The sequence below is a fragment of the Mesoplodon bidens genome (assembly GCF_964165515.1).
Source record: "Mesoplodon bidens genome assembly, chromosome: X".
NCBI classification, from domain to species: domain Eukaryota; kingdom Metazoa; phylum Chordata; class Mammalia; order Artiodactyla; family Ziphiidae; genus Mesoplodon; species Mesoplodon bidens.
Window position 1 is genome coordinate 69588678 of NC_138163.1, and position 288358 is coordinate 69877035.

General features: G+C 37.0%; 2 protein-coding genes and 1 pseudogene across 4 annotated transcripts; 1 reads left to right on the forward strand and 2 right to left on the reverse strand.

The window, feature by feature from the left end:
• Positions 1-24558: 24558 nt before the first annotated feature.
• Positions 24559-66565, reverse strand: LOC308608826 (V-type proton ATPase subunit B, brain isoform-like; annotated as a pseudogene). The gene is made up of 3 exons: positions 66414-66565; positions 28408-28530; positions 24559-25921 (listed from the first exon to the last, which is right to left on the reverse strand). The product of its transcript is annotated as a V-type proton ATPase subunit B, brain isoform-like (transcript).
• A 53031-nt stretch (positions 66566-119596) lies between these two features.
• Positions 119597-139451, forward strand: SATL1 (spermidine/spermine N1-acetyl transferase like 1; the record flags this gene model as incomplete). The annotated part of the gene is given in 7 exon segments (XM_081222157.1): positions 119597-119947; positions 130407-130458; positions 137444-137524; positions 137922-138023; positions 138026-138028; positions 138582-138616; positions 139281-139451. Coding segments are annotated over 7 exon segments (795 nt in total).
• A 5011-nt stretch (positions 139452-144462) lies between these two features.
• APOOL (apolipoprotein O like) lies at positions 144463-238067 on the reverse strand. Of its 2 annotated transcripts, XM_081222069.1 has the most exons (9): positions 238003-238067; positions 216332-216436; positions 195562-195681; positions 185218-185272; positions 183636-183734; positions 177315-177406; positions 156675-156788; positions 156351-156468; positions 144463-145020 (listed from the first exon to the last, which is right to left on the reverse strand). In XM_081222069.1, the coding sequence occupies exons 1-9, from the start codon at positions 238015-238017 to the stop codon at positions 144932-144934; spliced, it is 807 nt and encodes a 268-aa protein (XP_081078195.1). In that variant the 5' UTR covers positions 238018-238067; the 3' UTR covers positions 144463-144931. The 2 variants fall into 2 exon arrangements, with proteins under 2 accessions (XP_081078195.1, XP_081078196.1); XM_081222070.1 differs by lacking the exon at positions 195562-195681.
• Between the last annotated feature and the right edge of the window lie 50291 nt (positions 238068-288358).

The following is a 288358-nucleotide window of genomic DNA, read 5'->3' on the forward strand; positions in this document are numbered from 1 at the left end:
TAGAGGAAAAATAAAAAAATTTCCTCTGAAACTCTTAAAAATCCCAGAAGGGATGAATATTCCTTCAGAAAGCAGCATGAATAACTTTGTATACGAGGCTATAACATTGTAGCCATTTCAAGGATAGCTAAAACAAGAGCCATTTTGTATAAACCTAAAAATAATCTTTGCTAGAGACTTTCAGTTAGTAAAGTAATATTAAGTGGACTCTTTTATTCCTTAAAAGTTCAGTAAAAAATATTCTCTCCTAATTGAGGAGAACCTATTCATAGGGGTACTTACTTTCCTACACTGCTATCTGTGTTATTTTTTGTTTCTCTCTTTTAGTCATGAGGAGTAAAGGATATACAGACTTATAATCGTTTCTTGACAGTGTCAGAAAGGCAAACTAAAATCATCCTTGTCTCTAGCAGGAAGCAATTAAAAAACAAATTGCTGGGCTTCCCTGGTGGTGCAGTGGTTGAGAGTCCGCCTGCCGATGCAGGGGACACGGGTTCGTGCCCTGGTCCGGGAAGATCCCACATGTTGTGGAGCGGCTAGGTTCAGTGAGCCATGGCCACTGAGCCTGCATGTCCGGAGCCTGTGCTCCACAACGGGAGAGGCTACAACAGTGAGAGGCCCGTGTACCACAAAAACAAACAAACAAACAATCCAAAAACAAACAACAAAAAAATTGCTTGTGTCACTGAGGTAGATGTAACAGTCAACAAAACAGACCTGATTGTAATTTCATAATTAAAGTAGTTAAATCAGGCAATCCAGGTGGCATACACCAAGGGAATAGACAGAATTGGAAAGAGTAAATTTCATATACGAGTGTGTGTAAAAAGTTTGGAAAAGTCAGCTAAGGAAGGTATAATCAAGCGCATACTGAAAGCTGAAACGTGATATTTGTTCCTTAAAGTGTCAAGAGCATAGAAGATAAATCACTTGCTCAACGTCCCATATCTAATAAGTGGAGAGGCTAGGATTTTAATAGAGAGGCTGACTACAGAGTTGTCTAGGCTATTAACCACTATACTGTATTATCTCTAGTATATAAACCATGCCTTTGACTATCCTGGGTCCTTTCCTGCTCTGACTCTAGCACTTATAGTAGAAGCTTCTGACAATTTGGCAGCTCTTCAGTGCATACAAAAAAAATCTCAACTTCACAGACTATATTCTTATGCCCGCCTCATCATGAAGAGACCAATGCTCAACATCCAATATATGTTTTTGTTTAGAACTATAGGAGCCAGGTAGAATCTGCTCTTATGTGGTATTAAGCACCTAAAGGAGTACTACTACACAGGGTCTGCATCTACAGGACTTTCAGGTTGAGTAAACAACGCTTACAACAAACAACCTGAAGCCCATTGCTATTCAGGATTTATGTGGCATATCATACAAAACATTCAACCACCCAGGAACACTTTCAGGGCCAGCCTCTAAGTTAGGCTGTGGCCACATCTTCCACAGAAGAAGCATCTGAATGCCAGGGACTTATTTCTGATTAGGTTTTCAAGGTAGAGGAAACTACATGTTTGAAGGCCCTCAAAAATAAACTGAAAGTCCAGTGAGACCAGAGCAGAGAGCCAGAGGGAATGTGGTATATGAAGAAACTGGAAAGAATATAATTCAGTTGGTACAGACTTTGGAATCAGGTTGGTTATGTTTGAATCCCATCTCTGATACTAATTGTGTGACCTTGGGAAAATTACTAAACTACTTAAAGCCTCAATTTCTGTATTTTTAAAATGGGAAAAATAATATTACCTACCTCATAGGGGCTTTGTGAGGACTCCATAAGATAATGCATATAAAGTATTTTGCACTTACCTCATAATAAGTATTCTATAAATATTAAACACTAACACACACTTGATCGATATAGATGTATATATAGATAGATGGTAAGAAAGAGAGACAGAGACCATAGGTCTTAGAGTCTTTGAGGGCCTTGTAAATTATGGTAAGAAATTGAAGCTTTATTCTAGGGTAAGTGATAGATATTAAAGGCTTTTAAAAAATCTTTATTGGAGTATAATGGTTTTACAATGGTGTGCTCGTTTCTGCTTTATAACAATGTGAATCACCTATACATATATCTCCATATCTACTCCCACTTGCATGACCCTCCCACCCTCCCTGTCCCACCCTTCTAGGTGGTCACAAAGCACTGACCTGATCTCCCTGTGCTATGTGGCTGCTTCCCACTAGATACCTATTTTACATTTGGTAGTGTACATATGTCCACGCCACTCTCTCACATCGTCCAGCTTACCCATCCCCCTCTCTGTGTCCTCAAGTCCATTCTCTACGTCAGCATCTTTATGCCTGTCTTGCCCCTAGGTTCTTCAGAAGCAATTCTATTTTTTAGATTCCATATATATGCATTAGCATACGATATTTGTTTTTCTCTTTCTAACTTACTTCACTCTGTATGACAGACACTAGGTCCATCCATCTTACTACAATTAACTCAATTTCATTTCTTTTTATGGCTGAGTAATACTCCATTGTATATATGTGCCACATCTTCTTAATTCCTTCATATGTCGATGGACACTTAGGTTGCTTCCATGTCTTGACTATTGTAAATAGAGCTGCAGTGAACATTGTGGTACATGACTCTTTTGGAATTATGTTTTTTTCAGGGTATATGCCCAGTAGTGGGAGTGCAAGGTTGTATGGCAGTTCTATTTTTAGTTTTTTAAGGAAACAATACCATTCTCCATAGTGGCTGAATCAATTTACATTCCCACCAACAGTGCAAGAGGGTTCCCTTTTCTCCACACCCTCTCCAGCATGTATTGTTTGTAGATTTTTTGATAATGGCCTTTCTGACAGGTGTGAGGTGATACCTCATTGTAGTTTTGATTTGCATTTCTCTAATGATTAGTGCTCTTGAGCATTCCTTCATGTGTTTGTTGGCAATCTGTATACCTTCTTTGGAGAAATGTCTATTTACGTCTTCTACCCATTTTTGGATTGGGTTTTCTGTTTTCTTGATATTGAGCTGCATGAGCTGCTTGTAAATATTGGAGATTAATCCTTTGTCAGTTGCTTCACCCGCAAATATTTTCTCCCATTCTGAGGGTTATCTTTTCATCTTGTTTATGGTTTCCTTTGCTGTGCAAAAGCTTTTACAATTCATTAGGCCCCATTTGTTTATTTTTGTTTTTATTTCCATTTCTCTAGGAGGTGGGTCAAAGAGGATCTTCCGTGTGATGTATGTCATAGAGTGTTCTGCCTATGATTTCCTCTAAGACTTTTATACTATCTGGCCTTACACTTAGTTGTTTAATCTATTTTGAGTTCATTTTTGTGTATGGTGTTAGGGAGGGTTCTAATTTTATTCTTTTACATGTAGCCGCCCAGTTTTCCCAGCACCACTTATTGAAAAGGCTGACTTTTCTCCATTGTATATTCTTGTCTCTTTTATCAAAAATAAGGTCACCATTTGCGTGTGGGTTTATCTCTGGGTTTTCTATCCTGTTCCACTGATCTATATTTCTGTTCTTGTGCCAGTACCATACTGTCATGATGACAGTAGCTTTGTAATATAGTCTGAAGTCTGGGAGCCTGATTCCTCCAGCTTCATTTTTCTTTCTCAAGATTGCTTTGGCTCTTTGGGGTCTTTTCTGTTTCCATACAAATTGTGAAATTGTTTGTTCTAGTTTTGTGGAAAATGCCATTGATAGTTTGCTAGGGATTGCATTGAATCTGTAGATTGCTTTGGGTAGTATAGTCATTTTCACAAAATTGCTTCTTCCAATCCAAGAACATGGTATATCTCTCCATCTGTTTGTATCATCTTTAATTTCTTTCATCAGTGTCTTATAGTTTTCTACATACAGGTTTTTGTCTCCTTAGATAGGTTTATTCCTAAGTATTTTATTCCTTTTGTTTCAGTGGTAAATGGGAGTGTTTCCTTAATTTCTCTTTCAGATTTTTCATTACTGTAAAGGAAAGCAAGAAATTTCTGTGCATTATTTTTTTATCCTGCTACTTTACCAAGTTCATTGATTAGCTCTAGTAGTTTTCTGGTAGAATCTTTAGGATACTCTATGTATAGTATCATGTCTTCTGCAAACAGTGACAGCTTTACTTCTTCTTTTCTGATTTGGATTCCTTTTATTTCTTTTTCTTTTATCATTGCTGTGGCTAAAACTTCCCAAACAATGTTCAATAATAGTGGTGAGAGTGGGCAACCAAGTCTTGTTCCTGATCTCAGTGAAAACGGTTTCAGTCTTTCTCAACTGAGAATGATGTTGACTGTGTGTTTGTCATATATGGCCTTTATTATGTTGAGGTAAGTTCCCTCTATGCCTGCTTCCTGGAGGGTTTTTATCACAAATTGTGTTGAATTTTGTCAAAAGCTTTTTCTGCATCTATTGATATGATCATATGGTTTTTATCCTTCAATTTGTTAATATGGTGTATCTCATTGATTGATTTGCATATATCAAAGAATCTTTGCATTCCTGAGATAAACCCCACTTGATCATGGTATATGATCCTTTTAAGGTGTTGTTGGATTCTATTTGCTAGTATTGTGTTGAGGATTTTTGCATCTGTGTTCATCAGTGATATTGGCCTGTAGAATTCTTTCTCTGTGACATCTTTGTCTGGTTTTGGTATCAGGGTGATGGTGGCCTCATAGAATGAGTTTGGGAGTGTTCCGCCCTCTGCTATATTTAGGAAGACTTTGAGAAGGATAGGTGTTAGCTCGTCTCTAAATGCTTGATAGAATTCACCTGTGAAGCCACCTGGTCCTGGGCTTTTGTTTGTTGGAAGATTTTTAATCACAGTTTCAATTACAGTGCTATGATTGTTCTGTTCATATTTTCTATTTTTTCCTGGTTCAGTCTGAAAGGTTGTGCTTTTTTAAGAATGTGTCCATTTCTTCCAGGTTGTCCAATTTATTGGCATATATTTGTTTGTAGTAATCTCACATGATCCTTTGTACTTCTGCAGTGTCACTTGTTACTTCTCCTTTTTCATTTCTAATCCTATTGATTTGAGTCTCCTTCCTTTTTTTCTTGATGAGTCTGGCTAATGGTTTATCAGTATTTTTATCTTCTCAAAGAACCAGATTTTAGTTTTATTGATCTTTGCTATCGTTTCCTTCATTTTCTTTTCTTTTATTTCTGATCTGATATTTATGATTTCTTTCCTTCTGCTAACTTTGTTTCTTTTTTGTTCTTGTTTCTCTAATTGCTTTAGGTATAAGGTTAGGTTGTTTATTTCAGATGTTTCTTGTTTCTTGAGGTAGGATTTTATTGCAATATACTTGCCTCTTAGAAGTGCTTTTGCTGGATCCCATAGATTTTGGGTCGTCGTGTTTTCATTGTCATTTGTTTCTAGGTATTTCTTGATTTCCTCTTTGATTTCTTCAGTGATCTCTTGGGTATTTAGTAGTGTATTGTTTAGACTCCATGTGTTTGCATTTTTTACAGAATTTTTCCTGTTATTGATACTTAGTATCATAGTGTTGTGATCATAAAAGATACTTGGTACAATTTCAATTTTCTTAAATTTACCAAGGCTTGATTTGTGACCCAAGATATCATCTATCCTGGAAAATTTGCCATGAGCACTTGAGCAGAATGTGTATTCTCTTGTTTTTGAATGGAATGTCCTATCAACATCAATTAAGTTCATCTTGTTTAATGTATCATTTAAAGCTTGTGTTTCCTTGTTTATTTTCATTTTGGATTATCTGTCCATTGGTTAAAGTTGGTTGATAAACTTCCCTACTATGTTTGTGTTACTCTCGATTTCCACATTATGGCTGTTACCATTTGCCTTGTGTTTTGAGGTGCTCCTGTGTTGGCTGCATAAATATTTACAATTGTTATATCTTCTTCTTGGATTGATCCCTTGATCATTATGTAGTGTCCTTCTTTGTCTGTTGTAATAGTCTTTAAAGTCTGTTTTGTCTGATAGGAGACTTGCTACTCCAGCTTTCTTTTGATTTCCATTTGCTTGGAATATCTTTTTCCATACCCTCACTTTAAGTTTGTATGTGTCCCTAGGTCTGAAGTGGGTCTCTTGTAGACAGGATATATACGGGTCTTGTTTTTGTATCCATTCAGCCCATCTGTCTTTTGTTTGGAGCATTTAATACATTTACTTTTAAGGTAATTATCAATACGTATGTTCCTATTACCATTTTCTTAATTGTTTTGGGTTTGTTATTGTAGGTCTTTTCCTTCTCTTGTGTTTTCTGCATAGAGAAGTTCCTTTAGCACTTCTTGTAAAGCTGGTTTTGTGGTGCTGAACTCTCACAGCTTTTGCTTGTCTGTAAAGGTTTTAATTGCTCCATCAAATCTGAATGAGATCCTTGCTGGGTAGAGTAATCTTGATTGTAGGTTTTTCCCTTTCATCACTTTAAATATGTCCTTCCACTCCCTTCTGGCTTGCAGAATTTCTGCTGAAAGATCAGGTGTTAGCTTTATGGGGATTCCCTTGTATGTTATTTGTTGTTTTTCCCTTGCTGCTTTTAATATATTTTCTTTGTATTTAATTTTTGATAGTATGATTAATATGTGTCTTGGCGTGTTTCTCCTTGGATTTATCCTGTATGGGACTCTCTGGGCTTCCTGGACTTGACTGAATATTTCTTTTCCCATATTAAGGAAGTTTTCAACTATAATCTCTTCAAATATTTTCTCAGTCCCTTTTTTTTCTCTTCTTCTTCTGGAACCCCTATAATTCTCCTGTTGGTGCATTTAATGTTGTCCCAGATGTCTCTGAGACTGTCCTCAAATCTCTTCATTCTTTTTATTTATTCTTCTCTGCAGTATTTATTTCCACTCTTTTATCTTCCAGGTCACTTATCCATTCTTCTGCCTCAGTTGTTGTGCTATTGATTCCTTCTAGAGAATTTTTTATTTCATTTACTGTGTTGTGCATCATTGTTTCTTTGCTCTTTAATTCTTCTAGGCCCTTGTTAAACGTTTCTTGTATTTTCTCCATTGTATTTGCAAGATTTTGGATCATCTTTACAATCATTACTCTGAATTCTTTTTCTGGTAGACTGCCTATTTCCTCTTCATTTGTTTGGTCTGGTGGATTTTTACCTTGCTCCTTCATCTGCTGTGTTTTTCTTTGTCTTCTCATTTTGCTTAACTTACTGTGTTTGGGGTCTCCTTTTTGCAGGCTGCAGCTTCGTAGTTCCCATTGTTTTTGATGTCTGCCCCCAGTGGTTAAGGTTGGTTCAGTGGGCTGTGCAGGCTTCCTTTTGGAGGGGACTGGTGCCTGTGTTCTAGTGGATGAGGCTGGATCTTGTCTTTCTGGTTTGCAGGACTATGTCCAGTGGTGGTTTTGAGGTGTCTGTGACCTTATTATGATTTTAGGCAGCCTCTCTGCTAATGGGTGGGGTTGTTTCCCTGTTTTGCTAGCTGTTTGGTATAGAGTGTCCAGCACTGTAGCTTGCTGGGTTTTGAGTGGAGCTGAGTCTTACAGTTGGGATGGAGACATCTGGGAGAGCTTTTCCTGCTTGATATTACCTGGAGCCAGAAAGTCTATGGTGAACCAGTGTCCTGAACTCGGCTCTCCCACATCAGAGGCATAGGCCTGACACCCGACTGGAGCACCAACACATTGACAGCCACACAGCTCAGCATAAAAGGGGGAAAGAAGAAAGTAAGAAAGAAAGAAAAAAAGAAAGAAAGAAAAAAGAAAGAAAGAAAGAAAGAAGAAAGTAAAATTAAGTTATTAAAAATTAAAAAATAATTTTTAAAACTAAAAGAAAATTATAAAGTAATAAAAAAAGAAAGAAGAAAGTAACTGAACCAAAAGACAAGTCCACCAAATATCACTTGTTTAGTGATAACAAGCACTAAAAACTATACCAAAAAAAAAAGAAACAACTGACAGAACCCTAGGCCAAAAAGAAACATACATATACACACTCACAAAAAGAGAAAAAGGAAAAAATATATATATTTATCATTGCTCCCAAAATCCACTCCCTCAAGTTTGGGATGATTCATTGTCTATTCAGGTATTCCAAAGATGCAGGGTACATCAAGTTGATTGTGAGATTTAATCTGCTGCTCTTGAGGCTGCTGGGAGAGATTTCTCTTTGTCTTCTTTTTTTGCACAACTCCTAGAGTTCAGCTTTGCATTTGCCCTGGTGTCTGCATGTAGGTCACCTGAGGGCATCTGTTCTTTACTCAGACAGGACGGGATTAAAGTAGCAGCTGATTAGAGGGCTCTGGCTCACTCAGTCCTGGCAGAGGGAGGGGTGAAGAATATGGTGCCAGCCTCTGGTGACAGAGGACAGGGTGACATTGCACCAGCCTGAGGTGCTGTGTATTCTCCAGCGGAAGTTGTCCCTGGATCATGTGACCCTGACAGTGGCGGGCTGCACAGGCTCCTGGGAGGGGTGATGTGGAGAGTGACCTGTGCTTCCACACTGGCTTCTTGGTGGTTGCATCAGCAGTGTTTGCATCCCATGCCCGTCTCTGGTGTCCGTGCTGATAGCCACGTCTCACACCCATCTCTGGATCTCATTTAGGTGGTGCTCTGAATCCCTTCTCTTCGCACACCCTGAAACAATGGTCTCTTGGCTCTTAGGCAGGTCCAGTCTTTTCCTGGACTCCCTCCCAGCTAAGTATAACTCAATAGCCCACTTCAGGCTGTGTTCATGCAGCCAACTGCAGTCCTCTCCCTGGGATATGATGTCCCAAGCCCAAGCCTCAGCTCCCAGCCCCCATCCACCCTGGTAGGTGAGCACACAAGCCTCTCTGGCTGGTGAGTGCTGGTCAGCACTGATCCTCTGTTCAGGAATCTCTCTGCTTTGCCCTCTGCATCCCTGTTGCTGTGCTCCCCTCCATGGCTCTGAACCTTCCCCCACCCCACCCCCATCTCCACCAATGAAGGGGCTTCTTAGTGTGTGGAAACCTTTCCTCCTTCACAGCTCCCTCCCAGAGGTGCAGGTCCCATCCCTATCCTTTTGTCTCTGTTTTTTCTCTTTTTCTTGTGCCCTATCCTGGTACATGGGGAGTTTCTTGTCTTTTGGGAAGTGTGAGGTTTTCTGTCAGCGTTCAGTAGGTTTTTTTTCTTTTTTATGGTATGTGAGCCTCTCACTGTTGTGGCCTCTCCCGTTGCAGAGCACAGGCTCCGGACGTGCAGGCTCAGCAGCCATGGATCACGGACCCAGCTGCTCCATGGCAAGTGGGATCTTCTCGGACTGGGGCATGAACCCGTGTCCCCTGCATTGGCAGGTGGACTCTCAACCACTGAGCCACCAGGGAAGGCCCAATAGGTGTTTTGTAGGAGTTGTTCCACATGTAGATGTGTTTCTGATGTATTTGTGGGGAAGATGGTGATTTCCATGTCTTACTATTCTTCCATCTTGAAGGTCTCCTCTCTCATTTTTTTTTTTACTTGGTTTATTATCATCTAAAGGGCCTTCCTCTGCAGGAATACTGTTCTTCACTTCACTGCTTGGGAGAAGAGGGAGCAATATTGAAAGCTTTAAGAAGAGAAGTAACATTAGATTTGTATTTTTTATTGAAATATAAATGAAATAAAATATGTTGATTTCAGGTGTATTACATAATGACTTCATGTTTGCATACATCATGAAATGATCGCTATGATAAGTCTTTGTATTTGTCCCCATATAAAGTTTTTACAATATTTTTGACAATATTACTTATGCTGCATATTACAGCATAATGTGACCTATTTATTATATGACTGGAGGTTTGTACCTCTTAATCCCCTTCATCTATTTTGCCTACCTCCCATCCCCCACCCTTCTGGAACCACCCATTTGTTCTCTGTATCTATTAGTCTATTTTCACTTTGTTTTCTTTTTTAAATTCCACATATTCAGTGGATCATGAGGTATTTGTCTTTCTCTGTCTGACTTATCTCACTTAGCATAATACCCTCCAGATGCATCCACATTTTCGCAAACGGCAAGATTTCATTTTATATTTGGCTGAGTAATAATCAATTGTGCATATATATATGTATATATATACACACACACATACATACAATATCACGTTTCTTTATCCATTCCTCTTATCATTGGATACTTAGGTGGATTCCATATCTTGGCTATTGTAAATAATGCTGTAATGAATATTTGAGTTCATATGTCTTTTCAAATTATTGTTTCTGCTTGATTGTTATAAATACCCAGAAGTGAAATTGCTGGATCATGCGGCAGTTCTATTTTTATTTTTTTGAGGAAACGCCATACTGTTTTCCATAATGGCTGCACAAATTTTCAATCTCACCAACAGTGCATAAGGGTTCCCTTTTTCCACAGCCTCACCAACACTTGTTTATTTTTTAAGAAATTTAATCAGTTATACATATACATATGTTCCCATATCCCCTGCCTTTTGCGTCTCCCTCCCACCCTCCCTATCCCACCCCTCCAGGCGGTCACAAAGCACCGAGCTGATCTCCCTGTGCTATGCGGCTGCTTCCCACTAGCTATCTACCTTATGTTTGGTAGTGTATATATGTCCATGCTGCTCTTTCGCTTTGTCACAGCTTACCCTTCCCCCCCCATATCCTCAAGTCCATTCTCTAATAGGTCTGTGTCTTTATTCCTGTCTTACTCCTATGTTCTTCATGACATTGTTTTTCTTAAATTCCATATATATGTGTCAGCATACAGTATTTGTCTTTCTCTTTCTGACTTACTTCACTCTGTATGACAGACTCTAGGTCCATCCACCTCATTACAAATAGCTCAATTTCATTTCTTTTTATGGCTGAGTAATATTCCATTGTATATATGTGCCACCTCTTCTTTATCCATTCATCTGATGATGGACACTTAGGTTGTTTCCATCTCCGGGCTATTGTAAATAGGGCTGCTATGAACATTTTGGTACATGACTCTTTTTGAATTATGGTTTTCTCAGGGTATATGCCCAGTAGTGGGATTGCTGGGTCATATGGTAGTTCTATTTTTAGTTTTTTAAGGAACCTCCATACCGTTCTCCATAGTGGCTGTACCAATTCACATTCCCACCAGCAGTGCAAGAGTGTTACCTTTTTTCCACACCCTCTCCAGCATTTATTGTTTCTAGATTTTTTGATGATGGCCATTCTGACTGGTGTGAGATGATATCTCATTGTAGTTTTGATTTGCATTTCTCTAATGAGTAAAGATGTTGAGCATCCTTTCATGTGTTTGTTGGCAGTCTGTATATCTTCTGTGGAGAAATGTCTATTTAGGTCTTCTGCCCATTTTTGGATTAGGTTGTTTGTTTTTTTGTTATTGAGCTGCATGAGCTGCTTATAAATTTTGGAGATTAATCCTTTGTCAGTTGCTTCATTTGCAAATATTTTCTCCCATTCTGAGGGTTGTCTTTTGGTCTTGTTTATGCTTTCCTTTGCTGTGCAAAAGCTTTTAAGTTTCATTAGGTTCCATTTGTTTATTTTTGTTTTTATTTCCATTTTTCTAGGAGGTGGGTCAAAAAGGATCTTGCTGTGATTTATGTCATAGAGTGTTCTGCCTATGTTTTCCTCTAAGAGTTTGATAGTGTCTGGCCTTACATTTAGGTCTTTAATCCATTTTGAGCTTATTTTTGTGTATGGTGTTAGGGAATGATCTAATCTCATACTTTTACATGTCCCTGTCCAGTTTTCCCAGCACCACTTATTGAAGAGACTGTCCTTTCTCCACTGTACATTCCTGCCTCCTTTATCAAAGATAAGGTGACCATATGTGCGTGGGTTTATCTCTGGGCTTTCTATCCTGTTCCATTGACCTATATTTCTGTTTTTGTGCCAGTACCATACTGTCTTGATTTCTGTAGCTTTGTAGTATAGTCTGAAGTCAGGGGGCCTGATTCCTCCCGCTCCATTTTTCATTCTCAAGATTGCTTTGGCTATTCGGGGTCTTTTGTGTTTCCATAAAAATTGTGAATTTTTTTGTTCTAGTTCTGTGAAAAATGCCAGTGGTAGTTTGATAGGGATTGCATTGAATCTGTAGATTGCTTTGGGTAGTAGAGTCATTTTCACAATGTTGATTCTTCCAATCCAAGAACATGGTACATCTCTCCATCTATTTGTATCATCTTTAATTTCTTTCATCAGTGTCTTATAATTTTCTGCATACAACACTTGTTATTTGTTGTCTTTTGGATGATAGGCATTCTGAAAGATGTGAGGTGTTATTTCATTGTAGTTTTGATTTGCATTTCTCTAATATCAAGTTCTCTTTCTGATAGCTCATTGTTAGTGTATAGAAATGCAACAAATTTTTTTACATTAATTTTGTATCCTGTAACTTTACTGTATTCATTTAGTTCTAATAGTTTTCTCATGGTATTTTTAGGATTTTCTATATATGGTATTATGTCATCTGCAGAGTGACAGTTTTCCTTCTTCCTTTCCAGTTTGAATTATTTTTATTTCTTTTTTCTTGTCTGGTTGCTGTGGCTAGGATTACCAATGCAATGTTGAATAAAAGTGGCAAGAGTGGGCATCCTTGCCCTGTTCCTGATGTTAGAGGAAATGCTTTCAGCTTTTTACCCTTGAGTATGTTAGCTATGGGATTGTCATATATGGTCTTTTTTATATTGAGGTATGTGCCCCTTATAACCACTTTGTTGAGAGGTGTTTTTTTTGTTTTGTTTTGTTTTTTTGTTCTTTACCATATATGGATGTTAAATCTTGTGAGATGCTTTTTTCTGCATCTATTGAGATGATCATATTATTTTTTAACATCTTTATTGGAGTATAATTGCTTTACAATGGTGTCTTAGTTTCTTTATAACAAAGTGAATCAGTTATACATATACATATGTTCCCATATTTCTTCTCTCTTGCATCTCCCTCCCTCCCACCCTCCCTATCCCACCCCTCTACGTGGTCACAAAGAACCGAGTTGATATCCCTGTGCTATGCGGCTGCTTCCCACTAGCTATCTAGTTTACATTTGGTAGTGTATATATGTCCATGCCACTCTTTCACTTCATCCCAGCTTACCATTCCCCCTCTCCGTATCCTCAAGTCCATTCTCTAGTAGGTCTGCATCTTTATTCCTGTCTTGCCCTTAGGTTCTTCATGAAGATCATATGATTTTTATTCTTCAATTTGTTGATGTGGTCTATCACACTGTTTTATTTGCAGATATTGAACTATCCTTGCATCCCTGGGATAAATCCCACTTAATCATGGTGTGTGATCTTTTTAATATATTGTTGAATTTGGTTTGCTAATATTTTATTGAAAATTTTTGCATCTATGTTCATCCATGATATTGGACTATAATTTTCTTCTTTTGTAGTTTCTTTGTGATGTATCTTAAATTCGGGGGTGGGGGACAATTGCTCTCTTACCATAATATTAGTTTTAGTGGAGAAATTGATTTTAGGTACTCTAAACAAGAACTAGCCTCACTGTAACTTAGACTAGAAGACCTCTACATTCTCTTCCTCCCACTGCATCCACAGGCTCTGAACAGCTTCTACATTCAACACTAGAGATCGTGGAATTTACAAAACTTTCCCAACTTTGGAACAATCATATGAATCCCTTCTCTCCAGTTGTTCGATAACAATTTAGCTGGAGAAACAGCTAAGCCAATCCCCCATCAACCCATCTCCATCTGCCTTTCTGTGAGGGAAAAATGGTGCTGCGTGGGTTAGATTTATATTGGAGGAATGTGACAGACACTTCTGGATGCCATTCCAATACCCATTTTCTCCTTTCCTCTTGCCACAAAACCTTTATTGTGATCAAAGTCTTGAATGATACAATAGTAAGAATAATGCCCTTCCCCCAAAGATGTCCATGTCATAATCCATAGAACTTGTGAATGTTACCTTAAATGGTAAAGGGGAATTTAAGTTGTAGATGTAACAAAGGTTGCTAATCATCTAATGTCAAGATAGAGAGATTACCCTGGATTTATCTGGGTGGATCCAATGTAATTCTTAAAAGTGGAAGAGGAAGGCAGAAGAGGTATTTGGAGTGATGCAATGTGAGAAGGACTCAACCCACCATTGCTAACTTTGATGGGGACGATAAGCAAAGAGATGTGAGCAGTTTAGAAGCTGATAAAGGCAAGGGAACAGATTCTACCCTAGAGCAGGAGCAATACAGCCATGTCGATACCTTAATTTTAGCCCAGTGAGAGTCATGTTCAGACTTTGACCTACAGAATTGTAAGACAGTAAATTAGTGTTATAAAGCAACTAAGTTCTCGGTGATTTGTTACAGTGGCCATAGGGAACTAATATGAGCAACTAGATGGATTAACTCACTTTTAGAAATATTGAGTTTTCAATGCTTTTGAGATATCCAAGTTCACAATGACATTAATCTGCTGCTATCCTCCCAGCTCTTTCATTCTCTTACCCCTCACCCAGTCTGCTCATTGACCTGTTGATCTGTTAACAACCTACCTCATTGAATAGTCCCAACATCCTTTCAATCATAATAGCTTCTTCCTCCAATCCATGACATCTCATGAGACTCCATGTCCTGTCAGTTTACTAAGAATTTGCTTCAATCTGCCTTTCTTCTCAATCTTTTTCTCTCACTGCTACAGTGATAGGATTCCTTATCTCTACCTTTTAACTGGTCGCTCTGCCTCTCATCTTGTCTCCTTTATTTAAAAAAAAATATTTATTTATTTGGCTGTGCCGGGTCTTAGTTGTGGCATGCAGGATCTTCATTTCGGCATGCAGGATATTTAGTTGCGTCATGTGGGATCTAGTTCCCTAACCAAGGATCAAACCTGGGCCCCCTGCATTGGGAACACGGAGTCTTAACCACTGGACCACCAGGGAAGTCCCTCATCTCCTTTAAATCCATCGTCCATATAGCCATCAAAGTGATCAATCTAAACATAAAATCTGATTATGATTATTTAAAACCCTTCAAAGCATTCCCATAACCAATAAAATTTAGTCTAAACTCCTTAACAAGACATATGAGACCCTCCATGACCTAGTTTTTGGCTACCGCCTCAGCCTCATCCTTTATCTTACACCCTTGCTCACTTTCACAAGCCAGCAGTACTTGAAGTTCCCTGTATACTCCATGTTGTTTTTCATTTCTCCACTTTTTGCTTTCCCTCTGTCTCAAAAACTCTCTCCCAACCTCACTTCATAAAGCTAACTCTCACTCACCTTTAATGACAGCTTAGGCATCACCTTCTTTTATGGCCTTCTTCTTCCTTCACAATTATCATCACGCTTCTCCCTAGGCTTGGTTAATTGTTCTTTGAGCTCCTACTTCGTTGTATACATTTTTATCATTGTATTGATAACATTGGATAATAATAAGTGGTTTTTGTTTCTGTCTTTTCTACCAGTCTGAGCTCCAGGAACTATCTCAGATTCATCTTTGTACCTTTGCAACTAACCAGTGCTTGGCACATAGTTGGTGTGAAATAAATGCCTTTTAAAGAAAGGAGGGATGAAGGAAGAGAAGTAGGAATAAGGGAAGAAAGGAAAAGGGGAAGGAGCAAGCCAGATCGTGTGATCATTCCACAACACCACTCAGTTACAGAAGTCATTTAGCAATTCTTAGTTTAAGGAATTAATTTATAATGAAATCACACATTTCAAATAAAATTCATTACTTATATGCTGATGCTTTGGTGCAATTCCATAGATTTATCCAGTAACTAAAAAGTATTCAATATTCTCTATAAGCAATTTGCAACCAACCTTCTATGCATTTCACTGAGTACTTCATAAAGATACATGTCATAAATCAGTAAGCAAGTGTTATGCTGAATTTTGGAGATAACGAGTATTTGCCATCCCTGCTGGTTAAAGAAGTTGGATATTGGAAGTGAAAGTTTCACTCTGTGGTCATAGAAGGAAGGGTTGGGGGAAGGAAAAGTTAAAAATATAAAGAGATAACAATTGATGGCATTAATACAGAAAGAAATGTAAAGTATAATTTATAGCATAGGTAACTCCTACTCATAGTTTTCTAAAAATATTCCAAGTATGTTTTGAAAATGATCAAATTATATATATATATATATATATATATATATATATATATATATGCACAGATTTTTTTCTGCCGGAAACGTTTATTAGTTGCGTTTTGCCTGCACATATCCTATCTTATAAGGGATTTCTGGCTCTTCAGAACTTGGGTATCCAATTTGTTGTTTCTCTCTTTGAGTGTAGCTTGACTTTGGAACTCTTGGTGTGGCCAAACTCTGCAAGGAAGTTAAAAATATCAAACATAATTAAATGATATTTAATAAAATTTATATTCTTGTTTAGATATGTTGTGTATTAGAAAATTGTGCATATAATATCTGAATCATTTAAGAAATTTGTTTAATCACCATTATACATTTTAGTTATTTAAAAAAACACACACAGAATTTTTTTTTTAGCAACTGAATTGTTGGCTGCTTTTAAATAACCATTAAAAACTCTACTCATAGTACAGTTTCCCTAGACAAGTTTAGATATTGTCCAATCCAGAATCTCTGTACTAAAGTAAGAACCTAACATTACAGGAGCAAATTTATGGAAGAAAAACAGATACCTCTTTTTTCTGAAATTACAGTACCAAAGTCCACACTAATCTTGAAGTAATGAATGTTAGTACTATATAACTGCACAATTAAATCTGTTGCTTTTATGAAGTATCTCACTTTTCTTTTGTTGTATGATCTTATTCACAAATATTAAACTATATTACTAGTGTTTCCACATCATAGGTTATTATAACAACATTGTTTATGTCATAGTAACCCAGACTTTTGTTACCACTATAAAATTGTTTTATGATAGGGGTTCATGCTAAAACCTCATTTTCTCAGCATAACATGTTACTTTTTGACAATTAATCTCTACTCACAAATGCACTTTTCTATTGCAAAGACCCTCAGAAACATGTTCATGAGCATTTAAAACTACCATTTTAAAACAGATCTGAGAAAGGAACGAAGGCCTTTATTTTGAGAATTCTCTATTTTTATTGGAAAACATTGCACTGATCACTTTCCTCAGTTGTAAGAGAATGGTTCAAAGATAAACACACATATGTGCACATATACACATATGTTGACCACCACTCTGTGGCAGGCATTGTACTTGGCACTAAGGATACAATAATGAATAAGTGAGGGTTCCTGATCTGGATGAATTAAAAATCAAGTGGAAGACACATACCAATAGTCAGCTAGATAAATAATTATAATATAATATCTTAGTATAAGAATGAAGACAATAATAGTGCTGCTGGGAGGACAGAGGATAGAGCACTACCTCTGATTAAAGGTTTGGGAAAGGCTTCATGAATGTGATATTCAAAGTACATATTAGGATGACTAGGAGTTTTCCAGGGATGGAACCATAAATGCTTCAGAACCATATACTTGAGAAACCATACATGTGGTATGTATGGCTGGAACATAGAGTGCAAACCTAAGATCAGCCAGAGATGAAGCTGTAGAGCTGGAGAGATGAGGGGAGCTAAAATCCTTCACATTATGCTTATTTGAGGAATTTTGACTTTGACTTATTGTTAATAAGGATCAAGTATAGTCTTTAAAGCTAGATAACAATAAGATCATATTTGGTTTTAAGATGATAATTTTGGCAGCTGTGTGACAGTTAAGCCTGAAATAGAGACATAGGTGACAGAGGAATTAGTTGGTAATAATTTAGAAGGGACATGCTGAAGACATGAATTTAGTCCGTGGCAGAGGGATTGAGTTTTCCCAGAACTGAGGGGGTTCCTGGAATGTGGGACTTTCACTTTTAAAACCAAGACTGTCCCAAGCAAATTGTGGTGAGATGGTCACCCTAGATTTAAGGGAAAAAATTAACAACACATGACTTTGTGCACGATTAGATTTAGAGAGAGCAGTAAAGGAGAGAAAAGAGCCTCCTAGTGTTCACAGACTTCAGTTTTAGATGATTGGGTAGATGGCACCCTTCACTGTAATACAAAATACAGGAGAGGAGCAGGGTGGAGTGAAGAGATAATGACTTAGGTTTTTAAGGGGCCTGCTAGACATACAAATGTACAGATATCCTGTAGACTACTAGAATCACTGGTCTAGATCTGGAGAAACTTCTATGAGTTGAAATTAGATTTGAAATTCACAAACAAGATGGAACCCTGAAAAAACAGCACCATTTAAGTTGTGGACAGAGTTGGAAGTGTTTCAGGAGGAGTTTGAGGAATAATAATCAGAGAAGTGTGCAGACAGCCAGGGCAGTGGTACCCTGGCTGTCAAATGAAGAGTCAGGAAGCAGTGAGTGTCAAATGCCAACAGAGACGTCAAGTAAGGTAAAGTCTTAAAATAAGCCTTTAGGTTTGCTTATCAGGGGCTTACAGGTATATGTAATGAGAGCAACCTTAATAATACCGTTTAATAAAATTCTGAGCTTGGTCTGTTGTGTCCTTTAAATCATAGTACAATGAAAGATTTCTTGAGAAAAAGATAAGTTGAAGTTGTTAAAAGAAACTCAGATGAAAAATTCCCTAGGTATTATGTAAGGAGCTCTTGGCATATTGTTTTCTTGTTTGGTGCACTATCTTCTACCCTTATCAATATCAATTTCACTTCAACTTTTTCTCTTACTTTGTCTCCTCCACTTCCAACCCTGCCCCTACTTAGAAATTGCTACTACTTTTTGACTGAGGTAGCCACAAAAGGGAGCTACGGCCCACTTCTTCCCTTTTAAGTCTCTTGTCCAACTCTTGTATATTACTGCTTTTCTTTTAGTGACTGTAATTAAGGGTAAAACTGATATGCACACTGCATTGAAAGTGACTGCACCAACTTTGTTATTTTCTCTCACTACCCTCTGAGCTATTTCCTCATAGCACTTATCACAATTAGTAATTCTATATGTGTTTATTTGCTTAATATATTTCCCCCACTATATTACAGCTCCATGGAGCAGGAACTTTTCTTTCATCATTCTTTAACTACCACAATAGTGATTGGCATGTAATGGGCAACAAATTAGTTGAATGAATGAAAAATGTCATGTTACTCTGTTAACTTCACTCAGTTTTAAAAGATTAATCTATCTGTCCCAAGATTTCTATAACTCTATAATCTTTAAGGGTCACTATTTTTTCCTGTTCACCTAGTCTTCCAGTAAAATGCTGTTTTAGTACGATTTTAGTCCACTTTAAGTGGTAACCTGCTATTTATCAGGACACACCCTAAAGAATGACCCTCCAGTGAGTCATGTCCCCTGTGTAACCCCCTACCCTTGAGTGTAAGCAGAAGCTGTGACTCACTTTTAGCCAATAGAATATGAAGAGAATAATAGGAAATATCAATGGAATAGTTATTCCCTTGAATAGATTTTCTTATATGATTCCATCTTAGGAGAATGGAGCTGAAGCTTCTTCTGCTGGCCTTGAAGAAAGATGTAATGTTGTCAGAGAATCTGTCAGAAGGCCAAGTGTCAACTGTAGGTAGCCTCTATGGACCAACAGTGACCCCCTAGTTGACAGTCAGCAAGGAAAGATATGGGGCAGGGTGGGCAGAATCACCTAAGTGATACCTAAGGAACTGGATTCTACCAACAACCATGTGAACTTGGAAGGGAACCCAAACTCCAGATGAGAATGCAGCCTGCCTGACACCTTGATTTCAGCTTGGCACAACCCTGAGCAGAGCACCCAGAAAAGTCATATCCAGGCTCCGGACACACGTAAATTGTGACACAATAAATGCATAATGCTTTAAACTGCAGAGTCTATGGTAATTTGGTATGCAGCAACAGAGAACTAATACATAGATCAAAACTAATCATGATGTCACCTGCATTCAAACCCAGACAGTTTACCTGCTATATTCTCAATATTAGTCTTTCTTCTTTCATTATTTACATTGTATTTTCTCTTGGATTTCCACGTATATTGACCCACAATGAGTTCAGTACCATTCTCTATTTCCTTCTCTTTCTGATTTAATATGTCACTTAAAAATTCCCAGTTTCTTCCCAGTTGTATCTTCCAGAATCACTGGTCCACATACATGGTACCATTTATCTAATGTGTGAAAAATCAGTTTTTATTCCATCAGACATCCAGCATTTTGTCTTTCTCTTGTACATCACTAAAACTCCACATTTGTATTTCCTTTCTTTACCTCTCTGAGGTCACTCATCAATTCACAGTATTTTTCCCCCAATTTTAATGAGAAATAATTAACATGCATCACTGTATAAGATTAAGGGGTACAGCACGATGGTTTGATTTACATATATCATGAAATAATTACAACAGGTTTAGTTAATATCCATCATCTCATATAGCTACAATAAGAGGGAAAATTTTTTTTCCTTGTGATGAAAATTCTTAGGATCTACTCGCTTAACAACTTTCCTATGTATCATACATCAGTATTAACTATAGTTACCATGTGGTACATTACATCCCTAGTAGTTATTTATCTTATAATTGGAAGTTTATACCTTTTGACCACCTTCCTCCAATTCCCCTCCCTCCACCTCCACTTCTGGTAACCAAAAATCTGATTTCTTTTTCTATGAGTTTGGTGTTTTTTCATTTGTTTGTTTTACATTCCACTTCAAGGACCATCCATGTTGTTGCAAATGGTAGAATTTCCTCGTTTTAATCTTGCTGAATAATATTCCATTGTGTGTGGTATATATATATATATATATATATATATATATATACACCACACACACATACCACAACTTCTTCATCCATTCATCCATTGATGGACGTTTGTGTTGTTACCATGTCTTGGCCATTGTACATAATGCTGCTATGGGCATGAGGGTGCAGATCTCTTTTTGAATTAATGTTTTCATTTCCTTTGGATATATTCCCAGAAATGAAATTGCTGGATCATATGGTAGCTCTGTTTTTAAGGTTTTGAAAAATCTTGTACCAATTTACAGTCCCACCAACAGTGCACCAGGGTTCCCTTTTCTCCACATTCACATCAGCATTTGTTATCACTAGTCTTTTTTTTAAGTTTTTTTTATTAGTTTCTGTTTTACAACAAAGTGAATCAGTCATACATATACATCTGTTCCCACATCCCTTCCCTCATGCATCTCCCTCCCTCCCACCCTCCCCATCCCACCCCTCCAGGCGGTCACAAAGCACCGAGCTGATCTCCCTGTGCTCTGCGGCTGCTTCCCACTATCTATCTACCTTACATTTGGTAGTGTATATATGTCCATGCCTCTCTTTCGCTTTGTCACAGCTTACCCTTCCCCCTCCCCATATCCTCAAGTCCATTCTCAAGTAGGTCTGTGTCTGTATTCCCGTTTTACCCCTAGGTTCTTCATGACATATTTTTTAAAAATTCCATATATATGTGTTAGCATACGGTATTTGTCTTTCTCTTTCTGACTTACTTCACTCTGTATGACAGACTCTAGGTCTATCCACCTCATTACAAATAGCTCCGTTTCGTTTCTTTCTATGGCTGAGTAATATTCCATTGTATATATGTGCCACATCTTCTTTATCCATTCATCCGATGATGGACACTTAGGTTGTTTCCATCTCTGGGCTATTGTGTTATCACTAGTCTTTTTAATGATGGCTATTCTAACAGGTGTGAGGCAATATCTTATTGTGGTTTTAATTTGCTTTTCCCTAATGAATAGTGATGTTGAGCATTATTTTCATGTAACCATTGGCCATTCATATATCTTCCTTGGAAAAATGTCTATTCAGGTCCTTTGACCATTTTAAATTTAATTATTATTATTATTTTCCTGTTAAGTTGGATTAGTTCTTTATATATTTTGGATATTAACCCCTTATCAGATGTATGGTTTGCAAATATTTTCCCAGTTCTGTAGGTTGTCTTTTTGCCCTGTTTATGGTTTCTTTTGCTGTACAGAAGCTTTTTAGTTCGATGTTATCCCACTTGTTTAATTTTTATTTTGTTGTTTGTGCTTTAGGTGTGAGTTTCCAAAAAAATAATGACTGAGACTTTTGTCAGGAAGCTTTGTTCCTATGCTTTCTTTTAGAATTTTCATGGTTTCAGGTCTTACATTTAAGTTTTTAACATATTTTGAGTTAATTTTTGTAAGTGGTGTAAGAGAGGGGTCAAGTTTCATTCTATTACATGTGAATATCCAATTTTCCCAGCACCATTTATTGAAAAGACTGTCTTTTCTCCATTGAGTATTCTTAGATCTTTCACTTCATTGGTTAAATTTATTCCTAAGTAGTTTACTGTTTTTGATACTATTGTAAATAGCTCAGTTAGTTTTTCTTTTTCTATTACTTAAGCCATAGAGTTAGGTTGTTTATTTGGGATCTTTCTTGCTTCATAATGTAGTCATTTATTGCTATGAAATTCCCTCTTAGAACTGCTTTTGCTGCATCCCATAAGTTCTCATATGTTGTGTTTCCATTTTCGTTTGTCTGAAGAAATTTTTAATTTCTCTTTTAATGTATTTTTTGATCCAGTGGTTGTTCAGAAGAGTGTTGTTTAATTTCTACGTGTCTGTGAATTTTCCAATTTTCTCTTGTTATTGATTTCTAGTTTCATGCCACTGTGGTCAGAAAAGGTAGTTGGTATGATTTCAGTCTTCTTCAAGTCACTAAGACTTGTTTTGTGGCCTAATGTATGGTCTATTCTAGAAAATGTTCCATGTGCAATTGAGAAGAATGTATATTCTGATGTTGTTTGATAGAATGTTCTGTAAGGTCAATTGGACTATAGCGTTGTTCAAATCCAAATTCACTGTTTCTTTATTAATTCTATGGCTGATCTATCAATTGTTGAGAATAGGGTATTAAAGTCCCCAAATGTTGTTGTATTACTGTTTATTTCTCCTTTTAGTGTGTTATTGTTTGTTTTATATATTTAGGTGCTCCAATTTTGGGTGCATAAATATTTGCAATTGTTATATCTTCTTGATGGATTGACTACTTTATCATTATATTATGACCTTCTTTGTCTCTTTTTACCAATTTTAGTTTAAAGTCAATTTTTTCTCATATAAGTATAGCTACCTCTGCTTTTGTTTTTGGTCACCATTTGTTTGAAATGTATTTTTCTATCCCTTCACTCTCAGTCTATTCATCTAAGGCTAAAGTAAGTCTCTTGTAGGCAACCTATCGTTGGATCTTGTTTTCTTTTTTTTAAATCCATTCATCTATTTCATGTCTTTTGATTGGAGAATTCATTTCAGTTTAAGGTAATTATTGATAAATAAAGACTTACTATTACCAATTTTGTTCATTTTTTTCTAGTTGTTTTGTAGATCCATTGTTTCTTGTTTCTTATCCTGCTCTCTTTTTTTGTGTGTTTTGATGCTTTTGATATCAGTAAGCTTTGACATCTTTATCCTATTCTTTTGTGTAATTGCAGCAGATTTTTTCCCTTATGGTTATCATGAGGCTTACATAAAATATATATAACAGCTTAACTTCAATGAAATTCCTAAACTTTACACTTTCCCTTCTCTTCCCTCTTACATTTTATGTTACTGCTGTTATAATTTACATATATTATGTTGTGTAACTAATAACAGATTATTGTAGTTATGGTTATCTTTACCACGTTCATTTTCTTAAACATTTAAACTAGAGTTGTAAGTGAATTATGCACCACCATTACCATATTATAGAATCTAACTTTGAGTATATATTTACCATTAAAAGTGAGTTTTTGCTACCTTTTTAATGTTTTATGATGTTAATTAATGTGCTTTTGCTTCCACACAGAGAACTCTCTTTAGCATTTCTTGTAAGGTAGGTCACATGGTAATAAACTCCTTTAGCTTTTTTATTTTTTCAGGAAAGTCATTATCCCTCGTTCAGTTCTGAAGGACAGCTTCACTGGGTATAAAATTCTTTGTTGACAGGTTTTTTTCTTTCAATATTTTGAATGTCATCCCATTCTCTCCTGGCCTGAAAAGTTTCTATTGAGAAATCTGCTGATAATCTCATGGGGGTTCCCTTTTATGTAACTTCTCTCTTTAGTCTTGCTGCTTTTAAAATTCTTCATTGCCTTTGACTTTTGACAGTTTAAATAATGTCTCATGTAGCCCTACTTGGGTTCAACCTATTTGGGGTCCTTTGGACCTCATGAATCTGGATGTCAATTTCTCTCCCCAGTTCAGGAAGTTTTCAGCCATTATTGCCATAAATATACTTTCTGTCCCTTTCTCTTTCTTTTCTCCTTCTGGAATTCCAATCATGCAAATATTGTTTATTTTCATTGTGTCCCATAAGTCCCATAGTCTTTCTTCACCCTTTTGCATTATTCTTTCTTTTGCTTCTCTGACTGGATAAGCTTAAATGTCCAGTCCTCCAGGTTGCTGATTGTTTCTTCTGCATGGTCGAGTCTGCTTTTGAAACTTTATTGGATTCTTCAGTTCAGTTTTCAACTCTAGGATTTCTGGTTGTGTTGTTCTGATGGTTTCTATTTCTTTGCTGAACTTGTCATTTTGTTCATGCACTGTTTTTCTAATTTCAGTTTTTTGTTATCTATTCCTTGTTTTTAATTACAGGGTAACACAGTAAACTCCAACACAAAGGTAGGGATGGGGGAGTGCAAAAGGAATAAAGAAAACAGAACCAGTATTTCACAAAAGCATCAAGACAGTGATGAAGTAGCAGTTAATGCTTTGCAGAGTCTTGAGGGTAGAATTTGCTCAGGGTGCTCTGAGGGATTCTCTTCAGCATTTCTTTGGAGAAGATTTGGAGCAGCTGTCAGCCAATGTTCAAAGTCTCATAGACAGTGTGAGTTTCACAAGGACTCTGAGCAATAAAGTTCTTCTCAAACTTCTGCAGAAATTCCAAGTAAAGAAGATCATCTGAGGTAAGGGCTTCATCTCCAACTACAGCTTTCATGGCTTGTGCATCCTTACCAATAGCATAGCATGCATACAACTGGTTAGATACATTGGCATGATCCTTTCTCATCATAGCTTCTTGAATAGTAGACTTCATTAACTGTAATAATGAGGGAAGCACATTAATAGGTGGGGAAATCTGTCCATTGTGTAGATCCCTCTGTAATACATCCAGTCAAGTTAGGGATTCAGTGAGTGATATCATTGTTATGCATGGTGAGAATAGGAATTTGAGTAATAGAGTCATTTCTACCTTCCACTCGACCAGCACATTCATATATTGTGGGTAAATCTGTATACATATAATTTGGGAAGCCTCATTGACCAGGAACCTCCTTCCTGACTGCTGAAACCTCTCAAAGTGCTTTAGCATAAGAACTCATGTCTGTTAGGGTAACCAATACATGTTTTTCATTCTGATCTTCACTACTAAGCTGTGGTTAGACCCAAGTGAGAAGTGATAATTTGCTCAATAGTTGGATCTTTAGCCAAGTTAAAAAAAGAGGCAGGCATTGTCCCTTGAGCCGTTTTCTTCAAAATCAGATTTGCAGAACTGGGCAGTTTCCATGTTTACACCCATAGCAGCAAATACAATCACAAAATTTTCCTCATTGTAGTCCACTACATCTTTGGATTTTGTTTCTACCAAACCAGGCTGGCAATAGATTAGAGCTGCAATCTAATTGTGTGGTAAGCCAGCTGCAGAGAAGACAGGAATTTCCATGCCATCTATGGGCAAAATACCAGTCTGAATCATCTCCTCTGAATAGCTTTGACCCTGAGGATTGATTGCCTGGTCCATGATGTCAATGAAGTGTTCAGCCAGTACAACAGGACCTCTGTTGATTGTTTTTTCTAATCCATTGAATACCCCACCATGCACCTCATTAGACACTGGTGTTTGGAGAATATCCTCAGTAAACTCACAGGACGTTTTCTTGGCATCTATACCTGAAGTCCCTTCAAATACCTGAACCACTGCTTTGGAACCACTGACCTCTAGAACTTGCCCACTCTGCTTCATGCCATCAGGTAATGTCAAGTGCACAATCTCAGCGTATCTGGGAAACTTAACATGAACTAAGATCACTAGTGGACCATTGACTCCTGATACTGTCTTGTATGCCCTAAAACAATTTCTTCATTGTTCTCATTTTAAAAGCATCCAAACATTGTTTTTCAATGACTTTCTAGAATCAACTGTCTGGCTCATCACTTGTTCTTTAACTCTGTGCTGCTGCTCAAATTCTAAAACTGAACTGTTCAGTTTTTTGTGGTCTGGGACACTCTTGTATCATTACTGAGAAACAACCTTTCTCCAATGGAGTGTAGCCACTGGAGAAGTTCTTCGGTCACTGGCTAAGCACACACAGAATGTTGAGAAATCATACTCATCTCCCTTAAGGGTTTACAACCTTAATCATGGAATACTCTTTAAACTATGTTTTTGTTTAAGTTGATACTCTCTGAATTGAGATTCAGTGAATAATTATATGGAAAAGTGACAGCTGCCCCTTATAATCTTTTCCTAGAAGCTGCCCCTTCTAGGGGCAAAACGTATAAATGAAATTCATAAAAGGTTATTTGTAATTGTTAGGTATAAATTTATTGTCATAAGAATGCAACATCTCTCAGTTACTTGACACATTTACTTCAGCTCACATAAACTCCCAAAAAGCATTCTCTAATGTAAATAATTCCCATTATAAAAAGCACATCTGGGAGAGGAAGGATAAATTAGGAGTTTGGGATTAAAATATACATACTACTGTTTGTAAAATAGATCACCAACAGGGACCTAGTGTATAGCGCAGGGAACTATACTCAATATCTTGTAATAACCTATAAGGGAAAATAATCTTAAAAAGAGTATATATACTGAATCACTTTGCTGTACACCTGAAACTAACACAATATTCTAAATCAACTATATTTCAATATATATATTTTTTTATAAAAGCACATCTCCTCAAACCATAGAATCAAGTCTTTTCCTTCTTCCTTAAACTACAGTGCTGTCACATGACCCAGTGACTGATCAGGACAGGATTAGTCAGGCAGGAGAGCGCCCAGACTGAAACCCTTCATCTGAAATTCTTTTTAACCAATGAACCACAAACAGGCACTCTGGCAATTAACCAGTGCAAGCATAGTCTTACAACCTGGGGAAACATCAGGTGCTTTCCTAAGTTTTAAAGAGTCTACTTCCAGGGCTCATCCCCAGTTCCTAAGGAAGCTATGAAGAGGTCTGATGCTACACAATTGTATTGTTTAGTAATCAAGAACCATTTCTTTCAGAACTGCTGAGCAGCCAACTTAAGCCTGGTTTATTAAGGTCTTTTTACAATCAAAACACTTAAACATATCAGTGCATATGCTTTGGATATATGCTATATAATATGGGCAAAGCTGCTTGTCTTCCCCAAAGAGAGCCTTCAGCTCACAAAAGTTAATGGTAGAAAAAGGTCAAACAAGACTTAAGAAACCTAGAATTTTCCTTCTCTGTCAATAATCAGGTGTCTAAATCCTGACAAGCCCTGTCCCTCCCAGAACCTTACGCTTCTCACTGTAAAATGAGAGGGTTAGACTAGATGACCTGCAGGGTACTTTTCAGCTCTAGCCTTCTCTGATATCTAGGTGTCCTCCTGCGGAGCAGCCTCTCCATTGAACGACGCCTCTCTCTGGCTGCGGGCCTGACCTCTATCCATGAAAGCAGATTTCCTAATTTCATTTAGTCCTTTGTGTGTGTGTTCTTGTATTTTGCTAGATTTCCTTAAGAGAATTATTCTGAATTCTTTGTCTGACAGTTCATAGATCTCCGTTTTGTTAGCATCAGTTCTTGGAGCTTTATTAGTTTCCTATGTTGGTGTCATATTTTCTTGGTTTTTTGTTATCCTTGATTCCTTACATTGGTATCTGTGCATTTGTGTAATTGGGGTCCTCTTACAGACTTTACAGGTTTGCTTTTGCAGAGACGGATCTTCACCAGTCAGCTCAGTTTGGGTCTCTAGGCATATTTGTTGGTAATATCCTTAGGCAAGTGGGGCCTACTGTTATGATGGGGGTGGAGGGAGGCAACTGTTCAAGCACTGAGGTTGGGGATGGGAAGGTGTGCCACTGGCTGAGAACAGTTGGATAGGACTGCTGGCTTGGTTCCCTACCCAAGTAAGGCTGTTAGATGGTGCTGTACTTTCCTGGATTCTCTGGTCAGGCTTACTAGATGGTTGGAACTGGGTACTATAGTCAGTAGTAGATGGGGTTATGAATTAGCTTCACTCCCAGGTAGGGTAGCAAGGACCTGTATGGCCTTATTGCTTGGGAACCCAGATCAGGCAACAGTGTGCACTGAATTTCCTGACCAGGTGAAACCACCAGTTTTTTTCTGCAAATGGGGAAAGACATGGCTTGTGCTCTCTCTTCAAGTGCCACTCTAATCTGGGCTGTTGGATGGGCTATGTAGCTTCCTGTGTGCTCTGATTAGGTTCCCTGATTAGGCAAGCTAGAGGCTGTATTCAGCAATGAGCAGGGCTATGAATTAATTTTCCTGCCTGGGTGCAGTGAGAGAAGCAACATAAAGCCAGTAAAGCTCTTTGTTGTCTTAACTCAAGCCAACCTGCACTCCAAGTTCTCTGGCCGAACAGGTTCATTGGCTTTGCTCTGTAAACTATCAGCTCTGCCTGCCTGCCTCTTGTCTTGAGTGCTGCTAGGCTGCACAGCTTCCAGAATTTTTGCCAGCCTTTTGGATCAAATGGGGTGAGAGATACTGTCCACAGTGAGTGGGGACATGTCTCAGTTCCCTTGCCTGGGCAGGGCCGCCTCTTGGCTCAAGCATTGCTGGTTACACAGCTTCTAGGGGTTCTTGCCAGCTCTTCTGGTCAGATGGAGCTCTGGAGCCACAATGGGTGGGACTGTATTTCAGGTCACTTCCTTGAGTGGGACAGTGAAGAGTCACTCCAGGCAACTCCCATTTTTCTCCAAGCAGGCTTTCTGGTCTGGAGGGCTTGGGAGCTACCCTCAGCCTTGGCTGTGAGTTAATTCCCCTGCCTGGGCTTAGCAAGAGAACCCTCCATGCCCAGTACTGGCTTTACTCTGCATATCTCTCAGCTGGAGTGTTGCTAGGCTACACAACTTCCCGGTGCTCTCACTAGCTACTCATCAGATGGGGCTGGGAGACACTCTTCCCAGTGGATGGATCTATGACTCAGCTCCTTGCCTCAGACTCCTTGGTCCAGGATCTGCGGCCAGAAAAAACTCCTCATTTGAGTACCCAAATCAGGCAGGTCTGCACCCTAATGGGTTCCCTAGTCAAAGTGCAACACTGACTTGGTTCTGCATATGGGCAAAGCCATTAGTTAGGATTACTACTTGGGCACTGCAGGTATGAACTTGGTCTGCCAAGATCTTTGTTGCAAGCCCCTTCTCTCTTCTTCATAACAGTCAGATTCCCAGTGGTTGTGCCCTATAGATTTCCCTGCAGTCTCCATGTAGCGAGATCAGAGTAGGGGCTCCCACATGAGTAGGGGCTCCAAGAAACTTAGGAGGTTTGTTGTCCCCCTGGCCTCTCCTTTCCCACTGGAGGAACCAGAGACTCAGGGAAGACCTCTCTGTGTGTTGCTACACTGGCAATGGGAGGGTCAGTGTAGTCATTGTGTAGCAGCTTATCTTATCCTTCTGAAGCAGTATATTTTGGTCTCTGTGGTGCAGGGGGTGCTTTAGTCTCACCCTTATTTCCAGAATTATTTCAGTAGTGCCATGTTCTTGAATAGATATTAGTTATTCTGAGGGGGAGTGAAGTCAGGAACGACATATGTTGCCATCTTGGTGATATCACTCTCCCCACTGTGGGTTTTTTGGGGAAGGTTATTTTGTCAGTGGTCACTCAACTAAAAATGACCCTTCCCCTCAAAAAAACACAAAAGTTCAATATGTCAAGAAACATAAAGTATTCATTTTTGGTGAATTAGTTTCATTTTTCTATAATTCATTGCATTTGTCAAGAACATTCATAAAGATAACTTTTTGGGTGATAATCCATTTCACTTTTTTTTCTGATTTCTGGTTTTAAACATTTATACAGAGAAACACAGTTTGCACTTCATGATAATTGTTAATATGTCTTGTAATTAGAGATCAGCACTTAGCCAGTATTCAGCATTAGCTTGAGCAATGTACTATTTAATGTATTAAGTACACTAAAACACAAAATAGCAGTTACCTTGTTAAATTATGATAATTTAATGATTATCATAAGGCCAGTCTCGCGGAATTCAACCAGTCTTCCTTTGATCTCAAATCTCCTTTCTAAAGATTGCAAATTTAAGTTACATACATAGTATACTTATGCATATGAAGTATTATATATACTATACCTTTGACTCATATTTCCTAATCCCATTTTACAAAATGAAATAGTAGTGATAGTGAGTCTTATAAGCTAAACTTTCCATATCTTTATCTCAATTGATTCTGTCATATCATTTTGCTATAGCAAAGTCTTAGTATTCATTATATTACCTTTACTAGAACTACGGTGATGATAACTATATATAGAAATGGAAATGCATGATACATACGAAAAGTGGCTTCATATGCATGGCTGAAGAATACTTGTCCCCATAATTTGCTTCAGGTCTAGCTGTTCCCAGAGAGCCATTCCAATTAAAAGATGGATGGATGTAAGGATTGTCCTCTTTGGGCTGATGAGTCATAATGCTATTTTAAATGAAAAAAAAAAAACAAACATGAAATATTTTAGGATATTGTAAAAATATCAAACACACTTAGATTCTTATCACTATATTCTCTAGGAAGCAAATAAGGGAAACCATCCAGAAGGCACATTAGATCGATATAGTAGATATACTAAAATAATGGCATCTTCATAAAATGAAGAAACTTATTCTGCTTTTTTTCTATTCCTCACTAAAACTAGGGATTTTGTTAGGGAATATTTCCTATGGTCTAAGAATGTCTGAGAAATTACTATGATACTTAGATAAATGAAGGAAATACAATTTAAAAAATCTTACAGATTAATCTAGGTCAGTGCTTTTTTCTGCAGGAAATATGTTATCTTCTGGCATAAACACAATTATGTATATATTCATAGTTAGAAACACTGTTATCTCTGACTATACCTCTCCTTCTCTGCAACCTCACCTCCTACTGAAAAATAAATACATAAAGCTTTCTGCTAAAATTCTTCCCAAATAAGATGCTGCTTTCTTTCTTTTTCAGTATTTACAAGCTTTAATTTTCCCTTTAAGGGATTGCTTACTTGTAATTTCTTCCAGAGAACTGTTGTGGTGGAGATACAGGACTTCTAGGAAGCATGCTCTGAAAGGATGAACTCCAGGGATTCTGCACGTAGATTTTTTTTTTAAGGGAGAGAGGAAAGGTTTAGTCATGATTTTAAGGAAATTTGAAATAAAATGGCTCATATTGATACCACATGCTAAATATCTAAATGTCAAGATATCTCCAGGTCTGTTCCTAAAAAATGACAAATAAGCAAAGGTATTATTAAAAGGCAAATGTTTACATGTTATAGTGGTAACTTAGCAGGTCTTTGTCTATTTCTATCTATTATCTATTTATATTTATCTATCTTTCTCTCTATGATGTAGAATGGCTTAGTGAAGGGGAAATGCAAATGGAAGATTCATTTCAGCTGGTACTCTAAGCAATACGTGAAGCTTCCAGTCAAAAGAATTAAATATAAATCCCCCTTCCTATTGTCATAGTGTGAAAAACGCTAATCCCCAGACAAAAGAGAGTTGACAAAAAGTAACTTAGACAGAGAATACTGAAGCTGAATATAGAGAGCTGCAACATTAAACAGTTACAGCATACAGCAGAGTTTTGGAGGGAAACTTATACAAATCAATTGATAAAGAGTTGGTTCTTAAAGACCATACTTTAAGTACATAAACAAAGAGTAAATTGTAGCAATATGGACTATGAAATAAGAAATTGGCATTTTAACACAGACATGAGGCACATAAGTGGATCCAGACCAGATCTACACAGAGCCTATTCTTACAGTCATATTGGTTATGAGTGGGTACATAACATTGTGACATAGCCATTTTGATGGAGCCATATTGAAATCAAGGATATTTTTATATAGGTACTTTGATAGAGATATTTTGACATGGGAAAATTTGATGCAGACTATAAAATAATCCATTGCAGTTTCTGATTAAAATAAGATTAAGTTGGATGTGAAATATATACCATGACTCATCCCTAAGTTTCAGTTCATGTCCATCCACAGCAACCCCTGGAGGAGGGGGTGGTGAGGAACCTTGGATTGATAATAATGTTGGAGATGAGATAAAGGATAGGTATCATCTGGAAAAAAAAACTGATACAAACAGGAAGAATGAGACAGATCCAGTATTTTTCCTCTATTGCTTAAATATTTGTCTTTGGCCTTTTCTTTTCTGCTTTGTTTTTGCAATCTTCTTTAAAATAAAATTTAAAAAAACCCCCACAAAACTAAAAAAGAAAACCATGACTCTTGAAAATGTGATTTCAGAGAAGCTTGGCAAGAAAGCTTCACTTGTGTCTATAGCCAGTCCCTCTTATCTTGGCTCCCTGATGTCATAGTAGACAGAATCACGGGTTCCTGAGCATTCTGTACATCAGTTCTTAAAGGGGCTACCTTTGTTTCCATGGACTTAATTTCATTGGTCCAGGCCTTTTTCTCTAGCAGGCAAGAGAGAATAGCATATCTAATGCAATGAAAAGAGAGCTATCGAAAATTTGGATTTGGGGACCACAAATCAGATTTTCTAGCTGAAGAAGTACGGATATATTTGGGGAGAAGGATCTCATAGGAAGTAGTAGGTGAGTATCGGCTACTATATAGAGGGATGCTGCATACTTCCCACTTGCCCATTTTGGGCCTAATTTAAACTCATTAAGCCAGACCTGGGCCTTGATACAGCTAGATAGATGTAGAAAAGTGTTTCAGGCAGAATCTAAGGAGTATAAACTTAGAGAATAGAAGGCAGGGTCAGATTGACATGGTGATTTTTTTTTTTTTTTGAGATCAGGTCCTAGGGGTGGTGGTGATGGTCATGTAATCACAGTGTGACACCTTACTATTTTTTTAACATCTTTATTGAAGTGCAATTGCTTTAAAATGGTGTGTTAGTTTCTGCTTTATAACAAAGTGAATCAGTTATACATATACATATGTCCTCATATCTCTTCCCTCTTGCATCTCCCTCCCTCTGACCTGCCCTATCCCACCCCTCTAGATGGTAAAAAAGCACCGAGGTGATCTCCATGTGCCATGCGGCTGCTTTCCACTAGCAATCTATTTTACGTTTGGTAGTGTATATATGTCCATGACACTCTCTCACTTTGTCACAGCTTACCTTACCTCATCCCCGTCTCCTCAAGTCCATTCTCTAGTAGGTCTGTGTCTTTACTTCTGCCTTGCCCCTCAGTTCTTTTTTTCTTAAATTAATTAATTATTTTGTTTATATATTTTATTAGTTTCTGCTTTATAACAAAGTGAATCAGTTATACATATACATCTGTTCCCATATCCCTTCCCTCATGCATCTCCCTCCCTCACACCCTCCCTATCCCACCCCTCCAGGCAGTCACAAAGCAGCGAGCTGATCTCACTGTGCTATGCGGCTGCTTCCCACTATCTATCTACCTTACGTTTGGTAGTGTATATATGTCCATGCCTCTCTCTCGCTTTGTCACAGCTTACCCTTCCCCCTCCCCATATCCTCAAATCCACTCTCAAGTAGGTCTGTGTCTTTATTCCTATTTTATCCCTAGGTTCTTCATGACATTTTTTTTTCTTAAATTCCGTATATATGTGTTAGCATACGGTATTTGTCTTTCTCTTTCTGACTTACGTCACTCTGTATGACAGACTCTAGGTCTATCCACCTCATTACAAATAGCTCAGTTTCGTGTCTTTCTATGGCTGAGTAATATTCCATTGTATATATGTGACACATCTTCTTTATCCATTCATCCGATGATGGACACTTAGGTTGTTTCCATCTCCAGGGTATTGTGAATAGAGCTGCTCTGAACATTTTGGTACATGTCTCTTTTTGAATTATGGTTTTCTCAGGGTATATGCCTAGTAGTGGGATTGCTGGGTCATATGGTAGTTCTATTTGTAGTTTTTTAAGGAACCTCCATACTGCTCTCCATAGTAGCTGCACCAATTCACATTCCCACCAGCAGTGCAAGAGTGTTCCCTTTTCTCCACACCCTCTCCAGCATTTATTGTTTCTAGATGATGGATGATGCCCATTCTGACTGGTTGGAGATGATATCTCATTGTAGTATTAATTTGCATTTCTCTAATGATTAATGATATTGAGCATTCTTTCATGTGTTTGTTGGCAGTCTGTATATCTTCTTTGGAGAAATGTCTATTTAGGTCTTCTGTCCATTTTTGGATTGGGTTGATTGTTTTTTTGCTATTGACCTGCATGGGCTGCTTATACATTTTGGAGATTAATCCTTTGTCCATTGCTTCATCTGTGAAGATTTTCTCCCATTCTGAGGGTTGTCTTTTGGTCTTGTTTATGGTTTCCTTTGCTGTGCAAAAGCTTTTAAGTTTCATTAGGTCCCATTTCTTTACTTTTGTTTTTATTTCCATTTCTGTAGGAGGTGGGTCCAAAAGGATCTTGCTGTGATTTATGTCATAGAGTGTTCTGCCTATGTTTTCGTCTAAGAGTTTGATACTTTCTTGCCTTACATTTAGGCCTTTAATCCATTTTGAGCTTATTTTTGTGTATGGTGTTAGGGAATGATCTAATCTCATAGTTTTACATGTCCCTGTCCAGTTTTCCCAGCATAACTTATTGACGAAGCTGTCCATTCTCCACTGTACATTCCTGCCTCCTTTATCAAAGAAAAGGTGACCATATGTGCGTGGGTTTACCTCTGGGTTTTCTATCCTGTTCCATTGATCTATCTTTCTGTTTTTGTGCCAGTACCATACTATCTTGATTACTGTAGCTTTGTAGTATAGTCTGAAATCAGGGAGCCTGATTACTCCAGCTCCGTTTTTCATACTCAAGATTACTTTTGCTATTTGGGGTCTTTTGTTTTTCCAAACAAATTTTGAAATTTTTTGTTCTAGTTCTGTGAAAAATGCCAGTGGTAGTTTGATAGGGATTGCATTGAATCTGTAGATTGCTTTGGGTACAAGAGTCATTTTTACAACGTTGGTTCTTCCAATCCAGGAACATGGTATATCTCTCCATCTATTTGTATCATCTTTAGTTTCTTTCATCAGTGTCTTATAATTTTCTGCACACAGGACTTTTTTCTCCTTAGGTAGGTTTATTCCTAGATATTTTATTCTTTTTGTTGCAATGGTAAATGGGAGTGTTTTCTTGATTTCACTTTCAGATTTTTCAACTTTATTGTACAGGAATGACGGAGATTTCTGTGCATTAATTTTGTATCATGTTACTTTACCAAATTCATTGATTAGCTCTAGTAGTTTTCTGGTAGCATCTTTCGGATTCTCTATGTATAGTATCATGTCATCTGCAAACAGAGATAGATTTACTTCTTCTTATCGAATTTGGTTCCTCTTATTTCCTTTTCTTCTCTGATTGTTGTGGCTAAAACTTCAAAAACTATGTTGAATAAGAGTTGTGAGAGTGGGCACCCTTGTCTTGTTCCTGATCTTCGTGGAAATGGTTTCAGGTTTTCATCATTGAGGACGATGTTGGCTGTGGGTTTGTTGTATATGGCCTTTATTATGTTGAGCAAATTTCCCTCTATACCTACTTTCTGCAGGGTTTTTATCATAAATGGGTGTTGAATTTTGTTGAGAGCTTTCTCTGCATCTATTGAGATGATCATATGGTTTTTCTCCTTCAATTTGTTAATATGGTGTATGACGTTGATTGATTTGAGTATATTGAAGAATCCTTGCATTCCTGGAATAAACCCCACTTGATCATGGTGTATGATCCTTTTAATGTGCTGTTGGATGCTGTTTGCTAGTATTTTGTTGAGGATTTTCTCCATCTATGTTCATCAGTGATATTGGCCTGTAGTTTTCTTTCTATGTGACATCCTTGTCTGGTTTTGGTATCAAGGTGATGGTGGCCTCATAGAATGAGTTTCGGAGTGTTTCTCCATCTGCTATATTTTGGAAGAATTTGAGAAGGATAGGTGTTAGCTCTTCTCTAAATATTTGATAGAATTCACCTGTGAAGCCATCTGTTCCTGGGCTTTTGATTGTTGGAAATTTTTAATCATAGTTTCAATTTCAGTGCTTGTGGTATATCTATTCATATTTTCTATTTCTTCCTGATTCAGTCTTGGCAGGTTGTGCACTTCTAAGAATTTGTCCATTTCTTCCAGGTTGTCCATTTCATTGGCATAGAGTTGCTTGTAGTAATCTCTCATGATCTTTTGTATTTCTGCAGTGTCAGTTGTTACTTCTCCTTTTTCATTTCTAATTCTATTGATTTGAGTCTTCTCCCTTTTTTTCTTGATGAAGTCTGGCTAATGGTTTATCAATTTTGTTTATCTTCTAAAAGAACCAGCTTTTAGTTTTATTGATGTTTGCTATTGTTTCCTTCATTTATTTTTCATTTATTTCTGATCTGATCTTTATGATTTCTTTCCTTCTGCTAACTTTGGGGGATTTTTATTCTCCTTTCTCTAATTGCTTTAAGTGAAGGGTCAGGTTGTTTACTCGAGATGTTTCCTGTTTCTTAAGGTGGGATTTTATTGCTATAATCTTCCCTCTTAGAACTGCTTTTGCTGCATCCCATAGGGTTTGTGTCATCGTGTCTCCATTGTCATTTTTTTCTAGGTATTTTTTTATTTCCTCTTTGATTTCTTCAGTGATCACTTCGCTATTAAGCAGTGTATTGCTTAGCCTCCATGAGTTTGTATTTTTTACAGATCATTTCCAGTAATTGATACCTAGTCTCATAGCATTGTTTTCAGAAAAGATACTTGACACATCTTCAATTTTCTTAAATTTACCATGGCTTGACTTGTGACCCAAGATACGATCTATCCTGGAGAATGTTCCATGAGCACTTGAGAAAAGTGTGTATTCTGTTGTTTTGGGATTGAATGTCCTATAAATGTCAATTAAGTCTTTCTTGTTTAATGTATCATTTAAAGCTTGTGTTTTCTTATTTATTTTCATTTTGCATGATCTGTCCATTAGTGAAAGTGGGTGTGTTGAAGTCCCCTACTATGAGTGTGTTACTGTTTATTTCCCCTTTTATGGCTGTTAGTATTTGCCTTATGTATTGAGTTGCTCCTATATTGGGTGCATAAATATTTACAATTGTTATATCTTCTTCTTGGATCGATCCCTTTATCATTATGTAGTGTCCTTCTTTGTCTCTTCTAATAGTCTTTATTTTAAAGTCTATTTTGTCTGATATGAGAATTGCTACTCCAGCTTTCTTTTGATTTCCATTTGCATGGAATATCTTTTTCCTTCCCCTTACTTTTAGTCTGTATGTGTCTCTAGGTCTGGAGTGGGTCTCTTGTAGACAGCATATATATGGGTCTTGTTTTGTATCCATTCTGCGTATCTGTGTTTTGGTGGGAGCATTTAGTCCATTTACGTTTAAGGTAATTATTGATATGTATGTTCCTATTCCCATTTTCTTAATTGTTTTGGGTTTGTTATTGTATTTGTTTTCCTTCTGTTGTGTTTCTTGCCTAGAGAAGTTCCTTTAACATTTGTTGTAAAGCTAGTTTGGTGGTGCTGAACTGTCTCAGGATTTACTTGTCTGTAAAGGTTTTAATTTCTCCATCAAATCTGAAGGAGATCCTTGCTGGGTAGAGTAATCTTGGTTGCAGGATTTTCTCCTTCATCACTTTAAATATGTCCTGCCACTCCCTTCTGGCTTGTAGAGTTTCTGCTGAGAGATCAGCTGTTAACCTGATGGGGATTCCCTTGTGTGTTATTTGTCATTTTTCCCTTGCTGCTTTTAATATGTTTTCTTTGTGTTTAATTTTTGACAGTTTGATTAATATGTGGCTTAGCGTGTTTCTCCTTGGATTTATTCTGTATGGGACTCTCTGTGCCTCCTGGACTTGATTAACTATTTCCTTTCCCATATTAGCGAAGTTTTCAACTATAATCTCTTCAAATATTTTCTCAGTCCCTTTCTTTTTCTCTTCGTCTCTGGAACCCCTATAATTCAAATGTTGTTGCATTTAATGTTGTCCCAGAGGTCTCTGAGACTGTCCTCTGTTCTTTTCATTCTTTTTTCTTTATTCTGCTCTGCTGCAGTTATTTCCACTATTTTATCTTTCATGTCACTTATCTTTTTTTCTGCCTCAGTTATTCTGCTATTGATCCCATCTAGAGTATTTTTAATTTCATGTATTGTGTTTCTAATCATTGCTTGATTGGTCTTTAGTTCTTCTAGGTCCTTGTTAACTGTTTCTTGCATTTTGTCTCTTCTATTTCCAAGATATTAGATCATCTTTACTATCATTATTCTGAATTCTTTCTCAGGTAGACTGCCTATTTCCTCTTCATTTGTTAGGTCTCTTGGGTTTTTATCTTGCTCCTTCACCTGCTGTGTGTTTTTCTGTCTTCTCATTTTGCTTATCTTACTGTGTTTGGGGTCTTCTTTTTGCAGGCTGCAGGTTTGTAGTTCCCATTGATTTGATGTCTGTCCACAGTGGCTAAGTTCGGTTCAGTGTGTTGTGTAGGCTTCCTGGTGGAGGGGACTGGTGCCTGTGTTCTGGTGGATGAGGCTCGATCTTTTCTTTCTGGTAGCCCCTCAGTTCTTCATGAACTTTTTTTCTCTTATATTCCATATATATATATATATATATATATATATATATATATATATATATATATGTTAGCATACAGTATTTGTTTTTCTCTTTCTGATTTACTTCACTCTGTATGACAGACTCTAGGTCCATGCATCTCACTATAAATAACTCAATTACGTTACTTTTTATGGCTGAGTAATATTCTTTTGTAAATATGTGCCACATCTTCTTTATCCATTCATCTTTTGATGGACACTTAGGTTGCTTCCATGTCCTGGCTATTGTAAATAGAGCTTCAATGAATATTTTCGTACATGACTCTTTTTGAATTATGGTTTTCTCAGTTTATATGCCCAGTAGTGGGATTGCTGGGTCCTATGGGAGTTCTATTTTTAGTTTTTTAAGGAACCTCCATAGTGTTCTCCATAGTGTCTGTATCAATTTACATTCCCACCAACCGTTCAAGAGCGTTCCCTTTTCTCCACACCCTCTCCAGCATTTATTGTTTGTAGATTTTTTGATGATGGCCATTCTGACCGGTGTGAGATGATATCTCTTGTAATTTGGATTTACATTTCTCTAATGATTAATGATGCTGAGCATTCTTTCATGTGTTTGTTGGCAATCTGTAGATCTTCTTTGGAGAAATGTCTATTTAGGTCTTCTGTCCATTTTTGGATTCGGTTGTTTGTGTGTTTTTTTGATATTGAGCTGCATGAGCTGCTGGTAAACTGATAAATAATCCTTTGTCAGTTGCTTCATTTGTAAATATTTTCTGCCATTCTGAGAGTTGTCTTTTGGTCTTGTTTATGGTTTCTTTTGTTGTGCAAAACTTTTAAGTGTCATTAGGTCATATTTTTTTATTTTTTTTTTATTTCCGTTTCTCTATGAGGTAGGTCAAAAAGGCTCTTGCTGTGATTTATGTCATCAAGTGTTCTGCCTATGTTTTCCTCTAAGAGTTTGGTAGTGACATCCTACACTTATTAGCCCATAGGGTTTCAGAAAGTATAGCAGCTATCTATGAAGACATTTTTCTCCACAATCAGTATCAGTCTCTTTAGGTAGAATGGCTATATAATTTATTGCCCAAACCTGAACACTTATGAAAGTGACAGGGGTAACTGTTTATGTTTACGTTGGAACAACCAACAGAAAGTGGGGCTATCCTGATCACCGTACATTGAAATCATTGTTGTTGTACCCAAAAGCTGAGCCTCCACCTGTTTTTCAGAAATACAGTCAATATGGCCTCCACTTTCTCCATCAAAAGAAAATTCTCTTCTATATCTTACTTCAGAAAACCTTGAAATACCTTATTTGGTATTACATAGGCACAATCATTAATTCCATTGTTCAGCACCCACAAGTAGGTTGACCCTTTGACTGTGTGAGACAGATGTGTTCACTAAAGCATTAAGCCATGGTCCACCTTGAGAATTTCAAAGGACAGTGAAAAAACCATGTGGAGGGAACCATTAGGATATGATAAGTGTGGAAAAGTCAGCAGATTCTGATTTAAATCTATGATGAAAGAGCAAAACATCGTGTGAGGGTTGGGAAAATTAAAGAAATCAAGAGAAGTCTCTGGAACTCTGTGATGACATTCCAAAGAGCAAAATTTTTATGTAGGAAGAAACACAGGTCAATCTAATCTATCTGGGACAGCCTAACTAGGTGCCCCATGTATTGAGAGTCAGAGGCAAAGTACTTGTCCTATTCATTCTCTTCTCCAATGCCAGTGAAGTTTTTCCAATTGTTATAGGTCAAGGCTCATTCTAGGGCAGCAATACCTGGAACCAGGTGTAGACTGTGCCAATGGAGGGCTGGATTTTAGCTTCTCAGATGAATTTCAGATTTTAAAATATATGATTAAAAATCTCCAAAGGGCCAAGCAGCACTACCTAGCAATCCTACAATTTCCTAATTTATTTTCCTATTCTCTGAGACAGCTATTTCACCATTCTGTCTCTCCACAAATCTTCAGCTTCTCCTCTGTATTCTTTATACCCAGTTAATGACCTCACATCTTACTTCACTAAGAAGATAGGAACAGTCAGAAGAGAACTATTTCATTTTCCAACCAGCAAATTTACCAACCGACCTGAATCTGTATCCACATACTCTATTATGGATAAAGTGTCTCTTCTTGTATCAAAGACAAACTCTTCCAAATGTTCTCAGGATCCCTCTTCTTGCCCTCCCATGGCTTTTTTTTCATGCAATTATTAGCATTCTATCCCATAGTGTCACATTTTCTCCTCTCAACTGGATCATTCCTATTAATATGTAGATTTGCATTACACAAAACTCTCTTAACTCCACATAATTTCCCAGCTGCTGCCTCATTTTTCTGCTTCTTACGTTAAAACTTCATAAAAAAGGTTGTTACCCTCATTGTAACCATTTCCTCACCTCTCTTTCACTTTTCAGTCCATGTCAGTCTTGCTTCTGTCTCCACTACTCTGCTGAAACAGCTCTTGTGAAGGTTACCACCCATCTCATTTTACCAAATCTAATGTTATTTCTCAGTCTTCACCTGAATTTATCTCTCAGTATCATTTAATATAGTGGATCATTCCCTAATTCTTGAAATACTTTCTTTTCTCTCTTTGCTTCCTTGAGACTACAGTCTCCTGGTTTTTCTCCTATTGCTCTATATGATCTATCCCAGATCTTTTTCTGGCTCAGCTTCTCCTTTGTTACATGATCTCTAAATGTTGGAACACCTGAGGGCTTGTTACCAACTTCTCTTTTCCTCTATATTTATACTCTGTCTATAAGTCCAGTAACATGACTTTAATTAGCACTCATATCCTGATGACAATCAAATTTATATCTCTAGTTTGTACTTGTCCCCTGATATCTAAATTCATATATCCAACTGCCGACTCAAGACCTCCACGTGGAAGTCTAATAGACATATCCAACTAACCATGAAAAAACCAAAAAAAAATTGACCCCTCTTCCATCTAAAAATCACTCTGCCTTTCCCCCAGTGTTCCTCATCCACCCAGTTGCTGAAATGAAAATCCTTGAAGTCATCCTTTGTTCCTCTCTTTCCCCCATGCTCCATATACAAACTGTCAGTAAGTTTTCAGCATTCAGAATCATTCCCATGGAGAAAGTCTTCCAGTGTGACTTTCCTCTGAACTAATAACAAAATCAAATCCTACCTACCTTACCATATCCTACAAAACCTAGTATAATCTGCTTACCTCATCAGCAATTCAGCCATGTTGAATTTATTGTTTTGAACACATCAAGCCTGGTTTTTCCTTAGGGTTTTTGTATTCTTTCTGCTTAGAAAGTTCTGTCCCTGACTTTTTGTATGGAAGTGTTTTTTTACAACATTCAGTCTCAATTTAAATATCACATTTTCAAAAAGTCATCTCTAACTTTCCCATCTAACGTTTCCCCACTCCAAGTCACTATTATATCACTGTTTATTGTACTTATAGAATTTATCACAATCTGAAATTATCTTATTTACTTGCTTATTTGTTTATTGTCTGCCTCCTCTCCCTTCTCTAATGTAAGATCAATGAGGACACAAATTAATCTCAAATACCACTGTATCCTCAGAGTATAGAAAAGTTCCAAGAACATAGTAAGCATTTGGTAAATTTTTTGTTCAATGGATAAATGAACAATGATATCCAATGAACACAACTGAGTGCATTTTTATGTTAAGAACCAAAGTGAAACATTGGTTCCTTCTTGTTTGGAGTCTGCAATCCCTTTGCTGTGACCTTCTACTTTAATGGCCTCATAATATACCTATCTTGAAAGAACATCAAGCACAGATGAAGAATAATCTGAACAATAATAATGCATAGTGGGCTCTCAATCAGAACTAGTGTACTGATTATCTAGGATCTTTTACTTCTCTATCCTTCTTACTGCCTGCCTGTTGGTACCTTTTTGCCCTCCTAAGGTGAATAAGAATGAAAAAATAAAATTTGATACTCAAACTCATCAATTTGGTTTCCATTAGCAGCTTTAATCAAAAGTTGGTACAAGGGGGCTGCAGAGCTGAGGGAGCACACTCTTTGTTTCCTGGTGCGCAAGGAGAGGGGATTAAGAGCACTCCTTAAAGGAGCTCCAGAGACGGGCGCGAGCCGCGGCTAAAAGCGCGGACTCCAGAGGCAGGCGTGGGCTGCTGGGGCTGCTGCTGCTGCCGCCAAGAAGCCTGTGTGTGAGCGCAGGTCACTGTCCACGACCCCTTTCCGGGAAGCCTGTGCAGCCCGCCACTGCCGGGGTCCCGGGAAACAGGGATGGCTTCCCTGGGGGAGTGCACGGTGCGCCTCGGGCTGGTGCGATGTCACGCCAGCTTCTGCCACCACAGGCTCGCACCGCACACCGTACCCTTCCCTCCCCCTGGCCTGAGTGAGTCAGGGTCCCCGAAGCAGCTGTTCCTTTAACCCTGTTCTGTCTGAGGGAAGAACAGATGCCCTCTGGTGACCTAAAGGCAGAGGCGGGGCAAAAGCCAAAGCTGAGGCCCGGGAGCTGTGAGAATAAAGAAGAGAAAGGGAAATCTCTCCCAACAGTCTCAGAAGCAACGGATTAAAGATCCACAATCAACTTGATGTACCCTGCATCTGTGGAATACATGAATAGACAACGAATCATCCCAAATTGAGGAGGTGGACTTTGAGAACAAGATTTATGATCTTTTTCCCCTTTTCCTCTTTTTACAATGAATTATCCCAAATTGAGGAGGTGGAGTTTGAGAGCAATATTTACAACTTTTTCCCCTTTTCCTCTTTTTGTGAATGAGTATGTGTATGCTTATGAGTGAGATTTTGTCTGTATAGCTTTGCTTTGACCATTTGTCCCAGGGTTCTATCCGTCCATTTTTTAAAAAAAAAATTTTTAATAATTATTTTTGATTTTAATAATGCTATTATGTATTATCATACTTTATTCTATTTTACTTTATCTTCTCTCTTTATCTTTTTCCTACCTTCACTCCTTCCTCCCTCCCTCCCTCCATTCTTTCTTTCCTACTTTCTTTCTTTCTTTCTACTTGTACTAATTTCTTCTTTCTACATTTTCTCACTTTTATTCTGAGCCAGGTGGATGAAAGGCTCTTGATGCTGCAACCAGGAGTCAGTGCTGTGCCTCTGAGGTGGGAGAGCCAAATTCAGGACACTGGTCCACAAGAGACCTCCCAGCTCCACATAATATCAAATGGTGACAATCTCCCAGACGTCTCCATCTCAACACAAGCACCCAGCTTCATTCAGTGACCAGCAAGCTACAGTGCTGGACACCCTATGCCAAGCAACTAGCAAGAGAGGAACACAACCCCACCCATTAGCAGAGAGGCTACCTAAAAACATAATAAGGTCACAGACACCCCAAAACACACCACCAGATGTGGACCTGCCCACCAGAAAGACAAGATCCAGCCTCCTCCACTAGAACATAGGCACTAGTCCCCTCCACCAGGAAGCCTACACAACTCACTGAACCAACTTTAGCCACTGAGGACAGACACCAAAAACAACGGTAACTACGAACCAGCAGCCTGCAAAAAGGAGACCCCAAACACAGTAAGATAAGCAAAATGAGAAGACAGAAAAACACACAGCAGGTGAAGGAGCAAGATAAAAACCCAAGAGACCTAACAAATGAAGAGGAAATAGGCAGTCTACCTGAGAAAGATTTCAGAATAATGATAGTAAAGATGATCTAATATCATGGAAATAGAAGAGACAAAATGCAAGAAACAGTTAACAAGGACCTAGAAGAACTAAAGACCAATCAAGCAATGATTAGAAACACAATACATGAAATTAAAAATACTCTAGATGGGATCAATAACAGAATAACTGAGGCAGAAGAACGGATAAGTGACGTGGAAGATAAAATAGTGGAAATAACTGCAGCAGAGCAGAATAAAGAAAAAAGAATGAAAAGAACAGAGGACAGTCTCAGAGACCTCTGGGACAACATTAAATGCAACAACATTTGAATTATAGAGGTTCCAGAAGGAGAAGAGAAAAAGAAAGGGACTGAGAAAATATTTAAAGAGATTATAGTTGAAAACTTCCCTAATATGGGAAAGGAAATAGTTAATGAAGTCCAGGAAGCACAGAGATTCCTATACAGGATAAATCCAAGGAGAAACACGCCAAGCCACATATTAATCAAACTATCAAAAATTAAATACAAAGAACAAATATTAAAAGCAGCAAGGGAAAAGAAATAAATAACAAACAAGGGAATCCACATCAGGTTAACAGCTGATCTTTCAGCAGAAACTCTACAAGCCAGAAGGGAGTGGCAGGACATATTTAAAGTGATGAAGGAGAAAAACCTAAAACCAAGATTACTCTACCCAGCAAACATCTCATTCAGATTTGATGGAGAAATTAAAATTTTTACAGACAAGCAAAAGCTGAGAGAGTTCAGCACCACCAAAACAGCTTTACAACAAATGCAAAAGGAACTTCTCTAGGCAAGAAACACAACAGAAGGAAAAGACCTACAATAACGCACCCAAAACAATTAAGAAAACAGAAAAAGGAACATACATATCGATAATTACCATAAACGTAAATGGACTAAATGCTCCCACCAAAAGACACAGATTCGCTGAATGGATACAAAAACAAAAACCATATATATGCTGTCTACAAGAACCCACATCAGACCTAGAGACACATACAGATTGAAAGCAAGGACACGGAAAAAGATATTCCATGCAAATGGAAATCAAAAGAAAGCTGGAGTAGCAATTCTCATATCAGACAAAATAGACTTTAAAATAAAGACTATGAGAAGAGACAAAGAAGGACACTACATAATGATCAAGTGTTTGACACAAGAAGAAGATTTAACAATTGTAAATATTTATGCACCCAATATAGGAGCACCTCAATACATAAGGCAAGTAGTAACAGCCATAAAACGTGAAATCAACAGTAACACACTCATAGTAGGGGACTTCAAAACCCAACTTTCACCAATGGACAGATCACCCAAAATGAAAATAAATAAGCAAACACAAGCTTTAAATGATACATTAAACAAGATGGACTTAATTGATATTTATAGTCCTATAAATATCCATACAAAAACAACAGAATACACATTTTTCTCAAGTGCTCATGGAACATTCTCAAGGATAGATCATATCTTGGGTCACCAATCAAGCCTTGGTAAATTTAAGAAAATCGAAATTGTATCAAGTATCTTTTCTGACAGCAATGCTATGAGACTAGATAACAATTACCAGAAAAGATCTGTAAAAAATTCAAACACAGGGAGGCTAAACAATACACTACTTAATAACGAAGTGATCACTGAAGAAATCAAAGAGGAAATTTAAAAATACCTAGAAACAAATTACAATGGAGACACGATGAACCAAATCCTATGGGATGCAGCAATAGCAGATGTAAGGGGGAATTTTATAGCAATACAATCCCACCTTAAGAAACAGGAAGTATCTCGAGTAAACAACCTGAACCTGCACCTAAAGCAATTAGAGAAAGAAGAACAAAAGTCCCCCAAAGTTAGCAGAAGGAAAGAAATCATAAAGATCAGATCAGAAATAAATGAAAAAGAAATGAAGGAAACGATAGCATAGATCAATAAAGCTAAAAGCTGGTTCTTTGAGAAGGTAAACAAAATTGATAAACCATTAGCCAGACTCATCAAGAAAAAAAGGGAGAAGACTCAAATCAATAGAATTAGACATGAAAAAGGAGAAGTAACAACTGACACTGCAGAAATACAAAAGATCATGAGAGATTACTACAAGCAAATCTATGCTAATAAAATGGACAACTTGAAAGAAATGAACAAATTCTAAAAATGCACAACCTAACAAGACTGAATCAGGAAGAAAGAGAAAATATGAACAGACCAATCACAAGCACTGAAATTGAAACTGTGATAAAAAATCTTCCAACAAACAAAAGCCCAGGACCAGATGGCTTCACAGGCGAATTCTATCAAACATTTAGAGAAGAGCTAACACCTATCCTTCTCAAAATCTTCCAATATATAGCAGAGGGAGGAACACTCCCAAACTCATTCTACGAGGCCACCATCACCTTGATTCCAAAACCAGGCAAGGATTTCACAAAGAAAGAAAACTACAGGCCAATATCACTGATGAACATAGATGGAGAAAATCCTCAACAAAATACTAGCAAACAGAATCCAACAACACATTAAAAGTATCATACACCATGATCAGGTGGGGTTTATTCCAGGAATGCAAAGATTCTTCAATATATGCAAATCAAACACCGTGATACACCATATTAACAAATTGAAGGAGAAATACCATATGATCATCTCAATAGATGCAGAGAAAGCTTTTGACAAAATTCAACACACATTTATGATAAAAACCCTGCAGAAAGCAGACTTAGAGGGAACTTTCCTCAACATAATAAAGGCCATATATGGCAAACCCACAGCCAACATCCTCCTCAATGGTGAAAAACTGAAACCATTCCCACTGAGATCAGGAACAAGACAAGGGTGCCCACTCTCACCACTCTTATTCAACATAGTTTTGGAAGTTTTAGCCACAGCCATCAGAGAAGAAAAGGAAATAAATGGAATCCAAATTGGAAAAGAAGAATTAAAGCTGTCACTGTTTGCAGATGACATGATACTATACATAGAGAATCCGAAAGATGCTACCAGAAAACTACTAGAGCTAATCAATGAATTTGGTAAAGTAACATGATACAAAATTAATGCACAGAAATCTCCGTCATTCCTGTACAATAAAGTTGAAAAATCTGAAAGTGAAATCAAGAAAACACTCCCATTTACCATTGCAACAAAAAGAATAAAATATCTAGGAATAAACCTACCTAAGGAGACAAAAGACCTGTATGCAGAAAATTATAAGACACTGATGAAAGAAATTAAAGATGGTACAAATAGATGGAGAGATATACCATGCTCCTGGATTGGAAGAATCAATATTGTGAAAATGACTCTACTACCCAAAGCAATCTACAGATTCAATGCAATCCCTATCCAACTTCCACTGGCATTTTTCACAGAACTAGAACAAAAAATTTCAAAATTTGTTTGGAAAAACAAAAGACCCCAAATAGTCAAAGCAATCTTGAGAACAAAAAACGGAGCTGGAGGAATCAGGCTCCCTGATTTTAGACTATTCTACAAAGCTACAGTAATCTAGACAGTGTGGTACTGGCACAAAAACAGAAAGACAGATCAATGGAACAGCACAGAAAGCCCAGAGATAAACTCACGCACATATGGTCACCTTATCTTTGATAAAGGAGGCAGGAATGTACAGTGGAGAAAGGACAGCCTGTTCAATAAGTTATGTTGGGAAAACTGGACAGGGACATGTAAAAGTATGAGATTAGATCACTCCCTAACACCATATACAAAAATAAACTCAAAGTGGATTAAAGACCTAAATGTAAGGCAAGAAACTATCAAACTCTTAGAGGAAAACATAGGGAGAACACTCTATGACATAAATCACAGCAAGATCCTTTTGGACCCACCTCCTAGAGAAATGGAAATAAAAACAAAAATAAACAAATGGAACCTAATGAAACTTAAAAGCTCTTGCACAGCAAAGGAAACCATAAACAAGACCAAAAGACAACCCTCAGAATGGGAGAAAATATTTGCAAATGAAGCAACGGACAAAGGATTAATCTCAAAAATTTATAAGCAGCTCATGCAGCTCAATAGCAAAAAATAAACAACCCAATCCATAAATGGGCAGAAGACCTAAATAGACATTTCTCCACAGAAGATATACAGACTGCCAACAAACACATGAAAGAATGCTCAACATCATTAATCATTAGAGAAACGCAAATCAGAACAAAAATGAGATATCATCTCACACCAGTCAGAATGGTCATCATCAAAAAATCTAGAAACAATAAATGTTGGAGAGGGTGTGGAGAAAAGGGAACACTCTTGCACTGCTGGTGGGAATGTGAATTGGCACAGCCACTATGGAGAACAGTATGGAGGTTCCTTAAAAAACTAAAAATAGAACTACCATATGACCCAGCAATCCCACTACTAGGCATATACCCTGAGAAAACCATAATTCAAAAAAAAAAACATGTACCAAAATGTTCATTGCAGCTGTATTCACAATAGCCTGGAGATGGAAACAACCTAAGTGTCCATCATCGGATGAATGGATAAAGAAGATGTGGCACATATATACAATGGAATATTACTCAGCCATAGAAAGAAACGAAATTGAGCTATTTGTAATGAGGTGGATAGACCTAGAGTCTGTCATACAGAGTGAAGTAAGTCAGATAGAGAGAGACAAATACCGTATGCTAACACATTTATATGGTATTTAAGAAAAAAAAGTCATGAAGTTCCTAGGGGTAAAACAGGAATAAAGACAGAGACCTACTTGAGAATGGATTTGAGGATATGGGGAGGGGGAAGGGTAAGCTGTGACAAAGCGAGAGAGAGGCATGTACTATATTCACTACCAAATGTAAGTTAGATAGCTAGTGGGAAGCAGCCGCAGAGCACAGGGAGATCAGCTCTGTGCTTTGTGACCGCCTGGAGGGGTGGGATGGGGAGGGTGGGAGGGAGGGAGATGCATGAGGTAAGAGATGTGGGAACAGATGTATATGTATGACTGATTCACTTTGTTATAAAGCAGAAACTAATAAAAAAATAAAAAAATAAATAATAATAGTCTTGTCCACCAAAAACAGTGACTCTAGGCCCTGCTAGAGTTCTTTTGGATCAGTTGTGAATGAGTTTTTAACTTGCTAGACTGGCCTGTGAAACTCAGAAAAGTTTCATACCCATGACAAAAAACCCCCCCAAAAAACCAAAAACAAAACAAAAAAACACATCCCTAAATATATATAAGTTATGTATAAACGAAGTTAAAACAACTCATTGAGATTACAACTTAAAAAAGATCAAGTCCATATTAACACATCATACAGTCTTTAAAATGGGCCTTGAAACTAGCATAATAGGGCCTTAATCTCATTTAAAAATTCATGTTAAATAGCAACATCCTAGGTTGTGTTTAAATTCTCTCTAGCCAGAAGCACCGAAGTCTAATGAAATTAAGTATTTTAAAGTTTTGAGTAAAATTTTTCTTACTTTTGATCTAAGAAACACATACACATACATGCACACACAAACAAACACACATTTATATGAGTGTGTTGGAAGCTACATTAAAATGCAGTCACCTCTTTGGTTTCTATTTAGTACCACAAAACAGTATCCTGAGGTATTGTAGACCAGAAAGAGTGAATGCATTTGCCAAAGGTATACATTTTACAATGGTTGTAATTTAAATCCTGAGACAGTATGACTCATGTTACTCACAGTTTTCTCCATTAGCACTACACCTAATAGAGCGACTATATGTCTTACCTTTTTATAGGGACAACACTGAGTTCGTGTAACTTTTTTTCAATAATGGAAATTTGCTAAATGTATTATAATACCAGGGACTTCCCTGGTGGTACAGTGGTTAAGAATCCACCTGCCAATGCAGGGGACACAGGTTCCGTCCCTGGTCTGGTAAGATCCTACATGCCATGGAGCAACTAAGCCTGTGCACCACAACTACTGAGCCTGCACACCACAACTACTGAAGCCTGATCGCCTAGAGTCTGTGCTCTGCACCAAGAGAAGCCACCGCAATGAGAAGCCTGCAAACCACAACAAAGAGTAGCCCCCGCTCGCCGCAACTAGAAGAAGCCCACGCACAGCAACAAAGACCCAACGCAACCAAAAATAAATAAAATTAATTAAAAAATAAGCACGATGCCATACCTCTGCAAGAACTAGCATTGACATATATACACTACCAAAAGTAAAATAGATAGCTAGTGGGAAGCAGCTGCATCACACGGGGTGATCAGCTCGGTGCTTTGTGACCACCTAGAGGCGTGGGATAGGGCGGGTGGGAGGGAGACGCAAGAGGAAGGGGATATGGGGATATATGTGTACATATAGCTGATTCACTTTGTTATACAGCAGAAAATAACACAACACATTGTAAAGCAATTATACTCCAATAAAGATGTTAAAAATAAATATTAGATGAGGTGACTATTTACCTCCCAATAAAAGAAATATACATTGCAAATAAAAATAAATAAATAAATACACAGGGTAAACAAAGAATGTTGCCTGCCCTTCCAGTTCTACCAGGATTAAGTTGCAGCCCACTGCAGTGTGGCCTGAGGGGAATTCAGGATGGAAAAACAGGAAGCATTCTGTGTTTTGGATATGCGGGGCCCCTCAATAGTTAAGATGCACATGTAAGGAAGAATTTCACTGACCGTAGATTCTTGCATCTTCCCATACATAGAAAAGCACTAAAATCATTAACTTCAGATTTTTTCTTTAGCTTATGAGAACTGGCTTCATTATTTTATAGTCGAATTTTGAACTTGTGTCTCTTTTGAAAGAATGACAGGGTCTAGTGATAAGACAATAAAATACGACTGCTAACTGAATAAGTTCCATTTCTTTATTAATTGTATTAAATAGCAGAGTATTTGTTCTAACATCTAGTATATCTTTTAGTGGGTATTACCTAAGATATTCTGTCATTAATGTTGGTAGTTCTCTTATAGCACATTTCCTAGTGATTAGCCTTAACCCAGTTATCATGCCTATTAGGAGAATAATGCAAACTGGATTGAGTTCCTTGAAAAATAAGACCATCATCTTTATCCAGCCAGGTTATACACCAACATGTGTGGATGAACCATCTGTAGATAATCATGAGTTTTTAGTATTATTACTATTATTAATTTATTTTTATATCAGATGACTATATCTTATTCAAACAGGACAGATACTATTGGATATGGACATTGGTTTTAGAATAGAATTTTCCTGGTGAGAGAAAAAATCCTTTATTTTTGTTATTTCTAAATTTTATTTCTGCTATTTCTAATTTTATGTATCTATCTTACAGGCTAGAGTATTTTGTCCTTAGCTCATGATGACAAATAGAAGCACACTATTGGCGAAGTGTAGCTGTTTTATAACCATAATTTCAGAATAAATATGTTTCAAAATAATTGTATTAAGACCATTCTGCAATAACTGTAAAGACTGCAACTGGACATTATATTTATTTGTAATTCAATAAAAGAACATTTTTAAGCATTAATACATAAATGCTCATATTTTTAAGTTTTTACATTTCTAAAAAAGAGTTTGACAATCATACTTTTCAGTTCAGTAATAGATTGGTATGGGAATAAATCAGCAAGGAAATGATTAAAAAGAGATAAGAGGTTACTTTCTGTGAGCATTCACTTATTGAATGCCGCTATTAACTATTCTGACCATGCTGTATAGTTAGCGGCTGTCTGGCTCCAACTGTGCAACATCCATATTAGAGCACTACATGCCAATTGAATATTAAATCTTGCCAAGTAGCATTCATAGTCTCATGTTACAGATATCTTGCTGTGCCTGATGTCTGAAAACTCCATGTATGATCCAAGTGGTCATTAGCATTAATTTCATGGAGAACTTTTATCTGAGATTTTGAAGCAATAGTTACACAAAGTGGCTCCCTTTTTGGGTGCTATGCAGCTATCAGGAAATCTGTGATTACATTTAAGCCTTGGACTGTGGGGAAGCCAAAAACTGTTCCACACATATTCAGAGTTCAGCAAGTTTCAGTGCTGAAACCTGGATGAAGACCTTTTGATACAACAAAATGTCACATCAAAATTTTGTTTGCTTCCATGAAGGACCCCCTTAGCAGGAAGTTTTCTGAGATATCATGCCCATAGAACCAGAGATAGAAACTTTCAAAGACAGAACATTTTAGCACAGCTAACAGAAATGAAGCTTCACAGTTTCTGTGTTTGGCCGATATGACTAAAATCCCTGGAGCTTGAAATAATTTGGTATGGTTATTTTGATCAGCCTAATGGTTAAATTATATTGCTGCTTGGGTGAGCTAATTAACTGCATGATCAACAATTTGTTCTATACTCTGAAATAAAAAATCCAAAAATATTGTGACCAATTTGGCAAACATTGATATAAATAATGCTTTGCTTTAATATGTATGAGAGTTAGAAGTGAGAAGTAAAAGGTGGCACTGTTTACTAAATATCTGTTCTTCATCATCATTAAATAAAATTAATTGAGCATTCATGTGGTACATAACACTCATTATAAGCATACAGGAATATCAAGATGAATTTTGTCACATCCTAGTTATTAAGAAATTTGCAATCCAAGTGTAAAAGTAATGAAGATATTTCCTCCCAATATTTTATAATATCTCGATTTTGAAATATACTATTTTGCATGTACAAACACGTTTGAGAAACCTATCTCTGCATGAAAAGGCTGTGGCTAATTTATATTAACAATTATTTTCATTTAGACATTCCCTTTTATAATTGTAACTATTTTTATTTCTTACAATAAAAGACACACACACACACATACACACTTCTTCCCAAACGTCTCCTTAAATCTTTCCATTTCCCCACATGTCACCCAACTCATAGACATGTAAAACTATCTTCAAACCCACACTAGCCTGAAAATTTTAAATTTAATTATTTTATGGAAAGTATGAAAAAGAGAGCACCATATACCCACTGGATCAAAGCATATTTATTTTGCATTTTCACGTGTGTGTTATGGCCAAATATCTTCTTACTTATTTTTTAACATCATTATTGGAATATAATTGTTTTACATTATTGTGTTAGATGCTGCTGCATAAAAAAGTGAATCAGGTATACATAAACATATATCACCATATCTCCTCCCTCTTCCATATCTCTGCCACCCTCCATATCCCACCCCTCTAGGTGGACACAAAGCACCAATCTGATCTCCCTGTGCTATGTGGTTGCTTCCCACTAGCTATCTATTTTACATTTGGTAGTGTATGTATGTCTATGCCACTCTCTCACTTCGCCTCAGCTTACCCTTCCCATACCCCGTGTCCTCAGGTCCATTCTCTACATCTTTTTCTTTATTTCTGCCCTGCCCTTAGGTTCTTCAGAAACTTTGATTTTTTTTTTTTTTAGATTCCATATATATGTGTTAGCATACAGTACTTGGTTTCTCTTTCTGACTTACTTAAATCTATATGACAGCCTCTAGGTCCATCCACCCCACTGCAAATAACTCAATTTCGTTTCTTTTTATGTGTGCTACATCTTCTTTATCCATTCTTCTGTCGATGGACACTTAGGTTGCTTCCATGTCCTGTCTATTGTAAATAGAGCTGCAATAAACATTGTGATACATGACTCTTTTTGAATTATGGTTTTCTCAGGTTATACGCCCAGTAGTGGGATGGCTGGGTGGTATGATAGTTCAATTTTTAGTTTTTTAAGAAACCTCCATACTGTTAGCCATAGTGGCTGTATCAGTTTACATTCCCACCAGCAGTGCAAGAGGGTTCGTTTTTCTCCACACCCTCTCCAGCATTTATTGTTTCTAGATTTTTTGATGATGGCCATTCTGACCGGTGTGAGGTGATATCTCATTGTGCTTTTGATTTGCATTTCTCTAATGATTAGTGATGTTGAGAATCCTTTCATGTGTTTGTTGGCAATCTGTATATCTTCTTTGGAGAAATGTCTATTTAGGTCTCTTGCCCATTTTTGGATTGGGTTTTTTGTTTTTTTTATTTTGAGCTGTATGAGCTGCCTGTATACTTTGGAGATTAATCCATTGTCAGTTGCTGCACTTGCAAATATTTTCTCCCATTCTGAGGGTTGTCTTTTGGTATTGTTTATGGTTTCCTTTGCTGTGCACAAGGCTTTAAGTTTCATTAGGTCCCCTCCCTGGAGGGGAGGTATGGATAGTGACCTGTGCTTGTACACAGGTTTCTTGGTGGCTGCAGCAGCAGCCTTAGCATCTCATGCCCATCTCTGGTGTCTGTGCTGATAGCCGCAGCTCGTGCCCATCTCTGGAGCTCATTTAGGCAGTGCTCTGAATCTCCTCTCCTCGTGCACCCCAAAACAATGGTCTCTTGCCTCTTAGGCTGGTCCAGACTTTTACCCAGACGCCCTCCTGGCTAACTGTGGCACACTAGCCCCCTTCAGGCTGTGCCTCACGCATCCATCCCCAGTCCTCTGCCTGGGATCTGACCTCTGAAGCCCAAGCCTCAGCTCCCAGCCACCACCTGCCCCGGTGGGTGAGCAGACAAACCTCTCAGGCTGGTGAGAGCTGGTCGACACTGATCCTTTGTGCGGGAATCTCTCCACTTTGCCCTGTACACCCCTGTTGCTGTGCTCTCCACCGTGGCCCCAAAGCTTCCCCTCCACCCACCCACCATCTTTACCAGTGAAGGGGCTTCCTAGTGTGTGGAAGCTTGTCCTCCGTCACAGCTCCCTCCCAGAGTTGCAGGTCCTGTCCCTATTCTTTTGTCTCTGTTTTTTCTTTTTTTCTTTTGCCCTACGCAGGTACGTGGGGAATTTCTTGCCTTTTCGAAGTCTGAGGTCTTCTGCCTGCGTTCAGTAGCCGTTCTGTAGGAGTTGTTCCACATGTGGATGTATTTTATATTTTTTTATTTTTTATTAGTTTCTGCTTTATAACAAAGTGAATCAGTCATACATATACATCTGTTCCCACATCCCTTCCCTCATGCATCTCCCTCCCTCCCACCCTCCCCATCCCACCCCTCCAGGCGGTCACAAAGCACCGAGCTGATCTCCCCGTGCTCTGCGGCTGCTTCCCACTATCTATCTACCTTACGTTTGGTAGTGTATATATGTCCATGCCTCTCTTTCGCTTTGTCACAGCTTACCCTTCCCCCTCCCCATATCCTCAAGTCCATTCTCAAGTAGGTCTGTGTCTTTATTCCCGTTTTACCCCTAGGTTCTTCATGACATTTTTGATGTATTTGTGGGGAGGAAGGTGATCTCCATGTCTTACTCCTCCGCCATCTTGAAACTCTGCCCCAAATATCTTTTTACATACTACATTTTTTACATTCAAGAAAGGTAAAAAAATATTTCCAAAGAGATATTAAATGGTAGAATATGCTTAAAACATACCAGAGACCATTCACAGAGTCAGTATTTTTTAGATAAACAAATTAGAAACTATTAGAATTCTGTGGTAGTCTGTTTTCTCTTTACAATTATAGAGTAAGGGTTATAAATTTCCAGAAAATTTAAAAGGTCTAGAGCTTTAAAAAAAATGAAGCCTTGTTTTATTTTGAGAGGTATGCATTTTAAATGTACCGAAAAACCCAGAAAAAATGTACAGTCAATTAACCTATCTTATTGCTGATTTCCTCATTATTAAAAATAGGGGTGGGGCTTCCCTGGTGGCGCAGTGGTTGAGAGTCCGCCTGCCAATGCAGGGGACATGGGTTCGTGCCCCGGTCCGGGAAGATCCCACATGCCGCGGAGTGGCTGGGCCCGTGAGCCATGGCCGCTGAGCCTGCGCATCCGGAGCCTGTGCTCCGCAACGGGAGAAGCCACAACAGTGAGAGGCCCGCGTACCACAAAAAAAAAAAAAAAAAAAAATGCCTTGTGTATGGGAAGTGTTCAATAAATGCTAGTTCTTTTCTACTCCATTACCTTACTTATATCCCAGAGTACCTTAATCACAGTAAAGTCTTAATGATACTGAATGGATAGTTGATTGGGAAAAAAAAATCTTTTGAACTGCTTGATTACCATTATTCAACAGATTCAGATTGTATAAATTCTATATGTAAAAAGATCACAGAACTATTTATCAGGCTCTGATCATATGATTCCAAGCTCAGGTATTTTTACACCATAACCCAAAGAGGGAAATGAGAGAACAGACAAAAAAGCTAGTTTTAGAATTAACAGTAAGATTAGAGAAGACACTACATGAATTATTTTCATTGGATTTTATTGAGGAAAATTAAGAATAAAGCTTTCCTGAAAGTGTTTAGTAAATCAAAGGGGACTTCCCTGCTGGTCCAGTCGTTAAGAATCTGCCTTCCAGTGCAGGGGACACGAGTTTGATCCCCGGTCGGGGAACTAAGATCCCACATTCCACAGGGCAACTAAGCCCATGTGCTGCAACTACTGAGCCCGTGTGCTCTGGAGTCCACATGCCACAACTAGAGAGAAGCTGGCACGCTGCAACAAAGAGCCCACTCACCGCAACTAAGGCCCAATGCAGCCAAATAAATATATTAATAAAATGTAGATTAAAAAGAATCAAAGGTGTCAGAGAAAAGTTATTTTAAATGTGTATGGTGGTCTATACCTGTTCTATCCAATATGGTAGCCACTAGTCAGATTTGGTTATCTAAATTTAAATCAATTAAAATAAAATAAACCTACTATTTAGTCTTACTAGTCGAATTTCAAGTCCACTATAGCCACATGTGACTAGTTGCTGACACATTGGACAGCACTAATCTATAGAAAAGTTTTGTCATTGCAGAAAGATTTATTCAGAATCACTTGTCAAGTCTTAGTCAATATACTAGGTGCAGGAGAATCATAAGGGCTGGAGAGCATCTCTTGAACAGTTTGAAGAAACTCAAAATTGAAATTGTGGAACAGATGACCACAAAGTATTACATTTTGTTATAAATGGCCACTATGCTGACTCCAATCCATAAGAATCCTGAGAACTATAGACCAATAATTATTATTCTTACATTGTGGGTGAGGTGGAAAATTAACAGCAATATCATCAGATGCTTAAGAAAACATAACTTATTATGTAAAAGCAATCATGATTTCTATAAAGGAAAATTATGACTGACAAAATCAACTAGGGTTTTTTGAGCATTTCGAGTAAGGGGGTTGAAATGGTTATAACTTATTTAAACTTTCAAAAAACTTTTACAAGTTTCCACACCAAAGGCCTTTAAAGTGTCTGTCATTGAATAGATGGTCTCTAAAATTTCTTCCATACTAACATCTGATGCTGACCTTCCTGAAAATGAACTGCCAAGCTGACAAGGATAATCTGTGTGGAGATCTCGCAAGACTGGGTGAGTGGGTAGAACTCAGCAGATAAGCTTCAATGAGCTAAGTATTACTTATTAGAAAATGGGCTTCAAACAATAACCTTGGCATTTAACATACTGAAAACACAGAGTTGAAGGATAGCAATAAACAAAAGCTCCTTTGATTCTTCAAATATGAAGGACAGTGAAGCAAATTTAAAGTATGATATGCCAGAAAGGATACAGAATTTTAGCAGTGACTATCATAGAATCTTATCTGTTATCTAGTCTACTTTTCTACCTGAAGATGTCACTCCTGTCTCATCCTACCCTCTTTGGAATATTTCCAGTTTTGAGAAGTGCACCCCTCACTGGACCAATCTGTTTAGTTATTTGATTGCTCCAACTGTTAGAAAATAGATATATTACATTGAATTGAAGTTTGTCTACCATAATCTCTACCATTGGTTTTGGTTCTGAATTTCAGAACTAGGCAAAAGAAAAATAATCTTTCTTCCACTTACATTCCCTGCACATGCTTTAAGACACATATCATGAACAATATGTACATACATTTTCCTTCTATTAAAAAAAATATTTAAAAAATATCACCCAAATCAGAATATAGTTGCAAAATAAGATATGTTACTAAGGGAGAAACATCTTCCGGCAAGAGGGTATAGCATGGTTTCCCTGGTGGTGCAGTGGTTAAGAATCTGCCTGCCAATGCAGGGGACATGGGTTTGAACCCTGGTCTGGGAAGATCCCACATGCTGCAGAGCAACTAAGCCTGTGTGCCACAACTACTGAGCCTGCACTCTATAGCTCGCAAGCCACAACTACTGAGCCCAGGTGCCACAACTACTGAAGCCCGCACACCTAGAGCCCGTGCTCCTCAACAAGATAAGCCACTGCCATGAGAAGCCCGAGCACCGCAATGAAGAGTAACCCCCGTTCACCGCAACTAGAGAAAGCCCGCGTGCAGCAACGAAGACCCAATGCAGCCAAAAATAAATAAATAACATAAATAAATTTATTAAAATAAATAAAAAGAGGGTATAGCAAAGGAACCTGACCTAGACTTGTCCATTGTTTCATGGATCTTTATCATATCCCTGGATACCAGACATAATGATGTCCATCTGTCTTTCTACACATTCCAGCAGGACTTTGGACCAAAGAGACTTTCAACCAATGTCTATTTTTACAAACTTTTTAGTTTGAAATGATTTTAGACTTACAGACATGTTGCAAAAATTGCACAGTGAGTTCCTATATTACCTTGACTCAGCTTCCTCTAATGTTTATATTTTATATAACTATAGTACATTATCAAAATCAGGAAAATAATAATGGCACAATATTACTAACAGTTGTAACTAATTAACATAACTAACTAAGGTTTTATTTTTTCCATTATTAAAACAAAATACTTTGAAAATTTTTGAATGAGTAATAATTTAAACAATGAATTTCTTTTTCTCACCCCTGAACTCCAACAATTCAGTCTCCACCCCCAACCCCCTAAGCAGTAATCATTTTTATAGTTGCTTGTGTATTAATCCAAAGGTTTTTTTTATATAAATATAAGCAACATGAATATATATCCTTACTTCTTCCTCTTTCTTATACAAAAGGAAGCACACCATACACACTTTTTTGCACCTTTTTTTTTTCACTATACCTTCCTTGGAGATCTTTTCATATCAGTACAGAGATAACCCACTTGGTCTTTTGTAAAGTCCCATAGCGTTCCATTGTATGGATGTAGTATAGATTATTTAACTAGCCTCTCTTGATAGGCATTTGTGTGGTTTCCAATCCATTCCTACTGTAATCCATGCGGCAATAAAAATCTTATAAACATATCTGTCTGCACTTATGGAAATATATCTGCAGGATATTCACTCCCCCAAGTGATATTGCTAGGTCAAATGATATATGCATTTGTAATTGCCAAACTGCCTTTCCACCAGCCATTTTCTTCAGAGAAAGAATTTCTAATAGAATATATTGTCAAACTTTTGGATCTTTACTAAAATGATAGGCAAAAAATGGTATTTCAGTATAATTATAGTCATGTTTCTCTCATAATAATGAAGGAAGGTTAACATATTTTTATATGTTTAAGAGCTATTCGAATTTCCTTTTCAATGAACTGTCAGTTCATCTAATTTGTCCATTCTTTTATTGAATTGTTGATCTTTTACTTCACGGTTATGAACAATTTTTATATATTAAGGAAAATTAACCTATAGTTTCCCACCTAAAGAAAAGTATTGTTAATATTTTGGCATACGTATTTCCATCATATATGTATACTTTAGAAAAAGGATAGTTGTGATCCTTCAGCATTACAGTTTTCTATTTTCCACTTGATTGATGCTTGCTTTACAATGCTGTTAGTGTGACACAAATCAGTTAAGATTTTATCAGAATCGCCATAATTTGATACTGATGGTAAGTCCTCTCAATGATTTGGTCCTGAGTGCTTAACTACAGGTTTTCTGCTTTTGAATTTTTACAGAGGAGGCTCTTCCTCAGCAAACCAGAACGGCCTAGGAAGATACACTTAATGGTTAATCACTGCCATCTGTTGGTAAATATGGAGAATTTCATCCAGTGACTTTCCCCTGTGGCGTGGATATTTTATTGTTTTTGAAAACATATTTTTAAAAATTCCAGAAAATTTGGGTGCATGATAATCTTAAATAAAATGACAAAAATAGGAACAAAGATTAAGGAATCTTAGGAGTTTAGTCAGAACATATTTTTCTTTGAAACACTGATTCAAAAAGGTGCATACACCTCAATGTTCATAGCAGCATTATTTACAATAACCAAAACATGGAAACAACCGAAGTGTCTATCAACAGATGAATGGATGAAGAAGATGTGGTATAGATATACAATGGAATACTACTCAGACATAAAAAAGAATGATTTTTTGCCATTTGCAGCAGCATGGATGCATTTGGAGGGTATTATGCTTAGTGAAATAAGTCAGGGAAAGATAAATACTGTATGATATCACTTATATGTGGAATCTAAAAAGTACAACAAACTAGTGAATATAACATAAAAGAAGCAAACTCACAGATATAGAGAATACAACTAGTGGTTACCAGTGAGGGGAGAGAGAGGTGGAAGGGCAATATAGGGGCAGGGGAGTGGGAGGAATAAACTGTTGGGTGTCAGATAGGCTCAAGGATGTATTGTACAACACGAGGAATATAGCCAATATTTTGCAATAACTGTAAATGGAAAGTAACCTTTAAAAATTGTATAAAAATAAAAAGTAAAAAAATAAAATAAAATAAAGGTTAAAAAAGCTGCAAAATAATATTCCCCTTCCAATTACTAAGATTCCTTTAGTGTTTCTAACCAATTAATATTATTTTCCTAAGCAGAATACTGGACTGTTGAAAAAAACTAATCTCAGTAAAAGATATTATTTCTACCTTGCTGATTTCCAGTTCACTTTACATAACTAGTTGTCGTGGACAAATTAATTTCATGAATTGGATAAGTGACACAACATAAGGTTTTAACTGTGCAAATATTCATAAAACTATGACTAATTGTTTACTGATAAGGTAGAATAATGTACATATCCAAGGATAATGCAGACTGAAAATGTAGCAACGGTCTGGAGATTATCACAATTTGCACAGTGCTATCTGTAGTGGAGTGTTTGATAACATTTAACTGTTTGAAGATGATATTAACAACTTCTAGTGAGAAATTACTTAAATAATATAATATTCTCAGGTATCAGTAAAGAATACTTTAATTATTGGATATTATTTTCATTTATTATCTAGGAAGAATAAACTCCTGGATTTGGTAAATTGATAATTTAAAGCTTAGCTCATTATTTCCTCCTGCTTTCAATTCATTCTATTTGAAAACACAATAAATCCATCAATTTGTTAAGTTTGTGATTATAATGACAAATTTAGAAGATCTTAATTTTAGTCAAAGTATTCTTCCTTTTCAGTGAGCACATCTCAATATTTGTTGCCTCCACTATATGGTTTATTATATGCTCTTTAAGTCATACCAGTAATTATTTCTTTGCTCTTCAGACTATGCCAGTTTCCTGGGTCTCTATCAAATGTAGGGGTGTTTTTTCCCCCCCTCTGGACATAGTTGTCGTATATTTTCACCAGGTGAAAGTAGCTAAAACATGTTATATCCTGTGGCTGAATGTGGCCGAATCATGCCAGGTAACCTTGGTTTTAAAGGCAGATAAACTTAAAAAAAAACATATTTATGATCAGAACAACTAAAAATAAACAACAATAGCAATGGTGAATTCTCACAGGGCTAAACTATGCAGCTCACCTTCCTGCCAGAGATTCACAGAATATATTGGGACTTCTAATTATATGCTCATGCTAGGATTGTAACAGCTTTGAAAGCCACAAGCTATTCTGTGCTAAAAGTAAAAGTGGGTGGAGCTGAAGAAGAGGTAGCAAATACGTAGTCTTACCTCCACCCACTCAAATCTAATTGTTAAGTCAATTAGAAAAGATTAATGTTGACAATTCATGAATGAACTCAGGCTCTGCTTATTAATTCCTGGTTCTCTGCGTGTGAGTTAGCTGAATAAAGAAAATAGTGATGAATTTGCATGAAAAAGCGTTATTCACTTCTGTGGAAACCTGATCTGGGCCTTAGCTTCTGAAAAGTCATCACACGCCAAAGTCAATATTTTAAATGTACACTCAGAGCACAGTGCATCTGGACATCCTTCAAAAAAGTTTAATTCAGTTGGAAAGTTTCCTAGTCCTCTATTAAATTGTTAACCTGAAGTCCACTTCTACTTCCTAATGCCCTAGACTCTGGGAAACCCTCAAGAAGAGAAGGATATGGTAGATTGAGACCAGGCATGTTGGTTCACTTGTGCCGTCCCCAGTAAAGGGAAATTTAGGAAATGTTCACAGCAATGAAGAGAAAGTGTCTACAGTGGAAGTATTCGGATAGATGTAACAGGAACAAAGCAGGTATTTAGCCATAGGAAGACTGAGACCAGGAAAAGGGAGAGTAACATTTATTGAATATAGCCTAAACGATGTGCATTATATTTGACCCTCCTCCTGAATTTTATCCACTATTACAGCTTGTATAGTATTAAGTTAAAAAGGTATGATGAAAGGAGAGAAGGAGATGTGGAAAATAGGTGGGTAGCCAAAGTAACTACAGAGGCTAAGAATAAGTGAATACTTAGAAGAGGAAAAACACCACCTCCCTGCTTGCTTTTCTAACTCATAGGATTCATCTACAAAATAATTGGTCACTTCAGGAGAACAATTGACAACTAAAACAATTTGACAGCCCTAGAGTTAGCCTTTCATAACATCAACATTACTCACCATAGTATATTCATCCACAGTACCTTAAACTTCGTTTTTGAAAAATGTTTTAGATAGATAGACACAGATATATTCAGAAACACATAAATCTTATCCTTCATCCTCTAAGTCCCAATATTTAACTGTTCTGACTTATAATAGAAATTATATGACCACTGTCATTCATTCATCCACCATTTATCAACTTTTTATTTTTATTCTTTTCTTGTGGTACTCGGGCCTCTCACTGTTGTGGCCTCTCCCGTTGTGGAGCACAGGCTCCGGACGCGCAGGCTCAGCGGCCATGGCTCACGGGCGTAGCTGCTCCACGGCATGTGGGATCTTCCCGGACCGGGGCACGAACCCCTGTCCCCTGCATCGGCAGGCGGAATCTCAACCACTGCACCACCAGGGAAGCCCTATCAACTTTTTATCTTAACCTTTTCATGAGTTTTAATTTTAACTGGCCTTGACACTATTGAGAAGGTACCATATCAGGAATATATGTAGAATTATACAGAGGCTTGTGTTCTTTAGTCTCAAAGTAGGTCTTCCTTAAAATATAGAGATCATAATTGGACATATTCTAGGACTAATATACCATAACAAAAAGATGATGCTGCAGTGTCAAACAAATACTAGCGATTTGTTTGATTTGAAACAATAAAAGCATTGCTGCTGCTTCTGATACTTGTGGCTTGGTATGACACCCAGACCTCTTACTTCAGAGCTATTCCTAAGGTACACTGAATTGAAGAGATCCACACAAGTCTTCTGTTTCAGAGGATCTGTGCTACTGAGAACATATTGTTAGATAAGAAGAGATTTTCAGCTAGTTCAAAAAAAAAAAAAACACATAGCTCTAATTCGTGTCCTGTTACCCATATCTTTCTAGCCCTCTTTTAGTGGCTTCCTTTTCCCCTTTGATATGTGTTTTAACTTTCCCCAAGGATGCCTTTGATATATGTTTTAACTTGATTTTACCTGGAAACAAATGCTGGAGAAAAGAAGGAGAGAGCACTCCCAGTGTAATTTGCCCCAGGGCTGGCCTGTACTCTACTGATAAATAACTTGTCATCAACAATCCCATATTTGTACAATTTGATCTTCTGATCACACTTCATTTTGTTGTCTCTGACTACTTCTTTAATCTCCCAAAGTTCTTTTTGTTTCTCTAAGGCATTTGTCTCTTTGGTGTCTTCTGTAAACTTAGTTTAACTTACTAATGAATTTCAGTGTTTACCTGGCCTTGATCAGGTTGAGAAGGTCTCATAGCAGTATCAAAAGCATGTGCAGAATTATGCTGAGGTTGGAGTCCTGATAAACTCCTCTGTTCTCTGGCACAGTAAATTAAAAAAAAAAAAAATATATATATATATATATATATATATATATATATATATATATAGTTAGGATAGAGAAGTAGCTTAATTGGTTATAAATCACTTTTTAAAATAAACTCATTTTTGACAGCACAGAATGAATATTCCCATCTTAAGACTCCATTATTATATGTACCCGAGAGAATGCAATAATATTGGCTACAATTTGTTGAGTATTTTCCATGCTCAAAGTGTTTTACTTTACATTATCTGGTTTTTCCCAACATTTTATTAGGAAAATTTTCAAACACACACCAAAATTGAATTTTATAGTGAATGCCCATGTATCTACCACCTTGACTTAATCATTAACACTTTACTATACTTGCTTTTGCATATATCTATCCATTTACTCATTCTTCTATCCACCCATTAATCCATTATATTTTTAATGCAATTGAAAGTAAATTTCACACATCATTTTATTTCACAAAAATTACATTATCTTACTTGAGTAAGGCTTGCAAGATAAGTATTATTAACTCCATTTTACAGATGAGAAACCTGAGGCTGAGAAATTTTAAGGAAATTCCCCAAGGCCGCACAGTCAATGATTTATAGGGCAGGAATTTGAATCCCAGTCTGTCCTGCTCTATGTCCATACATTTTCCACTACACTAAGGAATCTTCCAGAGTATATATAGAAACACTCTGTCAATTCACAATTGAGGGAATGGCAGAAGGGAAAAAAAGGAGCTCAAACTAAATTATATTTTAACTGAAGAAAAATAAGGCAGATTAATTCTTTACCCAAAAAACCTATAAATAAGTCTAAATGCTAATAAACACTACTACTATTCTAATCTATAATCAAGCTTTTTGTTTTGCTTTTGCTTCTCAATGCAATTTTCCATTAATTATTTCATTTGATTCTCACAGCTATGGAGAAGTAGGATATGTATACCCAACCTCTTCATTTATAAAGGAGGAAACAGGGGCTAAGTGATCCTCTCAAAGTCATAGACAATTAGTAGAAGAGAGAGGATTGGAATATAAATCCAGTGTTCTAGAAAGCTTTGGAGTAGGAAAATTATGGAGAATACTTAAAAGGTGACTTGTTTATGGATATGATTTCTAATTAAAATGATTCTTTTAAATCTCAGGAGGTTTCCAACCTAATTCTGTTCTTAGAAGTGTGAGGCTGACAGTGCAAGCCACTTCCAATTTTAAAGTAATATTTCAAACTATCCTCATACTGCATAGAGGGTAACATTTTCTTGTCACTGGAGAATGATACTTCAAAGTAGATTCTAATTTGAATTAACTGATATAAAATTGGTGAGATTTTACCCTACTGGTATTTACCTTTCATATTTTTATCATTTAGAGGCAGTACAAAATATAAAGGGTACTATTTGTTTTAAGCAAAAAAAAAACAAAAGGAATGCAACAGGGCTTTACAGCTTTCAGAGAACTGTTTTACCTCATTAGAGTCCATTAGTGTAGCATGGGGATTAAGAGTTTAAGCCTGGGAGTCAGATTGCCTGGGTATGGACTTAGCCCTGTAACCTCAGCCAAGTTATTTGATCTCTCTGTGCCTTAGTAATCTCATCTGTACTTTATAGGGTTCTTATGAGGATTACATGAGTCGATAGGTATGAAACATTTATAATTCAGCCTGATACATAGAATAAGCTGTCTGTAAATGATTGTTGTTTTCAGTATCAATCTCACCATCTCTGTGAGATGTGTAGGTCAGATTATAGCAATCTCTATAGCTGAGAAAATTGAAGCCCAGTGAAGTGACGAGATTTGCCCAAGACAGAGTCAGATTACAGTCAAGCCTATTGGATGCTGGGGGTTGGGGTAAATAGGAGGTACTGGTACAGCTGTCCCCCTTCCCCTGCCTCAACTCTTAGGACAGTATGTGTGGTGCATACAAATAGCACCTTGGTGGAAGGAAGGCACTGAAGTAGGACAATTCTTTAGTGAATTACACTTGACTCACTTGGTTTTTATCTGAGGAAGGGGCTTTCCAGTTTTTGTTGTATCCAAATCCTGAACAAAATGTATTTAGTTATCCTGACTTTTGTTCTAATTTAATTAAATGTTGATGAATATGGAAGAGAATATATCAGCTGTATGCATGATAAATGATATCCATTATTTCTTGAATCATTTACTGATCTCACAAGAGATTTCCCATCATTCTCAGAGGTATTTAGAAATTTCTTACCGGTGATCATTTGTATTCTTCTTTGACTTCTTTTTACAGTAGTGGATAGTCTGGATTGTTACACCAACTAGTAAAGCCAGTCCTATTCCAGGCAATGCTGCTACTAAAATCAGGTCCAGAGTATTCCAGAGCTGGTCACATTTGGTCCCCATGTACCAATAATTTCCCCACCGACCTCTGAAATTTGGACATCTTGATAGAGATAATAAAAATAGAAAAATCTCACAAATTAGAGAAATAAAAACAAATTGTTTTCCCTGAAATAATCCAAACTTTCATTGTTACTAAACCATAAGGTTTCCCTTTAAGGCCCTCAGGAGATTTCTATTGTCCTATTTTTACACTTGAGCAAACATGCTAAAATGTACAGGTTTGAACACATTGAGTTAGCATGCAGAAGGTGGTCAGGATTTCCCAACCATTGGCTAATGAAGATGTGGTACTTAGAAGTGAAAAAAAAAGGTCTTACCCAAAATGACTGTCTCAACACTGCTTTTAAACTATCCACATTTTGCCCATTGCTCATGCCTCTATTCACTCTGGCTACTTCAGTTCTGTGACTGTTATGAAAAGAGTTTGAAGTGGCCTAATCTACTAGTTCTGGTACTGCAGCTGGGTGTTCCCTTGACCAACTCCTACAGTGATGAATGCAGGTTAACAGCCTGACTATGCCACTTGACAGCAAATACAAGAAGAAACATGAGAAGGTGAGAATAGGCTGTCTGCCAGCAAAATCTGCCTGTTTCCATCCTTCCCATGACTCCAGATCTTCCTCCTCTATTTTAAAGAAATAAATGATTCATATATAAACTTCTTGTGTTTTTATAAAGCCTGACACTTTGCCAGATAACCTGAGTGTGGTTCTCTGGTGCCTAGATTGAACTGACATAGCACACACCCACATAGAAATGTCTATGGGTTTGTGGAGAGGAAAAATGTGACTTCTCACCATCCTCAATTAGAGTGACTAATGGTGAGGTTAGTTCATATAGTGTCTTTAGAAATTACTTCATTATCTTCTGTAGAATTGATAAAGGATTACCCAGTTGAACAGTGAATATCAGATCCTAAGTAAACTAAACCTTGTTTGTATTGTTCCAATACACTGAGTACTGTCATGGATGACATAAAGGGATTGATTAGATAATTACTATAATCTTTTATAGCTCTGATAGTCTAGGCTTCTATAATAAAGTGCAGCTACCAGCTTCAAATAGGTAGTAATCTACTCAATGGGACATGACTTCTAATATGTAATATAATGTAATTCAATTAAGGAAGTTAAAATATATTTGAAAAATATGTCTTATAAACTCTCACAGATTTCTTCCTAGAAAAAAAAAAGACTTTTTCAAGAGTGTATTTCTTGTTTAGTTTAGGACTGAATCACAAAATGAATTATATATAAAACAGTAACAGTTCATTCATTTATTCAACAACATTTATTGGGTTCCAACCATGTACTAAGTACTGTGCCAGGCATTTGAGATAGACCAGTAAAAAAACAAAGATCCATGTCCTCAAGCATCTTAAAATGTAGGAAAGGAAGACAGACAACAAAAATAAGCATTATTAGTAAATTATCTAGAATGTTTAAAGGTGATAAGTGCTAAGGAATAAAGAAAAAGTGGAGCAAAGTAAGGGGGATTAGCAATTTTTCTTGGGGTGGCAGGATAGTGGGACAGGTTTCAGTGATATAATAGGTTAGCAAAGGGCAGGCCTTATTGAGAAGATAATATTTGGAAAAAAACTGAAGGAGGTGAGGGTGTTAGACACAGGTTTATTTGGGGAGAAGAGCATTCCAAGAAGCAGGAACAGCAAGTACAAAGGTTCTAAAGCAGGATGGAATGTGCCTACATGTCTGAGGATCACAGGAAAATCAGTGTGGCTGGAGCAGGGTAAGGGAGTAGGGTAGAAGGTAAGGCCAAAGAAAGAAGGAGACCAGATCACAAAAGTCCTTATAGGTCATTGTAAGGACTTAAACTTTTATGCTGAGTGAAATGAGGAATAGTTACAGGATTTTGAGGAGTGACATGATCTAGTTTGTTTTACAAGGATCACTCTGTTTTCTACAGTATTGAAAAATAAACTATAGGGGACAAAGGTAGAAGCAGAGAGAAAGGTCACAAAGCTGTTCAGTAATCTAGGTAAGAGATGACCAGAGTAGTTTAGACCAGAATGATAACAGTGGGGGTGAGGATAAAAGATGGCTGATTTCTGCTTATCTTTTTAAAGGTAGAGCCAGCAGGATTTCCTGATAGACAAGAAGGAGAGTGTGCAAGAAAAGGAGGACTGAAGGATGACTATAAGTTTTTTGGCTTAAGCAAATGAAAGGATGGAGTTGCCATCAATTGAGATGGGAAAGACTGTGTAGAAAGAACATTTTGGAGTGGGGGTGATGGGAGTTGGGGAGTTCAGTTTTGTACTTGCTGATTTTGAAAGGAGTATTAGATATCCAAGTAGATATGTTGAGTAGGCAGTTATACCTCTAAGTCTGGAGGTATGAATTTTCCCAGTTGGATGGTATTTAAAGACATGAGACTGGATGAGATCACCAAGGGAGGAGGTACAGATAAAGAAGATGAAGGACTAAATCCTCGGACACTCCAACATTAAGTAGGTGGGGAGAAGAGAAGAGATTAGCAACAGTAATTCAGAAGTGGGCAACGAAGCAGAAGAAAAAAAATAAAAACAGGAGAGAGGGATATCCTGGAAGCTAAGTGAAAATTCAAGGAAGAGAGATTTATCAACTGTGTTAATTGCTGCTGTTGGATAAAGTAAGATGAAGACTGAGAATTGACCATTGGGCTTAACATCATAGTGGCTAGGGAGAAGAAATGAACTGATTTGCAGGAGCACATTTCTGAACCAGTTAATTTATGAGGAACGTTAAGTATTTTATCTTAATTCTCATAGCAATCCTGGGAGATATGTAATTTTTTTCTATCATAAATGGAAAATAAAGCCACTATATAAAAATACACTTAAATATAGTTTAGATTTTTTTCCTCAGAAACCAGTAAGTATGTGAGAAATGTGAACATTGGTTGAGAGATACATTAACTATTCCAAGTAAAAATAGTCAAACTCATAGAAGCAGAGAATAGAATAGTGGTTTCAGGGGCTGGGTGGGAGGGGGAAATAGGGAATTATTTCTCAATGGGTATGAAGTTTCAGTTGTGCATGATGAGTAAGTTCTAGAGTCTGTTGTACAACATAGTATGTATAGTTTACAATACGGAATTGTGCACTTTAAAATATATTAAGAGGATAGGGAATTGGAGACAAGGTGGTGGAGAAGAAGAACCTTGAGCTCACCTCCTCTCACAAACACACCAAAATCACAACTAACTGCTGAACAACCATCGATTAAAAAGATTGGAACCTACCAAAAAAGATATTCTGTTAATACATCCAAAGACATAAAGAAGACCACAACAAGATAGTAGGAAGGGTGCACTTGGGATATAATCAAATCCCATACAACCTGGGTGGGCAACTCACAAACTGGAGAATAATGATATTGCAGAAGTTCTTCCACATGAGTGAGAGCTCTGAGCACCACATCAGGCTCCCCAGCTTAGGAGTCCAGCATCAGGAGGAAGAGCCTCCAGAGCATTTAGCTTTGAAGGTCAGCGGGGCTTCATTGCAGGAGCTCCACAGGACTGGGGGAAACAAAGACTCCACTCTTAGAGGGTGCACACAAGGTCTGTCACACACTGAGACCCAGGCAAAAGCACTGACTTCATAGGAGCCTTGGCCTGACCTACCTGCTGGTCTTGGAGGATGTCCTGCGGAGGTTAGGGGCAGCGGTAGCTCTCTCTGGGGTCATAAGAACTGGTGGACATATCGGGGACTGTTCATCTATATGAACTCCTGCTGGAGGTTGACAGCAAGACCCTTGCTCGAGTCATTAGCAACAAGACCTGGCTGCACCTAACAGCTTGTAGGCTCCAGCTGGGACACCTCAGGCCAAACAATGAACAGGGTTGGAACAAAGCCCCGCTTGTCAGTAGAGAGGCAGCCCAAAGATTTCCTCACCCCACAACTAACTCTAGACACTTCCCTTGACACAGCCTTGCCCACCAGAGTGTCAAGACCCAGATCCACCCACCAGGGGGCAGACACCAGAAACAAGAAAACTGTCATATCAGAACCTGTGGAACTGAGTCTGCAAACATGGGTCAGAACTTATCCTGGGACCAGCTGGTCCCTGACCCTTGGGTGACAAGACGAGAGTGTACTGCTTAGACACATAGGACATCCTCTACAGAGGGCCAATTCTCCAACGTTGAGAAACATAACTAACTTACTACATACATACAAACACAAATAGAATTTATAAAAAATGAGACAGCAAAGGAATATGTTCCAGATGAAGGAATAAGATAAAACCCCAGAAGAACAACTAAGTGACATGGAGATAGGCAATGTACCCAAGAAAGAGTTCAGAGTAATGATTGTAAAGATGATCCAAGAACTCAGGAAAAGAATGGATACACAGAGCGAGAAGTTACAAGATGTTTTTAAGAAAGAGTTAAAATATTTTAAGAGGATAGATCTCATGTTGTGTTCTTATTTTTTTTAAAGAGTACTCAACAAGTAAATTTTATTTTATTTTTTATTTTTTTAATTAATTAATTTATTTTTTATTAGTTTCTGCTTTATAACAAAGTGAATCAGTCATACATATACATCTGTTCCCACATCCCTTCCCTCATGCATCTCCCTCCCTCCCACCCTCCCCATCCCACCCCTCCAGGCAGTCAAAAAGCACTGAGCTGATCTCCCTGTGCTATGCGGCTGCTTCCCACTATCTATCTACCTTACATTTGGTAGTGTATATATGTCCATGCCTCTCTTTCGCTTTGTCACAGCTTACCCTTCCCCCTCCCCATATCCTCAAGTCCATTCTCTAGTAGGTCTGTGTCTTTATTCCCATTTTACCCCTAGGTTCTTCATGACATTTTTTTTAATTCCATATATATGTGTTAGCATACAGTATTTGTCTTTCTCTTTCTGACTTACTTCACTCTGTATGACAGACTCTAGGTCTATCCACCTCATTACAAATAGCTCAGTTTCATTTATTTTTATGGCTGAGTAATATTCCATTGTATATATGTGCCACATCTTCTTTATCCTTTCATCCGATGATGGACACTTAGGTAGTTTCCAGCTCTGGGCTATTGTGAATAGAGCTGCAGTGAACATTTTGGTACATGTCTCTTTTTGAATTATGGTTTTCTCAGGGTATATGACTAGTAGTGGGATTGCTGGGTCATATGGCAGTTCTATTTTTAGTTTTTTAAGGAACCTCCATACTGTTCTCCATAGTGGCTGTACCAATTCACATTCCCACCAGCAGTGCAAGAGTGTTCCCTCTTCTCCACAACCTCTCCAGCATTTATTGTTTCTAGATTTCTTGATGATGGCCATTCTGACTGGTGTGAGATGATATCTCATTGTAGTTTTGATTTGCATTTCTCTAATGATTAATGATGTTGAGCATTCTTTCATGTGTTTGTTGGCAGTCTGTATATCTTCTTTGGAGAAATGCCTATTTAATTCTTCTGCCCATTTTTGGATTGGGTTGTTTGTTTTTTTTGCTATTGAGCTGCATGAGCTGTTTATAAGTTTTGGAGATTAATCCTTTGTCAGTTGCTTCATTTGCAAATATTTTCTCCCATTCTGAGGGTTGTCTTTTGGTCTTGTTTATGGTTTCCTTTGATGTGCAAAAGCTTTGAAGTTTCATTAGGTCCCATTTGTTTATCTTTGTTTTTATTTCCATTTCTCTAGGAGGTGGGTCCAAAAGGATCTTGCTGTGATTTATGTCATGGAGTGTTCTGCCTATGTTTTCCTCTAAGAGTTTGATAGTTTCCGGCCTTACATTTAGGTCTTTAATCCATTTTGAGCTTATTTTTTGTGTATGGTGTTAGGGAATGATCTAATCTCATACTTTTACATGTCCCTGTCCAGTTTTCTCAGCACCACTTATTGAAGAGGCTGTCCTTTCTCCACTGTACATTCCTGCCTCCTTTATCAAAGATAAGTTGACCATATGTGCGTGGGTTTATCTCTGGGCTTTCTATCCTATTCCATTGATCTGTCTTTCTGTTTTTATGCCAGTACTACACTGTCTTGATTACTGTAGCTTTGTAGTATAGTCTGAAGTCAGGGACCCTGATTCTTCCAGCTCCATTTTTCGTTCTCAAGATTGCTTTGGCTATTCGGGGTCTTTTGTTTTTCCAAACAAATTTTGAAATTTTTTGTTCTAGTTCTGTGAAAAATGCCAGTGGAAGTTGGATAGGGATTGCATTGAATCTGTAGATTGCTTTGGGTAGTAGAGTCATTTTCACAATATTGATTCTTCCAATCCAGGAGCATGGTATATCTCTCCATCTATTTGTACCATCTTTAATTTCTTTCATCAGTGTCTTATAATTTTCTGCATACAGGTCTTTTGTCTCCTTAGGTAGGTTTATTCCTAGATATTTTATTCTTTTTGTTGCAATGGTAAATGGGAGTGTTTTCTTGATTTCATTTTCAGATTTTTCATCATTAGTGTACAGGAATGCCAGAGATTTCTGTGCATTAATTTTGTATCCTGCTACGTTACCGAATTCAATGATTAGCTCTAGTAGTTTTCTGGTAGCATCTTTAGGATTCACTATGTATAGCATCATGTCCTCTGCAAACAGTGACAGCTTTACTTCTTCTTTTCCAATTTGGATTCTTTTTATTTCCTTTTCTTCTCTGATTGCTGTGGCTAAAACTTCCAAAACTAGGTTGAATAAGAGTGGTGAGAGTGGGCAGCCTTGTCTTGTTCCTGATCTTAGTGGAAATGGTTTCAGTTTTTCACCATTGTGGACAATTTTGGCTGTGGGTTTGTCATATATGGCCTTTATTATGTTGAGGAAAGTTCCCTCTACGCCTACTTTCTGCAGGGTTTTTATCATAAATGGGTGTTGAATTTTGTCGAAAGCTTTCTCTGCATCTATTGAGATGATCATATGGTTTTTCTCCTTCAACTTGTTAATATGGTGTATCACATTGATTGATTTGCATATATTGAAGAATCCTTGCATTCCTGGAATAAACCCCACTTGATCATGGTGTATGATCCTTTTAATGTGCTGTTGGATTCTGTTTGCTAGTATTTTGTTGAGGATTTTTGCATCTATGTTCATCAGTGATATTGGCCTGTAGTTTTCTTTCTTTGTGACATCCTTGACTGGCTTTGGTATCAAGGTGATGGTGGCCTCGTAGAATGAGTTTGGGAGTGTTCCTTCCTCTGATATTGTTTGGAAGAGTTTGAGTAGGATGGGTGTTAGCTCTTCTCTAAATGTTTGATAGAATTCGCCTGTGAAGCCATCTGGTCCTGGGCTTTTGTTTGTTGGAAGATTTTTAATCACAGTTTCAATTTCAGTGCTTGTGATTGGTCTATTCATATTTTCTATTTCTTCCTGATTCAGTCTTGGCAGGTTGTGCACTTCTAAGAATTTGTCCATTTCTTCCAGGTTGTCCATTTCATTGGCATAGAGTTGCTTGTAGTAATCTCTCATGATCTTTTGTATTTCTGCAGTGTCAGTTGTTACTTCTCCTTTTTCATTTCTAATTCTATTGATTTGAGTCTTCTCCCTTCTTTTCTTGATGACTCTGGCTAATGGTTTGTCAATTTTGTTTATCTTCTCAAAGAACCAGGTTTTAGTTTGGTTGATCTTTGTTATCGTTTCTTTCATTTCTTTTTCATTTATTTCTGATCTGATCTTTATGATTTCTTTCCTTCTGCTAATTTTGGGGGTTTTTTGTTCTCCTTTCTCTAATTACTTTAGGTGCAGGGTCAGGTTGTTTACTGGAGACTTTTCCTGTTCCTTAAGGTGGGATTGTATTGCTATAAACTTCCCCCTTAGAACTGCTTTTGCTGCGTCCCATAGGTTTTGGGTCGTCGTGTCTCCATTGTCATTTGTTTCTAGGTATTTTTTAATTTCCTCTTTGATTTCTTCAGTGATCACTTCGTTATTGAGTAGTGTATTGTTTAGCCTCCATGTGTTTGTATTTTTTACAGATCTTTTCCTATAATTGATGTCTAGTCTCATAGCATTGTGGTCGGTAAAGATACTTGATACAATTTCAATTTTCTTAAATTTACCAAGGCTTGATTTGTGACCCAAGATATGATCTATCCTGGAGAATGTTCCATGAGCACTTGAGAAAAATGTGTATTCTGTTGTTTTTGGATGGAATGTCCTATAAATATCAATTAAGTCCATCTTCTTTAATGTATCATTTAAAGCTTGTGTTTCCTTATTTATTTTCATTTTGGATGATCTGTCCATTGGTGAAAGTGGGGTGTTAAAGTCCCCTACTATGATTGTGTTACTGTCGATTTCCCCTTTTATGGCTGTTAGTATTTGCCTTATGTATTGAGGTGCTCCTATGTTGGGTGCATAAATATTTACAATTTGTATATCTTCTTCTTGGATCGATCCCTTTATCGTTATGTAGTGTCCTTCTTTGTCTCTTGTAATAGTCTTTATTTTAAAGTCTATTTTGTCTGATATAAGAATTGCTACTCCAGCTTTCTTTTGATTTCCATTTGCAAGGAATATCTTTTTCCATCCCCTTACTTTCAATCTGTATGTGTCTCTAGGTTTGAAGTGGGTCTCTTGTACACAGTATATATATGGGTCTTGTTTTTGTATCCATTCAGCCACTCTGAGTCTTTTGGTGGGAGCATTTAGTCCATTTACATTTAAGGTAATTATTGATATGTATGTTCCTATTCCCATTTCCTTAATTGCTTTGGGTTCGTTATTGTAGTTATATTCGTTCTGTTGTGTTTCTTGCCTAGAGAAGTTCCTTTAGCATTTGTTGTAAAGCTGGTTTGGTGGTGCTGAACTCTCTCAGCTTTCCCTTGTCTGTAGAGGTTTTAATTTCTCCATCAAATCTGAATGAGATCCTTGCTGGGTAGAGTAATCTTGGTTGCAGGTTTCTCTCCTTCATCACTTTAAATATGTCCTGCCACTCCCTTCTGGCTTGTAGAGTTTCTGCTGAGAGATCAGCTGTTAACCTGATGGGGATTCCCTTGTGTGTTATTTGTTGTTTTTCCCTTGCTGCTTTTAATATGATTTCTTTGTGTTTAATTTTTGACAGTTTGATTAATATGTGTCTTGGCGTATTTCTCCTTGCATTTATTCTGTATGGGACTCTCTGTGCCTCCTGGACTTGATTAACTATTTCCTTTCCCATATTAGGGAAGTTTTCAACTATAATCTCTTCAAATATTTTCTCAGTCCCTTTCTTTTTCTCTTCTTCTTCTGGAACCCCTATAATTCGAATGTTGGTGCGTTTAATGTTGTCCCAGAGGTCTATGAGACTGTCCTCTGTTCTTTTCATTCTTTTTTCTTTATTTTGCTCTGCAGCAGTTATTTCCACTATTTTATCTTCCACCTCACTTATCCATTCTTCTGCCTCAGTTATTCTGCTCTTGATCCTATCTAGAGTATTTTTCATTTCATTTATTGTGTTTTTAATCGATGCTTGATTCATCTTTAGTTCTTCTAGGTCCTTGTTAACTGTTTCTTGCATTTTGTCTATTCTATTTCCAAGATTTTGGATCTTGGAAATAGAATCTTGGATCAGGTTTACTATCATTATTCTGAATTCTTTTTCAGGTAGACTGCCTATTACCTCTTCATTTGTTAGGTCTGTTAGGTTTTTATCTTGCTCCTTCTCCTGATGTGTGTTCTTCTGTCTTCTCATTTTGTTTATGTTACTGTGTTTGGGGTCTCCTTTTTGCAGGCTGCAGATTCGTAGTTCCCGTTGTTTTTGGTGTCTGACCCCAGTGGCTAAGGTTGTTTCAGTAGGTTGTGTAGACTTCCTGGTGGGGGGGACTAATGCTTGTGTTCTGGTGATTGAGGCTCGATGTTGTCTTTCTGGTGGACAGGTCCACGTCTGGTGGTGTGTTTTGGGGTGCCTGTGGCCTTATTATGTTTTTAGGTAGCCTCTCTGCTAATGGGTGGGGTTGTGTTCCTGCCTTGCTAGTTGCTTGGCATAGGGTGACCAGCACTGTAGCTTGCTGGTCGTTGAGTGAAGCTGGGTGCTGGTGTTGAGATGGAGATCTCTGGGAGATTTTTGCTGCTTGATGTTATGTGGAGCTGGGAGGTCTCTTGTGGACACGTGTGCTGAAGTTGGTTCTCCCACTTCAGAGGCACAGCACTGACTCCTGGCTGCAGCACCAAGAGCCTTTCATCCACCCGGCTCAGAATAACAGGGAGAAAATGTAGAAAGAAAGAATTAGTAGAAGAAAGAAAGAGAGAGGGAAAGAAAGGAAGAAGGGAAGAAAGGAAGGAAGGAAGAAAGAAAGAAAGGAGGGAATGAGGGAGGAAGGATGGAAAGAAAGAGAGAAAGGAGGGAGGGAGGGAGGAATGAAAGCAAAAGGAAGAGTGAATGGAAGAAGGGAGGGAGGGAGGGAGGAAGGAAAGAAAGAAAGAAAGACAGGAGGGATGGAGGGAGGAAGGAAAAAAAAGAAAGTGGAAAGAAGAAGGGTGGGAGGGAGGGAGGGAGGGAGGAAAGAAAAAGAAAGAAGGAAAGCAGGAGCGGAGGGAGGGAGGGAGGAAGGGAAGGTAGGAAAAAAAGAAAGAGCAGGTAAAGTAAAATAGAATAAAGTACGAAATATAGTAGCGTTATTAAAATTAGAAAGTAATTATTGAAAAAAAAAACGGACCGATAGAACCCTGGGACATATGGTGGAAGCAAAGCTATACAGAGAGAATCTTACACAGAAGATTACACATACACATTCACAAAACGAAAGCAGGGGGGAAAATCAAAAATCTTGCTCTCCAAGTCTACCTCCTCAATTTGGGATAATTCGTTGTAAAAAGAGGGAAAGGGGGGAAAGTCTTAAATCTTGTCCTCAAAGTCCACTTCCTCAATTTGGGATGATTCGCTGTCCATTTATGCACTCCACAGACGCAGGGCACATCAAATGGACCGTGGAGCTTTAATCCACTGCCTCCAAGGCTGCACAGAGAGATTTCCCTGTCTCTTCTCTGCTCTCACAGCTCCCGGGTCTCAGCCTTGGACCTGGTCCCACCTCTGCGCGTAGGTCGCCGGAGGGCGTCCGTTCTTCGCTCAGACAGGACGGGTTTAAAGGAGCCGCTGATTCGGGGGCTCTGGCTCACTCAGGCAGAGGGGAGGGAGGGGCGCGCAGTGTGGGGCGGGCCTGCGGCGGCAGAGGCCGGTGTGACGTTGCAGCAGCCCGAGGCGCTCCGTGCGCTTTCCCGGAAAAGCCGTCCCCGGGTCCCGGGACCCCGGCAGTGGCGGGGTGCACAGGCCCCCCGGAAGGCGAGGCGGACAGTGACCCGTGCTCGCACACAGGCCCCGCGGCGGCGGCGGCGGCGGCAGCAGCCCCAGCGTCCCACGCCCGTCTCCGAAGTCCGCGCCTTTAGCCGCGGCTTGCACCTGGCGCCTGTCTCCGGCGCTTCCCCAAGCAGCCCTCCTAATGCCCTCTCCTCGCGCACCAGGAAACAAAAGGGAAAAAAGTCTCTTGCCTCTTCGTCAGCTCCAGACCCTTTCCCCGGACTCCCTCCCGGCTAGCCGTGGTGCACTAACCCATTCAGGCTCTCTTCCTGCCGCCAGCCCGAGTCCTCTCCCTGCGCTCCGACTGAAAGCCGATACCCGTGCCTCAGCTCCCAGCCCCGCCTGTCCCGGCGACCAAGCAGACAAGCCTCTCGGGCTGGTGTGTGCCTGAGGGCACCAATCCTCTGTGCCGGAATCTCTCTGCTTTGCCCTCCACACCCCTGTTGCTGTGCTCTCCTCCGCTTCTCCGAAGCTTTCCCCCTCCGCCACCTGCAGTCTCCGCCCGCAAAGGGGCTTGTAGTGTGTGGAAACCTTTCCTCCTTCACGGCTCCCTCCCACTGGTGCAGGTCCCGTCCCTATCCTATTGTCTCTGTTTATTCTTTTTTTCTTTTGCCCTACCCAGGTATGTGGGGAGTTTCTTGCCTTTTGGGGGGTCTGAGGTCTTCTGTCAGCGTTCAGTAGGTGTTCTGTAGGAGTTGTTCCACGTGTAGATGAATTTCTGATGTATCTGTGGGGAGGAAGGTGATCTCCGCATCTTACTCTTCCGCCATCTTCCTCCGGGGCTGTGTTCTTATTAAAAAAGGAAGAAAAAAAAAAGATGGGGGGGAAGCAAGCAAGGAAGAAAGGAAAGATACCACAAAAGAACACAAGAAAATTTTTGGAGGTAATGGATATGTTTAGTGCCTTGATTGTGGTGATGGTATCACTGGTGTATGCATATGTTCAAACTCATGCAGATGTAAACATTAAATGTGTATAATTTGTGTATAGCAATTATACCTCAGTAAAACAGCAATACCAAAAAAAATTGCATCCTGTTTAAATGTACTGAGGTACTGATTCTCATTTTGATGAGTGATGGCCATAGGGGGCCAGAGTTAACTGAATTTTTAAAAAATCTAAAATTATCTTAAATAAGCTTTATTCTATTTATATCAATGTAAAATATAGTTCTTTTAAATAAAACATGACTGAAAAATTTAAAAAGTGTATATCATGCATGTGTTCTTAGTTTGGCCAATTTTTTAAAATTGTTTATCTTTAAACATATTTTAAATTTTGCTTTTGTTCATTCATTATTTGAATGAAATATTTGCAACATCTGTGCATGTACGTGTGTGTGTGATAGAGATCTGCCTGGAGGGGTGTAGGTGGTGGTGATGGTATACATATCCTGACAATTTCAGCAATGCCATTAAAATGTTTTAAGAACTTAAAAATAATGATCATACCATTTAATTTGATATGTTCAATTATAATTTGTTAGTGCATAACTCTGATTAACAATGTCAAAATAACTGACTCAAACTGTGTGGTGCTAATATATTTAGTAATAAAAATGATCCCTTGTCATTAGGTAGATATTCAAAGAACCTGACAGATACATATATGCACAGGCACACCAAGTCCAGAGCAGTTATGTTCCACATTGAGATCTACCAGTAAAATAAGTTGAAGTAATTTGTTTGAATCAAGTAGGTAGAGAAAAACTTTAAAATAGGCATAATGTCAATGTGATGTGGCAATTAACAATTGTAAAGACTTGTAAAAGAAATGAGGTACATAATGATAATAAGGATTAGGAAGACAGGTAAAAGGTAATTAGCTTTTAGCCAAAATTTTGGTTACATGCCTCCAGAATTCCTCCAACTAAGAGTTTACAAATAACATCAAAACTGTCAGATGACTTATATATGTTTCTTCATTGCCGTATTACATTTACTTCCCACTCCTTGGATGGAATTTTGCAATCTGGTTTGTATTCTCATCTCATTCTTGGAATATTCTCAAAGACTATAACCAACATCTCCTGAATGCTAAATCCAATGGATTTTTAAAATCACTTTTTATCTTTTCCAATATTTTGCACCATTGAATGACTGATTCATTCAACAAACCCTTGCAGAACGTCTTCTATATGACAGGCATTGTGCTAGGTGCTAGAGATAAATAAAACTAAATATTTGTTCTTGTGGTGCTTTCAAAAAGGAAACATATACCCTACACTCATAGGCAAAACACTCTATAACAAAAGGATAACAGCAAGATCCTTTTTGACCCACCTCCTAGAGAAATGGAAATAAAAACAAAAATAAACAAATGAGACCTAATGAAACTTAAAAGCTTTTGCACAGCAAAGGAAACCATAAACAAGATGAAAAGACAACCCTCATAATGGGAGAAAATATTTTCAAGTGAAGCAACTGACAAAGGATTAATCTCCAAAATATACAAGCAGCTCATGCAGCTAAATATCAAAAAACAATCCAAAAATGGGCAGAAGACTTAAATAGATATTTCTCCAAAGAAGATATACAGATTTCCAACAAACACATGGATGCTCAACATCACTTATCATTAGAGAAATGCAAATCAAAAGCACAATGAGGTTTCACCTCACACCGGTCAGAATGACCATCATCAAAAAATCTACAAACAATAAATGCTGGAGAGGGTGTGGAGAAAAGGGAACCCTCTTACACTGTTGGTGGGAATGTAAATTGGTACAGCCACTATGGAGAACAGTATGGAGGTTGCTTAAAAAACTGAAAATAGAACTACCATACGACCCAGCAATCCCACTACTGGGCATAGACCCTGAGAAAACCATAACTCAAAAAGAGTCATGTACCCCCATGTTCGTTGCAACACTATTTACAGTAGCCAGGACATGGAAAAAACCTAAGTGTCCATCGACAGATGAATGGGTAAAGAATATGTGGCATATATATATATATAATGGAATATTACTCAGCCATAAAAAGGAATGATATTGAGTTATTTGTAAGGAGGTGGATGGACTTAGAGTCTGTCATACAGAGTGAAGTAAGTCAGAAAGAGAAAAAAAATACCATATGCTAACATATATATATGGAATCTTAAAAAAAAAAGGTTCTGATGAACCTACAGGCAGGACAGGAGTAAAGACACAGATGTAGAGAATGGACTTAAGGACACGGGAAGGGGGAAGGGTAAGCTGGGACAAAGCGAGAGAGTGGCATGGACATATATACACTACCAAATGTAAAATAGATAGCTAGTGGGAAGCAGCTACATAGCACAGGGAGGTCAGTTGGGTGCTTTGTGATGACCTAGAGGGGTGGGATAGGGAGGATGGGAGGGAGGCACAAGAGGGAGGGGATATGGGGATATATGTATACATATAGCTGATTCACTTTGTTATACAGCAGAAACTAACACAACAATGTAAAGTAATTATCCACCAATAAAGATGTTTTAAAAAAATAAAATAAAATTGAGAGGAAAGAAACCCAGAAATTTCAGTAGAGTAGTTTAAGTGCTATGTTAGAAATATGATGGAGCTTACTCTTGAAGGTTAAGTAGGAATTCACCAGGGGAAGAAGAGCTGTGATGGGAGGAGGGAGGGTGAATGAACAGTAATAGGGAGAAGTTGTAGTATATGTCAACATCCAAAGGTGAGAGAAATAGTGCACTTGAAGAACTGCAAATACTGTTATTCAGTATATCAAGAACATGGTGTGCAAACTAGTCACATTTCTCCAAACGCAAAATTCTCTCAAACCTCAGGTCCCTTTGCCTACTCCTGGTTTTCTTACTATCAGTTTAAGAGGCAGGGGCCTAGGAAAACCTTTCATTATTGCCCCATCCCCACTTATCCTCTCTTTCTCTCACTTATGAATGCTTTCTTATTCTTGTGTTATGTTTTTTCCTAGGTCTCCTTCTATTTTTTGCTCAAATACTCTCATTTTTTTGATTAGAGAAAAGTAGAAAGTCTGCCTAAATTCATATCAAAGAATACACACTTTTATAAAAAGCAAACCTGGAAACAAAGAGGGGGAACCACAGTGCATTTAAAATATTTCTTGATTTACAAAAAAACTTTATTTACACATAACATGTCAGGATTATTGCTATTGCATAACATGAGGCACACCTTAAGTTCTTCTTCTTTAGAACAGCAAAATAATTTATTCATGAGTATATATAACTAATCTATTAAAAGTCTGTCTGAGGAAAGCTCTTTTGAATGATGCTAATCTCTTAAAGTTAATACAAGTGTCTCAGTTAATCTTTTAAATTTTATAATATTGTTTTTAGAACAATAGATTAAACTGTTTTAGGGAATCTATAATAACTGTGCTATATGTGTAGGGGTTATTTCTGATTAAAATATTATTTTAAAAGAAGTGTTGCATTGTTGAATATAACAAACAAAAACAAAATGCATTATTACTTACAGTATATTGTACTTTGCTTTTACAGTATACATAACCACTTACTTGCAAAAAGGCTCTCCATCTTTGCATGCACAAACACTATTCTCTGGACAGAAATGTGTTATATTCCCTGGACAATCATCAAAGTCAGTCACGGATGTACAATTGGTTGTAAATAACAACATTCAAAAATCCCTCAACAATATAGAACAAATGTTTCAAACTTAGCTAATACACATGTGAAAAGTTCTACATGTTAGAAAAACTATATGTTAAAGAATCTTAAAACATAAAAATGAAAATAACTTTGTTGTACTTTGAAAATGTTCAAATATCATATTTTCAAGTACCAGTCTCCAAAAATCAAGATGAGCAACACAAGTGATTTCATTCTGTTATTTTGTACCTGATGGATTTTTACAACATGGCTTTAAAAACACTCACTACATGGCATTATAGCTCAAAGGCTATCTAACATTTGAAATAAAGTTCTTTTGTACTAAATTTGAGAATCATCTCTGGCTAAGGGAAGATAAAACAATATATACAAAGATAGGATCAACATACATCCTGGTTTGCAAGAACAGTTTCAGTGTATGCCTTTTGCCCTGGAATAAATATTAATACTGCGCTCTTCACTTTCAAAGTGTCTGGTTGAGACAGGTAGATTAGTTACCCTACTAGTAGGCCACTGAGGGTGGCAGACACCTCAGCCCCAATCCTTGATGATTTTCTGATATTTCTAAGGTTACCCTGGAGAGTCATTCTGTCAGTGATATAGCTGCAGTACCCCTTCCAGAAATCTAGACTGAGAAAAGGTTTTCTAGAGTCTGAAAATCAGTGAGTAGGAAAATTTATCTGGAGTCACAGGACCTATAAACATGCACAGAAACTGTAATTTCAAGAAAGGGAAAACTATTTTGACCCTCCACCAGCCTAAACACAAAGAAGAGATTCTATAAGCGTGAGAATTCAGATTGCCCAAGTCCCAAGGTTAGAGATGACAAGCAAGAAGAGAAAACAGCTCCAATAAGATCAGGCCTATAGAATCCAAAAGAAAACTGTTTGCCCTTTGGAGAACATATTTTTTCCTAATGTAAAATATGACACATTGATTTTGCTACATAAACATATTTTTTTAAATAAATGAAAGGGTGACATCAGAAAAAATACAGTACTTTAAAACAGTTTCTTTGAATCTGGAAATCATTTCAGTTGACCAAAATGCACCACTGACCATCTAAGTACCAACTAACATTGCAAAACTCCCTCACCAGAATTAGTGGGTCAAATGGTACTGCTTGGAGAAATTTCAACAGGCAATATTTTGAAAAAGAATTGTACTTCTGGTCTCGGCAAAGATGTTAGGCCATTTTACAGACCAATATGATTATATAATTTATTTCTTTGGATATCTCTTTCCTTTTATAGGGATTCACATGTTTTATATTATGTCAAGTAAGTACCTGTCTGTATTGGACATGTTAACAGAGCGAAATTTTTCTGAAAAATAAAGTATAAACTTATATATTATAAGAAACAAAGTGTTAAATATAAATAGCCTAAAACAATCACTAATATTGATGCAAGTAAACATTTTAGTTGGTAGTCCATAGAATTTTTCATATTTATCTTAGATATCAGAGACAAACATGTCAGCTTCAAAATAAAACAATTATTTATCTCTTCTAAGAATAAACATCTTTTAAAAGAACCAGATACTTTCAGGTTTGTGAATTTTTAACAATAGAACCTTTGCTTAGAGTTCTATTTAGTCCCTTAGGCTACCTACTGCAGCCTTGATTCCTTCTCTGATTAATATCTAATGAATTCTTTACATCTTCAACCTATGGAAATAAAGCAATTAAAAAATTTCTTACGTTGTGCACAATGTACAGTCAGAAAACAGCAGGAGATGAACAAAATTCGAGTCAATATAAACGTGCAATCCACCATCGTGAGAGTAAGACAGAAATACAAATAGTCCTCACAGCAGCACTTAAAGACTACTGAAATTATGAGAGAAGGTCAGCGAACAGAGACTGTGAGTGGTTAATATAGGAGATAAATTAGCATGGATTTTGAACTTTCTCCTCCAGCCTGCATAAATGACTAGATAACTTTTTCGTTGTACAGCTTGTTGGTTCCTCACATCTATAGTTCCTATATATAGAACATACATGACTTGTTTGTGAGTTGTATACTGCTTGTGTTTAGTCACAGGCATTTGTTACTTGTAAAAACTATTTGTTCATCTTTGTACTAGGTTTCATCATGTTTTATTATTTGCCAAAATATCCCCCATATCTTATGCATGAAATATACTGCTATGAATGCAGTTTTCAACCCTGTGCAAATCAGAGATCTCTGACCTTATAGCCACCAGGACTGCTAAACAATATTCTGAGGATATCATTGAGTATCATTGGCAAGGAGAAGAGATGAAGAAAAAGTAAGAACAAAGCAAGTGGAAAAAGACAGAAAGAGTGAAACAGAGGTAAGGAGAGTTGCCGGGAAGAGAAAATAGGGAGGAGACAGGGAAGGAAGTATTGGCAGGGCAACAGACACAGATGTAATCCAGCTGGGACACCAGGCTTTCGTTAAGATTCATTCTCTCGCTCTCTCTCCCTCTGTTTTTCTTTCTCTCTCACTCAAGTCTACATTTGCCAGCATGTCACTTCACATTCTGTTAATATTCCCTACCATATATTTTCCATTTATATCACTCTGATAAGTTGTTAACCTTCTACCCACTGTGTATCTCAAATTCTACTACTTCCCTTACTTACTGGCAAATATATTTTATGTACTATTTCCTGCTTGAAATGTATGCATTTTGTACTTTATTCTCCACTCCTTCTTTCTGGAAACCAATAAAATGGAAGTTTCATGAGAATGAGAATTCCAGGGTGATTCATGCCACCTGTTAATGCAAATAATTTTTTATCTACCTGGCCACCTTGTCCTACTATAATTTATTTGTTTCCAATAATTATATCTCATTTGAAAAATAATCTTGTTTTAGAATACTTACAGCAGTAAAATAGGTACTTCATGGTATTAGTAAAATATTATGAGAATATATATTCCCATCTTTGAAAAATGGGAATTTTTAATTTATTTCTATAATCATGAGACCCAAGTCCTTATTTGAGTGTTTAGTAAGAAATAAGATACAAAAGGTTATGAAACACAGAGAGTAGTAGAACCTAACTCTATGTAACCTCTGTCAGAATTCCCTTCAAAAAATTACACTGGAATTTGAGATGAATCTCAGCTTCTCGTGGTTCAGAATTTATAGATTACTACTGTCCCCAAAGTGCTCTGCTTAAACATTCTGGTGACAGGTAACTCAGACCCTCTGGAAGCAGGCAGCTCTGTCAGAAGTATTAGTCCTTCTATTAAACCAAAGTCTACACTCCTGAAATTTCCAGTCAATATGGAGCAAATTCACCATGAACCACTGAAAGACCTGCCACATGCTGAGACTTCAGAAGCACAGTGGCAGACAAGTTGTGGGAAGGGAATATTTCAGCTAAATTATCTAATTTACTATGGGTGTAGTTAATGTCCCCCTTCTTCATCTCTATCCTTTCTAAGACATTAAGGTGTTTTTGTACTGAAAGGAATAATGAGTGACAGTAACATTTTTTTGACAATAACGTTTTTAATGATAATGAAAACAACTCATACGTTGGTTCCCAACTTCTCTTGCCTACTTAAGGACTCTGCTCAGCAATGTCTCCCCCTCTCTTCTGCATTTGAATTTTTGGTTACCCATTGGATCATCCCCATCAATAAACATGCTCTCATGCCAAGCATCTCAAAAACAAACAAAAATCCCTTGACCATACATCTTCCCCCAGGTATGTTCCTTTACTCCCATTAACAGCAACATTCCACAAAGGAGATGTCTAGATTTGTTATCTCCAATTTTTCTTCCACTTTGTCTTGAACCCACTTCAGTCAAACTTTCTTCTCACTATTCCACTAAAACTGCTCCTAGCATGCTCATCAATGATTACCATAATGCTAAATACAATGGCCAATTCTCAATTCTCAACTTACATGACTTATTTTGGTGACCATGTGCTCCAGTTTGCCCAGGACAGTCATGGTTTTAGCCGGTTCTACCCACATGATTATATATATATATAATTATATATATATAATTATATATATATAATTATATATATATATATATATATATAATTTTACATCTTTATTGGAGTATAATTGATTTACAATGGTGTGTTAGTTTCTGCTTTATAACAAAGTGAATCAGTTATACATATACATATGTTCCAATATCCCTTCCCTCTTGCATCTCCCTCCTTCCCACCCTCCCAATCCCACCCATCCAGGCAGTCACAAAGCACCGAGCTGATCACCCTGTGCTACGTGGCTGCTTCTCACTAGCTATCTACCTTACGTTTGGTAGTGTATACATGTAAATGCCTCTCTCTCGCTTTGTCACAGCTTACCCTTCCCTCTCTCCATATACTCAAGTCCATTCTCTAGTAGGTCTGTGTCTTTATTCCTGTCTTATCCATAGGTTCTTCATGACATTTTTATTTCTTAAATTCCATATATATGTGTTAGCATACAGTGTTTGTCTTTCTCTTTCTGACATACTTCACTCTGTATGACAGACTCTAGGTCTATCCACCTCATTACAAATAGCTCAATTTCATTTCTTTTTATGGCTGAGTAATATTCCATTGTATATATGTGCCACACCTTCTTTATCCATTTATCTGATGATGGACACTTAGGTTGTTTCCATCTCCGGGCTATTGTGAATAGAGCTGCAATGAACATTTTGGTACATGTTTCTTTTTGAATTATGGTTTTCTCAGGGTATATGCCCAGTAGTGGGATTGCCGGGTCATATGGTAGTTTTATTTGTAGTTTTTTTAAGGAACCTCCATACTGTTCTCCATAGTGGCTGTACCAATTCACATTCCCACCAGCGGTGCAAGAGTGTTCCCTTTTCTCCAATATGATCCAGCATTTATTGTTTCTAGATTTTTTGATGATGGCCATTCTGACAGGTGTGAGATGATATTTCACTGTAGTTTTGATTTGCATTTCTCTAATGATAAATGATGTTGAGCATTCTTTCATGTGTTTGTTGGCAGTCTGTATATCTCCCTTGGAGAAATGTCTATTTAGGTCTTCTGCCCATTTTTGGATTGGGTTGTTTGCTTTTTGTTATTGAGCCGCATGAGCTGCTTATAAATTTTGGAGATTAATCCTTTGTTAGTTGCTTCATTTTCAAATATTTTCTCCCATTCTGAGGGTTGTCTTTTCATCTTCTTTATGGTCTCCTTTGCTGTGCAAAAGCTTTGAAGTTTCATTAGGTCCCATTTGTTTATTTTTGTTTTTATTTCCATTTCTGTAGGACGTGGGTCAAAAAGGATCTTCCTGTGATTTATGTCATAGAGTGTTCTGCCTATGTTTTCCTCTAAGAGTTTGATAGTTTCTGGCCTTACGTTTAGGTCTTTAATCCATTTTTAGCTTATTTTTGTGTATGGTGTTAGGGAGTGATCTAATCTCATACTTTCATATGTCCCTGTCCAGTTTTCCCAACACCACTTATTGAACAGGCTGTCCTTTCTGCACTGTACACTCCTGTCTCCTTTATGAAATATAAGGTGATCATATGTGTGTGGGTTAATCTCTGGGCTTTCTATCCTGTTCCATTGATCTATCTTTCTGTTTTTGTGCCAGTAGCATACTGTCTAGATTACTGTAGCTTTGAAGTATAGTCTGAAATCAGGGAACCTGATTCCTCCAGCTCCGTTTTCCATTCTCAAGATTGCTTTGGCTATTCAGGGTGTTTTGTGTTTCCATACAAATTGTGAATATTTTTGTTCTAGTTCTGTGAAAAATGCCAGTGATTGTTTGATAGGCATTGCATTGAATCTGTAGATTGCTTTCTGTAGAATAGTCATTTTCACAACATTGATTCTTCCAATCCAAGAGCATGGTATATCTCTCCATCTATTTGTAACATCTTTAATTTCTTTCATCAGGGTCTTATAAATTTCTGCATACAGGTCTTTTGTCTCCTTAGGTAGGTTTATTCCTAGATATTTTATTATTTTTGTTGCAATCACAAATGGAAGTGTTATCTTGATTTCACTTTCTGACTTTTCATCATAAGTGTATAGGAATGCCAGTGATTTCTGTGCATTAATTTTGTATCCTGAAACTTTACCAAATTCATTGATTAGTTCTAGTAGTTTTCAGGGAGCATCTTTAGGTTTCTCTATGTATAGTATTATGTCATCTGAAAACAGTGACAGCTTTATTTCTTTTCCGATTTGTATTCCTTTTATTTCCTTTACTTCTCTGATCGTGCTGGCTAAAGTTTCCAAAACTATGTTGAATAAGAGTGGTGAGAGTGGGCAACCTTGTCTTGTTCTTCATCTTATTGGAAATGCTTTCAGTTTTTAACCATTGAGGATGATGTTGGCTTGGGTTTGCCATATATGGCCTTTATTATGTTGAGGTAAGTTCCCTCTATGCCTATTTTTTGCAAGGTTTTTTATCATAAATGTGTGTTGAATTTTGTCAAAAGTTTTGTCTGCATCTATTGAGATGATCAAATGGTTTTTCTCCTTCAATTTGTTAATATGGTGTATTATGTTGATTGATTTGTGTATGTTGAAGAATCTTTGCATTCCTGGAATAAACCCCACTTAATCATTTTGTATGATCCTTTTAATGTGCTGTTGGATTCTGTTTGCTAGTATATTGTTGAGGATTTTTGCATCTATGTTCATCAGTGATATTGGCCTGTAGTTTTCTTTCGTTGTGACATCCTTGTCTGGTTTTGGTATCAAGGTGATGGTGGCCTTGTAGATTGAGTTTGGGAGTATTCCGTCCTCTGCTATGTTTTGGAAGATTTTGAGGATAGGTGTTACCTCTTCTCTAAATGTTTGATAGAATTCGCCTGTGAAGCCATCTGGTCCTGGGCTTTTGTTTGGTGGAAGATTTTTAATCACAGTTTCAATTTCAGTGCTTGTGATTGGTCTGTTCATATTTTCTATTTCTTCCTGATTCAGTCTTGGCAGGTTGTGCATTTCCAAGAATTTGTCCATTTCTTCCAGGTTGTCCATTTTATTGGCATAGAGTTGCTTGTAGTAATCTCTCATGATCTTTTGTATTTCTGCAGTGTCAGTTGTTACTTTTCCTTTTTCATTTCTAATTCTATTAATTTGAGTCTTCTCCCTCCTTTTCTTGATGAATCTGGCTAATGGTTTACCAAATTTGTTTACCTTCTCAAAGAACCAGCTTTTAGTTTTATTGATCTTTGCTATCCTTTCCTTCATTTCTTTTTCATTAATTTATTTCTTATCTGATTTTTATCATTTATTTCCTTCTGCTAATTTGGTGGGGGTATTTTTTGTTGGTATTGTTTTGTTTTTCTTTCTCTAATTGCTTTAGGTGCAAGTTTAGGTTGTTTATTTGAGATGTTTCCTGTTTTTTAATGTGGGATTGTATTGCTATAAACTTCCCTCTTAAAATTGATTTTGCTACATCCCATAGGTTCTGGGTCATCATGTCTCCATTGTCATTTGTTTCTAGGTATTTTTTTAATTTCCTCTTTGCTTTCTTCAGTGATCACTTCGGTATTAAGTAGTGTATTGTTTAGCCTCCATGTGTTTGTATTTTTTACAGATCTTTCCTGTAATTGATATCTAATCTCAGAGCAATGGGTTTGGAAAGGATACTTGATACAATTTCAATTTTCTTAAATTTACCAAGGCTTTATTTGTGACCCAAAATATGATCTGTCCTGGAGAATGTTCCATGAGCACTTGAGAAAAATGTGTATTCTGTTGTTTTTGGATGGAATGACCTATAAATATCAATCAAGTCCATCTTCTTTAATGTGTCATTTAAAGCTTGTGTTTCCTTATTTATTTTCATTTTGGATGATATGTCCATTGGTGAAAGTGGGGAGTTAAAGTCCCCTACTATGAATGTGTTATTGTTGATTTCCCCTTTTATGGCTGTTAGTATTTGCCTTGTGTATTGAGGTGCTCCTATGTTGGGTGCATAAATATTTACAATTGTTATATCTTCTTCTTGGATGGATCCCTTGATCATTATGTAGTGTCCTTCTTTGTCTCTTCTAATATTCTTGATTTTAAAGTCTATTTCGTGTGATATGAGAATTGCTACTACAGCTTTCTTTTGATTTCCATTTGCATGGAATATCTTTTTCCATTCCCTTACTTTCAGTCTTTATGTGTCTCTAGGTCTGAAGTGGGTCTCTTGTAGACAGCATATATATGCGTCTTGTTTTTGTATCCATTAGGCCAATCTGTGTCTTTTGGTGGGAGCACTTTGTCCATTTACATTTAAGGTAATTATCAATATGTATGTTTCTATTCCCATTTTCTTAATTGGTTTGGTTTCATTATTGTAGATCTTTTCCTTCTCTTGTGTTTCTTGCCTAGAGAAGTTCCTTTAGCATTTGTCATTAAGCTGGTTTGGTGGTGCTGAACTCTCTCAGCTTTTGCCTGTCTGTTAAGGTTTTAATTTCTCCATCAAATCTGAATGAGACCCTTGCTGGATAGAGTTATCTTGGTTGCAGTTTTTTCTCCTTCATCACTTTAAATATGCTCTGCTAAAAATGCCAGTGCCTTCTGGCTTGCAGAGTTTCTGCTGAATGATCAGCGGTTAACCTTATGGGGATCCCCTTGTGTGTTATTTGTTGTTTTTCCCTTCCTGCTTTTAAAATATTTTCTTTGTATTTAATTTTTGACAGTTTGATTAATATGTGTCTTGGCATATTTCTCCTTGGATTTATCCTGTATGGGACTCTCTGTGCTTCCTGGACTTGATTAACTATTTCCTTTCCCATATTAGGGAAGTTTTCAACTATAATCTCTTCAAATATTTTCTCAGTCCCTTTGTTTTTCTCTTCTTCTTCTGGAACCCCTATAATTTGAATGTTGGTGTGTTTAATGTTGTCCCAGAGGTCTCTGAGACTGTCCTCAGTTGTTTTCTTTCTTTTTCTTTATTCTGCTCTGCAGCAGTTATTTCCACTGCTTTGTCTTCCAGGTCACTTATCCGTTCTTCTGCCTCAGTTGTTCTGCTATTGATCCCATTAATTTTATTTATTGTGTTGTTCATCATTGCTTGTTTCATCTTTAGTTCTTCTAGGTCCTTGTTAAAAGTTTCTTGCATTTTGTCTATTCTATTTCCAAAATTTTGAATCATCTTTACTATCATTATTCTGTGTTCTTTTTCAGGTAGACTGCCTATTTCCTCTTCATTTGTTAGGTCTGATGGGTTTTTCTCTTTCTCCTTCAACTGCTGTGTGTTTTTCTGTCTTCTCATTTTGCTTATCTTACTGTGTTTAGGGTCTCCTTTTTGCAGGCTGCAGGTTTGTAGATCCCGTTGATTTTGTTGTCTGTCCCCAGTGGCTAAGGTTGGTTCAGTTGGTTGTGTAGGCTTCCTGGTGGAGGGTACTAGTGTCTGTGTTCTGGTGTATGAAGCTGGATCTTGTCTTTCTGGTGGGCAGGTCCACGTCTGGTGATGTGTTTTGGGTTGTTTACGAACTTATTATGATTTTAGGCAGCCTCTCTGCCCAATCTGTTGTGTTGTGCTCCTCTCTTGCTTGTTGCTTGGCATAGGGTGTCCAGCACTGTAGCTTGCTGGTCACTGAATGAAGCTGCATGCTTGTGTTGAGATGGAGATCTCTGGGAGATTTTCACCATTTGATATTATGTGGAGCTGGGAGGTCTCTTGTGGACCAGTGTCCTGAAGTTGGCTCTCCCACCTCAGAGGCACAGCACTGACTCCTGGCTGAAGCACCTTTCATCCACATGGCTCAGAATAAAAGGGAGAAAAAAGTAGAAAGAAAGAATTAGTAGAAGTAGAAAGTAAGAAAAAAGAAAGAAAGAAAGAAAGAAGAAAGAAAGAAAGAAAGAAAATATAGTGGGAGGGAGGGTATAAGGGATGGAGGGAGGAAGGATGGAAGGAGGGAAGGAAGGAAAAAAGAAAGAAAGAAAGAAGATAAGGTAAAATAAAATAAAGTAAGATAAGATAAATAATATTATTAAAATAAAAAATAATTATTAAGAAAAAATTTTTTAAAAAACCGGACAGATAGAATCCTAGGACAAATGGTGGAAGCAAAACTATACAGACAAAATCTCACACTGAAGCATATACATACACACTCACAAAAAGAGGAAAAGGGGAAGAAATCATAAATCTTGCTCTCAAAGTCCACCTCCTCAATTTGGGATTATTCTTTGTCTAAAGGAGGGAAGGAAGGAAAGAAAGAAAGAAAGAAGATAAAGTAAAATAAAGCAAAGTAAGATAAAATAAAGTTATTAAAATAAAAAATAAGTATTAAGAAAAAAATTAAAACAAAAAACAAAACAAAACAAACAAACAAACAAAAAAACCCGGACCGTTAGAACCCTAGGACAAATGGTGGTAGCAAAGCTATACAGACAAAATCTCACACAGAAGCACACACATACACACTCACAAAAAAGAGAAAATGGGGAAAAAATCATAACTCTTGCTCTCAAAGTCCTCCTCCTCAATTTGGGATGATTCGTTGTCTATTCACGTATTCCAAAGATGCAGGGTACATCAAATTTATTGTGGAGCTTTAATCCGCTGCTTCTGAGGCTACTGGGAGAGATTTCCCTTTCTCTTCTTTGTTCTCACAGCTCCTGGGTCTCAGCTTTGGCTTTGGCCCCACCTCTGCCTGTAGGTCGCCGGAGGGCGTCTGTTCTTCGCTCAGACAGGACGGGGTTAAAGGAGCAGCTGCTTCGGGGATTCTGGCTCACTCAGCCGGGGGGGAGGGAGTGGTACGGAGTGCGGGGCTAACTTGCGGTGTCAGAGGCCTGCGTGGCGTTGCACCAGCCTGAGGTGCGCTGAGCTTTCTCCCGGGGAAGTTGTCCCTGGATCCCGGGACCCTGGCAGTGGCGGGCTGCAAAGGCTCCCCGGAAGGGGGGTGTGGATAGTGACCTGTGCTCGCACACATGCTTCTTGGTGGCGGCAGCAGCATCCTTAGCATCTTATGCCCGTCTCTGTGGTCTGCGCTGTTAGCCGTGGCTCACGCCTGTCCCTGGACCTCCTTTACGCAGAGCTCTTAATCCCCTCTCCTCGCGCACCAGGAAACAAAGAGGGAAGAAAAAGTCTCTTGCCTCTTCGGCAGCTCCAGACTTTTCCCTGGACTCCCTCCCGGCTAGCCGTGGTGCACTAACCCCCTGCAGGCTGTGTTCACGCTGCCAACCCCAGTCCTCTCCCTGCGCTCCGACTGAAGTCCGAGCCTCAGCTCCCAGCCCTGCACGCCCCGGCGGTTGAGCAGACAAGCCTCTCGGGCTGGTGAGTGCCGGTTAGCACTGATCCTCTGTGCGGGAATCTCTCTGCTTTGCCCTCCGCACCCCTGTTGCTGTGCTCTCCACCGCGGCTCCGAAGCTTCCCCCCTCTGCCACCCACAGTCTCCACCCACAAAGTGGCTTCCTAGTGTGTGGAAACCTTTCCTCCTTCACAGCTCCCTCCCACTGGTGCAGGTCCCGTCCCTATCCCTTTGTCTCTGTTTATTCTTTTTTTCTTTTGCCCTACCCGGGTACGTGGGTGAGTTTCTTGCCTTTTGGGAGGTCTGAGGTCTTCTGCCAGTGTTCAGTAGGTGTTCTGTAGGAGTTGTTCCACGTGTAGATGTATTTCTGGTTTATCTGTGGTGAGGAAGGTGATCTCTGCGTCTTACTATTCCGCCATCTTCCCAGACTCTCAGGGAATACGTTTTTAATAGTTAAATATTAACTAATCCCAAACTGACAAAATCAAAATACCATATAATATAACAAGAACCAAAACCAAAAAACAAGAACCAAAAGTGTCTTCACTTTTAGGCACTTTGTTCAAAGTGCTCCGTTTTCAAGGGTCTCAGAGACATACTGAGAGCAGAATCATGAAGCTCAGGAGATGGTCTGTGTCCTGACTTCTTGTGTCCTTATCTTTGAACTTCAACCTTTCCCAATCTTTGTTTTAGTCCCATAGCAGGGTGGAATTGTGCTGTCTCAGAATCTCGTCTCTGACCGGAAATGTCAAATTAGTTTCCAATCGATATTAAAAATTGCTGCCTGGGTTGCTCAGTTAAGACTGATTGTCCCACATGATTGTTAATACTGTTATCTGTCACTCTCTTAAGTGTCCCATTTTGATCATCCCACCATACATATTTGACACAGTTGCTTACTCTTTATTTCTTGGAAAACTTTCTTTACTTGGGTTCCAGGACATACCTCTCTTTTGCTTTTCTTCTTAGTTTTCTGGCCATTCCTTTGGAGTTGTCTCTGTTGCCTTGTTAATTTCTTAACCCAGGTCTATAGCTAAATCTCTTCTCTTTTTTATCTCACTTCATAGGAGATATCATCTCACCCCAGGCAAATGACTCCTGCATTTTTATCTCTACTCCAAACCACTCAGAAGTCCAGACTCAAATATCCAACAACCTACCTGACATTTCCACTTTGTTGTGTAATAGGTGTCTCAAACTTATTTCCAAAAGCCCCTTCTGATCTTTCCCCTTAAACCAACCCCTCAAAGTCTTACAATAGACTAAGATTGTACATACTCTAACCATATATCCTTCTAATTGCTTCCTTGTTTACTGAGCTTCAAACCATTACACTGGCCTCCTTACTGTTATTCCAAAATGTGAGGCACTCTCCTTCTCTGGGACTATGTACTTGTTGTTCCCTCAGCCTGGAATGCTCCAACTCCAAATATCCAAAAGTTTCACTCTTTCATTCTTTCAAGTTTCTGCTAAATGTTAACTTTTAAGTGAGGCCTTCCCTGGCCACCCTAATTTAATTTTGCATCACCTCCACAACACCAGCTCTTCCAAATTTCCTTCCTTGTTTTACGTTTTTTCATAACAGTTATAACCATCTGACATTCTATACAGTTTGTTAGCTGATTATTTCTCTCTCCCTCAATTAAAAGGTAAGATTCATGAAGGCAAGGATGATATTTAAGCAGAGACTTAAATGAATTAATGGAGGAGTCACGTGGTTTTCTACCTGAAGGGCATTCTGGGCAAAGGGAACAGGATGACATCATGTTACCGAACCAAACTTGGGTTCACTTGCTTGCATGCAGCAAAGCCAATCTACTGACATCGGGTTGTGGTGAAGGAAAGTGCAGTATTTATTGCAGGGTGCCAAGCAAAGAGTCTAGGGCAGCTAATGCTTAAAAGACCCGAACTTCCTGAAGGCTTGTAGGGAAAGGTTTATAAAGACAGAGTGAGGGAGTGGGGTTGTGGGGTGTGTGATGGGCTCATGGACAGTCTTCTGATAGGTTGGTGGTGAGGTAATCAGTAATCAACATCATCAACCTTCTGGTTCCAACCGGTCTGGGGCAGCATACAGTTAACTTCTTCTACCTGGTGGGGCTTTCAGTATCTGCAAAACAGCTCAAAAGACATGGCTCAGAATATTATCTATAGTAGGGGTCCCCAACCACTAGGCCACGGCCTGTTAGGAACCAGGCCACACAGCAGGAGGTGAGCAGTGGGTGAGCGAGCAAAGTTTTATCTGCTGCTTCCCATCTCTCCCCATCGCTCTCATTACCGCTTGAACCATATCCTCTATCCCAATCTGTGGAAAAACTGTTTTCCATGGAACTGGTCCCTGGTGCCTAAAAGGTTGGGGACCACTGATCTACAGCCCTTGAGGAGGAACTAAATGTCCTTGACTTTGTTTAATGGCTAAACTATTATTATTTTGTCTTGCTTGACTGTTTTCCTTTCTTTCTGCATTTTCTCACTTCTCTGATTAAATGTACTCTTTGGAACTCGAGGAAGCTTAGGAGGCTACAGTTTTTCTATAGACAAGAGGCAGCTGGAGAACATGGAGGGGTACTGTTCTGAGAAGGCTCCATCGGGTCCTGCTCGGTTACAATTATATGACTTTTAAGTTTTTAAAAGCATCACATTGGCTACTGAGAAAATACTTCAAGGGTAAAGGGTAGAAACAGGGAGACAGTAGAAAGCTATCATGGCCTTCTGGTTTCAGCTCCCATACGTGAAGAGCTTGTAAGTCATCACTCCCATCCTTACAGCAAGGAAAAGGCTGAACAAACTGAAGATCAGTGATTTTCTTAGAGTCATCAGAGAATTGAGGTCACAGGCCAAGTCACTGCCCCCAAAACTAGAGTGACAGGTGAACATAGAAAATAGAAGTCCAGATTGTCTTATCTGGAATAGAAGCCACTAGAGCCAGTAACTGGCAGAAACACTTAAATGCTAATTGAAGAATTGCTGGAGGCTGAACATTGACCAGCTGGAGAGTTAAAAAACTCCTGGGGCCCAGTCTAGGGGGTGGACACGCTTTCATTAATTTTAATTCCAGGACCCCCAGCACATTCTCATGGTGAAGATCAGAGGAAAATTTCTCATACTTCGGGCAGGTGGAGGGGAAAAGTAACCATATTGAAATATGACCAGAGGAAAATAACCACTTTGAAATGTCCATAGAGTTCTTTTCTCTGTAACAAAGGCCTGCCCTCAAGGGAAACTACTTTACCAGAGCCTTATCTGACTTAAGGGAAGGGCATTTAGGCAATCCCAGCCCACTATAGTTTTCCTTTTTCAGATACAAGAGGTGAAAAAAAACTAAGAAATACTTCTGAAAGTCACAGCCCAAGGACTCAGGCCCACTAACAAAATGAGATCTAATCACAAGATTGTAGAATGCTTCCCCTCCCCAATACCTTACTGCCACATCAACAGGGTTGCAGTATAATAGCAGTGGATTACAACTGAGAGAGCTACAAGTCACAGACTTTATTTAAGGAGTCTCTAGGAAAATCCAAAGACAATAGGAGGCAAAAACAAGGCCACTAGAGGACATTTTAGCCACTGACACCACAACTATAGCAACAGTAAGTACAACCTAACTCCATCTAAACATAATATCTCACACTAAATGTCTACCTACATTAGCTCCTTCTACCTCATACATTATATCCAGTTTTCAAAAAAAAATTAGCATGCTAAAAAACATGCTAAAAAACAGGGGAAGAAAGTCTGAAAAGCAAACCAAACCAAGTATCAGAACCAGACTCAGATATGGCAGAGATTTCAGAAGTATCAAATTGGAAATTTAAAATTATCGTGATTCATATGTTAAACCTTCTAATGGAAAAAGTGGACAGCATGGAGGAATAGATGGGTAAGGTAAGCAGAAAAATAGATGCTCTAAGACAGTGTCAAATGAAATGCTGCAAAGCAAAACACTGTAACAGAAATGAAGGACACGTTTAATGGGCTTATTTTTAGACTGGACATGGCTGAGGAAAGAATCTGAGCTAGAAAATATGTCAATAGAGAAAGAGAGAGAGGGAGAGACCTCCATCAAGCTCATTGCCCCTTCAGTTATCACTATTTCTTTCTTCATAGCACACCTAGTTGGAAGAGTAACACTCATTTATTGCTTCTACTCCTTCACTTCTTATCCATTCCTCAGCCTATTGAAGTTTGATTCCACTTCCTTCATTTTACTGACATCGAAACTGTACTCAATAAGTTTATATACAACCTAATTGTTGCTAAATCCAGTTGGTACTTTACAATCTTTATCTCCTGTGAACATTTACAGCATCTGACACTGGTGACCACTCCCTTCTGGAAACTCCCTGCTCCCTTGGCCTCTGTGACGTCACTATCTTTCTGACTTTCCCCATACCTTTATGGCAATTATTTTCAATCTTCTTCAGGTGCTTCTCTTCTTCCATTTAGTCTATATACATTGGTACTCCTTAGGACTCTATCATTGGGGTTTTAATCTTCTCACCTTCTATACTGTTTATTGAGTAACCTCACTGTGATTGTGTCCTCAAATACCATGTCTTTGAAAGTAGGTCTAAATCTATCTCCAGCCCAGATGTCGAACTGCTAACTGAATATCTTTGCTTGGCAATTTCAAAGATACCTCAAGGTTGATTATGATTGAACCCATAATTTTGCTTCCTTGCCTGCTCTTTTCCCTTCCCATTTGCCATGTTTCATTAAACTGTACTCTTATCCATCTACTCACTAAAGCCCCAAACCTAGGGATCTTCCTATGACCTACCATCTCCGTCATCCTCACATGTGGTCAGTCACCAAGTCTACTCACTTCTACCTTCTAAAGAATTCTTGAATGTGTCCCTTTCCCCCTTATCTCCACAGCTTTACTTCAGAACCTCATTTTTTCTTTAAATCTAGATTAAAGTAACAAACTCTCAGCTGGTTTTGGCTCTTTCCTTTTTTCATTAGATTTATCTCTAAAACACAAAACTTGTCACTGTTTTGCTTAAGTTCCTTTGATGGCTTTCAGTCACTTCTGGATAAAGCGAAACTCCTTAGCAAAGTCATACCAACTTCTTTTAAGATCTGGCTCCCCCTGATCTCTTCAACTTCATGTATTGTTACTCCTCCTTCCCTCACACTCTAAGCATTGAACAAGTTGCAGATTTCTGGAATCCTTCTTGCTTTTTGTTTTCTCCAGAGTTTCATAAAGGCTTCTTTTATTACCTGGAATACACACCATCTCCTTTAATATGAATAACCCTTATTTCTCAACTGTAACTTAGCTCAGAATGTCATTTCCTCCAAAAAGCCTTACTTGACCCTTCAGTTTGAAACAGATGTTCTTTTTGTCTGCTCCTTTGGCAGCCTCTGCATATCTCTAGCACAGCACTTACACTGAGTTTTTTATCTATCTATCTATTTATCTATCTATCATCTATCTATCTCTCCAATAATACTGAAAACTTTGAGAGCAGGGATTTATCTTATTCATCTTTGTCTCCTCAGAGCCTAATGTAATACCTGTCTGACATATAGTAGAGGATCAACAAAATTTTATGAATAGATGCTTAACTGAATGAATGATTTTCCCTTTATTCAATCTAATCTCCAAATTTCTACATTCTCCTTCACTCATTTCTTCCCTTTCTTATGAGCCAAACATTTCTCTTTTTGGATTTAATGTCTTAAAGACTTCTGTCTTGAAGTTTTCCACTGAGAGAAAGCTTTGTGTGTTTGTGTGTGTGTGTGTGTATACATATACACACACATATATTCAAAGAACTTTTATGTTGTTATTACTGAAATAGAATACTCATTCATTAGAGTTCATATACTTTTTGAGTTTTAATTCTGAGCAGAGAAGAAATATTTGCTTCTGGTACAAGCTTATTTTATTTACTTCAAGAGCTCCCTAAAATATCTATTTTTTTCAGTTTATTTTTGTGTAATGCAAAGAGATTAATTTACACTTTTCCATATAAAGTAATATACATACAGCATTTGCTTCACCATCATTTATAATTATAGAAAACAGGAGGAATTAAAATAATTTATTTATGCAAAAGAGTTATGTAATTACTAAATGGCAATGCAAGACAATGATATAAAATGACATGGGTTGAAAAAATTCAGTAACAATTCAGTGTTTTTGTTTGTTTGTTTTTTAGTATCAGTTTTTCTGTTATTTGCCAACAGGATATGGAGGAAATTAAGATCATTAGATCACAAAATGTTAAAATTGTAAGCTGCTTTGTTTTACAAATGGTGAGAATGAGGTTCAGGGAAGTTAATGCCTTCAATCAAATCGCACAGTTTAGATTAGGGGCTAATGTGAACTAACATTTCTGTTTTCAGACCAGATAATATGAATAATAATGATAAAACCTACATTTGTATAGTGCTTTAAAGTTTTTTTTTGTTTTTTTTTTTTGCGGTACGCGGGCCTCTCAGGCCTCTCCCGTTGCAGAGCACAGGCTCCGGATGCACAGGCTCAGCGACCATGGCTCACGGGCCCAGCCGCTCCGCAGCATGTGGGATCTTCCCGGACCAGGGCATGAACCCATGTCCCCTGCATCGGCAGGCGGACTCTCAACCACTGCGCCACCAGGGAAGCCCTCCTTTAAAGTTTAAAAAGTACCTTCAGACACATTATCCTCTTTGATCCTCAAAACTATCTTTGAGGTAAGGCAAATATTATCCCCAATTTATAGATGAGAAAGCAGGTGGTGGTGGAGGAAGGGCTTAAAGAGATTAAATAACCTCTCAAATTTATATAACTAGTAAAGATGTAGAGCTGGGACTAGAATTCAAGTCTTTTGGCTCTAAATCACAATAAACTAAATAGGAATCTGAATCAGCAAGTTAGTTACAAAAATTAATTTGCTTTTTAATATAATTTTATCTTCTCCTTTTGATAAAATACCTCACTAAAGAATTATAAAATGTCAGACTTTGAGGAAGTTGAGTTGATAAATTAAAATACTCCCTGAGTCCGTTTTCCAATGTTTCAAAATAATTTTGAACCTTGATTCATGAGTCATTTTAACTATGGTGAAAAATTTCCTATAATGGTATATGTCAGCTTAAAATAATCAGCAGGGTGAAATTTGTAATGAGAGGAATAAAGGTCATCATTGGATATTTCAACTTCTGGAGGTTTGCTCAAGTCTTAGACAACTTATTAGGTACCTAGACCTGTACTAGGCCCTGAAGAGATTTTTTAGACCAGGAGCAACACAGGATTACAATGAGTGAAGCATACTTAAATCGCTTAAACTACATCATGGGTCAAGCAATTCTTTCCCTTCAGAGTTCACTAAGAACCTTGAGCAGGCAGTTCACAATTTTTGAAAAAAAATCACACATACAAATTTAAGACATTGCTTAGCAATGGATCACATATTCGGTGAGATCTTCAATGGAATAGTTAAAGAATGAATTGACTGGAATGTGGAAGACAGTTTTAGTATTGCAAGTTTCATGGCATTGATACATTGCAAAGAAAACTTACAGTTTGCTAGTAAAAAGATTTGAAAAGTACTTGAGCATTCAAACACAGTTTTGGGTTTTTTTTTCTACAAGATATATATATATATATATATATATATAGATAGATAGATAGATAGATATAGATATAGATAGATATAGATATAGATATATACACATATATATAGATATAGATATATAGATATACATATGGTTTTTCATCTGAAATCTGTACATTGCATGTTATGTTACTGTAGATGTTTGGTTAAGCAAATTCCTATGGGCTCATTACAGATTGACTTTGAGATAAGTCCTCAAGTGTGCAGAGTTCAGAAATGTTATCTACCATTTACATAAGCCAGTGGGCAATTCTCCGTTCTTTTTTCTCTCCCTACACGCACACACACAAACTTTCTTGTTTTTCTACCTTCAAATGGAAGGAAGAAAAATAATGTTTCAGATTAAAGAAATACAGGGCTCTTTTTGCTTTTGCCTTCATTTTTGCCTGGCCAACTCCTAATCAGTTTCTTCCCAAGGAAGATACCTACTTTTCCACATTAAAAGAAAACCCAACAAATTATTGGGTTATCCTGTGCTGCTCTCTCATAGCACCCTTTGATCCTTCTTCACAGTACGTATCACACCTTTTTCTCTAGGCAGACAGATATAATTTAATGTCTGTGTCCCCCAGGGACCATGCTGGCTTTATGCACCAGTGTATTCCCAGTGCATAAAGTGATGTCTGTCACATAGGTGCTCAGTATATATTTGTTTAATGAACAAAGTGGAGAAAAAAGATGACATTTATTGAACACCTGGTCCTATGCTAGACACTTTCACATAACTCACATTTATTCTTTATAACCGTTTTGTGAGGAAGGTACTATTAGCACATTTATAAGAGGATGAAAGTCAGAGAGACTAAACAATTTTTCTAATGTCACAGCATTATTAACTGGCAGTGTCAGGATTCAAACTGAGGATCCTCTGACTTCAAAGCTAGTGCTCTCACTCTACCATATTGCTTCTTCTTTTATTTTAAATTGAGATACAATTGACATAAAACATTTTGTAAGTTATATATCACAACATGTTCACTACAGGAGTGTTAGCTAACACCTCTATCATGTCACATAATTATCCTTCCATTTTTTTGTTGAGAACAGTTAAGATCTAATCTCTTAGCAACTTTAAAATTTATAATATAATTTTATTGTCTATAATCACTATGCTGTGCATTAGATTTCCAGAACTTATTTACCTATTAGTTGCAAGTTTTTACCCTTAAACAACATCTCCCCAGGTCCCCCATCTCCAAGCCCTTTACTACATTGCTTCAGTATCTGTCTAGTGTGACTTCTCTATTGACTCAGTGATGTAAAGGATGTACTAACAAGCCATATTTAAAATAAATAGAAGGAAGGAATAAGGCAAATATTTGAAGCTAAATACTTTCACTTCATTCCCAAATATCTAAATATCACAGAGAAAGTTGGATTACAAACAACTATCCAAATACATTTTTGTAGAGTAGCATATTGATAAATCATGGCATCAGTAGCACAGCCCTGAACTTTTAAAAACATATTTTATTTTGGTTGTTTTCTAAATTTGAAAGGTAATATGTCTACAAATAAGAGATGCTGTAGAGTGTGTGGAGAAAAGGGAACCCTCCTATACTGTTGGTGGGAATGTAAATTGGTGCAGCCACTATGGAGAACAGTATGGAGGTTCCTTTAAAAACTAAAAATAGAGCTACCATATGATCCAGCAATCCCACTTGTGGGCATACATTCAGAGAAAAACATAATTCGAAAAGATACATGCAACACAATATTCATAGCAGTGCAATTTACTATAGCCAAGACATGGAAGCAACCTAAGTTTCCATCAACAGATGAATGGATAAAGATGTGGTACATATATACAATAGAATATTACTCAGCCATAAAAAGTAACGAAATAGTGTCATTTGCAGCAACACAGATGGACCTAGAGATTATCATACTAAGTGAAGTAAATCAGACAAAGAAGGACAAATATTATATGCTATTGCTTATATGTGGAATCTAAAAAATATAACTGAACTTATTACAAAACAGAAAGAGATTCACAGACATAGAAAACAAACTTATGGTTACAAAAGGGGATGGGGATAAATTAGGAGTATGGGGTTAACAGATATATACTACTGTATATAAAACAGATAAACAACAGGATTTACTGCATAGCACAGGGAACTGTATTCAATAATTTGTAATAACCTATAATGGAAAAAATATGAAAAACAATATGTATATATATGTATAACTGAATCACTTTGCTGTACACCTGAAACTAATGCAACATTGCAAGTCAACTACACTCCAATAAAAAGGTAATATATGCTCCTTATTTTAAAAAGTCAAACAATACAGAAGTGTATAAAGTAAAACCTAAAATCCCTTACCTTCTCTCCCAATCCTACTTTCGGGCAGTAACCAGATTTGACAGTTTGATGTGTTGTGAACATGCCTTTTTTGTTTCTGAAAAATCATCTACACTTTCCATTAAAAAACTGCTATGAAACTCATAATTGACAGTTATTACGACAGTGAGTCCAGATGTTGGTAAATGTTTTGCATTTAGTGTGCTTGTTCTTAGAGCACATCTTCTTTGTAATAATTGAGATGCAGGGTTCAAAGGGCCATGCAAAGTTCATATAGTTCTTCCTACTTTAGGAAACCTGTTCTTTCACCTTCTTTTCTTTCTTTCATATAGTCATTCATTTATTTATTTACTCCAATATGTATTGAGTGCCTACTATATGTCTGGCACTGGAAATACAATCGTGAGCAAGATAGACATAGTCCCTGCTCTTTTTACAGTAGAGGGAAGAGACAAATATACTATTTTAACTCAGGGTGATGAATAGTATGAGAGAATGTGCTTCTTAAACTTTAGTGCACAGCAGAATCACTTGGGATTCTGGCTAAATTGTAGGCTGGTCCTACACCAGACCCACTGAATCTGGAGGGTGGATATTAGAAGTTTGCATTTTAATAAGCTCCCAGGTGGTTCCAATGGGAGTGTTTTCTTTCTGCGACATATAGAGGAAGAAGGAGTGCAATAGCGAGTGACTTGGGGGCAAGTTTGTTTAAAAGGAGTCAGGGAAGACTTCTGCAAACAGTATGTCTAAATTGAGACTTGAACAGTGAGTCAGAATTAACTAGGCAATTGGAAGTTGGGGGTTGGGAAGTGGGTAAGTGCATAAGAAGAGAGACTTGCCTGAATCTTAGAGGGAGAGGGCCTACACTCAGGAAATGAAAGAAGTTCAATATGGCTAAAGAATACAGTTTGAGGTGGGTAGGTAAATGGCAGGTGGGTAGCTGAGTAAGAACCCTCATGGAAAGGGTAGCTTGAGGTGATTACCAAGGTTGGTACCACAGGGATTGTTAACATTTAGAGGAAGTGTGGAGGAGGAAGAGGTCAAGAAGACTAACAAGGGCCATTCAATTATTTTCTGTCATATCCTTGGTCAATTAACTATCTCTTTTTTTTTCCATTTATACACATATCATTTTCTCTCTAAATATAAAAATAATCCCTTACATTTGTACTTTCTTATATATTTTTTCTTTTGAGTGGACCCTCACGACAAATCTGTGAGGTAGTTTGGGCAAGAGTTATTATTTCCATTCTACATATGATAAAACTATGCCTCATAGAAGTTAAATTTCTTAAGGCCTCAAAGTTGCTAAGAAACACAGAATTGATTCTTGAACTAGGATTTTTTATGTTCGTTATGATTTGTTTTGGGGTTTGTTGATGCCAAGTTCAATGCTCTTGTGCTCTCTATTTCCATATTTGAGGGTATTATGAATTCTGACTTCACCTTCCAAAATTCTATACATTCCAGCCAACTGAAAGTCATTACAAAGTTGAGCATATCATCACCAAACTAGTGATGATGGCACAGGGCCCAGGGCCAACTTAAGCAGGACCTATTCTTTATCACCCCTCTCTGTGATGGATAACTCTAATTTTTTTTGTAACAGATAGGCTTGTAGAAGAAAAAGAGTGTGTCTTAGAGTATATGTTGCAAAATCAACAGCATCTTTTAAGTACTTATTAACTAAGCACAATATTCATGGTAATAACGTTTTCTATAACAGCCCAGTACATTACAGAAGATAGTTTACTGCTATGATTTTCTGTTTCAAAGTTCAAATGAAGCAGAACTCTCTTATCAAACACCATTGACATAAACTCAGTTTCTGGAAATGTGCTTCCTTTAACTTTGCTTCCTTCTATTTTGCATATTTCCTAATAACTCCAAAGAGAACTGAATTATCAATTTCATCAACTTTCTTATCCTTCTTGGTCTGCTTTCACCCCAGAATTATGTTCTTCTTAAGAGCTTCTAATTTTACTTTTCATTTTCTCCAAGAATATTACTTCTACACTAGAGGTGGAGAAAGACTGTCATTATTCCTGTTTTAGAGTTGGGATTTCCTTTTAAACTGGGGACATTTCAGAAAGACAATAACTAAGTGGTTAAAGGTTAGTAAGATTAGTAGGTACAATTAAGGGGAAGAGAAAATAAAATTTCTTTGGGGCCATAGCTACAGTATCAGTCCCCTGCCTCCACCATACTCTGGAGGGAGAGACTTCCCCAGAGAACTAGTTCAGGAGCAGGGATATTTGAAGAGACTAGAAAAGCAAGATTATAATAATATTTAATTGGTTTACTAGGCAGTTTAAAAGGAGGAGTCTTTGAAGGGGAAAAAGCAGGATTTAAATTACATTAAATTTCTTAATAAGAATTAAAGCAAGGATAAGTTATTTCATAAATATTTCTTGAATTATTTTATTCTAGTACTTGAATTTTTTTCTTTTTAGTTTTTTTTCATTGAAGTATAGTGGTTCAGTTTTATACATACATACATACATATATATATATATATATATATATATATATATATATATATATACACACTTTTTCAGATTCTTTTCCATTATGGGTTATTACAAGATATTGAATATAGTTCCCTGTACTATATAGTATGTCCTTGTTGTTTATCTATTTTATATATGGTACTGTGTATCTGTTAATCCCAAGCTCTTATATTATCCCTCCCCTGCTTTCCCTTTTGGTAACCATAAATTTGTTTTCTATGTCTGTGAGTCACTTTCTGTTTTGTAAATAAGTTCATTTGTATCATTTGTAAAGATTCCACATATAAATGATATCAAATGATATTTTTATTTGTCTGACTTACTTCATTTAGCATGATCATCTCTTGGTCCATCCATGTTGCTGCAAATGGTATTATTTCATTCTTTTTATGGCTGAGTAGTATAACATTGTGTATATATACCACATCTTCTTTATCCATTCATTTGTTGATGGCATTTAGGTTGCTTCCATGTCTTAACTATTGTAAATAATGAGGCTATGAATATTGGGGTGCATGTATGTTTTCTAATTAGAGTTTTTGTCTTTTCCTGATATATGCCCAGAAGTAGGATTGCAGGATCATATGGCGGCTCTACTTTTAGTTTTTAAAGGAAACACCATACTATTTTCCATAGTGGCTGCACCAGTTTACTTGGATTTTTCCTTTTAGTCTTTTTAAAACTTGAAGTATAGTTGAGTTACAATATTGTATTAGATTCAAGTGTACAGAATAGTGATGCAATATTTTTGCAGATTATACTCCATTATAAGTTATTACAAGATCCTTTCACTTTTTTATTCATTTAATTTAAAAATAAATTTATCCTAATTTTACTCTGTTATTAAAATAAAATGGAAAAACCCAGAAATTTTAAATATCATTAATTGCTACTAATGGTATCAAAAAACTCTTTTTAAAGATAGCTTTACTCCACCAATTTTCTCTGATTCTTCTTAAGATATTTGAGGGTTAGAATTTAAAAAAAAAATTTACCTTGAAAAGAAAGTTCTAAATTGACACTCCCTGGATATTTGCTGAAACGTGTATACTGAGGAAGATCACTTGCCTAAGAGTCCTATATATCTAATGCCAGGTATTTAAGCTCTTAAACAGAGCTTTTGTCTGGGCTTCATCTACTGCTATTTTTCCAAAAAAATTCTGGGTTTTTCCGGAATTTTTTTTTTTTTTTTGGGTATGCGGGCCTCTCACTGTTGTGGCTTCTCCCGTTGCGGAGCACAGGCTCAGCGGCCATGGCTCAGGGGCCCAGGCGCTCCACGGCATGTGGGATCTTCCAGGACTGAGGCATGAACCCATGTCCCCTGCATCGGCAGGTGGACTCTCAACCACTGCGCCACCAGGGAAGCCCTTTCCAGAATATTTAAAGTGATATTTATTTAAAAATTTATTGCACAAATATGTTCACTGGAAAGTTGTTTGATACCACAAAACTGGAAACAATTAAAATGCACATCAAATATGAGGTTGATTAAATAAAAGAAAGCATATACATGAAGAGTGAAGTGACTCTGGATCTGGTTCAGAGCAGTGGGCTCAGGAGGTCACACTAGTCCTGAGTTTGAATCTTGACTCAACCATTTCCAAGTTGTGCGATATCAGACAGGTTAACTTATCTAAGCCTCAGTTTCCTTCTCTATGAAACTGGGATCACTGTGCCTACCTCACTGTGAGGATTAAATGGGATTATGTATATAAAACATGTGCCATAGTACCTGACACTTGATAAATGCAGGCCTCAAACAATTTGGCGCATGGTTGGTGTTTAATAAAGATTTGTTGAATGATAGCAAATTAAAAAAATGTTATATGTTATGCTATAGCAGCTGGGGAAGACTAATAATACATTGTTAAGTAAAGAAAGACAGTTACTATGATGTCAATTTTATTTTTAAAATTATATATATATATATATATATATATATATAGAGAGAGAGAGAGAGAGAGAGAGAGAGAGAAATATATATAGAGAGAGACAAAAGACAGTTTTGAATAGTTGAAATGTAAAAGAATGGTTAGATACGGATAGGACTCTGAGAGATTATTATTTTTTCTTTTTTTCTTTTTTTTTATTAGTTTGTGCTTTATAACAAAGTGAATCAGTCATACATATACATCTGTTCCCACATCCCTTCCCTCATGCATCTCCCTCCCTCGCACCCTCCCCATCCCACCCCTCCAGGTGGTCACAAAGCACCGAGCTGATCTCCCTGGGCTCTGCGGCTGCTTCCCACTAGCTATCTACCTTACGTTTGGTAGTGTATATATGTCCATGTCTCTCTCTCGCTTTGGCACAGCTTACCCTTCCCCCTCCCCATATCCTCAAGTCCATTCTCAAGTAGGTCTGTGTCTTTATTCCCGTTTTACCCCTAGGTTCTTCATGACATTTTTTTTTTAATTCCATATATATGCATTAGCATACAGTGTTTGTCTTTCTCTTTCTGACTTACTTCACTGTGTATGACAGACTCTAGGTCTATCCACCTCATTACAAATAGCTCAGTTTCATTTCTTTTTATGGCTGAGTAATATTCCATTGTATATATGTGCCACATCTTCTTTATCCATTCATCCGATGATGGACACTTAGGTTGTTTCCAGCTCTGGGCTATTGTGAATAGAGCTGCAATGAACATTTTGGTACATGTCTCTTTTTGAATTATGGTTTTCTCAGGGTATATGCCCAGTAGTGGGATTGCTGGGTCATATGGTAGTTCTATTTGTAGTTTTTTAAGGAACCTCCATACCGTTCTCCATAGTGGCTGTACCAATTCACATTCCCACCAGCAGTGCAAGAGTGTTCCCTTTTCTCCACACCCTCTCCAGCATTTATTGTTTCTAGATTTCTTGATGATGGCCATTCTGACTGGTGTGAGATGATATCTCATTGTAGTTTTGATTTGCATTTCTCTAATGATTAATGATGTTGAGCATTCTTGCATGTGTTTGTTGGCAGTCTGTATATCTTCTTTGGAGAAATGCCTATTTAAGTCTTCTGCCCATTTTTGGATTGGGTTGTCTGTTTTTTTGCTATTAAGCTGCATGGGCTGTTTATAAATTTTGGAGATTAATCCTTTGTCAGTTGCTTCATTTGCAAATATTTTCTCCCATTCTGAGGGTTGTCTTTTGGTCTTGTTTATGGTTTCCTTTGCTGTGCAAAAGCTTTGAAGTTTCATTAGGTCCCATTTGTTTATCTTTGTTTTTATTTCCATTTCTCTAGGAGGTGGGTCCAAAAGGATCTTGCTGTGATTTATGTCATAGATGTTCTACCTATGTTTTCCTCTAAGAGTTTGATAGTTTCTGGCCTTACATTTAAGTCTTTAATCCATTTTGAGCTTATTTTTGTGTATGGTGCTAGGGAATGATCTAATCTCAAACTTTTACATGTCCCTGTCCAGTTTTCCCAGCACCACTTATTGAAGAGGCTGTCCTTTCTCCACTGTACATTCCTGGCTCCTTTATCAAAGATAAGTTGGCCATATGTGCGTGGATTTATCTCTGGGCTTTCTATCCTGATCCACTGATCTATCTTTCTGTTTTTATGCCAGTACCAGACTGTCTTAATTACTGTAGCTTTGTACTATAGTCTGAAGTCAGGGAGCCTGATTCCTCCAGCTCCGTTTTTCGTTCTCAAGATTGCTTTAGCTATTCGGGGCCTTTTGTTTTTCCAAACAAATTTTGAAATTTTTTGTTCTAGTTCTGTGAAAATTGCCATTGGTAGTTTGATAGGGATTGCATTGAATCTGTAGATTGCTTTGGGTAGTAGAGTCATTTTCACAATATTGATTCTTCCAATCCAGGAGCATGGTATATCTCTCCATCTATTTGTATCATCTTTAATTTCTTTCATCAGTGTCTTATAGTTTTCTGCATACAGGTCTTTTGTCTCCTTAGGTAGGTTTATTCCTAGATATTTTATTCTTTTTGTTGCGATGGTAAATGGGAGTGTTTTCTTGATTTCATTTTCAGATTTTTCATCATTAGTGTACAGGAATGCCAGACATTTCTGTACATTAATTTTATATCCTGCTACTTTACCAAATTCATTGATTAGCTCTAGTAGTTTTTTGGTAGCATCTTTAGGATTCTCTATGTATAGTATCATGTCATCTGCAAACAGTGACAGCTTTACTTCTTCTTTTCCAATTTGGATTCCTTTTATTTCCATTTCTTCTCTGATTGCTGTGGCTAAAACTTCCAAAACTATGTTGAATAAGAGAGGTGAGAGTGGGCAGCCTTGTCTTGTTCCTGATCTTAGTGGAAATGGTTTCAGTTTTTCACCATTGAGGACAATGTTGGCTGTGGGTTTGTCATATATGGCCTTTATTATGTTGAGGAAAGATCCCTCTATACCTACTTTCTGCAGGGTTTTTATCATAAATGGGTGTTGAATTTTGTCGAAAGCTTTCTCTGCATCTATTGAGATGATCATATGGTTTTTCTCCTTCAACTTGTTAATATGGTGTATTACATTGATTGATTTGCGTATATTGAAGAATCCTTGCATTCCTGGGATAAACCCCACTTGATCATGGTGTATGATCCTTTTAATGTGCTGTTGGATTCTGTTTGCTAGTATTTTGTTGAGGATTTTTGCATCTATGTTCATCAGTGATATTGGCCTGTAGTTTTCTTTCTTTGTGACATCCTTGCCTGGTTTTGGTATCAAGGTGATGTCGGCCTCGTAGAATGAGTTTGGGAGTGTTCCTCCCTCTGCTATATTTTGGAAGAGTTTGAGAATGATAGGTGTTAGCTCTTCTCTAAATGTTTGATAGAATTCACCTGTGAAGCCATCTGGTCCTGGGCTTTTGTTTGATGGAAGATTTTTAATCACAGTTTCAATTTCAGTGCTTGTGATTGGTCTATTCATATTTTCTATTTCTTCCTGAGTCAGTCTTGGCAGGTTGTGCATTTCTAAGAATGTGTCCATTTCTTCCAGGTTGTCCATTTTATTGGAATAGAGTTGCTTATAGTAATCTCTCATAATCTTTTGTGTTTCTGCAGTGTCATTTGTTACTTCTCCTTTTTCATTTCTAATTCTATTGATTTGAGTCTTCTCCCTTTTTTTCTTGATGAGTCTGGCTAATGGTTTGTCAATTTTGTTTATCTTCTCAAAGAACCAGCTTTTAGTTTGGTTGATCTTTGCTATCGTTTCCTTCATTTCTTTTTCATTTATTTCTGATCTGATCTTTATGATTTCTTTCCTTCTGCTAGCTTTGGGGTATTTTTGTTCTTCTTTCTCTAATTGCTTTAGGTGCAGGGTCAGGTTGTTTACTCGAAATGCTTCCTGTTTCTTAAGGTGGGATTGTATTGCTATAAACTTCCCCCTTAGAACTGCTTTTGCTGCGTCCCATAGGTTTTGGGTCGTCGTGTCTCCATTGTCATTTGTTTCTAGGTATTTTTTAATTTCCTCTTTGATTTCTTCAGTGATCACTTCGTTATTGAGTAGTGTATTGTTTAGCCTCCATGTGTTTGTATTTTTTACACATCTTTTCCTGTAATTGATGTCTAGTCTCATAGCATTGTGGTCGGAGAAGATACTTGATACAATTTCAATTTTCTTAAATTTACCAAGGCTTGATTTGTGACCCAAGATATGATCTATCCTGGAGAATGTTCCATGAGCACTTGAGAAAAATGTGTATTCTGTTGTTTTTGGATGGAATGTCCTATAAATATCAACTAAGTCCATCTCGTTTAATGTATCATTTAAAGCTTGTGTTTCCTTATTTATTTTCATTTTGGATGATCTGTCCATTGGTGAAAGTGGGGTGTTAAAGTCCCCTACTATGATTGTGTTACTGTCGATTTCCCCTTTTATGGCTGTTAGTATTTGCCTTATGTATTGAGGTGCTCCTATGTTGGGTGCATAAATATTTACAATTGTTATATCTTCTTCTTGGATCGATCCCTTTATCGTTATGTAGTGTCCTTCCTTGTCTCTTCTAATAGTCTTTATTTTAAAGTCTATTTTGTCTGATATAAGAATTGCTACTCCAGCTTTCTTTTGATTTCCATTTGCATGGAATATCTTTTTCCCTCCCTTTACTTTCAATCTGTATGTGTCTCTAGGTCTGAAGTGTGTCTCTTGTAGACAGCATATATATGGGTCTTATTTTTGTATCCATTCAGCCAATCTGTGTCTTTTGGTGGGAGCATTTAGTCCATTTACATTTAAGGTAATTATTGATATGTATGTTCCTATTCCCATTTCCTTAATTGCTTTGGGTTCGTTATTGTAGGTATATTCCTTCTGTTGTGTTTCTTGCCGAGAGAAGTTCCTTTAGCATTTGTTGTAAAGCTGGTTTGGTGGTGCTGAACTCTCTCAGCTTTTGCTTGTCTGTAAAGGTTTTAATTTCTCCATCAAATCTGAATGAGATCCTTGCTGGGTAGAGTAATCTTGGTTGCAGGTTTCTCTCCTTCATCACTTTAATTATGTCCTGCCAATCCCTTCTGGCTTGTAGGGTTTCTGCTGAGAGATCAGCTGTTAACCTGATGGGGATTCCCTTGTGTGTTATTTGTTGTTTTTGCCTTGCTGCTTTTAATATAATTTCTTTGTGTTTAATTTTTGACAGTTTGATTAATATGTGTCTTGGTGTATTTCTCCTTGGATTTATTCTGTATGGGACTCTCTGTGCCTCCTGGACTTGATTAACTATTTCCTTTCCCATATTGGGCAAGTTTTCAACTATAATCTCTTCAAATATTTTCTCAGTCCCTTTCTTTTTCTCTTCTTCTTCTGGAACCCCTATAATTCGAATGTTGGTGCGTTTAATGTTGTCCCAGAGGTCTCTGAGACTGTCCTCTGTTCTTTTCATTCTTTTTTCTTTATTTTGCTCTGCATCAGTTATTTCCACTATTTTATCTTCCACCTCACTTATCCATTCTTCTGCCTCAGTTATTCTGCTATTGATCCCATCTAGAGTATTTTTCATTTCATTTATTGTGTTTTTAATCGATGCTTGATTCATCTTTAGTTCTTCTAGGTCCTTGTTAACTGTTTCTTGCATGTTGTCTATTCTATTTCCAAGATTATGGATCTTGGAAATAGAATCTTGGATCAGCTTTACTATCATTATTCTGAATTCTTTTTCAGGTAGACTGCCTATTACCTCTTCATTTGTTAGGTCTGGTAGGTGTTTATCTTGCTCCTTCACCTGCTGTGTGTTTTTCTGCCTTCTCATTTTGCTTATGTTACTGTGTTTGGGGTCTCCTTTTTGCCGGCTGCAGATTCGTAGTTCCCGTTGTTTTTGGTGTCTGACCCCAGTGGCTAAGGTTGTTTCAGTAGGTTGTGTAGGCTTCCTAGTGGTGGGGACTAGTGCCTGTGTTTTGGTGGTTGAGGCTCGATCTTGTCTTTCTGGTGGACAGGTCCACGTCTGGTGGTGTGTTTTGGGGTGCCTGTGGCCTTATTATGTTTTTAGGCAGCCTCTCTGCTAATGGGTGGGGTTGTGTTCCTGTCTTGCTAGTTGCTTGGCATAGGGTGACCAGCACTGTAGCTTGCTGGTCGTTGACTGAAGCTGGGTGCTGGTGTTGAGATGGAGATCTCTGGGAGATTTTTGCTGCTTGATATTATGTGGAGCTGGGAGGTCTCTTGTGGAGCCGTGTGCTGAAGTTTGTTCTCCCACTTCAGAGGCACAGCACTGACTCCTGGCTGCAGCACCAAGAACGTTTTATCTACCCGGCTCAGGAGAAAAGGTAGAAAAAGTAGAAAGAAAGAATTAGTAGAAGAAAGAAAGAGAGAGAGAAAGAAAGGAAGAAGGAAAGAAAGGAAGGAAGGACGGAAGAAGGAACGAAAGGAGGGAGGGAGGGAGGAAGGACGGAAAGAAAGAAAGGAGGGAGGGAGGGAGGAAGGGAAGAAAAATAAAGAGTGAAAGGAAGAAGGGAGGGAGGAAGGAAAGAAAGAAAGACAGGAGGGAGGGAGGAATGAAAGAATGAAGGAAAGAAAGACAGTGGCGGAGGGAGTCAGGGTGGCTGGGAAGGTAGGAAGAAAAGAAAGAGAAGATAAAGTAAAATAGAATAAAGTATAAAATATATTAGCATTATTAAAAATAAAAAAAATAATTATTAAAAAAAATGGACGGATAGAACCCTGGGACCTATGGTGGAAGCAAAGCTATACAGAGAAAATCTCACACAGAAGCATACACATACACATTCACAAAAAGAGAACAGGGGGGAAAAATCGAAAATCTTGCTCTCAAAGTTCACCTCCTCAATTTGCAAAAATTCATTGTAAAATGAGGAAAAGGGGAAAAAGTCTGAAATCTTGCTCTCAAAGTCCACCTCCTTAATTTGGGATAATTCGTTGTAAAAAGAGGAAAAGGGGAAAAAATCTTAAATTTTGTCCTCAAAGTCCACCTCCTCAATTTGGGATGATTCGCTGTCCATTCATGGACTCCACAGACGCAGGGCACATCAAGCGGACCGTGGAGCTTTAATCCGCTGCCTCAGAGGCTGCACAGAGAGATTTCCCTGTCTCTTCTCTGCTCTCACAGCTCCCGGGTCTCAGCCTTGGACCTGGCCCCGCCTCTTTGTGTAGGTCGCCGGAGGGCGTCCATTCTCCTCTCAGACAGGATGGGTTTAAAGGAGCCGCTTATTCGGCGGCTCTGGCTCACTCAGGCCGAGGGGAAGGAGGGGCACGCAGTGCGGGGCGGACCTGCAGCGGCAGAGGCCAGCGTGACGTTGCTCTAGCCCGAGGCGCTCCGTGCGCTTTCCTGGGGAAGCCGTCCCTGCGTCCCGGGACCCCGGCAGTGGCGGGCTGCACAGGCTCCCCGGAAGGGTGGGTGGACAGTGACCTGCGCTCGCACACAGGCCTTGTGGCAGTGGCAGCAGCAGCCCCAGCATCCCACGCCCATCTCCGGGGTCCGCGCCTTTAGCCGCGGCTTGCGCCCGTCTCTGGAGCTCCTTTAAGCAGCGCTCTTAATGCCCTCTCCTCGTGCACCAGGAAACAAAAGGGAAGAAAAAGTCTCTTGCCTCTTCAGCAGCTCCGGACTTTTTCCCCGGACTCCCTCCATGCCAGCCGTGGTGCACTAGACCCTTCAGTCTGTGTTCATGCCGCCAACCCCAGTCCTCTCTCCCTGCGCTCCGACCGAAGCCGGAGTCTCAGCTCCCAGCCCCGCCTGCCCCGGCGGCCAAGCAGACAAGCCTCTCGGGCTGGTGTGTGCCTGAGGGCACCGATCCTCTGTGCGGGAATCTCTCCGCCTTGCCCTCTGCACCCCTGTTGCTGTGCTCTCTTCGGTACTCAGAATCTTTCCCCCTCCACCACCCGCAGTCTCCGCCCGCGAAGGGGCTTCTAGTGTGTGGAAACCTTTCCTCCTTCATGGCTCCCTCCCACTGCTGCAGGTCCCGTCCCTATCCTTTTGTCTCTGTTTATTCTTTTTTCTTTTGCCCTACCCAGGTATGTGGGGAGTTTCTTGCTTTTTGGGGGGTCTGAGGTCTTCTGTCAGCGTTCAGTAGGTGTTCTGTAGGAGTTGCTCCACGTGTAGATGAATTTCTGATGTATTGCAATGCAGAACACCCGATCCTTACTGGAGCTCCCAGCCCGCGGTACTTCCGGTGAAAGACGCAGTTGCACTTTCCCAAAGAGAGTGCCACTGATATCTTAAAGAGAACATTTACTGGCTATCTTGTGCCCTAGACCTTAGCCTACCACCACTTGGCCAGGTACTGCTCCTCAAGCCAAGAATTCTTCCTTTCCATTTAATCTCTCTTTTCCTAGTTCCTGAAACACCCAGCCTCTTTCTCCAGATTGCTTCCTGGAAAAAAAATCCAAGTTCTTCTTTTTATATGCAAAGAAATCTAATTCTCAGTCCTCATCCCATACTAGACTCTGGCTGGACCCATCTTGCCTTTCACATAAGGTTACTGTTGGGGAACTTTTCTAAACAAAAAAGCCATGCACCCCTGATCTACACCCTCAGTTAAGCAAAGAGACAGCATAAGAAATGTCATGATTTTCCCTTAATTGGAAATTTGTTGATAATATCTGGAAAGGAAGAAAATTCATATTCTTTGATGTGCTCAATTTTAACCAGTGCAAAATCTAGAGGTAATTTTTTGTCTGTCTGTTACAGATATTTTCCAAATGTTTTACAATGAGCATGTATTTTTAATAAAATAAAATATAGCAAATATTATAAAAATATTAATCTGTTAATTGATGAATGTCTTAAGTTTTCATTTCAGAAAATATCCCCACATGTTAGTTCTGTTCTCCTTGCCTTAAGTGCTTCCTCACCCCGCTACCCACATCCTGCCTTTTCTTTTTCTTTCTTTTTGCTTGTTTGCATTTTACAGGGGTAAAAATAAAAAGCTTGTGAACTTAAAAGGGGCAGGGAAAAGATGGGCTCTGAGGTATAGGGAGATTCCAACAAATTTTTCTGCTTGCTATAGATGAAATTATATAAATGTCTTTCTCAATTGTCAATATTCATTTAGATGAAAACAAGCTGGGGTCAGAATTCCAAATGCTGTATTAGTGTATTGTAGTAATTGGAGTTTAAGTGCATAAACATATCCATGTTTTTAGACCTATGGGAGGTGTCTTATACATTATACTAAATTAAAAACATTTTGGTAGATCAGACCATGAACACACATTTTGAATTCTTAGAATTTGGTAGGTATTGGCTTACAAAATTTACCACCTAGACTAGATCTCTAATAAAAGATCTGTATGATAAGACTAAAATTATATTTTAGAAAATTTCTGATAATATCTGGAAATGATAAAAACCTGAAATTTAAATAATATGTACACTTTTATTAAATATAAACAAGGTTGCAATATTTATCATTTAGACTTTTTTCTTAAACTGGATTATATTTCTACCTTGTGGCAAAGAGTTATTATTGATGATTTTGTTTAAATATTGCAAAAACTAGTTTTTCCCTGATAATATACCAGTTATAGTGTGAAGATAATTTGCATGGCTGATGGAGACAGTCTTATTATGTTTCTAAGATGGAACAAGTTGTGTTAATAAGTAACTGTGAGCAAGAATATGCATTTTCGTGTGTCCCCTTAAAATCACCATTGTATAATGTTAAAAAACATTAAAAACAAACTAACACCTAAATCACCTTCAAGTGATGGAAAGTTCATGAGCCAAAGTACAAAAGAAACTTGTTAACAATTCTTGATCACTAAACTATAATTTCTAACTTTACCCCTTTATGGCATCAGCCAGAAATCTAACACATCTCCTCCTCGTATAAAGCAAAAAAGCAACGTAATTCATCCCCACAATAAATTATGAAAGTGATTTGATTTTGTAAAGCAAACAGCAAAATTCCTTCACCTCTTTTCTGGCATTTCAGAAAAGCCAAAATGAGAACTGGGTTTTCCTTATTTTGTCTGGAGTTTCAGTTGTGTGACAAATCAAGTTACCTAACTTCTCTGAATCTCAGTTCCTTTACTTGAAAAATGAGCATAATAATATAATCTACCTCACTGGATTATTGTGAGCATTAAGTGAGCTAATATAAGTAAATTGTTCCTTAGAACCATGCCTAACACCACATTAAGCATTCATAAAATTTTAGCTCTCATTGTTATTACAGGTTGATCAAGATCAGGAATGTATCTACATCTAATTTTTGTTGGGTTTGGCATAGTTCTGTGATGTGACTTGATTTGTCTGTCATGTAAAGAAGGTGAGCTCTCTAGTTTTCATTTATAGCTAGTATAGGCAAAATGGTGATTGTACTCTTTAGTTCTATTGAACCTTCCATCTATGGGATGGGCCTTGGACTCTCCCCATTCTGGCATGTATTAGATTTTGGAAAATTAATCTTTCTAAGTTCCAGTTTCTTTATTGATAAAAATGGGGAACAAAAGGGCTTCCCTGGTGGCGCAGTGGGTGAGAGTCCGCCTGCCAATGCAGGGGAAAAGGGTTCGTTCCCTGGTCCGGGAAGATCCCACACGCTGCAGAGCGACTGGGCCCATGAGCCATGGCTGCTGAGCCTGCACGTTCGGAGCCTGTGCTCCGCAACGGGAGAGGCCACAACAGTGAGAGGCCTGTGTACTGCAAAAAAAAAAAAAAAAAATGGGGAACAAGAGTATATATCTCACAGGGTTGCTTTGATGATTAAATAAGTTATGCATACCTAAAGACCTTTTCACAAAGTGTGAGAATTCACAGCTTCAACCAGTGTTTTCTGGTATGCTTAGAAAATAAAAGACACTCCGTCTACAACAATATTAGCACCAGTTATGTAATATACATTGTTGAGGAAGTGAGCCAACAGATAAAAAGATGGGAGGAGGAATTCTGTGAGGGGAGATGGGGTGACTGGACAATATACCTGATCTTACAGATATGGGGGGTGGAGAATAAGCATAGCATGTGTAATGGGCAGGATAGTGTGATGGTAAAAACCCTAGAATTGGAATCAGATAGACGTGGGTCTGAATTCAGGCTCTTTGCCAACTGTTCAGGTCTTGGTTAGGTTGCCAAATATTATGAATCAGTTTCCTTAGAATTGGGGATAATAGGGTTGCTGTGGGATTGAATGACAAAATGCAAAGTGCCTCCCACTGAACCTAGGTCATAAAATAACTCAATAAATAGTAGCCATAGTTATTCTTAATTATTTGTTAAGAAATATTTTCTTCATTAGGGACTTGAGCACCTCAGTAGGAGAACCCTTTTAAGCATTCTACTTTCTATGGTGTGGGGAAAAGGTAATAAGTGGAAGTCAGAATAGAAATAGGAAGTGAATTATTTCAGGGCTGGGTCATGGGGAAAACAGAATGGGTTAGGGCAAATATTCTTACATTTGTTGGTTAAAACAGTGGACACTCTTCGGGTGAGTGTCAAGCATATCCTCTGAGATTCCTCCCAGTTTTTTGCTTCAGCCTCTTAAGCTCTTGGGAGGAGGAAATAAAGCTCTTGGGCGGAGGAAATAAAGTGGTGTAGTGGCCCCTGCCTCGCCCCTCCCCCACCACGTGGGGGAGCACTTACACACATAAGTAAGGGCACTGTGACTTCATCACTGTGACACAGTGATGGTGCAAAGTGGTGAAGCAGTAATACTCTCCTAGGGTCATTTTCTTCTTCCCCTCACTACCAGCTTGTTGGCAGGGAAAGGCCAGATGACAACCTGAAACCCAGCCAAGCCTACAGCTTTGATAGCTGGTGAGGTCAACTCCAGCAAATTGGAGGCATCAATAATCTTCTTTAGGTAGCACTCCTTTATTTTTCCCATTCTCATCTTGATAGAAGGGTATCTCAAAAAATGAATCAAGTTGAGAAAAAATAGAAACATCCTACAGCCTCCCATCACAGAACTGTAGTTAAGGGCTCCTGTTACATGAAGGCACATAGTCATTGGCCAACCCATCATCTGCCAACCCATCATCCACCAACTGGTTCTAAACCAAATAGCCCTCAGCCAACCAGACACGAATCAACTGGGTATGAATCAATCAAGCTTACCAGACATGAACAAGCCAGGCACGATCTTACTTGGTATGAACCAACTGGACATGAACCAACCAAGTGCAAGCCAACCTGACACTAACCAACTGGGTCAACCAGGCACGAGGCAACTAGGGCTGTGCCAAATAAGCATGAGGCAACCTGGCACATGCATGCAGGCCTGAGTCAACTAGGCATGAGGCAAACAGTCGTGAGCCAATCAAGCACGACCCAATCAGGCACAAGTCAGCCAGGCCTGAGCCAATCAGGCATGAGTCAACTGCAACCAGACCCAAGCCAATCCAGTATGAGTGAACCAGGTATGAGGCAACCATGCCCAAGCCAATCCAGCACGAATCAACAAGGCATGAGGCAACCACGCCCGAGCCAATCAATCATGAGTCAGCCAGGCATGAGGCAACCATGCTTGAGCCAATCCAGCACAAATCAACCAGGCCTGAGCCAATCAGGCACAAGCCAAACAGGCGTGAGCCAAACAGGCAGGAGACAATCAAGCATGAGGCAACCAAGCCAAAATTCTTTCCAAGTAAGACCTGCGGAGGCTTGAGACTGCCTATGTTTTCCCCTAAGAGTTTTATAGTGTCTGGCCTTTAATCCATTTTGAGTTTATTTTTATGTATGGTGTTAGGGAGTGTTCTAATTTCATTCTTTTACATGTACCTGTTCAATTTTCACAGCACCACTTATAGAAGAGGCTGTCTTTTCTCCACTGTATATTTTTGCCTTCTTTGTCATAGATTAGGTGACCATAGGTACGTGGGTTTATCTCTGGGCTTTCTGTCCTGTTCCATTGATCTATATTTCTGTTTTAGTGCCAGTACCATACTGTCTTGATTCCTGTAGCTTTGTAGTATAGTCTGAAGTCAGGGAGCCTGATTCCTCCAGCTCCGTTTTTCTTTCTCAAGATGGCTTTGGTTATTCGGGGTCTTTTGTGTTTCCATACAAATTTTAAAATGTTTTGTTCTGGTTCTGTGAAAAATGCCTTTGGTAATTTGATAGGGATTGCATTGAATCTATAGATTGCTTTGGGTAGTATAATCATTTTCACAAAATTGATTCTTCCAATCCAAGAACATGGTATATTTCTCCATCTGTTTGTGTCATCTTTGATTTCTTTCATCAGTATCATAATTTTCTGAGTATAGGTCTTTTGCCTCCTTAGGTAGCCCTAGGTATTTTATTCTTTTTGTTGCAATGGTAAATTAGAATGTTTCCTTAATTTCTCTTTCCAATCTTTCATTGTTAGTGTATAGGAATGCAAGAGATTTCTGTATATTAATTTTGCATCCTGTGACTTTACTGAATTCATTGATTAGCTCTAGTAGTTTTCTAGTAGCATCTTTAGAATTTTCTATGTATAGTATCATGTCATTTGCAAAAAGTGACAGTTTTAGTTCTTCTTTTCCAATTTGGATTCATTGTATTTCTTTTTCTTCTCTGATTGCCGTGACTAGGACTTCCTAAACTGTGTTGAATAATAGTGGTGAGAGTGGACATCCTTGTCTTGTTCCTGATCTTAGAGGAAATGCTTTCAGTTTTTCATCATTGAGAATGATGTTTGCTGTGGGTTTGCCGTATACCATATATGGGCTTTATTACTTTGAGGTAGGTTCCATCTATGCCCACTTTCTGGAGAGTTTTTTTTTTTTTTTTTAATAAATGGGTGTTGAATTTTGTCAAAAGCTTTTTCTGCATCTATTGAGATGATCATATGTTTTTATTCTTCAATTTTTTAATATGGCATATCACATCGATTGATTTGCATATATTGAAGAATCCTTGCATCCCTGGGATAAATCCCACTTGTTCAAGGTGTATGATCCCATTAATGTGTTGCTGGATTCTGATTACTAGTATTTTGTCGAGGATTTTTGTGTCTATGTTCATCAGTGATATTGGCCTCTAATTTTCTTTCTTTGTGACATCTTTGTCTGGTTTTGGTATCAGGGTGATGGTGGCCTTGTAGAATGATTTTGGGAGTGTTCCTCCCTCTGTTAAATTTTAGAAGTGTTTGAGAAGGATGAGTATTAGCGATTCTCTTAATGTTTGATAGAATTTGCCTGTGAAGCCATCTGGTCCTGGACTTTTGTTTGCTGGAAGATATTTAATCACAATTTCAATTTCAGTATTTGTGATTAGTCTGTTCATCATATTTTCTGTTCCTTCCTGGTTCAGTCTTGGAAGGTTGTACTTTTCTAAGAATTTGTCCATTTCTTCCAGGTTGTCCATTTTATTGGCATATAGTTGCTTGTAGTAGTCTCTTATGATCCTTTTTATTTCTGTGGTGTCCATTGTAAATTCTTCTTTTTCATTTCTAATTTCATTGATTGGAGTCCTTTCCCTTTTTTCTTGATGAATCTGGCTAAAGGTTTATCAATTTTGTTTATCCTCTCAGAGAACCAGCTTTTAGTTTTATTGATCTTTGCTATTGTTTTCTTCACTTCTATTTCATTTATTTCTACTGTGATCTTTATGATTTCTTTCCTTCTACTAACTTCAAATATTTTTGTTGTTGTTGTTGTTTTTATTCTTCCTCTAGTTGCTTTAGGTGTAATATTCAGTTGTTTATTTGAGATTTTTCTTTTTTCTTGAGGTAGGATTGTATTTCAATAAACTTCCTTCTTAGAACTGCTTTTGCTGCATCCCATAGGTTTTGGGCCATCGTGTGTTTTTATCCTTTTTTTTTTCTGGGTATGTTTTGATTTCTTCTTTGATTTCTTCAGTGATCTCTTGGTTTTTTAGTAGCGTATTGTTTAGCCTCCATATATTTGTATTTTTTACAGTTTTTGTTTTTCCTGTAATTGATTTCTAATCTCATAACATTGTGGTCAGATAAAATTCTTGAAACGATTTCAATTTTCTTAAATTTACAGAGGTTTGATTGCTGACCCTAGATGTGATCTATCCTGGAGAATGTTCCATGAGCACTTGAGAAGAAAGTGTATTCTGCCACTTTTGGGTGGAATGTCTTAAAATTATCAATTAAGTCTATTTGGTGTATTGTGTCATTTAAAGCTTGTGTTTCCTTTTTTATTTTCTGTCCGGATGATCTGTTAATCGGTGTAAGTGGGGTGTTAATGTCTCCCACTATTATTGTGTTACTGTCGATTTCCTGTTTTATGGCTGTTAGCATTTGCTTTATGTATTGCGGTGCTCCTATGTTGGTTGCATAAATATTTACAATTATCTTCCTCTTGAGTTGATCCCTTGATCATTATGTAGTGCCCTTCCTTGTCTCTTGTAATAGTCTTTATTTTAAAGTCTATTTTGTCTGATATGAGTATTGCTACTCCAGCTTTCTTTTGATTCCCATTTGCTTGGATTATCTTATTCCATCCCCTCACTTTCAGTCTGTGTGTCCCTAGGTCTGAAGTTGGTCTCTTGGAGACAGCATATATATGGGTATTGTTTTTGGATCCATTCAGCAAGTCTGTGTCTTTTGGTTGGAGTATTTAATCCATTTACATTTAAGGTAATTATCGATATGTATGTTCCTATTACCATTTTCTTAATTGTCGTGGGTTTTTTCTTGTAGGCCTTTTCATTCTCTTGTGTTTCCTGTCTAGAGAAGTTCCTTTAGCATTTGTTGTAAAGCTGGATTGGTGGTGCTCAATTGTCTTAGGTTTTGCTTGTCCGTAAAGCTTTTGATTTCTCCTTCAAATCTGAATGAGAGTGTTGCTGGGAAGAGTATTCTTGGTTTTAGGTCTTTCCCTTTTGTCAATTTGAATATATCATGTCACTCCTTTCTGGCCTGCAGAGTTTCTGCTGAGAAATCACCTGATGACCGTATTAGAGTTTTTCTGTACATTACTTGTTGCTATTCCCTTGTTGCTTTCAATATTTTTTCTTTATCTTTAATTTTTGTCAATTTGATTACTATGTGTCTCGGTGTGTTCCTCCTTAGGTTTATCCTGCCTGGGACTCTCTGCCCTTCCTGGACTTGGGTGACTGTTTCCTTTCCCATGTTAGGGAAGTTTTCAGCTATTATCTCTTCAAGTACTTTCTCAGGTTCTTTCTCTTCTCCCTCTGTTACCCCTATAATGCGAATGTTGGTTGTTTAATGTTGTCCCAGAGGTCTCTTAGACTGTACTCATTACCTTTCATTATTTTTTCTTTATTCTGCTCCTCAGCAGTTATTTCCACCATTCTATCTTCCAGCTTACTTATTGGTTCTTCTGCCTTAGTTATTCTGCTGTTGATTACTTCTAGTGTATTTTTCATTTCAGTTATTGTGTTGTTCATCACTCATTGTTTGTTCTTTAGTTCTTCTAGGTCCTTGTTAAACATTTCTTGTGTCTTCTTGATCCATGCTTCCATTCTATTTCTGAGATCTTGGAACATCTTTACTGTCATTATTCTGAATTATTTTTCAGGTAGATTGCCCATTTCCTCTTTGTTTATTTGGCCTTGTGGGATTTACCTTGCTCCTTTGTCTGCAACATATTTCTCTGTTATTTAATTTTGTCTAACCTATTGTGTTTATGGTCTCCTTCTGCAGGCTGTAGGGTCATAGTTCCTCTTGCTTCTGTTGTCTGCCCCCTGGTGAGTGAGGTTGCTCCAGGGGCGTGTGTAGGCTTCCTGGTGAGAGGGACTGTTACCTGCACTCTGGTGGGTGGAGCTGAGTCTTTTCCCTCTGAAGGACAGGGCCGTGTCAGGTGGTGTGTTTTGGAGAGTCTGTGAGCTTAGTATGACTTTAGACAGCCTGTCTGCTGATGGCTGGGGCTGTGTTCCTGTCTTGCTGGTTGTTTGGCATGAGTTGTCTTGTGCTGGAACCTGCAGGCAGTTGTGTGGGGTTGGGTCTTGATGTTAATATGGACTTCTCCAGGAGCCTGCATGCTGAATAATATTCCCTGGGGCCAGGAATTCTCTGGTAGTCCAGTGTCCTGGACTTGGCTCTCCACTCCAGAGGCTCAGACCCAACCACTGACCAAGGAACCAAGAGCCTGCAAGCTGCACAGTGTGGCCAGAGAAAAAGGAAAGAAAAGAAAAGAAAACCAACCGACAAACAAAACCCAAGACAAATAGCAAAAACAACGGTAAACAAACAGAAGCAATAACAATGCTACACACACACACACGCACACACACACGCACAGAAAAAAATAAAATAAAATAAAATAAAACCCCTAAGAGAACAAACATACAAAAGAATTAAAAAATGAGAATAGTCAATAAGGACTAAATGAACAAGAACAAAAAATGAAAAAGAAAACAAAAACAGAAAGCAAGCTAAAAAAAAATGCAAACACAGGAGCTTCCCTGGTGGCACAGTGGTTGAGAGTCCGCCTACTGATGCAGGGGACATGGGTTTGTGCCCCGGTCTGGGAAGATCTCACATGTTGCGGAGCAGCTGGGCCCATGAGCCATGGCCGCTGAGCCTGTGCATCTGGAGCCTGTGCTCCACAATGGGAGAGGCCACAACAGTGAGAGGCCTACGCACTGCAAAAAAAAAATAATAATAATAATAAATAAAAAACACAAAACAAATACATAAAAATGATCCAAATATATAAAAAGCAAAGAAAAAAATGAAAAATAAACACAAAACAACAGAAAAGTAAAGTAAAAATAGAAAAATAAAAAATATATTAAAATTTTTATAGAATAAATAATAAAAAATAATAAATAATAAAACCACAACTGAATAAAATGAAAGAAACAAATAAAAGAAGAATAATAATATTTTCCTAGGCTCTCTGCTGTCAGTGTTCTTACTCCCACAGTGAGCTAGAGCCAACCCCTGCCTCCCCAGGAGGCCCTCCAGTACCTCTATTTAGTTCTCTGGACCTACTGTGGGCACTGTGGGGGCAGCTCAGACTCTGGGCTGGCCCAACTCCTGTGTGTACTTTCCCCCAAAGTCCACTGCTGCTAAAGCTAGAACAGACTCAGTTGTGAGAGCACTTTTTGTCCATTCACATACTCCACAGATGCAGGGTTTACCAAGCTGATCTCGGGGATTTATTCCTCCGCTCTTGCAGCTGCATGGAGAGATTTCCATTCCTCTCCCTTAGTCGCACCATCCCTGGTTTTGGCCCCACTTCTTTGGTTTTGGCCCCACCTCTGCGTGTGCACCACCCTCAGGTGCCTGTTTCTTCCCCCGGTAAGAGGGAGTGAAAGCAGCGGCTGATTGGGGGCACACTTACTCACTTAGGCTGGGGAAGGGCATGGCGGCAACAACTGGGGTATGCGTGAATTGCCTGCAGATTCACAGACAGTTGCAACAGACTGGGGTGTGCTCGCTCTTGTGGAAGTGCCTCCCAGTGTCTGCTGAGGCAGGGGCTGGCATGTGGAGGCAGTGGTGGCCTTAACCCCTTGCACGCCACTCAACAATAGAGGCTTGTTTCCTAGGTAGACCATGCTTCCTCTAGGGGCATTCCACCTGTGGAGCCCCTCATTCCCATCCCCTTTGTTATATATGCACAGCCAACATTGGTCCTGTCCCTGGATCTGCTTTCTTAACCCCATGCTTTAGCACTCAGCTCTCATCAGCTTTGGTGGATTCCCATTTCAGGCAGGGGTGCCCAGGGCTGATTCCCAAGGAGGCTTTGGGATGGGTGGTGCTCAGGTCCCCAGAGGCTATGTGGGTGGAGGAGGCCTTGGCTTGAGGGGCGGGCAAGGCTGCTCAGATGGGTGACCCTCCCAGTGGCTGTGGAGGCTGAAAAAGCCAGCAGGTGGGAAAAAGGGTTGTAATTGTGGCTCCGCCCCTTGCACACTACTCAGCAATGATGCCTTCCTTCTATGGTGTCCCAGGCTTTATCTGCAGACTTTCCTGGCTGTGGAGCTCCTTACTCCTATCCATTCAGGCTGTCTTTTCACAGCCAACAGCTGTCCCGTCCCTGAGTCCACACTCCAAACCTCACTTTCCAACACCCAGCCCCCCTTCGCAACAGGTGACTTATGACTCAGGCTGGAATGTGAAGAGCTGCTGTGTAGGCCATGTGTGCAGTTCTTACTTTGTCCTGCCTTCCACAGACCATCCACTACACTCTCCTTTCATTCCCTGAATGTCCTTTTCTGACCCACCTGCTTTCCCCACCGTGAGGGAGTTTATCTGAGTGTGGGGACCTCCCCTCACTTTCAGCTTCCCACCAGGGTTGCCGGTCCCTGTTTTGATTCCTCTTTCCTTTTTTTCTTCTTTCTTTCACCCTACCCTGTTTTGAGGGGATTTTCTTGTCCTTTTAGGTGTCCAAAGTCTTCTGCTAATGTTCAGCAGGTGCTCTATGAGAACTGCTCCATTTGTAGATGTATTCTTGATGTACTAGTGAGGAACAATGAATTTCATGTCCTCCTATTGTGCCATCTTGACTTCTCCTCAGTTTTAACTTTAAAAGAGGATCTTTGCTAACAGGAATGCTTAACTCAAATGAATGACCTGTCAGTGATAGAATTTCAGGTATTAATGGCTAAGATTTTAGGGTAGGGCCTCTTGTTTTGAAGACCACACCTACATGTAGAAGCTAATGACTGACTGCCCAGAAAACAATATTTATCCACAACAAATTTTCTGTATAATTTCAGACTGTTCTTTGACTACTGAAGCCCATCCACAGATAGCCTACCAGAAGTCCAAGGAGCAGGGTTAAAAATTTCTGATTTAAAATTCATTTTAATGATTTTCCTGGAAATCATCCCAGTGCAGTAAAGGTGACAAACTATTAGACATACTTCAGCTACTGTGCTGAAGTTCTGTGGCACTCAAGGCAATCATGTATGTAATGCACAACCTAAACAATTCCATATAAAAGCAGTAGCATAGATTTTTTAAGAGTAAATATGTGGCTGGAACAAGGCACAGGTTATAGGTAAGGAAAACTTGTAAAAGAGTTTTGTAATGGAACTGTTTCCATATATATATATATATATATATATATATATATATATATATATATATATATATAATTTAAATTAGGCCAAGTTTCTGTTCCCTTTGATCGGAGCATGTATTTTTTTTTTTTTCTGTGGTACGCAGGCCTCTCACTATTGTGGCCTCTCCTGTTGTGGAGCACAGGTTCCAGACACGCAGGCTCAGCAGCCATGGCTCACGGGCCCAGCCACTCCATGGCATGTGGGATTCTCCTGGACTGGGCATGAACCCGTGTCCCCTGCATCAGCAGGCGGATTCTCAACCACTGTGCCACCAGGGAAGCCCCCAGAGCATGTATTTTAATGGACAAAATAAAATACCAGAAGTTTTCTAGTGAAATCTATCTGGTGAAATGATGCTAGGCCTGGTTACAGATCTGTAAGAACTGGGTTATCTATCTTCCCATGCCTTCCATTCTATTCTATCCCCAGAAGTTCCCACATCATTTCTCTAACTGGCATTAATCCGCACGACTAGGTCATCCATCAAAATACTATGCTGAACATGTTAATTATTCTAGAAGCACATTTTTCCAGGTAGAAAATAATTTTAAAGGTTTATTTTTTCTTAGCTTAGTATCTGACACCCAGTTGGCAATTAATAAATTTATTATTGAACGACAGTGAATCTTTCTATCCAGAAAACTTAACTTCCTTATCTTTCCAAACAGTGCCCATTTTTATCACCAAGGGAAAAATACATCACTAGATTCTCCAACTTCAGTGAACCTGTATCTGTGAAGTTCCTAACCACATTTACTTTTGAATTTGCCTCATGTACCTGAATATACACTAGATGTTTCTTGGAAACAATTCTAATGAACATTCAGTGTAGAAAAATAATAAAAAAGCTAAATTACTCTGCATCACAGACATGAATATAATGATTAATCAGCTTTGGGATGTTATTCTCTGATACATACATGTCCATTCACCCTAACTCCTGTTCATTGATAAGTTTTCAAAGCATTCTCTCTTTTCTTTGCAAGGGATTTACTAGAGTTTGCCATCTACAAACTGTTTCCATCTACATATATATGTATAATATATATATATATATACATATATATACATATATATATATATTACACATGTATATATATATATATATATATATATAACTCATATATATAAATACTCATTCCTTAACTGAGTATTTGCAGGTTTTACTTACTGTCCTGCCACTAAAATTCTTCCAACCATCCTTTGTATGAATCTGTTTTATCCTATTCTTAATCACCACACCACAGCATTATTTGGGGATCTAGTCACTTTATGGCTAGGCAGCTATAACTTTTTGCTTACCAGACTTTCCATTTAAAGCCTTTTATTATGGTGGTTCTCAAACTGTGGCTTTTGGACCATTGGTGATCCATAAGAAGGACTGTGTACTATTAATATCTGATTTTTGTTCTTTATGCAAACATTGAGTGCATACTAAGGGAAGGCCATGTGCTAAGTACTATAAAGGATATCAGATTATTAAATTATAGTCCCTGCCCTCAAAGAGCTTACAGTGTCTTAGGGAAGGTGCTCAAAACAGCAGCCAAGATGCTCAAATTCCACTTGGCTCTGGTTGTACTGAGAATAAAATCCAAATTTCTTAGCAACGCTGTACATTATTTGGCCCTTGCTGTCTTCCTTATATATTTTATATATTTTTTCCATTATAAATTTAATGCAATTCCAGTCAAAATCTCCAAATTTTCACGTGGAAGAATAAACATGTGACTGTTTCTAGAAAAATTCCAAAAAGAAGAGTGATGAGGGGAGATGATCCCTATCAGATATTATAAAACTGTAAGTAATTAAAATACTATGGTAATCTATTACCATAGACGCAGAGATAGATCATTGGAACAGAATGAAGAGTCCAGAAATTCTGTTAAGTATATATGAGAGTGTAGTACATGATAAAATGGACACTTCAAGTCAGTTAATAAAAGATGGGTTATTAAATAAACAGTGTTGGAATAACTGGGAGAAAAAGATAAAGGTGAAATTCCACCTTCTTACATACACACACACAAAAAAAACCAAATTAATCAAGTTAATATAAGGAATTTAAAACAGATTGGTGGTTGTTAGAGGGTTGTTAGAGGTAGGGGTGGGTGAAATGGGTGAAGGTAGTTAACAGGTAAAGGTTTCCAGGTATAAGATCAATAAGTTCTGGGGATGTCATGTACAGTATGGTGACTATAGTTAACAAAACCATAGTGTATATTTGAAAGTTATTAAGAGAGTAGATCTTAAAAGTTCTCATCACAAGAAATAAATTGCAACTATGTGAGATCATTGATGTTAAGTAACCTTATCGTAGTAATCATTTCACAATATATACATACATCAAATCATTACATTGCCCACCTTGGACTAATACAATGTTATATGTCAGTTATATCTTAATAAAACTGGAAAAAAATTAAGAAGGGAACAAAAGTGACTATTTTTATAATCCCAAAGTGGGGATTGCCCTTCCAAGCTTGAGATACAAACTATGAAGAATTCACTTGAATGTGTAGAATTATTTTAAAAAGCCAAATAAACAAAGTCTAAAGTTAAATTGGGAAGAACACCTCACAAGCAAACACAACAGACTTCTCTATAAAGTCTATGAGCTTTTTAATACATAGACTTTGTGATATCTACCTTGAATGCTCAGAAAAACTTGGCTTTACTTCCTGATTTCTGGTTGTATTCAAGGCTAGTTACCTAGACAGCTGACCTTCACAGGAATGATGTATCGACATAGTTAATCTTCTCTCTATATATTCCCTTGTTGCATATGTTGTTTTGGTTTTTAAGTTTCTATATGACTGGAGTTAAGTCTGACTCACTTTTAATACTACCCAGGACATTGTATGCTAATAAATACTCTATAGAAGCTTCATGCTTATCATCTTTAGAATTTGTTACTAGGAATTCTCTGGCGGTCCACTGGTTAGGACTTGGCACTTTCACTGCCGTGGCCCAGGTTCAGTCTCTGGTCAGGGAACTAAGATCTCACAAGGCGCTCAGTACAGCCAAAAAAAAATAATAATAAAATAATAATAATAATTTAAAAAGTAATTTAAAAAATATGTTACTAAACCAAAATCTGAAAGTTTTCTCTACTTTGACAGGAATTGGCTGCCTGTGAAAACATGCTAGGTGCAATGAAGTTAACAGCAAAGGGTAAGATGTTTTATGGTATTTTCAGAGCTAGAAAAAGAAGCATGGCATAATGTATGCACAAAGCACTACTTGTACCTAGATATGTGGACACTGCTGTCCTTGGTAAACAAAGAAGTTGTCATTAATAGTATTTAGATATACAGGGCAAAAGTTTGTATAAAAAGCTATTGTTTAATAGCTTTGTCAGTGCACCACTGTTTTATATTTTCCTCATTTTTAAAGTATGAAATTGAAGACAGTGTGGTACTGGCACAAAAACAGAAAGATAGATCAATGGAACAGGATAGAAAGCCCAGAGATAAGCCCATGCACATATGGTCAACTTATCTTTGATAAAGGAGGCAGGAATGTACAGTGGAGAAAGGATAGCCTCTTCAATAAGTGGTGCTGGGAAAACTGGACAGGGACATGTAAAAGTATGAGATTAGATCATTCCCTAACACCATACACAAAAATAAGCTCAAAATGGATTAAAGGCCTAAATGTAAGGCCAGACACTATCAAACTCTTAGAGGAAAACATAGGCAGAACACTCTATGACATAAATCACAGCAAGATCCTTTTGGACCCACCTCCTAGAGAAATGGAAATAAAAACAAAGATAAACAAATGGGACCTAATGAAACTTCAAAGCTTTTGCACAGCAAAGGACACCATAAACAAGACCAAAAGACAACCCTCAGAATGGGAGAAAATATTTGCAAATGAAGCAACTGACAAAGGATTAATCTCCAAAATTTATAAGCAGCTCATGCAGCTCAACAGCAAAAAAAAAACAAACAACCCAATCCAAAAATGGGCAGAAGACTTAAATAGGCATTTCTCCAAAGAAGATATACAGACTGCCAACAAACACATGAAAGAATGCTCAACATCATTAATCATTAGAGAAATGCTAATCAAAACTACAATGAGATATCATCTCACACCAGTCAGAATGGCCATCATCAAGAAATCTAGAAACAATAAATGCTGGAGAGGGTGTGGAGAAAAGGGAACACTCTTGCACTGCTGGTGGGAATGTTAATTGGTACAGCCACTATGGAGAACAGTATGGAGGTTCCTTAAGAAACTAAAAATAGAACTGCCATATGACCCAGCAATCACACTACTAGGCATATACCCTGAGAAAACCATAATTCAAAAAGAGACATGTACCAAAATGTTCATTGCAGCTCTATTCACAATAGCTCGGAGCTGGAAACAACCTAAGTGTCCATCATTGGATGAATGGATAAAGAAGATGTGGCACATATATACAATGGAATATTACTCAGCCATAAAAAGAAATGAAACTGAGCTATTTGTAATGAGGTGGATAGACCTAGAGTCTGTCATACAGAGTGAAGTAAGTCAGAAAGAGAAAGACAAATATTGTATGCTAACACATATATATGGAATTAAAAAAATGTCGTGAAGAACCTAGGGGTAAAACAGGAATAAAGACACAGACCTACTTGAGAATGGATTTGAGGATATGGGGAGGGGGAAGGGTAAACTGTGACAAAGCGAAAGAGAGGCATGAACATATATACACTACCAAATGTAAGGTAGATAGATAGTGGGAAGCAGCCGCAGAGCACAGGGAGATCAGCTCGGTGCTTTGTGACTGCCTGGAGGGGTGGGATGGGGAGGGTGGGAGGGAGGGAGATGCATGAGGGAAGGGATGTGGGAACAGATGTATATGTATGACTGATTCACTTTGTTATAAAGCAGAAACTAATAAAAAAAAGAAAAGATCAAACATACTCATAAAAAAAATAAAGTATGAAATTGATAGTTAAGAGCTTTTACATCTTTTCAGTGTCAATAAATTTCAACTAATTTTGGAAATGTAAAATGAGAAGTGTAGTTGGTCAAAGACAATATAATTTAATGCCCAATGTTAGTAGTAGGATGAAATGGATAAAAGCAAAATGACTTAAAAGTATTTTCAAGATATTTACTACATTTTGAGAGCTAGCAGTATTAATAGCCAATGCTAGTGTTTTATGATGAATTGCAACATTTTAGGCAGGAAATGTGAACACTGAGAGAAGAGATGATTAAAGTGTACAGACAATCCCTGACTTACTTATGGTATGAATTTGAACAATTTTTCAACTTTATAAAGCAATACGCATTCAGTAGAAACTGTACCTCAAATTTTGAATTTTGTCCTTTCCCTGGGCTAGCTATATGCAATCAGATACTCTCTTATGATGCTGGGAAGCAGCAGTGAGCCACAGCTCCTAGTCAGCCATGTGATCATGAGGGTAAATAACTGATACACTTACAAACTTTCTGTACCCATACAACCATTCTGTTTTCACTTAGTATTCAATAAATTACATGAGATATTTGACACTTTATTATAAAATAGGCTTTGTGTTAGATGATTTTGCCCAACTCTAGGCTAATGCAAGTGCTCTGAGCAGGTTTAAGGTAGGTCATGCTAAGCTATGATGTTTGATAGGTTAGGTGTATTAAATGCATTTTTGACTTTTATGACGTTTTCACCTTATGATGGGTTTATCAGGATGTAACCCTATTGTAGGTCAAGGAAAGTCAGTATAAAATTATACACTTGGAATTCTAAATGAATTTGAGGATCAGCTTTACCACTCCTGTAAAAAAGGATGTTAGAATTTTGATAGGGACGACATTGAATCTTTAGATCACTTTGGGTACTATTGACATCTTAACAATGTTAAGTCTTATCTATGAACACGGGATATCTTTTAATTTATTTAGGTCTTTAACTTCTTTCAGCAATGTTTTATAGTTTTTAGTATGCAAGTATTTCACCTCCTTGCATAGATTCTTTCCTAGGTATTTAATTATTTTAGAGGCGATTGTAAATGGAATTGCTTTTTAAATTTACTTTTTGATTTGTGCTTTGCTGGTGTATAGAAATAAAACTGATTTTTTTGTTGTTGATCTTGTAGCCTGCAACTTTAATGAATTGATTTATTAGTGTTAGTAGCTTTATTTTGGATTCTTTGGGATTGTCAATCAGTAGGATCATGTCATCTGCAAATAGAGATAATTTTACCTCTTCCTTTCTAATTTGGATGGCTTTTATTTCTTTTTCTTGTCTAATAGCTCTATCTATAACTTCCAGTACAATGTTGAATAGCAGTGGTGAGAGTGGGCATCCTTGTCTTGTTCCTAATCTTAGGGGGAATGCTTTCAGCCACTCACCATTAAAGTTAACTTTTTAAAAAAATACATACCCATTATCATGTTGAGGAATTTCCCTCTATTTCTAGTTTTCTAAGGGCTTTCATCATAAAATGGTGTTGGATTTTGTCAATTGCCTTTTCTGCACCAATTGAGATGGTCATGTGTTTTTTTCCCCCATTTGATTGATTTCCTTATGTTGAACCATACTTTCGTTCCTAGGATGAATCACATGGTCATAGTGAATGATCCTTTTAATATGCTGTTGAGTTCAATTTGCTATTTTGTTGAGTATTTTTGCATCTGTATTGATAAGAGATATTTATTTGCCTTTTTTCTGCTAGCTTTGAGCTTAGCTTACTCCTTTTTCTAGTTTTTAATGTGTAAGGTTAGGTCACAGCTTGAGATCTTTCTTCCTTCCTCCCTCCCTTCCTTCTCTTTCTTCCCTTCTTTCTTTCTTTCCTTCCTTCCTTCCTTTTTCTTTCTTTCTTTCCTTTATTTCTCCCTTTCATTTCCTTTCCTTCCTTCCTTTCCTCCCTCCCTCCCTTTTCCTTCCTTTCTTCCTTCTTTCTTTCCTTTCGGTCTTTCTTTCCTTCCCTCCCTCCCTTCCTTTTTTAATGTTGGAATTTACAACCATAAGTTCCCTTCTGAGCACTTCTTTCACTGCATCCCATAAGTTTTATATATTGCTTTCATTCTCATTTATCTCTAATAAACGAGTTTTCTAATTTCTCTTGTTATTTCTACTTTGAGCCAAAGTTGTTTGAGTGCATTGTTTCATTTCCACGTATTTGTGAATTTCCTAGTTTCCTTCTATCAGTTTCTAGCTTCAATCCATTGTGATTAGAGAAGGTACTTTGTATGGTTTCAATCTTTCAAAATGTATTAAGACTTGCTTTTTGGCCTAACATATGGTCTATCCTAGAGAAAGTTCAAGAAAAATGTGTATTATGTTGTTGGGTGGGATGCACTGTATATTTCTGTTAGGTCCAATTGATCTATAGTTTCATTCAAATAATCTATTAACATATTTATCATTGGTCTGTTTGTTCAGTACATTATTGAAATTGATGTAATGAAGTTTCCTAATATTATTTTAGAACTGTCTCTTTCTAGCTTCAATTCTGTCAATATTTGCTTCATATATTTTGGAGCTCTGATGTTTGGTGCATAAATGTTTATAAATGTTATATCTTCTTGGTAAACTGAACCTTCTATCACTATATAATATCCTTCTCTCCGATAAGAGTTTTTTACTTAAAGTCTATTTTGTCTTATATTAGTACAGTCATCCCAGCTTTCTTTTTTTTTCTTTTTTTTTTTTTTTTTCGGTACATGGGCCTCTCACTGTTGTGGCCTCTCATGTTGCAAAGCACAGACTCCAAACGCGCAGGCTCAGTGGCCATGGCTCACGGGCCTAGCCACTCCGTGGCATGTGGGATCTGCATCGGCAGGCGGACTCTCAACCACTGCACCATGAGGGAAGCCCCCAGCTTTCTTTTGATTACTATTTTCATGAAATGTTTTTTTCCATCATTTCACTATCAACCTTCTTGTTTTGTTTTTTTTAAATCTAAAGTAAGTCTCTTACAGACAGCATATAGTTGGATCATTTTTAAAAGTTCATTCTGCTAATCTCTCTTTTGATTAGAGCATTTAATCTATTTATATTTCAAGTAATTACTGATAAGGAGGAACTTCTGACATTTTCCTGTTTGTTTTCTATATAGTTTTTTGTCCTTCATTTCCAACATTGCTACCTTCTTTTGTATTTAGTTGATTTTTGTAGTAAAATGTTTTGATTCCCTTCTCATTTCCTTATGTGTATATTCTATAGACATTTTATTTGTTGTTATCGTGGGGATTAAATTTAACATCTTAAAGTTATAACAAAAAATTTGAATTTATACTAGCTTGATTTCAATAGCATACAAAAACTCTTCTCTTGTACATGTCAATTCCCTTTTCATGTTATTGATTTCACAGATTACATCTTTATACATTGTGTGCCCAAGAACACACATTAATGACTAATTTTATGCACTTGTCTTTTAAATCATGTAGAAAATAAAAAGGACTACAAATTTAAAATAACACTAGTTCTTTATAATTGCCTATGTATTTACCTTTAACTAGGCACCATTACCTTTATCTTTATTTCTTCATATGGTTTTGAGTTACTACCTATTTTCCTTCCATTTTAACCTGAAGGACTCCTTTTAGCATTTTATGCAGGGCAGGTCTAGAGATAACAAACTTCTTCAGGTTCTTTGTTTGGGGGGGGCATGAGTCTGGGGATATCTTAATTTCTCCTTCATTTTTGAAGGACAGTTTTGGTGGATACAGAATTCTTGGTTGACAAGTTTCTGCACTTCTCCCCTTCTTCCCTGTCCCCAGTATTTTGAGTATATCAATCCACTGCCTTCTGGCTTCCAAGGTTTCTGATGAGAAATCAGATGATAATCCTATTGAAGATCGATTGTATGTGACAAGTTACTTCTGCCTTGCTGCTTTCAAGATTTTCTCTTTGTCTTTCAACAGTTTGATTACGTGTCTTTGTGTTGACTTTTTGTGGTTTATACCACTTGGAGTTTGTTGAACTTGGATTTGTAGATGTCTTGCATCAAATCTGGGAAGTTTTCAGTTGTTATTCAAATATTATTTTTTCCTTTCTCTCTCCTCTTCTGAGAGTCCCATAATTTGTATCTTGGTCCATTTGATGGTGTTCCACAGATACCTTAGGCTCTTTGTTTTTCTTCATCTTTTTTATTCCTCAGACTTGATAATTTCAATTGTCCTATCTTCAAGTTAACTCATTCGTTCTTCTTCTTGCTTAGAAATTCTGATTTTGAACCCCTAGAGTGCACTTCTCATTTATTATACTTTTCAGCTTCAGAGTTTTTTGATGGGGATTCATTTTTTTTATAATTTCTATTTATTGGTATTCCTATTTTGTTTATACATCTTTTTCTTGTCTTTGTGCATGTCAATCTTTAGCTCTTTTAACACCTTTAAGACAGTTGTTTTAAGTCTTTGTTTAGTAAGTCTGACATCTGGGGCTCCTCAGGTATGTTTTCTGTTAATTTACTTGGTTCCTTTGAATGGGCTATACTTACCAGTTTCTTTGTATGCACTGTGATTTTTTGTTGTTGAAAACTGGACATTTTAATCTTATAATGTGTTAACTCTTGAAATCAAATTCTCTTGCTTCCTCAGGGTTGGCTGTTTTTTAATTGTTATAGGATGCCTGTGTCAGAGATCAATCTGAGTTAAATGTTTAAAGGTATTTTAAGGTCTTTTCTAAGTCTTTGTCTTTCCCTGATCATGCATGGTGGCTTTCTGGATTCTCCTGTATACATGGTTGTTTTTGAATGTCTAACAAAACTGGTGTGGCTCCTTTAAATCTCCTGGAAGCTGTTTTAGTTGGTGGAGGTTAGAAAAATGGCGGCCAACCTCTAAGTCCTCACCTCAGCATTGAGAGTAGCAATCCACTCCAGCAACTCAGGAGTCTCAGCAGTCTCTACAGTTGCCTGCCGTGAGATGAGGAAGGACATGATGGAGTGAGGGGTGTGTGCTTGGAAGCCACCACTGGGCTGATGGCTGAATTTTGCCAAAATTAACTGCAGTTTACCAGCCAAGCTGTCCTCTGGAAGCTGTAAGTATTCAAAGAAACTTTAGTGTTCCAAAATATTAACTTCAGGCAGTTTATGCCAGTACAGTTGTTGTATAGGCGAAGAAAGGAACTCTGGTGCTGCCAACTTCATCATCTTCCTTTTCCCTACTGTAAATTTTCTAACATATTTTATGTGAATTGATATTTCAGATGTACTCAGGGGTGGCTTTGGGGACAATCCCCTTTTCTACTGCTTGATTGCAGAAGTACACAATCATCAAAAAACATCAGGTAAAATAAACCTTCCTTTTTCAATTTAATCTAGAGTATATTTTCACTATCCTGAAAACAAAGTACAGTTTGATAGCATATAATTACTACTAAGCAGAGGAGAAGAGTGTAAGTACATAAACTGAGTCTTGTTTTTAAGAGAAAATGTATGGTAGGTACTTATGTTTGTAAATGCATTGAAAAAAAATTTAGGAAGAATATACTCCACACTGTTAAAAGATGGGTTATCTCTTAAAGGTTGTATTATAAAGGACTTAAACCTTCTACATTATACATTTCTGTATTGCTTGAAGTTTTGTCCAGCAAGCTTTTATTACTTTAATAGTTATTTTGGAGGAAAGAACATTACAAGATTCAAAGCATTAACCTCTTTATACCCTCTCTTTCCTCTTCCTAGGCAAAGTGACTGTTGGATTTGCCATGTACCACTTTACATACGACCCATGGATTGGCAAGTTACTTTACCTAGAGGACTTTTTTGTCATACAAGCTTACCAAGGTCAAGTAACACTTATAGTATTACTTATACTTTAAAAATTAAAATGGTATATTTTAATTTAAGGAGAGTTAGTATAAATGTGTTTAAGCTAGTTTATGTAACTCATTTCTATTTCATGAGCCTGATCACTATCCTAGTTATCCTTGCATATGGTGAAGACTCAATCACAGATTAGAAAAGGATTCATTAGTTCCCATCAAGGCTTGAATAAGCCAAGTTATCAAAGCTATACTTTCACGTTTAAAATGTGCTTTTACATTTTGTGTTGGTTTGTCTAAAATGAATAAGAAATGTATTCTGTGATAAGATGATAGTGATAGGGACACATTTCCTCTTCACTGATCTTTAAAGTAAATCAAAAATCTTTTCCATTACCTTTGGAACCACATGTCAATTAGGAAAAAGATATGAAAAACATTCACGAGTTGAATTTCAACACAAGCTATTACAAATATATAACAACCAGATACAGGGTTTAAAGTAAAGCAAATAACTTGTTAAATGGTGTTTTTCAACTTATGTTTTTTTCATTTTGCATTATCTATTTTAAAAGTCTAGGTATTGGAGCTGAAATGCTGAAGAGGCTAGGTCAGGTTTATATTACAGTTAGTATTCTTATTCTATATGCTATCCTTATCTTCATCAAATGTTATTATTAAACATGGCATAAGTTAGATAATTTATCTTAACTTCTGAACATAATCTCAAAATATGCTTAATTTTTTATTCTAATTACACTGGATCTTCAAATCAGATATTTATACAGGTCATAATTGAGTTATGTTTAATTAAGAGTTGTGTTCTATATAACACACAACCACATTATATACCTTTGTGCTACAAAGCAGAAGTAAGCAAAAGGGAGATTAGAAGGCAATTCTACCCATAAAATAGGTCTACAGTATGAATAGGAGAACAGTATAAAAATATTCTTTTATATTTTGGAAATACACATGAGAATTTTAGGTAAACTTTTTCTATAGAATAAAGAAAAAAATAGTGAAGTAGATTTATAGAAAACCAATAAGTAGACTTTGCAAATGTGTTTTGGACTTCTAAAGAAAGTGTTTTAAAACTTGACAGGACTTTTTTTCTTTTTACAGATTTAGAGAAGTCCAAGAGATAACTATTGTATTATTTTTTGGGAGTATTTTACACACACACACACAGTGCCTTGCATACAGACCTTTAATAAAATAAATGTACTAATGAAGATTTTACTTTCAATAACAGTAATATCCATTTGTTTTTAAACAGATAGCCATCAGAAGCCAATGTAACTGCATGAACTTTCTGGTTGTCATTTGGAACCAGGCTTCTACTGACTACTACACTTGTCGAGGGGCTTTAGACCTTTCCTCTGAGGAGGGCAGGCATCAGTTCAGGTTTAACAGAGAAGAACTCATGGACATGGCAGGGGAAGAGTGAGAGATGACTCATCACAAATTGTCCCAATACAGGCTCCAAAATTTAAATGTCACCTGAGTCCAACAGCAGTTTGATTTTGAGTGTTGTACAATACAACAAGTGAACAAACTCTCGTTTCAGCAGATCTTTTACTCTGAAACAGATTTTACCAGTCAACTTTCCATTATCCAAACTAATATACTAATGGCTAGTAGCAGAGCTGATGATACAAAATAGCAGATAATTCAAAAGTAACTTACACTTGGCTTTAAGATATTTATTTTTTATCCACCATATCTTATTATATTTCAAATGCTTATATTTTTACACTGTAACACACCTGAAATTGGGAAAGTATTATCATCAACTGGCAGAACACTTTTTTTTTTTTTTTTTGCGGTATGCGGGACTCTCACCGCTGTGGCCTCTCCCATTGCAGAGCACAGGCTCTGGGAGCACAGGCTCAGTGGCCATGGCTCATGGGCCCAGCTGCTCCGTGGCATGAGGGATCCTCCCAGACTGGGGCATGAACCCGTGTCCCCTGCATTGGCAGGCAGACTCTCAACCACTGCACCACCAGGGAAGCCCCTGGCAGCACTTTTTATTTTTTAACATCTTTATTGGAGTATAATTGCTTTACAATGGTGTGTTAGTTTCTGCTTTATAACAAAGTGAATCAGTTATACATATACATATGTTCCCATATCTCTTCCCTCTTGCATCACCCTCCCTCCCACCCTCCCTATCCCACCCCTCTAGGTGGTCACAAAGCACCAAGCTGATCTCCCTGTTCTATGAAGCTGCTTCCCACTAGCTACCTATTTTACGTTTGGTAGTGTATATATGTCCATGCAACTCTCTCACTTTGTCACAGCTTACCCTTCTTCCTCCCCATATCCTCAAGTCCATTCTCTAGTAGGTCTGTGTCTTTATTCCCATCTTGCCCCTAGGTTCTTCATGACTTTTTTTTTCTTAGATTCCATATATATGTGTTAGCATACGGTATTTGTTTTTCTCTTTCTGACTTACTTCACTCTGTATGACAGACTCTAGGTCCATCCACCTCACTACAAATAACTCAATTTCATTTCTTTTTATGGCTGAGGAATATTCCATTGTATATATATGCCACATCTTCTTTATCCATTCATCTGTTGATGGACACTTAGGTTGCTTCCATGTCCTGGCTATTGTAAATAGAGCTGCAATGAACATTTTGGTACATGATCTTTTTGAATTATGGTTTTCTCAGGGTATGTGCCCAGTAGTGGGATTGCTGGGTCATATGGTAGTTTTATTTTTAGTTTCTTAAGGAACATTCATACTGTTCTCCATAGTGTCTGTATCAATTTACATTCCCACCAACAGTGCAAGAGGGTTCCCTTTTCTCCACACCCTCTCCAGCAATTGTTTCTAGATTTTTTGATGATGGCCATTCTGACCAGTGTGAGATGATTTCTCATTGTAGTTTTGATTAGCATTTCTCTAATGATTAATGATGTTGAGCATTCTTTCATGTGTTTATTGGCAATCTGTATATCTTCTTTGGAGAAATGTCTATTTAGGTCTTCTGCCCATGTTTGGATTGGGTTGTTTGTTTTTTTGATATTGAGCTGCATGAGTTGCTTGTATGTTTTGGAGATTAATCCTTTGTCAGTTGCTTCATTTGCAAATATTTTCTCCCATTTTGAGGGTTGTCTTTTGGTCTTGTTTATGGTTTCCTTTGCTGTGCAAAAGCTTTTAAGTTTCATTAGGTTCCATTTGTTTATTTTTGTTTTTATTTCCATTTCTCTAGGAGGTGGGTCAGAAAGGGCTTCACTGGTGGCACAGTGGGTGAGAGTCCGCCTGCCGATGCAGGGGACATGGGTTCGTGCTCCAGTCCGGGAAGATCCCACATGTCGTGGAGCGGCTAGGCCTGTGAGCCATGGCCACTAAGCCTGCACGCCCGGAGCCTGTGCTCTGCAACGGGACAGGCCACAACAGTGAGAGGCCCGTGTACCAAAAAAAAAAAAAAGGATCTTGCTGTGATTTATGTCACAGAGTGTTCTGCCTGTTTTCCTCTAAGAGTTTGATAGTGTCTAGCCTTACATTTAGATCTGTAATCCATTTTGAGTTTATTTTTGTGTATGGTGTCAGGGAGTGTTCTAATTTCATACTTTTACGTGTACCTGTCCAGTTTTCCCAGCACCACTTATTGAAGAGGCTGTCTTTTCTCCACTGTATATTCTTGCCTCCTTTATCAAAGATAAGGTGACCTGGCAGCACTTTTTTCTTGAATTTGATGAAATATCAGTGCATTTGATCATAAACAGATCTGAGGTAAAAAAAAATATTTAAAATACTGAAGCTAAATTTTGAAAAGCTTACCTACAAAAAACTAGCAAGTGAACTGCTTCCCCACCTTGAGCAGATCAAGGACCACTTCCTCCTTAACTTCATCTCAGAACTACATTCCATCTCTGAGCATCCACAGTTCTTTTGTAGTACCTATCTTAGGGAAGTTACTACATAGAACACTGTATTTGTGTATGTTTCTATCCTTTCTAGTAGCATGTAAGCCTTTTGATAGGGTGTAAAAATAATTATAATTCTATGTTACAACTATCATGGTAGAACATGTGAGTTTCTACTACATACCAGGTATTCATGTGCATAAAAGCTACACAAGTATGATTCAGTCATACTCACAAGGGGCCTTGTAAGTGAAAAAATACTAACCTAGTTTTAGTTTTATAATAAATTGTATGGGCTATCACAGCTATAAATACCAAATGTAAGGAAATGTACAGGAGAAAGCATCTGGATCCTACCTTGGAGAACTGAGAAAGGATGGATTTGAAGGATGAGTCTGAAGTTGGAATGAAGCAGGATGTGACAGAAAAAAATCCTAAGAGGAAACACCAACATAGGCAGAGAAAAAGAGACATAAAATAGCAAAGCACATTCAAGAACCAAGTGGTAAGTTATAGATAAAATATAACATACATTGGCAATAGGGTGGGTGGGGAGAGGGAAGGAAGGTTTAAAGTTTAGTTGGGATCATATATGAAGGGCTTTGTATGTCATACTAAGGGGTCTTGATTTGATTCTGTAGGCAATGATTAGCCACTGAAGACTTCAGGAAGACAACTACCCATAACAGTTGTTAGGAAGATAACTATGTCATAATAATATGACAGATGGGTTAGAAGAACAAGGTGGCAGACACTGTGTATTAGCTTAAACTCAACACCCATTCCAAATCCCTTACCCCTTGCCTTTCTCTCCATAGACAAAAATGTGATTTGCCAATCTTCCTTGAGCTAAGTGTGGCTTACATGACAAATTCTGGTCAAGATATAGACATAAGTCTTTTGAGAAGGGTTTTGAGAAAGCACTTACTTCTCTGATAAAAGGGGGTCAGAAGCATCTGGTACAGTTTCTGTAACTCTTCTTCCTACTCTGAATGTATGTGTTCCCCAGAGGTATAGGAGCCATTTTGTGACCATGAGGCAACAAATCAATATGCTAAAGAGCAGAGTGGAAAGAGAAAATGTCTAGATCCTTGATGATACCAATGAGCCACTATACCAACCCTGTACTGACCAATTCTCAGAATTTAAGTAGACTCTCACTTATTTAAGCTACAGTTAACTGGTTTACTGTTACTTATAAGCAGAATGCATTGTTAAGTGACAAAAAGCAAGATTGATAGCAGGCAGATTAACCAGAGGCTACTATAATAATCCAGGAAAGTGATGAAGAAGACTTGAATGAGAGCAAGGATTAGAGAAGGTAGAAAATATTTGAGAAACACAGAAATGAGAGAGATGTAGAGACAATTTAGTTTTAAGTCTATTGACATTGAGGATATCTATGGGATATAAGGTGGATATGACTAACAAATAATTAGAAAGATAGGTATACACTTCTGGAGAAATACAGGAGCTGTAAATATAAATAATAAGGACATATAAATGGTGGCTGAAGTCAGTAAAGTATGTTGAATGGAAATGAGAGAGCACAGAATGAAAAAAGACTAGAAATGCAACCTGAGGAGCCTCAGCATTTAAGGGATTCAGAGCAAGAGAAGAATGAAGAATAACAAGAGGAGCAGCGATGACACCAATGGGAGGACTGAATTTCAGGAGGGAGTGGTCAACAGTCAAACATTACAGAATATTCAAGTAGGTATAGAGGCCAAGGTGTCACAAGTTAGAGAGGAATTGAAAGTGAGGAAGAAAGTGACATTAATTACTGTTTTATGAAGTCTGAAAATCATAGGAAAGAGAAATAAAAGATAGCTCAAGAGGAAGAGGCAGAGTTGGGGAAAGGTTTTTGTTACTGTTGTCTTTGGATAAAGATGATCTGAAGCTATTTAGAGATTGAGGAAACAAGATGAATGAAAAGAGAAACCAAGGACTGAAGATTAAACGGGATGGAATATGGTACTGGAAAAGATAGGAAAGGAGGAGATCAGGAACACAAGTAGAAGCATTAGCTTTAGAAAAGGGGGATGCTTGGCTGAAAAGAGGTAAGTCTTTTTTTTCTTTTTTTTTTCAGTACACGGGCTTCTCACTGTTGTGGCCTCTCCCGTTGCAGAGCACAGGCTCTGGACACGCAGGCTCAGTGGCCATGGCTCACGGGCCCAGCTGCTCCACAGCATGTGGGAACCTCCCAGACCGGGGCACGAACCCATGTCCCCTGCATCGGGAGGCAGACTCTCAACCACTGCGCCACCAGGGAATCCCAAGAGGTAAGTCTTGAAGGTAGACGGGAAGAAGTTGGGAAAAACTATGTGTAGTAACTTATTTTTTTCTCTATGTCATAGGAGACACAGTCATCGTTGGCAGGTATAGGAGGCTTGAGAATAAAAGGTCTGTAATGCCTCTTCCGGAAAACAGAATAGGAAACCACCCAGGAACCAGTAGAAGGAATGCTAAGCAGCATTGGGGGTCCCATGTAGCATATGTTCCTCTCAAATAGTTAGAGGTATTTTGGGACATTTAAGAGGAGTTAACATAAATAAAACAGAGACAAAGCCAAGCCCAAGTGTCATAAAATATGGATATTTTATTCCAGCTCTGGGAAATGAAAAACAGAGGGGGAGGGAACACATCCTTCCACACACAATTCTAATTTAGCTGACATTAATTCATAAAAGCTAAAGCAAATATACATGTGCATATGTATATATAATTATATACACACACATATTTTTTCAGATTTGAGCCTCATCAGTGTTCACATATTTATTTTTATTTTTTTATAAATACACTTAAAAATCACCAAATGCATCCTAATACTTCTACCTCTGCCTCCTCATCGATCATTTAGTATTGTTCGGATTGTATTCAATTTGAGTTTTAATCACTTATGTGATTTGTCTAGCTGTACATTAGAAGATATAAGGGAAAAACTTGGTTTAAATTATACTCCATGCATCACAGTTACCCATTACATGATTTTTTTCATCGTTATTCGCAACTTCACACATCTTGTAGTTCTCTATGCAGACTATTTCAGCTTCTAGTGCTGTACATATCTACATCTTCTGGATGGGACTGACCGTGATCCATGAGCTTGGGGTCAGGCATAAACTGTGTAGCACCTGATAAAGTATTAAAATGAAAAATATTAGTCATTCATTTAACAAATTTCCTGTTGATACGGGGCACACATCAGTGAACAAAACAGATAAAAATGGCTCTCAACATGGACCTAAATTCAAGTTGGGTGAGAGGGACAATAAACTAAATGACATCTCAGCAGGTGTAAGTGCTATGCAAAAAAAAAAAAAAAATCAGGAAGGAGGGGCATATGGAGTGCTTGGGTGATTTTCAGTTTTAAATAGGGTGGCCAGGGAAAGCCTTCTATATTTGAGCAAAGAACTGAAGGAGGTGAAGGTGTGAGCCCTGTAGATATCTGAGGGAAATGCCTTACAGGAAGAGCAGGCAGCAAGTGTAATAGAACTTAGGCATGTCTGAGGAGCCATAAAGTGGCCAATATGGCTAGAAGAGAATCAGCAAGATATGCTGATGGTGGGTGCAATGAGAGTGGTAGGAGGCATGATCAGAAAACAATGGAAGGTCAGGCCACATAGGGCCATGGCAAAGTTTTTCTCCTTATTCTAAGAGATGAGAAGTCTCTGGACAGTTTTGAGCAGAGGAGTGACAAGATGTTATGTTTTTTAAAAGATTACTCTTGGCTATGGGGAGAAGAGAGTATAGGGAAACAAGCATGGAAGTAGGGAGAGCAGTTAGGAAGCTATTGCAGTACCCCAGGAGGGAGATGCTGATGGCTTTTATTAGGGCAGTAGCAGTGGAGGTGGTGAAAAGGTATTGGATTCTGGATAACTTCTTAAGGTAGAATGGACAAGATTTCCTAAATGGACTCAATATGTTGTGTGAGTGAGACTCTAACTTGAGAAACTAGAAGAGTGGAGTTGACATTTACTGAGATAGGGGAAAGTGTAGAACCATGTTTGGGAGAAGGCAAATGAAGTGTTAAGTTTTGGATGTGCTACATTTGAATTGCTAACTAGACATCTGAATACAAATATTGAGTAAGCAGTTAGAAATGTGAATGTAGAGTTCAGCACAGGAGTAGCCTGTGCTGGCTTATTAATTTTACGTTCCTAGCCTATATATGGCATTTACAACTATGAGACCATATGAAGTCTTCCAGAATATCAGAAAAGAGGTCCAAGAAATGAGCCCTTTGGATACTCCAACTTTTTGATGTTAAGAACATTAGGAGAGGAGATTCAAGATGGTGGTGGAGTAGGTGGACGTGGAGTTCATCTCTCTCCACGGGTGCAGCAGGACTACATCTATAGATGCAACAATTCACACAGAACACCAGCTGAAAACTAGCAGAAGACCTTGGACGAAAGGACTATAAAGATCCCTTCCTAACTGGGTAGGATGGAAAAAGAAGGGAGGCGGAGAGAGGAGGCGGGATGGGACCAGCACCCTGGGGTTGGGGAGCTGAAGCAGAGAGATTCCTGAATTTGGGGAAACCCCCTCTCTGACAGGGAAATCAATTGGGACAGAGGGGACGCATTTGAGGCTGTCGGAAGAGGGTGACACAGCCAATCTGTGGCAGACAGGACAGAGTAAGAAATACAGATGGTCCATACCATGGCCCTACATACCCCAGACTAGGACATGTGCTCACAGGTGTGCAAGGGGGCTGGGAATTGGTGCGTGGGGATTGGAGAACAGGCCCAGAGCGAGAACTGCTGTTGGCTGTGCAGAGACGGACTGAGGAGACAGGAGGGAGGAAATCCACAGCAGGGAATGCCTATGCAGGAAGACCAGACTACCATGGAAGCAGGGCACTACTGCTGAGTCACACGCAAGGGGAGGAGCCACTATTGTAGCCTCTCTCTCCCCACATGCCAGTGCCTGACAATGACAATAAAAGAAGCCTGCTCAGGGATGGCTCCTGTGCACTGGCTGCTGAGCAAAAAAAAAAAAAAAAAAAAAAAAAGCCCCCTTAGAGCTGGCCCTCACGCACTGGCTGCAGAGTAATTAAAAAAAAGGCCCTCTCAGGGCTGGCCCTCACACACCTGCTGCCGGGTGCCAGAAAAACCCTGGCCAGGGCTGGCCCTCATACATCTTATGCTGGGTGCCAGAAAAGGCCCTCACTAGGGCCATCTTTTTTGCCTGTAGCCACTGGCTTCCCTGTGCACCTGGCGCCACCAGGGCTCCTGTGATCCAAGCAGTCATACCACCTCTGTGCCTGGTCCTCCCGGGGCTGACCCAAGAGCTCCAAGGCAGCCTCAGGACAAGACATCTGTGGGTGGACCACACATAGAGGTGGGGATAAAACCAAAGCTGAAACTCAGGGATGGGGTGATTAAGGAAGAAGACTGAAAATCTTTCCATTAGCTGTACAAACTGCAGATTAAATCCTTGCAATCAGCTAGGTAGACCCTGCATCTATGGAATATCTGAGTAGACAGTGAGTGTTCCCACAACTGAAAATGGTCTAGCTCTGGCAGCTGTGGAATTTGGGGGCAAGTGCACACAGGAATTGGGCCAGATCAGAGTCAGAGTGGTACCCACAGGGCCCACAGCAGGTCCAGAGACCAGCCCAAAGGCAGAGGAGAGGCTCTTGGGCTGTGGTTCACACCGTGTGCAAGGACAATTACTGTGGAGACCCCAGGGAAACATAATTATTACTATTAATTTTTATTATGTTTTGATTCCTTCTGTTGTTGGTTCTAGATTTTTTTTTTGTTTCTTTTTCTGTTTTTGTTTGTTGTTTCTTTTTTTTTAGTCTTTTGGGATCTCTGTGATTTATAACATTTTTATTTTTTAATATATTTCTATTTATACTTTGCTTTTCTGTTGTGTTATTTTCCCTTCTTTTCCTCTTTTTCTTTAATGTGTTTTTCTTTTTAAAATATATTTCGATTTCTACTTTGCTTTTGTTGTCCTATTTTTCCCTTTCTATTTTATTATTATTATTTATTATTATTATTTTCTTTTTTGCGGTACACGAGCCTCTCACTGTTGTAGCCTCTCCTGTTGCAGAGCACAGGCTCCAGACGCACAGGCTCAGCGGCCATGGCTCACGGGCCCAGCCGCATGTGGGATCCTCCTGGACCAGGGCACGAACCCGTGTCCCCTGCATTGGCAGGCAGACTCTCAACAACTGCGCCACCAGGGAAGTCCTTATTATTATTTTTTAAAATCATTTTTATCGGTTTGTTCTGTTTCCTTGCTGTATTCTTCAGTTGGCTGGCACACTGCTTTGGTTTTGTTTTTAGGTTATGTGTTTTTGTTAGTTTTAATCTTAATTGTTTGATTTCATTGTTGAGTTCTTCTATTTGTCTGGTTGTTCTCTTGCTTTTTGTTGTATTTGGCTCTGTTTTTGTTTCTTTTATGTGTATGTGTTTCCTTGTTTCTGTTTTTGTTTGATTTTGGTTTTACCATTTCTCTGGGGTTTTGTTTGTCCCTTTTTTTTACTTTAATATATTTCCCATTTTATTATTTTTTATAGTTCTGTTTCTACATTGCTTTTCTGTTGTTCTGCCTTCTTTCCCCTTTATCTTTTTTAAATATCATTTTTGTCAGTTTGTTTTGTTTCTCTGCTTCATCCTTCAGTTGCCACTCTGCTTTGGTTTTGTTTTTTGGTTTTGAGTTTTTGTCAGCTTTCTTCTTAATTCTTTGATTTTGTTCTTGGGTTCTTTGGTTTGTCTGGTCTCTTGCTATGTGATTTATCTGGCTCTGTTTTTGTTTCTTGTGTGTGTGTGTGTGTGTGTGTGTGTGTTTGTGTGTTTCCTTGTTTCTGTTTCTGTTTGTTTGATTTTACTCTTTACCATTTGTCAGGGGTTTTGTTAGTGTTTTTCTTTTTTGTTGTTTTTGAATCCCCTTTATCGCAGGGACGAGCAACTTGTGGGGTCTTGGTCCCTCGACCAGAAGTCAGTCCTGAGGCTCTGGAGTGGGAGCACTGAGTCGAGGATGCTGGACCACTAGAGAATTCCCAGTCTCAGGGAAGATTAATCACCTAGAGCTCTCATGGAGGCCTCTATCTGAATCTAAGGGCCAGCTCCACCCAACTGCCAGCAGCTCCCAGTGCTGGATGCCTCACACCAAACAACAAACAAGATAGGAACACAAACCCACCCGTCAGCACACAGACTACCTAAAGTCATACTAAGCTCACAGACACACCAAAACACACCATCTGACACGGCCCTGCTCATCAGAGGGAAAAGACCCAGCTCCACCACCAGAATGCAGGCACCAGTCCCTCCCATCGGGAAGCCTACACAAGACACTGGACCAACCCCACCACCAGTGGCAGAGAAGAGAATCAAGAGGAACTACAACCCTGCAGCCTAGTGAAAGGAGACTTCAAATACTGTAAATTAGACAAAATGCGAAGACAGAGAAATATCTTACAGGCAAAAGAGCAAAATAAAAACCCACAAGACCAAATAAATGAAGAGGAAATAGGCAAACTACCTGAAAAAGAACTCAGATGATGATAGTAAAGATGATCCAAAATCTTGGAAATAGAATAAAGACAAGAATGTTTAACAAGGACCTAGAAGAACTAAACAACAAACAAACAGTGATGAACAACACAATAACTGTAATTAAAAATACTCTAGAAGGAATCAATAGCAGAATAACTGAGGCAGAAGAACGGATAAGTGAGTTGGAAGATAGAATGGTGGAAATAACTGCTGAGTATCAGAATAAAGAAAAAAGAATGAAAAGAATGGAGGCCAGTCTCAGAGACCTCTGGGACAACATTAAGCACACCAACATTCGAATTATAGGCATCCCAGAAGAAGAAGGAGAAAAGAAAAGTTCTGAGAAAATATCTGAAGAGATTATAGTTGAAAGCTTCCCCAACATGGGAAGGGAAATAGTCAATCAAGTCAGGGAGTGCAAAGAGTCCCATACAGGATAAACCCAAGGAGAAACACACCAAGACACATATTAATCAAACTAGCAAAAATTAAGCACAAAGAAAAAATATTAAAAGCAGGAATGGAAAAGCAACAAATAACATACAAGGGAATCCCCATAAGGTTAACAGCTGATCTTTCAGCAGAAACTCTACAGGCCAGAAGGCAGTGGCAGGACATATTTAAAGTGATGAAAGGGAAGAAGCTACAACCAAGATTACTCTACTCAGCAAGGATCTCGTTCAGATTTGATGGAGAAATCAAAAGAGAATTCAGCACCACCAAACCAGCTTTACAAAAAATGCTAAAGGAACTTCTCTAGGCTGGAAACACAAGAGAAGGAAAAGACCTATAATAACAAACCCAAAACAATTAAGAAAATGGGAATAGGAACATACATATCAATAATTACCTTAAATGTAAATGGATTAAATGCTCCAACCAAAAGATACAGACTGGCTGAATGGATACAAAAACAAGACCCATATATATGCTGTCTACAAGAGACCCACTTCAGACTTAGGGACACACACCGACTGAAAGTGAGGGGATGGCAAAAGATATTCCATGCAAAGGGAAATCAAAAGAAAGCTGGAGTAGCAATTCTCATATCAGACAAAATAGACTTTAAAATAAAGACTATTAGAATAGACAAAGAAGGACACTACATAATGATCAAAGGATCAATCCAAAAATAAGATATAACAATTGTAAATATCTATGCACCCAACATAGGAGGACCTCAATACACAAGGCAAATGATAACAGCCATAAAAGGGGAAATAAACAGTAACACAATAATAGTAGGCAACTTTAACACCCGACTTACACCAATGGACAGACATCATTCAAACCCAAAATAAATAAGGAAACACAAGCTTTAAATGACACAACAGACCAGATGGACCTAACTGATATTTATAGGACATTCCATCCAAAAACAACAGAATACACTTTCTTCTCAAGTGAACATGGAACATTCTCCAGGATAGATTACATCTTTGGTCACAAATCAAACCTTGGTAAATTTAAGAAAATTGAAATTTTATCAAGCATCTTTTCTAACCACAACACTATAAGACTAGATATCAATTACAGGAAAAAATCTGTAAAAAATACAAATGGAGGGTAAACAATATGCTACTAAACAACCAAGAGATCACTGAAGAAATTAAAAAGGAAATTAAAAAATTACCTAGAAATAAATGACAATGAAAACATGACGACTCAAAACCTACGGGATGCAGCAAAAGCTCTTCTAAGGGGGAAGTTTATAACAATACAATCCTACCTCAAGAAACAAGAAAAATCTGAAATAAACACAACCCTAGCTCTTCCGTAAAATGGGGTTTAGAGCAGTAACAATGTTAATTATTTATTTTTAGTATTCAACATAATGCACACAAAGTGGTACATACAATACCCGGTTCATGGTAAGTAGGTAAGAACAATTTTTATATTTACTTTGTGACATAAGACTAAAAATATTTTTTCACAAACTTGTTTTTATTTTAAATGTTTTTCAAACTCTGATTCATTTTGAAATGATTTTTTTTTACATTTGGAAGACACACCTTTTTTCCATAGAGGAATTTAATTTCCAGTTTTATGATGAAAATGAAGGGGAAAAATTTACATAGCTATTTATTTTACACCTACCTTTTCAGAAACAGTTTCTGCTTTATAAACTGGGATAGACCTATATGTAATTTCACCACTAAGTATATTTTTAAAACAGCCAGATCTTAAATAATCACTATCTATGACATTAATACAGTTCTCCACAGACAGATTTTTAACCTGGGATCCCTTTGGGGGAGGGAGGTCTGTGGATAGAATTCATGTGATCTACGAAGTTGAATGGGGGAAATTTGTCTTTATTTTCATTAACCTTTGACTGAAGATGAACGTTTTCTTCGATAATGAATGCAGGCAACAAACCACAATACTACTGACGTACTTAGACTTTGTCACTAATAGAAATCACAGATAATCACACTGCAGTTGCAGATATCTTGAAATATTTATACTTACTACTACTTCAAAATTATAGCCTTAATCAGATATGTTGTTCGATATTGTTGATTAACACAATTAAGGAAGCTCATACATTACTATGTATTTTAGTTTATGCATTTAAAACATTCTGAGAAGGGGTCTGTAGCACACAGAAAAGGTTAAGCTTAGTGGTTCTGTCTGCTTCTTTCCCAAATGCATCTTTACTGCCACCTGGTGGAAGCCTTTGCTCAGTACAAGTGAAAAGTATACTACGAAATAGTTTAATCAATGTTTTTTTTAATCAAACAGACAAATAATTATTTTATGTAACTCTGAATGTGTCTAATTTTCTTAACAATGTCCACCAATTGACTAAGTTCTCTAACACTTCTACTCACTACCTTAATTTATATTCTTGTCCAAAATCTGGTCAAAGGGTCAGATCACCTAAATTTGAAAGGCTCCTTTGCCTTTAGAGCTCCACCTCTCAAAATTTGTTGAAAGGCTTCAAATTTTTAGTTTATCTATAGCTTATGTCAGATATTATTAACTAGAGGAATATGCATAGAGAATTCCCTGTGGAGCTTTTCCTACAATCCACCTGCTTGGAGGCCTCACCTCTGGAGATTCTGATTTATAATTCTTGTTAGAATTTTAGGAAAAAAAAAACTCAAGAAATTGTGACGTGGATCCCTCTAGTTTAGAGCTATTCAACCTAGGTCATTTGATTTCTGCTTTTTTTTGTTTTTAAAGGGTCATCTCATGCTTTTCTGAATAATTAAGGATTATATCTTTCCTCTTAGAAATTTCTTCATCCCTTTTGATCCAGGGCTCTCTGTCCTCCTAAAGAATTACCAATCATAAAAACTCTTCTTGAATCTCAATCCCCTAATCGTTGTAATGATTTTCTTTATACTTTATAATAAAAACAATAATAAATTATTTATTTAATAATAAATAAAAAACAATTTATGCTTAGTTCTTTTTTTAGTAGACTTCAAAAAAAGCTGGTGTTATACAAACAGGAAAGGAATAAAGATATTTAAAGTTATAAAACAGTAATGAATTATTATCTCAAATAGCCATTAGGTGTTATCGGTTCACTGATAATTTGGTTCACACCTTATCTCATTTATATTTTAAGCAAGTTAGGTACAAAAAAAATAGGACAGATCACTAATAAATTGCTGAGTGAAGTTATGAATGTTAGAGATTCTATTTTTGTTTCTTTTGTATAAAATTGGGATGATAGTTCAGCTTTTCAGTAACTGAAACACTAAAAGATATTAGTCACTGCAAAGTAATTTCACATGCTGTTCTATTCTTTCCATTCTTTTTTCTCTCTGTACTTCAGTTTGGCTATTTTTTTTTATTGTCCTGTATTTGAGTTCATTATTTCTGTCCTCTTTTTGTAAACGATCTGCTATTGAACCCATCCAATGAGTTCATAATTTCATGTACTGTATTTTTCACATCTAGAATATCCACTTGATTTTTTAATAGATTTCAACTTTCTGTGAAATTCTCCATCTTTTTATCCATTTTGTTCATCACGTTTTCCATTTGACATATTAGTCATAGTTAAAGTGCTTTTTTGCTAACTTCAATATTTAGATCACCTGTGGGTCTGCTGTTATATTTTTTCTCTTTTGTTAGTCACATCTTCCTGCCTCTTTGCATGACTAGTATTTTATTTGTATGGTGGACACTGTGTAAAAAAGAACTGAAGAAGCTCCAGATGATATCATCGGCCAGAGGGGGGACCCTTTTCCTCCTTTAGGAAGGGTGAAGTACTTATCATCTCACTCCAATCAGGCACTGAGCTGAGCTGCAGTTATAGTAAGAGACAGTCAACCTCTGGTTCCTCCCTCCTCCTCAGGTATGATACTCTCTAGCTTCTGATTGACAGCCTGAGTTTCTGTCTCCCTCACACTGAAAGACTGTAGGAAATTTGGTTTTGCCCTTCAGGGTTTTGAGTTCGACTATTTAGTGTTATGACCCATAAAATAATCTGGGAAATATCAAGAGGGGAAGATGAGTCATGTATGTATGGCACACATCATCCCTCTAAAACAGAAATCAGCAAACTTCGTTTGCACAGGGCCAAAGTAAATATTTTCAACTTTGTAAACCATAAGGTCTCCATCAAAACCACTCAACTCTGCCATTTTAGGGTGAAAGCAGCCACAGACAAGACAATACACAATGAGTGGGGCTGTGTTCCAATAAGACTTCATTTATTTATGGACACTGGAATTTGAATTTCATACAATTTTAACTTGTCATAAAATATTTCTATTGATTTTTAAACTATTTTAATCACATAGGAACCATTTGTGGAATGTACAAAAATAGTCCATGAGCCAGATTTGCCACAGGGTCCATAGTTTGCCAACCTCTGAGAGGGACATTAATCTTGTGAGACTGTGAGAGATTTCATTCTGCTTTCATCAGATTTTGAAGAGGTCCATGTCACCAAATTTCTGAATTTGTGATTCCCAACATAAGTTATTGGAATAAATGTATATGGATGATAGAGAACAACCAAACTCATATTAAGAGCCATGATATATAGTTGGACAGTACACCCAATCTATTCTGTATGGTGAGAAGTGGTGGCCATGGCTAGGTTCCCTAGCTAAGTAATGTGCTTCCAAAGTGTGCTCAATGACAATAAATTTGTTTTTGGGCAAAATGGCTAATTACTCTAGGCCAATGATAATGATATCTTCTAACACTTACTGAGAACTTAGTATGTGCTTGACATTGTACTTTTTGCTTTACGTGCAATATCTCATTTAATCCTCACAACAAGCATGTCAGAAAAACACTATTATTGTCCTCCTTTTACAGATGAGGAGACCAAGGCTTGAGGTATTAGATAACTTGCCCCAGGCAATAAAACTAGTAAATGTTGGATTTAGGATTCAGATCCAGGTTCTATTCTAAAACCTGTACTCATAATCACTACTGTTTTCTGTGTCTTGGACCTTTGGGATTGCATGTGAAATGTGGAAATAGTCTCAAGGGTCTCAAGTATAACCAACTCTGAATACTATATGATAAGGATGAATAGTACTGGGTATCTCTCTCCTCTAAATGTCTCCTTAGAATGCTTTTCATATACCACATTACCCATGATAGGCAGGCAAAATGTTCCAGAATCCAGATGTGTGAAGAAAAGACATTGGCTGGGGATGGTTTGGTCCCATTGTGAAGCTGGAACATCTCCACAAAGATCTCTGGAGTTGACAGACATTTAGAGAAATGACCAGATATATTATATGCCTGTGGGAATACGATCAACTGGGGATTACTCAGAGAGAGTCTAAAAACTGTATAACTTATCTTGATTAGAAAGGAGACGTGACAGGAAATAGTAAAACTCAAATCAGGTTTGTTACTCAGTGACAGCTTTTATAAAGATTAAGTAAGAGAGGAGGAGGCTGAAATTAGAGACTAAACTCTGGCTCTAAATTAGATAATCTATATGCAATGGAAAGAGCTGGGACTTTGGTGTCAGTAATATCTAGACTATAAACACAACTCTATTCATAAACCATAATTTTGGGCAAGTTACTTAAGCTCCCTGAGTCTCAGTCTCTTTATCATAAAACAATTATAATTACATCTATACCAGAGTTTTTTTTTGTTTTGTTTTGCTTTTTGGGAGAGGATTTAATAACATAACATACTAACAGCTCTTTGCACCACAGTAGTTGCTCAGTAAAAGGGAGATATTTTCATTATTCCCTAATTCTCTACCTCTGAGTTGGTCCTATTTCCTTTGTAATAAGACAACTTAATGCATAGTACCATTTACTTGGTACAGATAAACAAACCTACATAAACAAGTGACTGGTGAGTTATGCGAATACACTACTGAAATGGTATTAAACACTCTGTTACTTTCTTTTTGATCACAGTAAAACCATGGTAGTATTTGCCTAGGAAGTATAATTGTCACTATTTGGTCCCACAAAGTATTAATTGCCTGTATCTAATACTAGCAAAGATATTAGTATTATATAACTTGTGTTATTTTTACTATTTGATGCTGAAAGTTCTCCTAGTATCTAAACTAAATAAAACTGATGGTAGAAGAGAAGACTGATACAGGTAGAGAGCACAAGAAATGGAAACCTGATATTTCTTCTATGTAGATGTGACTCGTTATAGCCTGTAAACTGGTAGAATCCAGAAAGACACATTTTCCTCCACCTGATTAAAAATCTCACATCTATAAATTGATTAAATGATTCACTCACCCAACCAGCCAGTGCTATTCTCTACTCCCATATGCCAAGAACTATGTTATGAGCTATGTGGCAATTAGAAAAAGTTCCACATACTTGAGTACCTCATAACCTAAAAAGATACACAGACTAGAGATATGAGAAAGACAAAACATTTATGAGGAAAACACATAAATAAGTTCAAACTACTAATTATAATATTATACAATTATTTAAGAAAAGAATGAAAACAAAATTGAATTATTCCAAACAAACCTGAGGTGGATTCTGATTTGGTCTTTGTTTCAGAGCTGAGTTCTGTTGACAAAGGCACTGAATGTTTCAGGTTGTGAGTTGTTTTTGCAGGTATTTCTATTTCATCAGAGCTTCCTAGCTGTTTACCAAAAAGGATTTTTCCTTGATAAGTAAATCATTTTACTAAAAGAATAAAATATCTTAAAAAATTATAGCATGCAAAGGCAGTATATTCCTTCATCTCTTTTCAATCCATCCTTGACTTCTGTCTAGGACTCTCATTACAAGGTAAAACCCACCCAAACAAAACTCAAAATCTACCTTTTTGGTCCATTTAAACTCTACCTTAGTTTTTTCTTTAGGTTCAGGAAGTGACTCTTTTTTGTTGTTTTTTGTCCACAATGATTTAACTGCTTCATAAATTTGCTGGCTTGCAGCATATGCCTTTTTCCCAGTTACCTAATTAAAACAAAAAGTGAGTCAAATAATATACACTTTTAAAAGTTAAAATAACAAATACTAAAAAATTTACATCTGGTATTTTATATGAACACCCAGGTCAGAATCAATAATAAAGATCTAAATCTCTAGATCATGATAACACAAAGCCTCATTTTCTATATCTTATATGAAAAATTATTTGCCTCATGTAAAAGGCTAAAATATATATAGTTAGTAAAACACCAAGAGTGAATCCTAACGTAAACTATGAACTTTGGGTGATAATAATGTGTCAGTGTAGGCTCATCAATTGTAAAAAATTAGGAGACTCATTAGCACAGTAGGTAGTGCACAGCCTCATAATTGTAAACAATGTATCCCTCTGGTGAGGATGCTGATAATGGAGGAGGCTATGCATGTGTGGGTGCAGGGGGTGTACCAGAAATCTCTGTACTTTCTCCTTAATTTTGTCATGAATCTAAAAGTACTCTAAAAAATAATAAAGTCTTAAAAATGTATAGTTTGCATTCACACTGTAATGTGAATTTAAAACTCTGTCTGTTTAATAGGAGTTTGGGAAAGACAGTTTGAGATAACAAACAGCTGACTGAGAAAAAGATTTTAAGATGCTACAAAGTTAATGCTTTTGCTTAAATTTTTATGTTGTTTTCTCCAATCATAAAGAAAAATAATTAATGTATTTCTCTACAGAATAATACTTTTTTGGTAGAAACGTGAAATAAACAATGAACTACAAACACACTAAAGCAGAGGCTAGGATGCTGACTGAATTCCTGAAGCTGCTATTATTTTCATTCATATTTCTTCCCCTCTGGAAAAAATCTCTGATTCCTCCTTTCTATTCTTTCCCCACCTTTTTTTTTATTATCATTAAAGTAATGTTAATAGCTATTGATTTCTCAAACTTTAAAGAGGTTTTGAGATGCTTTCTAGTTTTACACTTTCTATAAACATAAATTTTTAAAAACTATGTTTTTCTTCCTTAAATAGAAATATTTTTATTATTTTTGCTAAGTATATATCTATACCTAAGAAAAATCAGTCAATCCACTAGTAATGGAAGTCCTCTTCCTCCTCTCAGTGTAAACTTTGTTAACAACTGTATGGATATTCTTCTTGAATTTTTACTCTTTTATGTTCATTATATATGCACACACATAGCATTTTAAAACAAACAGAATGTTGATACTTATACATCTACCAAAGGGATGACGTGGATCTATATGCACCGACATGGATAGAAATCCATGATAAACCACTGAATTGCAAAAAAGAGAAGAAAGAATAGATTATAAACTACAATCTCAATTATGTTTTAAATTAACATTTAAAATAAACTGCCCACACATACACTTTTTTTTCCTTTTTAAACACAAATGGAATCAGGTGATACATATTATTTTGAGGTGTGATTTTTTAAAAGCTTAACAATATGTCACAGAGATGTTTCCAAATCAGTTTATATGCCAGTAGATCTGCTTTTAACAGCCACACAGATAGTATTCTATATGGATACATCACAATTTGTTTAACAAATCCCCTATTGATGGGCATATGGGCATTATGATTTGTTTAACAAATCCCTTGTTGATGGGCATATGGAATACTTCCCTTTTTATCCTGGCAATTATAAGCCTGCCGCAATTAGCACCATTACACAAATAACTGGGACCATATACTGTTGTGGTATTTCCTTGGAAACATTTCTAGATGTGAAATATCTGGATTAAAGATTATATACATTTTAATTTTTGATAATATTGCCACATTGTCTCTAGAAAGTCAGCGCTATACTGTAGCAATTTACACTCCCACCAAGAGTATATATGTTTTCCAACCCCATTTACCAGCAGAACTGTTATGATTTTTTAAAAATCTTTGTCAAATGGAAAGGCAAAAAAGCAGTATCTAAATGATTAATTAAATATTCATTTATTTGATTGCTGATGAAGTTAGGCATCTTTCATATATTAGGTCATTTATGTTTCTTATTTTGTGGATTGCTTGTTCATATACTTTATTTTCTTAGAGAGCATTCATCCTTTTCATATCAAGTTATAGAAGCTTTTAATATACGGAAGGATATTATTAAATCATTTGTTAATATGTTGCAAATAGTTCTTCCAGTTTTTCATTTACCCATTAACTTCGTATATGGTGTACTGTAGTCAAAAGAAATGTATCACTTTGATGTAGTAAAATATATTCATTTTTTTTCTTCGATGACTTCTGGATTGTGTTTTGCTTAAGAAAGCCTTTCCTATCTCAAGATTACACAAAAATTCCTCATTTCTCTTCTAACATTTTATAGCATTATATTTTACCATTAGACCTTTATTCCACCTGCAATTTATTTTTGCATGATATTTAGGAAAGGCCTAAGTATTTTTCCAAAAAGCCAATTATTCCAACACATTTCTTGAAGAGTCCATCTTTTCTTTCTTTTTTTTTTTCTTATTCCCAGTTTACTATCCTTTTTTTTTTTTAACATCTTTAGTGGAGTATAATTGCTTTACAATGGTGTGTTAGTTTTTGCTTTATAACAAAGTGAATCAGTTATACATACACATATGTTCCCATATCTCTTCCCTCTTGCGTCTCCCTCCCTCCCACCCACCTTATCCCACCCCTCTAGGTGGTCACAAACCACCGAGCTGATCTCCCTGTGCTATGCAGCTGCTTCCCACTAGCAGTCTATTTTACGTTTGGTAGTGTATATATGTCCATTCCATTCTCTCACTTTGTCACAGCTTACCCTTCCCCCTCCACATATACTCAAGTCCATTCTCTAGTAAGTCTGTGTATTTATTCCCATCTTACCCCTAGGTTCTTCATGACCTTTTTTTTTTCTTTCTTAGATACCATATATATGTGTTAGCATACGGTATTTGTTCTTCTCTTTCTGACTTACTTCACTCTGTATGACAGTCTCTAGGTCCATCCACATCACTACAAATAACTCAGTTTCATTCCTTTTTACGGCTGAGTAATATTCCATTGTAAATATGTGCCACATCTTCTTTATCCATTTATCTGTTGATGGACACTTAGGTTGCTTCCATATCCTGGCTATTGTAAATAGAGTTGCAATGAACATTTTGGTACATGACTCTTTTTGAATTATGGTTTTCACAGGGCATATGACCAGTAGTGGGACTGTTGAGTCATATCGTAGTTCAATTTTTAGTTGATTAAGGAACCTCCATACTGTTAGCCATAGGGGCTGTATCAATTTACATTCCCACCAACAGTGGAAGAGGGTCCCATTTTCTCCACACCCTCTCCAGAATTTATTTTTCTAGATTTTTTTTTTTTTTTTTTTTTTTTTTTTTTTTGCTGTATGCGGGCCTCTCACTGTTGTGGCCTCTCCCGTTGCGGAGCACAGGCTCTGGACGCACAGGCCCAACGGCCATGGCTCACGGGCCCAACCGCTCCGCGGCATGTGGGATCTTCCCAGACCGGGGCGCGAACCCGTGTCCCCTGCATCGGCAGGCGGACTCTCAACCACTGCGCCACCAGGGAAGCCCTCTAGATTTTTTGATGATGGCCATTCTGACCGCTGTGAGATGATATCTCATTGTAGTTTTGATTTGCATTTCTATAACGGTTAATGATGTTGAGCATTCTTTCATGTGTTTGTTTGCAGTCTGTATATCTTCTTTGGAGAAATGTCTATTTAGGTCTTCTGCCCTTTTCTGGACTGGGTTGTTTGTTTTTTTGTTATTGAGCCGCATGAGCTGCTTGTAAATTTTGGAGATTAATCCTTTGTCAATTGCTTCATTTGCAAATATTTTCTCCCATTCTGAGGGTTGTCTTTTGGTCTTGTTTACGGTTTCCTTTGCTGTGTAAAAGCTTTTAAGTTTAATTACGTCCCATTTGTTTATTTTTGTTTTTATTTCCATTTCTCTAGGAGATGGGTCAAGAAGGATCTTGCTGTGATTTATGTCATAGAATGCTCTGCATATGTTTTCCTCTAAGAGTTTGATAGTGTCTGGCCTTATATTTAGGTCTTTAACCCATTGTGAGTTTACTTCTTTGTATGTTGTTAGGGAATGCTCTAATTTCATACATTGTTTTTCTTTTTTTTTTTTTTTTTGCGGTACACGGGCCTCTTACTGTTGTGGCCTCTCCTATTTTGGAGCACAGGCTCCATACGCGCAGGCTCAGCGGCCATGGCTCACGGGCCCAGCCGCTCCATGGCATGTGGGATCTTCCTGGACTGGGACACGAACCCGAGTCCCCTGCATCGGCAGGCAGACACTCAACCAATGTGCCACGAGGGAAGCCCTAATTTCATACTTTTACATGTACCTTTCCAGTTTTCCCAGCACCACTTATTGAAGATGATGTCTTTTCTCCACTGTATAATCTTGCCTCCTTTAGCAAAGATAAGGTGACCATATGAGCGTGGGTTTATCTCTGGGCTTTCTATCCTGTTTCACTGATCTATATTCTTGTTTTTTGGCCAGTAACATACTGTCTTGATTACTGCAGCTTTGTAGTACAGTCTGAAGTCAGGGAGCCTGATTCTTCCAGCTCTGTTTTTTGTTCTCAAGATGCTTTGGCTATTCGGGGTCGTTTTTGTTCCATACAAATTATGAAACTCCTTGTTCTAGTTCTGTGAAAAATGCCAGTGGTAGTTTGATAGGGATTACATTGAATATGTAGATTGCTTTGGGTAGTAGAGTCATTTTCACAATGTTGATTCTACCAGTCCAAGAACATGGTACATCTCTCCATCTGTTTGTATCATCTTTATTTTCTTTCATTAGTGTCTTATAATTTTGTGCATACATGTCTTTTGTCTCGGTAAGTAGGTTTATTCCTAGATACTTTATTCTTTTTGTTGCAATGTTAAATGGGAGTGTTTTCTTAATCTCACTTTCAGATTTTTCATCATTAGTGTATAGGAATGCCAAGGATTTCTGTGCATTAATTTTGTATCCTGCTAATTCACCAAATTCATTGATTAGTTCTAGTAGTTTTCTGGTAGCATCTTTAGGATTCTCTATGTATAGTATCATGCCATCTGCAAACAGTGACAGGTTTACTTCTTCTTTTCCTATTTGGATTCCTTTTATTTCTTTTTCTTCTCTGATTGCTGTGGCTAAAACTTCCAAAACTATGTTGAATAAGAGTGGTGAGAGTGGGAGACCTTTTCTTGTTCCTGATCTTAGTGGAAATGGTTTCAGTTTTTCACCATTGAGGACGATGTTCCCTGTGGGTTTGTCATAGATGGCCTTTATTATGTTGAGGAAAGTTCCCTCTATGCCTACTTTATGAAAGTTGTTTATTATAAATGGGTGTTGAATTTTGTCAAAAGCTTTCTCTGCACCTATTGAGATGATCATATGGTTTTTCTCCTTCAATTTGTTAATTTGGTGCATCACGTTCACTGATTTGCATATATTGAAGAATCCTTGCATTCCTGGGATAAACCCCAATTGATCATAGATATGATCCTTTTAATGTGCTATTGGATTCTGTTTGCTAGTATTTTGTTGAGGTGTTTTGAATCTTTGTTCATCAGTGATATTGGCCTGTAGTTATCTTTCTTTGTGACATCTTTGTCTGGTTTTGGTGTCAGAGTGATGGTGGCCTCATACAATGAGTTTAAGAGTGTTCCTCCCTCAGCTATATTTTGGAAGAGTTTGAGAAGGATAGGTGTTAGCTCTTCTCTAAATGTTTGATAGAATTCGCCTGTGAAGCCACCTGGTCCTGGGCTTTTGTTTGTTGGAAGACTTTAAATCACAGTTTCAATTTCAGTGTTTGTGACTGGTCTGCTCAAATTTACTATTTCTTCCTGGTTCAGTTGTGACAGGTTGTGCATTTCTAAGAATTTGTCCATTTCTTCCAGGTTGTTCCTTTTATTGGCATAGAGTGGCTTGTAATAATCTCTCATGATCCTTTGTGTTTCTGCAGTGTCAGTTGTTACTTATCCTTTTTTATTTCCAATTCTATTGATCTGAGTCTTCTCCCTTTTTTCTTGATGAGTCTGGCTAATGGTTTATCAATGTTGTTTATCTTCTCAAAGAACCAGTTTTTAGTTTTATTGATCTTTGCTATCGTTTCCTTCATTTCTTTTTCATTTATTTCTGATCTTTATGATTTCTTTTCTTCTGCTAAATTCGGGTTTTTTGTTGTTGTTGTTCTTTTTTCTCTAATCCTTTAAGTGCAAGGTTAGGTAGTTTGAGATATTTCCTGTTTCTTTAGGTAGCATTGTATTGTTATAAACTTCCCTCTTAGAACTGCTTTTGCTGCATCCCATAGGTTTTGGGTCATTGTGTCTCCAGTGTTATTTGTTTTCTAGGTATTTTTTGATTTCCTCTTTGATTTCTTCAGTGATGACCTCGTTATTAAGTAATGTACTGTTTAGCCTCCATGTGTTTGTATTTTTAACAGAACTCTTCTTGTAATTGATATCTAGTCTCATAGTGTTGTGGTCGGAAAAGATACTTGATATGATTTCAATGTTCTTATATTTACCAAGGCTTGATTTGTGACCCAAGATATGACATATCCTGGAGAATGTTCCATGAGCACTTGAGAAAAATGTGTATTCTGCTGTTTTTAGATGGAATGTCCTATAAATATCAATTAAGTCCATCTTCTTTAATGTATCATTTAAAGCTTGTGTTTCCTTATTTGTTTTCATTTTGGATGATATGTCCATTGGTGAAAGTGGAGTGTTAAGTTCCCGTACTATGATTGTGTTACTGTGGATTTCCCCTTTTATGGCTGTTAGTATTTGCCTTATGTATCGAGGTGCTCCTATGTTGGGTGCATAAATATTTACAATTGTTATATTTTCTTCTTCGATCGATCCCTTGATCATTATGTAGTGGCCTTCTCTGTCTGTTCTAGTAGTTTTTATTTTAAAGTCTATTTTTTCTGATATCAGAAGTGCTACTCCTGCTTTCTTTTGATTTCCATTTGCATGGAATATCCTTTTCCATCCCCTCACTTTCAGCCTGTAGGTGTCCATAGGTCTGAAGTGGTTCTCTTGTAGACAGCAAATATACGGGTCTTGTTTTTCTATCCGTTCAGCCAGTCTGTGTCTTTTGGTGGGAGCATTTAATCCATTTTCATTTAAGGTAATTATTGATATGTATGTTCCTATTCCCATTTTCTTAATTGTTTGGGGTTTGTTATTGTAGGTCTTTTCCTTCTCTTGTGTTTCCTGCCTAGAGAAGTTCCTATAGCATTTGTTGTAAAGCTGGTTTGGTGGTGCTGAAGTCTCTCAGCTTTTGCTTGTGTGTAAAGGTTTTAATTTCTCCATCAAATCTGAATGAAATACTTGCTGTGTACAGTAACCTTGATTGTAGGTTTTTCTCCTTCATTTTTTAAAATATGCTCTGCCACTCCCTTCAGGCTTGCAGAGTTTCTGCCAAAAGATTAGCTGTTAACCTTACAGAGACTCCCTTGTGTGCTATTTGTTGTTTTTCCCTTGCTGCTTTTAATATGTTTTCTTTGTGTTTAATTTTTGATAGTTTGATTAATATGTATCTTGGTGTGTTTGTCTTTGGATTTATCCTGTATGGGACTCTCTGTGCCTCCTGGACTTGATTAACTATTTCCTGTCCCATATTAGGAAAGTTTTCATCTATAATCTCTTCAAATATTTTCTCAGTCCCTTTCTTTTTCTCTTCTTCTTCTGGATCCCCTATAATTCGAATGTTGGTGCATTTATTCTTGTCCCAGAGGTCTCTGAGACTGTTCTCAGTTCTTTTCATTCTTTTTTCTATATAATGCTCTGCAGTAGTTATTTCCACTATTTTATCTTCCAGGTCCCTTATCCGTTCTTCTGCCGCAGTTATTCTGCTATTGATCCCTTCTAGAGTATGTTTAATTTCACTTATTGTATTGTTCATCATTGCTTGTTTCCTCTTTAGTTCTTCTAGGTCCTTGTTAAACGTTTCTTGTATTTTCTCTATTTACAAGATTTTGGATCATCTTTACTATCATTATTCTGAATTCTTTTTCAGGTAGACTGCCTATTTCCTCTTCATTTGTTAGGTCTGGTTGGTTTTTACCTTGTTCCTTCATCTGCTGTGTTTTTCTGTTTTCTCATTTTGCTTATCATACTGTGTTTGGGGTCTCCTTTTCGCAGGCGGCAGGTTCGTAGTTTCCGTTGTTTTTGGTGTCTGTTCCCAGTGGTTAAGGTTGTTTCAGTGGGTTTTCTAGCCTTCCTGGCGGAGGGGACTAGTGCCTGTGTTCTGGTGGATGAGGCTTTATCTTGTCTTTCTGGTGGGCAGGTCCATGTCCGGTTGTGTGTTTTGGGGTGTTTGTGGCTGTATTATAATTTTAGGCAGCCTCTCTGCTAATGGATGGGGCAGTGTTCCTGTCTTGCTAGTTGTTTGGCATATGGTGTCCAGCACTGTAGCTTGCTGGCCGTTGAGTGAAGCTGGGTCATAGTGTTGAGATGGAGATCTCTGGGAGATTTTTGTCATTTGATATTATGAGGAGCTGGGAGGTCTCTGGTGGAGTAGTGTCCTGAAGTTGGCTCTCCCACCTCAGAAGCACAGCACTGACTCCTGGCTGGAGCACCAAGAGGCTTTCATCCACACGGCTCAGAATAAAAGGGGGATAAAATATAAAGAAAGAAAGATAAAATAAAATAAAGATAAAATAAAATAAAGTTATTAAAATCAAAAATAATTCTTAAGAAAATAATTTTTAAAAGTAAAAAAAAAAAAAAGAAAAAAAGAACGGACGGATAGAGCCCTAGGACAAATGGGGAAAGCAAAGCTATACAGACAAAATCTCCCACAGAAGCATACATATATACACTCACAAAAAGAGGAAAAGTGGAAAAAATAATATATCTTGCTCCCAAAGTCCACCTCCTCAATTTGGGATGATTCGTTGTCTATTCAGGTATTCCACAGATGCAGGTTACATCAAGTTGATTGTGGAGCTTTAATCCACTGCTTTTGAGGCTGCTGGGAGAAATTTCCCTTTCTCTTCTTTGTTCACAGAGCTCCCATGGTCCAGGTTTGAATTTGGCCCCGCCTCTGCGTGTAGGTCGCCTGAGGGCGTCTGTTCTTTGCTCAAACAAGATGGAGTTAAAGGAGCAGCTGATTTGATGGCTTTGGCTTACTCAGGTCAGGGGGGAGGGAGGGTTACAGTGTGCAGGGAAAGCCTGTGGCGGCAGAGGCTGTCATGACGTTGCACCAGCCTTATGTGAGCTGTGTGTTCTCCTTGGAAAGTTGTCCCTGGATCATGGGACCCTGGCAGTGGTGGGCTGCACAGGCTCCCAGGAGGGGAGGTGTGGAGAGTGACCTGTGCTTGCACACAGGCTGCAGAAGCGGCCTTAGCATCCCAGGCCCATCTGTGGGGTCCGCGCTGCTAGTCGCGGCTCACGCCTGTCTCTGGAGCTCCTTTAAGCAGCGCTCTTAATCCCCTCTCCTCGTGCACCATGAAAAAAAGAGGGAGGAAAAGGTCTCTTGCCTCTTCGGTAGGTCTAGACTTTTTCCCGGAAACCCTTCCAGCTAGCTGTGGTGCACTAGCCCCCTTCAGTCTGTGTTCACACCACCAACCTCTGTCCTCTCCCTGTGATCCGAACAAAGCCTGAGCCTCAGTTCCCAGCCCCCGCCTGCCCCGGCGGGTGAGCAGACAAGCCTCTTGGGCTGGTGAGTGCTGGTCGGCACTGATCCTCTGTGTGGGAGTCTGTCCTCTTTGCCCTCTGAACCCCTGTTGCTGCGCTCTCCTCCGCGGCTCTGAAGCTTCCCCCTCCACCACCCGCAGTCTCTGCATGCGAAGGGGTTTCCTAGTATGTGGAAACCTTTCCTCCTTCACAGCTCCCTCCCACTGGTGCAAGTCCCGCCCCTATTCTTTTGTCTCTGTTATTTCTTTTTCTTTTGCCCTACCCAGGTATGTGGGGAGTTTCTTGCCTTTTGGGAGGTCTGAGGTCTTCTTACAGCGTTCAGTGGGTGTTCTATAGGAGCAGTTCCACGTGTAGATGTATTTCTGATATATCTGTGGGGAGTAAGGTGATCTCCAAGTCTTATTCTTCTGCCATCTTCCTCTGCTTCCGTCCATCTTTTCTTTACACACTGATCTGAAATGACACTTCTACCATACCCTCCCCCTCCCTCCACCACGTATATGAAGACATACTCCACATATTTGTTTTTGGACATTATCTTTTGTTCTCTTGGTATATTTTATTATGTATGCTATAGTTTAGTATCAATCCCAATACATGGTACATGGACATCAAACTCTGGTTGAATGAATGTCACATTTCCTCCAAATCCAGGAATTTTGTAAGAACCGAATTAAATATATAAATTTGAGAACATCTGCCATATTCCAATATTAAGTCCTTTCATCCAGAAAGTAAGACATATCACTAAACCTATTGAATTAAAAAAAATGCCCTTCAGTAAAGTTTAACAGTTTTTTAAAAATATGTTTTAAAACATTATTTGATAAGCTTATTCCTAGATATTTTATAGTTTTCAAATACAGATTTTTTGTTACTCTTTACATAAGTCAATAATGAAAATATTGTGAGAAAAAAATATAAAAAACAAAGAGTAATTCCACTTTGAAGTGTATTTCCAAAATAGTAAATAATGGAGTGTGACTTTTATTTTTCAAAGAACCTTCCGGACTATCATTTTGTAACCATTTTTACATCATAGACTCCTTTGGACAATCTCTTGAAATGTACGAGCCATTTCCTTCTGAAAAATACACATATACCTGACACTGTTTTAAGAGACATGTCTGATTAACTAAAGCTGTTTTAAAAATGTATAATAGGAGCTTCAAGATGGCAGAAGAGTAAGATGTGGAGATCACCTTCCTCTCCACAAAATACAACAGAAATACATCTACATGTGGAATAACTCCTACAGAACACCTACGGAATGCCAGCAGAAGACCTCAGACCTCCCAAAAGGCAAGAAACTCCCCACGTACCTGGGTAGGGTAAAAGAAAAAAGAAAAAACAGACACAAAGAATAGGGACGGGACCTGCACCAGTGGAAGTGAGTCATGAAGGAGGAAAGGTTTCCACACACTAGAAGCCCCATCGTGGGTGGAGACTACGGGTGGGGGAGGGGGGAAGCTTTGGAACCATGGAGGAGAGTGTAGGAACGGGGTGCAGAGGGCAAAGTGGAGAGATTTCCGCACAGAGGATCGGTGCTGACCAGCACTCATCAGCCCGAGAGGCTTGTCTGCTCAACCACCGGAGCAGGCGGGCACTGAGAGCTGAGGCTTGGGCTTCAGAGGTCGGACCACAGGGAGAGGACTGGGGTTGGCTGCGTGAACACAGCCTGAAGGGGGCTAGTGAGCCATAGCTAGCTGGGAGGGAGTCCAGAAAGAACTCTGGAGCTGCCAAAGAGGCAAGAGACCTCATGTTGCCTCTTTGTTTTCTGGTGCGTGAGCAGAGGGGATTAAGAGCGCTGCTTAAAGGAGCTCCAGAGATGGGCATGAGCTGCGGCTATCAGCGTGGACCCCAGACAGGGGCAGGAGACACTAAACCTGCTTCTGCCGCCACCAAGAAGCCTGTGTGCAAGCACAGGTCACTCTCCACACCTCCCCTCCTGGGAGCCTGTGCAGGCCGCCACTGCCAGGGTCCTGTGATTCAGGGACAACTTCCCTGGGAGAACATATGGCAAGCCTCAGGCTGGTGCAATGTTATGCTGGCCTCTGCTGCTGCAGGCTCGCCCGGCATCTGTACGCCTCCCTCCCCAGAGCCTGAGTGAGCCAGAGCCCCCGAATCAGCTGCTCCTTTAACCCCATCTTGTCTGAGTGAAGAACAGATGCCCACAGGCGACCTACATGCAGGGGCAGGTCCAAATCCAAAGCTGAACCCCAGGAGCTGTGGGAACAAAGAAGAGAAAGGGAAATCTCTCCCAGCAGCCTCAGGAGCAGTGGATAAAATCTCCACAATCAACTTGATGTACCCTGAATCTCTTGAATACCTGAATAGACAAGGAATCATCCCAAATTGAGGAGGTGGACTTTGGGAGCAACGAAATATATATATATATATATATATATATATATATATATATAATTTCTTTTCCCTTTTTCTCTTTTTGTGAGTGTGTATGTGTATGCTTCTGTGGGTGACTTTGTCTGTATAGCTATGCTTTTACCATTTGTCCTAGGGTTCTGTCTGTCCGTTTTTTTTTCTTTTTAACTTAGAAAAATTTGTTTTTCTTAATAATTATTTTTTTTATTTTTTAATAACTTTATTTTATTTTAATTTATCTTCTTTCTTTCTTTCTAGTTTTTCTTCCTTTTATCTGAGCTGTGTGGAGGACAGGCTCTTGGTGCTCCAACCAGGCATCAGGCTGCGCCACTGAGGTGGGAGAGCCAAGTTCAGGACAGTGGTCCACAAGAGACCTCGAAGCTCTATGTAATATCAAAAGGTGAAAATCTCCCAGAGATCTCCATCTCAATGCCAAGAACCCGCTCCACTCTACGACCAGCAAGCTACAGTGCTGGACACCCTATGCCAAACTACAGGCAAGACAGGAACATAACCCCATCCATTAGCAGAGAGGCTGCCTAAAATCATAATAAGGTCACAGACACCCCAAAACACATGATCAGACTTGGACCTGCACACCAGAAGGACACAATCCAGCCTCATCAACAAGAACACAGGTACTAGTCCCCGCCACCTCGAAGCCTACACAACACACTGAACAAACCATGGCCACTGGGGACAGACACCAAAAACAATGGGAAGTATGAACTTGCAGCCTGAAGAAAGGATACCCCAAACACAGAAAGTTAAGCAAAATGAGAAGACAGAGAAACACACAGCAGGTGAAGGAGCAAGGCAAAAACCCACAAGAGCAAACAAATGAAGAGGAAATAGCCAGTCTACCTGAAAAAGAATTCAGAATAATGATAGTAAAGATGATCCAAAACCTTGGAAATAGAATAGAGAAAATACAAGAAACGTTTAACAAGGACCCAGAAGAAGTAAAGAACAAATAAACACTGATGGACAAGAAAATAAATGAAATTAAAAATTCTCTAGAAGGAATCAATAGCAGAATAACTGAGGCAGAAGAACGAATAAGTGACCTGGAAGATAAAATAGTGGAAATAACTACTGCAGAACACAATAAAGAAAAAAGAAGGACAAGAATTGAGGACAGTCTCAGAGACCTCTGGGAGAATATTAAATGCACAAACATTTGAATTATAGGGGTCTCAGAAGAAGAAGAGAAAAATAAAGGGACTGACAAAATATCTGAAGAGATTTTAGATGAAAACTTCCATAATATGGGAAAGGGAAGAGTTAATGAAGTCCAGGAAGTACAGAGAATCCCATACAGGATAAATCCAAGTAGAAACACACCAAGACACATATTACTCAAACTATCAAAAACTAAATGCAAAGAACAAATATTAAAAGCACCAAGGGATAAACAACAAATAACAGATAAGAGTATCCCCATAAGGTTAACAGCTGATCTTTCAGCAGAAACTCTGAAAGCCAGATGGGAGTGGCAGGACATATTTAAAGTGATGAAGGAGAAAAACCTACAACCAAGATTACTCTACCCAGTAAGGATCTCATTCAGAATTGATGGAGAAATTAAAAGCTTTACAGATAAGCAAAAGCTAAGAGAATTCAGCACCAACAAACCAGGTTTACAACAAATGTTAAGGAACTTCTCTAGGCAGGAAACACAAGAGAAGGAAAAGACCTACAATAATAAACACAAACCAATTAAGAAAATGGTAACAGGAACATACATATTGATAATTAAGTTAAATATAAATGGATTAAATACTCGAACCAAAAGACGTAGACTCGCTGAATGGATACAAAAACAAGACCTGTATATATGCTGTCTACAAGAGACCCACTTCAGACCTAGGGACACATACAGATTGAAAGTGAAGGGATGGAAAAAGATATTCCATGCAAATGGAAATCAAAAGAAAGCTGGAGCAGCAATTCTCAAGGATAAAATAGAGTTTAAAACAAAGACTATTACAAGAGACAAAGATGGACACTACATAATGATCAAGGGATCAATCCAAGAAGAAGATATAAAAATTGTAAATACTTATGCACCCAACATAAGATCACGTCAATACATAAGGCAAATACTAACAGCCATAGATGGGGACATCAACAGTAACACAGTAATAGTAGGGGACTTTAACACCCCACTTTCACCCATGGACAGATCATCCAAAATGAAAATAAATAAGGAAACACAAGCTTTAATGATACATTAAACATGATGGACTTAATTGATAGTTATAGGACATTCCATCCAAAAGCAACAGAATACACATTTTTCTCAAGGGCTCATGGAACATTCTCCAGGATAGATCATATCTTTGGTCACAAATCAAACCTTGGTAAATTTAAGAAAATTGAAATCATTTGAAGTACCTTTTCCGACCACAATACTATTAGACAAGATATCAATTACACGAAAAAATCTGTAAGAAATACAAACACATGGAGGCTAAACAACACACTACTTAATAACGAAGAGATCAATGTAGAAATCAAAGAGGAAATCAAAAAATACCTAGAAACAAATGATAATGAAAACACAACGACCCAAAACCTATGTGATGCAGCAAGAGCAGTTCTAAGAGGGAAGTTTATAGCTATACAAGCCTACCTTAAAAATCAAGAAACATCTCAAATAAACAACCTAACTTTACACCAAAAGCAATTAGAGAAAGAAGAACAAAAAAAAAAGCCAAAGTTAGCAGAAGGAAAGAAATCATAAAATCAGACCAGAAATAAATGAAAAAAAATGAAGGAAACAATAGCAAAGATCAATAAAACTAAAAGTTGGTTCTTTGAGAAGATAAACAAAATTGACAAACCATTAGCCAGATTCATCAAGAAAAAAAGGGAGAAGACTCAGATCAACAGAATTAGAAATGAAAAAGGAGAAGTAACAAATGACACTGCAGAAATACAAAGGATCATGAGAGATTACTACAAGCCACTCTATGACAATAAAATGGACAACCTGGAAGAAATGGACAAATTCTTAGAAATACACAACCTTCCGAGACTGAACCAGGAAGAAATAGAAAATGGGAACAGACCAATCACAAGCACTGAGATTGAAACTGTGATTAAAACTCTTCCAACAAACAAAAGCCCAGGACCAGATAGCTTCACAGGCGAATTCTATCACACATTTAGAGGACAGCTAACACCTATCCTTCTCAAACTCTTCCAAAATATAGCAGAGGGAGCAACACTCCCAAACTCTTTCTATGAGGCCACCATCACTCTGATAGCAAAACCAGACAAAGATGTCACAAAGAAAGAAAACTACAGGCCAATATCACTGATGAACAAAGATACAAAAATCCTCAACAAAATACTAGCAAACAGAATCCAACAGCACATTAAAAGGATCATACACCATGATCAAGTGGGGTTTATCCCAGGAATGCAAGGATTGTTCAGTATATGCAAATTACTCAATGTGATAAAGCATATTAATAAATTGAAGGAGAAAAACCATAGGATCATCTCAATAGGTGCAGAGAAATCTTTTGACAAAATTCAACACCCATTTATGATAAAAACCCTCCAGAAGGTAGGCATAGAGGGAACTTTCCTCAACATAATAAAGGCGATATAGGACAAACCAATGTCCAACATCGTCCTAAATGGTGAAAACGGAAACCATTTCCACTAAGATCGGGAACAAGACAAGGTTGCCCACTCTCAACAGTATTATTCGACTTAGTTTTGCAAGTGTTAGCCACAGCAACCAGAGAAGAAGAAGAAATAAAAGGTATCCACATTGGAAAAGAAGAAGTAAAGCTGTCACTCTTTGCAGATTACATGATAGTATACATAGAGAATCCTAAAGACGCTACAAGACAACTAGTAGAGCTAATCAATGAATTTGGTAAAGTAGCAGGATACAAAATTAATGCACAGAAATCTCTGGCATTCCTATACACTAACGATGAAAAATCTGAAAGTGAAACTAAGAAAACACTCCCATTTACCATGGCCACAAAAAGAATAAAATATCTAGGAATAAACCTACCTAAGGAGACAAAAGACCTGTATGCAGAAAATTATGACTCTGATGAAAGAAATTAAAGATGATACAAATAGATGGGGAGATATACCATGTTCTTGGATCGGAAGAATCAACGTTGTGAAAATGACTATTCTACAGAAAGCAATCTACAGATTCAATGCAATGCCTATCAAACAATCACTGGCATTTTTTCACAGAAGTAGAACAAAAAATTTCACAATTTTTATGAAAACACAAAAGACCCCGAATAACCAAAGCAATCTTGAGAAAGAAAAACGGAGCTGAGGAATCAGGCTCCCTGACTTCAGACTATACTACAAAGCTACAGTCATCAAGACAGTATGGTACTGGCACAAAAACAGAAATATAGATCAATGGAACAGGATAGAAAGCCCAGAGATAAACCCACGCGCATATGCTCACCTTACCTTTGCTAAAGGAGGCAAGAATATACAGTGGAGAAAAGACAGCCTCTTCAGTAAGTGGTGCTTGGCAAACTGGATAGCTACATGTAAAAGAATGAAATTAGAACACTCTCTAGCACCATACACAAAAATAAACTCAAAATGGATTAAAGACCAAAATGTAAGGCCAGAAACTATCAAACTGTTAGAGGAAAACATAGGCAGAACACTGTATGACATAAATCACAGCAAGATCCTTTTTGACCCACCTCCTAGAGAAATGGAAATAAAAACAAAAATAAACAAATGGAACCTAATGAAACTTCAAAGCTTTTGCACAGCAAAGGAAACCATAAACAAGACAAAAAGACAACCCTCAGAATGGGAGACAATATTTGAAAATGAAGCAACTGACAAAGGATTAATCTCCAAAACATGCAAGCAACATATGCAGCTCAGTACGAAAAAAGCAATCCACCCAATCCAAAAATGGGCAGAAGACCTAAACAGAGATTTTCTCAAAGAAGATATACAGATTGCCAACAGACATATGAAAGAATACTCAACATCATTAATCATTAGAGAAATGCAAATGAAAACTACAATGAGATATCATCTCACACCAGTCAGAATGGCCATCATGAAAAAATCTAGAAACAATAAATGCTGGAGAGGGTGTGGAGAAAATGGAACCCTCTTGCACTGTTGGTGGGAATGTAAATTGATACAGGCATTATGGGGAACAGTATGGAGGTTCCTTAAAGAAACTAAAAATTGAACTGCCATATGACCCAGCAATCCCACTACTGGGTATATATCCTGAGAAAACCATAATTCAAAAAGAGTCATGTACCAAAATATTCATTGCAGCTCTATTTATAATAGCCAGGACATGGAAGCAACCTAAGTGTCCATCAATATATGAATTGATAAAGAAGATGTGGCACATATATACAATGGAATATTTCTCAGCCCTATACAATGGAATGAAAGTGAGTTATTTGTAGTGAGGTGGATGGACCTAGACACTGTCATACAGAGTGAAGTATGTCAGGAAGAGGAAAACAAGTACCGTATGCTAACACATATATATGGAATCTAAAAAAAGAAAGAAAAAAGAGTTCAGAAGAACCTAGGGGCAAGATCGGAATACAGATGCAGACCTACTTGAGAATGGACTTGAGGATACGGGGAGGGAGACGGTAAGCTGGGACAAAGTGAGAGAGTGGTATGGACATATATACACTACCAAGCATAAAATAGATAGGTAGAGGGGGGCAGCCACATGGCACAGGGTGATCAGCTCGTTGCTTTGTGACCACCTGGAGGGTGGGAGGGAGGGAGATGCAAGAGGGTAGAGATATGGGGACATGTGTGTATGTGTAACTGATTGACTTTGTTGTAGAGCAGAAACTGACACACCAGTGTTAAGCAGGTATACTCTTAACAAAGATGTTAAAAAATGTTATAATAAGTGATGGTCATAGAATGCTGAATATTCATCATTAGTAGGTACTCTACAATATACGCAACTACTGTCTTTCACAAGTGATTTGTAGGCTTATCAAGAATAAGTTGTATTTGTTTCCAGATCTCTAATCAGCTTTACTATAATTAAACAGTTTAAATGTAACATAACAGGATGAAATATAAGTGTAAAGAGAATTGTTCTGTTCACAAAAATTAAGTATTTTATAAAGACTCAAAAGTGAATTACTAAAAAAAAAAACTACTGTCAAATTAGAAGTGCTCAAGATAACTGTAAAAGGCGAGCAGAAATAAAAAATTAAACAAGATTCTGCACTCATATTATTTAAAAATGTTTTTAAGTGTTGATTTGATGTTTGTGACTTCCCTGGTGGTCCAGTGGTTAAGACTCCTTGCTTCCACTGCAGGGGGTGCAGGTTAGATCCCTGGTCAGTGCAACTAAAATCCCGTGTGCTGTGTGGGTGTAGCTCCCCGGCCAAAAAATAGTGTTCATTAGATTTTAAAGAAACCTCTAAACTGAAAACAGTAGAAGACATATTACAGATATGGATAATTATAAGAAAGATGTTATGGACCTTTAACTAGGAGACTCATACTCATAGAAAAGTCCTACTTCTAAAGACAGAAAAATGAACACACATTATGTTTTAAATTGAAATAAAATATTTAAGGTACATATTTATGATTTTTAAAAAACTTCTTGCTTTAACATTTTCAATTAATTGTTAACTACTGGTCCTGATAATATCAAATTAGAAGGCTCCTATTGTATACCTACAAGTTTTCATATAGTTTTGGGCAGGGAAGTCACAGATTCTCTTAAGTCTATCATGGATCTCAGGATAAGAACCCTTGTTTTCTCTCTCTCTCCCTCTCTCTCTCTCTCTCTCTTTCTCTGTGTGTGTATGTGTATATATATATATATATATATATATATATATATATATATATATATATATATATATACACATTAGAATTCACCGAATATTACATGTGATGCTGTTATATGACAGTCAAAGAAAAGCAAAGGTCTCAACTCTAGGAATTTAAGTAACAATCATTATTTAACTATAGAAGAACTTTTAGGAAATCACATTAATTTTTTTTTACCATAGAAATTTTTATTTGAAGTCCTGCAATTCTTTTGTTTTTATTTTCCTTCTGTTAAAGTAAAATTAAACTTCATACTTTATTTTTAAAATTAAAAATAAGATGCATACTATACTATGATCCTGTTCTTACGAAACTGTATCTATTCATCCATCTACGTTTCTATGTCTATGTATGCAAGAAGAAATGTCTAGAATAACATTCTATCAAATTTTAACACATGTTTTTCTGGATGGAAAAATTTCAGGTGGTTAGTTGTTTTTTTTCTTATACTGTTTTGTAATGCTTATATTATTTAAGAATAAATAGGTACCAATTTTATTAAAAGAAACACAAAGTCATTATTCTAAACAAACAAAAACAATCAGTGGCAGCATCATGCACTGGGAAGAGAAATGGACAGGGAAGCAAGATGTCTGAAGCTGAATAGAACCCTGGACAATCAGTCACTGAAACTTCTCTGGGCCACAGTTTCCAAATTGGCAAATGAGAAAATGAGGAAGTTGAACGTAATGAGCTCAAAGGTTTCTTTTAGTACTAACATTATATGAACTTAAGTGGCTAACTGCTATGTAAATTCTTAGAAAATATTTTTTAAAATATGTTTATCATTTTATCCATCAGTTACCTCAAGTTTAACTAGATTTAATGAATAATGCTCTCTTCCTTTGCTGTAAGCTTTTATAGCTTGATCATAATAGAAACTACATAGGGCACTATATCCTTGAAATTCTCAAAATACTAAATAGGCAGCTTTATCTACATCAATAATTAAAGAGATGAAGTAATGAGAATACAAGTACAGAAAGTCCTGGTAACACCACACAATACTTCAAGTGTGAGGGTGAAATGTTAAATGTTGGTAATTAAAGGAAGAAGGAATGGAAGAAAAAAACTATACCCCAAAGCTCTCCTTCTCAATCCAAATATGTATTAAAAAATAAAATAAAAATACTGACACAAACTCTTCAAATCATTAGGAGAATCTTTGGATTTGTAGGGTAAACTCACAAGAAAATGACAAAACAACTATAATATGGATTTCAAAATTGAGTGTGCATAAGTGTGTGTATTTTTTAATCCTCAGAAGCCTCTGTTTTCTATCAGTTGGTTATTTCTTGCATTATGTTAATCTGCTGAACTGACAACTGCCAGCAGGTATAATTTTCTGTTAATTAAAAACTGAATTTTACACAGCTCAACAATGGAGCAGTATTTCTCCCCATAAATTCTAATTCATTTTCTCTGAACTTAATCCTCAAATCAGCATTCACTTCCTTGAATTATATTTAAACAAATTCATCCTATTTATTTGTGATAATCATGTAATCAACCATGGCATTTACCACACTGCGATGCTAATGTGATTTTGCCAAGAATACCAACTATATTTCTCTGAAAATTAAATGTTGTAGGTGCTGTATGACATTTAAACATTGTCACACTGAGAGTTTAAACAAGTACTGAAATGAAGCTATTGCTTAAAAAGAACTTACCTTTGCAATTATTACTGATTGAACAGGGTAGCAAACGGTTGCTCCTAAAGTGGCCAGTCCCAGTGGATAAGCAATTCTCTTAAACTTAGAACCTATGACATTCAAACAAACTATTAAACTCCAAACAGATGCTACCAGAAACTTGATTCTTTTATAACTCTCATGCTTTCTTTGTTCCCCTTTAAGCCATCACCCTATGTTACATTTTCTTTAGGTAATAATACCAATCAAGATGATAGGTAAAATGTCCTTAAGTATTACAGTTCAATTAATACCCCTTAGTTGTCATGTCCAATTTAAGAAAAGTATTCTCAATCTAACATTGATAATTACCTACACAAAGGGGGTTGGCGATTTTCTTCTTTTTAAAAACTAGGTATTTTTTCATGTCCTAAGAAACCCAAAGTTGTAACCACATTTTTTCAAGTATCTAATAAAGCATGATAATATAGAGAATTAATCAACTACCATGTTTGTGACACCATGTTAAACTGAAATGGACTCTTCAGAGATCCTTTTTTGATTAAGTCCTTAGATAGCTAAAGGATCCAACTAACTAATCAGCTAAGGATTTTAAAAGGGACGTAACTCCTTCGTGTCACTGATTTCGAATACTAAAGTAATAATTTAATAGAGAAGGAGAAATAGCATATGATGTCATTTATATGCAGAATCTAAAAAAAATGACACAAATGAGCTTATTTACAAAACAGAAACAGACTCACAGACTTGGAGAACAAACTTATGGTTACCAGGGTGGATGGGTAGTGGGGAGAGATAGGGAGTTTGGGATTGACTTGTACACATCACTACTATATTTAAAATGGATAACCAACAAGGACTTACTGTATAGCAGAAGGAACTCTGCTCAATATTCTGTAACAACCTAATTGAGAAAAGAAATTGAAAAAGAATAGATACATGTATATGTAAAACTGAATCACTTTGTTGTACACCTGAAACTAACACAACATTGTTAATCAACTGTACTCCAATATAAAACAAAAAGTTAAAAAATTTGCAAGTAACTTGCAATAATTCATTCATTTCCAAAAGTGCCTTAACTAAGCATCTGAGTCATTTTCAAACTTTTTTTTTAAATAGCAAAATCCTTTAAAAAAGTCTTTAAAATAGAATCTCACCTGGAACTTCATATATAAAACCTATACACTTGAAGCTACTCTGGTTAGCCTGAGGGAGTGAAGCTCATTACCAAGCCCTACCTACACCGCTTTTCCCTTATCCCTATACAACCCCTAAACACTTCCATGGAACCCTAGGTTCTATAGAATAGTGTGAAACCCACCACTCTAAGCCATAGCTTAGTTCCAACAGACTGTTGGTTGAAAACATTATGTATTTTAAATGCTTGTCTGGGTACCCTGGACTGTAAATGTGATCTGGACAATTAGATGATGGGATTTCTAATTAGGGTAAGTACTTTTATTTTCTGGAACAGATCTTACAACCCTTAATTTAAAAATGAGACACCCTATCTGGTATATCAGTAAAGACTATGGTGAAAAATACCTGGCAATGTTTGCAGGCAACTTTACAGTTTAGGGTAGGTAAAAACAAGATGTATTTCTCTGTCTGGTTTAACTATTAGTAAGGAGGCCTTCTACAGTCATGTCTACAACAGACTGAGCATTGAGGGAGGTGGGTAGGTAGGCTGCTTCAACCTTTACTGTAGCTTTCCTTTAGATACTGACAGGTTTTTGTGATACTGGCAAAGAGGGTCTAGCTGTATTAAAATATGTCTTGCTCACTATTATTCTAGTATCTGTAGTTTGGTTCTTGATTTTACTGACCTAGCATCCCTTAATGTAGGTTTCCTTGACTCAGCCAAATTCCCCTAATTGTGCTACTCCTAAACTTGGAAGGTGGCAGTTTTTCCTTGATGTGTCATCTTATTTTATTTTTTATTTACTTTTTTTGTAGTTGCTATACTTTTTTGAACCATTTTAACACATTTTTGACCAGAGGTGTATTATGGCCACAGGCATCAGTTTCTGCAAAAATCCCCCAGTCAATAATGTGTTAAAATTGAAGTACAGTTAATTTACAATGCTGTGTTAGTTTCAGGTGTACAGCAAAATGATTCAGTTATATGTATTCTCTTTCAGATTCTTTTCCATTATAGGTTATTACAAGATATTGAATATAGTTCTCTGTGTTATATAGTAGGTCCTTATTGTTTATTTTACATATAGTAGTATGTACCTGTTAATCCCAAACTCCTAATTTACCTCCCCTATCCCCCCACCTCTGCTATCCCCTTTGTCAACCGTAAGTTTGTTTTCTATGTCTGTAAGTCTATTTCTGTTTTGTAAATAAGTTCATTTACATAATTTTTTTAGATTCCACATATAAATGATATCATATGATATTTGTCTTTCTCTGTCTGACTTACTTCACTTAGTATGATAATCTCTAGGTCCATCCATGTTGCTGCAAATGGCATTATTTCATTCCTTTTTATGGCTGAGTAATATTCCATTGCATACATACACACACACACACACACACACAAAGGGATATTTCTCACATGCACCACGTCTTTGTTATTATTTTCAATATTAAAAAGACTTACATTCATCCTCTCTTTATTTGATATGAAAGGCCAGTTTACAAGAAAATAAATTTCATTTGGGTTCAATAGCCCTACTCCCATAAGTAGAAAGGGACTCTAGACACAGACCCTAACTCATTGAATGATTTCCTTTCTCTGGACCTCTGGCTGTAGCATTATAGGATTAGACTAAACCAACATCTTTCATACATTTTTGTTTGTTTGTTTTGCAGTACGCAGGCCTCTCACTGTTGTGGCCTCTCCCATTGTGGAGCACAGGCTCCGGATGCACAGGCTCAGCAGCCATGGCTCACGGGCCCAGCCGCTCTGTGGCATGTGGGATCTTCCTGGACCGGGGCACGATCCCGTGTCCCCTGCATCGGCAGGCGGACTCTAAACCACTGAGCCACCAGGGAAGCCCTCTTTCATACATTTTTGACCATGACTCATACTAAAGAACAAATTTTACATTATGACCTCTCTCTCTCTCTGTTTCTGTCTCTGTCTCTTTCTCTCTTTCACACACACACATACACACTCCATTGAAACAGAAGTTTCACAATATTTATCCATACTGAGTACAAAACACTCCGATATTTGCTATTGTCCTCTATTTTATTTTTTTATAAAATGCTTCCTGAGAGTCACCATATTTATTTCACTACCTACTTATAAACTGAGCTCTGTAATTTGAAAAATACTGGGTTAGATTATTCTAGCTCTGACACTTGGAGTCATTGTGAATGACCTAAGAAACATTTTCTCTTACAAGTGGATTATGAGTTTCTCACTGAGAACTGAGTAATATGCTTTGGCTGGTTTCGTTCAAAATTTAATTCTTTCTCTTATTGTTACATGTGGTTATCCTGATTTTCAATGTCTTTCCTAATGAATAATTTATAACATGTATTCAATTAGAAGTTGCATATAGTGTTAGAATAAAAAATATGATACAAGCTATGATTAATACTAGCTGTAGGGAAGATCTATTGGGATAAGATATATGGGCTAGAGTTAGAATGCTGGAATGTTCTTATAATTCAGAGGTTTTGTATTTGATTAGGTGTACTTGAGTTAAGGCTACTTTAAGGACTAAAGCTGGGCAAACCAACCATAACATATCTGATGTCAGATTCCAGGTTGGTTCAGAGCTGTGACTTGCAACAACATGTAATTTAATTTGGGGACAATGACTGGCACTGGGGACAGAGGATGAATGGAAGTTACCCCAGATGGCTACTGACCAGAGAACTGCACCAGCTTAGTAAGGGCTTAGGTGAGGAGGAGAAGCAGTAATCCTACTGAGAGAGATTTCTATACCCAGAGATAGAATATGGGCAAATACAAAATTCACCATGTGCTTATGAAAGAGTTATTTAGTGATGTGCAGAAAAGAGTTAACATATGCCCAAGACTGCCACTGTTAGAAAAGCATGCTTACAGGACTGGCCATTGGCTGGCATCTGGGAACCTGACTGGTAAGCAGTTCACTACACTAATAGAAAATGTTCCCTGAATCAGAATAGTGGTACAGTAAGTCCCCTACATACAAACGAGTTCCATTCCGAGAGTGTGTTCATAAGTCCAATTTGTTTGTAAGTCCAACAAAGTTATCCTAGGTACCCAACTAACACAATCAGCTATATAGTACCGTACTGTAATAGGTTTAAAATACTTTTCACACAAATAATACATACAAAATAAAAAACAAACACAAAAAATAAAGAAAACACTTTTAATCTTACAGTACAGTACCTCGAGAAGTACAGCAATACAGTACAACAGCTGGCATACAGGGGCTGCCATCAAGTGAACAAGCAAGAAAAGTCACTGACTGGAGGAGGGGGAGGAAATGGGAGATGTAGAGCTGAAGGATCATCAGCAACAGGAGATGGAGGGCAAGCTGCAATTTCACTCATGCCTGACGTTGATGGCATAGGTTCTGGTTCCTTGCTGGATTCATTTCTATCTGCCCTCTAAAATAAACGATCCAGTGATGTCTGGGTAGTAGCTCTTTTTTTCTCATCACAGATGACACTGTAGTACTGGATTGCATTTTGAACGGCTGCTGCAACCTTTGTGTACCATTCTACGTTAGGGTCCTGTGCCTCAAAAACTAAGAAAATCCCCTTGCCATTTCCTGCATCGTGAATCTCTTCAGTTCTTCAGTTACTTCTTCCTCTTGTCTCTCTTTATCCTTTCTCTGGGCCTACAATTCCATCAGGTCTTCATTACTAAGCTCCTCATGTTGCACAGAAAGGAGTTCAATGAAGTCGTCCTCTTGCAGATCTAGCTCCAGCTTCTCGCTGAGGGTCACTAAGTTGCTGAAGACCTCTTTGGACTCCTCATCCACCTTCTCAAATCCACAAAAATTGTGAACAAACTGTGGGCAAAGGTTCTTCCAAACCCCATTCATGGTGATGGCTGTAACATCACGCCAAGCAAAGTCAATTGTTTTTTATGGTCTTGTAGATGTTATAGTCCTTCCAAAATTGTCGCAAGGTTGTTCCTGATTTGTCACTTGCCTTTACTGACGAAAAGTGTGACGTAAATAATATTTCTTGAAAGTCGCTATAACTCCCTAGTCCATAGGTTGGATGAGCGATGTAGTATTCGGTGGCAGATGCACTACTGTGACATTGGGATGAAAGTCGTCCATGAATGGGGGGTGGCCTGGAGCACTGTCGAGCAGCAAAAGAATGTTGAATGGGACGTCCTTCTCCAAGCAATATTTCCCTACCTCCAGAATAAAGTGGTGGAAAAAGCAGTCCTGGAAAATGGCCTCTGTAACCCAGGCTTTGGGGTTACTCTTCCACACAGTAGGAAGAGAGCCCTTGGCTATTTAAAAGGGCTCTTGGGTTCTCTGAATGATAAACTAAGAGAGGCTCCAGTTTCATCTTGTCGGAAGCACTGCCATCAAGCAACAGAGTTAGCCTATCCTTTGCTGCTTTATTGCCTGGCATCAACTTTTCTTCCTTGCTGATATAACTTCGGTCTGGCATCCTCTTCCAGTCCTGCCTCATCCACATTAAAAACCTGCTCGTGTAAATACACGCCTTCATCAAAAAATTCCTGAAGCATTTTAGGAAATTCCCAGGCAGCTACCATATCTGCACTCATGGCCTCGCCACTTACTTTTACATTGTAAATGTTGGCTCTAGCCTTGAACTGATGAAGCCAGCCATGCCTGGCATTAAAAGATGGGCCCTCTGATTCTTCGCTGTGTTTCTTCTTCAAGTCTTTATAAAGGCTTTTACCTTCCCCTTGAACCAGCATTAAGCTGAGTGGGACTTAACGCTGATGCTGATCCTGCATCCAAACACTGAGAAGTTTCACCATGTCCTCCATCACTTTTCCATGCTTCTTTGATATTATTGTCCATGTCACTGGCACAGTAGACTTCACATGTTCCAAGATCTTGTTCTTGTTCTTTAGAATCTTGCCAAAGGTTGAATGATTCATGTTATAAGAACGAGTGATGTCTACCATCTTTTCGCCTCACTCCACTCTCTCAAATATTTTCACTTTTGTTTCCATCATTATCACTTGGTGCTTCTTAGCAACGCCAGAAATGTGAACTAACTGACATGATTGGACATGCGAATGCACGTTAGCATCTCTGGAAGTTTGCAACTTGAAGTTTCATATGTAGGGGACTTACTGTACACTGTGCTTAAACTGTTTATACAAATAAATTCGGAAATTAATATAACGACATTAAAAGACAGAATATATATTTTTAACCCTACCTTTTCTCGCTGAAATGAAGCCTGCCAATCCTGAAACTGTAATCACTCCAATTTTCGGAAGGAAATCTCGAGGTGGATTCTTCAAATAGACATATGCATCTCAAGAAATCATTTAAAAAATAATATAAATAACTTACTATAATTGACATTCTATATAGGTATGATGAAGAAAAGTTAGAGATTTGCTAATAGCAGATGGTTTAAACATTCTTCAAAAGAACTACACAAAATAATGATTTGAGCAGCAAATTAAAAAGCCAGTTGTTAATAGTTACTTGTTACAAAATAAAATCTTCCTTCCACAGCTGATTTAATGGTATTTGTTTTCTTAATAAAGGTTATTATTACACTTTAATGAAATATAATGCTAGAGCACACACTAGCATTATATGGATTAAGATGGATTACTATAAAGCAAATTCCTCATTGTGTATGTATTATATTCTTATAATGGAAATGCTTCTGGCCTTATCTGTTCAAACATTAGTAGGATCTAGCAAGAATTGAAATAGATACTTTAGCAGGAAACTTTGAATAACAGTCTAGTGAAACATGCAGCTATCACTCTGCTTGCCACTACTCCCCAGTAAACTCAGAGAAGCCGTTGCTCTTGGTTAAAACCAATGATCAGAATGAGAAATGAGTCTAGACAAAAAATAGATGGAAAGGGGGCAGAGGTCCAAATTTCTTGGCTTTTTATATATTTAAATGATTTCCGGTTCCATGCAATCCAAAAAACACACTCTTCTATCATAATTATTTATTTAATTATTAATTATTTATTTAATGGAATTTAATCATATTCCTCAAGGTTCATGAGGAATATAACTTGGTATTAATTGGAATTAATTCCTACACACATTAAATAATAATACATACAGATCATCAACATCACAGAGGCATTTAAAATTTTAGGTGTCCTTTCTGTCCCCCAATACACATTTATTTTGAAAACTGGCTTAGGCTAAAAAATGTTAGGGAGCTATACCTGCTGCCAAACAACATTATCAAACTAACGAATCAAATACAGCTGTTTTCCAACATTAGCTCAAATATTCTAGGGTGACTAATTGATATAGTGTTTCCTAGCAATCAATAGCAAAATACTATGTATTTTAACAGCAAATAGTACTTATTTAAACTAATTAATAACAATCGAGATATACGTTTAATTTATGCTGTATGAGTATACAATATGAGTTTCATACCTAAAACAGCCAGTTTGAGTCCAGGTGTTGCCACTTACTAGCTATGTGACCTTGGTAATCTACTTAACCCTTCTAAACCCCAGTTTCCTCATCTGTAGAATGGGAGTCATTATAATACCAACATCCAGAAATTTGTTACAAAATAAAATTAGGTAAATTATGTAACATGCTCAACATAATGCCTCAACATATAATTGCTAAATAAATGATGGATACTACTGCTTTGTTATTATTATAAACTGCTATACAGAGTATCTTCTGAGTTGGTAAAACATGATAATGGATAACATACCAAGTTTATTTTTCCCAGTTAAACCTTGCAAGTTAAAAAGACAATAGAACATTTCTAATTATAGACAGTTCACTCATCCTACCTTTTCCAAATTGTACTGTATCCATTATCCCATATTTCACGAAGACATAAACACCCTAAGTAAAAAGGGGGAAAAAAGGACATCTGCATTTTTGAAGATGTTGACAACTAGGTCAAATAGCCCACATCTTTGAGATTATATGAAATTGCACCAAAATCTAAATCTAGTTGTCCTGTTTATTCTCTATATGGACACTTGTTGAACTTAGCTTCTCTTCACTTCTTGCTTTTCATTCTATTTAACATGAATACTTGTTTGCTATATTCCTCATATAAATGGGTAAAGTAATGCCAATAAAATAATCTGAGCAGCTCACAGAAAAGTTATTGCAAAAGTACAAAGATTTATCATCTTATTTTATGATACCATAGAAAAATGAATGGAATTTTTTAGAAGCATGAAGAGAGGTATATTTCAGCTTAGAAGCAACATCTGATTAATAAAGATGTGGCAGCAACAACATAATGACGTGTGGAGAAAACAACAAAAAGGCTGAAGAAAAGTGCTTCATCTTCTCCTTTTTTCTTAGTGTTCATTAACATGAGAAAAATAAATATAAATAAGACATTTTTATCTTAGAATAGAAATCATCCGGGAGAACGAGGGGAAGATGGTGGAAGAGTAAGTCGCAGAGATCACCTTCCTCCCCAAAGATACACCAGAAATACACCTACACGTGGAAAATTTCCTACAGAACACCTACTGAACGCTGGCAGAAGACCTCAGACCTCCCAAAAGGCAAGAAAGTCCCCACGTACCTGGGTAGGGCAAAAGAAAAAAGAATAAACAGAGACAAAAGGATAGGGACAGGACCTGCACCAGTGGGAGGGAGCTGTGAAGGAGGAAAGGTTTCCACACACTAGGAAGCCGCTTCATGAGCGGAGACAGTGGGTGGTGGAGGGGGAAAGCTTTGGAGCTGCGGTGGAGAGCAAAGAAACAGGGGTGCAGAAGGCAAAGTGGAGAGATTCCCGCACAGAGGATCAGTGCTAACCGGCACTCACCAGCCAGAGAGGCTTGTCTGCTCACTCGCCAGGGTGGGAGGAGCTGGGAGCTGAGGCTCCGGCTTCGGTCGGAGCCCAGGAAGAGAACTGGGGTTGGCGGTGTGAACACAGCCTGAAGGGGTTAGTGCACCATGGCTAGCCGGACGGGAGTCCGGGAAAAAGTCTGGACCTGCTGAAGAGGCAAGAGACTTTTTCTTCCCTCTTTGTTTCCTGATGCGCGAGGAGAGGGGATTAAGAGCGCTGCTTAAAGGAGCTCTAGAGACAGGCGCGAGCCACGGCTAACAGTGCGGACCCCAGAGACGGGCATGAGATGCTAAGGCTGCTGCTGCCGCCACCAAGAAACCTATGTGAGAGCACAGGTCACTATCCGCACCTCCCCTCATGGAGCCTGTGCAGTCCACCACTGCCAGGGTCCCGGGATCCAGGGACAACTTCCCCGGGAGAATGCACTGCGTGCCTCAGGCTGGTGCAACGTCACGCCAGCCTCTGCCACCACAGGCTCGCCCCGCACTCTGTACCCCTCCCTCCCCCTGGCGTGAGTGAGCCAGAGTCAACGAAGCAGCAGCTCCTTTAACCCTGTCCTGTCTGAGTGAAGAACAGATGCCCTCTGGCGACCTACATGAAGATTCAGAGCCAAATCCAAAGCTGAGCCCTGGGAGCTGTGAGAACAAAGAAGAGGAAGGGAAATCTCTCCCAGCAGCCTCAGAAGCAGAGGATTAAAGCTCCACAATCAACTTGATGTACTCTGCATCTCTGGAATACATGAATAGACAACGAAACATCCCAAATTGAGGAGGTGGACTTTGAGAGCAGGATTTATTATTTTTTCCCCTTTTCCTCTTTTTGTGAGTGTATATGTGTATGCTTCTGTGTGAGATTTTGTATGTATAGCTTTGCTTTCACCATTTGTACTAGGGTTGTATCCGTCAGTTTTTTTTTCTTTTTCTTTAAAACTTTTTTTCTTATTAATTATTTTTTATTTTAATGACTATTTTATTTTATATTAAACTATTTTATTTTATTTTATCTTATTTCTTTCTTTCCTTCCCTCCTTCCTCCCTCCCTCCCTCCTTTCATTCACTCTTTCTTTCACTCTTTCTTTCTTTCTTTCTTTCTTTCTTTTTCTTCCTTTCTTTTTCTCCCTTTTATTCTGAGCTGTGTGGATGAAAGGTTATTGGAGCTGCAGCCAGGAGTCAGTGCTGTGCCTCTGAGGTGGGAGACCCAACTTCAGGACACTGGTCCACAATAGACCTCCCAGCTTCACATAATATTAAATGGTGAAAATCTCCCAGAGATATCCATCTCAACACCAGCACCGAGCTTCACTCAACGACCAGCAACCTACAGTGCTGGACACCATATGCCAAATAAGTAGCAAGATAGGAACACAACAACACCCATTAGCAGAGAGGCTGCCTAAAATCATAATAAGTCCACAGACACCCAAAAACACACCACCAGACGTGCCCACCAGAAAGACAAGATCCAGCCTCATACACCAGAGCACAGGCATTAGTCCCCTACACCAGAAAGCCTACACAACCCACTGAACCAACTTTAGCCACTGGGGACAAACACCAAAAATAACAGGAACTACAAACCTGCAGCCTGAAAAAGGAGACCCCAAACACAGTAAGATAAGCTAAATGAGAAGACAGAATAACACACAGCAGATGAAGGAGCAAGATAAAAACCACCAGACCTAACAAATGAAGAGGAAATAGGCAGTCTACCTGAAAAATAATTCAGAATGATAGTAAAGATGATCCAAAATCTTGGAAACAGAAGAGAGAAAATGCAAGAAACATTTAACAAGGACCTAGAAGAACTAAACATGAAACAAGCAATGATGAACAACACAATAAATGAAATTAAAAATACTCTAGATGGGATCAATAGCAGAATAACTGAGGCAGAAGAACAGATAAGTGATGTGGAAGATAAAATAGTGGAAATAACTACCGCACAGCAGAATAAAGAAAAAAGAATGAAAAGAACTGAGGACAGTCTCAGAGACGTCTGGGACAACATTAAACACACCAACATTTGAATTATAGGGGTTCCAGAAGAAGAAGAGAAAAAGAAAGGGACTGAGAAAATATTTAAAGAGATTATATGTGAAAACTTCCCTAATATGGGAAAGGAAATAATTAATCAAGCCCAGGAAGCACAGAGAGTCCCATACAGGATAAATCCAAGGAGAAATACGCCAAGACACATATTAATCAAACTGTCAAAAATTAAGTACAAAGAAAACATATTAAAAGCAGCAAGGGAAAAACAACAAATAACACACAAGGGAATCCCCATATGGTTAACAGCTGATCTTTCAGCAGAAATTCTGCAAGCCAGAAGGGACTGGCAGGACATATTTAAAGTGATGAAGGAGAGAAACCTGCAACCAATATTACTCTAACCAGCAAGGATCTCATTCAGATTTGATGGAGAAATTAAAACCTGCACACATGCACAAGCTGAGAGAGTTCAGCACCACCAAACCAGCGTTACGACAAATGCTACTGGAACTTCTCTAGGGAAGAAACACAAGAGAAGGAAAAGACCTACAATAAGGAACCCAAACAATTAAGAAAATGGGAATAGAAACATACATATTGATAATTACCTTAAATGTAAATGTACTAAATGCTCCCACCAAAAGACACAGCCTGGCTGAATGGATACAAAAACAAGACCCATATATATGCTGTCTACAAGAGACCCACTTCAGACCTAGAGACACATACAGACTGAAAGTAAGGGGATGGAAAAAGATATTCCATGCAAATGGAACCAAAGGAAAGCTGGAGTAGCAATTCTCATATCAGAAAAAATAGACTTTAAAATAAAGACTCTTACAAGGGACAAAGAAGGACACTACATAACGATAAAGGGATCGATCCAAGAAGAAGATATAACAATTGTAAATATTTATGCACCCAACATAGGAGCACCTCAATACATAAGGCAAATACTAACAGCCAGGAAAGGGGAAATCGACAGTAACACATTCATAGTAGGGGACTTTAACACCCGAGTTTCACCAATGGACAGATCATCCAAAATGAAAATAAATAAGGAAACACAAGCTTTAAATGCTACATTAAACAAGATGCACTTAATTGATATTTATAGGACATTCCATCCAAAAACAACAGAATACACATTTTTCTCAAGTGCTCATGGAACATTCTCCAGGATAGATCATATCTTGGGTCACAAATCAAGCCTTGGTAAATTTAAGAAAATTGAAATTGTATCAAGTATCTTTTCCAAACACAACACTATGAGAATGGATATCAATTACAGGAAAAGATCTGTAAAAAATACAAACACATGGAGGCTAAACAATACACTATGTAATAATGAAGTGATCACTGAAGAAATCAAAGAGGAAATAAAAAAATACCTAGAAACAAATGACAATGGAGACACAACGACCCAAAACCTATAGGATGCAGTAAAAGCAGTTCTAAGAGGGAAGTTTATAGCAATACAATCCGACTGTAAGAAATGCGAAACATCTCAAATAAACAACATAACCTTGCACCTGAAGCAATTAGAAAAAGAAGAACAAAAAAACCCCCAAAGTTAGCAGAAGGATAGAAAAAATAAAAATCAGACCAGAAATAAATGAAAAAGAAATGAAGGAAACGATAGCAAAGATCAACCAAACTAAAAGCTGGTTCTTTGAGAAGATAAACAAAATTGACAAACCATTAGCCAGACTCATCAAGAAAAAAAGGGAGAAGACTGAAATCAATAGAATTAGAAATGAAAAAGGAGAAGTAACAACTGACACTGCAGAAATACAAAAGATCATGAGAGATTACTAAAAGCAACTCTATGACAATAAAATGGACAACGTGGAAGAAATGGACACATTCTTAGAAATGCACAACCTGCCAAGACTGAATCAAGAAGAAATAGAAAATGTGAACAGACCAATCACAAGCAATGAAATTGAAACTCTGATTAAAAATCGTCCAACAAACAAAAGCCCAAGACCAGACGGCTTCGCAGGTGAATTCTATCAAACATTTAGAGGAGAGCTAACACCTATCCTTCTCAAACTCTTCCAAAATATAACAGAGGGAAGAACACTCCCAAACTCATTCTACAAGACCACCATCACCCTGATACCAAAACCAGACAAGGATGTTACAAAGAAAGAAAACTACAGGACATTATCACTGATGAATATAAATGCAAAAATCCTCAATAAAATACTAGCAAACAGAATCCAACAGCACATTAAAAGGATCATACACCATGATCAAGTGGGGTTTATTCCTGGAATGCAAGGATTCTTCAATATACGAAAATCAATCAACGTGATACACCATGTTAACAAATTGAAGGAGAAAAACCATATGATCATCTCAATAGATGCAGAGAAAGCTTTTGACAACACTCAACACCCATTTATGATAAAAACCCTGCAGAAAGTAGGCTTAGAGGGAACTTTCCTCAACATAATAAAAGCCATATATGACAAACCTGAAGCCAACATCGTCCTCAATGCTGAAAAACTGAAAGCATTTCCACTAAGATCAGGAACAAGACAAGGTTGTCCATTCTCACCACTCTTATTCAACATAGTTTTGGAAGTTTTAGCCACAGCAATCAGAGAAGAAAAGGAAATAAAAGGATCGGAAAAGAAGAAATAAAGCTGTCTCTGTTTGCAGATGTCATGAAACTCTACATAGATAATCCTAAAGATGCTACCAGAAAACTACTAGAGCTAATCAATGAATTTGGGAAAGTAGCAGGATACAAAATTAATGCACAGAAATCACTGGCATTCCTATACACTAGTACTGAAAAATCTGAAAGTGAAATTAAGAAAACACTCACATTTACCATTGCAACAAAAAGAATAAAATATCTAGGAATAAACTTACTTAAGGAGACAAAAGACCTGTATGCAGAAATTTATAAGACACTGATGAAAGAAATTAAAGATGATACAAATAGATGGAGAGATATACCATGTTCTTGGATTTTAAGAATGAACATTGTAAAAATGACTCTACTACCCAAAGCAATCTACAGATTCAATGCAATCCCTATCAAATTACCACAGGCATTTTTCACAGAATTAGAACAAAAAATTTCACAATTTGTATGGAAACATAAAAGACCCCGAATAGCCAAAGCAATCTTGAGAATGAAAAATGGAGCTGGAGGAAGCAGGCTCTAAGCTACAGTAATCAAGACAGTATGGTAGGGCTTCCTTGGTGGCGCAGTGGTTGTGAGTCCGCCTGCTGAAGCAGGCGACCTGGGCTCGTGTCCGGGTCCGGGAGGATCACACATGCCGTGGAGAAACTAGGCCCGTGAGCCATGGCTGCTGAGCCTGCGTGTCCAGAGTCTGTGCTCCACAACGGGATAGGCCACAACAGTGAGAGGCCTGCGTACCGCAAAAAAAAAAAAAAAAAAAAAAAGACTGTATGGTACTGGCACAAAAACAGAAAGATAGATCAATGGAACAGGATAGAAAGCCCAGAGATAAACCCACGCATATACAGTCACCTTACCTTTGATAAAGGGGGCAGGAATGTACAGTGGAGAAAGGACAGCCTCTTCAATAAGTGGTGCTGGGAAAACTGGACAGGGACATGTAGAAGTATGAGATTAGATCACTCCCTAACACCATACAGAAACAATAGCTCAAAATGGATTAAAGACGTAAATTTAAGGCCAGACACTATCGAACTCTTAGAGGAAAACATAGGCAGAACACTGTATGACATAAATCACAGCAAGATCCTTTTTGACCCACCTCCTAGAGAAATGTAAATAAAAACAAAAATAAACAAATGGGACCTAATGAAACTTCAAAGCTCTTGCACAGCAAAGGAAACCATAAACAAGATCAAAAGACAACCCTCAGAATGGGAGAAAATATTTGCAAATGAAGCAACTGACAAAGGATTAATCTCCAAAATTTATAAGCAGGTCGTGCAGCTCAATAACAAAAAACAAACAACCGAATCCAAAAGTGGGCAGAAGACCTAAATAGACATTTCTCCAAAGAAGATATACACACTGCCAACAAACACATGAAAGAATGCTCAACATCATTAATCATTAGAGAAATGCAAATCAAAACTACAATGAGATATCATCTCACACCAGTCAGAATGGCCATCATCAAAACCTCTAGAAACAATAAATGCTGGAGAGGGTGTGGAGAAAAGGGAACACTCTTGCACTTCTGTTGGGAATGTGAATTGGTTCAGCCACGATGGAGAACAGTATAGAGGTTCCTTAAAGAACTACAAATAGAACTACCATATGACCCAGCAATCCCACTACTGGGCATACACCCTGAGAAAACCATAATTCAAAAAGAGTCATGTACCAAAATGTTCTTTGCAGCTCTATTTACAACAGCCCGGAGATGGAAACAACCTAAGTGTCCATCCTCGGATGAATCGATAAGGAAGATGTGGCCCATATATACAATGGAATATTACTCAGCCATAAAAAGAAACGATATTGAGCTATTTGCAGTGAGGTAGATGGACCTAGAGTCTGTCATACAGAGTGAAGTAAGTCAGAAAGAGAAAGACAAATACCATATGCTAACACATATATATGGAATTTAAGGAAAAAATGTTATGAAGAACCTAGGGGTAAGACAGCAATAAAGACACAGACCTACTAGAGAATGGACTTGAGGATGTGGGGAGGGGGAAGTGTAAGCTGTGACAAAGTGAGAGAGCAGCATGGACATATATACACTACTGAACGTAAAATAGGTAGCTAGTGGGAAGCAGCCGCATAGCACAGGGAGATCACCTCGGTGCTTTGTGACCACCTAGAGGGGTGGGATACGGAGGGTGGGAGGGAGGGAGACGCAAGAGGGAAGAGATATGGGAACATATGTATATGTATAACTGATTCACTTTGTTGTAAAGCAGAAACTAACACACCATTGTAAAGCAATTATACTCCAATAAAGATGTAAAAAAATAAAGAAATCATCCTACACAGACTAGTGTCCATCTTGTTTTCAACAGGAACATAAATTATCTGCAAATCAAGATTATATTAGCCCCCTGAAGCGATTAAAACTTTAAATCAAATGATTCTTTTTACCTGTTTCTAACTATTTATTTTAATGCAAGAAATATTGTTACACACATTTTTTGATATGTACTATCTCAAGTACATCAGAAGAAAAATGAAAGCATGGAATAATTTACCCATAGTAATTGCCCATAGTCATGCTGTACTCTATTGATAAAACTAGAAAACACAGTCTAAGTATGTGTTGTCCATCTCTGAACTAGCTGCTATGAAACCATGGGATAAAAACAACAAAAGAGATTTTCAAAGCAAAGACAATAGAAATGATTATATTAGATAGGAAAGAATTAAATTATTGCTATTGATATATCTTGGTATTAGTAACTTTGTCTCAGACAGATACTTTCATGATGATCAGATGCAGAATTTCATCCTGTTTATCATGGTTTAAAGCTGTACAACCAACACAGACCCTAACCACCACTGAGCTACTTCTCCTTGGGGACTGTCTCTTGAGAAAATTTCACCTCAAAGTTATAATGCTTACTGATCAGTTGATTGGGAATAATGTAACTGTTGAGGAAGAAAACTTTGGGGAAATTTTCCTTAGCTGTGTTTAGGAATCCACTTTTACCACTGGAGGTCGCTGCTACCTTAATTTCGAAACACTAAGGAGTAGGAATAGAAATTGAATTTGCCCTACATGATTCTAAGTTTAATGCAGAATGTAATTTGAGCCGGAGGTAATTTTTAAAGAATAGATTACATTTTAAGGAGAACATTAGAGAGGAAATGTTTACATTGAAGTTGAAATGCATTTGAAAGCGCCCTTCTTCAATCTATTCATTCAGCATATTAACAGAGTAAAAAGCCCTTTTAGTCTTAAATTGGGTGATAGTAACAATAGCAATTTAAAGATCTCACAGGAACAATTAACCTCACTGAAAACAACTTTGAGAACACTATGGGAAATTAGGTGTCAATAGACTTCAGTCTGAATCATCCAGCTGTTGGCATACAGCCTCAGGTGCATGACTCAGACCCTAATTAGTTAAGCTATTTCCTGCTGAGACCAAACTATTAATAGTGTGTAGTACAACTAGTCAAACTATTAAAAGTGTTATTATTAGAATTATAAAAGTCTATTAGAATTGTTTTACAGGCACAGATTTTTAAAAAATAACACCATGTATTCATCAGATGTTTGAAATATCGGAAATGACCAGCGTTCACAGATTTGATATTTCATAAGACCATTAGAATTTTCTTTTTAAAAAGAATGGATTAGAAACAAAAAAAGCACAATGGTTCACAATTGGATAGGTTAGATTTGAGGAAAAGTTGTGTGGTTATTAGGTCAGAATGATGAAAACAATGGTACCACCATTATGAAACTGACACTGGAGATGATGTTAGCACACATCTATGTTGATGCGATGATTATGAAACAGCAGTATTGTACTAGCTTACTCCACCCCTCTGCTGCTGGATAATGCTGATTGAAGGCTAAGTATTAAAATAAGGTGAATTCTATTTTGCCCAATAGCTGACTATATCAAAACGGTCTTATGAACTAAACCTAACAAGTGAATATTTTACTCAGCCAAATAACTAACAATGCAGAAGTAATCTCAGAACTTCATATAAAAGGTCAAGCAATGTTTTGTACATGCCACGTGACATAAATGCTTGCTGAACTACTTTAATCTATGCAGTAGTGGTAGAGTAGATTAAATATGGCCACAAATTATTTGCTGCTACTCATATTGAGAGATGGTATCTAATTCCCCTCCCATAAAAACTGGGCTGGGCTTAATGACTTGATTTAACAACAGAATGCTGTAGAAGTAACCTTCCTGGACACCTGAAGACAGGTAAGAAGCTTGGCAAATTCTGACTAAGGCCTCTTGCAACATTTTCTCCAGGAACCCTGAACTGTCCATGTAAGTTAACTGACTACCTGAGGCCAGGTGTAGATGCTTCAGTCAACATTCCCAGCTGAGCCCAGCCTTCTAGCCATCTGTGACAAGGTGCCAGCGAAGAGAATGAAGCTGTCTTGGACCCTCTAAATCAGCCCATTCTCCTGATGAATACCACTGGGTGGCCTCTGTCAACACCACATGCAAGAGAAGAATCAGCTGTCTGAAGTCTGATTATATTTCTGACTCACAAAATCATGAGATAGAACAGTTGTTGTTTTAAACCACTAAGTTTTGGGGTAGTTTGTTACACATCAATGAATAACTGGAACAATTGTTATGTAATAAAATGAGAACCCTCTGATATGAAACCATTATCAGAATTCACTTACCTTGCACCAGCCAATATAACGACCAGTTGTAGTGCGAATGGACGCAAAGCCCATTTGTAAATGACCAGGCTGCTCATCAACATATTTAGACTGGAGAGGTGGTGCAGTATATATGGGGAGCTAGAAGGAAACAAATTCATGTCAAAAATATAAAATAGCTGAATGTCCTTTTCCGGCAGTATGGCAGAATAAGAATCCTCATCAACATTCCTACTGAAAACAACTAAAAATGCTGATAAAGTATATTTTAAATCCGCTTTTACCTTGATGTCATTTGCTGTAAAACAGATGGTTCATGGAGTATGGGATCAGGAAACAAAACCCAGAATGAGCTTGAGGTGGGCAATCTTACTGGAGAGCCTATAAAATTGGCATCTCAAGGTGCTGCATGCTCAATTTAAGGTTGAACTAGAAATAAACAGTTCACTCCAAGGAACTGTTAGGAAAACTGATTGTCTCAAAGATTGGGCACTGAGTAGAGAGGAAAGAAATATTTCCTAAGAATTGGCAATCACAAGTGAGAACTCATAATGTGCAGCATAAAACTATCTTGATAATCTAACAAATCTCAAATTAAGTATACATTTAAGGTGCTCCCAGGCTGGTATCCCCAACAGATGCTTGGCAGAAGCAAATGAACAGCTCCTCTCTGGAGGAAGCTACCCAGACTTCAAAGATTTACAACAGATAAAGGCCCAAGAAATATGAGACCACAATTTCAAAAAATTAAAAACACAAAGAAGCAAAATCAGAAAACACAAGGAAGCATCTGGACGAGAGCTAGCAGAAACAACAAAGAGCAGAATCAGAGCCACAAAAAATGTATATACTAGATCATACAGTATCAAATACATATATTTTTATTTTTAGATAAATAAAAGGGGAAATTTGAGTTAAGAGCAAGAGACTACAAAAATTACCAAAGCTAATGAAAATAAAGAGAAAGAGAATTTCTAGAACTGGAAATTAAAACAAATAAAGAACTCAATTAATAAGTTTTAATAGATTGGATACAGTTTACAGTTGCTGAGAGATTTTGTGAATTAGTAGACCTAAAGAATTTTTTATGCAAAGAAATGAAAAAAATATGAAAGAGATACATATGATAGAGTGAGAAATATTAATATATGTCTAATCAGAGTTCCAGAGGAAAGGAGAAAGATGGGGCAGAAGTAATATTTGAAGAGAATAGTCAAGATTTTTCTAGAACTTATGAACACTTGACAGGTTCAGAAATCTAACATATCCCAAACAGGATAAATAAAAAGTAATCCACAATTAGACAAGTCATAGTAAAACCCTATAACACCAAGGACAAAGAGGTGACATTAAAAAAAAAAAAAAGGCCAGAGAGAAAAGACAGATTACCTTCAAAGGAATAAAAATTAGATAAACTTTGACTTCTCAAAAACAACACTGGAAGGCACAATATAATATCTTTAATGAACTAAAAAGAGCAACTCAATTGAGAATTATATACTCAATAGAATATCTTTTTTTCAAAAATGAGGGGAGAAGGACACAGACAGACAAAACCCAAGATAGTGTGTAACCAAATGACCCTCAGTGGGAAATTTTAAAAAAATGTACTTAGGGCAGAAGAAAAATATTCCCATTGAGAAGGTCTGTGATGGAAGAAGGAATGATTAGCAAAGAAAGTGGTAAATACGTGGGTAAAACTAAAACAATGAATATATAAAATAATAATTTTTATGCATGTGTTTAAAAAATAGAACTACATCCCTGAGTGTCAATATAGTATAAGTTAGGAAGGGATGTCAGAAATTAAAATGTTCTCAGTCCCTAATATGGTTTGGACAGAGGGTAAATATACTGATGAGACTTGAAATGAATGCAGGTTAAAATTTCTAGGGTGACCAATAAAAGAAAATAAAAAGAAGGCAGAATTAATAAACTGTTATAGAAAAAAAAGAGCAAAAATAAAGCAAAGAAAGGAAATAACAGAAGAGGTAAGAAAAACAAAAAAACTTGGTAGAAATGATTCCAAAGATTTTAAAAATTATAATAGATGGAAATGGATAAAATGATCTAGTTGAAAGCCAAAGATGATGAGATTGCATTTACAAAATACAGCCACCATTTTGTTTATGAGACATTGTTAAAACAATTATTTAGAAAGGTTAGGGGGAAAAAAGGAATAAAAAATACATATTGGGCAAATAGCCACCAAAAGAAAGCTAATATAAGCTATATTAATATTAGACAAAACAGACTTTGAGACAAAAATCATTACTAGAGATCAAGTGCCTATATTAAGACAAAAAGTTTAAATAATGAGAGAGTACATTCTTAAACTTGTATGCATCTATTAATATATTCTCAAAATACATGAAACAAGGGGAAATAGACAAATTCACCATCATAGAGGAAGTTTAACTTATTCTCCATTATGGTTGATCAAAAAGCAGATTAAAAATAAAAACTAATAGTAACGAGCAGAAGTGGGCAAACTATAGCCATGGACTAGTCACCAGTTTATGTAAATCAAGTTTTATTGGGCCACCAGCTATACTCATTCATTAACATATTGTCTATGGCTGCTTTTGTGCTACAACAGCAGTTGAGACGATGTGACAGAGTTGCATGTTTAAAATATTTACTATAGGGCTTTTAAAGAAAAACTCTATTGACTCCTGGTACAGAAAAATATAATCAACAATCTCACGGACATATATAGCACAGTGCATTGAACAACTGCAAAATACATAATATTTTCAAGCACAAATGGAAATGTATAAAAAACTGACTGCACCCTGGACCATTTCAGGAACTGAAAGACTTAGGAAATCTCAAAGGACTAATATACAGAATATGTTCTCTTAACACAAAACTCCCACAGCTAAGTCATACTTACTAGTAACAGAATGAATGTTTTCTCCTTTACATCAGAAACATACAAAATGCCACTCTCACCACTTCTATTCAACATTTTACTGGAGGTTCTAGTCAGTGCATTCAGAAAAGAAAAAGAAATAGAAGACACTAAATTGGAAAGGAATAAATAAAACTATCTCTATTCACAGATGACATGATCTTGTATATAGAAAATCCTAAGGAACCCCCATAACCCCTACTACAACAAATAAACACATTCTGTAAGGTTGCAGGGTAAAAGATCAATATACAAAAATCAATTGTATTTTTATACACTAGCAATAAGTGATCTAAAAATGAAATTAAGAAAGCAATTCCATCTAAAATAGCATCAAAAAATAAAATACTTAGGAATAAATTCAACAAAGAAGTGTAAGACTTGTACACTGAAAACTACAAAAATGTTGAAAGAAAGAGAGAAGATGTAAATAAATGGAAAGACATCACAGACATCCCATGTTCTTGGATTAGAAGGCTAAATATTACTAGAATGGCAATATTTCCCAAATTGATCCACGGATTTGAAGGAAGCACTATGAAAATCCTGCTTGCCTTCCCCCCCCATAAAATGAAAATTTGATGCTAAAATTCATACAGATGTGAAAGGGAAACAGAATAGCCAAAACAATCTTGAAAAAGAAGAACAAAATTGGAGGACACATACTCCTCAATTTCAAAACTTGTTACAAAATAATAGTATGGTATTGTTATAAGGATAGATATATAGATAAATGGAATAGAATTTTGAGTCTAGAAATGAACCCATGCATTTATGGTCAACTGATTTTCAACAAGGTAATGAAGAAAATTCAATGGAGAAAGAATAGTATTTTCAACAAACAGTACATGGACAACTGGATATTCACATACCAAAGAAAGAAGTTGGACCCCTACCTCATGCCACATACAAAATATTAACTCAAAATGGATCTCAGAACTAAATATAAGAGCTAAAATTATACAACTCTTAGAAGAAAACATAAAGGTAAATCTTCATGACTTTGGGTTAAGCAATGATTTCTTATATACAACATCAGAAGCACTAGCAACAAAAGCAAAAAATAAATAAATAAATTGGACTTAATCAAAATTAAAAACTTGTGCTGCAAATGATACCATCAATATAGTAAAAGGACAACCCATGGACAATACTTACAAATCATGTATCTCATAAAGAACTTGTATCTGGAATATATAAAGAACACTTGCAATTCAACAATAAAAAGATGAATTACCCAATTTAAAAAAATGACAAAGAATTTGAATAGACATTTCTCCAAAGATGTACAAATTACCAGTAAGCACATGAAAAAATGTTTGATATAATTACTTATTAGGGAAATGCAAATCAAAACTCCAATGAAGTATCATTTCACACCCACTAGGATTGCTATAACCAAAAAAGAGAGACAATAAGGGTTGGTAAAGATGTAGAGAAACTGGAACCTTCATACACTGCTGATGAGACTGTAAATGGTGTAGTTGCTTTGGAAAACAGCTTGGCAGTTCCTCAAAAGGTTAAAGATACAGTTGCCATATGGACCAGAAGTTCCACTCCTAGGTCTATACCCAAGAGAAATGAAAACATATGTTGACACAAAACTTACACAACAAAGTTCATAGAAGTATCAGCCATAATAGCCCCAAAGTGGAAATAATGTCCATCAATTGATACACGGATAAACACCTGCTGTATTTACAGAATAAACTATTATTAAGCAATAAAAGGAAATGTCATACAAATACATTCTATAACATGGATAAAACTTGAAAACATTTTGGTAATTGAAAGAAGTCAGTCACAAAAGGCCACGTATTATATGATTCTATTTATATGCAATGTCTAGCATAGGCATATCCACAGAGAAAGTAAGCAGATTAGTGGTTACCAGGGCCTTAGGAGAGACTGAAATCGAAGTGATGATAATGGGTATTGGCTTTCTTTCTTTCTTTCTTTTTTCTCTTGGAGGGGCTTTCTTTTTGTAGTGATGAATTTTTTTCTAAAATTAGCAGTAATGGGCTTTCCAAGATGGCAGAAGAGTAAGAGGACGTGAAGTTCATCTCTACCCACAAACACATCAAGAATACATCTACAGATGGAACAATTTTCACAGAGCACCTGCTGAACACTAGCAGAGGACCTCGGACATATAAAAGGAGAAGATCCCATGTAACCAGCTAGGACGAAAGAAAGAAGAAAGGAAAAGGAAGAGGAGAGGAAGCAGGTTGTGACCTGTACCCCTGGCGGGGAGCTGAATATGAGAAGACATTCTTGTGTCTGTGGAAGCCCCCTCATGAGCGAGGAGATCAGCTGGGACAGAAGGGGAGCTTCGGGAGCTTGGAGGGGAGCCCAGCAACTGGTTGTGGCAGACAAGACAGTGAGACCTACACAGAGGGTCTGTGCCAGAGCACTGCACACCCCAGCCTGAGACAGATGTCTGCTGGTGCACACAGGGGCTGCGTGCTGGAACATGGGATTTGGAGAGCAGACCACGGGAGGGGGCTCCTGCTGCCTGTGAGGAGACAGCCTTAGGGGACAGGAGTGAGGAGCTCCGCAATCAGGAATGCTCATGGAGGAAGCCAGGACCACCACAGAAGCAATGTGCCTGTGTTGAGTGATGTACCGTGGGTGGGGCCCCCATTGCAGCCTTTCTCCTCAAGTTCCAGCCCATGCCTCTATGAGCACTTGGGAGGGCTCCCACCGGAGCTGGCACATGTGCCCCTGCAATCGTCTCCCCTGCCCCCCCACCTCCCTGCCTGGGCAACCTGCTTGCCCCAGTCACTGCCTGATGGGCTCATGCGTTCCAATTGCTACCCAGAGCCCTGCCACCAGGGTGGCTTGCTCGCCCCAATTGATGCCTTGGCTCCTTCCTGCCTGATGGGCTCGTGTACTCTAGCAACCTCTGGAGCAGACACCAGTGGGAGGAACACATGCAGAGGTGGGGCTGAAACCATAGCTGAGCCCCAGGGGTCGTGGGACTAAGGAAGAAGAGCTGAAATCTCTCCTTGCACTGTGTCAACCACGGAGTTACACCTCCACCGACGGCCTCCTAAATTCAGTGCCTGCAAAACATCCAAAAGGACAACAAGTGCTCCTGTAGCTGGGACAGGTCTGGCTTTAGCAGCTGTGGGCTATGTGGGCACGTACACATGGGGATTGGGCCAGGTCAGAGTCTGATCTGCCTCCATAGCTCCCACAGCAGGTCCAGGTGCACGACTACTGCAGTCCTGGGACCTGACCTCAGTGGATCTGTGCGAGTGACCAGGTGAAAACAATGCTTGAGAGTCACTACGGCCAAGTGCTCGCATACCCACAGTTAAGGTGGGACCAACAGCAGTGCCAACAACAGTGTACTTTGTGAGCCCACACAATGGACGAAAGGGGACACAACAGAGCACATTCACAGGTGAACAGCTCCAGAGAAGGAATACACATTGGCTTCTCTCCCAGTGGGAGTGCTCCAATCCCACCCACTTTGCACCGCAGATGAGAAACACAGCTAAGATCTGGAGACATCTACTCCAACAATTAGGGAGCAGACCCTGCCCCTGACAGGGCAGTGACAACCACAGAACAAAGGGGAGGCCTTCTCAATATCCAGGGCAGGCTCCGGTCACCACACCACCAGTCAAATCACCTATCAAGGGGATAAAAGCACAAGCCTCAGGACCAAGCTCACCCACTAGGGGGCAGACAATAGAAGCAACAGGAATTACAATCCTGCAGCCTGCAGAAAGGAGACCACAACACAGTAAGTTTGACAAATGAGATGACAAATATGCTGCAGATAAAGGAGCAAGATAAAAACCTACAAGAACAACTAAATGGAGAGGTGATAGGCAATCTATCTAAAAAGGAATTCAGAGTAATGATACTAAAGATGATCCAAGATCTCAGAAAAAGAATGAAGGCACAGATTAAGAAGATACAAAAAATGTTTAAGAAAGACATAGAAGAACTAAAGAACAAACAAACAGAAATGAAAAATACAATTACTGAAATGAAAAATACAGTAGAAGGAATCAATAGCAGAATAACTGAGGCAAAAGAAGGGAAAGGGCGCTGGAAGGCACAATGGTGGAAATCACTGCCACAGAACAGAATAAAGAAAAAAGAACAAAAGGAAATGAGGACAGTCTTAGAGACCTCTGGGACAACATTAAATGCACCAACGTTTGAATTATAGGGGCCCCAGAAGAATAAAAAGGGCCAGAGAAAATATTTGAAGAGATTATAGTCAAAAACTTCCCTAACATGGGAAAGGAAATAGTCATCCAAGTCCAGGAAGTGCAGAGTCCCATACCGGATAAACCCAAGGAGGACCATAACGAGGCACATATTACTCAAAATAACAAAAATTAAATACAAAGAAAAATATTAAAAGCAGCAAGGAAAAAGCAAAAAATAACACACAAGGGAATCCCCACAAGGTTATCAGCTGATGTTTCAGCAGAAACTCTGTAGGCCAGAAGAGAGGGGCAGGATATATTTCAAATGATGAAAGGGAAAAACCTACAACCAAGAATATTCTACCCAGCAAGGCTCTTGGTCAGTTTTGAAGGAGAAATCAAAAGCTTTACAGACAAGCAAAAGCTAAGAGGGTTCAGTACCACCAAACCAGCTATACAACAAATGCAAAAGTAACTTCTCTAGGCAGAGGGAAAAAAAAAGAGGCCACAACTAGAAACAGGGATTACAAATGGGAAAGCTCACTGGTAAAGGCAAACATACAGTAAAAGGAAGAAATCATCCTTACACAAATATGATATCAAAATGAGCAACTGTGAGAAGAGAATACAAATGCAGGAAATGGGAATTGTATTTGAAATTAAGAGACCACCAACTTAAAACAACCTTCTCTATATAGGTTGTGTTATCAAAACCTCATGGGAAATGTAAACCAAAAAACTACAATAGATATACACACAAAAAAGATAAGTAACCCAAACACAACACTAAAGATGGTCATCAAACCACAAGAGAAGAGAACAAAAGAGAAAGGGAAGAAAAAAGACCAAAAAAACCCAAACCCAAAACAATTAAAAAAATGGCAGTAGGAACATACATATTCATAATTACCTTAAATGTAAATGGATTAAAACCTTCAACCCAAAGACACAGACTGGATGAATGGATACATAAACAATCCCCGTATATAGGCTGTCTACAAGACACCCACTTCAAACCTAGGGACACATATAGACTGAAAGTGAGTGGATGGGAAAAGATATTCCATGCAAATGGAAATCAAAAGAAAGCTAGGGTAGCAATACTCGTATCAGACAATACAGACTTTAAAACAAAGACTATTACAAGGGACAAGGAAGGACACTACATAATGATCAAGGGATCAATCCAAGAAGAAGATATAACAATTGTAAATATATATGCACCCAACATAGGAGCACCTCAATATATAGGGCAAAGGATAACAGCCATAAAAGGGGAAATCGACAGTAAAACAATAATAGTGGGGGACTTTAGCACCCCACTTACATGAATGGACAGATCATCCAGACAGAAACTAAATAAGGAAACACAAGCCTTAAATGACACATTAGACCAGATAGACTTAACTGATATTTATAAGACATTCCATTCAAAAGCAGCAGAATACACTTTCTTCCCAAGTGCACAGGAACGTTCTCCAGGATAGATCACATCATGGGTCACAAATTGAGCCTTGGTAAATTTAAGAAAACTGAAATCATATCAAGCATCTTTTCTGACCACAACACTATGAGATTAGAAATCAATTACAGGAAAAACTGTAAAAAATGCAAACACGTGGAGGCTAAAGAATATGTTACTAAATAACCAATGGATGACTGAAGAAAGCAAAGAGGAAATAAAAAAATACCTAGAAAAAAAATGACAATGAAAACATGAGGACCCAAAACCTATGGGATGCAGCAAAAGCAGTTCTAAGAGGGAAGTTTATAGCAATACAATCTTATCTCAAGAAACAAGATAAACAAAAATCTCAAATAAACAATCTGTCCTTACACCTAAAGCAACTAAAGGAAGGAGAAGTAACAAAACCTGAAGTTAGTAGAAGGAAAGAAATAATAAAGATCAGAGGAGAAATAAATGAAATAGAGATGAAGAAAACAAAGATCAATGAAACTAAAGGCTTGTTCTTTGAGGAGATACACAAAATTGATAAAGCTTTAGCAAGACTAATCAAGAAAAAAAGAGAGAGGACTCAAATCAAAAAAATTAGAAATGAAAAGGAGAAGTTACAAGTGACAGCATGGAAACACAAAGGACCATGAGACTACTACAAGCAACTATATGCCAATAAAATGGACAACTTAGAAGAAATGGACAAATTCTTAGAAAGGTACAATCTTCCAAGACTGAACAAGGAAGAAATTGAAAATATGAAAAGACCAATCCCAAGTACTGAAATTGAAACTGTGATTAAGTATCTTCCAACAAACAAATGTCCAGGACCTGATGGCTTCACAGGTGAATTCTATCAAACATCTAGAGAAGACTTAACACCCACTCCTCTGAAACTCTTCCAAAAAATTGGAGGAAGGAACATACCCAAGCTCATTCTACAAGGCCACCACCACCCTGATACCAAAACCAACAACGGTAACACAAAAAAAGAAAATTACAGGCCAATATCACTGATGAACATAGATGCAAAAATCCTCAAGAAAATACTACCAAACCAAAACCAACCACACATTAAAAAGATTATACACCATGACCAAGTGGGATTTATCCCAGGGATGCAAGGATTCTTCAACACACGCAAATCAATCAATGTGATGCACCCTATTAACAAATTGAAGAAGAAAATACATATGATCAACTCAATAGATGCAGAAAAAGCTTTTGACAAAATTTAACACCCATTTATGATAAAAACTCTCCAGAAAGTGGGCATAGAGGGAACCTACCTCAATATAATAAAGGTCATACATGACAAACCCACAGCAAACATCATTCTCAATGGTGAAAAACTGAAAGCATTTCCTCTAAGATCAGGAACAAGAGAGGATGTGCACTCTCGCTTTCATTCAACATAGTTTTGGAAGTCCTAGCCATGGCAATCAGAGAAGAAAAAGAAATAAAAAGAATCTGAATTGGAAAAGAAGAAGTAAAACTACTTCTGGAGATGATAGGATTTTGTACATAGAAAACCCTAAAGATGCTACCAGAAAACTACTAGAGTTCATCAGTGAATGTGGTAAAGTTGCAGGATACAAAATTAATATACAGAAATCTCTTGCATTCTTACACACTAACAATGAAAGTTCAGAAAGAGAAATTAAGGAAACAATCACATTTACCATTGCATCAGAAAAAATAAAATACCTAGGAATATGGGCTTCCCTGGTGGCACAGTGGTTGAGAGTCTGACTGCCGATGCAGGCGACATGGGTTCATGCCCTGGTCCAGGAGGATCCCACGTGCCATGGAGCGGGTGGGCCCATGAGCCATGGCCGCTGGGCCTGCGCATCCGGAGCCTGTGCTCCGTAATGGGAGAGGCCACAACAGTGCGAGGCCCGCATACCACACACACAAAAAAATATCTAGGAATAAACCTACCTAAGGAGGCAAAAGACCTGTACTTAGAAAACTATAAGATACTGGTGAAAGAAATAAAAGATAACACAAACTGATGGAGAGGTAGACCATGTTCCTGGAATGGAAGAATCAATATTGGGAAATGACTATACTACCCAAAGCAATGTACAGATTCAATGCAATCCCGATCAAATTACCAAGGGCATTTTTCATGGAACTAGAGCAAAAAAATTTACAATTTGTATGGAAACGAAAAAGACCCTGAATAGCCAAAGCAATCCTGAGGAAAACAGACATAGCTGGAGGAATCAGGTTCCCTGACTTCAGACTATACTACAAAGCTACAGTAATCAAGGCAGTATGGTACTGGCATAAAAACAGAAGTATAGATCAGTGGAACAGGATAGAAAGCTGCGAGATAAACCCATGCACCTATCATCACCTAATCTATGACAAAGGAGGCAAGAATACACAATGGAGGAAAGACAGCCTCTTCAATAAGTGGTGCTGGGAAGACTGGACAGCTACATGTAAACAAATGAAATTAGAATGCTCCCTAATACCATACACAAAAATAAACTCAAAATGTATTAAAGACCTAAATGTAAGGCCAGATACTATAAAACTCCTAGAGAAAAATATAGGCAGAACACTCTGACATAAATCGCAGCAGTATCATTTTGGTTCCACCTCCTAGAGTAATGAAAATAAAAACAAAAGTGAACAAATGGGACCTAATTAAACTTAAAACCTTTTGCATAGCAAAGGAAAGCATAAACAAAACAAAAAAGCAACCCTCAGAATGGGAGAAAATATTTGCAAATGAAGCAACCAACAAGGGATTAATCTCCAAAATGTACAAACAGTTCATGGAGCTCAATATCAAAAAGACAAACACCCTATCAAAAAATGGGTGGAAGATATAAATTGATATCTTTCCAAAGAAGAGATACATATGGCTAAAATGCACATGAAAAAATGTTCAACATCACTAATTATTAGAGAAATGGAAATGAAAACTACAATGAGGTATCACCTCACAGTGGTTAGAATGGCCATCATCATAAAACCTACAAACAATAAATGCTGGAGAGGGTGTGGAGTAAAGGGAACCATCCTACACCTATTGGTGGGAATGTAAATTGGTATAGACACTCTGGGGAACAGTAGGGAGGCTCTTTAAAAAACTAAAATAGAGCTACCATATGATCCAGTGACCTCACTCCTGGGCGTATATCTGAAGAAAAACATAATTTGAAACGATACCTGCACCCCAATGTTCATTGCAGCACTATTTACAATAGCCAGAACATGGAAGCAACCTAAATGTCAATCAACAGAGGAATGGATAAAGAAGATGTGGTACATATATACAATGGAATATTAGTCAGCCATTAAAAAGAACGAAATTTGCAACCACATTTGCAACAACATGGATGGACCTGGAGATTTCGTACTGAGAGAAGTAAGTCAGACAAAGAAAGACAAGTATCATATGATATCACATATATGTGGAATCTAAAAAAAGGTATAAATGAACTTATCTACAAAACAGAAATAGAGTTACAGATGTAGAAAACAATTTTATGGTTACCAGTGGGCAAGGGGTGGGGGAGGGATAAATTGGGAGATTGGGATTGACATATACACGCTACTGTATGTAAAGTAGGTAACCAATAAGGACCTACTGCACAGCACAGAGAACTCTACTCAATAGTCTGTAATGGCCTATATGGGAAAGGAATCTAAAAAAGAGTGGATATATGTATATGTATAATTGATTCACTTTGCTGTACACTTGAAATTAACACAACATGGTAAATCAATCATACTCCAATAAAATTAAAAAAAAATAAAATTAGCAGTAATGATTGCACAGCTCTAAATATACTAAAACCCAACTAATTGTAAGAAAAGAAAAACAACTAAAACATGAATAAATGCTTGTGACTTTTTGTTAGGCAAAAATGTCTTAGACATGACAGCAAAATAATAATCCATAAATTCAAAAATGGATAAATTTGAATTTATAAAATTAAAATTTTCTGTTCCTCAAAAGACACTTTTAAAAGGAGGTAATGTGTGCAGAACAATGATTCCCCACCCAAAGACATTTATGTCTTAATCTATGGAAGCCATGAATATGTTATGTTACAATGGCAAAGTGGAGTTAAGGTTTCATATGTAATTAACATTAATCAGGTGACCTTAAGATAGGAAGATTTTCTTGGATTATCTGGGTGGGTTCAAAGTAATCATAAGACATTAAAAGTAGAAGAGGGAGGTGGAATGGTAATGCCAGGAGAAGATGTGACTACAGAAGCATAGTCAGAGTGATGTGACACGAGAATGACTTACACTACTTTTCCTGGCTTTGAAAATGGAGGAATTGGACCACAAACCAAGGAAAGTGGGCCAGTCTCTACAAGATGATAAAATGAAGGAAATGGATTTTCTCAACAGCCTTCAGAAAGAAATGCAACCCTGCCAACATCTTGACTTTAGCCCAGTGTACATATGTTAGAATTCTAACTTAACAGAAACTATAATAAAATTTTGCTGTTTAAAATCACTAATTTCATGGTAGTTTGTTACAGAAGCAATGAAAAAGTAAGACAGAAGGAAGAGATAAGCCACAGTTTGGGAGAAAATATTTGCAAGACACATACCTGATATAGGGCTGAAAATCCAGAATATATAAAAAACTTTCAAAGCTCAATAATAACAAAACAAACAACCTAATAAAAATGGGCCAAACATTTTAACAGACTCTTCACCAAAGAAGAATAGCAAATAAACACATGAAAAGATGCTCAACATAATTAGTCATTAGAAAAATACAAGTTAAATGTACAATGCTATACCTATACATAACCACTAAAATGACTAATATATAAAATGATGTTCAACTTCATTAATAACATGGAAATGCAAATGAAAACCACAACGAGATAACATTTCAACTTCAACTGTTTGGCAAATTAAAGTCTGACAATATCAAGTGCTGGCAAGAATGCGGAGCAACCTCAACATCTATATACTGCTTATGGGAATGTAAATTGGTACATATACTTTGAAAAACAATTTGGCATACTATAGCAAATATGAAAATGATAAATATTGTATGACTCAGTGGTTCCACTCCTAGGTATATTTAGAGAAACGATTGTAATTGTGTACCTAGAGATATGTACAATAATGTTCACAGCAACTTTTTAATTGCAAAAATCTGGAAACACCTCAAATGTCTGTCAGCAGTAGAATGGATAATTAAACTGGGATATATCCACAAAATGAAATACTATAAATTAGGGGACATATATAAATCACAGCTACATGGAAAAATCTGGATGGATTTCAGGAATTTGAGCATAAAAAGTATTTGTAGATCAAAAAAGGTAAAATGTAGAAAATTATATGCAGGTATATTTCTATCAATATATAGCTCAAAAACTTACAAAACCAAAAACATTGTTTAGTAATACAGACATATAAGGTGAAGTTAAAAAATTAAGAAAGGGAACAATAATCAAAATTCAGGGTAGGGTAGTGGTTATCTCTGAATGGATAGGGAATGGGATGAGAACCAGGGGATTTTATTTTGTTTTTCCTTTAAACTGGGTGGTAGGTAGGTATATGGTTGTTCATCATGTTATTATTTTTATACCTTTCATAAACTGATTAAACGGTCTTTTGGTTCTAATCCATATTTAATAAATACAAATATAAAACATAAAAGAATTATGAAAAATTTAATGAGGTAAGGACTTATTTCATTCATTTTTTTTTCTTACTTTATGTTCAGGGTATAGTACCTTTCTATAATGTTTGGTAAAGACATATTTGGGGAGAATCAAGTTTACAAATCAACAGCAAGGGAACTAGATTATTAATAGCTTCAGATTTGATCTTCTACCAGCAACAAACATGAAACAGTGTAGGTTTGGTAAAACTTTAACAGTAATGGGTCACAAAAGTCTTGTTTTTACCATTAGATAAATGACCCTTTGCTACCTGTACCAGGATTAAAGTGTTTATCTTTCCAGACTAATACTTGAAGTTTAAATTCACCACACTGGCAACTATGTGTAGTTAGAAGGTCAGAGGTTCAATTTTATATTAAAGGTGCACTACATGCATAAAAAGCAGGCACACAGCAAGTAAGGAAGTTCCCCAACTCCTCAAGGAAGAATGCATGTGGATGCATGGGTGTTAAAGTAGATAACATTTGTCCATTATGTCCCCATCCTCTCTATTCTTTATGCTCCTCAATTCCAAACTTTATGAGTCATTTAGTGTTCTTGTTCTCTCTTCTATCCTAATCAAAACCTACTGATTCTTCATTTATACCCTAGTATAAATTAGATTAACAGTTTAAAGAACAGGTTTGTTATTTGTGGTCTACTGTAAGCAAAATTTTGGATATGTACTTTTCTAGGAAGAGCATCCGAAGTTTTCGTCAGATTCTCAAAGGGGTCAAAATGGTTAAGAACCAGTGCTTTAAAGTATTTTCCTTCTTAGATATGGGCATTCAAGCACACTTGAAAGGTTTATGATAAAAGTATTTATTAAAATGGTAAACAAAATTGACAATCTCTTATACAGACTAATTAAAAAAAGAATAGATTCAAATAAATAAAATTAGAAATGAAAGATAAGACATTACAGTGGATGCCTCAGAAACAAAAAGGATAATAAAGGATTATTATGAATAAGTATATGCCAACGATTGGATAACTTAGAAGAAATTGGTAACTTCCTAGAAACTAACAACTTACCAAGACTGAATCAAGAAGAAATAGAAAGCCTGAACAGACCAATAACCAATAAGGAGATTGAATCAGTAATCAAAAACCCCTCAACAAAGAAGAACCCAAGGTCAGATGGCTTCATGGGTGAATTAAACATTCGAAGAATACCAGTTCTTCTTAAACTCTCCCAAGAAATAGAAGAGGGAACACTTCCAAATTCATTTGATGGTGTCACTCTGATATTAAAGCGAGACAAAGGCACTACAGGAAAAGAAAACTACAAGCCAATATCCCTAATGAACACAGATGCAAAAGTCCTCAATAAAGTAATAGCAAACTAAATTCAACAGCATATTAACAGGGTTATACAACAGGAACAAGTGGACTGTATCCCTCAGATGCAAGGATGATTCACCATATGTGTATCAATGTGACACACCACATTAACAGAATAAAAGATGAAAACCACATTTGTGATCACCTCAATAGATACAGAAAAAAGTATTTTACAAAATTAAAAATCCATTCATGAGAAAAAGCTCTCAACAAAATAGGTATAGAAGGAACCTAACTCAATAAACATCATATATGAAAAGCCCAGAGCTAACATCAAAATCAATTGGGAAAAACTGAAAACGTATTCTCTAAATCCAGTACAAGTCAAGGGTGTCCACATCTGAAACTTCCATTTAACATAGTATTGGAAGTCCTAGCCAGAGCAACTAGACAAGAAAAAGAAGTATAAGGAATTCAAATCAGAAAGGAAGAAGTTAAATATCTGCAGAAGACACAATCATATATGTAGAAAACTCTAACGACAACCACAAACTATTAGAATTAATAAACAAATTCACTAAAGCTGCAAGATATAAAATCGACATACAACAAATCAGTTGTGTTTCTATACACTAACAATGAACTATTCGAAAAAAATTAAGAAAACAATTCCATTTCCAATAGCAATAAAAAGAATGAAACAGTTAAGAATAAACTCAACCAGAGGTGGAAGACTTGTACACTGAAAATTATTAAAAACTGATGAAGGAAGTTAAAGACACAAAAATGGGAAGACACCCCATGTTCATGGATTGGAAGAATTAATATTATTAAAATGTCCATGCTACTCAAAGTGATCTACACGTTAAATGCAATTCCTATTAAACTCCCAATAGCATTCTTTACAGAAAAAGAAGAAAAATCCTAAATTTTATATGGAAACAAAAAAGACCCTGAATAGCCAAAGCAAGTCTTCAGCAAGAACAAAGCTGGAGGTATCACACATCCTGATTTCAAAATATATTACAAAGTTACAGTAAGCCAAACAGTATTGTATTGGCATAAAAACACACATAGACCAATGTAACAGAACAGATTACAGAGAAATAAACCCATGCGTTTATGGCCAACTGATCTTTGACAAGGGTGCCAAGAACACAGTAGGGAAAGGATAGTCATTTCAATAAATGGTGCTGGGAGAACTGGGTATCTAGATGCAGAAGAATGAAATTGGATCCTAATTTTGCATCTCACACCATATAAAATATCAACTCAATATAGATTAAAGACTTAAATGTAAAAACTGAAATGTAAAACTACTAAAAGAAAGCACAGTGTAAAAACTTCTTGACATTGGTCTTAGCGATGACCCCAAAAGCACAGACAACAAAAGCAAAAATAAACAAGGGGGACAACATCAAACTAAAAAGCTTCTGTACAGCAAAAAAAAACAATTAACAGAGGCAACCTAAAGAATGGTAGAAAATATTTGCAAACCATGTATCTGATAAGGGTTAACATCCAAAACATATAAGGAACTCATACAACTCAACAGCAAAAAAAAAAAATAACTGACTAAAAAGTTGGCAAAGAAAAGTAATAGACATTTCTCAAAAGAAGACATAAAAATGGCCAACAGGTATATGAAAAGGTGCTCAGCATCACTAATTATCAGGGAAGTGCAAATCAAAACCATAATGATATATCACCTCATAACTGTTGGATGGCAAAAAGTCAAGAGATAACAAGTGTTGGCAAGGATGTGGAGAAAAGAGAACCCTTAAACACTGTTGGTAGGAATGTAAATTGGTATAGCTATTATGGAAAACAGTATGGAGGTTCCTCAAAAACTCAAAAATAGAACTACCATATGATCCAGTAATCCCACTTCTGGGACTATATCCAAAGAAAATGAAATCTGGATCTTGAAGAGATACTTGCACCTCCCATGTTCATTGCAGCATTATTCAAATAGCCAAGATATGGAAACAACCTAAATGTCCATCAACAGATGAATGGATAAAGAAAATATTATGTGTGTATGTATGTGTTTATATGTGTGTGTGCGTGTTAATACTGAATACTGCAAATTTCATGGTTTAAAAATGTATATACATATATGTGTGCATGTGTGTGTATACACACACATGCATACACATACATACAATAGAATAAAAAGGATATCCTCCCATTTTTGACAACATGGCTGAACCTGGAGGACGTTATACTAAGTGAAATAAGGCAGACTCAGAAGAGAAATACTGTATGATCTCACTTATATGTATAATCTAAAATAGACTCAAAAGCAGAGAGAAGAATACTGGTTACCGGTGTGGGGTAAGGTAGAGGGGAAAATGGGGAGGTGTTGGCCAAAGAGTACAAAGCTTCAGTTATGCAAGAAGAATAAGTTCCAGAGATCTAATGTATATCATGGTGACTATGGTTAATAATGTTGTATTGTATACTTAAGCTTTTCTAAGAGGGTGGATCTTAAGTGTTCTCACCACATACACACACATACACAATAAAATGGTAATTATATGAGGTGACAGATATGTTAATTAGCTTGATTGTGGTGATCATTTCACAATGTATACGTATGTCAAAACATCAAGCTGTATACTTTAAATGAACATTCTCATCCTGGATTGGAGGCCCTGGGCTTAAATGCCATTTATTGTATTGTATAAAGACAACTTGTTTGTATTCAATTAGAAATTAAGATTAGATTTAGTAAACTATAAAACAACAGTTAAATTAAATTGAATGAAAGTAACTAGAACTCTCAAATCAATATTTCTTCTCTGTTATTTTTTGCCGAAAACAAGCAAATGACAAGAAAATAAGTCAAACTCACATTATAGAAATACTTTAAAAAGAAACATCTGGTAATGTCTATGGCTGACTGTATACACACTGCCCAACCTCCAGTCATTTTACAGTCTGAATACTGAGAATTTTATGGTTTAAGAAAAGGGTCACCCCACAGCTCTGCAGAGTTTTCTAATAGAGAGATTTAATTACATTCATTACATCATAATTAATAAGGCAGGAGTATATTGATACAGTTGAAAAAGATGTTTAACAAGAGAGTTTAACTGAAAAAGGATCTTCTCATTAGCCACAAGTTTACCAGAAGAGTCAATTAACCAGAACACCTCATTCATAAAGCATTTTGGCTTAGTACAGACTTATTGTAAATAGATTTAAACAAAGGCATAACTCACTTTACACAATAAAAGTACCTGGGAATAGTTCGTGCAAATCACATTTTCATTCCTTCAGCAATTCTAAGTTTCTCAAGGATTGAATCCTGATTATAGGAATAGTCCCTAGCACTCAGCTGGCAACTTTATTTAATAAGTAATTCAATTGAATTCTATTTAAAATGTACTGGGTAATACAATAAATACCAAGAAATCCTGTTTATTCCATAATATAGTAAAGAGCAAAAATTTATTTTAAAATTCAGAAATATGTAAATTCAGCTATTAGGGACAAATGCTAGTTACTTATTATCCAATCTAGATTTTGAGCTTTCCAAAGATAGGAGTGTCAAGGTAGGCTTAAAAACATCATCTCTCTAAGATTAATAAAAAGGAGAAAAAATACTGAGAGTCAGCAAGTATATAGGAGAGTGAATCTATTCTAGACTGCTAATGAAAATTAATAAAACTTTACCCAGTGCTTCGTATATGACTCAAACATATATAAGAGAAGCTCAGGAAATATTTTTTTGTTTAATAAATGAATAAATACCACCTTTATGTATGGCAGTTTGGCACTACATTGATATTTTTCATGCCTTCTGACTTACAATTCCATTTCTAGAAATTTATTCTAAGGAAACAGTTATAGATGTACATAAAGATTTACGTACAAGGTGTTTTGACAAAGCATTGATTACATTAGCAAAATAATTGGACATATGTTAAATTTCCAAAAATTTATGAAAATTGTACATTTGAAAATGGTATATTCATACACAGAATATTTATGCCACTGTTAAGAATTCTGTCCAATGCCATCCAACTACTCAGTGGTGGGGTCAGGATTCAGTTTCAGGCCTGTTTGACTCGAGTATATATTTCTAAGCATGTAGATAAATTCAAGAATAACTTGAGGCTAGAAAAGATGAAAAGTACAATGGTGAATAGAATCAGTTACTAAAATGAGATACCAATACATTGGCATGATAGATTAGATCAACAAGATAAAAGTTAAAAAGACATAAATGTACCTGTAACTAAGTCCAAAAAGTCTATATGCCTAAGTATAGACATAGCTTACCAGTGGCCCATGTAAAAAAGTTTAATGAATTTTAGAGAACTGCACAATCACTATATCATGCTCAAAGGCTGATTATAAGCAAGGTTGATTGTGATGACTCAAAACAAAAATAAATATAAAAACAAATGTGATCTTAGGCAGCTTTAACAGAAATATATTATCTAGAACAAGAGAAGTCAGAGTCTGACTCTATCCTGCAGTAGTCAAAATACATACACCCGAAGAAAACAGTAACCATCCTGAACATGTTTGGCAGAGAATGATCATGAAAGTGAAGGAACTCAAAGCTATGGCATATGAGGAATGGTTAAACTACTAATACACTTATCCAGGAAGCAAAACTACTTAAAGTGTAACTGACATCTGAAGAGCTGTTTTGTGGAAGAGAGATGAGAATTGTTCTGTATGGCACCAATGTGAGATACAGGGCCAATGGGTAGAACTTATAATTATGAGACAGGTTTGTGTTTGACGTAAGAAAGGACCTTAAATTGAATGAGAGCTGCCAGAAAATGGAATGGACTGCCTTAGGTTCCTTTATCCAGAGTTTTATTCATGTAGAAGAAAACAGCCAGTTAGCGTACCTATTGTAGAGGGGACTACGGTACCACAGTGAAGACTGAACTAGAAAACATCTAAGATTACTTTCAAAACTGAGATCTTAATGAATTTCTTAAACTCAGGCTTCCAAATATCAGGTGTACCTGTATAAACTTTTTAAGAAAGAAAAGTCAGACTGCTTGGAAGAACTAAAACCCTGTACTACTCATCGATTATTCGTGAAGAAAAATCACCAATTGTTTTTCATTGGGGTTATGATTTTAGATGTTTGGGTTAAATATAATAGTGTTTACTTCGAGACACCTTGTAACTATTTCTCACAACTTAAAAAACGTGCCTAACAAATACTTCAAAGACATTTTTGATGAATAGAGCTAACAAACAAACCAACCTCACAGCTTTTACATCATATTTCTGTTATACAAAATTCAAACTTTTGTAGGCAAGTTACCTGCTCTGGTTTCACTAGATGTTTTCTGGACTCCTCTTCTTTGGCCGCATACACACTTATAGATGCACATATTAGAGCTGCTGGCATGGTTGTCAGCTTTCCCATCTGAGAAAGATATATCAAAAAAGTATTTTTAATTGAAAGCTTCCCACTCTCTATTTCCTGATAAAGTTTGGGGGGCATCTGAGGAACACTACTGGGTTCATTTAAATTTATTAAAAACTCAAGCACTCCAAATTATTCATACATTTTTAGGATATAATTCCTAAAATTATTTTCTCATGGTAGATGGTAGAGTATTATTTTTACCAATTTGTTAACTATCTACTTCATATGGAATATAGCAATAATTACCAGTTAGAAGTGAATATAAGTTTTGAGGGATGAAGTGAGATATAGATTATGATATTCACTCAGTCCACAAATATTTATTGAGCAATTACTATATGCCAGACCCATCAGGGAACAAAACAAAGATCCTTGCTCTCATGGAGCTGACATTCTAGTGGAGAAGAGGCAGGAGATAAACACAATACATATATTATATGGTATATTACAATCGATAAATGCTATGGAGAAAGTAAAGGATAAGGGTGATCTGGAGTACTGGGTAATTCAGGCTGTATCTTGAAATAAAATTTATAATTACATTATTTATAAAAATAACTTCCTACCATTACAAATCTTAGGCCCCTAACTAACATGTTCCTTTTTACCTATTTCATGCTTGATGTAAAGCCAAAAGTGACCTTAGTTTTAGATATAACTTGAGGAAATGAATGCAGGAAAATTACTGGCTCTAAGAACAAAGTGTTCCAGTGTTTATCCAGGTACCAGAACAATTCCTAAAGATTATTCATTCAACAAGGCCAAATGAAAAGCTTTCCAGGGAATGACTATTTTAAGAGCTTGATTCTTTAGACTCAGAAGGAGGCCTACTGAAATTGACCAAAGACATCCAGAGGGAAGAGGTCTCTCTGGCTTACACATAAGTGGAATTGTTCAAGAACTAGAAGAAACATTGGCCAAAGGATTCCAAATGTTATTGAATAACAGTGATCATGTCTGCACTTCATTTCTGACATATTTTTCAATATTTTCTGGACAGAATATGGGAAGCTGCATGCACTAGTTAAGCAATTTCCTGTTAAACTAGGCATGATTCTGATTTAGATCGAGACTCCAGAAATATAGGGTAAAAGGAAGACTCAACACTAATAAAAGAAATTGTGTTCACTGTGTTTCCCCCTTCAAGCCTCCGTCTAGTACATAAGTCAGCATCACAGAACAATTTATCTAGGCCTGCCTTCCAAAAGGCATCACTTCTGATTTCTTACACACAGTTGGTATTCACTAATGAAATAAGATTTCCACTCAGTATCTAATGTCGGGTATCAATAAAAAACATATTAAAATGGATGCCAGCAATGGATGTTCTCCCGTGTACCTGAAAAAAATTTTCAATAAAGCTCTGAAGTGATTATTTGAAGCATGTCGATTCTTACAATATTTAAAACCTATTTTAAAAATACCGGATTAGACCTCACTCCCTATCCAAAAGATAGAACTTTTGAAGTATGCTAATATCTGAAAAAATTTCAATACCCTATGTTCTTAGTACAGTCATTTTATTTCACATAATGGAAAAATAATAGCATGTAGACTATAAAATAAATTTATAGGTATTACTTAATAATTATGATCGACTGCTCCAGAGTGTGGACTGACTAACTGAACTAGTGGCCTAAGAAGTTAATACAGTATACCTTGAAAAATGCTTAAGTATCTTTGCTACATTTTCTATTCTGTAGGGCAGGGTCCATCCACCTTGACTTTTATTAATAAGGCAGTGTGGCATAATGGTAAAAACATAACCTTAGGAGTTGCACAGACCTGGTTTTGAACCCAAGTTGTGGAACTTACTATCTAAATCTTGCCAAGTTACTTAAGCTCTTAATAATTATGCTGCCCAATATGGTAATTACTAGATGCATATGGCTATTTAAATTTAAATTTATTAAAAATAAATAAAATTTAAAATTTAGTTCCTTAGTCACATTAGCCCCACTTCAAGTGCTCAACAGCATAATGTAGGGCACAGATATACAATATTTCCATCACTGAAGAAATTTCTACTGGACAGCGCTATCTTAAGAGTCTCAGGTTATATATCTGAAAAGAAATGGGAATGCCTTCCTCTTTATGATTATCTTGAGGGTTAAAGAATTACATAAAAATGGCTTGCACTTGGTAAATGGGCAATTAATTCTAGCTCCCCATTCTTTCTGATTGCTGAATAAAGATGTTAAGTGGTGGTGCTCACTCCCCATTTTTCTTCTCACATGTATTTGATGTTAATCAGGCTCTAGTGAGGGCCATAATAACAATAAAAAAAAACATAGCATACTCATTTCCTCTAAACAAAAAAGGCCAAGACTTCGATCAAAAGAAAAGAGGCAGATTGGCACACTCAGGCCTTTTCAAAACACAGGTTATACTGATGAAAAAGGCATCACTATCCAGAGAGACAGCTGATTATATACCACACTGAAAAAATTAGAATATGGATTGGTAAACTACAGATCTGGGCTAAATCTGGTCGGACTCTGAGCTAAAAATGTTTTTTTAAACATATTTAAAATTTTATAAAAACAAAATAAACAACAGAAAACAAAGAAGAATATGTGACCTTTTGTGTCCTACAAGTCTAACATATTTACTATCTTCTCCTTTATAGAAAAAAACAATTGCCAATGCCTAATTTAGAAAATCAAATAAGGTATTTAAAGAACATCAGAGCTTGGGGGTATTATAAAATTTACAGGCTCATAAGGCTGTTAGTTAAACAGTATTAAAATTGGGCAGAGGCAATCCTAGTTTTCACAAGGTAAGACCTTGAGTTAAAATTATTTGTAACTTCAAAATAATGACTTGTCAATTCAAAATTATGTGTCTTGTTTAAAATCAATTGTCATCCTATTAAAGATAACAAACAGGCCCTAGAACAGAATTCTATCATATAGAGATTTACAAATAGCAAGACTGAAGATGAGCATCAGTTAACTCCCCCATGAAACTCAACCCTTCCAAGTACTTCTGTAATCAAAATATAATTGATTCACATTATTTGCAGTAGTTATATTCCATAAAGTAGCCATGAACACTGATTTAGGGAATAATGAACACTACCCCTAGGGAAAATACAGGGTTAATTTCTTGTGAACCTCTGGTTACATTTTCATCAATTGATCAGTACATAACCTTGTTTTATATGTGTTTCTGTTTAAAGACACCTTGTTCACTATATATTGTTGATTTAGTAACACTGAACTCACAGCCAACAGCACTATAACTCATGCCACGATGAAGTTTATCCAACATACATATTTTCTCCCTAAGGCGTATCACAGCTTTCTTGCACTTAAGAACACTAGATAGCACTTCTGCACTATGCATGGAGCCATTTCAAATAGCAGCATTTCAAAAAAAAAAAAAAAGTGAAAACACTTAGCACTGTTTACCACAAAAGGGACACTTGTTCACAGTATGAGAGCTGGAAAAATAAGGCAGAGAATTAACTGGTCCAACTTTACTTGGGAGTATAAACATATCTGTTTTCTCTTCTTTACTAACAGAACTGAAATTTAAAGTTCTCTTCTATAAGAATTTTTGTTACTTATTTTGTAAGAAAGAGCATATAATTATTATAGGCTAATCTAAAATCAGTCCTAATCATTCATTCTGCTTTAGATATATATTATCATGTAGTAAATGTTATTTTATTAAATCAAGAGTCCTGTGATAAGTATAAAACAAAACTGAAATTTAGAAAGGTAAGCCCTAAAAACTAAAAGGAAAATGAAATAATGTTGAGGCAATGATCACACAGACAGGAACAATTCAAAACGAACTTACAACCAGTAATTGGGCTATACCCAAAGGACAAAGAGAACATCAACAAACAAACAAACAAACAAACCTTAAAACTTAATAATCATATTGTTAGTGGCAGCTTTGGTATTTTATTATGAACCTGCTCTGTGTATGTTATACAAGGAGACATTTAAATATGCTGGCATTTTAAAGACTGGGATTTTCAGTGTGGGAGAAAAATGTAAGATTAATGAAGTTAAAGCAAGATCCTGTAGTTCTGAATTGGAATAAGATTTATCAGTTGATTATCTTATATTATCATGATACAGGAAATACAGAAGATGGAGAAATACACTAAGACACCATGGTGTACTGGAATATAGCTATGCAACAAAGTACCCCACGCAAACAGCCAGACAGACCTTCGAGTTGAGATTTGTAAGAAAATTCAATTGTGCTTGCAATATTGCAAGTGTAAACTGCTTTAAAATATTTGGCTCAAGAACTTGGTGAGTCTATTTCCAGCACCCAATGAGTTGTGACAAGTTGACATTAGTCATCAAAGTTCAGTACAGACATTAGCAGCTTAACAGAACTTTGTATGCTGTAGTGCCTTTTTTTTTTGCGGTACATGGGCCTCTCACTGTTGTGGCCTCTCCCGTTGCGGAGCACAGGCTCCGGACACGCAGGCCCAGCGGCCATGACTCATGGGCCCAGCTGCTTCACGGCATGTGGGATATTCCCGGACCGGGGCACGAACCCGTGTCCACTGCATCAGCAGGCAGACTCTCAACCACTGCGCCACCAGGGAAGCCCTGTAGTGCCTTTTGAGTTGTTTACTTGTGAAGATCTGAGAGGAAGTAGTGATACGGTGGAAAGAACACCAGGCTGTGAATTGGAAAAGCTGTGTTCTAGTCTGCACTCTGCTAATAATTCACTATGTCACCTTTCACAAGTTAAGTCCCCCTCACTGTGTGTCAGATTGCCCATTTGTGAAAGGAAGCTGCACTACAAAATGTCTACACTTCCTTCTAATTTTGACAATGCATGATTCTAAAGTTCAGTGATAATTTTCAAGTATATAATTTACTACAGATAAGATATTGCCATTTTGTTTCTCTAAATACCAGAAGGAAAGTCACCAACAAATAATTACCTTATATTAAAATAATACTCTAGATTATATAATCAGAATCACACTCTTACTCACATCGAACATCTTAAATGTGAAGACCACAGAGGGAATTTCAAGAATTTAAAAGTCATTTAAAAACATACACAACTAAAAATTACCTCTTACTTAAATAAATGAATTTAGAAACTTCTTCCTAAAAAAATAGGGCTTCCCTGGTGGTGCAGTGGTTGAGAGCCTGCCTGCTGATGCAGGGCACACGGGTTCGTGCCCTGGTCCGGAAGGATCCCACGTGCTGCGGAGCGGCTGGGCCCATGAGCCATGGCCACTGAGCCTGCGTGTCCGGAGCCTGTGCTCCGCAACGGGGGAGGCCACAGCAGTGAGAGGCCCGTGTACCGCAAAAATAAATAAATAAATAAATAAATAAATAAATAAATAAATGAAAACTTCTTCCTAAAGACAGCATTTTTTTTTCTTAACATCTTTATTGGAGTATAATTGCTTTGCAATGGTGTGTTAGTTTCTGCTTTATAACAAAGTGAATCAGTTATACATATACATATGTCCCCATATCTCTTCCCTCTTGCATCTCCCTCCCTCCCACCCTCCCTATCCCACCCCTCTAGGTGGTCACAAAGCACCAAGCTGAAAAAGACACCATTTTTTTAAATGGAGATAATGTAAGTGTGTGTGAAGGACAGGAAGCAGTAGAAAGGATAGGGAAAATGGGTAATTATTACTAAACACAATAAATGGAATAAAAGTAATAATTCCTATTTGATTAGCAACTTAAAATTTCAAAGTGATCTAGTAATACCACTGACTTGGCCATCAAGACACCTGTGTTTAGTCCCAGCTCTGTTCTTGAACAACTATGTAATCTCTAGTTAGTCATGTCATCTCTCTGGGCCAAAGCATCTTTATTTGTAAAATGAAAGACCTTGAGCAGATAATCTCTTAGGGTCTTAGAATTGCACTATCCAATAAGGCAGACAATATCCACATGTGTTATTTAAATTTATGTTTCAATTAATGAAAATTTAAAAACTAAAAATTCAGTTTTTCCAAAAAAAATGTGAAAACACTTAGCACTATTTACCACAAAAGGGACACTTGTTCACAGTATGAGAGCTGGAAAAATAAGGCCACTTCATTCCCTTAGCCACATTTCAAGGCCTCAGTAGATACATGTGACTCCAGTGGGTACCATACTGGACGGCACAGAAATAGAACATTTTCACCACTGAAGAAAGTTTTATTGGACAGCACTGCCTTAGAGCTCCAACCTTTAGGATTTTCTTATGATTCTATCAAAAAGAAGAGATTAAGATTTTGATGAGGGGACTTCCCTTGTGGTCCAGTGGTACAGAATCTGCCTTCCAATGCAGGGGATGTGGGTTCGATCCCTGGTCGGGGAACTAAGATCCCACATGCCACAGGGCAACTAAGACCACAGGCCACAACTACTGAACTCACGGACCTCAACTAGACAGCCCACGTGCCGCAAACTACAGAGCCCACATGCCACAACTAGAGAGAGAAAACCCGCACGACACAACTAGAGAGCAGCCCACACGCCACAACAAAGATCTCCCATGCCTCAAAGAAGATCCTGCATGCTGCAATGAAGACCCAATGCAGCCAAAAATAAAAATAATAATTAATTAATAAAAAAAGATTTTGATGAGATATATACACTCTTATGTTTATCACAGCATTATTCACAACAGCCAAGATACGGAAACAATCCAAAAACCCACCAATGGATGAATGGATAAAAAAGATGTGGTACACGTACAAAAGGGAATATTATTCATACATGAGACAGGAGGATATCATACCATTCGCAACAACATAGATGGACTTTGAGCACATTATACTAAGCCAGATAAGTAAGAGAAGCAAAAGTACTGGATGATGTCACTTATATGTGAAATCTAAAAAAGTCAAACCTGTAAAAACCAGAGAGTAAAATGATGGTTACTAAGGGAAGTGGGGGAGGGGAATAAGATTGATGGGGTTTAAGGGTACAAACTTATAAGTAGTAAATAAGCCACAGAGATCTAATGCACAATATAGACAATATTGTACTGTAATTATGTAATTGGATAAATATTATTATAACAGCAATCATATTATAACATATACATGCATAAAAGTAACACGCTGTACACCTTAAACTTACACATTACATGTCAAATTTATTCAATAAGAAAATAAAATGATTTATATGATTTTTGCTTTCAAACATACCAGTTTTAACTCTATATCCATCCATTCAGGGCATATATGCTAACCTGAAAACAGCGGAAGAAAGAACTGGACACTGTTTATACCACTGTAGAAGAATATAATGGCATTACACTTTCAAGAAAGTAAAAGGAAAATAGGAAAATGAGAAATTTTATCCTTTTATAGGAATGGTTCTAAAAGATGGTCTAAATCTATAAATCAGAAAATAGTCTCATAAAATCATGAAAACAAACCTATAATACTGTGTCTCCTGTACTACTTCCAAGGGCATTTTCCTTAAAGACAAGGACTAAATCTTAGCAGTGTTGTAGCTACTTTACTCCAGTCTTGTATCAAGTACATGTTTTAGTATAAATTAATGATAGCAAATCATCAGGTCAAAGTAACCTATCCTTGGACAAGTGTAAGATGTAAGGTTTAAAATATGAAGTAATCATATCATCTTTATCCATTCTTTGGATTTTCATTTGGCCTACAGATCATTACCACTTTCCTGAAATGTTAGAGCTGGGGATAATAATTAGTATATCCAAGATAACCTCTCTGAAAGGGAACCCTTGTACACTGTTGGTGGAAATGTAAAGTGGTGCAGCCACTGTGAAAATCAGTACGGAGGCTTCTCAAAGAAACTAAAAACAGAAGTACTATATGACCCAACAATTCCACTCCTGGGTATATATCTGAAAAAACCCACTAATTTGAAAATATAGATGCACCCCAATGTTCATACAGCATCATTATTTACAATTGCCAAGATATGGGAGCAACCTAAGTGTCCATCAACAGATAGATGGATAAAGAAGATGTGGTATGTATACACACACACACACACACACACACACACACACAATGGAATATTACTCAGCCATAAAAAAATGAAAATTTGCCATTTGCAGCAACATAGGCTTGGAGGACATTATGCTAAGTGAAATAAGTCAGAGAGAGAAAGACAAATATCACTTACATGTGGAATCTAAAAAATATAACAAACTAGTGAATATAACAAAAAAGAAGCAGACTTATGGATATAGAGAACAAACCAGTGGTTACCAGTGGGGAGAGGGAGGGGAAGTGACTGTACCGGGGTAGGGGATTAAGAGGTACAAACTAGTAGGTATAAAATAAGCAACAAGGATATATTGTACAACACAGGGAATATAGCATTTTATAACTATAAATGGGACATGACCTTTAAAAGTTGTGAATCACTATACTGTTCACCTGTAATTTATATAATATTATACATCAACTATAAACTATACTTCAATAAAAAATAAAAGAGGATAACCTCTCCATTTATACATTATTATTCCATAGGTTTAATCTTGGAATAAGCTAGATTTATGCCTCAAACAGGTCTCTCATCTGAAATTTGTTATGGTATGAAACACAAGGCTTATGAAATACAAACATGGTTTAATTTATTAATGGTCATCAAAAGTCTACAAATAAACTCAAAATCTATTAGAGAAGCATTTGTTGGCTTATTTGACATGAAAACTGTCAAATCATGAGAGTGCTTATTTTCCCCTTAGCCGTGAACCAACATTTTTGCTAAAAACAAGACCAAAAAAGTACCACCTGGGAAAAATTATGAAACCTGTTACTTGTACTATAAACACACGGCTGCTTTCTATGATAGTTATCCACTATCACCCAGTGTTTTTCTAAAATAATATTTATAAAATATTTGAATAGCAGTTTTATTACTTCTAGTCTAACAACACTATGGGGACACATGATGATCAAATGCAATCCCAAACTGAAATAACGGGGTGCTGGGGAGACATTCTGCAAGAAAAGATATTTTTTCCCAATGACATCAAACTTACCTAATGTTAAGATGTAAAAATATACATGGTACTATGGATTGAATGTTTGTAGTATCCCCCCAGTTTCCTATGTTGATGGACTAACCCCTAATGTGGTGGTATTAGGAGGTGGGGCTTTTGGGAAGTGATTAAGTTCAGAAGAAGTCACAAGGGTGGAGCCCCCCCATAATGAGATTAGTGTCCTTATACGAAAAGGAAGAGACATGAGAACTCTCCCCACCTCCACTGCAGCATGCACAAAGAAGATGTCATGAGAGCACACAGCTTGATGGTGGCAGTATGCAACCCAGGAAGAGAGCCCTCATCAACAACCAAATCTGCTGGCACCATGATCTTGGACTTCCCAGCCTCCAGAACTGTGAGAAATAAATACCTGTTGTTTAAACCAGCCAGTCTGGGGTATTTTGTTATAGCAGCTGGAGCTGTGTAAGAAAAATGGTGTGACTCCAAAGTAAGATTAATTTTCCTGTGGCTTTTAGAAATCTGTCTCTTTCATAAACCATGCTATTATTAGGTACAGTATGACCTTTGCTACCTAAAACTTTTAGGTACCTAGAGAAGTTCTAAAACGTGGGTAGGGGGAAAAGAAACAAGACCTCATGTTGTAGAATCTATTGTGGCCAAGAAGCTGTCCCTGAACATCCAGTTACTGACAAAAGGGAAAAGAACCAAAGAGCTGAGTATTATAGGCAAGGGTATTCCAATTGGCTAGTTGTGTTTATAAAAGGCTAGATTTATTATACAAAAGCCAAAAAGTGGAAGAAGTAACAAGAAATGTAAGAGATAAGAAAGAATAAAAGCAGAATAAAAGATAGTAGCAGAGGCACACACCATGGTTGGGAAAGAAAGATAATCAGCAATGAAGTTAAAAATGCAACAGCTCTACAACCTGGTAGTAGTACCTGTTCTATGCCTTAATATAATGTCCCTGAAAATATAAGGGATCCCTGAAGACAGGGTGTTCTGTGTTTAAGGAGCACTTACTATGTGCCACGTGCTTTACATACATTGAGCTTTTTAATCTTTACAAAAATTCAATATTGGGGATTTAGGATGGTTTTGGCTAAAGTTTTGGAATCCCCAACTTAAACAGGCTTCAACAATGACAAACATTATTGTCTCATGTAATAGGAAGTCTAGAAGTAGACAGAACTTTAGGATTGATTTGGTGACATCAAAAACCCAGGTTCTTCCATCTCTCTGCTCTGTTGCCTATATTTAAAATGCCATTTTAAATCGTGCATAGGATCTGGTCTTTTCTTGGAAATTAAATATCAAGGAATACTAGAGGAAGTAGTGACTTATAGCACATCTGTAAAAGTGAAATAATCTGAAGATGAATGTGATGACAAAATAATACTTCTGCTCTAATACATTAGTAACAGGAAAGGGATAAATAATGTTTTTTGAATGCCTACTACTATGCATCAGAAAGTATCTTATGTTAATGGTGCAGGAAACATACAGAATATTTTCAATGGGGCAGACAAGGAAAAGGACACAAGTATCACCAGTGACCTTTGGAGGGCAGAAAAACACTTGGAAAAAGGCTGCCTTCAGTTTATTGAGCATATGACACTGCCCATAAAGCTAAGAAGTTGCATATAGTTTATTTCAAAAAAAAGAAAATGACACCAGAAATGTTTTCAAGATAGCATATCCTAAGGCTATTTCCGCGTTCAATACCATTCACTATCTATATAGCATCTTCATTAAGAATAACAGCTATAGCATATTTAAATTGGCAAAGTTAAACAATGAAGATACCGAATGATGATGAATAGGTTTAAGATGGATGGGAAGTACATGATACACTTGAGCTCTAAACTTCATCAGAATTAAAGTTCCGGCACTTGAAAGGCCAATCTTCAATTAGACAGAATAAATAACTGCCTGCCTCAGTGTGGCTTGGATAGGTATGGTTTTTACTGTATTATTAAATTATAGAACATTAATTAATGTTAAAGCCTTTCAAGCACCTAGTGCTTTAATTATGATGTATGAAAGAACAAAATTATTTTGGAATTTATGGACACTCAGTAATTGTGATGTAATTGTTACTGAGTAACACTTGAAAGTGTCAAAAGTTTACTTTAGATAAATAAAAATTTAAGTAGAAAATTAAAAATAAAAACAGGGAATGTAGCAGTTACATAAACATTTTTTAAAAAAATCCTCCAGAAATAGTAACACAGATTGGCATAATTCAACTTTAGTCAGTTTATGGTAATCAGGGTCAGACAAATACTAACTTATTGTCAAAATCAGTAACTAAATTTAAAAAAAACACCTAACAGCTCCCTTTCACAATACATATTTACAAACATGTGTGCTATCTATAACAAAGAAATTAGGCTATATCTACCTTGTAGTGATGTGGGAAAGGAATATTGAGAGCATTCTATTTACTTGAGAAGACAGTAATACTCCAGTAAGAGATGATTTTCAAGATGTTGTCCATTTAGAATTCAGTTGCTGCTAAATTTCAAAATAGGATTAAGTAAACTATAAAGGAAATGAAATGAATCTTTCTAAAATACTGCTTTATTCTCCTGGTTCAAAAATCAAATAAACCATCTTAGTTTATCCTTCTCTATATACCCTCTGGGGTTAGCAGATATTTGGTGTTGTGCAAAACGTCCAAAAGACATGCCAAAAGATCCTTGATATTTGGTCCTGTCCAAAACCATTTGGCACAGACCAAATATGCTCATGGACATTTTAGATAGGACCAAATTTCAAGGACTTTTTGGTGTCGTCCAAATGTCTTATAAACCAAATGTCTTATGAACCAATGTCCTGTTAGGCTCTCTGGCTCTAGCCAAATTAATCTTCCTAGGCCGAAACATGTCAAGTACATTCCTTCCTCAGTGCCTTCACTCACTTCATTTTCCCTGCTAAAATGTCTTCACCTCTCCTGCACCTAACAGTGCCTGGCACGTAGCAGGTACTCAAAAACTTTTTGTTGAATGAATACACTGCCTAAACTCTGTCCTTCCTTGAAGGTTTAGCTCAAGTCCTACTAGATCACTCATAGTCCTCTCTCTGAGTTCATAAAGTTCTTATTTGTATGAAACACCAATCTGGAATTAAACAAACATAATGTTAAATTATTATTTACCCGTTGAAATATATATAGCCTATTCTTCTACTAAAATGCAGGTTCCTTGTGAGTAGTCTTATACCTCTTTGTATTCAAAGGGCTTTGCAGGACTAAGGATATCAAAAAAAGTAATAAAATCATTCACAGGTTTAAATAAGGCAGTATACATAGGTAATCTAGCAAGTTCTTCTATATAACATTTACTGACTACCTATGTGCCAAGTATTTGTGAAGGCAAATGATAACTAAAAGTCCTAAAGCTGATCTGAAATTGTAAGACTGATTTAATGATTTTGATTTTTTGAGTATCCAATGAAAATTATGCATTATGGTCCCCAAAATGTAGTTATTCTCAAAATTTTGCATATGCTTGCAGGCTCCACCATACTCTCTGAAGCATTTGGGGACCCAATTAAATCCAGGCCCATCACAACTAAAATTTATCACAAATTCATCCTATCCTGATACAAGTATAAATGCAATAGAGAATATTTCTCTTCTTACTAAAAAATCTCACAAGAATGTTCTAAGAATCAAATACTATAATATATGAAAATTTTATAAACTGTTAAGTGCTAGATAAATGGAAGGTAGTATTCTTATAACACATTTCTTGACTAAATTTCAAACTTCTGAAGACTATACCTAAGTGGACAACAGAGCAAGCCTGATTATTTCTTACCAGAAACAACATTCTACTTTCAATGTGTCATGACAAAACTTATTGGCCAAATTAATGTGGTGATTATTATACTAAATCAAATAAATGGCATCTGTGGACTGGATGGTAGTGTTGTATCAGTATTAACATCCCAATTGGGAGGCTTGCACAAAGGTTACAGAACAGTATACTTCTTTTTTTTTTTTTTTTGCGGTATGCGGGCCTCTCACCGTTGTGGCCTCTCCCATTGTGGAGCACAGGCTCCGGACGCGCAGGCTCAGCGGCCATGGCTCACGGGCCCAGCCGCTCCGTGGCATGTGGGATCTTCCCAGACCAGGGCACGAACCCGTGTCCCCTGCATCGGCAGGCGGACTCTCAACCACTGCGCCACCAGGGAAGCCCAGTATACTTCTTTTTGAGGAAGTACACGGTGAAATATTTAGGGGTGAAATAGCAACATGTCTGCAACTTGCTCTCAGACTGATCAGAAAAGGAATAATTATAACAGAGGAGAAAGGGAGAAAATGTCAAAAGTTAACAACTGTAGAATCTGATTTAAGGAGATGAGTTCTTTGTACTCTTCTTGCAACTTTTCTGTAAATGTGAAATTATTTCACAATAAATTATACTAAAAAAAGGACCAAGTTAGAGTACTCACATTTTCCCATTTCAAACTTAATAAAAAGCTACAGCAATGAAGACAGTGTAATACTGGCATAAAGATAGAAATATAGATCAATGGAATAGAGTTAATTGAGAGTCCAAAAATAAACCTTACATTTAGGGTCAATTAGTTCTTGACAAATGTGCCAAGACAATTCAATGGGAGGATGAATTGTCCCTGCCAGTTACATGGCTCTGTGAATTTCTGTCACAAGAGCTCTATTGTGAATTTTGTCACAGGGGCCCAAAATTTCAGGTTTTGTTATAGGCAGAAATATAAGTATAAAAATGCATCCCAAAGTTAAGTGCAAATATTGGTTTTCAATTATTTATGATGTTCCTTTCCTTCCATTAGTCCAGATGAGTGAATGGATATAACAGTATTTTCTCTGCTTACAAAATTAAGTTCTGTTTAACTCTACTGGCTCTTTCATGATAAACAGAAGGACTTGTGTTTCAATTAGACTAAGGTAGAGTAAATATTTTGCTTTAACCATATTTTGATCAGTACCAAAATATGCCAAAAACAAATTATAAAATTATTTACCTAGTAAAGTAATACTAGTCATTCTTGAGGTAGAGGGAAAGAATAAGAAATCTAGGCAGGGGTGTATAATCCTCTCACAGGAAGAGAAAGCAAATATTTGAAATAAAAAATACTATCTACCACCACATGTCAAGTAGCAGTTCTTAACCCATGGTAGGTACTTAATACATACTTGTTGAAGAACTAAATGAATGAACTAAAATGAACAAATATTATGAAGCAGCCTTATGTTCTGTAGGCATTTAAACTACTTCTTCCTCTTTTCTCCCATAGTAACTTTTAGATATATTTTATTTTGAATACAACTTGTGTTTACTTATCAGTTTCACCCGCTAGAGTCCATTCCTTGAGGACAGTACTTTGGTCTTGTTCTACTTTGCCCTCCCTCCTTTATAATTGATTGCTTAATTCATTCATTTCCTTTAATTGCCAAATTTCACTCTAATTCATCCACCACAGGTAGCTATTTTCATATATTTAATGATTATCTTTTTGTTTGAATTTTTACTAAATGCATATTGTAGTAATGTGTACACGTATTTTTAATTTTGTTACACATCTCATTTTTTCTTACTGTTTTCACAAAGTAAATGGTGTATTACAGTTGTTTTGTTTCTTATCCTTTTTATAAAACATAGCCTATATCCATCTGTGTTCCTATGTGTACATATAACCCATTTCTTCTAGCTGCTATATAGTACTACATGATGTACATCCACCACATTTCACCTATCCCTGTCAGTGATGGACACCTATATTGCCTCAAACTCCCCATCACCATAAAAAAACACTGCGATGAATATCCTCCTATAAGTGCCCTCATGAACTTGTATATCTTTGTGATATACACTCAAGAACAGAATTGCCATGCCACAGGACATGAGTATATACTTAATTTCACTAAATAATATCAGATTGACCTCCACAGTGGCTGTACCAGTCAATACTCCCACCAGCAGTCCATGGGGGCTCTTATATTCCAATATCCCTAACAACATTTGGACTTAACCAGCATTCTGTTTTCCTCTAGCTTAATAAAATGTTATCTCATTGTTCTAATATGTAGTTATCTGTTAATTATTTTGAGCATCTCTTCATGTGCTTATTAGTTTTAGTGTTTTCTCTTCTATATACCTCTTGTTCCTATCTTGTTGATCTTTGTATCCCCAATGTTTATCACCATCTCCTGCACATTATAGGCATTAAGATTTTTTTGAAAGAATGTATAAAAGAATAAGAACGTATGAAAGTATAAAGTATTCACAAGACTTGTTAACAGTATGGGTGTAGAGGATTCTTTAAAATGATGGAATACAGCAGAAAAATCAAATGTGGTAAAGATAAAGGAATTTTGCACATGTTGAATTTGATGCACCTAAAGATATCAAGTAGGAATTTGGATGTATGAATGAATGAGGTGAACTATAGAGCCAGGCTGAGGGGATATGGCAGTAGCAGTTAGCCTAGTGATATGAGAAGTCCCTATTAAGTTTCAGAATGACTGAGAGAAAAGATCCAAAAACAGCCAGGCCAAATCTACATTAAGTATGCAACTCATGCCTTAGCTTAGAGTACTAATATCCATCAAGTCTATATAACTCAGGAGAGATTACAGAAGTGGGTTACATTTTCCCTGAATATGTTCAAATTATACTAAGCAAATTTTATTATCCACCACAGATTGCTACTTACACTGGTTGTCTCAGTGTTTTTTTTTTTTATCCTTGGGCAAGCAATTTCCCAATTTAAATTACAAGATCTTAATAAGTTAGCTTTTAATAACAACTCTAACTATATCCTACCATATATTCAACAGCTTTATCACTTCTGGAAAGTATTCAAAAGTAAATTGTACCAGACCATGAACCCCAAAAGTATCCATCCATTGCCTTGCCCCTTCTAAGAAGTCTTAGAGCATCTGACAACTATATTGCTCCCTTCTGTGATTTCTAACATAGTTCACTGTGCTGTTAACTACAGGACTGATGCACTGGCCAAAACTGACTGGACCAGGGATTGGTATCTGAGCCAAAGGCAGCCAACAAGAGACTGCCTTACAAAGGGGCCCGATGTGCAATTTCTGCCTAAGAAGGGTATTTTGCAGTGGTTAGTGACTAGCCAACCTGATCAGATCTTCTCTCTAGGGAAGCCTGGATATGAAACACATAGAGTTAGCAGAAGCAGGACTGTCATGAGAATGGTAACTACCAGAGTTGCTATGGTATCCTGAACGGTTCTTGAGATTTGTTTAGCTGGTGAGACAGTTTCCTAGGTTTTCTTCCTAACCTATGCAACTTTCCAATAAACTACCTCTTAAGATGATTTGAACTTGCCTCTGTTCTTCATAACCTGAAAAGCCTAATACCCTTTCTTCTCTAACCTGTATAAAAGCCAAAAATTCTCCCCTAAATCAGTGGTTCTCGAACCTAGCAACACATCAGAATCACTCGTGGGCTTTTAAAATATTAAAATGCCCTGTCTGGGGTGGGGCTCAGGCAACAGTACCTTTTCTAAGCTGCCCAGATGATTCTAATGCACAGCTAAGATCAGGAAATATTGACTTACATGCGCCCGCTATGCAAACATTTTAGGGTCCATGTCAAGCAATTTTTAATTTCCATATTAAATGAGGTTCACAGAACACCTAACAGCCACCTGTGAGGATAGCATCACAGGGAATAGCTCAGTCATACAGGTGTGGTAGGAGGCAAGGCACAGATCATTTTCACTCTATGGCATAAAGCAACATCCTGGAACCTATACCAAGTATGGTTAAGGGTTTCAAAGCATACTTTCAAAGTTGCACTGAAAATACAGATGCTAAACAATGCTGAGTGGAAAGTGAAAAAACTGATTTTGCTGGAGATAACCAACCATCTTCCCAAGAATGAACTTCACTTTGTTAGGTTCCAACTACTTTCTGATATCAGTCACATGAAACAAAAGAGGAAAGAGACAAAGACTAAAGTTGACACGAAGGCTGGTATTATCAAGGATTTTGAAACCTTTAGGTCTATGGCATCCATGTTCCTTCCCATCCCCATCATCCTTGACTCAAGACCCAAAACACAATTCCAGAGTCATGTATCATCTCCTGTATTCTAATTTCTACAGTGATCTGTATTTTCTCTTCACTGACCAAAGTTCCTGCTACTCCACCAAACTCCAAAAGCCCTTCCATTGTGTCTACCCTCTTCTATCCTTTCCTGAAATGAAACATGACTGTCCCCTGAGGTCACTGCTTCCCTTGTAACTCTCAAGTGGAGGCTATTCAAAGTGTCTCAGGTATAGGAGGTAGAGTTTGTCTTCTTCTGATTGCCAATGCTGCTTCTAAGCCATTACTTCCCCCGCCTTAGGTAAAAATCTCTGTTATTGTTAGTGAGAAAGTGGAACAACTGGAACCCTCATGAATGGGAATGTAAATTGGTACAACCACTTTGGAAAACTATTTGGCAGTAGCTACCAAAGCTGCATGCCCTATGACCTGGCGATCCCACTCCTAGGTATATACTCAACAGCAATGTGCACTTATGTGTGCCAAAAGACATATACAAGAATGTTGATGGGAGCATTATTTGTAATAACTCAAAACTGAAAATAATTCAAATGTCCATTAACAGTAGAATGGATAAATAAATCATGATATATTCACCCTCTAGAATATCACAGAGCAATAAGAATAAATGAACTAGCATACATGTGCAATGGCTGAATCTCAAAAACAATATTGGGTGAAAGAAGACAGACATAACAGAGTAAATACTGCCTTATTCCATTTACATAAAGTTAAAATAGGCTAATTAATCTATGGTGGAGAAGGAGCAAAGGGGAGGGCTTCGGGGCTGCTGGCAATTTTTTTTTTAATTTGGCTGCTGGGTGAACATGTATGATCATTTTTTGAAACCTTACCAAGCTGCTTATGATTTGTGTATTTAACTGTATGTATGCTATACTTCAACTGAAGAAAGTTTTCATAAAGGAAAGAAAAGTAATTCTCCTCTGAGACTCATACCACCCATCAATTCATCCTTAGCACCTGCCTTCTGGTCACTTCATCGCATTGAAGATTTAGGATCCTGGTTAATAGTCTTCTTCTATACTCTAAATCCTGCCATAACTCTGAGTGACTTTAACGTCCATATGGCTGAACCACTCAAAAGCCTCACCTCACTCTTCTTTGACCTCACCTTTTTAGACCTTCATATTCACTCCACTACAGTTACCCACTCCATGAGTACACCCTGAATTTACCATTTCCCAGAACTTGTTAATAGCTAAAATCATAAACTCAACAAGCTTTTCTCTAACTACAACCTCCTATTTCAGCTTTGTTTTCCTTACTGCTTTACTCCTGTTCTTTAAGCCAATAAAACTATCTACCACAGAAAACTTTTTGTGAGAATTAAATGAAATAATGTGCATCAACAGCATAATACAGTGTCTGACACATAGGAAATACTCAATACATGGTAGCCATATTTCAATATTAAGTATTCTATTGGAAACAAATATCTTTTAGGATGAAAATTTTCCTCAAGTTCACTTAATCTCTGGCATTAATGAAGTCTAGCTTTTGACACTACATTCCTCCCAACCCTTTTAAATGAAGGCCAGTCCTCCAGCCATTCTCTCTGATTCAAGAGGTCAGGAGAAGAGATCAGTACAGTACTTGTTCTCAAGGCTAATTCCACATCAGTGTTCCACCATCACATCTGCTCAAAAAGTTCTTATCTCTCAAAATGTATGTAAACTATTTTCAGAGTTATCTACCAACTTTCAGGACTCCTTTCTACCTTATTCCTTGTTATTAATCTCTGGGGCTTCAAAATTAACACAGATCAGCATTTTTGTACCTCGGCCTCACTGATGCTTCCTCAAGCTTAAGCCCCATGATCTGAACTCAGACCATAGCAATTTCAGGTCCATATCTACCACTTATGACTGAGTGACTGTGGGAAAGTTACTCAACCTTTCTAAGCTTCAGTTTCTTTACCTGTAAAATGCTGGTAATCACAGTACCTAGATATATGGCCACTGTGAAGCATAAATGCGAACATTCACATAACGTGCTTAGCAAAATGCCTAGCACAGTAAATGTTCAATAGCATAATAGCTGTGATCACTATTATTAATTCTTACCAGTTCTTGGCACATTTCCACTTGTCTCCAAACCTGCTCAGGTCTCCTGACATTTTTTTTTCACCAGTTTTATTGAGATTTAATTGGCATATAGTCTCCTACTTTTTTAAATGAAAAGAAACCTTCCTGGAATTTGCTACCCCCAACTCAAGATTTCTTCCCTACCTTTTGCCACAACATTTCTCTAAAGAGTAATGTACACCTCCCTTCCAGAGGAGGCAAGGAGTAGTGGAAAGATCAGGGACTTTGAAGCCAAATATACCTGTGTTTGAACCTGGTTCTTCCACTTGGATAACCCGGAACAAGCACTTTTTCTAAACCTCAGTTTTTTTCATATGTAAAATGGGGATACTACCCATTTCTTAGGGTCATCAAGAAGATTAAACTGAAGTAATACATGTAAAGCAGGTGGTCAAAGTAGGTGCTAAATGAATGCCAGTTTCCCACTCCTTATCCTTTCCCTAACCCCTTACAATCTAGGTTCTCACTCTACCACTTTACCTCACTTCAGCTCTTATTAGCATTGTAACTTTGGGTAATTTAATTGAATTTTCTAAACCTTAGGTTTTCATTTGTAAAATGGTGATCATTAACATCTACAACATAAAGTTGTCTTGAGAATTAAGTGAAATAACATATGCAAAGTATTTTAGCATGGTGCCTGGCCTTGCAGTAAGCACTTAATAAATGGCAGCTACCAGTGACTTATTAATAGCCCAATCAAAAGACTGTTCAACTCACTCCTTCTACTGTTCAACTCGCTCCTTCTCTAGGCTTCAGTGACAACACACTATTCAGGTCTGCTTTTTAACTACTGACCATTCCTTCTCTCTCTGCACTCCCTCCATGATGTCTTTCTTTATTCTCTTCAACCAGGTGTGAACTCTCTCTTCTGAACCCTCAGATCACTTTGTACTTCTCCTGAGAACAAGGCACTTCCTCTACTCTGAATGACAATAATTTGTTATATGATACATCTCCACTACTTAATTTAATATCTTTTATGTCAATTGCCTGACACTTATTTATTCATGTAGAATTTATTGAGTCCCTAATATAGCTCATACCTGTGCTAGGTACTAAGGATACAAAAATTAACATATTATAATTATTGTCCTCAAGTAGCTTATAGTTTAGGAGGATAGAATACACAAGTAAATAGTCTACTATTTGCAGTATGATAAGTCCTATGGTAAAAGTATGCCCAGAATCCTCTTGAGCATAAAGAGAAGTTATTTAAATCAGACTGGGGAGATCTGGGACACTATCTTGGAAAAGGCATTTTGTATTTAGCATAGGGGGAGGCAGTACACAAATCCCTGTTAAATGAATGAGTGAAATATGAATAGGAACTAACTAGATGAGGATGGGAAACGGCACTTCAGGCCCAGAGAAAGAGCAGGGAAAAAGGCTTGGAGTACAGATATTAGGAGAGTTCCTGAGAGACAGGAAATGAAGCTGGAAAGCCAAAGCAGAATTGGCTGTTCCAGACATAGGAGTCTGACCTGACACTAGAGGGCAGATGATGGAGTGCCAATAAAGATTTTTAAGTAGTGGAAGGGCATAATCAGATTTACATTTTAATACTCTGGCAGTGCAGGGGGAAATGAATTCCATGAGAGCCAGGCTAGAGGCAGCGAGTCCAGTTAGAAGGGTGTTGTGATAATTCAAATAAATTCTGAAAGCAGAAATGGAGTGAGAATGGCAAATCAAGACGGATACTGAGCCTGAATTATTCATATTTGTATCTCCTGCAAGCAGTGCATTTTACACTTAAAACCCGCTACAAATATCTACCCATAGGTATTTGTCTACTCATAGATATCTGTCGACTACTGTTACTGAAACCTACTTAGGGAACTGCAGCTAGCAGCCACTTGTGTCACTTCCTGTACACAGATTCCTAAGCAAAGGCACCTTTTCCCATTACAGAACTCAAAAGAAACTTAGGTTTGTCATTCAAACCCGTAAAGTAACAACAGTGAATACAAACCCAGGCACTGCAGAGAAACTTGAGACGTCTCTATCCTGGTCTATTTCACCCGAAATAATGTTTGAACAAAGTCCTTCAAAGGGTCGTGAGGCCCCGCCCTGTGCACCCAGACAAATGCCCAGGATTCTTTTCTCTTTGTTTCATCTCAAGACCCAAGTCTGTTCGCTGCTCGTCGCCTGGCGGGCCATTTTCGCCCAGCTGTTTCCCAGTTTTCACCCTGCCGCTGTGTAAACAGTCAACAGCAGGGGATTGAGAAGACAGAACCGCCCCAGGCTGAGGAAACTCTACAGGGGAGAAGCAGGTGTCTTGAGGCTTCAAATGTTAAAGATTCCCTGACCTTGCCAATTCTCTCGCAACCCTATCTCCACCTCGCCTCTTGCCGTGGGACTCCCTTCTGAAGTTAGAAGGATCCCTTCCACAGTTATCAGAGGGCTACCAGCATCCAGAGGAACTAAGCAAAGTAAATTTTACTTACCCTAACGGCCGCCATAGCTGTAGCGCTCTCCGCCCAGGTCTTCGCACGGGGAGCGGAAAGGGACAAAATAACTCAACTAGGCACCGCTCAAAGTAGCCCCACCCAGTTCCGCCCCTCGCCGGCCAGCTCCGCCCTTCCTCCGCCTTCCTAGTGCCGCTCTAGGAAGCTGCCGAAGTTGGCCCTCTTTCTCCGGGGAAAACGGTTCAACCCTGTGGTTGACTGTCGCTATCCCTGATGACACCTTTCAGAATTTTCTCCATAGTCCATTTGAAAGTTACTTTGCTGGGTGCAGAACTTTTCATTATGTTCGTTTTTTCAGGCATATGTGATTTGTCTAGTTGAGGACTTAAAATCCAAGTCCGGCTGCTTTATTAAATAACTGTATAGTCACAAAAAGAACATGTTACCTCTGCAATACGTGGGCAAGTTCATACAGCCTAAGAGTATGTCACTAAGCTCCTACTACGTGCCAGGCACTTGTTCAAAGTACAGAACATAACGTAATGCCTTCCCTCACGGAGCTCGTGATTCCAGGAGGAAAAGAGAAACAAATAAATGTTACAAAGTGCCAAATGCTATGAAGGAAAATAAAACAGTATGGGGATGGGGTGGGAATTTATTTTTTTAGATAGATTAGGGAAAGGCTTTCTGATAAAGTGACATTTGAGAAAAGTCCTGAAGGAATTTAGTCCTCAAAATTTAGGAATTTTGAGAAAAGTCCTGAAGGAATACAGAAGTCCTGAAGGAACCTTCCACGCAGAAGGAACAGCAATAAAAAAAAAAGGCCAGTGTGTCAGAAGTGGCTACATCTGATGGCACTGACTAATTTAACGTGATAGGAAAAGTATATGCAACTTCTTAAATTTTCCCCTAGGCATATAATAAATCTCAGGGACCTCTGATGGCCATACTAAAGAAAGCCCCTTTACTTCTCATGGTCAAAAAAAGCTTAGATTTTTAAAAGCTAAACTCAAAGACTGATTCTTTTGGTTTCTAAAGTTATTTCAGTTGAATTTATACCTAACCTTGATAAGCCACTTATGTAAAAATTTAGAAATTTGAGCAGGAGAGAGTGGTAGTCTGACATTTTAAGGGGGCTATCTGGGAGGATCTAGAGGGCTAAGAGTATTCAAAATTCCTACACCTTTCTCTCTGAACTACTCTTTATTCCTGATACCAATTTCTGTATTGGTCAGCATTCTTTGATTACAAGCAACAAAACCCGGTCCCCCTGCACTGGGAGCACAGAGTCTTAACCACTGCACCACCAGGGAAGTCCCTCATTCAAGTTTTTATTTGCATTTCTCTGATGTCTAATGAAATTGATCACCATTTCATATTTCAATTGGCCATTTTGATGTTATCTTTCATAAAGTGCTTATTCAAGTTTTTAGCGCACTTTTTCTATTCTGTTGTACATTTTTCTCATCTGTAGGTGTTCTTCAGAAGACTGTATACACGCACTTTGCCAGTTTTATGTGTTGTTAATATCTTCTCTCACACTGTGGCTTGCCTTTTTATCCCTTCAGTGGTGTCCAGAAACTAACCCTGCTGGACCTGGATCTGGGACTTCCAGCCTCCAGAACTTAGAAAATATATTTCTGTTGTTTAGGCCACCCCGTCTATAGTATTTGGCTATGGCAGCCTAAGCAGACTAATACATTATTCTTCTTATATGTTGCTTAATTCCATTTGCTAATATTTTCATTAAGATTTTTACATCTATGTCCATGATGGTTATTGGTTTGTAATTTTAAGACTTTGGTATCAGTGTTTTATTAGCTTCATAGACACATTGAGAATTGTTTCCTCTTTATTTTCAGGAAAAGTTTGTTTAAGATTGACATTATTATTTCCTTACATATCTAAAAGATTTCACCAACGAAGTCATCCAGGCCTGGAGATTTCTTTGTAATAAGTTTTTTAATTATAAATCCAAACTATTTAACATGCTCTCAGATTTTCCATTCTTTCTTGTGGCTGCTTTGCTGAGTTGTGCACAGTCAGTTCTACAATAACACTTATTTAAAAACGTGAATTTGTTCCAAAATGGTGGATATATTAGGAAACAATTTGAAAATTACATAAATGTTATGTTCACTCATGCACTATTTCGTCCATAAGAAACATGATGTGAATGCAGAAAACAGCACCCAGCGCAATCAGACTGTGTAAGAATTCACAACGCACACACACAGACTCCTCAAACATCTACCAGATACCTTGGTTCACTCAGGTGTTACCTACAAAATTGTGTTTTGTTACTATTTTTTATTTGTGAATTTTTCTATGTAAGTAAACAATATCCTAAACATGTCGAAGCACTCTGGCCCAAAAACACCAAGCACTGCATGAGAAAGGAAAGCTTTAAATATTGAGGTGAAGTTTGAAGTAACCAAGAATTTTGAAAGAAGTGTGAGAATATGTGATATCTCCTGAGCAGTAGGTGTAAAGAAATATGCATTTTTGGACCTTCTGAGACAATACAGTGAAAATAAAGGAAACATCTATGTCTGGAAAAACTTCAAGAAATTCAAAATCAGTAATGAGACCTAAAGTAATAGAAGAAATGAAAAGATTGATGAATCTATTGATTGAAGACTAGACAGTAAAAAAAATTAGGAACAACCTTTCTCACATTCAATGAGAAGGCACTATCTATGCACAAAGGCCTTAAATGAAAATTGTCAGGTCCTGCAGAAGTGGCTCCTTTAATGATGGTTTGGTGATTTAAAACACTGTTGCAATTTCCAAAGCTTTCAGCCTTGGGTGAAGATATGATTGCAGATTTAAAACTTGCAGAAGAATTTCTAGCAGTGAAACACATGATAATTGAAGAAGAAGGATTACACTGGATTACATTTTCAATTTTAATGAAAGAGTTATCTGTTATATACGTATCTCTTGAAGGGCCTACATTTGAAAGAAAGAATAATATGACCTAAGATTTAAGGCTATGAAAGATTGAAAATTTTGATAACCCTGCTTAAAACTACTTCACAATGACTCACAAGCTGCAACCCTTCCTGCATCCATTTCTATAAGCAAACTTCAGTTGACTTTCCTATGTATTGTATGTAGTATTTATATATTTCTTAAAAGTGTGCTACCATGTTTATTAAGTTCTTATCTTTTTGTAATGGGTCACTGATGAAGTGTTTGGGTGTTGTGCCTCTAATCTCATTTTCCCCATAAGATCTTCAGTTTTCATTACAGGATTTCATGGTGCATTGATTTTTCGGGATTCATATGTTGAGTTATAGTAGTACTGACATCTCATTTCATCTTAGTTGTCAAATATGTTGGCACAAAATTATTCATAATCTGTTAACCTAAATGAGTGAAGTACAAGACATGTAAGAAATATATAGCTTTTTTTGGTCTACCTTTTATTTTCCCATTTTGGAAAAAAAGGATACTAAGAAAACAACACTAGTGCAATGATCAATGGCCCCTGGTACTCAGCCTCAGCATCAGGAAGACAATAGAAAGAGAGAGATATTCTGACAAACTTTACAGCAGTCCCTTCTACTCAGTTCCAAGTTTTCAAGACAAAATATTCTGGTATTTAAATTATTAGACCACACTCATAGTCTGCAACCTAAATCCCGGACGTTATGAGTAGTAGGAATTGGCAGGAAGTCCCAAGTCCTGTGCTCATTTTGTATTGTTGTTACCGACCAGGGTTCCTGGACTCTTTAATCAATAGAAATTGATAAAAGGCCAGACAAGAAAATTCAGGCAAGGCTTTATTGAGATTCATGCTGCTGCATGAGGGAGTGAGGACAGGAAACATGTTCCCTTGCTCGCTCCCTGAGGGGGGGAAAGCTGGTCCCTTAAATGGGGTGAGGGTAGGGGCAGACTCATGGGTTAGGCAAGAGGGGTGGCTTAGGTGGTCTGCTCACCCCTTTGGTGGTGCTATCTGCAGGGATCTTGTGAAGTATCCTGCTTTTGCCCCGACATCTCAGAAGTGGCAGTTGGGTTTTGGTCTTTTTGTATCTTGTTGCTCATAATGTGCCTCAACTGCACACGTGTGCAGTTATTTTTAGTCCCTTACAGTTTCTTTGTATTCTGTTGCTCGACGAGATATTTGTTTCGGTGCAAGCACTGAAGCAAAGGGTCCCAGGGCTCAGCCTATCTCATTGCAATACCTTGAGGCACAATATGGCAAGGTTTCCACTCAGGTTGAGTGGCCTAACCAGGTGAGTCATCTTCAAGCTATGGTGCTGGTATGAATTCTCCATTTAATAAGAGATTCTGGGCACTTGCACAGTGCCCTTCATAGCAACCCACTAGCTGCAGCAACTTCCAGACTATAGTTTATGGGACTCAAGTATATGGCCAGGCATATGAACTTCAGGACACAGAGCCTCTTCAATATATTTTTTGCCCCGCTTTTTCTACTCAATTTTTCTTTAGAATTTTATTCATAAAAGCCTTCATTCTAAAATGTATTCCACATAATAGGGTCTGATGATCATGAGAAAGAGCCTGATGTCCCCAGTCTTTCACAACACATTAACTTTTAAGTTTTCACATCTTTTCCCACGTCCTTGGAAATAGAATTTTCCTTCACTGGAAGAGAGGAATAAATACTCCACACTTTGTACAATTAGTGCCCCTCAATCTAGGATAGAAGAGAAGTTCATCATTAAAGCAGGAAACCAAATCCCATAACTATTATGCCCTGCAACAGTTGGGTTTCATGAGATGAAAAAAAGAAATGTGATCAACCTTGAGTAAATTTCTGTTTATTACAATAAAATGTGCCCAAGGACAGTTGTATAGTGGAGCAAAGGAGGATGTGAGTTGATGATGAGTTCATTTTTGGATGTGCCAAATATGAGATATTTGTGGGACATTCAGTTGCATATTGGAGCTTCGACGAGAGGTCTGAACTGCCTACAAAGATTTTGGAATCTTGTATATAGGTGATCAATGGATGAGGTTTCTCAGGGTGAGCATAGAGTGGTCTTTCTCCTAGTTATCTCTTAAGGCTATTTGGAAGTTTTAGAGTAAAAATATGAGAAAATAATTTTGTTCACATATTCACAAATTTGAGATTTTAGATTAATATTTTTACAGAAATCTCTTTATAGTTTTAATAATAATTGTAGACTCAAAGGTTATGTGTGCACATCAAGGACATTTTATTTTATTTAATTTCTAGTTAATGGTTCGTTTTCTCTTGCTTAGTGTATTTTCCAGTATTTTCATTTTATATTTAGATTTGTTAAATTTGCATTTTATTGTTACTAATTAGGTTACTTTAGGTCTGCAATTAACAAAAATTAATCATTGGTGGAAGAGTGTGTCAATAGTATGTAAAAGAGTTGTTAAGATAGTCTAAGTACTACAATGAGAAACCTGAAAACCACAAGCCATAACAATATAAATATGGATAGTGAACATAACTTTTATGTTTTTCTCTATTTCTGTATCAGTTGAAATTTCTTCTGATGAGAATGTATTCATGTATTACATATTTAATAAAAAATAAAGATATAAAAAGGTGAAGAATTAGTGAAGAGTTAGAGAAAACAGTATAAACAACTCTTTTCCTATAGACAGAGGTAAGACATTATTAGTTAATTAATAATGAGACATTAATTATTAATAAAACATCCTTATTATCTAGAAGGAAAAAAAGTAGTATATTTTTAGTATACTTTTTGAGCAAATATAGACTATTGGTCATTATGCACTTAGACACATGAGCCTGGAAATGTGATAATTTTGTAAAAGTAGCATAAGTAGCTTTTAAAAAAAAGGGAAAAAGGGTACCAGGAACTACAATGGTAAATATCTAAAAATTAGATTTCATTGGACCAGTGATGCATTCACTCTGAATCCTTAGGATGTTGTCCATTATAAGAATTATGAAAATAATGGATTGATTTTATTGATGCTTTCATACCACGTTCAGAGTACATGCAATGTAAACTGAGTTTTTCTAAAACAAGTACAAAGTAATTATTTATGAAATAAAATTGATGACTTTTTTCTCTAAAAGTTGGGAAGAGACCGAAACAAAGAAGCATCATTCAAAGATGTACTTATCATAGGAAACAGAGGAAAAGACTTCCTTTTGCTAAGAACTGTGTAAACCTAGCTGCTAAGAACTATGTAAAGCTAGCCACTAAGCATTTGTACAGAGAGAACAAACTGTTGGTAAAATTCCTCTATGAAACCATACTGTTACACATTGCATAATATCAAAGATATATACGAGACAGGAGAGAAATTATTATAAAGGATGTGCACAAGACAAATCTTCATGACTGTGCATTAGGTATTCTACATTTCCTGTATATAGTATTTCCCAGATATAATAACAAAAATGAAAACACAAAAAGAGAAGATTAAGTTGGACTTATCAAAATTACAAACTTTTGTGCTTCAAAGTACACCATGGAGAAAGTGAAAAGAATATGTATATAAAATATGGAGAGAGAGAGGATGGGAGAAAAAATTTTTGCAAATCATATAGCTGAAAAAGGGACTTTTATCTAGAATATGTAAAGAAATCTTACAACTCAATAGACAACCTAGTTAAAAATGAGAAAAGAACCTGAATTGACATTTCTACAAAGGAGGTTTACAGATGGCCAACAAGTTCATACAAGATGTTCAACACGATGAGTCATCAGGGAAATGCAAATGCAAATTGCAATGAGACATCACTTCACACTCACTTTTTGATTAGCTAAAATAAAAAAAAATGGAGAATAATAATTGCTGGTGTGGATTTGGAGAGAACCCTCCTATACTGCTGATGGGGACATAAAATGGTAATGCCACTTCGGTAAATAGTTTGGCAGTTCCTCATATTGTTAAACCTAGAAATAACTTATGACCCAGCAATTCCACCATTAGGTATCCAATCAAAAGAAATGAAAAGTATGTGCACACAAAAACTTGTGCACAAATGTTCACAGCAGCACTATTCATAGTAGCTAAAAAGGGGAAACAAGCCAAATGTCCACCAATTGATGAATGGATAAACAAAATATGGTATATACATTAAATAGAGTATTATCTGACAATAAAAAGGAATAAAGTACTTATATACACTACAACATGGTTGAAACTTTAAAACTTTATGCTAAGTTAAAGAAAGCACACTAACTGGAATAAAATAAGAAGTGAATTTTTGTGAAGTCTAATATTCACTTGTATGTTTTCTAAATGATGATTTAAATTATTTGTGTAACTGGCAAGTTTTATATATATATATATGATTTATATATATATATATATATATGTAAAATATATGTAAACATGAATTTATAAAATTCATGTTATCTAGTAGCCAACCATATTTACCACATAGGAAGAACGGCATACCATTCATTTTTAAATGTGTTACAAATAAATGCAGTTTTAAAAGCATAGCGATGGGGCTTCCCTGGTGGTGCAGTGGTTGAGAGTCTGCTGGCCGATGCAGGGGACACGGGTTCATGCCCCGGTCCGGGAAGATACCACATGCCGCAGAGCGGCTGGACCCGTAAGCCATGGCCTCTGAGCCTGCACGTCCGGAGCCTATGCTCTGCAACGGGAGAGGCCACAACAGTGAGAGGCCCACATACTGCAAAAAAAAAAAAAAAAGTATAGGGATGAATGTAATCACATTTCCCCTAACTGCTCATCTCATGATTTTTCATACTTGTTTTTCCTTTAAACACACAGACTAATTCCAAAATAATTGGTCACAATTATCTTTCCTCCTCCATAATCCTGTGTATAATGAGGTCTTCAAAGGGAAATAACCATGTTAATAAAATGTTTATTGTCATTGTTTTCTTACTATAGTCTTTCAATAAATATTTGTTGCCTAAATAAAATAATGATATCTTTTTTAAAGTAAAAGAGAAGTCAGTCGCAAAAGTCCACATATTATATGATTCCATTTATATGAAATATCCAGAATAGGGAAATCTATAGAGACAGAAAGTACATTAGTGTTTTCCTTGGGCTGAAAAGTTGGGGGAAAATGGAAAGTGACTGCTAATGGGTAAGGGCTTTCCTTTGGGATTATGAAATGTTCTAAAACTAGATTGTGTCAATGGTTGCACAATTCTGTGAGTATACTAAAACCATTTTATAAGGGTGAATGTTTATATAACTTGTATCATAATAAAATTGGTACAAAAGATTATGTGCTAGCATACATTTTCTTTACAGTGGAGTGAAACCACACATATGCAGAACATGAACTATTTCTTAAAATAAGTCCAATTCTTATAAGAGAGAAATGTTCTACAACATTGTTGGGTACATTACTGAAAGTGTATTACACAGAAGAGATCTTTTGATTAGTTAATTATATTGTGAGTTAATTTTATATATAAACTTGAAAACAATCATAGAACTAGGACATTGGCAGCCATGTGAATCTAAATGTTTTCATATACGCTCCAACAAAGGAGTAAAATCAGCTAGGGGTGTGCACAAACCCACACATGACCCATGTCTTAAGCATTACTAGGAGAGCATACCACAAATCACATTGATTGATTTGCATATGTTGATCATCCTTGCATGTTAAATAAAAATCCCATTTCATCATGGGGTTTAATCCTTTTAATTCACTGTTAAACTCATTTTGTTAGTATTTTATTGAAGATTTTTGCATCTATGTTCATTAGGAACATTGACTTGCAGTTTTCTTCTGGTGTCTTTGTCTGGCTTTGATATCAAGGTGAGGCTGGCCTCATAAAATGTATTTGAAAGTGTTCTCTCTTCTATTTTGGAAGAATTTAAGAAGAATTGATATTAATTCTTCTTTGAATGTTTGGTAGAATTCACCTGTGAAACTATCTGGTCCTAGACTTTCCTTTGTTGGGAGGTTTTCAGTTACCGTTTTAATCTCCTAATTTGTTATTGGCCTGTTCTGGATTTCCAATTTTTCTTGTTTTAGTCTTGGAGGGTTGTATATTTCTAGGAATTTTTCCATTTCCTCTAGGTTACCCCATTTGTTGACATAAAATTCATAATAGATTTTTATGATACTTTTTGTTTCTGAGGCAGCCATTGTCATATGTCCTCTTTCATTTCGAATTTTATTTATTTGAGTCTTCTCTCTTTTTTTTTCCTTAGGTAATCTAGATAAGAGTTTGAATACCTTTTCAGAAAACCAAATCTCAGTTTTATAGACAGTTTTTATTGCTTTCCTTATCTTTATTTATTTATACTCTAATCTTATTGTTTCCTTCCCTTTTCCAAGATTGGGCTTAATTTGTTCTTTTTCTAATTTCTTGAGGTGTAAAGGTAGGTTTTTTTATTTGAGATTTTTCTTCTTTTTTAACGTAGGCATTTATCACTATGAACTTCTCATTTAGCACTGCTTTTACTACCTTTCATAAGTTTTGGTATGTTGTGTTTTGTTTTCACTTTTCTCAAGATATTTTTAAAATTCCTTTTTGATTTCTCTTTGACCCAATGGTTGTTCAAGTGTGTATTGTGTATTATCCATGTATTTGTCAATTTTCCTGTTTTCTTTATGTTATTAATTTCTGATTTCATTCTACTGTGCTCAGAAAAAGTACTTGGTATGATTTCAGTCTTCTAAATTAGTTAAAACTTGTTTTGTGACTTAATATGTGATCAAACCTGGAGAATATCCCATGTACTGTTGAGAATAATGCGTTTTATTCCACTCGAATGAAAATTCTGTATATGTCTGTTAGGTTCATTTGGTCTATAATGTTATATAAGTCAGTTGTTTCTTTATTGTTTTTCTGTCTAGATGTTCTATCCATTATTAAAAGTGGGGATATTGAAGTGTCCCACTAGTATTGTATTGCTATTAATTTCACCTTTCAGATCTGTCAATATTTCCTTTATATATTTACGTGATGTAATGTTGGGTGCATATATATTTATAATTATTATATTTTCCTGGTGAGCTGACCCACTTCCCATTAAAATGACTTTCTTTATTTCTAGAAACAGTTTTTTTTAAGAATTTTATTCTATTTTACTTTTAACATCTTTATTGGAGTATAGTTGCTTTACATTGTTGTGTTAATTTATGCTGTAAAACAGAATGATTCAGGTATATGCATACATATATCCCCATATCCCCTCCCTCTTGCGTTTCCCTCTCACACTCCTTATCTCACCCCTCTAGGAGGTCACAAACCACCGAGCCGATCACCCAGTGCTATGCAGCTGCTTCCCACTAGCTATCTATTTTACATTTGGTAGTGTATATATGTCCATGCCACTCTCTCACTTTGTCACAGCTTACCCTTCCCCCTCCCCATATCCTCAAATCCATTTTCTAGTATGTCTGTGTCTTTATTCCTCTTTTACCTTTAGGTTCTTCATGACATTTTTTTTTCTTAAATTCCATATAATGTGTTAGCATACGGTACTTGTCATTCTCTTTCTGACTTACTTCACTCTGTATGACAGACTCGAGGTCCATCCACCTCATTACAGATAGCTCAATTTTGTTTCTTTTTACGGCTGAGTCATATTCCATTGTATATATGTGCCGCATATTCTTTATCCATTCATCCAATGATGGACACTTAGGTTTTCTCCATCTCCTGGCTATTGTAAATAGAGCTGCAATGAATATTTTGGTACATGACTCTTTTTATATTATGGTTTTCTCAGGGTATATGCACAGTAGTGGGATTGCTGGGTCATATGGTAGTTCTATTTGTAGTTTTTTTAAGGAACCTCCATACCATTCTCCATAGTGGCTGTACCAATTCACATTCCCACCAGCAGTGTAAGAGTGTTCACTTTTCTCCACACCCTCTCCAGCATTTATTATTTCTAGATTTTTTGATGATGGCCATTCTGAATGGTGTGAGATGATATCTCATTGTGGTTTTGATTTTCATTTCTCTAATGATTAACGATGTTGAGCATTCTTTCATGTCTTTGTTGGCAGCTGGTATATCTTCTTTGGAGAAATGTCTATTTAGGTCTTCTGCCCATTTTTGGATTGGATTGATTGTTTCTTTGTTATCGAGCTGCAAGAGCTGCTTGTAAATTTTGGAGATTAATCCTTTGTCAGTTGCTTCATTTGCAAATATTTTCTCCCATTCTGAGGGTTGTCTTTTGGTCAGGTTTATGGTTTCCTTTGCTGTGCAAAGCTTTGAAGTTTCATTAGGTCCAATTTGTTTATCTTTGTTTTTATTTCCATGTCTCTAGGAGGTGGGTCAAAAAGGATCTTGCTGTGATTTATGTCATAGAGTGTTCTGCCTATGTTTTCCTCTAAGAGTTTGATAGTTTCTGGCCTTACATTTAGGTTTTTATTCCATTTTGAGCTTATTTTTGTGTATGGTGTTAGGGAGTGATCTAATCTCATACTTGTACATGTACCTGTCCAGTTTTCCCAGCACCACTTATTGAAGAGGCTGTCCTTTCTCCACTGTACATTCCTGCCTCCTTTATCAAAGATAAGGTGACCATATGTGCGTGGGTTTATCTCTGGGCTTTCTACCGTGTTCCATTGATCTATGTTTCTGTTTTTGTGCCAATACCATACTATCTTGATTATTGTAGCTTTGTAGTATAGCCTGAAGTCAGGGAGCCTGATTCCTCCAGCTTCGTTATCCGTTCTCAAGATTGTTTTGGCTATTCGGGGTCTTTTGTGTTTCTATACAAATTGTAATTTTTTTTGTTCTAGTTCTGTGAAAAATGCCAGTGGTTGTTTGATAGGGATTGCATTGAATCTGTAGAATGCTTTGGGTAATAGAGTCGTTTTCACAATGTTGATTCTTCCAATCCAAGAACATGGTAAATATCTCCATCGATTTGTATCAGCTTTAGTTTCTTTCATCAGTGTCTTATAATTTTCTGCATACAGGTCTTTTGTCTCTTTAGGTAGGTTTACACCTAGATATTTTATTCTTTTTGTTGTGATGGTAAATGGGAGTGTCATTTTGATTTCACTTTCAGATTTTTCATCATTAGTGTATAGGAATGCCAGAGATTTCTGTGCATTACTTTTGTATCCTGCTACTTTACCAAATTCATTGATTAGCTCTAGTAGTTTTCTGGTAGCATCTTTAGGATTCTCTATGTATAGTATCATGTCATCTTCAAACAGTGACAGCTTTACTTCTTCTTTTCCGATTTGGATTCCTTTTTTTTCCTTTTCTTCTCTGATTGCTGTGGCTAAAACTTCCAAAGCTATGTTGAAGAAGAGTGGTGAGAGTGGGCAACCTTGTCTTGTTCCTGATCTTAGTGGGAATGGTTTCAGTTTTTCACCATTGAGGGCGATGATAGCTGTGGGTTTGTCATATATGGCCTTTATTTTGTTGAGGAAAGTTCCCTCTATGCCTATTTTCTGGAGGGTTTTATCATAAAAGGGTGTTGAATTTTGTCGAAAGCTCTCTCTGCATCTACTGAGGTGACCATAATATGTTTCTCCTTCAATTTGTTAATATGGTGTATCACGTTGATTGATTTGCGTATATTGAAGAATCCTTGCATTCGTGGAATAAACCCCACTTGATCATGGTGTATGATCCTTTTAATGTGCTGTTGGATTCTGTTTGCTATTATTTTATTGAGGATTTTTGCATCTATGTCATCAGTGATATTGGCCTGCAATTTTCTTTCTTTGTGACATCCTTGTCTTTTTGGTATCAGGGTGATGGTGGCCTCGTAGAATGAGTTTGGGAGTGTTCCTCCCTCTGCTATATTTTGGAAGAGTTTGAGAAGGATAGGTGTTAGCTCTTCTCTAAATATTTGATAGAATTCACCTGTGAAGCCATCTGGTCCTGGGCTTTTGTGTTTTGGAAGATTTTTAATCATAGTTTCAACTTTAGTGCTTGTGATTTTTCAGTTCATATTTTCTATTCCTTCCTGATTCAGTCTCATTAGGTTGTGCATTTCTAGGAATTTGTCTATTTCTTCCAAGTTGTCCATTTTATTGTCATAGGGTTGCTTGTAGTAAACTCTAATGATCCTTTGTATTTCTGCAGTGTCATTTGTTACTTCTCCTTTTTCATTTCTAATTCTATTGATTTGAATCATCTCCCTTTTTTTCTTGATGCATCTAATGGTTTAACAATTATGTTTATCTTCTCAAAGAACCAGCTTTCAGTTTTATTGATCTTTGCTATCATTTCCTTCATTTTTTTTTCATTTATTTCTGATCTGATTGTTATGATTTCTTTCCTTCTGCTAATTTTGGGGTGTTTTTGTTCTTCTTTCTCTAATTGCTTTAAGTGCAAAGTTAGGTTGTTTATTTGAGATGTTTCCTGTTTCTCAACGTAGGATTGTATTGCTATAAACTTCCCTCTTAGAACTGCTTTTGCTGCATCTCATAGGTTTTGGGTTGTCATATCTCCATTGTCATTTGTTTCTAGGTATTTTTAAATTTCCTCTTTGATTTCTCCAGTTATCACTTCATTATTAAGTAGTGTATTGTTTAGCCTCCATGTGTTTGTATTTTTTACAGGTCTTTTGTGGACCAGTGTCCTGAAGTTGGCTCTCCCACCTCAGAGGCACAGCACTGACTGCTGGCTGCAGCACCAAGAGCCTTTGATCCACACGGCTCAAAATAAAATGGAGAAACCGTAGAAAGAAAGAAAGAAAGAGGATAAAAGAAAATAAAATAACGTAAGTTAAAATAAAGTAAAGTTATTAAAATAAAAATGATTATTAAAGAAATTAAGTAAAAAAAAAAAAACGAAAAATGGCCATATAGAATCCTAGGACAAATGGTGAAAGCAAAGGTATAGAGACAAAATCTCACACAGAAGCATACACATACACGCTTACAAAAAGAGGAAAAGGGGAAAAAATAATAAATCTTGCTCTCAAATTCCACCTCCTCCATTTGGGATGATTCGTTGTCTATTCATATATTCCACAGATGCAGGGTACATCAAGTTGATTGTGGAGATTTAATCCTCTGCTCATGAGGCTGCTGGGAGAGATTTCCCTTTGTCTTGTTTGTTTGCACAGCTCCCGGGTTTCAGCCTTGGATTTGGCCCCGCCTCTGCGTGTAGGTTGCTGGAGGGCATGTGTTCTTCGCTCAGACAGGACGGGGTTAAAGGAGCCACTGATTCAGGGGCTCTGGCTCACTCAGGCCTGGAGGAGGAAGGGGTACGGACGCGGGGCAAGTTTTTGGCGGCAGAGACTGGTGTGACGTTGCACCTGCCTGAGGTGCGCTGTGTGTTCTCCCGGGGAAGTTGTCCCTGGATCCCGGGACGCTGGCAGTGGCAGGCTGCAAAGGCTCCCCAGAAGGGCGGTGTGGAGAGTGACCTGTGCTCGCACACAGGCTTCTTGGTGGTGGCAGCAGCAGCCTTAGCGTCTCATGCCCATCTCTGTGGTCCGCACTTTTAGTCACGGCTAGCGCTCATCCCTGAAGCTCCTTTAAGCAGTGCTCTTAATCCCCTCTCCTCGAGCACCAAGAGGGAAGAAAAAGTATCTTGCCTCTTCGGCAGGTCCAGACTTATTCCTGGACTCCCTCCTTGCTAACCGTGGTGCAGTAGTCCCCTTCAGGCTGTGTTCATGCAGCCAACCCCAGTCCTCTCCCTGTGCTCTGACGGAAGCCCAAGCCTCAGCTCCCCGCCCTGCCCACCCCGGCGGGTGAGCAGACAAGCCTCTCAGGCTAGTGAGTGCTGGTCAGCACCGATCTTCTGTGCGGAAATCTCTCCGCTTTGCCCTCTGCACCCCTGTTGCTGTGCTCTCCTCCGCAGCTCCAAAGCTCCCCCACTCCGCCACCCGCAGTCTCCACCTGTGAAGGAGCTTCCTAGTGTGTGGAAACCTTTCCTCTTTCACGGCTCCCTCCCACTGGTTCAGGTCCCATCCTTATTCTTTTGTCTCTGCTTATTCTTTTTACTTTTGCTCTACCCAGGTACGTGGGGAGTTTCTTGCCTTTTGGGAGGTCTGAGGTCTTCTGCCAGTGTTCAGTAGGTGTTCTTTAGGAGTTGTTCCACATGTAGATGTATTTCTGATGTATCTTGGTGGGGCATGGGTGGCGGTGTGACCTGGGGGCTGCTCAACACCAACAGGTGCGGGGCGCGGCCCACGGGACGGTGGTTGACCCTCAGCAGCCGACTTAAATAATTATTGATAGGGAACGATTTACTATTGCCATTTTGTTAACTGTGTTCTTTTTGTGTTATACGTTGTTCTTTTGTCCCTCTTTTTCTCTCTTGCTATTTTCTTTGTGTTTCTTTCCTTTCCTTTTCTTTTTGTATTTATTGGCTTTAATTCCTTTCTGTTTTTCTTTTGTGTAACTTCTGTAGGTATTTTTTGGTTGGTTATCATGGGGCTTACATAACATATCATGTATTTATAACAGTTTTTTAAACTAATAACAAATTAACTTCAGTTGCATACAAAAACTCTATGCGTCCAAATCACAATCTTTGTTCTTAGTGGACCCCAGGAGGCTAGAGTATGCTAAGTCCCATCAGAGCCCTGAGACACATGAGATGGAAGCCAGTCCTTTGAGTAGTAAGAAAATCTGAGGCACCGAATGTTTGGTCCAATTCCTTCTCTCTCCAGGAGAAGATAGGAGCTGGATTTTATCTCCCATTCACTGTGCACTGAGCCAGAAAGAGGAGTTGTTGCAGATGTCTGCACACTTGTTCAGACCACATGCTGTTTTAAACTGTTGCTTGGCTCTCTGTCATCCACAGGTACCTAGCTAATGCTGGACAGTATCAACTCTCAGAGACTTGTGGATTGGAAGCCAGCCCTTTGGGTAGCAACCAGAAAAATTGGGGGACTAGACATACAGTCCAGCTAACTCCTAACATGCTGGAGGCAAACTGCCTTATAGAGTGGCTGTATTATTTTGTATCCCCACCATTAGTGAGTGAGAGTTCTTGTTGCTCCACATCATCCCCAGAATTTGATGTTATCAGTGTGTCAAATTTTGGCCATTCTAACATGTGTGCAGTGATATGTCATCGTTGTTTTAATTTTCAGTTCCCTAATGATACATGATGCTGAGCATCTTTTCATATACCTACTTGTCACCTGTATATTTTCTTTGGTGAGGCATCTGTTCAGGTTTTTTGCTCATTTTTAAATCAAGTTGTTCATTTTCTTATTGATTTTCAAAAATTATTTGTTTATTTTTGATAATAGTCCTTTATCAGATGTGTCTTTTGCAAGTATTGCCTACCAGTGTGTGACATGTCTTTTCATTATCTTGTTGACTAAAGATTTTTTTTTTTTTTTACCAAGGTACAAAGTCAATTCTGTGGCAAAAGGAGAGCCTTGTTAACAAATGTTGCTGGGACAATGGGATATCCAGATGTGCAAAAAAAAAAAAAAAAGGAAAAAGAAAAAGGAAGGAAGAAAGAATTTTAACTTTAATCCATTTCTTGCATCATAAACAAAAATTAACTGAAATGGAGAATAGACATAAATATAAATCCTAAAACTATAAACTTCCAGATGAAAAAGAGAGAGAAAAAAATTTGTGACCTTAGGTTTGTCAAAGATTTCTCAGATATGACAAAAAAAGAGTAGGGGTCACATTAGTGGTGGTGGTATGAAGTAAATATTTATGTATCTTAGCATGAAGTCAATAGATAATATCTAAAAATGTTTTTAAATAGTAGTATTAGCATATGATTTAAAATTAATTTTTGAACTTTATTTAAAGAAAAATGTTAAGTAATGACTATTAAAAGAAACAGCTAAAGTATTTAAGAAGTGGTTGCCTCTGAAGAACTGGACTGGTGATAGGAAGAACTATTACAAGAAACGGTCAGTTTGGAGCATGACAGAGGTTTGGATGCTGTTCGTCACTTTAAGGACAGCATTCCTTGTGGAAATCTCAGCAAGGCTATTTCAGTTAGTTTCCAGAGAGTAAAGTTTAGAATGCCCCAGAATCTTAATAATAGCTAAATGGTGGGTAAAAGTACTGTATCCAATAATTCCTGAACATAGGGGCTATTTAATATTTTATTTATGCTGGAAGTAAGGAAGTCACATGGTTTCTACAAAATTCCCTCTGAAAGCCTATCTACTATTAGTATAAATACTGGCAGATTTGCTCTTGGCTAAAGTGCAAGCAGATGTAAGAGTGTATAATTTGGCATGTTGGGCTGAAGCAGTTGTAGGCAGAGATGCTGCCTCAATAACATCAAACAGAGTTGGAATAGCATACACAGTGCAAGATTTGCCGTTATCATCTTTTAAATATGAACCATCAGTTAACAATCAGTGTTACTCAGAGGAATTTCCTGTAGATCATCACGAGGAGTCAGGAGGTGATCTGTCAATATTAAGCAGTTGTGAGGATCTCCATTGGTGACAGAGGGGAGAAGAGTAGCAGGATTAAGGTTATTACCACATAAAAGAGTTATGTGAGGGGTAGTTAACAAAAGGACATCATAGGAGGTGAGGTGGCTGGCTGAGAAATGTTGAGTGTGATAATAATTCAGGAGACTTTCTACCGCATGAAGTACAAAAATGGTTAAAGGGGATCCCAGTGATTTTCTCAGTGGCCTTAACCAAAAATGGCAGTGGCTATAATGGCTCTAAGGCAAGAGGGGTATCCTTGTTCCACAGAGTCCAGTTACTGGCTATAATACCCTAGGGGTGGATGGTGGTCCTCGTGTTTTTTAATGCATACACCAAGGGCATTTTCTTTCTTTTCATATACAAAAGGGAAAAAGGGAATCTGGGATGCTGAGGGGCAAGCAGGTTCATCAAACTCTCCTTTGAGGCCTTAAAAGCTATGTCATCTGATTCTTCCCATAAAGATTTTGGGTTGGGCAAGTTATTCTTTAGTAAAACATACAGGAGTTTGGCCATAAAAGAGAAATTTGAAATTCAATTTCAGCAATAACCAAATAGCCCAAGAAGACCTCCCAGCTGACATTTAGTTTTGGGTTTTGGGAAACTTAGGACATCATGAAGTCTATCTGGATTTAGGCGTAGCCCTTTTTCTGATATCTAATGCCCTAAGTATCAAAACAGTTTGGGAAAACTACAATTTTGGGGGACAACCTTATGTCCCTTTAAGGCTGAAATCTTTAGCAAATGGATACTGTCTTCTTCTGAGGAGTCTTGAGGAAGAGAGCAAAGAAGCAAATCATCCAAATAGTGCAACAAAGTAGAACTTCTAGGGAATTTTATATCATCCAGATCAGCTTTCAGGATTTGTGAGAAATAAGAAGGACTCTCAGTAGGACACTGAGGCATTACAGTTCAGGTGAATTGTTTTTCTTCAGAAGTGAAGGCAAAAAGGTATTGGCTAGCTTCATCAACTGTAATACTAAAGAATGCATTGCATAAATCAATTACAATAAATAATATATTTCTGGTGGGAATAGATGTTAGTAATATATGAGGGTTAGGAACAACAGGATGTTGAGAGATAATGTTATATTGGTATATTTTTAAGAGATCCTAAACAAACTTCCATGCTTGGCCCTTATGTTTTCTCATCAGTAATGTAGGAGCATTACAGGGACTGATACAAGGGATAATGAGGCCGTGAGTCTTGTAATCTTCTAGTATGGACTTTCTACCTTGAAGAGTTTCTTTACTTTTATAGTATTGATTAATTCTGCGAAGAGGTTTTGACAGGTATATTTGAATTTTGATGGATATGTGCTGTGAATTTTGCCAACATCAGTTGGAGATTTTGCTTATAAATAACGTGGTACCTGATCCAATAGGGACAAATGATCAGTGTTTCCAGAATCTGCTCTAGTACCGTCAGAGACAGAACAAATAAAAGGTGTCAAAGGGTCTTTTAATTCACCTGGTTGGTTACTTTGATGACTACTGTTAAATTTTAGAATTATTTCTCCCTTTTGGAGAAAGGAATTCTGGCATGATACTTCTTTAAGAAGTCTTGGCCTAATAAATTGATGGGGAAAATGAACAAAGGAGAGAAGAATGTGTGTCTCTCAAAGAATCTAAACAAAAGGGAATAGGTCCAGAGACAGGAATCTCTTGAGGTTCATTAGGGATCCCCACTATTTGAACTATTTTAGTATTCTGAGGTGGGGGGGGCTGTTTTATAGTAGTGGAGTTGAGCACCAAGAGTGTGGCTCTGGTGTCAATTAAGACTGGAAAAGATTCATCCCCAATCTGGCAAAATGCTTCTCCAAGCTGATTAGTGGGAGGATTGGGAAGAATCCTTGTAGTTCCTCATAGATCCATCATTGAGATTTGGGAGGACATTGGAAAGGCTGGTTCGAAGGCTGAAAGTGCCTAAGACACTTAAAATTTTAACTATTTCTGTTCCATTGTCCTGGTTCTTTGCAGTAATAGCAGAAACCAGGAGAATTTTGGTTTTGTTTAGAGGCCTTCAACTGCTGTAGTTGAAGATTTTTTTTTATCATTTTTTAAATCATTTTTTTTTCTTTTTGATGGAGCTGACCATTGAGAATTTTCTTGGTCTTCTTTTTTAGATGACTCATCTAGAGTGTGAGAGAGCTGGTTTGCTAGATTAACTAAATCTGGAGTGGACATAATTTCCCATTCCATCCTGGTCTTTTTACTAGAAGGGAAAGGCCTCAGTTCAGCTCATTAATAAAACATAGAGTTAAAAGCTACCAGAGTGGAATCAACATTTGAAGGATGACAAGAATTTTCTTAAAAAATTATCTGAAGTAAATTGTAATAGTCATGAACAGGTTCATCAGATTTTTGTGTGCAAGTCTGATGTTTTTTTTCCAATCAACAAGCCTTGGAAGAGCCCTAGGAGTTGCTTACTAAAGTTACCCACTGATTGCCTGAACCTAATCATATAGTAAGTTAGTGGGCTGGGCTCCTGGTTGTCTCCTGCAGACATTTCAAGATTTCCCAATTGGTGGTTTACATCTAGTGTTTGTCCTGGCCCTCACTAACAAGAATATGCACTAGCTAATATAAGTCAGAGAAACAAGGGTGATAAGTTTAAATGACTATATTAAATTCCTCAGCAAATCTTTGAGGATCTTTGGTTATTTGGGGAAAGTCTTTGATTATGGCTTGCAGTTCAGCTTTAGCTCAGGGAATACAAGAAACTAAGGGCTTAGCCCTTGGATCCTGAGAAGCCTTAACTTTAAAGGGACGGTTTCTGGTAAGTTCAGAGAAAAGAGAGTGGGGAGAGTTTCAGAGAAAAAGGAAAGTTCAATGAGAGAATTAGTATGAGGGGACTCAGGATTTAAAGGAGATATAGGGTGTATAGAAGGAGAGGAGGAAGATGGTGCCAGAGGTGGCCTGACCATTAGGAGCTGAGGAAGAAAAAACAGTGTTGAATGTGGAACCTGAGACAAAGAAACCAAGGAAGGAGAGTCTGAGGTTTTGGGAGTCATTTTACCTTTCATTAATTGTTTGACTCACTTAATCTTAAAATCTCATTTTGCAGAGAGGCAATTTTAGGTTCTTGATAACATTTGGAAGCCTCATTCAGTTTTGGAAGTTTTTGAGCTATTGTAATCCAATTCAGTTTTAAGAAAATTAAGTTTGGGAATTTCAGAGGTTCCCCATAATGGCCACTGATATTCTAAATTGCCTTTGGTCTGGACAGTCAGTTTAATTAGAAATGTGCATGAGGAAGAACCACAGTTTTTTTTTCTAAGTTAATTCTTTTTTTAACATCTTTATTGGAGTATAATTGCTTTACAAAGGTGTGTTAGTTTCTGCTTTTTAACAATGGGAATCAGTTATACATATACATATGTTCCCATATCTCTTCCCTCTTGCATCTCCCTCCCTACCACCCTCACCATCCCACCCCTCTAGGTGGTCACAAACCATGGAGCTGATCTTCCTGTGGTATGCGGCTGCTTCCCACTAGCTATCTATTTTAAGTTTGGTAGTGTATATAAGTCGATGCCACTCTCTCACTTTGTCACAGCTTACCCTTCCCCCTCCCCATATCCTCAAGTCCATTCTCAAGTAGATCTGTGTCTTTAATCCCATCTTGTTCCTAGGTTCTTTATTACCATTTTGTTTTTCTTAGATTCCATATATGTGTTAGCATACAGTATCAGTTTTTCTCTTTCTGACTTACTTCACTCTGTATGACAGACTCTAGGTCCGCTCACCTCATTACAAATAACTCAATTTCATTTCTTTTTATGGCTGAGTAATATTCCATTGTATATATGTGCCACATCTTCTTTATCCATTCATCTGTTGATGGACACTTAGGTTGCTTCCATGTCCTGGCTATTATAAATAGAGCTGCAAAGAACATTTTGGTACATGACTCTTTTTGAATTATGGTTTTCTCAGGGTATATGCCCAGTAGTGAGATTGCTGGATGGTATGGTAGTTCTATTTTTAGTTTCTTAAGGAACCTCCATACTGTTCTCCATAGTGGCTGTATCAATCTACATTCCCACCATCAGTGCAAGAGGGTTCCCTTTTCTCCACACCCTCTCCAACATTTATTGTTTCTAGATTTTTTGATGATGGCCATTCTGACCAGTGTGAGATGATATCTCATTGTAGTTTTGATTAGCATTTCTCTAATGATTAATGAGGTTGAGCATTCTTTCATGTCTTTGTTGGCAATCTGTATACCTTCTTTGGAGAAATGTCTATTTAGGTCTTCTGTCCATTTTTGGATTGGGTTGTTTATTTTTCTGATATTGAGCTGCATGAGCTTCTTGTAAATTTTGGAGATTAATCCTTTGTCAGTTGCTTCATTTTCAAATATTTTCTACCATTCTGAGGGTTGTTTTTTGGTCTTGTTTATGGTTTCCCTTGTTGTGCAAAAGCTTTTAAGTTTCATTAGGTCCCGTTTGTTTATTTTTGTTTTTATTTCCATTTCTCTAGGAGGCGGGTCAAAATGGATCTTGTTGTGAATTATGTTATAGAGTGTTCTGCCTATGTTTTCCACAAAGAGTTTGATGGTGTCTCGCCTTATATTTAGGTATTTAATCCATTTTGAGCTTATTTTTGTGTATGGTGTTAGGGACTGTTCTAATTTCATACTTTTACATGTACCTGTCCAGTTTTCCCAGAACCAATTATTGGAGAGGCTGTCTTTTCTCCACTGTATATTCTTGCCTCCTTTGTCAAAGATAAGGTGGCCATATGTGCGTGGGTTTATCTCTGGGCTTTTTATCCTGATCCATTGGTCTATATTTCTGCTTTTGTGCCAGTACCATACTGTCTTGATTACTGTAGCTTTGTAGTATAGGCTGAAGTCAGGGAGCCTGATTCCTCCAGCTCCATTTTTCGTTCTCAAGATTGCTTTGGCTCTTTGGCATCTTTTGTGTTTCCATACAAATTGTGAAATTGTTTATTCTAGTTCTGGGAAAAATGCCAGTTGTAGTTTGATAGGGAATTGCACTGAATCTGTAGATTGTTTTGGGTAATAGAGTCATTTTCACAAAGTTGATTCTTCCAGACCAAAAACATGGTATATCTCTTCATCTATTTGTATCATCTTTAATTTCTTTCATCAGTGTCTTATAATTTTCTGCATACAGGTCTTTTGTCTCCTTAGGTAGGTTTATTCCTAGATATTTTATTCTTTTTGTTGCAATGGTAAAGGGGAATGTTTTCTTAATTTCACTTTCAGATTTTTCATCATTAGTGTATGGAATGCCAGAGATTTCTGTGCATTACTTTTGTATCCTGCTACTTTACCAAATTCATTGATTAGCTCTAGTAGTTTTCTGATAGCATCTTTAAGATCCTCTATGTATTCTATCATGTCATCTGCCAACAGTGACAGCTTTACTTCTTCTTTTCCAATTTGCATTCCGTTTATTTCTTTTTCTTCTCTGATTGCTGTGGCTAAAACTTCCAAAACTCTGTTGAATATTAGTGGTGAGAGTGGAAAAACGTGTCTTATTCCTGATCTTAGTGGAAATGATTTCAGTTTTTCACCACTGAAGATGATGTTGGCTGTGCGTTTATCATATATGGCCTTTATTATATTGAGGAAAGTTCCCTGTATACCTACATTCTGCAGGATTTTTTTTAATCATAAACAGATGTTGAATTTTGTCGACAGATTTCTCTACATCGATTGAGATGATCATATGTTTTTTCTCCTTCAATTTGTTAGTATGGTGTATCACGTTGATTGTTTTGCATATATTGAAGAATCCTTGCATTCCTGAAATAAACCCCACTTAATCATAGTTAACGATCCTTTTAATGTGCTCTTGGGTTCTGTTTGCTAGTATTTTGTTGAAGATTTTTGCATCTATGTTCATGAGTGATATTGGCCTGTAATTTTCTTTCTTTGTGAAATTTTTTTGGTTTTGGTATTAGAGTGATGGTGGCCTCGTAGAATGAGTTTGGGAATGTTCCTCCCTCTATTTTGAAGCATTTGAGAAGGATAGGTGTTAGCTCTTCTGTAAATATTTGATAGAATTCGCCTGTGAAGCCATCTGGTCCTGGGCTTTTTTTTGTTGGAAGATTTTTAATCACAGTTTCAATTTCAGTGCTTGTGATTGGTCTCTTCATATTTTCTATTTCTTCCTGGTTCAGCCTCGACAGGTGCTGCATTTCTTAGAATTTGTCCATTTCCTCCAGGTTGTCCATTTTATTGGCATAAAGTTGCTTGTAGTAATGTCTCATGATCCTTTGTATTTCTACAGTGTCAGTTGTTTCTTCTCCTTTTTTATTTCTCATTCTGTTGATTTGAGTCTTCTCCCTTTTTTCCTTGATGAATCTGGCTAATGGTTTGTCAATTTGTTTTATCTTCTCAAAGAACCAGCTTTTAGTTTTATTGATCTTTGCTATCATTTCCTTTTCATTTATTTCTGATCTGATCTTTATGATTTATTTCCTTCTGCTGACTTTGGGGTTTTTTTTTGTTGTTCTTCCTCCTGTAGTTGCTCTAGGTAACATTTTAATTTTACAGCACTGATGTAATAGCTTAAATAAAAATGTTCAGCTTACAGAGGTTTTTCATCTATTTTAATCATGATGGTTTTTGTCCCTAAGTTCTAAAATACACTCAATTTCTTCAAAATTGGTAGACTTTTTAACCTAATTCATCAAATGTCTTCTAGGATATTAACCAGAGCAGAAGCAGGAGTCTTTATATTTCTTTCTGTTCCTTTGCATGATTTATTCTAAACCCTTGGTTGATGGAACTAAGCTCATGTATGTGACTTTATCAAGCCATAAACAAACCAACAAATGAAAAATAACATATTAATGCTGATTGACTCCCCTCCTCCCAAACTTGCTAATGATTTTATGCATACAGTCTTTATAATTAAGGAATTAGGGTACAGGAAAGACAAAGTTTCACTTTAAGAACATAGTAGGTATTGTAATGTAGTAGGTTAGAGAGAGAAAGACTCAAGGAAATCTATTTAAGTATTATGTTTCCTCCTCCTAATGAGATTAAGAGATATTTGCAATATTTTGCAAATGAAATGAAGGAAGTTTTAAGCAAAATGAACAAGAGTACTGTGACAATTTGAAAGTAACAGAACTAATGTGTTAGTCTTATAGAATATGTTAATTATAAATTCTAATCACAACATAATTTTAGAACACCAGTATTCTGAAGGACCAGGACTATGACTATCAGAAAATTTAAAATTATATATGTGGCTTGCAATATATTTCTATTGTACAGTGCTTGTCTGGGCCCTGGATTTAAGGATCTACTACTACTTACTGGTTTCTTCTGCAATGTGGAGCAAAGTCAATTTGGAATTCAGGTAAATATATAAAACTGTCAGCCTTGGTATCCTACAAAAAATGGAGAAATGAAAGAATAAGAAAGTGTATGGAAAAGAATTTACAGGGAGACTTAGACCTTGAAATGAAGAACTGAGACTCAGGTCACCCAGGTGAACACATTTTTCTAGATTCCTTACTCAAGAATACAGTTTGCTTAGCATGCACTTGAAATAGCTTTCTGCAAAGCAATTGGACCATGCATTTATTAAACCAATGATGGTAACAACAAACTTGTACGTCAGTGATTATAACAAGTTACTTCAAAATACTCAAAAGCCTTTCAACATCATCAGGGCGTTCAAAGCAGACAAAAGATATATCAACAAAGACAAGCAAAGGCAGTGGTTATAGCAATACTCAACACATTTCTAAACCTTAAGTTGTCTAATAGAATAGTGATCACACATACCAATTACTTTCATTTTCAAAGCTCTTCAAAAAATCTAATGATGTAGCTGATAAGCATTAAATTGTTTAGTGTATGGACATCAGAGACCAGTATTTGGAATATGGCCTTTTACTCCTGTGTCTGTCTCATTCTATTTTTTTTCTCTTCCTGTCTTTAATACCACAAGCAACCCAATAAATTTCTAATAAATTGTCATGAAAAGACACAAAGGTTAGTAATATCTTACAACATTTATAGAGCTTAGTAAGATCTGATCATTGTGATTCTACCAATACCTACCAAGTCACTTATTTTTTCTGAGCTACTATTTCTTCAAGGATAAGAAAAGGGAACAGAGTATTATATGTTGTAATGTTTGTAACATGCATTGAAATTCCTAAGTAAAAGGTTCTATAGAAGTATTCAAGTTATATGAAAATATAAAATTATCAATCACTGAATTTAAAAAAAAAACACTATATCATACATTTAATAACAACCTGACAAATGCTCACCTGGAAAAAATACTCACAAAATGGACTCACTGAAAAAGGCACTGGGATTTTGATTCAGCTTGTATTAAGCTAATTAATTGTAATAATATTCCATCAATTAAATTAAAATATTATGGATAGAATTTACTGGTTTTTTTCTGTTTAATTTAGACAGGGATAACATGAATGATGTTCATCACATGAGGCTATGAAAGCTATATGAAATGATCTAATATTTCAAAATTACACTTAAAACTTTTCACATTTGAAATAGAACATTTTTACCATTGGTTGGGGAAGAGGGAATAGAAAAGTATGATGGGAAGTAATATTTATTGAGGGCTTATTATGTGACAAGCACTGTGCAAAGGTACTTTATATACAGCAACTCATTTAATTATCACAACTGTTCATTAATTCAACTAACATATCTATTGAGCCCATATATTGTGCCACATGCTGGATACATTGTTCATCTATTGGGGATGGGGTTGGGAGGGAGGGAGGGAGAGAGAGAGAGAGAGAGTACTCATGAAAGCTTAGGATTCATGGAGGACAGACATTAACACAAGAATCACAAACAAAAAATGTAAATGCTATGAAGGAGAAGTACATGATGCTCTGAGCTAATAATAATTGACCAAGTTATGGGGAGGAGATCAGGGAAGGTTATCCTAAAGAAATGATATATTGAAATAAGATATGAAAGGAGACTAGGAGTTACCCAGGTGAGGGGGTCAGGATGAAGGAAGGACATATGCAAAAGTTCTGTAGATGGATAGAGCATAGCACATTAGAGAAACTTAAAGAGAGCCAGTGTGGTTGGAGTGTAAAAACCACAGGTGTGCATGGTACAAGATATGACTAAAGAGGTATGGAATCCACGTGAAGCATGGTAGTTTGTATTAAGGATTTTATTCTAGGAGCAATGGGACATTATTAATGGTTTTAAATAAGGGGGACAGATGAGAGAGTGGGATGAGGTGGGGTAGTGGTGATATGTTCAAATTTTCACTTTTAAAAAAGATCACTCTGATTAGAGTGGTAGAACAGATTAAAGGAAGGCCAAAGTAGATGTGGGGAGACAGGTTAGGAGGCTAATGAAATTGTTCAGGTGAAAGATGATAGCTTGGGCTTGGGTGGAGACAGTGGTAATGGAGAGAAATTGAAGAATTTGAGAGATATTTAGGAGATAATATTGGCCAGACTCGATATGAGTAAACTATAGGAGGTGAAAAAGTGGAGGGCTTGAGAAAGACTCCTTAGAGGAAAATCCCTGGGAAGACATAGTTTTGAGGATGACAAAATTATGAATTTTGTTTTGTACACATTGAATAGGAGATGTTTTTGAAATATCTCAGTGAAGACATCAATTGAACTTATAAGTCTTCAAAGTCAGAATAGAAGTTTGAGGTGCAGATATAAATATGTGTGGCCTCTGTGTGATTGTAATTGAATTTTACACAGGTAAAATGATCTAGAAAAGAAGTATAGACTGAGAAGAAAGCCTAGAACTGATACCTGAAGAATTTCAACTTTTAATGGTCTGGGAAAGTAGGAAATCCTGCAAAAGTGACAGAGGAGGAGTGTCAGATGTAGAAGGAGAACCGGGAAAGGTCAAGTAATATAAGGTTCGAAAATGTCTGTTGGACTTAGTCACATGGCAGCTCATGGTAACCTTATCAAAGTTATGCTCACGGAGGAATAATGGTAAAAGAGAAATTGGAGAGTACGGAGGAGTGAAATAATGAAGACAGCAAGTATAAAGAATATTATGAACAATTTTGGCTATGAAAGACAAAGAGAGTTAGGGACAAAGCTGGAGATTTCTTTTGAACTCCAGACTTGTTCTCTCCACTGGGATAAATTAATGACATCTTATGCTCAATATGTCCAACACCAAACTCATGATCTTGTCCCTTCTCCTCCACAATAAATAAATAAATAAATAAATAAATAAATAAATAAATAAAACCAAACAAAAAAACAAAAACAAAACAAAACAAAAACTGGTCTTAGAGTGCTTTCAGAATCACTCAAAGGCATCTCATTTATCTGCCTTCATTTAAATGAAAACACTTTAGCATGTTTAAAAGTCTATGAGATTGATCCACTTAAAAGGGAGAGATGTATAAGAAAGAGAGAGATGAAAATACTTGGCAAATACTATTGCTTGCCTTGAGAAAATGAGTCTCAGAGAAGTTAAATAACTTACCCAAGCTCTTGAAACTAATAAGTAAAAGAACCTGGATTAAAATCAGCTATTTTTGGTTTCAAAACCATTAATAACAATGACTTTCCTGTAAATTATTTTCTAACAAAAATAACATCAGTGGTCTGTTTCTTAATATTAGATATTATGAGCTTCCCTTTATTTGTCAGAAATTTACCTCTCCAATATTAATACAAAGATTAAGGACTATTCTAACTCAGTGATAATAGATTTTCTTTCCTTCCTGGTACACTTACATTCAGGTGTGAGAACCAGTAGAGAGTTGACTGTTTCAAAATAAACCAGTATCTTTTCCAACTAAAAAAGGAGATTCCTCTAGGCTGTCTTTTTTTCCAAAGCCATCCCTCGCATTTCCCGTGGCCCAATTCAGTACAGGCCGTTGCACAAAATCGAGTTCTAGACCAAAAATGTCGGTCTTCCTCAGCGAAAAATGAGGGCAAGACCCTTCTAAACCAAGACACTGCAAAAACAAACATAGGAATAAAAAGTTAATTTGGATACCAAAATAATGTAGATTTTAATCATAATATTTTCACAAGTTTAACATAATCCAGCAACCCATCAATATTGGAAATTTTTTTTTCTTTTCACTAAAAATGGCAATGTTTATCATTTATTTACTTATGGCCATTTATATTTCTTAGTTAACTATCTTCTAGCCATTTGTTTCCTATTGGTCTATAAATCTTTATCTTACTGATTGATATATTAAGGGTATTAACCTTTTTTCTGTCATATATGTTGCAAATATTCCCCCACTGTCTTGTCCTTTATTTTTATTTATGACATTTTGTACGTACACAGTTTTAATTATTCAGTCACATATATCAATATTGTTTTCTGCTTTTAGCATCCTGTTTAGAAGTGGTTTTTATTTATTTTGCATTCAAATCTTTAGTATGTCTGGAGTTTTTTTTGTATATGATATATGGAGATCTAGGTATATATCTCTTTTCCAAATGTTTTGACAGTTGCCCTAAACTATCTACTGAATAATCCATCTTTTCACCATAATTTGAAATATTACCTTCATAATATACTAAATTATATTTTATATTAGTCTGCTTCTGGATTTTCTAATTTGTTTCATTTAAATACTCATATATATGTATATTTTGCCAGTACAATAGTATATTAGTCATTATACACTTAGAGTATATTTGGGGATTTATTAGGGTAGATTCCCTCTTAATTAAACTTAGAATATTTTCCATGGATTTTTCTGATGGTTTTTTCCCCAAAATAAACTTTTAGAGTTAGGGTCTACTTCAAAACAAATCCAGTTAAACTTTTGATTAACATAGTATTACACTTAAAATTAATTCGAGGAGATTTGTCACACATAATATTGAGTATCCTAATGCAGGAACATGGCCATATAAAATTTATTCAAGACTTTTTTTGTTCCTCTCTGAAAAACTTTGCATTTCTCCCCATGTGTCTCTTATACATTTCATATTAAGATTCTTCTTATGTATTTTATAGTTGTTGGTATTTTGGAAACTTTTTTTTTTTACTCCTGGCTACCATTTTATTAGTGTTATATAATGGATGGCATAAATAGTTTTAATCCTGGTATTTTGGGGTTTCTTATTCTACGCCTAAGTAAATAGCTTAAAACCATAAAGCTCTACTGAAAATTTAAATAAGTTATGGTTTAACTGAAAATAACAGTTATTGGACATAAGTTAACCTTTATCTGTGCCAAGTAAACAAAATTAAGAACATGATTGAGAGTAGAATTAGGCTTTTTTTTTCATACCTTCAAAACATCTCAATATAATAAACATGAAAATTTTGTCTCAGAGTACTTCTGTGTACTGAGTTCCTCCCCGATGCTTTTCCTTCAAAGTCCAAAGTAAATTTATTTATAATATTAGACATTGTCTTTAAAAAAATCAAGTTTATATCATTATATTTATTATAATTGTCTTACAGCTGTGTAATGCTATTAAGCTTAGTTGCATTTTTAGAAACTCATCTCTCCAGAGTCCAGCTTGTAACAGTTACACTAATTATCAGATTACTATTGCTTTACCCTGGTCAATTTTATAATATTCTGTAATCTCACAGGGTTCTACTAATATGAGCAAGTTCTCCTGCAGGTTTCAGTTGAATAGTCCCTCTAAGTCATTTTTATTTGAAGAGTTTATGCTCAAAGTACAGGCCTCTACACACAGCCAAACCAAGCTATACATTTTTCCTATAGTTAGCTACCTTTTAAGGGCATATTACTAGAGAGATCAGTTTATTTTAGAATTCTAAAACCATGGTAGCTCTTGTACAGTAGGTCACTCATTCCTTCTGTGAATTCACATTGATATAAATATGTGGGAAAAGTAGTGCTTCTAAGATTGTGATAATTTTGTGTAATTACACCTCAAATTATGGCCATTACCACTTCCCTCTACTCTGGAAGGAAGGTTTTTCCAGATAAGCCTTTTTCCAGCATATTAGAACTACAAAATTTTTAAGCTAGAAGGGACTTTAGAGATCATTTAGCTCGATTCTTTGCTTTACTTATAAAGAAATAAAGCTAGCAGAAGTCAAGTGATGTGAAATAACATTGCTAATTGGTGGTAGAACCTGACTGAAAATTCAGATTTCCTATTATGCCAGCTGCCTATCTTTGCCCACTAATTCCTGGTGAGATTGTTTAGGATTCTCTTACTTTAAGAGTCTTTACTGGTTTCACATTGAGGATGAATATTCTAATGGTTTATTTAAATGTCACCTTTGAAATGCAGGTCTTGTTTACTGAGGTCAGATTGCTTAAAATTATCATGACAGTGAAAATCTGTCCAATTATTAGGACTCATCAGAAGGTGGGCTTCTTATAAGATGATCTCATCACAATGCTAAAAACAAATCACTATCCCCTACTTGATGATTTTAGAACTTAATTAGCAGTCACATTATTTTACCCACCATCATTTTCTAAACCTCTTATTGACCTGCATAATTTACCCAAATTCATAATCTAATTAGCTGGCATGCATAAACCAGTAAGACCAAACCATTTATCTGATGCTATCACTATAGATGATTAAGCCCAGGTAGAAAACATAGTAGCAGGTTTGGATAAATGGATAGTTGTAGCTGATAGCAATTATTTATACAATTTTAAAGTGTTCTACTTTAATTCCAGTAAAACTACTTTATGACACTGGGATAGTTTGAAAAATGACTGACAAAAGGAAAATATACACACTTGACTAAAGTTCGAGTCATGTTCAACTCTTAGACCCCAGGTGTGTGCACTTCATTGAATTACCATTGTTAACAGGAAATTTTGATGTGGCATGCACATATATAAATAAATATCTACTCATGCAACCATTTAAAAAATTCTATAACATCTCTGAGATAGAGTCAAATGTCAATGTTATGATTTAGCTCCCCAATATAAGCAACAGTTGAGAAAAACATATTTGCAGGAAACAGAAGGGAACAAAGCCAACAAACAGAAACTTACAATTGATCCAGTTTAGTGATTTTGCCTTCGTGAAAAAATTTATAAAAGCCTACAAAGAAAAGGACATGCAAATTAACTAGTTAATCCACCAGGTTGAATGTGTTTATTATGATTATGTTGCTATCTCTGTTAAACTATGCAATGGTAACATTTTAACTTCCTTTAAAATTATGGAAGTAATATGTAACATAATAAAACAACTAAAAAGAGTACAGAAGCATTTTTATTTAACTCAAGAATTAGTATTAAATATATCAACTTTTCTATAGCTATGGAGTTGCTAATATATGGATTTTCTTCTTTAATGTGATGAATTAGATTAATAGGCTTGACTCTATTAAATTCCTGAATTTCTGGAGTAACCCTACTTTGGCATGTTGTGTTGTTCATTTAATATATGGAATCAATTTGCTACCATATATTTCAAATTTTTGTATTTATATTCATAATTGACCATGCTATTAGTTCCTTTTTTGTTTCATTTTTGGTAGCAAGGTTATACTAGTTCAGAAAAGTTTATACAGCATTAGAATGATCTATTATATTAAAATGAGAGAAAAATATGGTTCATAAACACTCTTGTGACAGCTTCCTTTTTAGGAGGTATTTCTGATAATTTTTCCATTTCTTCTATGGTCATGGGTGTGTTAATATTTTGTGATTTTTCTTGTGTCAATTTTGATCTTTTATAATTTTTATGGAAGTTTTTAATTTCATTGTATTTGTAATTTTTATTAATGATAAGAATATTAAATATATTATCAATAAAACCTGAAAGTCTCCTGCCACAGACCCACCACCAATACCCTCATTACACATAAGTAAACATGATAAACAGTTTCTACTTTTAGTTCTTTATGCAGTTGTCTTCATACTCTAATATCTTGTGCCTCTAATTTTGATCCTTCAGCTTCATAAACAATCTATGATTTTTAATTTTGCTATAAAAGATAAGAAACTTAGCACACTTTCATTACTTTCTCTCTCTTCATTCCTCCTCCAATTTTTGTTAGCAGTTGCTTTTCCTCCTAAATACATTGCCTTTAGACGGTCTATTACTTTCTACTTTGAAGTTTTGTAAACTTTTGGTATTATTGGGGTATACATTGAACCGATTCTTTTAAGTAAAAAATTAAAAAAAATGATTCATCACTAATGTTAAAACAATAAAAATAAGACTATAGTTTAAAATTCATAATAACAATAATAATTTTACTGATATCTCCAGATTAGTGAGAGGGTAGACTTAACTTGCAACATTTCACCAAAATATTATGTATGGCTTAATAACTCTAAGCCTGAGCCACATGTTAAGTGACACATACAGTTTACTGAGCAAAGTGAACATTTTGTTTGTGTATATGAAGTTAAATTTGCCTGTATTTTAAAAGCTGATGGGATATTTAGCTATACAGATCTTAATATTACCTACATTTTTGGTGCATAAATCTAAACATTTATAATTGAGATTAAGGTTTTACTATTTTTAAAGAACTAAGATACAATTTTTTAAGGAAATAGAAGCAATTTTCTGCATTATTATATCTACTTCTATTTTTTCTAGATATTTCTGCATGTCCATGTTAATGCCAATTTCTTTTTTTTAATTTTTGGAAGAAGATAAAATTTAATTATATAAACAATTAAAATATCAACTATTAAAATTATTCATAAAGTTTCCATAGTGTGAAATATTTTCCAGACACTTTCATATTCATTGTCTCATCTGATCATCCAAAAATCCTATAAACTATGTACAGGCATACCTCCTTTTATTGTGTTTGACTTTATTGTGTATCACAGATATTGCAGTTTTTACAAATTGAAGGTTTGTGGCAACCCTGCATCAAACAAGTCTCTTGGCATAATTTTCCCAACACTGTTAGCTCACTCCTTGTCTCTGTGTCACATTTTGATAATTCTTACAATATTTCAGACCTTAAATTTATTATTATATTTGTTATGGTGATCTGTATGATCTTATCTTTGATGTTACTACTGCAAAAAGATACTATTGCAAACTCACTGGTGGTTAGCATTTCTTAGCAATATTTTTAAATTAAGGTATGTACATTGGCTTTTTTTAACATAATGTTATTGCATACTTAATACACCACAGTATGGCATGAACATAACTTTTATATGCGATGGGAAATCACAAATATTGCTTTACTGCAATATTCACTTTATTGTGGTGGTCTGGAACTGAACTCGCAATATCTCTGAAGTACACCTGTATAACAGATGTAAGGATTCCCATTTTATAGATGAAAAAATAATTTCAGAATGATACAGTGATTTGTCCAAGATCACAGTTACTGGCAGTGCAGAGATCTGTCTCTTGGATCAATATTTCTTGATCCCTAGCCCAGTGATCTTTCCATGTTAACAGAGTATAGGAAACAATATTCATAATCCACCTAATATTACGCTTGGCACAGTGTTGGTGCTCAATAAATGATGGCAATTGTCATTATTATTATTCAAACCTGTAGCCAACAAGCAGTCAATAATATAATAAATTGAAGTCAAAACAGAAATATATCAAGGTGGAAAGCCCAAAGATAGAACCAATATTTTAAATGAATACCATGTCTTTAAACAGCATATATGCCAAGATTTCACTATACCATTACTCTGTTTTTTTGAGAGCCCTCAGACTAAGTTGCAGCTCCCCGTCCCTCCCCAAATACCTATATCAGGGTTTTTGTGCCATGGAACTTTTCACAGTCTGCTGAAGTTTGTAAACTAATTTTCAAAATAATATATATATATCTTTATTTTTATTTTTATATTTATATTTTTTTTAATTTTTTTTTTTTTGCGGTATGTTGGCCTCTCACTGTTGTGGCCTCTCTCGTTGCGGAGCACAGGCTCTGGACGAGCAGGCCCAGCAACCATGGCTCACAGGCCCAGCCACTCTGCGGCATGTGGGATCTTCCCAGACCGGGGCACGAACCCGTGTCCCCTGCATCGGCAGGTGGACTCTCAACCACTGCGCCACCAGGGAAGCCTCTCAAAATAATTTTTTTTTTTTTTTTTTTTTGCGTTACGCGGGCCTCTCACTGCCGTGGCCTCTCCCGTTGCGGAGCACAGGCTCCGGACACGCAGGCCCATCGGCCATGGCTCACGGGCCCAGCCGCTCCGCGGCACGCGGGATCCTCCCGGACCGGGGCACGAACCCGTGTCCCCTGCATCGTCAGGCGGACTCCCAACCACTGTGCCACCAGGGAAGCCCCAAAATAATATTTTTAAATGCATAAAATACAATATTTAGGATTACAAAGGGAATCAGTTATATTGAAAAACAGTTCTCAAAATACTGAAAACTAATCTACAATGAAGTAACAAGAAAGAAGTAGGTCTAATAATTACTATAACTTTGAAGTAGTTATCAGTATTAGTTATTTTGAGTTATTTGCGTTACCTGTAACGTGATATGAACGTATTTGTACCTTTAATTGTTTACAAAGTCACAAGTATTGCTAATACTATTATGGTTTATTGCTTCATTCATTCACAATTAAAAGGAATGTTAAATTTCAGGTAGACTTTAGTGAATATAAAATGTATTTTTTAAACTGTCCAAGATCATGGGGTCCCCTGAATTCTATGCATGATAGGCTTTTTGAGGGTTTCTGGACACCAGGTTGATAACTCTTGCCCTAAAACAAAGCCTGCCAGCCAAGAACCACCCAATGACACAGCAGTCCAAGTAAATATTCTTATTTCCTCAGTCAAAAATAGAAAATGCCAATTCTTAAATTTTTAAAAAAAGGATTTTTGGACAGAAGCATACCTGTTGAAACAAATAGAATGGAAAGGAAAGACCAGGATAACCAGAAAAACAGACCTGAGAGAGAAGAGATAATTTAGGGAGCATAAAATAACATAAAAAAAGAATTTTAAATTTATTCTCAGAAAAATCCAAGAAGATTGCATTTATAAAAGATGCACAGTCTGTTATGAAAAAGAAACAAACTGGGACCATGAACTACCTCTTGGAAATAAAAATTATGATTACTGAACAATTGAAAGAAATCTCTCAGAGTTCAAGAAAATTATTGGTCTATATTTTATTCATGGTCTTGACTTAAAGTGACACAACTATGCTATGCTTCTTTTTTTCTAGCTCCTCTTTTCCATCAGATTGGTGATGAAAGAACCTCTAGAAAGGGATTCTAGATTTTTGGAGGCAGGATTACAACTTCCCTCTTCTGTCCTCCTGTTCCAGTGCTGTAAGCATTACACAGGGAGGGAGTAGAGAGCCTCATTTGGACCTCCAGTCCTAAGTATTCCAGCACAGTTTACTAGTGGGATTAAAGATATGAAGTTGGGGATATATTAGGGACTTGACCATTATTAATGAAGTAGTGTTTATTTTTTCCCACTTAGGCTTTCTTTCCTGTATATATAGCTTCTTTAGTCCAGTGGTTCTGGACTTTAAAAACCATTTATTCAAGGCCAGCCTAATAAGATGAAGGATGGAGACATAACTGACTTGTTATTTCTGTTTTCTATCCTTCCTATTTATTCAAAATAATTCTTTAGGTCTCATTGCATGAAGCCTATAGTCTGTGATCCAGAAAGTATGTCAGTCTATTAAGCTAGTATACTCCGGAGAAATAGTCTACATAAACTTTCATCATTTGTCAATATTTGCTTGTTGCCTAATATGTTTTTTAGTTCTCTAGGTACCATGGTGATACCTAATATAAAAGGAATAAATATTTTCCTAACTCACAATTGTATCTTATATAGTGTACTTTATTTTTATTGCATTAGGGAGTTACAAGTTCAAGTGGGTTTAAAGGAAAATGAAAAGACAGACCATTTACTTTAGTTATAATAGGCTATTTTTTCTAGAGACATCAGTAAGATTCTGTATTTGGTAGAGATATAATTCTATGCACTTGAGTAGAAAATAGCAAGCATTTTTTTTCCAGTTTATAATTCCATTGCTGACTTTGAAATAATGTAAGTGCCTACCAAATTCATTCTTCCCTAGGCTTTTTGTCCTAACTTTCTAGGCCACTTAACTGTTGAGATATAAAAATTAATATGTTAACATAAAAAAAAGTTTTATATACAGACAAATATATCCAAAACAATTGACTTCAAAGTGACTATATTTGTTTTAATGCTCTGCTCTTTTAATTTAAAAAGGGGATTACTTAAATATTTCTGCTTATCCTAAACTCGTGGGATTGAGTATTTTTTCTTTCATATTAAATGAATCCAAAGAACAATGATTAAATTATTTATGAGAATTTTTCCTGAAAGAGGGTAAAATGGAAGCAGGATTTAACCTATCTGTTGGATAATAGTTGAAAAATTGGTGAAAGGATGTTAGAATGAGAAATCATCAATTAAAGTAAAAAAGTTTTATTAAGGAATTAAAAAATATTTTTTTCTGATAGAGGTCCTTTCTCAGTGAAAGTGGTGAGGGTATATTTAGGATTTAAGCATTGGACCATTTTACTCCTTGGTAAACTATCATCTTTACACTCCCTTCATGTATTCTTAGAGTACTTATGATATAGTCTGATTCTGATTGAAATCTGATCTCAGTAAAGAATCTGATAATGGGTATATTTGCATTTTTTGAAAGACAAAATCTCAAACCAAAGGAATTAATTTTGAATTAGAAATGAGAAGTTTGGTATTAAGAAAAAAACAATCGGGAAAATATTATGGGGCACTACATAAAGCTAGTCCTCTTTAGTTTGGAATCTGTAGACACTGACTATACTAATGGACAACAGCAAGACCTCTGCAGCAACAGTTCAGGAAGCCAAACGACAGCCTCTACAGCATTCGTCCCAGAATGGTCAGGACTTGGTCAATATCTGTCAGCTTCCATAATTTTTGTCCCTATTTCCCACTCAAGACAAAAGACAGAAACCAAATATGCTCCTTGAACCAATCACATAGGATGTCTCACTTCTAGCTAGTTTGCCTTCAGCTTCCTAATGCTCACAACCTACAATTAGGACATTTCTGAAGCCTCTCAATTTTTTCACTATAAAACTTTCTCACTCTCCCGCTTGGCTTTGGTTCTCTGCCAAATGCAAGTGACGGTGCTTTACTCCCTTGCCATAGCAAGCTCAGAATAAATGGCCTTTGCTTCTCTTTTGGATGACCCTTGATTCTTCCTATAATTGTATTATATAGATATTTTAGAGTCAGAATTTTTAACTGGTTATGTACATGACAATCAACTCAGAAGGTTTAAAAAGTATAGATGGCCAAGCCATGTACTGCTCAAGCCCAACTGAATTAGCTATTTCTATAGGAGAGCCTGGCAATGAGTATATTTAACAAGCATCCCAGGTGATTCTTATGCACACTACAGTTTGAAAACCATTATTCTGTTGAAATATTATCTAACTTTGATGCAAAAAAGAGGAAAATAGTATGCTATGCCTATATTACTTTGAATATCACTCAACTCCGATCTCTACCTTAGAAAACATTAGAACCGTTTGAAACTTGTTTTAGCAGATAAAAACAAATACTCCTCCACCAGAAGTAATTTGTTTTGAATATTTTCAATATTCCTTGAAATGGGTCACCTCTCTAACATTGTTCTTAAACACTTAGCTGAAATAAGAAATTGTAGAAGAGCCAAAGTGTCATCATATTTCACACCACAATCACTTCACAAGATGAATTATTCTTTCCATGTAGTTTCTTTTGTGTTTGAAGTGGAAATATACATAACTTCTTACATTCTCTTTTTTGCTTTCTGAGGTGCAAGCTAATCAAATGCTCTCATCTCTTAAAAAATACAAGATTAAGAGTAGTTATCACATATCAAAATTCAAATGATCACTAGTTAATGAAGTTTCTCATAATCCTGAAAACAAATGGGCAGAGTATACTTTGTGAAGGTATTCTGAATACTAATTTAGTACGCTATTTGGTGGAAGGTAGAGATAGTAAACCCCAGCAGATTCTAGGGACATACAGAGAGTTTGGGGAGGTTTCAAGCCTTGCTTTAAATACCTCTGACTTTGCAAACACAGGCTCCCTTTTTCTCATATCCAGTAGTATCAACACTTATGTTGATTTACCCAAGACTCTCTTCAGCTCATATTCAGCTTATAGGTTGAAAATTGATTTTAAAGGGAACAGACAATGGTATTGCATATTAGAGCAATTTGACAAAATGTTGATTTCATTTCTTAATACTTTACACATACTTTAATGCTTATAAATATGGCCCAGACTTGGACACCAAGATTCCTAATGTTAAAAATTCCCTATCTCTAAAAAAAGAAATGAAGTGGACTGACTTGGCCTTACAGTACTCCATGAGAACGTTCCCCCCATAGGAAACTGATGCCTGGCTCATTGTTCATCGACAGATTTTTTTTAAATACACAGATACAAAAAAAAAAAAATTCCCTATCTCTTTTGGTTAGTGTTCCAGCTATTAAAATGTTTTCCTATTTCTGTTGTTTTGGATTCAACATGTCCAAGTTTACATTGTTTTATTCTCATTGGAATCAAGAAAAGCTCTGAAGTTAGGAATCTGATGTGGTAGATTCCATTAGGATTGCATATTACAAACCAATAGCCACCAAAGATGAAATACTCTAAATATTTTGCCAAATAAATTATCTTTATTGCTTACTCATTGAACAAGAAATATACTGAATATACTGAGTGAAAATTCATATTGAAATATTCAGACTTTTTGATAAAAATAGAGGCATTCACCCCTAGTGATCCCTTAGAAGATCAGAGCGACAAACACCCAGCTTGAAAAAGAAACATTAATGGTTAATTGTGAGACCAATATATTAATCTTTAGAAACGTACCTGAATGTTCATTTATATGTTTACTATTTCAAATCATCTATATGTCTGTTTTCTACGTATAAGGGGCTTATTTCTGCTTTCAAAAGTAGGATTTATCTAGATTTACTCTATGAGAAAATGCATTGTATAAAATCCTGTTTTGGTAGAAATGTTTCAGCACTGATAAAAAAGCTTCTTAACTATCTTTTCGTTTCACAGTTGATAATGTGATTTGAGAGAATCACCTGAAACTTGAATAGTGGATCATAGCAGTTGTGACTGGATTTCTGTTAACCATTGTTGAATGTAACTCTGTTCTTTTAAAAAAATGAAAATCAATATATAGAATCTAAAGAAAAAATAAAGGTTCTGAAGGACCTAGGGGCAGGACAGGAATAAAGATGCAGATGAGGAGAGAGGACTTGAGGACACGGGGATGGTCAGGGGTAGGCTGGGACGAGGTTAGAGAGTGGCATGGACATATATACACTACCAAATGTAGAATGGGTGGTTGGTGGGAAGCAGTTGCATAACACAGAGAGATCAGTTTTGTGCTTTGTGACCACCTAGAGGGGTGGGATAGGGAGGGTGGGAGGGAGGGAGATGCAAGAGCAAGGGAATATGGGGACGTGTGTATACATATGGCTGATTCACTTTGTTATAGAGCAGAAGCTAACACACCATTATAGAGCAATTATACTATAACAAAGATGTTGGAAAAAAATAAAAATCAATACTGTAAAAGAATTGCCAGACATTTTTTTTAAAAGTAGGATCTATGTTCTTTTCAGCTGCTTGGAAACATTTATGAATGTATGCTACATTGTTTGAGGCATTCATTTTTATGCATTCTACAGTAATTTTAACTGGATTTAGCAATAACAAATCAATCTGAGAACATGATCACACGGAACCTATTTCAACTTTTTCTTAGTGGAAGGCAATGTTAGCTAAGCTGTCTAGACATATCTGGTATCATCTTTCACATGTAAAGTTTAATATGCAAGAAGGAACTAAATAAATCACACCTGTCTTTCATCTTGTTTTTGTAAATTACTACAAATTTGCAGCTCCTAAAAGCAAGGTTACCAAAGAAAATATATTTCTTCATTTGAGGTATGTAGCAGGGATTGGAAATGTGAAACATTATATAACACAGTAGTCAGAAATCAGAGTGATAAAAAGTTCACTGCTTCAGAAGCACGTGATTAGGAGCATCATGTCATTACACATGTTACCATCTGGACTTGAATTAGTTGCAGAGCTAGGCACAATACATTGTGTATATTCAAGTACAGTTCATTGTTTGAAATAAATTTACTGAAGATTAAATATTCTCAACCAGCTTAGCTAAGGGGCTGCAGATAAAATATTGAAAAAGCAATGCATATTTTAGGGAGAGGTATAAAGCTATATCATTAAAAATGAATTGAAGTACTGAAAATTAGGTATTTGTTTATTCTCTACCACTTATGAAAGCCTAAAAATTGAATATGAGGTCACATGAGTATATTATAAAGAATGGGGTAGTCTACAATTTATAATAATTTAAATTAAATATAGATACATTTTAATTTTTAAAAAGAACATACTTTCTTTCCAGGTAAGATATCACTTACTTTGACTCCATTATTTGCACTAGAAGTTCTAAATGGCTGACTTAAGCACAGGAGGCCCATATATCCTAGAAATGAGGAAATGCCCAGATTTTTTAATGCTTTCAGGAGGAAGGAGACTGCACAGTCAGGAGATAAATAACCTGGGCAACCAGCCAGTCTGAATGTCCTACATTGTGCTAACCAAACAATGCTGGTGGCTCTTGAGCTGAGCTAACAGTACACTAACTTTGGTCAAAAAACTTATAAATAAACATGTCCATAACTAGAGACAGGTATCCAAAAAATCATCAGATATTTGAGGAAAAGAAACACAAAAATCCTGAGGTAACCACTAAGAGAAATAGAACTTATAGGGTAAAAAGTAAAAGAGTTCAAAATACTTTAATTAATGATCTCAGAAAGATTCGAGAGGATATTGCATCAATTAAATTCTTCCTTCTCCGACCCCCAAAGTCCATAAAGTTATAAAAATAGTACTTGAAAACTAAAAATTTAATTATCAAAATAAAAGTTTAATAAATGGAATAAATAGTAAAATGTGTAGATCAGAACGTCAAATTAGTAAGGTAGAAGTTCAAGGAAAGGTACTCTCCTAAATACTACTAAAGAACAAAGCTAAGAAAAAAATGTTAAGAGACGTGGATCCACAGGACTAAGTATGAAATGAAACTCTGCAAAACCTCAAGAAAGTAGGAAGTGAAATAATAACCTTCTTCTAGAGGAATGAGAATAAGATTAACATCAGATTTTTCACCTTCAACTGTCAGTACTTGGAGACAAATGATTAGTATCTTCAAAGTTCTCCAGAAAATAATTTTGAACTTAGAATTTTATTTCCAACTACTTGTCATTCATGTTAGAGTAAAATAAAATTTTGGTCATATACAATGCAGAATATTCACTACCCACAAATCCTGTCTGAACAAATTACTTATTACTCTAGTAATAAGAAAAATGAAACAGAGTCAGGGAGATGTGTATCATGAGAAAACATGCTAAGCAAACAAACACTAAACAAAACAAAGCACTAAACCATACAGTTTAATCTAAGGAAATAATGACAATATGCACTTGAAGCTTAAGATAATTGTTAAATAATATTTTTGAAGTAATAAAATAAAAGGAAAATCTTAGGAACATATTGTAAATACAATTCCAATAATTTTAATAAAATATAAGTAGATGAAGTAAAATATATATTTATTGGAGGAAAATACTGACATAGCTATATGCTTATAGATGAGGTTACCATCTCCCTTAGAACAAAACCAGACAAAGGTACCACAAGAAAAATAAAATTACAGGCTAATATCACTGATGAACATAGAAGCAAAAATCCTCAATAAAATACTAGCAATCTGAATCGAACAATATATTAAAAGGATCATACACCATGATCAAGTGGGATTTATTCAAGGGATGCAAGGATTCTCCAATATCTGCAAATCAGTGTGATACACCACATCAATAAATTAAATAATAAAAACCATATGATAATTTCAATAGATGCAAAAGAAGCTTTTGACAAAATTCAACACCCACTTATGATAAAAACTCTCCGGGAAGTAGGCATAGAGGGAATACAACTCGATATAATAAAGGCCATATATGACAAACCCATAGAAAACATCATTCTCAATGGTGAAAAACTGAAAGCATTTCCTCTAAGATCAGGAACAAGACAAGGATGTCCACTCTCACCACTTTTACTCAACATAGCTTTGGAAGTTCTAGCCATGGCAATAAGAGAAGAAAAACAAATAAACGGAATATAATGGAAAAGAAGAATTAAAACTGTCACTGTTTGAGATGATATGATACTATACATAGAAAATCCTAAAGATGCCACCAGAAAAATACTAGAGCTAATCAATGAATTTGGTAAAGTTGTAGGATACGAAATTACTGCACAGAAATCTCTTACATTACTATACACTAACAACAAAAGATCAGAAAGAGAAATTAAGGAAACAATCACATTCACCATTGAAGCAAAACAAATAAAATTTCTAGGAATAAACCTACCTAAGGAGGCAAAAGGCCTGTACTCAGAAAACTATAAGACACTGATGAAAGAAATCAAAGATGACACAAACAGATGGAGAGATATACCATGTTCTTGTACTGGAAGAATCAAAATTGTCAAAATGACTATACTACCCAAAGCAATCTACAGATTCAATGCAAACCCTATCATATTAACAATGGCATTTTTCACAGAACTAGAAGAAAAAATCTTAACATTTGTATGGAAAAACAAAAGACCCCAAATAGCCAAAGCAATTTTGAGGAAAAAAATGGAGCTGGAGGAATCAGCCTCCCTGACTTCAGACTATACTACAAAGCTACAATAATCAAGACAGTATGGTACTGGCACAAAAACAGAAATATAGATCAATGGAACAGGATAGAAAGCCTGGAGATAAACCCACACAACTGGTCAATTAATCTATGACAAAGGAGGCAAGAATATACAATGGAGAAAACAGTCTCTTCAATAAGTGGTACTGGGAAAACTGGACAGCTACTTGTAAAATAGTAAAATAAGAACACTCCCTAATACCATATACAAAAAAAACTCAAAATGGATTACAGACCTAAATATAAGACTGGACACTATAAAACTCTCATAGGAAAACATAGGAAGAACACTCTTTCATATAAATCGCAGCAAGATCTTCTTTGACCCACCTCCTAGAGTAATGAAAATAAAAACAAAAATAAACAAATGGGACCTAATGTAACTTAAAAGCTTTTGAACAGCAAAGGAAACCATAAACAAGATGAAAAGACAACTCTCAGAATGGGAGAAAATATTTGCAAATGAAGCAACAGACAAGGGATTAGTCTCCAAAATTTACAAACAGCTCATGTGGCTCAATATCAGAAAAACAAACAACCCAATCAAAAGATGGGCAGAAGTCCTAAATAGACATTTCTGCAAAGCAGACAGACAGATGGCTAAGAAGCACATGAAAATATGCTCAACATTGCTAATTATTAGAGAAATGCAAATCAAAACTACCATGAGGTATCACCTCACACCAGTCAGAATGGCCATCATCAAAAAATCTACAAGTATAAATGCTGGAGAGGGTGTAAAGAAAAGGGAACCCTCCTACACTATTAGAGGGAATGTAAATTGGTATAGCCACTATGGAGAACAGTATAGAGGTTCCTTTAAAAAGTAAAAATAGAGCTACCATATGATCTAGCAATCCCAGTCCTGGGCATATATCTGGAGAAAAACATGTATCGAAAGGATACATTCAACCCAGTGTTCATTGCAGCACTGTTTACAATAGCCAAGACAAGGAAGCAATCTAAATGTTTGTCAACAGATGAACAGATAAAAAGGATGTGATACATATATACAGTGGAATATTACTCAACCATAAGAAATAATGAAATAATACCATTTACAGCAACATGGATGAACCTGGAGATGGTCATACCAAATTAAGTAAGTCAGACATAGAAAGACAAATATCATATGATATCGCTTATATGTGAAACCTAAAAATAATGATACAAATAAACTTATTTACAAAACAGAAACAGACTCAAAGACTTAGAGAGTGAACTTATGGTTACCAGGGGGGAAGTGTGTGGAGAGTGATAGATTGGGATTAACATGTACACACTGCTATATTTACAATAGTTAACCAATGAAGACCTACTGTAAAACATATAAAAAAATTAAAAAAAAATTAAGTTAATCTCTGGAAGAATAGATATAAATTTTATATTTTTCAAATCACTATGAAAAAAAATATGGTCAATCCAAAAATGGAAAGAAAAAAATGAAATGAAAGCATTGTATCCAGGCGTTACAAACAAATAATAAGAAACAAATAATAAAACAAAATAAAATAGCATAAATAAGGCCAAACATATCAGTAGTCACAATACATTTAAATGGGCTTTATTATCCTATTAAAAGAAAGGGCTCAGTTCAAGGCAATGTTTCTATATTTCATTTTATTGTTAACTCATCAAGTCCTACCTCAAGCACATGCTCTTTAAATTGTTCACACTGAGTTAAAAGGAATATTAAGGAGAAAGAAATGCAAGATTCTATGTGATTCTGCTGAATCTTCTCTCTCAAAATGTAAATGATACTTTTTACTTTGAAAGAATCATTACTGAACTGGTATACACACTTGAATGTTAAAAAAGAAATGTCTAAATTCAGTGAATCAGAATATTTCCTAATTCCTTTTCTATGTTAATGAAGAAGCTGCTCCTAAAATCTAATATTAAGAGACAGATCACTGATGTTATTTTATGTTAGAAGATAATTCATAGGAAATCAGTGTGATTAATATCTCAAAAGTCAAATAGACACACATTTTCATCGAGGATCTTCCATTTGCTATCTGGTGACTGATCATTAGCCAATCTGAATCCAGTTACTCATTTAAATAAACGAGGTTAATATCTTTCAACTATTAGTAAATGTTCGTTCCCATTTATTTATTCTCTCTCTCTCTCTCTCTCTCTGTCTCTCAGCTGGATCTTCCTGATTTTAAACACACTAAATCTTTCTTTTCTATCATAAAAATTTCTCTGGTTTCCTGGACCTATATAGCTCTTGGTGGGCTTGATATTTAGCTGATACATAATACTATAGCTGTACCACTTATATGTGGACTCTGCCACCCCCAATATCTACTTTGTCCTCTTCAAGAGTTTTCTACACAAGTCAGAAACCTAGAATGAATTCATCCTTGACATTCCCTCTTCTCCCACTCTCCATATCAAATCCATCACCAAATCCAGCTACTTGTACCCCTTTTATACCTCTTGAATTGATCCATTTCTCTCCGTTTCTACTACCACCATTCTTGTTGTTAATCATATTAGGTCTAACATTACTCAATAGTTTTAGAATTACTCAATAGTTTTCTATTGCGTCTAATCTGACCTCCTTGAACTCCATTATTCACATGCACCAGAGATATTTTTAAATTAAACATACTTTTTTAATTTTTTAATTTTTTTATTTTTTGCTTTATAACAAATTTAATCAGTTATACATATACATATGTTCCCATATCCCCTCCCTTTTGCATCTCCCTCCCACCCTCCCTATCCCACCCCTCCAGGCGGTCACAAAGCACCGAGCTGATCTCCCTGTGCTACGCGGCTGCTTCCCACTAGCTATCTACCTTACGTTTGGTAGTGTATATATGTCCATGCCGCTCTTTCACTTTGTCACAGCTTACCCTTCCCCCTCCCCATATCCTCAAGTCCATTCTCTAGTAGGTCTGTGTCTTTATTCCTGTCTTACCCCTAGGTTCTTCATGACATTTTTTTTCTTAACTTCCATATATATGTGTCAGCATACAGTATTTGTCTTTCTCTTTCTGACTTACTTCACTCTGTATGACAGACTCTAGGTCCATCCACCTCATTACAAATAGCTCAATTTCATTTCTTTTTATGGCTGAGTAATATTCCATTGCATATATGTGCCACATCTTCTTTATCCTTTCATCTGATGATGGACACTTAGGTTGTTTCCATCTCCGGGTTATTGTAAATAGGGCTGCTATGAACATTTAGGTACATGACTCTTTTTGAATTATGGTTTTCTCAGGGTATATGCCCAGTAGTGGGATTGCTGGGTCATATGGTAGCTGTATTTGTAGTTTTTTAAGGAACCTCCATACCGTTCTCCATAGTGGGTGTACCAATTCACATTCCCACCAGCAGTTCAAGAGTGTTCCTTTTTTTCCACACCCTCTCCAGCATTTATTGTTTCTAGATTTTTTGATGATGGCCATTCTGACTGGTGTGAGATGATATCTCATTGTAGTTTTGATTTGCATTTCTCTAATGAGCAAAGATGTTGAGCATCCTTTCATGGGTTTGTTGGCAGTCTGTATATCTTCTGTGGAGAAATGTCTATTTAGGTCTTCTGCCCATTTTCGAATTGGGTTGTTTGTTTTTTTGCTATTGAGGTGCATGAGCTGCTTATAAATTTTGGAGATTAATCCTTTGTCAGTTGCTTCATTTACAAATATTTTCTCCCATTCTGAGAGTTATCTTTTGGTCTTGTTCATGGTTTCCTTTGCTGTGCAAAAGCTTTTAAGTTTCATTAGGTCCCATGTGTTTATTTTTGTCTTTATTTCCATTTCTCTAGGAGGTGGGTCAAAAAGGATCTTGCTGTGATTTATGTCATAGAGTGTTCTGCCTATGTTTTCCTCTAAGAGTTTGATAGTGTCTGGCCTTACATTTAGGACTTTAATCCATTTTGAGCTTATTTTTGTGTATGGTGTTAGGAAGTGATCTAATCTCATACTTTTACATGTCCCTATCCAGTTCTCCTAGCACCACTTATTGAAGAGACTGTCCTTTCTCCACTGTACATTCCTGCCTCCTTTATCAAAGATAAGGTGACCATATGCCTGTGGGTTTATCTGTGGGCTTTCTATCCTGTTCCATTGATCTATATTTCTGTTTTTGTGCCAGTACCATACTGGCTTGATTACTGTAGCTTTGTAGTATAGTCTGAAGTCAGGGAGCCTGATTCCTCCAGCTCCATTTTTCGTTCTCAAGATTGCTTTGGCTATTCGGGGTCTTTTGTGTTTCCATACAAATTGTGAAATTTATTGCTCTAGTTCTGTGAAAAATGCCAGTGGTAGTTAGATAGGGATTGCATTGAATCTGTAGATTGCTTTGGGTAGTAGAGTCATTTTCACAATGTTGATTCTTCCAATCCAAGAACATGGTACATCTCTCCATCTATTTGTATCATCTTTAATTTCTTTAATCAGTGTCTTATAATTTTCTTTATACAGGTCTTTTGTCTCCTTAGGTAGGTTTATTCCTAGATATTTTATTCTTTTTGTTGCAATGGTAAATGGGAGTGTTTTCTTGATTTCACTTTCAGATTTTTCATCATTACTATATAGGAATGCCAGAGATTTCTGTGCATTAATATTGTATCCTGCAACTTTACCAAATTCATTGATTAGCTCTATTAGTTTTCTGGTAGCATCTTTAGGATTCTCTATGTATAGTATCATGTCATCTGCAAACAGTGACAGCTTTACTTCTTCTTTTCCAATTTGGATTCCTTTTATTTCCTTTTCTTCTCTGATTGCTGTGGCTAAAACTTCCAAAACTATGTTGAATAAGAGTGGTGAGAGTGGGCAAGCTTGTCTTGTTCCTGATCTTAGTGGAAATGGTTTCAGTTATTCACCATTGAGGATGATGCTGGCTGTGGGTTTGTCATATATGGCCTTTATTATGTTGAGGAAAGTTCCCTCTATGCCTACTTTCTGCAGGGTTTTTATCATAAATGGGTGTTGAATTTTGTCGAAAGCTTTCTCTGCATCTATTGAGATGATCATATGGTTTTTCTCCTCCAATTTGTTAATGTGGTGTATCACGTTGATTGATTTGCGTATATTGAAGAATCCTTGCATTCCTGGAATAAACCCCACTTGATCATGGTGTATGATCCTTTTAATGTGCTGTTGGATTCTGTTTGCTAGTATTTTGTTGAGGATTTTTGCATCTATGTTCATCAGTGATATTGGCCTGTAGTTTTCTTTCTTTGTGACATCCTTGTCTGGTTTTGGTATCAAGGTGATGGTGGCTTCGTATAATGAGTTTGGGAGTGTTCCTCCCTCTGCTATATTTTGGAAGAGTTTGAGAAGGATAGGTGTTAGCTCTTCTCTAAATGCTTGATAGAATTCACCTGTGAAGCCATCTGGTCCTGGGCTTTTGTTTGTTGGAAGATTTTTTATCACAGTTTCAATTTCAGTGCTTGTGATTCATCTGTTCATATTTTCTATTTCTTCCTGATTCAGTCTTGGCAGGTTGTGCGTTTCTAAGAATTTGTCCATTTCTTCCAGGTTGTCCATTTTATTGGCATAGAGTTGCTTGTAGTAATCTCTCATGATCTTTTGTATTTCTGCAGTGTCAGTTGTTACTTTTCCTTTTCCATTTCTAATTCTATTGATTTCAGTCTTCTCCCTTTTTTTCTTGATGAGTCTGGCTAACGGTTTATCAACTTTGTTTATCATCTCAAAGAACCAGCTTTTAGTTTTATTGATCTTTGCTATTGTTTCCTTCATTTCTTTTTCATTTATTTCTGATCTGATTTTTATGATTTCTTTCCTTCTGCTAACTTTGGGATGTTTTTGTTCTTCTTTCTCTAATTGCTTTAGGTGCAAGGTTAGGTTGTTTATTCGAGATGTTTCCTGTTTCTTAAGGTGGGATTGTGTTGCGATAAACTTCCCTCTTAGAACTGCTTTTGCTGCATCCCATAGGTTTTGGGTCATCGTGTCTCCATTGTCATTTGTTTGTAGGTATTTTTTAATTTCCCCTTTGATTTCTTCAGTGATCACTTTGTTATTAAGTATTGTATTGTTTAGCCTCCATGTGTTTCTATTTTTTACAGCTCTTTTCCTGTAATTGATATATAGTCTCATAGCATTGTGGTCGGAAAAGATACTTGATACAATTTCAATTTTCTTAAATTTACCAAGGCTTGATTTGTGACCCAAGATATGATCTATCCTGGAGAATGTTCCATGAGCATTTGAGAAAAATGTGTATTCTGTTGTTTTTGGATGGAATGTCCTATAAATATCAATTAAGTCCATCTTGTTTAATGTATCATTTAAAGCTTGTGTTTCCTTATTTATTTTCATTTTGGATGATCTGTCCATTGGTGAAAGTGGGGTGTTAAAGTCCCCTACTATGATTGTGTTACTGTCGATTTCTCCTTTTATGGCTGTTAGTATTTGCCTTATGTATTGAGGTGCTCCTATGTTGGGTGCATAAATATTTACAATTGTTATATCTTCTTCTTGGATCTATCCCTTGATCATTATGTAGTGTCCTTCTTTGTCTCTTCTAGTAGTCTTTATTTTAAAGTGTATTTTGTCTGATATGAGAATTGCTACTCCAGCTTTCTTTTGGTTTCCATTTGCATGGAATATCTTTTTGCATCCCCTTACTTTCAGTCTGTATGTGTCTCTAGGTCTGAAGTGGGTCTCTTGTAGACAGCATATATATGGGTCTTGTTTTTGTATCCATTCAGCCAATCTGTGTCTTTTGGTGGGAGCATTTAGTCCATTTACATTTAAGGTAATTATCGATATGTATGTTCCTATTCCCATTTTCTTAATTGTTTTGGGTTCGTTATTGTAGGTCTTTTCCTTCGTTGTGTTTCTTGCCTGGAGAAGTTCCTTTAGCATTTGTTGTAAAGCTGGTTTGGTGGTGCTGAACTCTCTCAGCTTTTGCTTGTTTGTAAAGCTTTTAATTTCTCCATCAAATCTGAATGAGATCCTTGCTGGGTAGAGTAATCTTGGTTGCAGGTTTTTCTCCTTCATCACTTTAATTATATCCTGCCACTCCCTTCTGGCTTGTAGAGTTTCTGCTGAGAGATCAGCTGTTAACCTGATGGGGATTCCCTTGTGTGTTATTTGTTGTTTTTGCCTTGCTGCTTTTAATATGATTTCTTTGTGTTTTTTTTTTTTTTTTTTTTTTTTTTTTTTTTTTTTTTTTTTTTTTTACTTTTTATTTTATATTGGAGTATAGCCGATTAACAATGTTGTGATAGTTTCAGATGCACAGCAAAGGGACTCGGCTATACATATGCATGTACCCATTCTCCCCCAAACTCCCCTCCCATCCAGGCTGCCACATAACATTGAGCAGAGTCCCCTGTGCTATACAGTAGGTCCACTGGTTATCCATTTTTTTTTA

Coding starts and splice junctions, on each gene's coding strand:
- APOOL (XM_081222069.1), bottom strand. Junction 177,407..183,635: donor CTTCATTTCAGCGAGAAAAG/GTAGGGTTAAAA, acceptor TGAATGTCATAG/GTTCTAAGTTTAAGAGAATT. Junction 145,021..156,350: donor CAAATCAGAATCCACCTCAG/GTTTGTTTGGAA, acceptor ATACTTTATCAG/GTGCTACACAGTTTATGCCT.